Here is a 288,358-nt window from a genome sequence, read left to right on the forward strand (position 1 = left end):
AACGTAGCAGAAATTCAAAATTTTCTACGCATCACCAAGATCAATCTATGGAGTAATCTAGCAACGAGGGGAAGGGGAGTGCATCTACATACCATTGTAGATCGTGATGCGGAAGCGTTGCAAGAACGCGGATGAAGGAGTCGTACTCGTAGCGATTCAGATCGCAGTTGATTCCGATCTAAGCACCGAACCACGGCGCCTCCGCGTTCAACACACGTGCAGCCCGGTGACGTCTCCCACGCCTTGATCCAGCAAGGAGAGAGGGAGAGGTTGGGGAAGACTCCGTCCAGCAGCAGCACGACGGCATGGTGGTGATGGAGGAGCGTGGCAATCCTGCAGGGCTACGCCAAGCACCGCAGGAGAGGAGGAGGACATGGAGGAGGGGGGGCTGCGCCAGAACTTTGGTGTGTTGCTGCCCTCCCACACCCCACATATATATAGGGGCAAGGGAGAGGGGGGCGGCCCCCTCAGATCCAATCTGAGGAAGGGGCGGCGGCCAGGGGGGTTGCCTTGCCCCCCAAGGCAAGGGGGGCGCCTCCCCTTAGGGTTCCCCCAAACCCCCAAGCGCATGGGCCCTGGGAGGGAAGGCGCCCAGCCCACTAAGAGGCTGGTCCCTCTCCACATACAGCCCATAGAGCCCTCCGGGGCTGGTGGCCCCTCCCGGTGGACCCCCGGAACCCTCCGGTGGTCCCGGTACTTTACCGGTGACGCCCGAAACTCTTCCGGTGGCCAAAACGGGACTTCCAATATATAAATCTTTACCTCCGGACCATTCCGGAACTCCTCGTGACGTCCGGTATCTCATCCGGGACTCCGAACAACATTCGGTAACCACGTTTATCTATTCCCTATAACCCTAGCGTCATCGAACCTTAAGTGTGTAGACCCTACGGGTTCGGGAACCATGCACACATGACCGAGACGTTCTGGGTCAATAACCAACAGCGGGATCTGGATACCCATGTTGGCTCCCACATGTTCCATGATGATCTCATCGGATGAACCACGATGTTGGGGATTCAATCAATCCCGTATACAATTCCCTTTGTCTATTGGTATGTTACTTGCCTGAGATTCGATCGTCGGTATCCCGATACCTTGTTCAATCTCGTTACCGGCAAGTCTCTTTACTTGTTCCGTAACACATCATCCCGTGATCAACTCCTTGGTCACATTGTGCACATTATGATGATGTCCTACCGAGTGGGCCCAGAGATACCTCTCCTTTACACGGAGTGACAAATCCCAGTCTCGATTCGCGCCAACCCAACAAACACTTTCGGAGATACCTGTAGTGCACCTTTATAGCCACCCAGTTACGTTGTGACGTTTGGTACACCCAAAGCATTCCTACGGTATCCGGGAGTTGCACAATCTCATGGTCTAAGGAAATGATAGTTGACATTAGAAAAGCTCTTAGCAAACGAACTACACGATCTTGTGCTAGGCTTAGGATTGGGTCTTGTCCATCACATCATTCTCCTAATGATGTGATCCCGTTATAAACGACATCCAATGTCCATGGTCATGAAACCGTAACCATCTATTGATCAACGAGCTAGTCAACTAGAGGCTTACTAGGGACATGGTGTTGTCTATGTATCCACACATGTATCTGAGTTTCCTATCAATACAATTTTAGCATGGATAATAAACGATTATCATGAACAAGGAAATATAATAATAACCAATTTATTATTGCCTCTAGGGCATATTTCCAACAGTCTCCCACTTGCACTAGAGTCAATAATCTAGTTCACATCACCATGTGATTAACACTCACAGGTCACATCACCATGTGACCAACATCCAAAGAGTTTACTAGAGTCAACAATCTAGTTCACATCACTATGTGATTAACACTCAATGAGTTCTGGTTTGATCATGTTATGCTTGTGAGAGAGGTTATTAGTCAACGGGTCTGAACCTTTCAGATCCGTGTGTGCTTTACGAATATCTATGTCATCTTGTGGATGCTACCACGCACTACTTGGAGCCATTTCAAATAACTGCTCTACTATACGAATCCGGTTTACTACTCAGAGTCATCTGGGTTAGTGTCAAAGTTCGCATCGACGTAACCCTTTACGACGAACTCCTTTTCACCTCCATATTCGAGAAAATTCCTTAGTCCACTAGATACTAAGGATAAGTTCGACCGCTGGCATGTGATCCATTCCCGGATCACTATTGTACCCCTTGACCAACTCATGGCAAGGCACACTTCATGTGCGGTACACAGCATAGCATACTGTAGAGCCTACGTCTAAAGCATAGGGGACGACCTTCATCCTTTCTCTCTCTTCTGCTGTGGTCAGGTCTTGAGTCTTACTCAATACCTTGTAACACAGCCAAGAACTCCTTCTTTGCTGATCTATTTTGAACTCCTTCAAAATCTTGTCACGGTATGTATTCATTTGAAAGTACTATTAAGCGTTTTTGATCTATCCTTATAGATCTTGATGCTCAATGTCCAGTAGCTTAATCCTGGTTTTCCATTAAAAACACTTTTCAAATAACCCTGTATGCTTTCCAGAAATTCTACATCATTTCTGATCAACAATATGTCAACAACATATACTCATCAAAAATTCTATAGTGCTCCCACTCACTTCTTTGGAAATACAAGTTTCTCATAAACTTTGTATAAACCCAAAATCTTTGATCATCTCATCAAAGCGTATATTCTGACTCCGAGATGCTTGCTCTAGTCCATGGAAGGATCGCTGGAGCTAGCATACCTTTTAGCATCCTTAGGATCGACAAAACCTTTCTGATTGCATCACATACAACCTTTCCTATGAAAACTGGTAAGGAAACTTGTTTTGACATCCATCTGCCAGATTTCATAAATGCAGCTAATGCTAACATGATTCCGACAGAGTTAAGCATTGCTACGGATGAGAAAATCTCATCGTAGTCAACTCCTTGAACTTGTGAAAATACTCTTTGCCACAAGTCGAGCTTCATAGACGGTAACATTACCGTCCACGTCCGTCTTCTTCTTAAAGGTCCATTTATCTCAATGGCTTGCCGATCATCGGGCAAGTTCACCAAAGTCCATGCTTTGTTCTGATACATGGATCCTATCTCGGATTTCATGGCTTCTAACCATTTGTCGGAATATGGGCCCACCATCGCTTCTCCATAGCTCGTAGGTTCAGTATTGTCTAACAACATGATATCTAAGACAGGATTACCGTACCACTCAGGAGTAGTACATATCCTTGTCGACCTACGAGGTTTGGTAGTGACTTGATCCGAAGTTCCATGATCACTATCATAAGCTTCCACTTCAATTGGTGTAGGTGCCACAGGAACAACTTCCTGTGCCCTGCTACACACTAGTTGAAGTGACGGTTCAATAACCTTATCAAGTCTCCACCATCCTCCCACACAATTCTTTCGAGAGAAACTTTTCTTCGAGAAAGGACTCGTTTCTAGAAGCAATTACTTTTGCTTCCAGATCTGAAATAGGAGGTATACCCAACTGTTTTGGGTATTCTATGAAGATGCATTTATCCGCTTTGGGTTCGAGCTTATCAGCCTGAAACTTTTCCACATAAGCATCGCAGCCCCAAACTTTTAAGAAACGACAACTTCGGTTTCTCTAAACGGTGTCGTCTTAACGGAATTGCGTGGTGCCCTATTTAAAGTGAATGCGGTTGTCTCTAATGCCTAACCCATAAACGATAGTGGTAATTCGATAAGAGACATCATGGTATGCACCATATCCAATAGGGTGCAGTTATGATGTTCGGACACACCATCACACTGTGGTGTTCCAGGCAGTATTAATTGTGAAACACTTTCCACAATGTCTTAATTGTGTGCCAGACTCGTAACTCAGATATCTCTATGATCATATCATAGACATTTTATCCTCTTGTCACGACGATCTTCAACTTCACTCTGAAATTACTTGAACCTTTCAATAATTCATACTTGTGTTTCATCAAGTAAATATTCTTAGCATCTACTCAAATCATCCGTGAAGTAAGAACATATCGATATCCACTGCGTGCCTCAGCACTCATTGGACTGCACACATCAAAATGTATTACTTCCAACAAGTTGCTTTCTTGTTCCATCTTACTGAAAACGAGGCCTTTCAGTCATCTTGCCCATGTGGTATGATTTGCATGTCTCAAGTGATTCAAAATCAAGTGAGTCCAAACGATCCATCTGCATGGAGTTTCTTCATGCATATATACCAATAGACATGGTTCGCATGTCTCAATCTTTTCAAAAACGAGTGAGTCCAAAGATCCATCTACATGGAGCTTCTTCATGCGTTTTATACCAATATGACTCAAGTGGCAGTGCCACAAGTATGTGGTACTATCATTACTATCTTATATCTTTTGGCATGAACATGTGTATCACTACGATCGAGATTCATTTTAGGTGCAAGACCATTGAAGGTATTATTCAAATAAACAGAGTAACCATTATTCTCCTTAAATGAATAACCGTATTGCGATAAACATAATCCAATCATGTTTATGCTCAACACCAAGTAACAATTATTTAGGTCTAACACCAATCTCGATGGTAGAGGGAGCATGCGATGCTTGATCACATCAACCTTGGAAACACTTCCAACACATATCGTCATCTCACCTTTAGCTAGTCTCCGTTTATTCTGCAGCTTTTATTTCGAGTTACTAACACTTAGCAACCGAACCGGTATCTAATACCCTGGTGCTGCTAGGAGTACTAGTAAAGTACACATTCATATAATGTATATCCAATATACTTCGGTCGACCTTGCCTGCCTTCTCATCTACCAAGTATCTAGGGCAGTTTTGCTTCAGTGACCGTTTCCCTCATTACAAAAGCACTTAGTCTCGGGTTTGGGTTCAACCTTGGGATTCTTCACTAGAGCAGCAAATGATTTGCTGTTTCATGAAGTATCCCTTTTGCCCTTGCCCTTCTAGAAACTAGTGGTTTTACTAACCATCAACAATTGATGCTCCTTCTTGATTTCTACTTTCGCGGTGTCAAACATCGCGAGTTGCTCAAGGATCATCATGTCTATCCCTGATATGTTATAGTTCATCACGAAGCTCTAATAGCTTGGTGGCAGTGACTATGGAGAACCATCACTATTTCATCTGGAAGATTAACTCCCACTCGATTCAAGTGATTGTAGTACTCAGACAATCTGAGCACATGCTCAACGATTGAGCTTTTCTCCCTTAGTTTGCAAGCTTAAAAAACTTGTCAGAGGTCTCATACCTCTTGACGTGGGCACTAGTCTGAAATCCCAATTTCAGTCTTCGGAACATCTCATATGTTCTGCGACGTTTCAAAAACGTCTTTGGTGCCACAATTCTAAACCGTTAGCATTACGCACTGAACTATCACGTAGTCATCAAAACGTGTATGTCAGATGTTTCGCAACATCTACAGATGACGCTGAGGTTCAGCACGCCGAGCGGTGCATTAAGGACATAAGCCTTCTGTGCAGCAATGAGGACAATCCTCAGTTTACGGACCCAGTCCGCATAATTGCTACTATCAATTTCAACTAAATTTTCTCTAGGAACATATCTTAAACAGTAGAGCTAAAGCGTAAGCTATGACATAATTTGCAAAGACCTTTTGACTATGTTCGTGATAATGAAGTTCATCTGATTATTTAATGAACTCCCACTCAGATAGACATCCCTCTAGTCACCAAAGTGATACATGATCCGAGTCAAACTAGGCTGTGTCCGATCATCACGTGAGACGGACTAGTCATCATCGGTGAACATCTCCATGTTGATCGCATCCACTATACGACTCATGTTCGACCTTTCGATCTCTTGTGTTCCGAGGCCATGTCTGTACATGCTAGGCTCGTCAAGTCAACCTAAGTGTTTCGCATGTGTTCCGAGGCCATGTCTGTACATGCTAGGCTCGTCAACACCCGTCGTATGCGAACGTTAGAATCTATCACACCCGATCATCACGTGGTGCTTCGAAACAACGAACCTTCGCAACGGTGCACAGTTAGGGGGAACACATCTATTGAAATTTTAGTGAGGGATCATCTTATTTATGCTACCGTCGTTCTAAGCAAATAAGATGTAAACATGATAAACATCACATGCAAATCATAAAGTGACGTGATATGGCCAATATCATCTTGCGCCTCTGATCTCCATCTTCGAGGCGCGGCATGATCACCTTCGTCACCGGCATGACACCATGATCTCCATCATCGGGTCTTCATGAAGTTGTCTCGCCAACTATTACTTCTACTACTATGGCTAACGGTTAGCAATAAAGTAAAGTAATTACATGGCGTTTTTCATTGACACGCAGGTCATACAATAAATTAAGACAACTCCTATGGCTCCTGCCGGTTGTCATACTCATCGACATGCAAGTCGTGATTCCTATTACAAGAACATGATCAATCTCATACATCACATATATCATTCATCACATCCTTTTGGCCATATCACATCACATAGCATACCCTCCAAAAACAAGTTAGACGTCCTCTAATTGTTGTTGCATGTTTTACGTGGCTGCTATGGGATTCTAGCAAGAACGTTTCTTACCTACGCAAAAGCCACAACGTGATATGCCAATTTCTATTTACCCTTCATAAGGACCCTTTTCATCGAATCCGATCCGACTAAAGTGGGAGAGACAGACACCCGCTAGCCACCTTATGCAACTAGTGCATGTCAGTCGGTGGAACCTGTCTCACGTAAGTGTACGTGTAAGGTCGGTCCGGGCCGCTTCATCCCACGATGCCACCGAATCAAGATAAGACTAGTAACGGCAAGTAAATTGACAAAATCGACACCCACAACTACCTTGTGTTCTACTCGTGCATAGAAACTACGCATAGACCTAGCTCATGATGCCACTGTTGGAGAACGTAGCAGAAATTCAAAATTTTCTACGCATCACCAAGATCAATCTATGGAGTAATCTAGCAACGAGGGGAAGGGGAGTGCATCTACATACCATTGTAGATCGCGATGCGGAAGCGTTGCAAGAACGCGGATGAAGGAGTCGTACTCGTAGCGATTCAGATCGCGGTTGATTCTGATCTAAGCGCCGAACCACGGCGCCTCCGCGTTCAACACACGTGCAGCCCAGTGACGTCTCCCACGCCTTGATCTAGCAAGAAGAGAGGGAGAGGTTGGGGAAGACTCCGTCCAGCAGCAGCACGACGGCGTGGTGGTGATGGAGGAGCGTGGCAATCCTGCAGGGCTTCGCCAAGCACCGCGGGAGAGGAGGAGGACATGGAGGAGGGGGGGCTGTGCCAGAACTTTGGCGTGTTGCTGCCCTCCCACCCCCCACATATATATAGGGGCAAGGGAGAGGGGGGCCGGCCCCCTCAGATCCAATCTGTGGAAGGGGAGGCGGCCAGGGGGGTTGCCTTGCCCCCCAAGGCAAGGGGGGCGCCTCCCCTTAGGGTTCCCCTAAACCCCCAGGCGCATGGGCCCTGGGAGGGAAGGCGCCCAGCCCACTAAGGGGCTGGTCCCTCTCCACATACAGCCCATAGGGCCCTCCAGGGCTGGTGGCCCCTCCCGGTGGACCCCCGGAACCCTCCAGTGGTCCCGGTACACTACCGGTGACGCCCGGAACTCTTCCGGTGGCCAAAACGGGACTTCCAATATATAAATCTTTACCTCCGGACCATTCCGGAACTCCTCGTGACGTCCGGGATCTCATCCGGGAATCCGAACAACATTCGGTAACCACGTTTATCTATTCCCTATAACCCTAGCGTCATCGAACCTTAAGTGTGTAGACCCTACGGGTTCGGGAACCATGCAGACATGACCGAGACGTTCTCCGGTCAATAACCAACAGCGGGATATGGATACCCATGTTCGCACCCACATGTTCCACGATGATCTCATTGGATGAACCACGATGTCGGGGATTCAATCAATCCCGTATACAATTCCCTTTGTCTATCGGTATGTTACTTGCCCGAGATTCGATCGTCGGTATCCCGATACCTTGTTCAATCTCGTTACCGGCAAGTCTCTTTACTCGTTCCGTAACACATCATCCCGTGATCAACTCCTTGGTCACATTGTGCACATTATGATGATGTCCTACCGAGTGGGCCCAGAGATACCTCTCCGTTTACACAGAGTGACAAATCCCAGTCTCGATTCGCGCCAACCCAACAAGCACTTTCGGAGATACCTGTAGTGCACCTTTATAGCCACCCAGTTACATTGTGACGTTTGGTACACCCAAAGCATTCCTATGGTATCCGGGAGTTGCACAATCTCATGGTCTAAGGAAATGATACTTGACATTAGAAAAGCTCTTAGCAAACGAACTACACGATCTTGTGCTAGGCTTAGGATTGGGTCTTGTCCATCACATCATTCTCCTAATGATGTGATCCCGTTATCAACGACATCCAATGTCCATGGTCAGGAAACCGTAACCATCTATTGATCAACGAGCTAGTCAACTAGAGGCTTACTAGGGACATGGTGTTGTCTATGTATCCACACATGTATCTGAGTTTCCTATCAATACAATTTTAGCATGGATAATAAACGATTATCATGAACAAGGAAATATAATAATAACCAATTTATTATTGCCTCTAGGGCATATTTCCAATAGACCAGGGTCGTGTCGGGGTGGACGCTGCTTTGGTGCCTTAAAGGCACCTGCCTTTGGGTCACTGACATGTGGGCCAGCCACCTGTTGGGCCCACATGTCATGGACACAAAGGCAGGTGCCTTGAGGCACCGAAGCATAGTCCTGTCGGGGTGGTCACGTGTGTCGGACGGACGCGTAGCACCTAGCCACCCACCCCCTCCCTCCCTCTCCCACTCCCCCCCCCCCCCCCGCACCCCCACCCAAAAAAAAGGACGACGATAAGATAAGTTCGCGCTTCCATGTTTCGGATTGAAATATCTGGCGGCCCCAATTCCAGCCCTGCAAAATCTCTCTTCTCCACCGTCCCCTTCCGCGCCCAGATTGCTCAAATCCCTAATTCGCCGCCAACCCAAGCAAAGTTCGAATTGCCCCTTGTCTCGTCTCTTTCCCCACCTCTGTGCTGGACGACGACGACGAAGACGACGGTCGCGCTTCACCAGCGCACCGGAGCTACCTCATCTACGCCCTCGTCCACCGTACCGGGTGGTCCACCGACAACGTCGGCCGCCGCAACCGACGTGCCTCACAGACACCGAGTTCCACCACATCAGGTGCGCTTCACCGACGCCGTCTCCCAGCTCACCGGGGCTACTTCACCGAGCACATCGTCCCACCTCCGCCCCCCCGAGGCCGTTGGGGCTTCACCAATGGTCTCGTCCACCGCATCGTAGCGCTCCACTGCCACTCCAGATCTGCATCCGTGCGCGGCCAGCCAGTGCCAGCGCATCACCCTCAACGGCTCTGAAGTGACCCGCACTCTAGCTAGGCGAGCATGTCCAAACGCCGGCCCAAACTAGGTATCCACACATCACTCCCTTGTGCACTGTTCCGACGATGTTTGGATATCCTTTCACTGCTCTCTTAGCTTACACGCCTATGCAACTCTGACTTTAACTCTTATTTCTTCTGGAGATATCATCTGAAACAAGCAAATCCATTTTTTAGCGAAGCATGACGGCGCTACGGGATCTGGTACACATACTGCACACCCGTATAACCTTGTAAGTATCTGTCGTCCGGTACAACATCAAGGTCGATTCCTCTTATTTGATCAACCATTCGCGGTGTCAAAAATGCAGAGGGGGGTGCAAGGAGCACATGGCCTGCACATCCAAGCAAGTGGTAACATGGACTTGTACATGGAACATCCCAAGCGCAAGCAGAGCTGTAGTGAGCCTGTACAACGAGCTAGCGTAAGTCCCTACATTTCATTTAATTCGTACTGGCATTCGTGTATGATTTGTGTGCAGTGGCGGATCCACGAATTCAAGTTACCAGGGGCGAACATTTAACTTAAGAAATACGAAGGCACTTGCACTCCGGAAATCAACATAACTTGAGAAATGTGAAGCTACATGCACTTTGAAAACCAGCTAATGATCCAAAGTAGTTTAGATTATAAACACTAAATGATGCAAGCACCAAAAAACACAAAATGCAACATGGTGTACAAGGACTACAAACATGGTCTGTACCTGCTTGAATTATTCGTTCTCTGGCTGAAAATATCGAAGTGTAATTGCACCTATAACCAGTGCGCAAACTGCATATCAATATATCTATCCTGCACAAGTATGCCAATAGTTTCAAACAACAGATTAGAAAAGTATTTATGCTATGTTGTCATCATACGGGGACTTTCTGGTAGATGGCCTCGACGTTTCCTCAAGCTATGAAAATGCACTATAATTTGCTTGTCATCAATGCCTGCAAATCTCTGTCTCTCTCAACATAGTAGATCATCATTAGACACTAAATCCTTCAATGAGCTTGCAAAATGCTTGCATTAGATCCCTCATTAGACACTATATGTTCATCACCAGGAGCATGTAAAATGTTTGTATCAAATCCTTCATTAGCAGTCTGTTCATTAGACACTTCAGGCTCAAGAACAACATGAGCTTGTATGTTTGCACCGGAAACTTGATTAGATACATCAGGTTCAGTCAGTTCAGTATTGATTGGGGGAGTTATAAAATAAGTAGAAATTGGTTTCATTTTCTCATAGATTCCCTACATACAAGCAGTTTTACAACACCGTCAGGTTTAACTATTGGCCAGAAATTGAAGAGTTGAATTAGATATAATCAGGGATGTGATGTACCTGCTCGTTGCGCATGCTACTCTTGCAAGCTGCGACTGTCCGTTTGCGCAAGCTCGATGCCATGCCCGTGTTGCCGCCGCTGCCTCCCACGCAGGCTACACCCAGGGTTGGATCTTCATCTTCTTGTCCTTCCGTTCGCTTGAAGCCCGGCGACCGCCCTCCAACGAGGGCGCGAGGAAGTGTTGTGTCGGTCTGTCCAGTGGCGGCTAGGTTAGGAGCAAACCAGATTGGAGGCTGGAGCGTATGAATTGGGATTTTTCCTACTGTCGATCGATATGGAAGGCACTCGTTTGGGCCGCGAGCCTGCAATAGGGCCTGCCTTGCACTTATGTTTTGGCCCATCCTAATTGAAACATTTTTCTTCATTTTTTACATTGCCTGCTCGTGCGTTGGGATGGAGAAAACTAGCATGGGCCAACCTGGACGACTCAAACTAGGTGCACACTTTCCAGCCACCTAAGGCGGCCGCCCATACCAGCCCCTATGGTGGTGTCGCCCCTTTTTGCGTGCATGATTGGATAGTGAAAAATATTCCAGTGGCGCTTTTGATTTACCCACAGAATGGTTGAATTGCTTGTTTCTATGAACTGAGTTCGCCAATAATGTGAAGGATGCCAGTCTTTTTATCCTATTGTAGATTGCTTAGATCTCGATATGCCAAAAGTAATCGCATGAAATATACAGTAAAAGCCAGTGTGATGTGTGTGGCTACAACTAGTCTGACTACACGTCCTCATATAACATATCAAGGACACACCATCTTACCAGATTAACCATTCGACTTACCAATGCAGTGTGGGAAGAAAGAAGTATTGGGACTGCGTATCCAAGCAATTGATGCCATGGACTCCTTCGTGCAACCTTGTAAGCGGAAAAGAAGTTGCAGTGTGCCTGTACAAAGAACTAGCGTAAGTTCAGTTACCTGCTTCTCAGAATTTTAGTTAGCCACTTATTGCAAAATTGTTCAATTACGTTGCTTGGCTTAATTTAGTTTGCTACTGATTACATAATGCCACAGCCTGTTAATCATATTGTAGACTGCGGCTATCTATGTGTTTGATACTTACTGTTAAGAATTACCTGTTTGCCTTAACTTAAATATCTACTTGTTTGTTTAACTGCTTTGCTGCTGCAACAGCGGGTTACAATGATGTTAATAACTACTTTTCAGCATCCAATTGAAACTCTTTAATTCCTTGTTTGTTTAACTGGTTTGCTGTTATAACTCCCAGTTGAGATGTTTTGCTAACTTCAACTTTTCTGAATCCAATCAGAACTTTAATGGCAAAACAGGTTAGCCCAAGATCAAAGAGCGAGGTCCCCATGGACGTTGCATCATCCCACAGCAGTGGCACCGGCCCAATCGTGCTTTATGAATTGCCAACTGCTGATGCTCTAGAGGCTAAACTAGTGGTAGAAAGAGATTCTGCTTCTGCACTTAGAGATGAAGTTGGCATGTTGAGGAAGCAAACAACACAATCACAAGCAGTATTCAAGACAACCATTAAATATTTGGTGGATTTCAAAACGAAGCAAGCTGAGACTGACCAGATTGTTAAGGTCCTGAAGGAAAAAAGGAAATTAAATTCCTACTTGGTAAATCATAGGTGAAATGTTCTTTCCATCGTTGAATAACCTTTGTGTTGTTTGTTCATATAATCAATCAAACCATTTGTTTTAGAGATCATGTAATAATTGTTTTTTTTTGTTTTTTGGTTTGTAATTTTATTTGAGCACAAGTCTATATTAATTGATAAGACTCGGAGACATTTCATTTGGATTGCTGTGCCAGACCTACAAATATGCCAATCGGGCTGAATGTGCATTCAGCAATAGTAGTAGTATAGATAGACCATAAGTGGCACGCATCGGAAAGGGCCAAGATGCTGGCTAAAAAAAGGATGATGTTGTAGCCAAAAATAGTACAGCGGTCTGGCTTATGTATGTTAGTTGATATTATTGATCCATATACTCTATAAGTGTTTATATGTCTATTAGTTCTGTACATTCTTGGTTGATTGACTCGGTATTTGAATCTTGATACATCGCTTGTCTACATATCTAAATGGGAGTACACATTATGCTGCGTGTGACATTTGAGTTGGACATGAAGTGTTCCAAATATTCGAATTCACCTTAAACTGGATTCTAGCTTCTGAATTTGAGTATCGGCATTTGTAAACCATATTCATATATGACAGTGGAATACGTCTTTGTCGTCCTTTTGAAGATATATAAAAACACAAAGAATGATTTATAAAGATTCATATAGGAATACAAAATGGATTCGAATTTAGTTGCCAGGGTAAACGTGGATTCTTATTGTCCCAAAATTCAAAAGAAGCGGCAAAATGTCCACTCCCACGTCGGCTGCCCGAAGCCAAGTGTTTGGGAGATGGAAATTACTGTCTACCCATTACACGTACAATCCATCGGCCCGATTTCCACTTCTCTAAATAGGGGTAGGTTAGTAACTTCAATTAGACGTGACACGACCGCCTCTGAGCCCATTCCGACACGGTGGGCGTCAAACATGGGCGGCAAAACACATTTGATTCAAGCTTGTCCGAAAGACCTCTGTTTCTCCCTCCATTCCCCATTCATACACGGTGGGAGGCAAAACAAACTCGACTCGGCCGAAATCGATGTAGGCAAATATTTTCAATAGGGGCAGGTTTGTAACTTCACTCAGACGTGACACAACAGCCCTACCTGTCAGCCCCGTTCATACACCGTGGGCGCCAACCACCCTCTCCTCGCCCGAAATCGCTCTGGGCAAATATTGGCGAGATGCGAGATTACCGTCCTATCCCCAACCGATGAGACGTCCAAATTTTAAACGGGGGCTAAGTTCGTAACTTTCCCATATTTCAGACAGGCGCGTCCCAAAAACATGGTTCCCCGTACCTCTCCCTCCATTTTCCCATTCATACACCGTCCGCGCTAGAACACCCCATCCCCACACCAGCCTCCGTCCGCCACCCCATCCATCGCCGCCGTCCTCCACCACATCCATCGCCACCATCCTCCACCATGTCGGAGCGCCTACCAAGACCGCGTCGTCCACTGCTAGAGATGGACGTTTCTCATCCACGGTGACAGACCAATAGCCTTGCATCGCGTCCTCTCGCTTCATCGGCGCCGTCGTCCTGTTTGCCGGGGCCGCTCACACGACCTTCTCTTCCACCGCAACGGGACTTATCCCCCGATGCACCCGTCTACCGTCGCAGATCTGCTTCAACGCCACCGATAGCCATCGCACCCCCGATGCCTACACGGTGCCGCAAGAGAGGTGGTACTTCATATCTCCTCAACTTTTTGATCTCAACCAGAAAATAGATCTTAACTTGGTTACTCTACTTTCTTTTCAGCTCTTAGAATTTAGTTCTTAGTTCGAAGCAAACAATGGATGCTAAATATCATTTCTCCGGTTTGCAGCTTCAAATCTGCCATGGCACAACCATAATACGGTTTAATTGATCATGCTTAGGGTTTAATTGATCATGTTGGTTCCGTGGTGGTTTCTTTAATAGAAATCGGAGGGGAAACCCTCTTTTGCTAAAAAAATATGCTTAGAGTTTCCCCGTTTTATGATCACTATACGATCAGAATACGTGCTTCGTGTCATAATAACACTGCTCCACCCATCAAGCTAAACAAGCTTAGTTGTTCAAATACGAATCTGATATTATTAAAACAGAGTTGTTTAATTGGTCAGCTAAATGTTCCTAAATTAGTTTCAAAAATGCATGTTCGCCGCTCGGGTGTGTATCTCTATAGGGTGCCCACGGTGGGCCGACCCACCCTAGAATTTTGGGTCGTCCCAGGCCCCGATTCCCCTCTGTTCTGCCGCGCGCTTCCGATCTCTACTCGCCCCCAGCCGCCTACCTCGCCGACGACTTGCCGTCCCCGGACGGCATGACTCTAGGAGGAGACGCCGCCAGGAGCCGCTCGCCCAACAGCGTCACCGCTGCCCGGGCGCGCCGCCGTGCCTACCTTCCCAGTCCATTCAGGGCTCAGGCGTGCAGCACCCACCAAGCTAACCCGATTTATCCTGAGATACGTCCTCAACACTCAGCAGCCACTCCTCATCGCCCATTTTCTAATTGATTCATTACTCATTAGGCAGGACTGTCATTAGGGTTTGTTGTGTGCTCAGTGCTACCTACACTTAATGGTTCAGATGTATTTTGGTAATCTTTAGTACCTCTAAAGTTCACAGGGTTTTCAAAATTCCGGCCCTCGGAACAGACACTAGTCATTTTGGATTGTTGGTCGTAGTGACATTGACCCAGATTACTACTGCAAGCCAGGTTTGTTGACAATTTTACTTGTCTTTCTTACTCATTCGATATAATATCCAATTATTCACGTCGATTAGTTGCAAACAATAAGTGCTAGACAAACTTCTTCATTCGGATTTTGGACGGTCTCTTACTGCAGTTACAATTCTGCATACTTGTCCTAGTAAGCTCACAAGTAAATGATTGATTCACTACATCTATGCTTGCCTTGTCATATCTGTTGTCAATATTCTTTTAGGGTGGACCACGCTGTTTCTAAATACTGGAACCGTAGACATGAGTGAATAGTATTTCTCTATGTGATCTCTTCCATCATGTGTGGGCAAAGAACACTGCATTGTATAGAAAGAAAGTGTCATTTCCAGCTTTTACATAGGTTTCGATCTTTTACATGGAATACAATCTGCCTACTTGCTTTATGTCGCACTACCAACACTCCACCCTTGAAGCTAAACATTATGCCACTCATAATTGCTTAGTTTATTTGTTCAAATACGAATTTCATATGATTCTAATGTTCCTACTTCAGTTTTGAAATGTGTGCCTGCCTGTTATAGAGACATAAGGGGTTTGTATTTCTGTGTGTGGTCTGGTCAGCACGGTTGGGGGTGAACTTTGCATATGCAGGGGTTTATAGGGAGACACTCTTCGAGTTGAATCCTCAATGCATTCCATACATAATCTGACTACTTTTTATGTTTTCATGAATCTCAGATTCTGAACAGCGTCATAATGATTATGAGCTTGCACGCATGAAAAGAATAAAGCAGAACAATGCCATGGCTATCAAACTTGGCATTAAGGGACTGAAATCAAGTCTGGATGCAATGCAATGCAAACGCTCTCCACCTACAGATTCATGCTCAGAATATGATCCTAACAGTGATCCTGAGCTAGAGGGAGACCTAAGTCAATGTAGCTCCCTAGTGGAGGAGTCAGAGGAAGATGCCCTATCTTATTCACCCATCAAGGTACTTGCTCTAACTTTCCAAGGTTACATTGCTCGCACACATCTTGCAACTGATGCTTTGCATTGCTTCTACTTTGTTGAACTGCCATTAGCTTAGTTTACACATCGTGTATGTGAATACGCCCTGCCTATCCATTTTCAGTACATATTCCATCTGTCATCATACCATATTTATCCATTCAAATGTTGTTCTTGTGTATCAGACGTTCAAAAGGAGAGGGTGATTGCTGATCGTGGAGGAGCACAAGCAAAGTATTTGGAAAAGGTAGTGGCACTTGATAAATCAAATAGCCCATTAGGTGTAGTTGCAATATCACCTGACCCACAAAACACCCCAACTCTAGCAGACTCTAGCCCTACTACACTGGTCATTTCTGATGCCCCAACTCAGCAGACCCCAAGTGCAGCAAATAGTATGATTATGCCAGTTGACATAGCACCAGCTGTACGACGCAAAACCCCCATTCCAGCAAAGAGTACACCAAATCCAGTTGCCAAATCCCTTTTCGAACCAGAGAGAGCCCCAATTGCAGCAAATCGAACCCCAGTTCCATTTCTTCCCAGTTTAGAAGACGAAGCTTATGTTGTTGTCAGGAACTTTGTGCGCATCTTTCCTTCATGGAAAGATTATACCGCAGACACAGAACAATTTCCAGTCTTCCTCCGCAACTTACGCGTAAGTAATGTACTAATGTTATTCATGGTCATTACTGCATATGTTTCTGTTGATAGAAGACACAAGATTTCATTCTTTTAAATAGGCGAGGAGAAAACTGGATTGTGACGAGCAAGGGTTGGTTGCGCTTTTCAAGCACTCGTTGAAGAAGTATCGTTCCTACCTGAGGCAAGCGCACTTCAATGGAAAGCCTCTGAACGAAATTTCTGTAAAATCTCCGGTGCTACATTTATCCGACGGTGACTGGAATAATCTTGTTACACCTTGGTCTCGGCTTCAGCGTAAGGTACTGTCTATGATATCACATCACAATTTGAACTACATTTCTGCATTTGCCTTAGTGTCTCACTTGTACGAAAACTGTTAGCAGAAGAACATGCGTTCTCAAGGGACCACAGAATCTCGCAACTATACTGCACACTGCATTGCTCTTGTGAGTACCTCTTGCCCTGTATGACCATACTTACTTTCATAGCTGTTTGATTATGTAGCATCACTGCACATGTTAGCCTCGTAATCGTCCATTTGGTGGACATTATAAGATCCGTATGGACTCTTACATAAATTTAGAATCAACCCAATGCTTTTGAAGAGGTTTAGCTCTGCAGTCCTCTTGTAAGGACTGAACATGGTCTATCACTTTACTTACATTAACAGCTACTCCCTCCGTCCCATAATATAAGAATGTTTTGTACAGTACACCAGTGTTCAAAACACTCTTGTATTATGGGAAGAGGGATTGGTTCATTTTGTAGCATTCTGCATCTTATCTCCCTCGCCCACCATTTACTAAAAAAGATCAGATCTATATTTAATCTTACCAACAAGTAGAATACACAGACAATGCTAGTGCAGAAGTGTAGCCCATTGATCTTGTCAGTACATTTTGTCCAATCCAAAAACATAGAAGGCACCTTTTACCAGCATACATGATTCGATACTCGTTGGTAGGGCGGTGTCGGTACATTCCCAAGAATGTGAAGCAACAAAGCATCAGCATGTGAGCATACTGACGAGTAGCCGGGTTGCAGATGTAGTAAAGTATACCAAGGGCCGAGAGGACCAAGAGGCCATCACAAGAGGCCTCCAAGCGGAAGAAGGCGCGGCCAAATCGAGCGATGGGCTGTTGGAGCCCTGCCCGGTGGTCAAAGGGGATGATGTCGAGAGACTCACCATCGGGTGGTGGTGACACAATGCCAGGAACGACAAACTGAGCGACATCGGAGGAGTAATTTGGGGGATAGGCGGACGAGGATCTCCCAAGTGACAATCTCCTCAGGAAGACCGCGGTGGAGAGGCGTCGTTTCTGCTCTTGCTGCCTCTGCCATGGTCGCCGGCTGGGATCTTGGGTCCTATGGTGGCGGCGGAAAGGACGTGGGGATCTTGGATCCTATGGTGGCGGCGGAAAGGAGGTATGGATCTTGGGCGGAACGGAGGTGGGGATCTTGGATCCTATGATGGCGGCGGAAAGGGGGTATGGATCTTGGGCGGAACGGAGGTGGGGATCTTGGATCCTATGGTGGCGGCGGAAAGGAGGTGGGGATCTTGGATCCTTTGGTGGCGGCGAAAAGGAGGTATGGATCTTGGGCAAAACGGAGGTGGGTGCCTTGGATCCTATGGTGGCGGCAAAAAGGAGGTAGGGATCTTGGGTCCTATGATGGCGGCGGAAAGGAGCTAGGTTAGGTCTTCTGGGGAAATAGAGAGGGATTTGGTCTGGACTTATAGCGTAGAATAACAAGTATATCTGAAAAACTATGAGAGACTTTCTTATAACACGGGCAAAATGATAACTTACCTATTCGACACTTCAAAAAATTTCCTTCCCACTTTGATATGGGGTCCAAATTTTATTTCATATATGATACTTTTGTCCAATTTCAAACTAGTGGTGTTAAATGACATGTGAGAACATCTATAACCGGACTCCCTAATCCTTCCCTAAACGCTCGGAACGCCCGCCCGGTCAGTGTTCGGTGAAAAAAGTTAATCCAATCGGACCCCTCACTTCCTTGCTAAACGTCCGAACTGAGCGGCACAACTCAAACCCGTCTCAAATATGGAGACAATATGAGGCTACCCGGTCACGCCCGGGCACATCCACTCGACCCCATATGCAGCCATTCAATCCTCATCTCTCCCTCTTCTCTTCGCTCATGCATGCCGCCCCGTCCGCGCCGCCTGCGCCCTGGCAGCGTCGTGCGCGCCGCTGCCCACCTGCTGCCCGCCGCGTTCGCGCCGCCTGGAGCTCACACGCGCCGTTGCCGCCGCGTCCACGCAGCCCCTGTGCTGTGCTGGTCACCGCGTGCCCGCGTGCTGGCCGCTGCGTCCGCACTGCCCGCCTGCTGGCCTTCACGTGCACGCGTGCTGGACGCCCGCTTGCTGTCCGTCGCATCCGCGCCGCCCGCCTAATGGTCGCCGTGTGCCCGCGTGCTGGCTATCGCCTCTGCGCCGCCCGCCTGCTGGTCGCTGCATGCCCTCATCAACCAGAGCTCGCGCGTGCCGTGGCCGCCGCGTCCGCGCAGCCCGGAGCCCGCGCACGCTGTGGCCACTGTGCTCTCGCTGGTCGTCCTCGCAGCCGTGCCGTGCTCGAGCTGGGCGTGCTAAGCTGCTGCTAGCCGCACGCATGCTTGCGTGCTAGCTAGCCGCCCCGTACGTGCATGCATGCTAGACGCTGGCTAGCTAGCTATCTCTGCTGCTCTTCGTGCACGAGCTGGCCGCGCATGCATGGTAGACGCCCGAAACGTCCGGACTGCAGCCGCTCAGCCTCGCGGGCGTGCGCGTGTGCCTCCGCAGCCGCGCGGGCGAGCTGGTGTGCAGCCGCAGCCTCGCGGGCATGCGTGCGTGCCGCCGCAGCCACGCTGACTGGCCGCCACAGCCGATGGCTTACGTGTTGTTGCCGCTCTCTCTCACGGATGGAAGGTAGACGAAGCACTGGAGACTTATATTTTTCTGGTGACCAACGCCCCGGCGCTCAAACGCCTTTTTCTATTTATCTCAACACTGGATACACGACGCACTCCAAACACGAGCACACCAGCCTGCTTTGTAGCCGGCAGAGACGCAGCGCCCACGCTTCCATCACGCATGCATCCACGCCCACATTCGGCTCTGCAACGGCCACTTGACCCGATCATGCATGCAGCTAACAACCAGCTAACAACCTGGTCCAAACTAAATCGTCTAGACTCGGCCAGCACACCGATCACCGGACGCTCCGACGTCCACTGCTGCTAGCTACGTATATGACCTAGAGTCTAGACTACACGGTGGACACCAACGTGAGCACGGACTCACGCGCCACCGAGACACACACGCACACTCGCCACGCTTCCGCTGCGTCCCGCACGTCTCTGCACGCACCCGACGAGCCCGACTGCACCAGTGCGTCCCGCACGTCCCGTGCATCCGACGCGCCCGATGAGCCCAACTGCACCAGACGCCGTGGCTTATTCCAACATTACGTGCCCTCCTCGGTTCTCTGCATGCTTTGATGATGCCGCCCTTAACCTGCTCGATGAAATGACTGAGAAAATGAGGTGTCAAAGTAGGAGTCACGGCTGGGTATAAGCAAAAATAAAGGGTCAAAACGGACACTGACTGGCGCGTCCGCGGAAATTTGAGGGACGGAATTTGTACATTGTGGCTGTAGATACTCTGACAAGACACTTTTGCACCTCACTGTTTCAACCACGATGTGTTTTATTTACCTGCACTTTTTTTTTCTCCAATGTACTCCTGATTGTTTACACAATTTTTTTTCGAAACGGAGGTAAAAGTTTTGCCTCATCAATTAATTAAGAAGAAAAGAATTGCCCAGTTAATTATGAAAAACCGGGCGAAAACCAATACAAATACGCCACTTGCGAACTACTCACAAAGTATGGAACACCACAACCGCACCATCGATCCAATAGACATAACCAATGCACAACAACAAAACCTCACACTTCTAAAACACAATGGAACACCCAACAGGAACACCTTGATTGAAGACAACGGACACCACCATGGGGACGGTCGAAGACATTTGAGATCATCCATTTAAGCAGCGGCGGACGCCTTTCCTACGGCGCCACACTTCTTTCCTATGCTCCTAAGAGCTTTTTCCACCTTCTCGATTTTGCCCGTTGTAGCCTTGTTCGTCAGGATGCAAGCAATCGCCTCGCCAGATCCGGGGCTAGCCACTTCCAAACTAGCAAGCAAGTCATAGATCTCTTTCGCAAACAGAGTCTCAGAATTAGTTGTCAGACACACTTGCTATATCAACCTCATCACCCACAGACACCACTTGCCCAATGTTCTTCTCGGGTTTCTCCTTCATCATGCCAGTAACAGTCTTGCTAGACACAGGGTGATCAGATGCCCATTTGTCAAAGAAATTGTGCACAATTTTTGGTTTGGTAATGGCGCACTACATTACATTGCTCAAGCCATCATGACATTGCTCTTTTGATATCAAATTGAGAAATCACGTGATTTGCATGTACGGGATTCTCAAGGAAGAGGCCATATGATCTTTAACCAAAGATGGTATGGTTGGATCAAATCGATTCTCAGCTCAGGAACCTCAGCTATTCCTCTCAATAGCGTATTGGGCAAGAAGTTTAAATATGAGCGAGGGGTGTGTTAGGGCTATGCGTTGTCACCTCTTCTATTCATTATCTCTTGCAAAATGTAATCAATCACCTGTTTACTTCAGGGCAAGTTGCATCACCTATTCGTTTCAGGTGTAACAATTTCATTGCTAGTCGTGGAAGCATGCCAGCGCTAGCCACAATGTACAATGTTTGGTTGCAAGGGAAGACTTCAGCTCTTGCCTATCGGCTCTACTGCATCTGCAGTGCATGCAAATCAGTCAGACAGCTCTAGCAGAAGAACTAAAATATTGCAACCAAAAGCAGAGAATACAGTTTTTCCTGCAAAAGAAAAAAGAGCAGAGAATACAGTTTAAGCTGAACAGACCTTTCGCCTGTTTCAGATGAATCAAACACACTGGAATATATCATCAATCTGGATGTCAAACTTAGATATTGCATCGATAGTGTAAACTATAACCACACAATCGAAATATTTTGTTGCCAATATGTACATTTATCTCACACACATGCAACAGAAAACTAACTGTGGTTAGCCTACAAGTGATGTATGGAGCTGAGCAATTACATCTCGTCACACAGAGAAAAATGAACATGGCTGGCAGTTACAGTGCATGAGCACGAACATAATTTGGGACCAGAGCCTGACCGTGACAAACTTTTCTTCAGCTTGTCTGTAGAAGTATTATTTCTAAAGCTTATGCTAAGGTCAAACATCACATGAAGCACTAATCCCATAAAATGTTTCGCAGCTATAGTGAGACACAATTCCAAACAATGCAACAAAAAAAGTAATTACAACAGATGATTTCTGCACCAAGTTACTGTAGATGGAATGAGTTGCAGCAGACCATTTTACTGAAAACTGAGAAGTGGGCCATAATGATGTCATTCCATTCAATTATAGTGCTCCAGGCACTTTCTAACAATCACGTGAAAATAGTAAGTGACCGAATTGAGAGGAAACTCGTGTAGGTTGCTACAGAATGACTGCTCAGCATTGAGAATAGCACTAGATATTCACTAATAATAAAAACAAGACATAGATAAGACGGCAAAGTCAAATTTTCAGGTCAAGAAATAGACACATGAGCAAATAGATTGCTTACTACAGAAGATAGTAGTAAGAAGATAAAATAGCAAAATAATGCTCTAGTTCAATAATATTGACACATGAGGCAGACTAGTTGACACATCTTTCAAACACACCAAAGTGACTTGGTAATTTAGGTATCAAAACAAGCATAGATTTCACGCAACCAAATAACAGGAGAGCGCTTCTTGACCACAACTTGATATGCATCGACAGAGAAGTCTGCAGGCTCAAACTTCATGCTCATGAGGATACTGGCAGTCAAGTCATTCAGAAGCGCCACCTCACTCAACAGCTATTAGATTAGATGAAAGGTGAAGCATTCACAACATAACACTCTAGTTTCGGAAAGAAGGTATGTGAAACTAAAGTTTGTTTGAGGCAAAGTCAAGTATTATTGAGGACTTTCCGAAGGAAACTGGCAACTAACTCACCGAGCAACAGCAACTACAATTTGTGTCGTAGATTTTTAGATGCAAAGCACTACTTAAGCTCTTATTAATAGCATTTTGCACTACAAATTCTCCATAAATCCAATGCGGGACAAATTAAAAGAGCAATCAGTACAATGGATGACGCATAGACGCCAACGAGTATTACGAAAAAGAAAGATGAAACAGTGTACTCATACCCTGTTCCAAGCCCAGCCACAACATGCAGCAGCTCCACGGGCTAGTGGTAAGCGAATAATATACCCTGTTTCTTGCCTAGAACGAGACAACTGCAAAATTACAAAGCCAACAGGGAACAAGGCAGAGTGTATGTTCAAAGATTCAGTCGCAGGAATTTAGAAGTGAGCAAAATTTGAGCCAAACATTTTCTGCAAAATATAAGCACCGGATTTCATTGCTAATAAGTATTACGAGGGAAGAAGAATCGCACATAGACAAAAGATAGCATCAAGCACAATAGATGGAGCATTAGGCTGATCCCTTCTCCAAACTAAGACAGTGAAGTCAATTCTTCCTTTAGAAAATGGAGATATGAGACAGGTCAGTTGCCACAAGTTCAAATGTGCACCATAATTTGGCAACACATACAGATACTCTCTTCAACCTGAAAGAGTATCAAAGCAAGCATTTATTTTTTTCCATGCAACCACATAACAGTGACAGCTTCTTGGTCATATTTTTATATGCATCAACAAAGAAGCTAGTGGATAAAATTCACATAGGGTAGCTCACGAGGATACAAACATTTAGACCTTTAAGAAGCACCGGCACACTCAACATCTTTGACATGAAAGGATGAACATTCACGACATAACTCTAGTGTCAGAAAGAAGGAATGTCAACTAGAGATTGCTTGGGCTGAAGTTGACTAGGATCGAGGCCGCCGCAATGGAAACTGGCTGGGCTTGCATCTATTTCTGTGGAGGTGACAGATTTAAATATTACGAGTTTTATATTTTGTCAACATAGCAACTATTGATTTTGTGCTGGATGTTCAGCGTCTTCCCAGTTTCAGCGAGAAGCAGATAATGTTTTCTGCATATACACTAAATAAGCATGGCTTATTATATTTCCCTTAGGCAACCTGAAACAGAAGTGCTGCTAGCCAGGATCATCCCAGGAAGTACTGCTAAGCATCCCTCAAAATTAATGCTAGTTTCTTTTCTTTCTCTTTTCAATCTATAAATTTTCCACCATTTTTTCTATGTTTATCCAAATTGTATTTCCCCTGTTGTTCATATGCTTTTCTTAACTTACTTTCAGCTTCAACCACACTCCAGCTGCAGCTACTAAATCTAATGGCCTTATTTACGTACAGCTTTCTTTCCAATCCATAAGCCAAGGGCACTAAAGCCAGCGAGGTCATGCTTGAGACAACCTACATTCTACCAGTGGTACCGGATATGGCCTTGCGCCGGTTATAAAGAGAAAAAGAACACTTACAGTGTCTCAAGGAGAACACAATCCGGGACCTGAGCCTGACAATGGTAGAGATGATCTGAAACAATGCAACAGCTGAACAACACATGCAGAATTATAACAAAACATCAGAATACCTAACCAGACGCAGTGGATACACGAAGAATGGATTGCAACAGAACATTTCACTGAGTTGGCTATGATGCAACCATGCATTTAAACAAGCAGCACTCCAAGCTCTTCCGGAAATCTAGGTTCGAGTTGTTTCCCAACAAAGAGAATAATCAGCCCTAAATGTATCACCAGATACTACAAACAGGTAACCGGTGGTATTAAGAGAAACCACTGGATGATCTGCAATAAAGAAAACATTGATAAAAAATCAAGACAATTCTTCAGTTTAAAGACAAACAAAGACACGAGGCAGATCGTTTGGCAACTATTTCAAAAGCTGGCGAAAACCACTTCACAGTTTTGGATCTAAGCCTGCACATTATAACATATCTTCTATCAACTGATTGAACATAGCAAGAAGCATAGATACTTCCTTGGAACGCATCACCTAAAGTGATTCCAAACGATGCAACACAAAGACAAAACTATAACAGTATGTTTCGATGCCTAACCAGATGCAGCGAACAAGAATGAGTTGCAACAGAATCCATTGAGAAATTAATGTAGGGCTCACAGCTTTTGTATAAGTTCAGGTACTGCTACTGGTCAATAAGATGATAATATGCATCAAATCATCATAAGCTACAAAAAGAAGGAACAAGGAACACATGCATATTTTCCAAAGTTCAGTATTAAGAAGACAAGCAGGTAATCCCTATAAAAGAAGACACTGATAAACAGATAGGACAACAAAAACATAGACGAGGCATGTAGAATTGCTTACTACTCCCTCCGTCCCACAATATAAGATCATTTTTGACACTAGTGTAGTGTTAAAAACGCTCTTATATTATGGGACGGAGGGAGTAGTATTTAGTACTAAGAAGGTAAGAAGACCACTATATAAAGGGGGGGAAAGAAGTCCATCCTTCAGTTAATGAAAACATAGACATGGGTCAGATAAATTGAAAAACATTTCAGACCATGGTCCAATTGATTTGTAATTTATCATCAACACTCACATCAGCCACTTCGGCCCAAAAGGATATTCAAAGAAATATAAAGCAAACAGGTAACACCATAACAACCAGAGCTTCTTGATCATAACTTTTTATACATCAACAAGGAAAACTAGTGGGCTTATAGAGTGTCCAGTTAATACATACTGCAGCTCACATGGATACGGAGACCTAGGCCGATATGAAGCACCACCTCTCTCAGCTGCCCCCAGTTGAAAGGCTAAATATTGACAACATAATCGTCTGGTCAAACGAAAGGTGAAGCATTCACAACATAACCCTCTAGTGTCGGAAAGAAGGTATGTGAAACTAGAGACTGTTTGAGGCGAAGTCGAGTAGGACAGAGGAATTGGCAATGGAGACTAGCAACCAACTTGCCATCAATGTCAATCTGAAGTAGCGAGTCGTCTTCAAATTTGACCAGCATGAGCACGTCGTCACCGTTCCAAGATGCGGTCACCAGATCCAACCAAGTGCCAAACTTTTCTAATTGCAACCTAATCCCTGAAAGCGGCAACTCAACCCGGCCTTTGGAGGCCCAAACTTGGCTCTCATAGTCCAGCATCACCCAGATATCAACAATTGTCTCTTCGGCATTAAGACTGAACATGCCAAGCATGTCACTCATCTCAAACAGGTCGCCAATGACATGGTCAGGAACAATTGGGGAGCGCATCTGCTGGAACGACTCTGAGATGGTGTCAAATACCATTATCAGCCGCTCTGTGTGCCAATGCAGGCTACCATGGAAAAGGACAGATCTGGGGGAATGCAGCAGTTCCTTGGCATCAGGGCACCCTACGTGCCTCGGCGGTTGGTCGGAGCCTAATGTGAAAACGTAGGAGCCACTTTGAGCATCATCCTTGAACCTCGGGGCCAGGTGCAGCAATAGTCGGTACTCGTCGGTAGGGCTGTGTGGATACATCCCCAAGAAGCTAAAGCCATCAAGATGGTGCAGGGGAGCATATTGACGAGTGATGGGGTTGCAGATAGAGGCCGTCATAGCGTAGCCTTCATCCGTCTTATCCATGTGCCCAAGATGAGGAGGCCGTCACAGCAGACCTGCAGAAAGATGCCGGGGGCGGGGGCGCCATCAAGTCGGGCAACTGACCGGAGCTCGTCGGCTGCCTGATGGTCGTAGGGGATGATGTCTATGGATGAGCCATCACCACTGCGACCGTAGAGGATGGGGAGGGCGGGCTGACGGGCGTGGTGGGCGAGGAGGAAGTCGCCGTCGGAGGTGGCACGGCGCCAGGCGGGGCAGACGGCGCGGCAGCGGACGATGGACTTGGGCGGCAGGCGGACGAGGATCTCCCAGACGGCGATGTCATCGGGGAAGCCAGGGAGGAGAGGCGTCGCTCCTGCTGCACTTGTGGCCTCCGCCATGGGCGGCGCTCTGGACTGGAGCAAGGCGAGAGCAGTGGTAGAGGAGGAGTGGAGTGGGTGGCAGTGACGGCGGCGGAGAGGAGCCTGAGGGTGAGGAGGAGAGGTGGGTAGGTCATCCTATATAACACACACAAGATGCGTCTGGGCTGGGCCGTTTTTTATGGGCGTGTTTGGTTGCCCGCATCTGGCCCAGCCTGGCCCGAGCGGGAAGAATTTGGTCCGTTTGGTTTCCTGCATTCATTGTGCGGCCCGCATCGCACGAAACTTAAAGCACCTGCAGGCCAGGCCCAGGGGAAACGCACGATTCGGCAGTACCTCGCGAGGCAGGGGAGGGCGACGCGCTTCTCCCCTCGTGCGAGCAGGGGAGATGGCGCGAGCTCGCCCGCGTCGCCGAAAAATCGGCAGGAGGATTCCGGCTCACCTCATGCCGCTCCACCCCCTATTTAGCCCCTCCCTCACCGCCCCAACTCCCGCCACCATTCTTCCTCCGTTCGCACCTTCCCGCCGACGCGCATCAGCACCGACGAGCAGGTAAGCGGCGCATGTTCATCGGCCGGCTGTCCACGGCGCCAGAGCTCCTTCACCGGCCGGGGTTCATCTTCCACCACCGTCCCCCCTCGTCCTCAAGCTGCAGCCATGGCCTCTGTGAGTTCAATCCCCCTTTCTCTCTGTTCCTTCTAGCTAGATCTGAGCTATAGCTAGGGTTTGATCTAGATGCATGGTTGATTAGTGGTCTGATCTGTGAGCTGATATGGTTGGTTGCTATGCTGCGGTTGCAATTTGTGGTAGGGATAGATGTTCAAGCATGTGGTAGGCTAGATTAGTAGTAGAGTTTGAAGTTGAACCTTGTGCTTGTGTTGAATCATGCTTAGATCTGTGATTTGTAGCTATTGGTGGTCCATTTGTAGCATGTTGTTTGTTGTAGATGTATGTTTCTGCTCATAGATTGTCTGGTATGCTTAGTATGATAGTGATGAACCATGTGCTTGCTATGATAGTGATGAACCATGTACATGTATGCTCCTGCCTTCATGGATTGTCCGGTATGTTGTGTGCTATGCTCACTGTCAATGCGTGCTACGATTGTAGGACATGACCACGCAAACGCAAGATCTTAGTCAGGCCATTGTCGTGTCTGACAGCCAGTTTACTCCATCGTTTGTCGAGGACTCGCAGCCTATGTCCCAGATGGCACCTGATTCAGAGGTGTTCGAGTCTGGTTCCCTCTATGTGCCAGTAGTGCTCGTTGAGCCAACTCCTGCTGCTGCTTCTGCCGCTGCAATCAAGCTAGCAGACGCAAAGGCAAAGAAGGATGGTAGGTCCAACAACATGAAGTGGCAGCCGTTCATGTCCACGTTCGTGCTGAACAAGATGTGTGAGCTCATCTCTAGTGGAGTTAGGACTGACAAGGGCTTCAAGGAGGTGCACTTGAACACCATTGTGAAGCAGGTGTTCGACTTCTGTGGGCAAGAGGTGTCTGCCACCCAGGTGTACAACCACCTGAGGAAGTGGAGAAGTCGATGGGTCCAAGTGTCCAGCTGAGAGACCTTAGCGGCGCCTCATGGGATGAGAACACTTGCTCCATAGTTCTGGAGGCAGAGCACTATGCCGGCCATGTCGCGGTTAGCTCACAGCCCTCTTCCTTTTCATACTGTCCACCATTGCCTACTCCTAATCACAACTAACAACAAATGTGTTTCATTCTTAGGACCACCCAAGGGACGCTGAGTTCCTCAACACACCCATCCAGAACTACAACCAGATGCAGCACATCTTCTCCTTTGGGCTGGCAACTGGGAAGCATGCCATGGGCTCGGGTGAGCCTCTTGGTTCTCCCATGCCAGACTTCCCTGGGACACCGGACGTGGAGGTCCTTGATGGCCCTAACAAGCCCGCTGCGAAGCCCCTCGACAAGCCATTTGACCCTAACCATGATAGGAAGAGGAAGAGAGGAGGCCTGATGGAGGAGGAGATCAATGTCTTTTGCAGCATGACTGAGGCGGTGAAGGAGGTGGCAACAGCCATCAGGGAGTGCAAGCCCCTCGACGTCCACCCTGACCTGTATGGCGGTGTCATGACCCAGGGTGGATTCAGCGACGAGGCTCTCATGGCAGCTCTCAGCCACCTGCTTGACAACAAGGCCCAGGGTGTTGGGTTCGTTGCCATGGCCGACGCTCACAGGGTGCTGTGGCTCATGAGCTGGCTGGGCAAGCACTACTACTAGAGTAGTGCTGCCTGTGAGCGTGCATGATCCCCGACGGCGATGGCGGTGGCGACGACGACGACGATGACGACGTACATTTTGTGTAGCTAGGGCTCAAAAACTATTTGTTGGTCTGTATATTTTGGTGAGGTGGTATATACTAACCCCTCACGCTGATGGTGAACTTGTGGTGGTAGGACGACACCCTCTTTTGGATGTGGTGGTAGGTTAACACCAAGGTAGTGCTAGGTTGAACTCGCTATGCCGTATGATCATGCATGCTTTACTTCTCTTCTGCTCCATTGTTGTTTGTGTGCTACTTTGCTTGCTCCTTGTGCTCCATTGATTTGTTGCTTCAACTCTTGATCTTGTGCATTGCTAGGGCAAGTGGTATGCCGTGTTCATCTGTGAGGTTCCAGGGGTTATAATTCATGGGAAGAAGCCAATGCACAAGTGGCATCGTATAGCAACAGCAATTATAGAGGGTTCAAGACTAGGCAGGTAGCAGAACAAGCTTACTCCGCCTGGGTGCGAAAGCACGGAGGCAGCAGTGTCTATAGTGCCAAGGTTGGAGCTGTCAAAGTGGAAGCTGCTAAGGTGGATCGTCAGTTCGGCTTGAAGCTGAAGAACTTCATCATCTTCGCCCAGTTCGTCACCATTGCTGTGTTGTGGCGTTGGTGTGCTAGTTGTGGGTAAGCTCACCAACTAGGGTACAAGGTAAGCACAACATGTACGCCGTATGCAACCAAACACCGTTTCATGTGCCGCGAGGGCCAATGCAGCCAACCAAACAAAGTGCACTTGGGTATTACCTAATGCAGGGACTAGGGATACAGGCAACCAAACAAGTTGCGTATGGCGTATTAGGGCCTGTTTTTCCTCAACCAGGCTGAGTTGGAAAGGGTATGCAATGCGACTACTGTTTCAAACTGAAACCAAACACGCCCTATGTGCTTCTCTCAAAACGGGCTGATCTGTGCAGCTCCGTTCTCTCTCTGTCTCTATCACCAACTGGGGGGCAACCAGGGAGCAGCCCTCAAGTATGGGTCCAGTTAATTTTTCTTTTTAGCCTAAAAACATTTATTTATTCTTTTAGAAATGCAACTTCTTATTGTAAGTTTTCTTTTTGAATTTCATTGTAATTTTTATTTACTATATTTGTGTCCGGGAACTAAATGCTTTATTTTGCGAAAAGTTCTTGTATTACTCAACCTCAAGAATTCCGACAATGTCTAGGACTTCCTTTGACCCAGACCCAAGCCATACAGTATTTTTTTTACTTTTCAGTTTTATATTCCTATTTTATCTATTTTCTATTTTTCTTACTTTTTATTTCTTTTCTATTCACATTTTCCCTTTTACTTTGGTGTAATTAGCTTTCTTGAGTTCCACCAACCTTAGGTAATATTTTTTATGCCGTTTTATGAATTGTTTGAGAAATTAAAAAATTATCACATGTGTGTACATATATTTTGAAAAGAACTGCAACATTTTTTCCCAAAAAATTTCATCTATTTTTTAACCTATTATGTTCCTTCTATTCTCTCCGCTCAATTTTGATATTTTTCAAACCTTCTTCTTTATTCCTCCTTTGGGTTTACTTTCATTGATTTTCAAATATGCTTCATGTTTTTCCGTCGATTTCTATTGGTTTTTCTTAACTGAATTTTAGCATAGTTTTTTTTTGAAAAGGAGGATGTACCTCCGGCCTCTGCATTTGGGCGATGCATGCTGCCATTTTATTAATTATTCACAAAGCCCTTACAAGATAATATGTCAGTAAGCCTGAAGCCACCATCTTGTCAACACCCGTCGCTACTCCTATCCCCGTGATGAAGGGGTGTCAAATGTCCGAGCCTAATACCAAACAGACATCGTACCAATACCTAGCACTTAATACCGGATGCCCCATCCAAGCCACAATACTTGGACTGGGTTACACACCGGTTCGGCGCACTTTCAATGGGCACCACATGCGCACACTGCAATGGACGTCACCTCCTTCATCCATCGATCCATCCTCAGATCAGATACTGACGCGTCGACCATGCCAGGCCTCTCTGCCATCGACGCCACCACGATGCCAGACAGCGTCGTCCTACTACGCGAGTCCATCGCCACCCATCGGACGCCGAGTCTCCACTGCACCACGTTGTCAAGATCCGCCACCATCGATGTGTAGGATGAAGCACCGCTCCACCACCTACCGACGCCCAACCACCAAGTCGTCCACGTGTCCGTCCAGCCGATGAATGTCTCCAAAGATGATGCCCCCATGGGGGTGACGATGAAGACGTTGCCATCATCCGATCTAGGAGGCCCTTCAACGCCTCCAACGAGGGCTGCGACGCGCACGGGCACCGCCGTCAATGGTAGCCTCCTCCAGATCTGAGGTTTTCCCCCGGAAACAATGGAGCGAGGGACGCCCCACCATCACCTCCAAAGGAAAGCGACACCCACGGGCGCCGCTGCCGATGGTGGCATCCTCACCCACTTCAGCAGCTAGGCCACCATCTCCTCCTCCATTTGATCCGCCGCCGGGAAGCCACCGCGAGGCAACACCCACCGACCAGATCTCTTTGGACCGACGATGAAGACAGCCAAAGGTAGAGGAGGTCACATCGCTGCATGACCGGCGCCATGGCCACACACACGTCGGCCCGAGGCGCCCGCTAAAGATCCACCATCACAGCCACGCCTCCAAGCCGCGACGGAGGGATGCCCCGCCGCTGCCATCATCCCCCCGCACGGGCTTTGCCCAGCTGGGATCCGGCGGTGGCGGGAGGGGAGGGGAGGGAAGGCGGACGAGAGGCAGAGGAGATCGGATGGGATCTAGAGGGGGCAGAGGTGGAGTGGAGGGGAGGCGAACGGGAGGTGGACGGGATAACCTAGCTAACCTAGCTCGCAGCAGTTTCATCTACTAAAGTTAGGATAGGAACCAAGGAACGCTCACCGCTCAGCCAGTCAATCAGTGAGCTCTGGTATAATAAGAACTGCAACCTTGTGTAGAATATCATAGAAGGATGCTCACGTAATTGTTCTAGAATAACTGCAACCTTGGGCCGAAAACCATGCACGCTCGAGGATTTGTGGCCAACATTGGAATACTGGATTATGTTTGCAAATTAATCCTTGCCAATGATCTTTTAACAAGTACAGAATTCATCGGATTAAAAAAAGAATAAATAGGAAAAACTTTAAACTTGCATTGTCATATCTCATGAGTTCCATGTGATTGAATTTGTGCCGAAGTTCATTAGTTACGATGAAGTAAAATTGAAGTAGTCTTTCCAGGAATCTGAGTTAACAGAAAAATATGGTATGGTATGGCATAATCTAATGAAAATCCCTACAAATCAAGGGACCCGCATAGAAAAATGCATCCAAATTCTATCATATAAACTTCTTATAGAATCTTCCAATCAAATATGCCCTCAAAGTGAAGATCTGGTCGTACTACATGGGCCCCATCGTTTGTTACTATTGATGTTATTATTTGTATTCAAAAGGGTACAAAAGGTATGTGCCTCAAGTAGACTTGTGCATGGACAGCCCGGCCCGGAAGCCCGAGCCCGAAAGCCCGGAAAAAAGCCCGAAATGCCCATAAATCTACATTTTATTCGAAATATAGGTATACTTTATTATTTTAATACCCCGAATATTATTATTTTAATTGGGAAATGTCACTGTTCATGTGTTTTGGGCCTGGCCGGGCAGCGCCCGGGCTTGGGATTTTTGCTTCGGGCTTTGACAAGCCCGGCCCGAAACTCGGGCCGTCCCGGTGAATGATTAGGTTTAGCCTCAAGGATGGGGAACTTTCAAGTGCGCGAAGGTCGTATGTATCAGCCGAAGCTCTTCAGACGTCAGCGATGGAGTGGCGCGCGGGGGGTTGGACTAGTTAAAGCCTGCACTTGTATTAAGGGGGCTAGGTCTGCTCATCGGCCGCGTTCACAAGATGCAGGAGTGCAATGGGCGATGGGCCCAAGACCGCTGCGCACTTAGGATGTAGACCGGCGTGCTGGCTTCTCTGTTGAGCCTAGGTAGGGCTACGACGTGTCGATCAGCCGAGGCCGGGCATGTACCGAGTAAGTGTGTCCGGCCAGAATTAATCGAGCGTGTTCGGCAAGTTGGTGCACCCCTGCAGGGAAGTCTATCTATTTGAATAGCCATGTCCACGGTAACAAGAAGCTCGAAAAATAGCCAGATCTACTACAACTAGAAATGGGTTGAATATATTGGCTCCGGGATCGCTTTCTCGCAGGGGGCAACCAGGGAGCAGCCCTGAAGTATGGGGTTATGTTTGTCACGTCTGGTCGGATGGCCATCGTCGCGCGTAGGGGCACGCCCCCGCGATCCGTAGATCGATTTGGTCTGACCCGTTCTGTTTTCCAGATCATGCCGCAGGTCATATGTGTATCCCCGAGCTGTTGTGTCTCTATTTTTACGGCGAGGTAGTGCGGGCTGGTATTCGGCTTGAGTTGCCGCTTTGTCCCCGCCACGTGGTGGTCGGTCAGCCGCATTACACGCTGGTAGGACGGGCTCCAGCGCCTCGTCATCGAATTGGGTTAACAATTTGCGCTTTGGGTAACTTTTGGTTGGGCGCTCGAGGCCGTATTCTTCGGCTGCTAGGACATTAGTCCATCTATCGTTGAGCAGATCTTGATCAGCTTGAAGCCGTTGCTGCTTCTTTTTCAGGCTCCTTGCAGTGGCTATTAGCTGGCGCTTAAAGCACTCCTGCTTGAGAGGTTCCTCAGGCACGATAAAATCCTCGCTGCCGAGGCTCACCTCGTCCTCGGAGAGCGGAAGGTAGTTATTGTCCTCCGAGTCTTCGTTCTCGGCCTGTTCATTAGGGCTGACTCGCCCATCCTCCCGTTCATCCTGTTCGGAAGTTGGCTCAACGGGGTCTTCGTTGTCTTCGGCATCGTCCCTATGCCGGTATTGCTGTTTTTTCCACGGCGTGGTTTAGAGCGGCACCGCTGACGTTGGTGCTTTGGCTGTATCTCAGGAGGCTTATCCTCGATTGGATCCTTCTCATTGTCATCGTTGTTCTCTTTGGGTGTATCCACCATGTATACGTCATACGACGAGGTGGCTGTCCAGCGCCCTGTAAGCGTGGTTTTTGTGCCTGCTCCTCTCCGGCATCGTCGTCCATACCGTCTATATCTCCAGGGCTGTAATCGAGCATGTCGGTTAAGTCTTCGACAATGGCTATGAAGTGGGTGGTGGGTGGGAAGCGGAATTCTCCGTCATCAGCTTCCAGTCCAAACCGGATATAGTTCGGCTGAGAGTCCTCTAATAAGGAGATGGTTTTTAATGAGTTTAGCACATCGCCTAAAGGTGAGTGCCGAAAGATTTCCGTGGAGCTGAACTCAATGATCGGCGCCTGATCAGGTTCAATGGGCGCGGATGCACGCGGTTCGGAACCTATGGCCGGAGACGAAGAGGTTCCGGTGACACAGGCCCCGCTCGAGGTTGGATCTGTGTGCGTCTCTAACATCGCTAAGTCTGCGGCTTCCGCGGCGGGGTTGAGCTTCCCGTCCTCGGACGGCGCAATCTGCTCCGGATCTAGGGCCAGTGCAGTTATAGGCGCTATCTCCTGGACACGGTCCGATGACAGATTTAGGTCATGTTCATCGTTGTGGCAGGGAGCGGCTGTCATGGGCTCGAATCCGTCGAAGATCAAGTCTCCGGGGATATCGGCAACGTAATTCAAGCTTCCAAACCTGACCTGATGGCCAGGGGCGTAGCTGTCGATCTGCTTTAGATGGCCAAGCGAGTTGGCCCGCAGTGCGAAGCCGCCGAATACGAAGATCTATGCGGGGAGGAAAACCTCCCCATGGACTGCATTGTTGTAGATGATCGACGGAGCCATCATACCTTTTGGTGACGACACAGCGGAACTCTCAATGAAAGCACCAATGTCGGTGTTAAAACCGGCGGATCTCGGGTAGGGGGTCCCGAACTGTGCGTCTAAGGTTGATGGTAACAGGAGGCGGGGGACACGATGTTTACCCAGGTTCGGGCCCTCTCTATGGAGGTAATACCCTACTTCCTGCTTGATTGATCTTGATGAATATGAGTATTACAAGAGTTGATCTACCACGAGATCGTAATGGCTAAAACCCTAGAAGTCTAGCATGTATGATTATGATTGCCTCTATGGACTAAACCCTCCGGTTTATATAGACACCGGAGGGGACTAGGGTTGTACAAAGTCGGTTACTGAGAGAGGAATCTACATATCCGAACGCCAAGCTTGCCTTCCACGCCAAGGAGAGTCCCATCCGGACACGGGAGAGACTCTTCTGTCTTGTATCTTCATAGACCATCAGTCCGGCCCATGTTACATAGTCCGGCCGTCCGAGGACCCCTTAATCCAGGATTCCCTCATACGGCAATCCTATTCTGGAAGTCATGTTACATGACCATGACGAACCTACGAACTATGAAGAAGCTATGATGAGCCCAGATTCTGATAAATGGCTTGAGGCCATGAAATTTGAGATAGGATCCATGTATGAGAACAAAGGGTGGACTTTGGTGGATTTGCCCGATGATCGGCGAACCATGCATAGAGAATAAATGGATCTTCAAGAAGAAGGCTGACGCTGATGGTAATATTACTGTCTATAAAGCTCGACTTGTCACAAAAGGTTTTCGACAAGTTCAAGGAGTTGACTACGATGAGACTTTCTCACCCGTAGCAATGCTTAAGTCTGTCCATATCATGTTAGCAATTGTCGCATTTTATGATTATGATATCTGGCAAATGGACGTCAAAACTGCATTCCTTAATGGATTTCTTAAAGAAGAATTGTATATGATGCAACCAGAAGGTTTTGTCGATCCTAAAGGTGCTAACAAAGTGTGCAAGCTCCAGCGATCCATTTATGGACTGGTGCAAGCATCTCAGAGTTGGAATGTACGCTTTGATGAGGTGATCAAAGCATATGGTTTTATACAGACTTTCAAAGAAGCATGTATTTACAAGAAAGTGAGTGGGAGCTCTGTAGCATTTCTAGTATTATATGTGGATGACATATTATTGATTGGAAATGATATAGAATTTCTGAGCATAAAAGGATACTTGAATAAGAGTTTTTCAATGAAAGACCTCGGTGAAGCTACTTATATATTGGCCATCAAGATCTATAGAGATAGATCAAGACGCTTAATAGGACTTTCACAAAGCAAATACCTTGACAAAGTTTTGAAGAAGTTCAAAATGGATCAGTCAAAGAAAGGGTTATTTCCTGTGTTACAAGGTGTGAAATTGAGTCAGACTTAATGCCCGATCACTATAGAAGATATAGAGAAAATGAGAGTCATTCCCTATGCCTCAGCCATAGGTTCTATCATGTATGCTATGCTGTGTACCAGACATGATGTGTGCCTTGCTATAAGTTCAGCAGGGAGGTACCAAAGTAATCTAGGACTGGATCACTGGACAGCGGTCAAGAACATCCTGAAGTACCTGAAAAGGACTAAGGATATGTTTCTCGTTTATGGAGGTGACAAAGAGCTCGTCGTAAATGGTTACGTCGATTCTAGTTTTGACATTGATCCGGATGACTCCAAGTCATAAACTGGATACGTATTTTATTGAATGGTGGAGCTGTCAGTTGGTGCAGTTCCAAACAGAGCGTCGTGGCGGGATCTACGTGTGAAGCTGAGTACATAGCTGCTTCGGAAGCAGCAAATGAAGGAGTCTGGATGAAGGAGATCATATCTGATCTAGGTGTCATACCTAGTGCATAGGGTCCAATGAAAATCTTTTGTGACAATACTGGAGCAATTGCCTTGGCGAAGGAATCCAGATTTCACAAAAAGACCAAACACATCAAGAGATGCTTCAACTTCATCCGTGATCTAGTCAAGGAGGGAGACATAGAAATTTGCAAAATATATACGGATCTGAATGTAGTAGACCCGTTGACTAAGCCTCTTCCACGAGCAAAACATGATCAACACCAAGACTCCATGGGTGTTAGAATCATTACAATGTAATCTGGATTATTGACTCTAGTGCAAGTGGGAGACTGAAGGAAATATGCCCTAGAGGCAATAATAAAGTTGTTATTTTATATTTCCTTATTCGTGATAAATGTTTATTATTCATGCTAGAATTGTATTAACCGGAAACTTGATACATGTGTGGATACATAGACAAAACACGATGTCCCTAGTATGCCTCTACTTGACTAGCTCATTAATCAAATATGGTTAAGTTTCCTAACCATAGACATGTGTTGTCATTTGATGAACGAGATCACATCATTAGGAGAATGATGTGATGGAGAAGACCCATTCGTTAGCTTAGCATTATGATCGTTCAGTTTTATTGCTACTGCTTTCTTCATGTCAAATACATATTCCTCCGACTATGACATTATGCAACTCCCGGATACCGGAGGAATACCTTGTGTGCTATCAAACATCACAACGTAACTGGGTGATTATAAAGATGCTCTACATGTATCTCCAAAGGTGTTTGTTGGGTTGGCATAGATCGAGATTAGGATTCGTCACTCTGAATATCAGAGAGGTATCTCTGGGCCCTCTTGGTAATGCACATCATAAGAAGCCTTGCAAGCGAAGTGACTAATGAGTTAGTTGCAGGATGATGCATTACGGAACGAGTAAAGAGACTTGCTGGTAACGAGATTGAACTAGGTATGAAGAGACCGACGATCGAATCTCGGGCAAGTAACATACCGATGACAAAGGGAATAACGTATATTGTCATAATGGTTCGACCGATAAAGATCTTCGTAGAATATGTGGGACCCAATATGAGAATCCAGGTTTCTCTTTTGGTTATTGACCGGAGAGGTGTCTCGGTCATGTCTACATAGTTCTCGAACCCGTAGGGTCCACAGGCTTAACGTTCGATGACGATTTTGTATTATATGAGCTATGTGATTTGGTGACCGGATGTTGTTCGGAGTCCTGGATGAGATCACGGACATGACGATGAGTCTCGAAATGGTCGAGAGGTAAAGATTGATATATAGTAAGATAGTACTCGGACACTGGAAGTGTTCTGGGGTGTATCGGGTACATATCGGAGTTCGGGGGGGGGGGGGGGTTACCGGAACCCCTCGGGGGAATAATGGGCCTTATGGGCCATCCGAGGGGAGCACACCATCCCACAAGGGGTGGCGCCCCCCCCCCCTAAGGAAGGAGGCCGAATAGGAGAAGGAGGAGGGGGTTCGGCCCCACTTTCCTTCCTCCTCCCTCTCTTCCCTTTTTCCCCCTTCTGGTAAAAGGAAAGGGGGGGGGCAAATTGGAATAGGGCCCCCAAGTAGGATTCCGCCTACTTGGGGCTCCCAAGGCAGCTCCCCTACCCCTCCCACCTATATATACATGGGGAGGGGGCGCCTAGAACACAGACCAACGATTGTTAGCCATGTACGGCGCCCCCCTCCACAGTTTACGCCTCCAGTCATATTCTCGTAGTGCTTAGGCAAAGCCCTGCGCGGATAACTTCGCCATCACCGTCACCACGCCGTCGTGCTGACGGAACTCATCTACTTCCTTGACACTCTTCTGGATCAAGAGTTTGAGGGACATCATCGAGCTGAACGTGCGCAGAACTCGGAGGTGTCGTACGTTCTGTGCTTGATCGGTCGGAACGATAAGAAGTTTGACTACATCAACTGCGTTGGCAAACGCTTTCGCTTTCGGTCTACGAGGGTACGTAGACACAATCTCCCCCTCTCGTTGATATGCATCCCCTAGATAGGTCTTGCGTGAGCGTAGGAATTTTTTTGAAATTGCATGCTATGTTCCCCAACATTTGTCTGATAGGGTTAGGAAAGATTCATCGGAATTGTTCCGGGACTGCCGAGGGAGCTGCAATTTACACATCCAAAAGTAAGTACTACTAGCTAGTTCCGCGCATCTCCCATTGATTCTTGCTAGTTTCATCAATACCATTTAGCATGCCTAATTATCAGTTTGACTGAACTCTATTTATCGTAAAGTTCTTGTGGCAGGAAGCCGGGAATGATTTTTGTGGATACTACGTTTGTGAGTTCATCTACAATGCGACAGCCTCTCAGCGGGGCTACTCTGAAAAACAATACGAAGTACGTAAACGAAAATATTCACAATTTTATTTTATTACCATCATTTGTGTTGAGTTTCATTCATATATATGTATTGACCACCTTTTTTAAATTAGATGTGGCAGATGCGGGATGAACTCCTACCACATGATCGCGTACGAGCAATTCAAGAGGAATTGGCAGGATTCTTTCTTGACCACGTCATACCTAAAGCCGGAGAATACCATGTGGAAGTTGAACCCGATTTTAGATGTTAGGGACTGTAAGACATGTTATATTGTATATATGTGGTGGCGTCGGATAGATATACAAAAACTTGTTGTTTGACCAATCTCTCAGAGAAACAGAGGTCTCACTTCTCTCTGTATATATATGTTCATGACGATCTTCTGTAATTAATGGTTCCTTCATTTGCTTACTAGCTAGCGTGTCGAGTTCTCTCTATATGTATAGTAGCTAGCGTCGACCAAGCACAGAGAAAGAGAAGACACTTCTCTCTATTAGCTAGCTAACACAATATGAAACCCCTAAAGTAACCCTCGAAAACCCCCTAACCCCCCCTTTAAAAAAACTTAGCTCCTGCCAGCTGCTGACGTGTGGATGCCTTTTGGTCCCGGTTGGTATTACCAACCAAGACTAAAGGTCATCCTGCCTGGGCGCCACGCAGCGGCCACGTGGAGCCCTTCTGTCCCGGTTCATAAGAGAACCAGGACTAAAGGTTTCAGGCTTTAGTCCCGACCCTTTTTTCCCGGTTCCATAACCGGGACTGAAGGCCCTTTGGAAGCGGGACTAGTTCCCTGTTTTCTACTAGTGTCCTCCTCTCTCCTCCCTCCTCCCACCCCCTCCTCCCTCCATCTCTCCTAAACCCTTTTTTTACAGTTTTCACATTAGCCCCGGTTCAGTCACGAACCGGGACTAATGTGAGCATTGGTCCCGGTTCGTGAGCCCAGGGGGCCGGCTGGGGCCTCGTGGGCATTGGTCCCGGTTCGTATGGACCCTTTGGTCCCGGTTGGTGGTACAAACTAGGACCAATGGGCCACGCTCCTTTCCCACCACCCTTTAGTCCCGGTTCATACCACAAACCGGGACTAAAGGGCTGGTCCTAGTTGCGGCCAGTGTTTAGTCCCACCTCGCCAACCGAAGGGCGCTCACACCAGTTTATAAGCTCGTCCCTCTATGCCTTGTTGAGCTTCTCTTAAAGTGAAAATAGATGCCCTTATACAGGAAATTTGACCTAAATTCATAGTAAATTTCATAGAAATTTATTATGAATTTAGGTTGAATTTTCTCTATAAGTGCATCTATGTTCATTTTAGGTTGGTGAGGAACCAGCCCGTCGTTGACCCGATCCTTGTTTGGTGGCGCTCGCGTGGGCCAGTGACGGTGCCGAGGCTTCCGGACACCGCGGAGGTGGTACGTCACCGTGTCAGCGAGGAGGACCAGCACGTCCGTCGCTACATGGTTGCGTTGGAGGGCAGGTTCGACAATACCTGGCAGGTTCTTCAGGGATCTCACTGGAGCTATGATCCTGTGATGGTTCCGTCCCTTTGGGTGTCCACCGCCTGCGCCGATACCCGTCGGGCGCTACTGTTCTAGCTGTACTAGCGATGCTATATGTATGATAGTATTCGAGGTGTATTAGTGATAATATTCGACGATGTACGGACGCATGGAGATGATGTAGTTTTGCTTATAATTGAATGCATCCTAATTTGAATACTACTTTATTTTGTGATTAGATTTTGCTTATTGAATGCTCAAAGTGGAAAACTACTCTGATCCTACTTTGAATACTAAAATTGGAGAGCACTATGATTAGTTGATAGCTTATAGGGTTTTTGTTTTTGCAGAAATCTAGGAGCCCCCGGCCCCTCCAGCATCCCCGCCGTCGTCCCCGTCACTGCCCCCTCCGACATCGAGGTGAGACCAGCCAAATCCTCTTTTAGAAAGATAATTAAACGATATTTCGGGTTGACTGTAAGTCTGTCGAGTCTCCACCATATATGAGAGGACGAAGAATCCCGACTGTTGTCGTGGGGGTAGCTTCTCCTTCGTTCCCGTGTGCTAGACAATTTGGTGTAATGCACTCGAGAACGAAAGGAGGAGCTACCATCACCGACGGTCGCAAATGTCAGAGAGGAATCAGTGAGGGAGAGTTCCACCATATATATATGAGAGGACGAAGAATCCCGACTGTTGTCGTGGGGGTCGCTTCTCCTTTGTTCCCGTGTGCTAGCTAGACATTTTGGTGTAATGCACACGGGGACAAAGGGAGGAGCGACCATCACCAACGGTCGAATGTATACACCACGTGAGCTGAGAGTTTTCAAGAAAAGACTCGACAAACCGATAGTCAACCCGTGATGAATAATAATGATCTAACTTAGGTTTTTTAGTACATATATTTAATTGTAGATGTTTAATATTTGAATTATGAACATAGGAAATGTTGTACTCGGACGACGAAAGTCTCCCGGGGGAGTGCGGCTGGTGCCACGACGACCGAGGTCAGTGCGACAGGCCTCACCTGGACGAAGATCGGCGCTTCAGTATTAAGCTGGAGGAGACGTTCGATGTTGAAACGGTACGCAACGACGACAAGTGTTATTTTTTCGTAATTAAGCACGACTTCAACTATTTCAACGTGTACTTTTCATCTTTTACAATTCGGCTAGCTTATCCCATGCCATGCAAGATGCTACGTCTTGGAGAGGATGGGTTTTGAAGACCATGAAAGTATGGAAACAAAGAAAATTCACCTAAGGACCCATCATGATATAGATTTTGAAGTAAAGTTGTATAATTCTGAGAGCGTAACCCATTTTGGTTGCAAAAATTGGGAAGCATTTTGCAAGATGTATGGTTTTGATGAGGGTATGCTTGTCACCATGGATCTTGGTGATCCTGACATCGAGCAAGACAATATGGACATTTGGGTCCTTGTTGATACGCCTCCAATTCTACCGCTATGTGAGTTTCTCAAACATAGTTATTAGCTAATTTATATTGTTCATTTCAAAATAGTTGACAGCTTATTTTCATTGACAGCTTATTTTGATTGTTTAAACAATGTGCGGAACATGGTAGACAGAACCTACTACACCGATGGCTCTGAGTTAACTTATAAGGAGAAAACTCATCTGGTCGGATTTTGTACTGATATTGAGAATTACAATATCTACAATCAAACTCCTCCACATTATGGTCAATACGTGCCACTAGTGCACGTGTTGAACTACGGTAACTACTATGGAGATACCCTGGTAAGATTTCTTACTATTACGACATCCGTGCATATTTTGCATAGTTCTAAAACTAGTACATTATCATTGCTAACTATGAAGTTATTACTATGTTTTTCAACAGATAATCCCAGAGGATTGTGTGCCTCATTTGATGTATCAGAATGGTAGGCTTGATGTTTTGAATATACAACCACGTCATCCTACGAATCTCAACTGTCCATACCGGATTTCTAAAAGAAGTGGAGACATGCAAATCAAAGAATGGAAAAAATGTATGGACAGTCGCAAGGAGGTTCTTGGAAGCAAAAGGAAGCGAGGCGCAAGAATTGGAGACAGGATGATCTCCATTCTCCATAATGGAGAGTCACGGTCTATATTGTTTTATGCTATTTTACCTTAAAGAGGGTATTTCGGTCCTACCTAATACTGATGATCATGTCCTAAGAACAATTAAGTAGAGTTGGTTCGATGACCGTGAGGATGATGATCGTATGACTTGTTATTAATAACGAGTAGAAGTTGTATGATGATGATTAGTAGGACTTGTTATTATATATGATGATGCATGATGCGCGCATGAAGAGTTATTATATATCAGCGGGTGAAATGAACATGGATTGGATTGAAGTGAAGGCAACATGCATGTGGTGCGTGTCGAAAGTAGTACAATCCAAACTTGATCAAGTCCGGATTAGTATTACTTTCAACATGCACCACATGTTGCCTTCACTTCAATCTAAGCCATGTTTAGGCATAGCAGTACATAGCGTTGGTAAACCAAGCACGGAGATATAAGACAGGACACTTCTCTCTAATAGCTACCTAATAACAACCTAAATTAACCCCCCAAAACCCCCAAACCCCCCCCCCCTTTCAAAAATAACAAAAACCTCAGCTCCTGCCAGGTGCTGACGCGTGGATGCCTATTGGTCCCGGTTGGTGGCACCAACCGGGACCAAAGGCCCTCCTGCCTGGGCTCCACGCACCGGCCACGTGGACGGCCTTTAGTCCCGGTTCGTGTAAGAACCGGGACTAAAGGGCTAGGGCATTAGTAACGACCCTTTAGTCCCGGTTCCAGAACTGGGACTAAAGGCCCTTATGAACCGAGGTAAAAGCCCCTTTTCCTACTAGTGGTATAATATAGTTTTTTACTGTTTTTTAGTAAGTGGTTAATATAACTAGTTTATTTATAATAAGTGCTGAATAGAACTATTTTATTTATAGTAAGTGCTTAATAGAACTAGTTTATTTATAGTAAGTGCTTAATAGAATATATTTTGTTTATGTAGAAATCAAGTATTTGCCCCTGCCTCATCCCCCAGTCGTCCCACCATCGCCGCCCCCTTAAGACCTCTAGGTGAGAATAGCCAAATCCCCATGTTGTTGATATAGATGATAATGTGTTGTAAATGTCGATGATGAAAATGCTAGTGCTAGTCGCCATGTCATTGATGTCGATGATGATGCATTCTGAATATAGAGGATGTCTTGGTGTTCTTGTTTGCAATGTACCTCCAAGTGGCCTATGTTTTGCCGGAATGTTGAATCATATCCGTTCCGGCAAATTTCAGGCGCTCGATATGTCCTGTCTTTAGCAAAGGTCATGCTGAATTTTTTCATGAATTTTAGCATGACTTGTGCTACAATGTAGGACATATCGAGTGCTTGTGATTTGCTAGAACGGGAATTCAATATTTCGGCAAAACATAGGGCATTTTTTCTATGTCATTGCTCGATATATGAAACGGGTTGACTTCAGGTCCCTTTCGGCTCCTTATGTGTCTTTCACTGAGGGATATATATATATATATATATATATATATATATATATATATATATCGTGGGGGTCGCTTCTCCTTCTTTTCCTTGTGCTAGATATTTGTAATGCACCAGGGAAAGGAGGAGTAGCGACCATCACCGACGGTCGCAATATCAGAGAGGGAGTGCCCACCATATACATGAGATGAGAGTTTAGAAAGGAAGACTCGACAGACCTAAAGTCAACCCGTTGCATATTGAGTAATAGTGATCTCTGCGTTGAGTTTCCTGATAGTTGTCTTCGATCGATTTTCAATGTTTCAACTATGAACATAGGAAATGTTCGACGACGAAAGGGAATTCGGTATGTGCGAATACTGCAAAGACAAGCGCGGCATGTGCGATAGGCCTCACCTAGTTGGTGGTAGGCGCTTCAGCATCATGCTGGATGAGACCTTCAAAGTGGATATAGTAAGTTACAACGACAAGTCTTTTTTCGTAATTAAGCATGGTTCTGCTTCTTTTGCTTCAACTTATAATTTTAATTTTTTACAATTCTACTAGCATATCCCCTTTCATGCAAGATTTTATGTCTTGGATAAGATTGGTTTCAGTACTATGGAAAGTATGGAGGTAAAAAGAATTCACTTGAGGACCAAGCATGGTTATACTTTTGCCGTAAAATTATAGAATACAGAGAACTACTCCCATTTTGAATGCTCAAATTGGAAAGCACTATGCAAGGCATGTGCATTTGAGCCTAATATGCTTATCACCTTTGATATTCGTCCAAAGATGAAATTGAAGGTAATATCGACATGTGGGTCGATGTGCGAGGAGATAAGTCATTATGTTTCATGGCTTGAGGATCTTGATACTGTGAAGAAAGATTATTTTCCTGGACTTCGAAATATTAGTACTCAATACGTGCGACCACTAGTGTGCGTATTGAACTACGGTCACATCTATTTATGAAAGATGGTAAGATTTTTACTATTTGTCCTCAGTGCATCTTTTGCATACATTATTTTTAAGCTAAACTTCATTGCTAAGTATGTTACTACGATGTTCTTCAATAGGGAATCCCGATGAACGTTGTGCCTCGTTGGATCAAGCCTAAAGGTCGCATAACAATGGTTAGCTTACGGCCAAGACATCCTACATTGCACATGAGTGCATTCATGATTTCTCAAAGCGAGCAAGTCTTAATAGTCAAAGACTTGAGCAAAATTGTGAAGGATCGCAGCAGAGAAGTACTACAGGGCAGCAATTAGAAGCGCTGCCCACAATTAGGAGACATGTTCATCTGCATTCTCCAATATGATGAAGCAGGAGTGCTACACATGTTTTATGCTATTTTACTTGAGAGAGAGCAGCATGAGTGATTAGCTAGTTAGAATGAGTTTAAAGATGATGATGTGCTACACTATGACTATGATGATTAAATAGCTAGCATTGGTGGTAATGACTATGATGATTATTATTAACTAGTGTTGGTGGTTATTAGATAGCTACACTATGACTATGATGATTAAATAGTGTTGGTGGTAATGACCATGATGATTATTAGCTAGTGTTGTTGGTGATGATATGATGCAATAGTTTTTATATTAATATGATGATGATGTTGATCATGATTATCATGATGATTTGTTATTATGATCATGATTAGTTATTATATCATTGGTGGAAGGAACGCGCATAAGATTCATGTGGATGGATCAAAAGTGACCAAAAGTTGAATTAGTAGGATCGTCCACCTAATTAAACTTTTGATTCATCCAAATGAATCTAATCCATGTTTCTTCCTCAAAATGATATAATAATTCATCATGGACATAATGATATAACAACCTCTTAATTGGTACTGTATCAAAATTTATATAACGGCGTATAAATACACTAAAAACAAAAAAAAAACAAAAACTGAATACTAGCAGCGCTGGATTGGAAGCACGCTACTAATAGTTAGATTAGCAGTAGCACTGGTAATTACACATGCTACGGCTATACATCTTAGTAGTAGTGTGTGTTGTCGGCGCTACTGCTAAGAAGTAGCTGTAGCGCCTTACTAGTAGCGCCGGACCCCGCGCTACTAGTAGGCATTAAACCTGCGCTACTACTAGGCTTTTTCCTAGTAGTGATACCCTTGAGCATATTGTTTGCTTCATTATTGTTGGTCTGTTGAAAACATAAAAAATGTAGTACGCCAGCAAATCTGAAGATATGTGAATTGACGGGGTAAACTAAGACATGAAGATGTGTGCTAAAATAGATGCATATAAGTAAGAAGCTTATTTGCTAAACATAGAACGTCAAATTGTAGGAAGCATGAAAAATCTGACAACTTAACATTACCCATCTTGGATGGAAGCACAGAATAAAACATTTATAGTGAAACAAACTAAGATTGTAGCAAACATGAGGTGCATCTTTTGTGTTCTCGACATGCAAATTTAACGGATTTGTTGTTGACTCATGGGAGCAATTATCTAGCCCAACGAAGCAATAGTATTACATTGTAGAAGCACGGAACATGGCACTGGGTACATAAGTAGTGATACTTGGAAGGAAGGAAAATTGAAAATAAAACAAAAAATAATATTGTCGTCGATGTGCATACCAATCTTACGGAAAATTGTGGATCTATCGAATAAGAATGACCGATGCAATTTCATGCCCACAGACAAGGAACAAAAACCAAACTATTGACATAGAGAGAGACCACACAAATCTCATAACACAATTATGCCAAAATTAGCTAGCAATGCAATAATTGAACCATGCCAAAAGAGATGACTCACACCCTAGGCCAGATGAGGACGAACTAGGTGTATCATGCGGAAGGCAGTGGTGATGGCTTCGTTCCCGAACGTAAATGGCCCTCCGACGAGTTGGGCCGCAGTCCACGGTTGCAAGTGGAGCAGAGGGTTGGTCGTGGTGGAGATGGGAACGATGCGGAGTTTGCGAGGTTCTCGGCATGTAGGTTGTGCGCCAGTCGCTGCACGGCCGTCGAACGGTACAACGTACCGGCTAGGTGGGGCAAAGCCTGTAGATAGGTATGGCATGATCTTGGCTAGGGGGGAGAGAAGGGGCAGCAAGGTGAACGACGAGCATACTATGAGCAAGGACGACACACAGGATAGATGGGGACTGGGGTCTATTTGGTATAGGGGAAATAATTGGAACAAGGAGAGATTACCAGGCCTGGCCGTGAAAATCGGGTAGTTTAGATAGAGATTGGCAGAGGATTTCGATTTCTCTCGGCCGTGAGATCAATTAGGAATCGACGGCCGACGACCAGTCTGACAAATTCTACACATTAGACGTCTGGATGGGGCCGTTTCCCAATATATATAGTATATATACTCCCTACGGTCCAAAATTTATGACATTTTAAGTTTCTACCAGTAAAAATTTCGTCATGGTACAATCTTCTGTTGTTTCCAAAACTACCCTCCCACTCTCTCACCCACTCACCCACTCTCTCGGTCACTCACCCTAAACCCTAGCTCGCCGCCATCGGTGCCTCTCCCTCGCCCGCGTCGTCTTAGCTTCTCCCTCTCACGTCGTCGCCACCTTTCCATTGGCCCGTCGCCGTCGTCCTCTTCAAGATCTTGTTTTCATTCTCCGGTGACTGGATCTGAAGCGCGGCAGCTCGATCTGCAACGGCCATCCTCCACTCCCACGCCAGCAGCCGTGGTACGTCACCCCCTCCTCTTTCATGTCGAGAGGATCCTTTACCAGGTTGCAAACACTTCGAGTGATTTGACTTCCAAGGATGCAACAACATCACCCCAATTTAAATTGGAATTGATAGTTATTGCCTTCATTCGACACTTGTGTGATGTCCCAACATCATATTTTCCTACTAATTCAACTTGGTCACTTGGATCCATCCATTTTAATCTAATCCGTATTTCTTACACAACTTATTCATTCTACTATATAAAATTTGTATAGCGGTGTATAAATAAAGTATAGATATAAAGAAATGAAATACGCACGAATAGTAGTGGTCAGGGCAACAATCCGCGCTGCCGCTGTAGCGTGGGACCAACCCAACGCTACTGCTAGTCACAAGTAGTAGTAGCGCGGGGCCAGACCCGCGCTACTACTAACAATTAGCTATAGCGCCCTAGCAGTAGCGCGGGCCCCACGCTACTGCTAGCCTTTAACCCCGTCCTATTACTAGGATTTTCCCTAGTGGTGTTAATACATACTTCAGCTCATGTGATATGGAGAGCTAGGCCGATAAGAGGCACCACCAAACTCGATAGTCCTCGGATGAAAGGATACAATTAATACATACTTCTGCTCATGAGATACAGAGAGTTAGGCCAATAAGAAGCGCCACGATACTTGATAACCCTTGGATGAAAAGCCAAGTGTTCATAACATAATATTTTTGTCACATGAAAGGCGAAGCATTGACAACATAACCCTCTAGTGTTGGAAAAAAGGTATGGTGCACAAGATTTTGCTTGAGCCTATGTTGAGTAGGACCGAGACCTCTGCGATGGACACTAGAAACCAACTTGCCATCAATGTTAACCTGAAGTAGCCAGTCATCAATTTTGACCCGAACGAGCACATCACCATCCCCAGATGTGACCACCATATCCCAATAGTCACAATTTCCAAATTGTAACCTGATCTCTACAATTGGCCTTTCATCATTAAGACTGGACATGCCACCCATCTCAAACAATTCAGTTTCACTAGGAACAAGCAGAGAGCACATCTACCGGAACAACCCATCGGTGGTGTCGAATAACATTATCAGGTTTTATGCGCACCAATGCAGGCTACCACGGAACACGACAGATATCGAGGATTGTATCAGTTTCTTCGCATCAAGGCACCCTATGTGCCTCGGTGGCTGGCCGGAGCCTAATGCGTAGACGTAGGAGTCACCTTGAGCGTCAGGTACCAGATCTGTGGAGGTCTGGTATAGCAACAGTCGGTACTCGCAGGTAGGGGGTACATCCCAAGAGGGTGAAACCATAAAGCTGCGGGAGGGCAGCAAACTCCCGAGTTGCCGGGTTGTAGATGGAAAAGCTTGACGGTTGAAAGACAGAGATCACAAGGAGGCCGTCAGAGCGGGCCTGCAGAAGAAAGCAGGCATCCAGATGGGGGGGGGGGGGTTGTGGATTGTGCAAGCCGTGCGACGGACTGGAGCTGGTCAGCGGCGGCGACTCCTGCCTTGTGGTCGAAGGGGGTGATGTCCAGGGAATCGACACCATCATCGACGAAGTAGTAGCCGTAGAGAAGGGGTGGGGGGCTGGTGGGTGTGGTGGACGAAGAGGGGGAGTTGCTGAGAAAATCTATAGTAGTTTTCTGAAAAGGGCAAAAGCTTTACCACATTCATTAAATAAGAGAGAGTTTTTGTAGAACGTGAGTAATTAGGCCCTGTGATCCGGAAGAAGCGAATGTGGCAGTCGAGTGGCAAATGTGGAGCCAACAAATGCATTATCATCTTCTCAGTCACCCAACCGAGGAAACCAGGGAAGATTAAATGGATGGCTTAAAATAACGTACATGTCTGCTTTGACTGGAGTTGCCAGCATTGAACTGATCATTAGGGACGATCGAACAGGGGCGCACTGATGCTGAGGCCATGGATACTTCAAGAAGAATGTTTACAACAAAATGATTAACTGAACTTGACTGCTAGTATAACACAATCATTCAGTTTAGCGGGGAAAAATCAGATTCACTTTGCCAGTCACCAAATAGGATAATCTGCCCTAATTTCATCACCAGCTAGAGCAGAACATACAGGGAGGAAACCAATGTATACTGGCCAAATATTTTGTGTGACGAAAACTACTGGATGATCTTTAAGAAATAAGAAGACCTCCATAAAAAAACAAGGCGATTCTTCAGTTCAAATAATAACAGAGACACAAAAGCAGATCAATTGGCAACTATATTAAAAGTTGACCGAAATGATTTCATAATTTTAGCATCAGCATGCAACGTGGCCACTCCATCCCAAAAGGATATCATGCAACAATGTCACCGCCATAGCTTCTTGATCATAATAAAGAAACTAGATAGGTCATAGGCGCACCCAACTTATACATATTGCATCTCATGAGGATGCTAGCAAGCGAAAAAAATTGAGAAGATAATCTTCTGTCACATTCAACCGTCAGCAAGAAAAAAACTTAGAAACTTCAAACACATGCATATTCCTAAATAATAATAGTTCATCATAGAGAAGAGAGACGGGGAAGATCAGAGCATATCTTTCAAACGCACACCAAAATGAATCGGTAATTTTGCTACCAAAACAAGCATAGGTTTCACGCAACCACATAACAGCAAGAGTTTGTTGATCACAACTTTACATGCATGAACGAAGAAACCTGCAGGCTGTAACTTGATAAGGCAGTTCTTCAATTCAAAGAAAAACAGAGACATGAGGCAGATCAATCAGCAGCTATTCAAATGCTGACCAGAACGACTAAATAATTGTAGCATCAACTTGCTAGCCACTTCATCCCGAAAGGATATTCACACAAGTATAAATTTCATGCAATCACGAAACATTCAGAGCTCATTGATCATAACTTGTATACATCAAAATGGAACTAGACGGCTCATAGTGGACCCAATTCTTAATCTTCGGCTCATCAGTACAAGTTTCATTTCTCAAGCATATTTTAAGATTGAATATCACATGAAGCAATGATTCCTTAAAGTGATTAGAAGTTGTAGTGAAGTTATATGTAAATCCAAACGATGCAAGACAAAGCTATGTTTCAATACCTGACCATTCATGAACAATAAAGAAGTGGAACAGAACATTTAATTGAAAGTTGACTATAATGCAATAATTCAAAATTTATCTAGTGTTGCAAGCTCTTCTGTAATCAGGTGCAACTAGCTATTCAACAAGGAGGATAATCTTCCTTATTTCATCGTCAGCCCAAACAAAGCACAGAAACAGGAATCAACTATATATTGTCTAAATATGCAGTATTAAAGGACAAATGGTTAAACTCTAAAAGAGAAGACCTTAATAAAAAGATAGGTCAATTATTTGGTTCGATAAACAGAGACCAGGAGGCAGCTAGATTGCTAACAATGAAGTACTAAGCATACCACTACAAAAATAGGGAAAAAGTGAAGTCCATTCTTCAGTACAAGAAAACATAGACATGAGTCAGAGCAATCAGCATTCCAAACGCTGATCCAACTGACTTGTAATTTTAGCATCAACATTCATAGCAACCACTTCAGCCCAAAGCGATACTAAAAGAAATATAACACAACCGTATAACAGCCAGAGCTTCTTGGTCATAACTTTTTATACATTACCAAAAGCTAGTGGTCTCATGGAGGATCCAGTTAATACATACTGTAGCCCGTGTAGATATGGAGGGCTAGGCCGTTAAAAAGTACAACCACACTCAACAGACCTTGGATGAAAGGATAAATGATATTCAGAAGATAACGATCTGGTCAGATGAAAGGTGAAGCATTGACAACATAATCCTCTAGTGGCGGAAAGAAGGTATGTGAAACTAGAGATTGCTTGAGCCGAAGTAGAGTTGGATACATGAATCTGTGTTGGATACTAGCAATCAACTTGCCATCCATGTCAACCTGAAGTAGCCAGTTATCTTCAAATTGAATCAGCAGTAGCACGTCACCATCCCAAGATGCGGCCACCAGATCGAACCAACCTCTAGAAGTTTCAAATTGCTCCATGATATCTGCAATCGGCAATTTAACCCGATGTTGTAAGGCCCAGACTTCGCCTTAATAGTCCTGCATCACCCAGATATCAACACTGTTCTCTTCTTCACTAAAAATGAACATGCCAAGCATGTCACTCATCTCAAACAGGTCAGCGTGGTCATCTGCCGAAACCATCGGAGAGCACATCTGCCGGAACGACTCGACGATAGTGTCAAACACGGAAAACGACTCGACGGTGTTTGTGTGCCAATGCAAGCTACCACGGAAAAAGACAGATTCAGGGGAAGTCATCAGTTCCTTGTCATCAGGGCATCCTATGTGCCTCGGCGGCTGGCCAGAGCCTAGTGTGTAGACGTAGCAGCCATCATTCTTATTCGTCTTTTGGACCACCAGTAGTCGGTATTCGCCGGACGGGCTGTGTGGGTACATTCCCAGGAGCCCGAAGCCATCAAGCTGATGGAGGGGAGCATATTGACGAGTGCCAGGGTTGCAGATGAAGGTGGTCAGAGCGTAGCCTTCACCCCTCGTATCATAGGTGCGTAAGACGAGGAGGCCGTCACAGCAGGCCTCGAGAGAGATGTCGGAGGCGCCATCAAGCCGGGCGACGGAGTGGAGCTTGTCGGCTGCCCTGTGGTCGTAGGGGATGATGTCTATGGACTTGATGTCCTCGCCGACGCTGCAATTATAATCTTTGCTGTAAAGGAGGGGGAGGGCGGGCTGGCGGGCGTGGTGGGCGAGGAGGAAGCCGCCGGCGGTGGTGGCGCGGTGCCAGGAGGGGGAGACGGCACGGCAGCGGAGGATGGATTTGGGGGGCAGGCGAAGGAGGATCTCCCAGGTGGCGATCTCATCGCGGAGGCCAGGGAGGAGACTTGCGGCCTCCGCCATGGCCATGGATCCGTGCGATGCGAGGAGCAACAACACAGAAGTGGTAGGGGGGTGGGTGGCAGTGACGGCGGCGGAGAGGAGCCTAAGGAGGAGAGGTCGGCTAGGTGGGCCGTCTCGTATGCGCTTTCAGATTGATAATTGAAGGAAGGAATGCTCTCAAAGGGACTGGTCAACAAAGAGAGCCCTCAAGTGTGGGTCCAGTTATTTTTTTTATTCCTCAAAAAAGTTAATTTTTCTTTTCAGCCTAAAAAATTCATTTTTCTTTAGAAAAAGCAACCTTTTATTGTAAATTTACTTTTTGATGTTTTATTTATTGTAAGTTAATTACAAGCTTTATCACATACGGAAATCTGTCAATGGTAAGATTTGTGAGCACTCGATGCTTTATTTTGCCAAAAATTCTTGTATTACTCGACCTCAACAACTACAATCATGACCGACAATGTCTAGGACTTTCTTTGGCCCAAACCCAAGCCATACCGTCTTTTCTCTTTTTAATTTTCAACTTTATATTCCTATTTTATCTATTTTATACATTCTTGCTTTTTATTCAAAATGGAGAGCTTATTAACAAAAAGAGGAAACAAAGTTCTTACAATCATGTAAAAAGACGCTCAACACGTAAGTTGCACTAGTAGAAAAATGGCCATTTGTCCCGGTTCGTAAGGCCCATCTGTCCGGTTGTGGATCCGGGACTAAAGGGTCGTCACTAAAGTCCTAGGCTTTTAGTCCCGGTTCTTACATGAACCGGGACGGATGGGCCTCCACGTGGCCGCTGCGGCGAGCCCAGGCAGGAGGGCCTTTGGTCCCGGTTGGTGGCACCAACCAGGACCAAAATGCATCCACGCGTCAGCAGCTGGCAGGAGCTGAGGTTTTAGTTTTTTTGAAAGGAGGTGGTTTAGGGGTTTTAGGGGTTAATTTAGGTTGTTAGCTAGCTAATAGAGAGAAGTGTTCTCTCTTATCTCCGTGCTTGGTTTACCAACGCTACTGCTATGCCTAAACATGGCTTAGATTGAATTGAAGGCAACATGTGGTGCATGTCGAAAGTAACACTAATCCTAACTTGATCAAGTTTGGATTGTACTACTTTCGACTTGCAATACATGCATGTTGTCTTCACTTCAATCCAATCCATGTTCATTTCACCCACTGATATATAATAACTCTTCATGCTCGCATCATGCATCATCATAATAACAAGTCCTACTAATCATCATCATACAACTTCTACTCATTATTAATAACAAGTCATACGATCATCATCCTTATAGTCATCGAACCAACCCTACTTAATTGTTCTTAGCACATGATCATCAGTATTAGGTAGGACCTAAATACCCTCTTTAAGGTAAAATAGCATAAAACAATATAGACCCTGACTCTCCATTATGGAGAATGGAGATCATCCTGTCTCCAATTCTTGCGCTTCGCTTCCTTTTGCTTCCAAGAACCTCCTTAGGACTGTTCATACATTGTTCCATTCTTTAATTGTCATGTCTCCACTTCTTTTAGAAATCTGGTATGGACAGTTGAGATTCGTAGGATGACCTGGCTGTATGTTCAAAACATCAAGGCAACCATGCTGATACATCAGATGAGGCACACAATCATTCGGAATTATCTGTTGAAAAACATAGTAATAACTTCGTAGTTAGCAATGATCTACTAGTTTTAGAAGTATGCAAAAGATGCACGGATGTCGTAATAGTAAAAAATCTTACCAAGGTATCTCCATGGTAGTTATCGTAGTTCAACACGTGCACTAGTGGCACGTATTGACCATAATGTTGAGGAGTACGATTGTAGATATTGTAATTCTCAAGATCAGTAGAAAATGCGATCAGATGATTTTTCTCCTGATAAGTTAATTCGAAGCCATCGGTCTAGTGGGTTTTGTCTACCATCTTCCGCACATTCTTTGAAGAATGAAAATAAGCTGTCAATGGAAATAAGCTGTCAACTATTTTGAAATTAACAATATAAATTACTTAATAACTATGTTTGAGAAGCTCACATAGGGGAAGAATTGGAAGCGTATCAACAAGGACCCAAATGTCCAAATTGTCTTCGGCGGTGTCAGGATCACCAAGATCCATGGTGACAAGCATACCCTCATAAAAACCATACATCTCGCAAAGTGCTTCCCAATTCTTGCAACCAAAATGGGTTACGCTCTCAGAATTGTACAGATTTACTTCAAAATCCATACCATGATGGGTCCTTAGGTGAATTTTCTTTGTTTCCATACTTTCATGGTCTTCAAAACCCATCCTCTCCAAGACATAGCGTCTTGCATAGCATGAGATAAGCTAGTCGAATTGTAAAAGATGAAAAATACACGTTGAAATAGTTGAAGTCATGCTTAATTACGAAAAAAACACTTGTCGTCGTTGCGTACCATTTCAACATCGAAGGTCTCCTCGAGCTTAATGCTGAAGCGCCGATCTTCGTCCAGCTGAAGGAACCTGTCGCACATACCTCGGTCGTCGTGGCACATTTAAGGTCGCGCTGATCTTCTATAGTAAAATAAAGTAGTTTTATTAAATCAACTAGTTCAACTACTAAGCACTTACTAATAACCTAAAATACACTAAATCAACTAACCTTAAATGTAACTTTTGCAACACAATTTTTTTTCTAAATATGCACACATATATATGAACATATACATTATTGACAAAAAAATTCTATGAACAAAAAAAATCATACATCAATGCATACATATCCATGGATCATACATACATCCGCATATATATACATATACATACAACATCCATATTACATACATAAATGAACAAAAATATGAAAAAAAAGCACCACAGAGAGCAGGCCGGCCGGGGCGGCGCGCGGCAAAGGGTGGCAAGCAGAGCAGGCACGGGCGGTGGCGCGGGGGAAGGCAGGGCTCGCTGGGCGGCGACGACGAGGTCGGGGCAGAGGGCGGCCACGGCGAGGTCGGGGCAGAGGGCGGCCACGTCGGGACAGGGTTGGCGCGGCGCAGCGACGGCGTCGGGGCTGCGCGGGACGGCGTCGGAGGCAAGGCGACGACGCCGACGGGCGCGGGCGACGGGGCAGAGGGCGGCGTCGGCGGCGGGAGAATGAGGAACTGAAACGAAAATTTCACAAGTGCTTTTTATATAGATGAAGCATTGGTCTCGGTTGGTAGCTAGAACCGGGACAAATGCCCCCCTTTAGTCCTGGTTGGTGCTACCAACCGGGACCAAATGTCTCTTTTCAGCAGCCCAAAGGGCGGGAAGCAGAGGCCTTTGGTCCCGGTTGGTGGCACCAACCGGGACTAAAGGGGGCATTGGTGCCGGTTCTAGCCACCAACCAGTACGAATGCCGTCATTTGGTACCGGTTGGTGCCACCAACCGGGACCAAAGGCCTCGTGCTGCCCGTGGCCAAAACTTTAGTCCCACCTCGCTAGTTGAGAGGGGCGCGCAGTGGTTTATAAGCCCTACTGCCGCACGCCTCTCGAGCTCCTCTCGATTGCAGGCTTATGGGCCTAATTATCACTGCTATGCCTGTTGGGCCTACTGGGCCTTCTGCGGGCCTGAATCCTGGCCCATGGTAGGGGTTCTAGTCGTATTCAGGCCGTAGTGGCCCAGTAGGTAGCCATTTTTTTTCCCAGTTTTTTTTTTGCATTATTTATTTTCTTTTGTTTTTTGCTTTATTTTTTAGTTCCTTTTGCTTTTAGGTAATAAAAATTATAAACTTTCTGTTAGTGCCATTTTTTTCCAATTTGAATAGTTTAAATTTGAATTTTTTGAAATTTGTGTGAATCACTACTTTTTGAATAACTGTACTATAAACATAGATTTTTGAGTGATTCTTTTTCCTGCTATTTAATATTACTATGTTTTATCATTATATTCAAAAACATATTTTGTTATTTTAGTTTCTAACAAAAAATTCTTGATGATAATTCTTTTTGCTATTAAAGTTTCTAACAAAAATTTTCTTTATGAAAATTATTTTTTCTTTTAATGTTTTGAACAGAAAATACTTTGATAATTTTAGTTGCATAAATTTTATATAATTTTAGTTTCAATAATAATAGTGGTTTTATAAAAGTTTATTTTGTTTTTACTTATTTATTAAAGTTTATTTTGTTTCTACTTATTTATTTTCTTTTATTTTTTGCTTCTTTTATTTATTTTATGAAAATTCTTTCTTTTTTGCTTTATTTATTTTATTTTGTTTCTAATTACTGTTGCTATTTTTATTTATTTTGTTTCTACTTATTTATTAAAGTTTTTTCTGTTTCTACTTATTTATTTTATTTTGTTTCTACTTATTTATTTTCTTTTCTTTATTTTCTTTCTTTATTTATTTTATGAATATTCTTTTTGCTTTTAATGTTTTACACACAAAAGCCCTCTTCCCTGGCTGGTTCATTGGTCCCGGTTTGTGGCTTGACCCGGTTCTAAAGACCTCCCTTTGGTCCCGGTTCAGGCCACCAACTGGGACCAATGGTGGTGGGCCAGGAGCGAGGCCCATTGGTCCCGGTTCGTGCCGCCAACCGGGACCAAAGGGGCCAAACAAACCGGGACCAATGGCCCCACGAGGCCTGGCAGGCCCCCTGGCCTCACGAACCGGGACCAATGGGCCCATGGGTACCGGTTCGTGACCGAACCGGGACTAATGGGCTTATCTGGCCCGGACGTATGCCCTGTTTTCTAGTAGTGTTGGCATTGTTCCTCGCATAACATGATCAAGCAACTCTCTACGCCCAAACTGCCCAAGACTATGGGCTTCTATTGCGAACATACATTTCTGCTCCCGAGCTCAAATGAGCTTGGTGAACAGTAAAATAAAAAAATGAAAAAAAAACTATTTTTTGGGGGGAGAAACATTGACAAAAGTTCTATCTGCTTGCAGAAATACGTCATGGAACCTAGCATTTTTAGAGTATCAATTTGTTTTTTTCACGCCTTCTAGGAATGTGATTTCAAGACGAATTTTTGCAAGCACTTAAAACTTTTGTCAATATTTCACCCAAAAAAATTGGAATTTTTTGAATTTTTTTCGATTTAGTTTCAATTTTACTGTTTACCCGAGCTCATTTGAGCTCCGGTGCAGAAACTCTGTGTCCCTTCTATTGACACTTTTATCTACTTTGCAGACTTTAACTTCTCTATTTTCTTGCCTAATGACTTGAAATTCCTTCGCAATCACTCCAATTTCCGACCAGTCCACACATGAGGGGTCGAGTGCCTTTGCCACCAGCTGTTGTTCGGCTCAATAACTAAAGGAAGCCCTGTACACGACATCGCCTTCCATAGTCCGGCAGCTCCGTATCATAGTCCTTCTATACAAGCAATAGCTTCCGCAAAGTCTACTCCATTGCATCGCGGAATATAATCCTAGGCAGATAAAATAATTCTCCCATCATGATCTCGAACCACAACTCCCCACGCTCAAGTGCTGCTCTCCTCCATGAAACCTCCATCAACATTGACCTTGGCCCGCACAAGATCAGGCTTTTGCTAGCCTTTTCCCTTAGGTATTATCATGTTGTTCCAGACATGGCAATTTAATCTCGCTCGGGTTCGGTTAGCGAACGGATCACACACGTGCACGTGCGAGAGAAATGCACAAACCACTACATCACTTGGCTCCGACAACCCACCACATACCAGGAACTCTCTGAAAATTTCCTCGCCCTCACTTCTACCATGATTTTTTATGCCATGGATGGTCCAAAAGAATGTCATGCAGGTGCCCCCGGCCCGCCCAGGACGAAAAGTCCATTCCGTCAAACACGAAAATGCTAAACGGAGACCGAGCTCCATGGAGGCCTTTATTTGAAAACTTCAAATTTCAAACTTTTTAGTTTCAAACAATTCTGAAAATAAATACACATATACATAGATACATAATGTACATGTGTGCAAATTTTCAAATCGAAATACTTGCATACGTGTCTACAAATTTTCAAATCGAAATACTACACAAAAAAGACAAATCTAAGGCTTTTTAGCATATGTAATGTTCGTCTATACAGTCCATGATTTCGGTTTTTTTGTGCAGCTCGCAATACATGGTATTTCATCTTAAAAAATTTCACACATACACTTTACATCCTTTTATACATGTGTATTTGTTTTTAGAAATTTTTGAAACTGAAATTTATGAATTTTGAATTTTTCAATATAAAGGGCTCCATGTAGCTCGGTCTCCAAAATGTCCTACTCCTTCCAACAATCTTTTATCACATCTTTGATTCACTTCAATCATATTGATGATATATTGTAGTCAAAAGAAGAAATGACTCAAGCTTACTTTCAAAATTTGTTAACTCTGGCACAAATAAGTAATTAATGTGTGGTCACGACTATATGTTTGTGTTGGCTATATATGTTGGGGTAATTCTTCCCATCATCCTCATAACCTATATTTCCTGCAAAAAATCAACATAAGGTGGCATATATAGTTCACTCTAATATAGTATCCCCCTTATGTCTTGTCTTAGATATGTAGTCCGAGTTACTCTTGACTTCCCTTGAAATGACCACATCCATCTCTTGTTGCCCCGCATTTCATAATAACATATTTACGTGATAGGGTGAACTCAATAGTTTTTAAGCTTTTGTGGAATCTTTGGTAGCAAGGATGAAGACGAACATTGGTGGAATCAAAAGTGATGCAACCCACCTCCCATCCACGCGCGATATGCCAAACTTATTCATGGAATGTATCATACCCTACTTTATAAGCCTTTGGGACAGACTAGTCTAAACATGATTTAGTTCTTATGTTACTCGCTTGGATCACAGTTGTAGGTATTTATTATCCAGTGCACAAGAACTAAAGAGGATATAAAGAACAGCGAATGGAAAGTTACCACTTACTCTCATTCAATCCTAGAGCCAACAAACAATTAACCAATGACTTTTCATTTGATAAAGATATTATTCAAGATGATACCAATTACACTCAGGGACGCGAATTTTGGGACATGGTGCCACGCGAGGATGAAATCTGGGCTGTCCGTATGTGCTATGAGATTAGCACTTAATATAGCAAACTAGTGAATACCAAAATAATACCGTTGGTTAATTTGACGAATACACGTATGTGATACATGTGGGTTGAGCTAGAGCGCTTAAATGTGTATTTTAATGGTGTTGTTTTCATTGCTATCCTGCCAATTCAAATGAATGTGCACATATCCCCATAATGTGGTGTTTTAATGAACTGTAAATACAAGTGATGCCGTGCAGTGTATCCTCAGGACTGATTTTGAGCTCATTTTTTTTACTGAATTCTTGTGGCATGCAACATTGTTTTTCCGTCGATGGATATGTTGTTCAGTGTGTTTATACACATCTGGCGAGCTAAATGTATTACATATACATCTAGTACAGATACCACACCAATGGAAATTTCATGTTTTATCCTGTCATCTAATCATCTAGCCCTCCAGGTTTGAATGTGTTCTAACATGGTTTTTTCATGCTTTGCTCGAGTGTGTTAATTAATTTCATAAATGAACCTCGGACATGAACATAAAATACTGGTGTTGGAGGAGCCGGTGAAGTACTATTAGACATTGAGTGGCACATGAACATCAAAGAAGAGAGAGAGAGAGAGAGAGAGAGAGAGAGAGAGAGAGAGAGAGAGAGAGAGAGAGAGAGAGATGAACTTCTGTACAACTACAATTCTACATCTTAATTTTTTTGAGAGAGATATGAACATCTGTACAAATAAAATTCTATATCTTCATTTTTTTCTTCCAAAAGGAGCTCCACATCTCCATGGATGAGTTCTAACTAGCCAGGCACATGAACAGAGTGCAAGAACTAGAGAAGGGGGATGAATGAGAGAGGAGCTGCTGGATGGACAAGGGATGGTCTGCATGTTGCATTAGAAGATTTTGGGTTCCTTGATGTCCTGCCATCCATTTAAACAAAATTAATTTGTGACTCATTAAATGAATGGGTCAGGCTAAAGGAGTTTTTGTTTTAGGTGATTGGCTTGTGCGCATGGCATTCCTCCTCTCGTCAGTTTGTATGGATGATGGATAAGAGCTATTCAATGCTGTTGAAATTGACATGCAATCAACAAGCGTCACGTTTCAACGCATGAGGCTTCCTTGTGGGCCATCTCCTGGCGTGGTCAGATGTAATAAGCGAGCTATACCATTTGTATAGGGGGGATGGAATTCAATATACACACTTGATATATTAAAGCTTCACGAATCACGTGGGAACGGGTGGTTTTGATTCCGACCTCGTGTGGCTGCAGGTCCAGTCGTGATTTATCGTTACACTCAGCCTCTATAATAACACAATATAAAGACCAAGTTGAGACATCAAAGATGCACACAACCATAACGGATAAAAATAAAAAGGAAAATATAAGTAAACAATCAATTGACTAATGAAATACATGAAGATAAACTAGTTACATGTATTTTGATGACAATGCAGAATAAATACTAAAATTGCATCTATTTAAGACCACTTTTGCTTCGGTACAACCCACATAAACACATCAACGGAGGATCACTCCATACACATTCATAATAATGTTTAGAATGGTCTTTTTTAAAAATACATCGCACACACCGATACAATACATCGCACATACCGCCCGTACACGACGCCCTCACTTTTTTTCTATTTATTTTTAATCTTCAAAAAATATGCGTTGCTACAGATTCGACTCCTACCCTCAAGGTCTACTTCAAGTTCTCATAACCAACCGGGCAGGTTATTTGTTGTGCCCAGTTGCTTTATGTTTCGCTTCTTATATATTAAATGTAACTTCGTGAACTTTCAGGCCGAATTTTTTTATGATTCACAAAACGGGGTTTTGTTCGGTTTTATTTTGGCTTTTCTCTTCATTTTCCCTTTTTCTTTTTTCTTTTCTGTTTTGTCGAATGCATGAACTTTTAAATTTTTTATAAAAAATCAAATTAGTAAACTCTTTATCAAATTTATGAATCTTTTTCAATTTTTCAACTTTTTTAGTGATTTTTTTGCAAATTCTTGATTTTTTTTAAATGGATGAACTTTTTCAAATCTGTGAACGGTTGGGCCGCCCCGACTGGAGCGATGTCGTCGCCTAGTTAGGCCAAGGCCTAAGTACTTTTTTTTCATTTTTTATCTTTTTTTTTTATTGATTCATTTTTTCCTTTTTTAACTTTATTATTTTTATTGAAACCTGTTCAAAAAATTGAAATATTGTTTGGAATACCCAACAATGTTCTTTTTTCAAATATCTTTTACAAATTAAAAAATATTTTGGAAATTCAGAAAATATTCCCGTGTTTGAAATTTTTCTTCAAGAATTTAAGAAACGTTTGTGTTTAAGAAAATTGATAATTTTTTTAAAAGTATCTTGTTTGCAATAAGTGTTCAAAATTTTCATCAATGCTTGGGTGTTTGTTAATGATTTTAAAAAAAAGTGTTCAAGTTTCTAAAATTTTCATATGCAATTTGAAATTAAAATTGTTAATAAATTTAAAGAAATGGTTAGGATATAAGAAAATGTTCATGTTGACTTATAATGACTGAAATTGCAAGTAAGAAAAGAATTCAAACTAGGAAAAAACTACATGCTCACGCATTCACATGCCAGTCTACACACTCCTCAACTAGTGTCTTTTTTTGGACTATGGATAAATGACCCCAACTGCTTGCAGCAGCCTGGCATAGACATATGAGGCATCCATGCCGGGTTTGAATGACTTCTGACACCATTTGCACGTTACCACACGTGCGGGCATTTATCGACCCTTTTCCACGAAGGAAACTCCAAAAAATGCAAAATTTATGAAAAATCCAAACAACTTTGCATGATGCCTTGAATTGGTCATAGAAGTTGGTGAAAACAAATTTGGCGCCATTCAACAGATGTCAAAAAACAACATGCTTTCAAACGGACCCTTCTTAAAAAAAGTGTTTCCCCCCGCTTTATATTATAAAGCACACATCCGAACATCCAGCTCGCTGGGGCCGCAGCACAGATAAGCCAAAAAAACAAAAGAAAATGAAAGAGAATTAAATGCCGACACCGGCAGATTAACAAAGAAAGGAATACCAGCAAACGCTGCACTCTCCGACAAAGTACCACCGCACTCCCAGCATCTCGAAGCACCTCGCACCAAGAAGCACCTTCAAGAAGGAATGCGACGCCGCCGCCCACTACTAGGGAAAACCTTATACACAACATCTTAGCAGTAGCGCTGGACAAAACAGGGCGCTATTGCTACTTAGTAGTTGCGTGTTTAAATAAACCGCGCTACTGCTACTACTTTAGCAGTAGCGTGTGCTAGGAAAACGCATTGCTGCTATGTTTGTACTCGGCACAGATGGCTAGCCCCACTTAGCAGTAGCACGTATCTGTAACCAGCGCTACTGTTATGTCCCATAGCAGTAGCGCGTATCACGGAAATGCGCTACTAGTTACTTACCTTATCCTACACGCGCCCGACCCTCTCACTCCCTCTCCCTGTCTCTCACTCTCGCCCGCGCCGAACCCGTCGTCCGCCGCCGCCGCGCTGCTCCTCCACCGAGGTACTCCCCCCGTCCCTCCTCCTCCCTCCTCCCTCCTCCCCTCCCTCCTCCCCCTCCTCCTCCGGCCACCCTCCTCCCGCCCCTCCCTCCTCCTCCTCCGGCCGCCCCCTCCCCTCCTCCCCCCGCCCCTCCCTCCTCCTCCTCTGGCCACCCCCTCCCCCTCCTCCCCCGCCCCTCCCTCCTCCGATCCCACCGGCCTCCTCCCCCTCCTCCTCTCTCCTTCCTCCTCCCTTCCCCTCCTCCCTCCATCTCTTGTTTTTCTGTTTTACTAAGTTTTTTACTATTGTATAATGTAGTTTTTTACTGTTTTTAGTAAGTGTTTAAAATTATTAGTAATTAAATTAATAAAACTAGTTGAAATAGTTTATTTTTAGTAAGAACTAGTTGAATTAATAGAACTAATGTATTTTTAGTAAGAAAATTAATATAACTAGTTGAAGTAGTTTATTTTTTGAAAAGAACTAGTTTATTTTTATTTATAGTAAGTTTATTTTTAGTAAGAACTAGTTGAATTAATAGAACTAGTTGAACATGTCACATTTGTTGTTATTTTTTTAGTTTAAGCAATTATTTCCACATCGATGCCTATCCCGCATCCTCGTCGTCGATACCCGTCGTTCGCTAGGGTTTTAGTTGTATTAGTGATGTTATATGTATGATACTATTTGGAATGTATTAGTGATAACTTATAGGGTTTTTGTTTTTGCAGAAATCTAGGAGCCCCTCCATCATCCCTGCCGTCGTCCCCGTCACCGACCCCCTCTGACCTTGAGGTGAGACCAGCCAAATCTCCATGTCAATATGAGTCCTATAAGATATGATGTAGATAAAAACATGTCTATCTTGTGTTGCTCAAATAGGATACGTGGTTGCCCAAGTGGCCGGTCATGTTTGCAGTTACACCTCCGAGTGACCTATGTTTTGCCGGAGTGTTGATTAATTTCCGTTCCGGCAAATTTCAGGCGCTCGATATGTCCTTTTTTAGCAAAGGTCATGCCGGAATTTTCCGTGAATTTTGGCATGACTTGTGCTAGAATATGTAGGAAATATCGAGTGGCCTGGATTTTCTAGAAAGATAATTAAACGATATTTCGGGTTGACTTTAAGTTTGTCGAGGCCGAAGAATCCCGACTGCTGTCATGGGGGTCGTTTCTCCTTCTTCTCCGGGTGCTAGACCTTTGTTATGCACTAGGGGAAGGAGGAGTAACGACCATCACCGACGGTCGCAAATGTCAGAGAGGAATCAGTGAGGGAGAGTCTCCATCATATATGAGAGGACGAAGAATCCCGAATGTTGTCGTGGGGTAGCTTCTTCTTCATTCCCGTGTGCTAAACAATTTGGTGTAATGCACTCGGGAACGAAAGGAGGATCTACCATCACCGACGGTCGAATATATACACCACGTGAGCTGAGAGTTTTCAAGAAAAGACTCGACAGACTGATAGTCAACCCGTGATGAATAATAATGATCTAATTTAGTTTTTGTAGTACATATATTTAATTGTACAAGTTTAATCTTTGAATTATGAACATAGGAAATGTCGTCGGACGAAGAAGGTCCCGGGGAGTGCTCCCGGTGCGGCGACAACCAGGGTTTCTGCGACAGGCCTTACCTGGACGAAGGTCGGCGCTTCGGCATTAAGCTCGAGGAGGCCTTCGATTGTGATACGGTAAGCTACGACACAATGTATTTTTTTCGTAATTAAGCTCGACTTCTACTAATTCAACGTGTAATTTTCGTCTTTTACAATTCGACTAGCTTATACCATGCCATGCAAGAGGCTATGTATTGGAGAGGATGGGTTTTGAAGATCATGAGATGAATGAAACAAAGAAAATTAACCTAAGGACCCATCATGGTATGGATTTTGAGGTAAATCTATACAATTCTGAGAGCGTATCCCATTTTGATTGCCCGCGTTGGGAAGCACTTTGCAAGATGTATGATTTTCAAGAGGGTATGTTTGTCACCATTGATCTTGGTGATCCTGACATCAACCAAGACAATTTGGACATTTGGGTCCTTGTTGATACGCTTCCAATTCTACCGCTATGTGAGTTTCTCAAACATAGTTATTAAGTAATTTATATTGTTTATTTCAAAATGGTTGACAGCTTATTTCCATTGATAGCTTATTTTCATTCAAAGAATGTGCGGAAGATGGTAGACATAATTTACTACACCGATGGCTCTGAGTTAACTTATCAGGAGAAGAATCATCTGGTCGCATAATGTACTGAAATTGAGAATTACAATGCCTATTATCGAACGCCTCCACATTATGGTCAATACGTGCCACTAGTGCACGTGTTGAACCACGATAACTTCCATGGAGATGCCCTGGTAAGATTTTTTACTATTACGACATCCGTGCATCTTTTGCGTACTTTTAAAACTGAACTACATTGCTAACTACGAAGTTATTACTATGTTTTTCAACAGAAAATCCCGATGGATTGTCTGCCTCATTTGATGTATCAGAATGGTCGCCTTGATGTTTTGAACATACAGCCAGGTCATCCTACGAATCTCACCTGTCCATACCGGATTTCTAAAACCGGTGAACACATGATAATCAAAGAATGGAAAAAATGTATGGACAGTCGTAAGGAGGTTCTTGGAAGCAACATTGTGCGAAAGGCAAAAATTGGAGACAAGATAATCTCCATTATTCATAATGGAGAGTCAGGGGATATCTTGTTTTATGCTATTTTACCGAAGAGAATATAGTAGGTCCTAAGAGAACGTAGTAGGTCCTATGAGGTACAATATGTTTATGAGAGTTGATGATGAGGAGTAGTTGTGATTATGACTAGTGACCAACTTGTATGTGATGTCTCATTGATGAAAACGATGACCATGAAGAGGTGTTATATGACAATGGTGTATTATGATGATAAGTTGTTAATGATATGATGATGATGATGATGATATTTATTATATCATTGGGTGAAAGAACCGCGAATTAGTTTCAAGTGGATGTCCATCCACTTGAAACTAGTCCATGGTTCTTTCTCCCAGTGATGTTTTTAGAGGTGTCATGTTGAGGGATGAAAAGGAGGACACATTCAAGTGGGTTTTCCGTGAATTCATCAGGATGGTTGGCGGCAAACACCCACGAACAATTTTAACCGGTACGGCTGTAGCCGAAAACAGTTCTTAATTTTTTTAAGGTTAGAATGATGTTCACGCTGTAAGACTCTGACATGATGACATTATCCATTATCTGTACACACTGAACCATAGCAGTGACGGGGGATTAATGGAGTGGCTCACGTGCGAGGGCGAACAACTGTCCATATGGGCGACCCACTTTTTGCTGCATGCGCATGCTCGAGTGTACCTGGTATGCTCGAGTGTACCTGGTACATCAACACAGAGCTAGATTCTGTCGCTACAACGCCATAGCTGGCAACCAGCACTGGTAGAAAAAAGGCCTTTAGTCCCGGCTGTGCAACCGGGACTAAATATGCGCGACTAAAGACCCCTCCCCCTTTAGTTGCACCTCTTACGAACCGCGACTAAAGGCTTTAGTCCCGGTTCTCGTGGCTAACCGGGACTAAAGACCCGTCCTTTAGTCCCGGTTCTCGTGGCTAACCGGGACTAAAGGCCTCCGCAGGTTTAAACCTGGTTTTTTTGCGAATTTTTTTAATTTTTTTAATTTTCAAATTTCTGAATTATTTTAACCTCTAATCTCTAATCACCACCCCTCATCACTGCTCAATTTATCCTCTAATCTCTAATCACCCCTCATCATTCCAAATCATCTAACTTCCCGGACGGTCACCCATCCTCTCACTTCCGGGTTCTATTCTCCCACGTTTCCAAGTCTGCACTTGTTGTTTTCCTGACAATAGTATGATGTCAATTCTATTAACCCTCAGGAATTTAGCTTGAGCATGAAGTGACACATTTCACTGTTTGAGTTTGAAACTATTGTTTTAAAAAACAATAATTATTTGGTAACACTAATATTTCTGAAATAATTAGTTTGACCATTGTTTGACCACTGTTTGACTAGATTTGACCAAAATTAAAAAAAACTGAAATAATTATTTAGTAACACTAATATTCTAAAATAATTAGTTTGACCATTGTTTGACCACAGTTTGACCACAATTTGAATTTTTTTGAATTTTTTTGCCTCTCCAGATCTTAAAAGCCCCGTATCTTTTTTTCTGTTAGGTTTTTGAGGATTTTGAAAATGTTTAACGGGGTTCCCCCTGTTAAATTCGGATGTAACTTTTCGAGTAGATGATTTTTCATATAAAAAACTTTAGTCGCGGTTGGCCGGACCAACCGGGACTAAAGGTTAGACCTTTAGTCCCGGTTGGTCTGGCCAACCGCGACTAAATGTTCGGGCCATTAGTCGCGGTTGGCCAGACCAACCGGGACTAAAGGTCTAACCTTTAGTCCCGGTTGGTCTGGCCAACCGCGACCTTTAGTCCCGGTTGGTCTGGCCAACCGCGACTAAATGTTCGGGCCATTAGTCGCGGTTGGCCAGACCAACCGGGACTAAAGGTCTAACCTTTAGTCCCGGTTGGTCTGGCCAACCGCGACTAAAGGCCTTCGGGCCAGCCTGAGGACTAAAGCCCCTCCCGTCCGCCAGCTGTCGACCGAACGCGCTGGGCCCAGATAGTTGGTCGCGGGTCTCCTCCCGAACCGCGACTAAAGACCCCTTTGGTCGCGGTTCGATTATTTTGGGGACTAATGGGGGCGTATGGAAGCCTCTTTTTCTACTAGTGCAGAATACGTGGGCTGGAATCGTCTAGGGAGGGACAGCTCCCGCAAATACCGAAATGAAGATGGCCAATATGTAAAACAGACGGACTGGATAAAGTCCTCATAGTGCTAGTCCGCCGTTTGCCATATGCGGTGGTACACGTCCATACTCTATACCACTCACTAACGTCAACACGCATCAGGCCATCGCTGGCATTGAAAATTTGTTAGGTGAATTGAAGATTTTTGAAAAATGGAAAATATGTTATGTGAAGTTTCAACTTTGGTGTGAATATTTATGTTTATGAGACATCTGTGAAACTATAAGAAAACTTATTTATAAATTAAGTCATGTCTTATGAATCTCTGCAAATGCACGCGAGACATTCTGGTAGCTACATGCGAGATTGGTTTTTGAACTTTTTGACGCTTCAAAACCCAAATTTGAAATTTAATTTTACAAATTTAAGTGAGCACATGAGGTGGGCTGTTTTTTGTTTGGATTTGTCCCGTTCTCTGATTCAACCCATAGTCTCCCACGTGGCTGACCCGTCCCGCTTGGGCCTCATACCTTTCGTCGCCCCGCGGTCAGGGTTTTGACGGGATGGATTGACTTGTCTCTAGAGTTGTTTTTTTTTTTCTTTTGCGAAAGGTCTCTAGAGTTAGCTAATTCAGTGGGTCACCTGAAAAAGAAAAGCTAATTTAATGGGTGCAATACTGCTACATAGGTGTAAACGAGGGGTACACGTCTATAGTCTATACCACTCATTAACGTCAACACGCGTGAGGCCGTTGCCGTCATTAAAAATATGTTGAGTGAAATGAAAGTATTTTAAAAATCCAAAATATGTTATGTGAAATTTCAAGCTTGGCACAACTATTTATGTTTTTGAGACATGTGTGCAAAAGTAGCAAAATAAATATCATAAAATTAAGTCATTTCATATGAATATCTGCAAATGCACGCGAGACACTCTGGTAGCTACATGCGAGTTTTTTATTTTCAATTTTTTGACGCATGAGGTAGGGTGTTTTTTTCTATGGATCTGGTCCAATCCGTGCTGAAAGCCACACTAGCCAGCTAACGTCTGTTTGAGTGGTGTAGATAGGTTCTGCAGCCCTCCACATTAATAGATGCATAGCAATATATCCAACTTATTTTACTGGATGGAAATGGGATTGAGTCCAGATATTTTGGGGAAAAGTTTTATTTTTTAAAACAAACTACTCCACTTTATTTGGGGTGCTGCTATCTCTCGCCTGCGCTGGAACCCGCGATTTTCCGACAGCCCGTGGTTGCCATTTTTGGCAAAGGCCCCACCCATTGAAATCGGGGGGGGGGGGATGAGATTATGGTTCACGGGAGGGGGGGGGGATGAGATTATGGTTCACGGGAGAGGGGGAGCAAAGGAGGGTCCAGCGCTGAAAAGACACATGTGGGCTGCTGCGTTAACTTGGGTGGGCCCATCTGCCCTTGGCTTTTAATAGGGTGAGGAAACATGATCGGTCATTGCAACGCTCACTCGCGAAGGAGCGTTTCCGCTTTATTAGTGAGTTGAGATATTTTGGGCTATGTTTTATATACATGTAAAGAACGTGGTAATTAAGCAAAGTTGAACAAACAGCTTCCACATCGTGCATGATCGTTCTCACAAAGCCTAGCCTTGAAAAAAAACTACTCCCTCTGTCCCATAATATAAGAACGTGTCAAAAACGTTCTTATATTATGGGACGGAGGGAGTAGTATACATGTCTGTGGCCTATTGCGCCTCTTCAAGACAAAAATGTCACGGTCTTATATGGGGAAGACTTGGACTTGGCAGGTCTCCCTTGGACCCGCACGGAGTTTCAATGAGTCCGGGTTCAGTTTCTACAATTGACAGGTGACACACATGGGTTTTCCCCCATTTAGTGAGCACTAAGCTTGATGCACGGTTCGACCACTTACCAAGATACAATATTGGTATGCATAAAAATGTATTTGACGACCATGCTTCACGTGTGGTGGGACTACACTTCAACATACAAATCTTGGTACTCATACTGAAAAAGCATTGTGCATCCCTGGTTGGTGTAGATGCCAGGAAGTGAAATTCTCTCCCAAAATTTTAGATGGTTTGGAGGAAACTACATCCGGATCATAAATTAGGGGAACGCTGATTTTCCATGCCCCTTCTCACAGGCAACGGCGGCAAATGCTGATGCACCGGACGCACCCTTCTCCTCCCTAGCATCTCCTCTCCCATTTTTTCGCGGTTGTGAGCATGGCTCTGGTCCTGGGCCTACATCGGTGGAGGAGGGAGGCGGAACGCATGTCGATGGTTGAGGCGGACATGAAGCGCACGGTGGCAGCGGTCATCGTGGAGGTGCAGCGCATGCTTGTCTCTGCCATGGCACTGCTGGAGGGCATCTCCATTGTCCTGGTGGTCGTAATGAAGCACAGCTGATAACCCACAAGTATAGGGGATCGCAACAGTTTTCGAGGGTAGAGTATTCAACCCAAATTTATTGATTCGACACAAGGGGAGCCAAAGAATATTCTCAAGTATTAGCAGTTGAGTTGTCAATTCAACCACACCTGGATAGCTTAGTATCTGCAGCAAAGTATTTAGTAGCAAAGTAATATGGAAGTAACGGTAACAGTAGCAAAAGTAACAGTAGCACAGTTTTGTAGTAGTTGTAACAGCAGCAACGGTAAAGTAAATAAGCAAAGCACAATATGTGAAAAGCTCGTAGGCATTGGATCAGTGATGGATAATTATGTCGGATGCAATTCCTCATGTAATAGTTATAACATAGGGTGACACAGAACTAGCTCCAGTTCATCAATGTAATGTAGGCATGTATTCCGAATATAGTCATACGTGCTTATGGAAAAGAACTTGCATGACATCTTTTGTCCTACCCTCCCGTGGCAGCGAGGTCCTAGTGGAAACTAAGGGATATTAAGGCCTCCTTTTAATAGAGTACCGGACCTAACACATAGTGAATACATGAACTCCTCAAACTACGGTCATCACCGAGAAGTATCCCGATTATTGCCACTTCGGCGTTGTCGGATCATAACACATAATAGGTGACTATAGACTTGCAAGATAGGATCAAGAACTCACATATATTCATGAAAACATAATAGGTTCAGATCTGAAATCATGGCACTCGGGCCCTAGTGACAAGCATTAAGCATAGCAAAGTCATAGCAACATCAATCTCAGAACATAGTGGATACTAGGGGTCAAACCCTAACAAAACTAACTTGATTACATGGTAAATCTCATCCAACCCATCACCGTCCAGCAAGCCTACGATAGAATTACTCACGAACGGCAGTGAGCATCATGAAATTGGTGATGGAGAATGGTTGATGATGACGACGATGACGAATCCCCCTCTCCGAAGCCCCGAACGGACTCTGGATCAGCCCTCCCGAGAGAGATTAGGGCTTGACGGTGGCTCCGTATCGTAAAACGCGATGAAACTTTCTCTCCGATTTTTTTCTCCGCGAAAGCAAATATATGGAGTTGGAGTTGAGGTCGGTGGATGTCCAGGGGGGCCACGAGGCAGGGGCGCGCCCTAGGGGAGGGGGCGCGCCCCCACCCTCGTGGATAGGGTGTGGGCCCCCTGACGCTGATTCTTTCGCCAGTATTTTTTATTAATTCTGAAAAGTTGCTCCGTGGATTTTCAGGTCATTCCGAGAACTTTTATTTCTGCACACAAAAAACACCATGGCAGTTCTACTGAAAACAGCGTCAGTCCGGGTTAGTTCCATTCAAATTATGCAAGTTAGAGTCCAAAACAAGGGCAAAAGTGTTTGGAAAAGTAGATACGACGGAGACGTATCAACTCCCCCAAGCTTAAACCTTTGCTTGTCCTCAAGCAATTCAGTTGACAAACTGAAAGTGATAAAGAAAAACTTTTAGAAACTCTGTTTGCTCTTGTTGTTGCAAATATGTAAAGCCAGCATTCAAGTTTTCAGCAAAGATTATGAACTAACCATATTCACAATAACACTTAGGTCTCATGTTTACTCATATCAATGGCATAATCAACTAGTGAGCAATAATAATAAAACTCGGATGACAACACTTTCTCAAAACAATCATAATATGATATAACAAGATGGTATCTCGCTAGCCCTTTTTGAGACCGCAAAACATAAATGCAGAGCACCTTTAAAGATCAAGGACTGACTAAACATTGTAATTCATGGTAAAAGAGATCCAGTCATAGTCATACCCAATATAAACTAATAATAATGGATGCAAATGACAACGGTGCTCTCCAGCGGGCGCTTTTTAATAAGAGGGTGATGACTCAACATAAAAGTAAATAGATAGGCCCTTCACAGAGGGAAGCAGGGATTTGTAGAGGTGCCAGAGCTTGATTTTGAAATAGACATAAATAACATTTTGAGCGGTATACTTTCACTGTCAACATAACAACTATGAGATCTCGATATCTTCCATGTTACACACATTATAGGCTGTTCCCAAACAGAATGGTAAATTTTATACTCCCCCACCACCAACAAGCATCAATCCATGGCTTGCCCGAAACAACGGGTGCCTCCAAGTAGCAACAATCCTGGGGGAGTTTTGTTTGCAATTATTTTGATTTGATTTGAGCATGGGACTGGGCATCCCGGTGACCAGCCATTTTCTCGTGAATGAGGAGCGGAGTCCACTCCTCTTGAGAATAACCCGCCTAACATGGAAGATACAGACAGCCCTAGTTGATACATGAGCTGTTCGAGCATACAAAACATAATTTCATTTGAAGGTTTAGAGTTTGGCACATACAAATTTACTTGGAACGGCAGGTAGATACCGCATATAGGAAGGTATGGTGGACTCATATGGAATAACTTTGGGGTTTATGGAGTTTGGATGCACAAGCAGTATTCTCGCTTAGTACAGGCGAAGGCTAGAAAGAGACTGGGAAGCGACCAACTGAGAGAGCGACAACAGTCATGAACATGCATTAAAATTAATCAACACCGAGTGCAAGCATGAGTAGGATATAATCCACCATGAGCATAAATATCGTGAAGGCTATGTTGATTTTGTTTCAACTACATGCGTGAACATGTGCCAAGTCAAGTCACTCGAATCATTCAAAGGAGGATACCACCCTATCATACCACATCACAACCATTTTAATAGCATGTTGGCATGCAAGGTAAACCATTATAAGCTCCTAGCTAATTAAGCATGGCATAAGCAACTATAATCTCTAATTGTCATTGCAAACATGTTTATTCATAATATGCTGAATCAGGAACGATGAACTAATCATATTTACAAAAACAAGAGAGGTCGAGTTCATACCAGCTTCTCTCATCTCAATCAGTCCATCATATATCGTCATTATTGCCTTTCACTTGCACGACCGAATGGTGTGGATAATAATAATAGTGCACGTGCAATGGACTAAGCTGGAATCTGCAAGCATTCAATTCAAGAGAGAAGACAAGGTAATATGGGCTCTTGGTTAAATCAACAATAATGCATATAAGAGCCACTTAACATTTTCATTATGGTCTTCTCCTCTCGACCCCCAAAGAAAAGAAAAGAAATAAAACAATTTACACGGGAAAGCTCCCAACAAGCAAAAGAAGAACAAGAAATCTTTTTGGGTTTTCTTTCTAATTACTACCACTACAAGCATGGAAAGTAAGCTAACTATTTTCTTGGTTTTTTCTTAAGGTTTATCAAACACACAAGAAGAAAACTAGAAAAACAAATTAAACTAGCATGAATAGTACAATGAAAAAGTATGAGCACCGACGACTAGCATGAGTGTGTGAGCATGAATGTAATGTTGGTGAGAAATACGTACTCCCCCAAGCCTAGGCTTTTGGCCTAAGTTGGTCTATGGCCATGGGTAGCCTGGCTGATATCCGAAGTTGTAACTGGGGTCGTATTGAGATGCAGCAGCCATTGCCTCCTGAGCTGCAGCATGGCGGCGAGCTGCCTCCGTCCTCCTCTCGTACTCATTTGCCTCCTCCCCGGTGATAACATATCTTCCTTTTGCCTGATAATCAAAGAGGGCAGGAGCAGGGAGGGTAATATGGACAGCGCGACGTCTGTCAAATATTAGTTGATACTCGAGGAATTGTTCATTCCTCTCAAGAAAATGATGACTAACCATGGCATTATAATCTAAATAAGCGGGAGGCAACTCCCTATCATCTTCATGTACAGGTATACCAAGATAATTAACCACACGGGTCGCATAAATCCCTCCAAACAAGTCTCCAATTAAACCATTGTTATGCAACCTACGTGCAACAATTGCCCCCAAGTTGTATTGTTTATCACCTGATACAGCACTCTTGAGAACACAAAGATCAGGCACACGCATGTGACATGCTTCATCTTTACCGTTAATGCATCTACCAATGAAGAGAGCAAAATAATGTATAGCAGGAAAGTGAATGCTCCCTATGGTAGCTTGTGCTATTTCTCTAGATTCTCCCACAGTGATACTAGCAAGAAAGTCTTTATATTCAGATTTACGAGGTTCATTAACATTGCCCCACTGTGGGAGTTTACAAGCAGTAGTGAAATCTTCTAGGTCCATGGTATATGATTTATCATAAATATCAAACAGGACACTTGGAGAATTACGCGAAGATGTAAATTTAAACCTTCTCACGAATGAATCAGTCAAATAGTAGTACTGAGGACACTTATCTTGCATGAAGTCCTCAAGATCGGCATTATGCACATACACATCAAATTCATCCTTGATGCCTGCCTTGACCGTAAATTCCTCTGATGGCCATTCACAAGGCCGCACCTCAGCTTCCCTCGGTGGTTCATCGTCCTGCTCACGCATTGCGAGCCTGGGTCCTTTCTTTCTTGAGGAACCACCTTGGTACATTTTTCTGGACATATTTCTTCCTCTGAAAAATTTATGAAATTTTTAGTAACTCAAAATAAAAGTGAATCAAACTCAATAATATTGATCGCAACTACTCCCACAAGTGCCTAGAGCCTATATCATGCATTAGAATTACTTGGGACCTCATAAATTTGACATGCAAGCTCAAGAAAAGGGTCACCTAGGCAGCAAAAATCTGCAATGAATAAAGCACTAGAACAAAAACTAATTGGACCATTGGAGGAGTCACATACCAAGGAACAATCCCCCAAAGCAGTTTTGTGAATGGAGCTTTGAGCAAGGAGATCGAAAATGGCAGCAAAATGAGTTAGAACTCGTGCTTGAGCTGGATGGTGATTTTTTTGGGAGGAAGATGAAGTGTGTGGCTGCAGGAATAAGTGGAGGGGGGCCACCGTGGGCCCACGAGGCAGGGGGCGCGCCTAGTAGGGGTTGGCACGCCCTGGACCCTCGTGGCCAGGTGCCAACTCCCCCTGCTGTGTTCTCAGTGCCAAATATTCTCAAATATTCTAGAAAAAGTCATACTAAATTGGCAGGGCATTTGGAGAAATTTTATTTTGGGGTATTTTTTATTGCATGGAGAATTCAGAAAACAGACAGAAAATACTATTTTTGCTTTATTTATTCTAAATAACAGAAAGTAAAAGGGGGTTACAGAAGGTTGTGCCTTTAACTTCATCCAGCTCATGATCATCAAAAGGAATCCACTAACAAGGTTGATCAAGTCTTGTTAGGAAACTCATTCCGAAAAACATGGAACCGGAGAAATTTTGAATAACACTAGGTTACCTCAACGGGGATATGCACATCCCCAATAATAAGAATATCATATTTCTTCTTGACAGTAGGAAGAGGAAATTCAAAACCTCCAATAATAATAGTTGGAATTTTTCCAATAGAATTGATGCTATGAACTTGAGGTTGTTTCCTCGGAAAGTTTACCGTATGCTCATTACCATTAACATGAAAAGTGACATTGCCTTTGTTGCAATCAATAACAGCCCCTGCAGTATTCAAAAAGGGTCTACCAAGGATAATCGACATACTATCGTCCTCGGGAATATCAAGAATAACAAAGTCCGTTAAGATAGTGACGTTTGCAACCACAACAGGCACATCCTCACAAATACCGACAGGCATAGCAGTTGATTTGTCAGCCATTTGCAAAGATATTTCAGTAGGTGTCAACTTATTCAATTCAAGTCTATGATATAAGGAGAGAGGCATAACACTAACACCGGCTCCAAGATCACATAAAGCACTTTTAACATAGTTTCTTTTAATGGAGTATGGTATAGTTGGTACTCCTGGATCTCCAAGTTTCTTAGGTATTCCACCCTTAAAAGTATAATTAGCAAGCATGGTGGAAATTTCAGCTTCCAGTATCTTTCTTTTATTTGTAATAATATCCTTCATGTATTTAGCATACGGATTTACTTTAAGCATATCAGTTAAGCGCATACGTAGGAAGATAGGTCTAATCATTTCAGCAAAGCGCTCAAAATCCTCATCATCCTTTTTCTTGGATGGTTTAGGAGGAAAGGGCATGGGTTTCTGAACCTATGGTTCTCTTTCTTTACCGTGCTTCCTAGCAACAAAGTCTCTCTTATCATAACGTTGATTCTTTGATTGTGGGTTACCAAGATCAATAGCGGGTTCAATCTCTACATCATTATTAGTGCTAGGTTGGGCATCAACATGAACATTATCATTAACATTATCACTAGGTTCATGTTCATCACCAGATTGTGTTTCAGCATCAGAAATAGAAATATCATTGGGATTCTTAGGTATTTCTACAATGCACTAGTAGAAAACAGGGCTTTGGTCATAGGGCAGTATTCACATTAGTCCCGGTTCAGTCACAAACCGGGACTAATAGGAGCATTCGTCCCGGTTCGTGCGGCTAAGGCATTAGTCCCGGTTCACCTGGGCCCTTTAGTCCCGGTTGGTGCCACGAACCGAGACTAAAGGGTGCGATGCCCATTAGTCCCGGTTGGTGGCACCAACCGGGACTAAAGGTTAGACCTTTAGTCCCGGTTGGTGCCACCAACCGGTACTAATGGGATTTGAGGCATTAGTACCGGTTCATGGCACGAACCGGTACTAAAGGTCCCACTTTCAAACTCTACCCCCCCCCCCCCCGTTGGACCGCCTTTTCAGTTTTAGAAAAAACAAAAGAAAATGATGGAAATGTCAATAAAATAAAATAAAATAAGTTTCCCATGTGATATGTGGTCTAGTTGTTGGGAAAATTTACAAATATGAATTTCGACTTTATTTGCAAAATCTCTGTGGAATTTGTAAAATGGGCATAACTTTTGCATACGAACTCGGATTAAAAAGTTTTTTATATGAAAAATCATCTACTCGAAAAGTTACATCCGAATTTAAACATTTTCAAAATCCTCAAAAACCTAACAGAAAAAAGTTACGGGGATTTTAAGATCTAGTGGAAAAAAATCGAAAAAATTTCAAACTTACTAGTGGCGCACCATTTGCTAGGTGTGCCACTAGTAACAGAAAAAAAATTAGTTTCAATTTTTTTTTGAAAAATGTGGTCAAATCTGGTCAAACTGTGGTCAAACAATGGTCAAACTAATTATTCTAGAATATTAGTGTTACTAAATAATTATTTCAGTTTTTTTGAATTTTGGTCAAATCTGGTCAAACTGTGGTCAAACAATGGTCAAACTAATTATTCAAGAAATATTAGTGTTACTAAATGATTATTGTTTTTTAAAACAATAGTTTCAAACTCAAACAGTGAAATGTGTCACTTCATGCTCAAGCTAAATTCCTGAGTGTTAATAGGATTGACATCTTACTATTGTATGGAAAACAACAAGTGCAGACTTGGAAACGAGGGAGAACAGAACCCGGAAGTTAAGCGTGCTCAGGCTGGAGTAGTGAGAGGATGGGTGACCGTCCGGGAAGTTAGATGATTTGGAATGATGAGGGGTGATTAGAGATTAGAGGATAAATTGAGCAGTGATGAGGGGTGGTGATTAGAGATTAGAGGTTAAAATAATTCAAAATTTTGAAAATAAAAAAAAATTCAAAAAAAATTCAAAAAAAATCATAAAATTTCCTTTAGTCCCGGTTCGTGTAAGAACCGGGACTAAAGGGGGGAGGCATTAGTAACGACCCTTTAGTCCCGGTTCAAAAACCGGGACTAAAGGCCCTTACCAACCGGGACAAAAGCCCCTTTTTCTACTAGTGATGGGTTCACTAGAAGCATGCAAAGTCCTATAATTTTCTTTTTCTTCTTTTTAGAGGGACTAGGTGCATCTACATTATTTCTCTGAGAATCTTGCTCAATATTCTTTGGGTGGCCTTCAGGATACAAAGGTTCCTGAGTCATTTTACCAGTTCTAGTAGCCACTCTAACAGCAAAATCATGTTTATTATTTAATTCATCGAGCAAATCACTTTGAGCTTTAAGTACTTGTTCTGCTTGAGTGGTAACCATAGAAGCATATTTACTAATGAGTTTAAGTTCACCTTTAACTCTAGCCATATAATCACTCAAGCGTCCCATCATGTAAGAATTACTCTTTAATTCTCTACCAACATAAGCATTAAAGTTTTCTTGTCTAGCCATAAAGTCATCAAATTCATCCAAACATTGGCTAGGAAACTTAGTAGACGGGATTTCAACTTTATCATATCTATAGAGAGAATTTACCTTTACTACCCGTGTCGGGTTATCAAGACCATGTGTTTCTTCAATAGGTGGTATATTAAGGCCATGTATTTCTTCGACAGGAGGTAAATTCTTAACATCTTCAGCTTTAATACCTTTTTCTTTCATAGATTTCTTTGCCTCTTGCATATCTTCAGGACTGAGAAATAGAACTCCCCTTTTCCTCGGAGTTGGTTTAGGAGTTGGTTCAGGAAGTGTCCAATTATTTTCATTAGTCGACATATTATTCAATAGCAATTTAGCTTGATCGACTATTCTCTCCCTGAAAACACAACGAGCACAACTATCCAAGTGGTCCTTGGAAGCATCGGTTAGTCCATTATAAAAGATATCAAGTATTTCATTTTTCTTAAGAGGATGATCAGGCAAAGCATTAAGTAACTGGAGAAGCCTCACCCAAGCTTGTGGGAGACTCTCTTCTTCAATTTGCACAAAATTATATATTTCCCTTAAGGCAGCTTGTTTCTTATGAGCAGGGAAATATTTAGCAGAGAAGTAATAAATCATATCCTGGGGACTACACACACAACCAGGATCAAGAGAATTAAACCAAGTTTTAGCATCACCCTTTAATGAGAATGGAAATATCTTTAGGATATAATAGTAGCGAGATTTCTCATCATTAGAAAGGATCAGATTCTACCAAAGTAATTATATCAGGATCGACAGAGAATTCATAATCCTTGTCAGTAACAAACATAGGTGAAGTAGCAAAAGCAGGGTCATATTTCATTCTAGCATTTAGAGATTTCTGTTTCAGTTTAGCTAATAACTTCTTAAGATCAGATCTATCATTGCAAGCAAGAATATCTCTAGTAGTTTCTTCATCCATAACATAACCCTCAGGAACAATAGGTAATTCATATTTAGGGGGAGAACCTTAATCATCACTATCTTCAATAATATCGGTTTCAATAATTTCATTCTCTCTAACCCTAGCAAGTTGTTCATCAAGAAATTCACCTAATGACATAGTACTATCAAGCACAGAAGTAATTTCAGCATAAGTATCATTCATAGTAGAAGTGGCATCATCAATAACATGCGACATATCAGAATTCATAGCAGTAGCAGGTTTAGGTGTCGCAAGCTTACTCATAACAGAAGGAGAATCTACTGCATAGCTAGATGGTAGTTCCTTACATCCCCTCGTAGTTGAGGGATAAATCTTAGTTCTTCCGTCTTTCAAGTTCCTCATAGTGACCAGCTGATATAAATCCCAAGTGACTCAAAGAATAGAGCTATGCTCCCCGGCAACGGCGCCAGAAAATAGTCTTGATAACCCACAAGTATAGGGGATCGCAACAGTTTTCGAGGGTAGAGTATTCAACCCAAATTTATTGATTCGACACAAGGAGAGCCAAAGAATATTCTCAAGTATTAGCAGTTGAGTTGTCAATTCAACCACACCTGGATAGCTTAGTATCTGCAGCAAAGTATTTATTAGCAAAGTAATATGGAAGTAACGGTAACAATAGCAAAAGTAACAGTAGCACAGTTTTGTAGTAGTTGTAACAGCAGCAACGGTAAAGTAAATAAGCAAAGCACAATATGTGAAAAGCTCGTAGGCATTGGATCAGTGATGGATAATTATGTCGGATGCGATTCCTCATGTAATAGTTATAACATAGGGTGACAAAGAACTAGCTCCAGTTCATCAATGTAATGTAGGCATGTATTCCGAATATAGTCATACGTGCTTATGGGAAAGAACTTGCATGGCATCTTTTGTCCTACTCTCCCGTGGCAGCGGGGTCCTAGTGGAAACTAAGGGATATTAAGGCCTCCTTTTAATAGAGTACCGGACCTAACACATAGTGAATACATGAACTCCTCAAACTACGGTCATCACCGAGAAGTATCCCGATTATTGCCACTTCGGGGTTGTCGGATCATAACACATAATAGGTGACTATAGACTTGCAAGATAGGATCAAGAACTCACATATATTCATGAAAAGATAATAGGTTCAGATTTGAAATCATGGCACTCGGGCCCTAGTGACAAGCATTAAGCGTAGTAAAGTCATAGCAACATCAATCTCAGAACATAGTGGATACTAGGGATCAACCCCTAACAAAACTAACTTGATTACATGGTAAATCTCATCCAACCCATCACCGTCCAGCAAGCCACAATGGAATTACTCACGCACGGTAGTGAGCATCATGAAATTGGTGATGGAGGATGGTTGATGATGACGACGGCGACGAATCCCCCTCTCCGGAGCCCCGAATGGACTCCGGATCAGCCCTCAAGAGAGAGAGAGATTAGGGCTTGGCGGCGGCTCCGTATCGTAAAACGCGATGAAACTTTCTCTCTGATTTTTTTCTCCGCGAAAGCAAATATATGTAGTTGGATTTGAGGTCGGTGGACATCCAGGTTGCCCACGAGGCAGGGGCGCGCCCTAGGGCAGGGGGCGCGCCCCTGTTGGGGAACGTAGTATTTTCAAAACAATTCCTACGTACACGCAAGATCATGGTGATGCATAGGAACGAGAGGGGAGAGTGTCGTCCACGTACCGGAAGCGTTATGACAACGCGGTTGATGTAGTCGTACGTCTTCATGATCGACCGATCCAAGTACCGAAAGTACGGCACCTCCGCGATCTGCACACGTTCAGCTCGGTGACGTCCCACGAACTCACGATCCAGTAGAGCTTCGAGGGAGAGTTCGGTCAGCACGACGGCATGATGACGGTGTTGATGAAGCTACCGATGCAGGGCTTTGCCTAAGCACCGCAACGATATGACCGAGGTGGATTATGGTGGAGGGGGGCACCGCACACGGCTAAAGATCAATGATCAACTTGTGTGTCTTGGGATGCCCCCCCCGCCCCCGTATATAAAGGAGCTAGGGGGAGGCGGCCGGCCAAGGAGGAGGGCGCGCCAAGGGGGGTGTCCTACTCCCATCGGGAGTAGGACTCCTCCTTTCCTAGTTGGAGTAGGAGAAGGGGGAAGGAGGAGAGAGGGGGGAAGGAAAGGGGGGTGCCGCCCCCCTCGTTGTCCAATTTGGACTAGAGGGGGAGGGGGCGCGCGGCCTGCCCTGGCCACCCCTCCTCTTCTCCACTAAGGCCCAATACGCCCATTACACTCCTCGGGGGGTTCTGGTAACCCCCCGGTACTCCGGTATATGCCCGAACTTGCCCGGAACACTTCCGAAGTCCAAACATAGTCATCCAATATATCGATCTTTATGTCTCGACCATTTTGAGACTCCTCGTCATGTCTGTGATCATATCCGGGACTCCGAACTATCTTCGGTACATCAAAACACATAAACTCGTAATACCGATCGTCACCGAACGTTAAGCGTGCGGACCCTACGGGTTCGAGAACTATGTAGACATGACCGAGACACATCTCCGGTCAATAACCAATAGCGGAACCTGGATGCTCATATTGGATCCTACATATTCTACGAAGATCTTTATCGGTCAAACCGCATAACAACATACGTTGTTCCCTTTGTCATCGGCATGTTACTTGTCTAAGATTCGATCGTCGGTATCTCAATACCTAGCTCAATCTCGTTACCGGCAAGCCTCTTTACTCGTTCTGTAATGCATAATCCCGCAACTAACTTATTAGTCACATTGCTTGCAAAGCTTATAGTGATGTGCATTACCGAGAGGGCCCAGAGATACCTCTCTGACAATTGGAGTGACAAATCCTAATCTCGATCTATGCCAACTCAACAAGTACCATCGGAAACACCTGTAGAGCACCTTTATAATCACCAAGTTACGTTGTGATGTTTGGTAGCACACAAAGTGTTCCTCCGGTAATCGGGAGTTGCATAATCTCATAGTCATAGGAACATGTATAAATCATGAAGAAAGCAATAGCAGTAAACTAAAACGATCAAGTTCTAAGCTAACAGAATGGGTCAAGTCAATCACATCATTCTCCTAATGATGTGATCCCATTTATCAAATGACAACTCATGTACATGGTTAGGAAACCTTAACCATCTTTGATCAACGAGCTAGTCAAGTAGAGGCATACTAGTGACACTTTTATTGTCTATGTATTCACACATGTATTATGTTTCCGGTTAATACAATTCTAGCATGAATAATAAACATTTATCATGAAATAAGGAAATAAATAATAACTGTATTATTGCCTCTAGGGCATATTTCCTTCAGTCTCCCACTTGCACTAGAGTCAATAATCTAGATTACACAGTAATGATTCTAACACCCATGGAGTCTTGGTGCTGATCATGTTTTGCTCGTGAGAGAGGCTTAGTCAACGGGTCTGCAACATTCAGATCCGTATGTATCTTGCTAATCTCTATGTCTCCCAGCTGGACTTGGTCACGGATGGAATTGAAGCGTCTCTTGATGTGCTTGGTTCTCTTGTGAAATCCGGATTCCTTTGCCAAGGCAATTGCACCAGTATTGTCACAAAAGATTTTCATTGGACCCGATGCACCAGGTATGACACCTAGATCGGATATGAACTCCTTCATCTAGACTCCTTCATTTGCTGCTTTTGAAGCAGCTATGTACTCCGCTTCACATGTAGATCCCGCCACGACACTTTGTTTAGAACTGCACCAACTGACAGCTCCACCGTTCAATATAAACACTTATCCGGTTTGCGATTTAGAATTGTCCGGATCAGTGTCAAATCTTGCATCGACGTAACCATTTAGGACGAGCTCTTTGTCACCCCCATAAACGAGAAACACATCCTTAGTCCTTTTCAGGTATTTCAGGATATTCTTGACCGCTGTCCAGTGATCCACTCCTGGATTACTTTGGTGCCTCCATGCTAAACTAATATCAAGGCACACATCAGGTCTGGTACACAGCATTGCATTCATGTTAGAGCCTATGGCTGAAGCATAGGGAACATTTTTCATTTTCTCTCTATCTACTGCAGTGGTCGGGCATTGAGTCTGACTCAACTTCACACCTTGTAACACAGGCAAGAACCCTTTCTTTGCTTGATCCATCTAGAACTTTTTCAAAACTTTGTCAGGGTATGTGCTTTGTGAAAGTCCAATTAAGCGTCTTGATCTATCTCTATAGATCTTGATGCCCAATATGTAAGCAGCTTCACCGAGGTCTTTCATCGAAAAACTCTTATTCAAGTATCCTTTTATGCTATCCAAAAATTCTATATCATTTCCAATCAACAATATGTCATCCACATATAGTATTAAAAACGCTACAGAGCTCCCACTCACTTTCTTGTAAATACAGGCTTCTCCAAAAGTTTGTATAAAACCATATGCTTTGATCACACTATCAAAACGTTTATTCCAACTCTGAGAGGCTTGCACCAGTCCATAAATGGATCGCTGGAGCTTGCACACTTTGTTAGCACCTTTCGGATTGACAAAACCTTCTGGTTGCATCATATACAACTCTTCTTCCAGAAATCCATTCAGGAATGCAGTTTTGACATCCATTTGCCAAATTTCATAATCATAAAATGCGGCAATTGCAAACATGATTCGGACAGACTTAAGCATCGCTACGGGTGAGAAAGTCTCATCGTAGTCAACCCCTTGAACTTGTCGAAAACCTTTCGCAACAAGTCGAGCTTTGTAGACAGTAACATTACCATCAGCGTCAGTCTTCTTCTTGAAGATCCATTTATTCTCGATGGCTTGCCGATCATCGGGCAGGTCAACCAAAGTCCACACTTTGTTCTCATACATGGATCCCATCTCAGATTTCATGGCCTCAAGCCATTTTGCGGAATCTGGGCTCATCATCGCTTCCTCATAGTTCGTAGGTTCGCCATGGTCAAGTAACATGACTTCTAGAATAGGATTACCGTACCACTCTGGTGCGGATCTTACTCTGGTTGACCTACGAGGTTCTATAGTAACTTGATCTGAAGTTTCATGATCAATATCATTAGCTTCCTCACTAATTGGTGTAGGCGTCACAGGAACCGTTTTCTGTGATGAACTACTTTCCAATAAGGGAGCAGGTACAGTTACCTCATCAAGTTCTACTTTCCTCCCACTCACTTCTTTCGAGAGAAACTCCTTCTCTAGAAAGGATCCATTTTTAGAAACAAATGTTTTGCCTTCGGATCTGTGATAGAAGGTGTACCCAACCGTCTCCTTTGGGTATCCTATGAAGATTCATTTCTCCGATTTTGGTTCGGGCTTATCAGGTTGAAGCTTTTTCACATAAGCATCGCAGCCCCAAACTTTAAGAAACGACAAAAGTTGGTTTCTTGCCAAACCATAGTTCATAAGGCGTCGTCTCAACGGATTTCGATGGTGCCCTATTTAACGTGAATGCAACCGTCTCTAAAGCATAACCCCAAAACGATAGTGGTAAATCAGTAAGAGACATCATAGATCATACCATATCTAGTAAAGTACGATTACGACGTTCGGACACACCATTACGCTGTGGTGTTCCGTGTGACGTGAGTTGCAAAACTATTCCGCATTGTTTCAAATGTAGACCAAACTCGTAACTCAAATATTCTCCTCCACGATCAGATCGTAGAAACTTTATTTTCTTGTTACGATGATTTTCAACTTCACTCTGAAATTTTTTGAACTTTTCAAATGTTTCAGACTTATGTTTCATTAAGTAGATATACCCATATCTGCTTAAATCATCTGTGAAGGTGAGAAAATAACGATACCCGCCGCGAGCCTCAATATTCATTGGACCACATACATCAGTATGTATGATTTCCAACAAATCTGTTGCTTGCTCCATTGTTCCGGAGAACGGCATTTTAGTTATATTGCCCATAAGGCATGGTTCGCAAGTACCAAGTGATTCATAATCAAGTGATTCCAGAAGTCCTCACTATGGAGTTTCTTCATGCGCTTTACACCAATATGACCTAAACGGCAGTGCCACAAATAAGTTGCACTATCATTATCAACTCTGCATCTTTTGGCTTCAACATTATGAATATGTGTATCACTACTATCAAGATTCAAGATAAATAGACCACTCTTCAAGGGTGCATGACCATAAAAGATATTACTCATATAAATAGAACAACCATTATTTTCATATTTGAATGAATAACCATCTCGCATCAAACAAGATCCAGATATAATGTTCATGCTTAACGCTGGCACCAAATAACAATTATTCAGGTCTAAAACTAATCCCGAAGGTAGATGTAGAGGTAGCATGCCGACGGCAATCACATCGACTTTGGAACCATTTCCCACGCGCATCGTCACCTCGTCCTTAGCCAATCTTCGCTCAATCCGTAGTCCCTGTTTCGAGTTGCAAATATTAGCAACATAACCAGTATCAAATACCCAAGTGCTACTTCGAGCTCTAGTAAGATACACATTAATAACATGTATATCACATATACCATTGTTCACCTTGCCATCCTTCTTATCCGCCAAATACTTGGGGCAGTTCCGCTTCCAATGACCAGTCCCTTTGCAGTAGAAGTACTCAGTCTCAAACTTAGGTCCAGATTTAGGTTTCTTCTCTTGAGCAGCAACTTGTTTGCCGTTCTTCTTGAAGTTCCCCTTCTTCTTCCCTTTACCCTTTTTCTTGAAACTGGTGGTCTTATTGACCATCAACACTTGATGCTCCTTCTTGATTTCAACCTCCGCTGCCTTCAGCATTGCGAAGAGCTCGGGAATTGTCTTGTTCATCCCTTGCATATTATCACTACTAGGAAAAGGCCTACTAGTGGCGCACCAGTTTTGCCTACTAATGGCGCACTACTGGTGCGCCACTAGTACCACGCCACTAGTATTTTTTACTAATGGCGCACCACTGGTGCGCCATTAGTATAGGCCACGGTGCACCATTAGTATGCCTCCCAGGGGCCATATTTACCCATGTGCTTTGCCATACTAATGGCGCACTGCTGGGTGATGCGCCATTAGTATCCTTTGGCATACTAATGGCGCACGTTGTGGTGATGCGCCAATAGTATGTATATTAGGGATTTTTTTTCTTTTCTGATATTTGCACAGGTTACAAAATATATTATTGGACAGTATAAACAGCACCACACAGCAACATCAGATTCATCGAATACAATAGAAGATTAGTCTCCGAATACAATTCATCATATTAGTCTCCGAATTCAAAAGACCGAACAAAGATAGAACATTACAAGTCTCGAGACCGCGAGTAGCGAGTTTGTCGAAAGTAATACTAATCCTAACAAGTCCTACTAATCATCATCATACAACTTCTACTCGTTATTAATAACAAGTCATACGATCATCATCCTGATAGTCATCGAACCAACCCTACTTAATTGTTCTTAGCACATGATCATCAGTATTAGGCAGGACCTAAATACCCTATTTAAGGTAAAATAGCATAAAACAATATAGACCCTGACTCTCCATTATGGAGAATGGAGATCATCCTGTCTCCAATTCTTGCGCGGCGCTTCCTTTTGCTTCCAAGAACCTCCTTACGACTGTCCATACATTTTTTCCATTCTCTGATTAGCATGTCTCCACTTCTTCTAGAAATCCGGTATGGACAGTTGAGATTCGTAGGATGACCTGGATATAAGTTCAAAACAGGAAGGTTGCCATTCTGATACATCAAATGAGGCACACAATCCTCTGGGATTCTCTGTTGAAAAACATAGTAATAACTTCATAGTTAGCAATGATGTACTAGTTTTAGAAGTATGCAAAAGATGCATGAATGTTGTAATAGTAAAAAATCTTACCAGGGTATCTCCATGGTAGTTACCGTAGTTCAACACGTGCACTAGTGGCACGTATTGACCATAATGTTGAGGAGTTTGATTGTTGATATTGTAATTCTCAAGATCAGTACAAAATCCGACCAGATGATTTTTCTCCTGATAAGTTAACTCGGAGCCATCGGTGTAGTGGGTTTTGTCTACCATTTTCTGCACATTTTTTGAACAATCAAAATAAGCTGTCAATGGAAATAAGTTGTCAACTATTTTGAAATAAACAATATAGATTAGTTAATAATTAACTATGTTTGAGAAACTCACATAGCGGTAGAACTGGAGGCGTATCAACAAGGACCCAAATGTCCATATTGTCTTGGTCGATGCCAGGATCACCAAGATCCATGGTGACAAGCATACCCTCATCAAAACCATACATCTTGCAAAATTCTTCCCAATTTTTGCAACCAAAATGGGTTACGCTCTCAGCATTATACTGATTTACTTCAAAATCCACATCATGATGTGTCCTTAGGTGAATTTTCTTCGTTTCAAAATTTTCATGATCTTCAAAATCCATCCTCTCCAAGACATAGCGTCTTGCATGGCATGGGATAAACTATACTCGAATTGTAAAAGATGAAATTACACGTTGAAATAGTTGAAGTCATGCTTAATTATGAAAAAAAACACTTGTCGTCGTTGCGTACCGTCTCAACTTCGAAGGTCTCCTCGAGCTTAATGCTGAAGCGCCGATCATCGTCCAGGTGAGGCCTGTCGCACACACCTCGACCGTCGTGGCACCAGTCGCACTCCCCCGGGAGACTTTCGTCGTCCGATGATGACATTTCCTATGTTCATAATTCAAAACTACATCATCTCTGTTGGGTCCAATAAGATAATCCATAGTATGGTGAAAACACGCCCTTCGAACTGGTTTGAGCAATTGGTAAATGGAGATGGTCTATGATTTTCAGTGGTAAGAAGTGAAGTGGTAATTTTGAGAGCTAATGGTTAGGATGAGTGGTTCCTCTTTCCTGTTTAGCTTTACAATAGAATATTGTTATTCATGCAGGCTTGTGCATTTTCAGCCTGGCCTAGTGGAGTTGGCCTAAAAACATTTCTTTCTTTAAGCCTGCTACATCCATCTCAAGTATTTATGGTCAAGGGTTAGCAGGGCCATCCAAATAGAATATGTGGTATGGGCTTTTTTAGTAGGTCATCCTACCAGATTAGGGTTTATCGATGACGAGCAACTGACATTAGTAATAACTATGAGTAGATATCACACTTCTATATGTATAACACAAGAGGCAGTTGATCCTACTTAATTAAGTACTAAGATACCCCGACCCATGCATTAGTCGGAAGTGCCCCATATGTCCTATTTTTAGCAAAGTCATGCTAAAATTCACGGAAAATTTCAGCATGACCTTTGCTGAAAATAGGACATATGGAGTACCCGAATTTGCCGGAACGGAAGTTAATCGACATTCCGGCAAACTCAAGGGCCTCTCGGGGTACCTGCAAAATCATCACGACACGATGGTCGGAGACAAAACCCAGCAAACTAGCACCACAATGTGCCTCTACTTTCATATGGATGAAAAGGCCACAGACCATATGGTCCTCTGCTTTCATATGGACAAAAAGCAGCTCAACTTATGTGAGCTTCCATTCCAGATCTAATAGGTCACCCAACAAAATCAGCTCAACTTAGACTGTGAGCAAACTACCTATTGAAGCAAAGGCAAATATCTCTGAAGTCTGAACTAAAGCACGGTTTCCTTGCTAATGATCCACAGTCCCACACTACTGAATGGGTTTTTGCAGAAACAAAACAAACATCACAGGAGAGAAGTCCCAGTGGACAAGTCAGAATGGCATAAAAACATGACTGCATACATTAGGGCAGATGTGATTTTGGTACAGCTACACTACTGCAGGCTGCATACATTCAGTCATTCTAAAATTTATTTTAGTCTACTACTAAAATTCAGCACTAGCATATCTTTAACACTCCAATTTCTTTCAGTTTTGGCAGTTTATTTCCAGCTTCAAAATTTATGTGCCTCTGTATGTATGTGTGTGCTGTCTAGATGCCAGCCACAGATCACAGAAAAATTATGGAGTCACCAAGCTGGCTAACAAACTCCCAAAGTCCACTAGCAGATCCAAGATCTAATTCTATTACACACAACATAGCAATTTAAGAGAATTAGAATAAGGATAGTAGGAAATGAAAAAGAATTATGCTCAAAGAACAATGGTAACAGCAAAATATTGAAACCTTTGGTAAGCATTATATTACAAAAAAACAAGATATGCAGTACTATACAATATCCATAACCAGAAAACAAGACATGCATAGGCTATATTTGAAACAAGATATTCTGCCAATCTTAGTTAACTGAAACTATCTACAATTCATGTGTTCAAAAATTCAGTTACATTCAGCTGTTGTGCAAAACTATCCTCACTTTGCTTGAGCACTGCAAAATACCTTTCCTATGCAGCAAGAGAAAGCTGTAAAGCAGGTGATCTCACCTGCAAGGCACCAGGGTTGAGAAGCAACACACAGATGCCTTCTTTTGGGGAGGAAACAACAGCCCAATTAGTAGTGCCTCATTGTTAAGGTGCTGTTCAAGCTTCTTATATGGATGAGATGGTATGATTTGTGGTCCTAGGAGATTTAGTTTGGGGGTCATAATCTCCAACCTCATCACAAAATACTACTACTACTGCTGCATATGATTCATGCCCTAAGCACAATAAATTACAACTACTGCTGCATCATATCATAGGAAATAATTGCCACTGATATCATTCTAGCCTCTCAAGTGGAAGATGACCCAGCTAACTGAATTTAGTTTCAGTAAGGTTTTCAGTAAAGCCAAATTAACTGAATTTTCAGTGAATTTAACAACATGAATTTTCTTGCTGGCATATCCGAGAAACTTTAATTTCTCATAATTTATCAGCATGCTAGTCAACATCAAAGCTCTCCTTGTTTCGAAAGTAACTAGAACAACAATTGTGCAGACCTGGCAATTTTTTTGCACTGCAAATTCACACTGGCATTGCAAATCGTCAGGTGTAGTACTGGCATTGCATTGCAAATTCACCATAATCCCTCATGACAGTTAGATGGAGTAGCCACTAGTAGAAAAGGGGGCTTTTGTCCCGGTTGGTAAGGGCCTGTAGTCCCGGATTTTGAACCGGAACTAAAGGGTCGTTACTAATGCCTCCCCCCTTTAGTCCCGGTTCTTACACGAACCGGGACTAAAGGCCGTCCATGTGGACGCAGCCTAGAGCTCCACCATTAGTCCCGGTTGGTGTTACCAACCGGGACTAAAGGAAATTTTATGATATTTTTTTTTGAATTTTTTTTTTGCGAATTTTTTTAAATTCTTTTTTGATTTTCAAATTTTTGAATTATTTTAACCTCTAATCTCTAATCACCACCCCTCGCCACTGCTCAATTTATCCTCTAATCTCTAATCACCCCTCATCATTCCAAATCATCTAACTTCCCGGACGGTCACCCATCCTCTCACTACTCTAGCCTGAGCACGCTTAACTTCCGGGTTCTATTCTCCCTCGTTTCCAAGTTTGCACTTGTTGTTTTCCTGACAATAGTAAGATGTCAATTCTATTAACCCTCAGGAATTTAGCTTGAGCATGAAGTGACACATTTCACTGTTTGAGTTTGAAACTATTGTTTTAAAAAACAATAATTATTTAGTAACACCAATATTTCTGGAATAATTAGTTTGACCATTGTTTGACCACTGTTTGACCACTGTTTGACCAGATTTGACCCAAATTCAGAAAAACTGAAATAATTATTTAGTAACACTAATATTCTAGAATAATTAGTTTGACCATTGTTTGACCACAATTTGAAAATTTTTGAATTTTTTGCCTCCCCAGATCTTAAAAGCCCCGTATCTTTTTTCTGTTAGGTTTTTGAGGATTTTGAAAATGTTTAACGGGGTTCCCCCCCGTTAAATTCGGATGTAACTTTTCGAGTAGATGATTTTTCATATAAAAAACTGTTTCATCCGAGTTCGTATGCAAATGTTATGTCCATTTTAAGAAGTTCCAGAGAGATTTTGCAAATAAAGTCGAAATTCATATTTGTTAATTTTCCCAACAACTAGACCACATATCACATGGGAAACTTATTTTATTTTATTTTTTTGACATTTCCATCATTTTCTTTTGTTTTTTCTAAAACTGAAAAGGCGGTCCAAGGGGGGGGTGTAGAGTTTGATGGGCCCTTTAGTACCGGTTCATGCCATGAACCGGTACTAATGCCTCAAAGCCCATTAGTACCGGTTGGTGGCACCAACCGGGACTAAAGGACTACAAACCGGGACTAATGTGAATATTGCCCTATGACGAAAGCCCTGTTTTGTACTAGTGAGCACTCTTGATTAACAGGATAGGAACATGGTGGCAGCACTGTTAGATGGAGTAGCAACTAACAGGTGTATCTAGACTTTGTGTACTCTTGATTGCAGTGACTTTGGTAGATGGTGTAGGTGGATGAGCATACCTGCACTGGACGCAGGTGGGTAGGGCTGGAGCTCGCCCCGGTTCTGCTCGATGATGGAGTTCGTCCGATCCTGCAGAGAGAAGGGAAGGTGGAGGAGTCAGGAGGGAATGGAGGGGAGGAGGGAGGTCGAGGTGGACGCCGGCGGGTCAGGAGGGATTTACCTGGCCGCCGCTCGATTTGGCGCGTGGAAGACGAGGTGGGGCGGCGGGTAGACGCGGGGGCGGCGGCGCGGGGGAGCTGCAGTGGTGGGGGCGCGGGGGCGGCGGGTGTCGGGGCAGCGGGGGTCGGGGCGGCAGCGTCGTGGGTCAGGCCGGTGAGCGCGCGGGTGGACTGGCGAGGGAGAGGGAGGAATTAGCTAAGGGGGGAAACTTACTAATGGCGCACCCCGGAGCGGTGCGCCATTAGAATGTTTTTTTACATAGCAATGGCGCACCCACGATGGGTGCGCCATTAGTAATTTTTTTTTAGAAAATGAATATGAATATGAAACAATATTTTTTTTACAAAAACAGTAATAATTTTTTTAAAAATATCATCAAATTTTTTATTTGAAAATATTTATGAATATGAAAAAATATCATCAAATTTATTATTTGAAAATATCATCAAATTTGTTATTTGAAAATATAATCAAATTTGTTTTTTTTGCAATTTTAGTTGCATTCATTTGTGACGGTGGAGCGGGCCGGGGAGGGTGCGGGGCGTCGTCGGCGACGGTGGAGCGGGCCGGGGAGGGTGCGGTGGGTCGGCGGCGGCGGTGGAGCAGGGGAGCTAGGGTGCGGTGGGTCGTCGGCGGTGGTGGAGCGGGGGAGGGTGCGGTGGGTCGTCGGCGGCGGTGGAGCAGGGAAGGGTGCGGTGGGTCGTCGGTGGCGGTGGAGCTGGGGAGGGTGCGGGGGGTCGGCGGCGGCGGCCGGTGGAGCGGGGTAGAGGGTGCGGGGGGTGCTCGGCGGCGAGGGGGACCGGATCTGGCGAGGTAGGATAGCGATCGAGATGGAGGGGATCGAGATCAAGTGTCCATGAAATATACACTAATAGCGCACCGTGGAACAGTGCGCCATTACTAGCTTAAACTAGTAATGGCACACTGTTCCCTGGTGCGCCATTAGTAGTTTTGCAAAAAAATAAAAATAAAAAATATAGTAGTGGCGCACTATGTGGCTAATGGCGCACTGTGCCCTGGTGCGCCATTAGTATATTTGGAAAAAAAAATTGTTACTAATGGCGCACCAGCATATGGTGCGCCACTGCTACATAGCAATGGCGCACCACATGTCTGGTGCGCCATTAGTGGCTATTCCATCTATAGCCCTTTTCCTAGTAGTGTATAGTTCATCACGAAGCTCTTGGTGGCAGTGATTGAAGAATTCTGTCAATGACACTATCATCAAGAAGATTAACTCCCAGTTGAATCAAGTGATTATTATACCCAGACATTTTGAGTATATGTTCATTGACAGAACTATTCTCCTCCATCTTGCAGCTATAGAATTTATTGGAGACTTCATATCTCTCAATCCGGGCATTTGCTTGAAATATTAACTTCAACTCCTGGAACATCTCATATGCTCCATGACGTTCAAAACGTCGTTGAAGTCCCGGTTCTAAGCCGTAAAGCATGGCACACTGAACTATCGAGTAGTCATCAGCTTTGCTCTGCCAGACGTTCTTAATGTCGTCAGTTGCATCTGCAGCAGGCCTGGCACCCAGCGGTGCTTCCAGGACGTAATTCTTCTGTGCAGCAATGAGGATAATCCTCAAGTTACGGACCCAGTCGTATAATTGCTACCATCATCTTTCAACTTAGCTTTCTCAAGGAACGCGTTAAAATTCAACGGAACAACAGCACGGGCCATCTATCTACAACAACATAGACAAGCAAAATACTATCAGGTAATAAGTTCATGATAAATTTAAGTTCAATTAATCATAATACTAAAGAACTCCCACTTAGATAGACATCCCTCTAATCATCTAAGTGATCACGTGATCCAAATCAACTAGACCAAAACCGATCATCACATGAGATGGAGTAGTTTTCAATGGTGAACATCACTATGTTGATCATATCTACTATATGATTCACGCTCGACCTTTCGGTCTCAGTGTTCCGAGCCCATATCTGCATATGCTAGGCTCGTCAAGTTTAACCTGAGTATTTCTGCGTGTGCAAAACTGGCTTGCACCCGTTGTATGTGAACGTTGAACTTATCACACCCGGTCATCACGTGGTGTCTCGGCACGATGAACTTTGGCAATGGTGCATACTCAGGGAGAACACTTATACCTTGAAATTTAGTGAGAGATCATCTTATAATGCTACCGTCAATCAAAGCAAAATAAGATGCATAAAAGATAAACATCACATGCAATCAATATAAGTGATATGATATGGCCATCATCATCTTGTGCCTTTGATCTCCATCTTCAAAGCACCGTCATGATCATCATCGTCACCGGCGCGACACCTTGATCTTCATCGTAGCATCGTTGTCGTCTCGCCAAATATTTCTTCTACGACTATCGCTACCGCTGAGTGATAAAGTAAAGCAATTACAGGGTGATTGCATTGCATACAATAAAGCGACAACCATATGGCTCCTGCTAGTTGCCGATAACTTTGTTAGAAAACATGATTATCTCATACAATAAAATTTAGCATCATGTCTTGATCATATCACATCATAACATGCCCTGTAAAAGCAAGTTAGACGTCCTCTACTTTGTTGTTGCAAGTTTTACGTGGCTGCTACGGGCTGAGCAAGAACCGTTCTTACCTACGCATCAAAACCACAACGATATTTCGGCAAGTTAGTGCTGTTTTAACCTTCTCAAGGACCGGGCGTAGCCACACTCGGTTTAATTAAAGTTGGAGAAACTGACACCCGCCAGCCACCTATGTGCAAAGCACGTCGGTAGAACCAGTCTCGCATAAGCGTACGCGTAATGTCGGTCCGGGCCGCTTCATCCAACAATACCGCCGAACCAAAGTATGACATGCTGGTAAGCAGTATGACTTGTATCCAGGGCCGGCCCGGGGGGGCAGAGGGGGCGGCCGCTCCAGGCCCCCGAGCTGAAAGGGCCCCACGATGGATTGGTTTCCCTATATACGGGCCTGATGTTTAGCTTGTAACTGATTGATTGATTCTCACAAAAGGAAACAATGTGACTGATTGATTAATCGTGGTCTTGTCGCGCGCCATGCAGTCTTCTCGTATACTCTCCGCCCTAATTGGCAACAAATCAACCGTGCCATGGATGACCGGGCTCATCCATTCTTCTAATTGTGATTTTTGGCTGTTGGGCGTGATTAGTGGAACGAGTAATGCGGTTTCCAGATTCCCATCAATCTCCTCTTTAATGCAAATTTTCTATTTCATTCGTTCTCTGAAGATCATACTTGTACATGCCTCTTTCTCACACTCCGATTTCTTGTATATTGACTGGGATTAGAAAAGACATACTCGGACTTTTGTTCGTCAATCATATGCAGCAGCAAAATCTTGCGATTTCTAATTTTCTAGCCATCCAGGTACCTTGTTCCATGCCGTTTCTTAGCACTTTGTATGCAATAATTAGCAGTGCTCTTAATTTCTTGTATCACATGTTTGTGTGCTAATTAGCAATATTGCTATCTACTCCCTTCGTCCAATAATATAAAATGTTTTTTGACGCTAGAGTAGTGTTAAAAAACTTCTTACATTATGGGACGGAGCGTCAAAAAACATCGGGGAGATAATGCATGATTATGTTTTTTGTTCGTCACGGAGGGAGTAGAATGTAGTATCCACGTGATAATGAGAATTATAATCATGCATGTGAGATGATTTAGTCCCACGTGAGGTATTGTCATTTTTTTAATAGATACAAGTACTCTGCTGATTCCCTGCCAAAAAAAAGTATTTCTACAGGTAGAAATTCCGAGTTAGCTTTAGTTGTTGAAGAACAACCTTGTGAAAATTATAGGAAGATATAAATTTGAGTAGGCACAAAAATCTTACTAAAAGTGTCCATTGACAATGTTTATGACCCCATTTTTTCTGCTAGTAAAGAATACAAGGCACCATAAATTGTAGTGGTACTGAGAATTTATTTGCAGCTGAAATAGAAGAAGAAGAAAAATGCACATGTTTATGGGGCTTTAGGGCCCCTATGTGTTGCCTTGCCCCGGGCCCCCGAAATCTCACGGCCGGCCCTGCTTGAAACGCCCACAACTCACTTGTGTTCTACTCGTGCATATAACATCTACGCATAAACCAGGCTCGGATGCCACTGTTGGGGAACGTAGTAATTTCAAAAAAATTCCTATGTACACGCAAGATCATGATGATGCATAGCAACGAGAGGGGAGAGTGTCGTCCACGTACCCTCGTAGACCGTAAGCGGAAGCGTTATGACAACACGGTTGATGTAGTCATACGTCTTCACAATTGACCGATCCAAGTACCGAACATACGGCACCTCCGCGATCTGCACACGTTCAGCTCGGTGACGTCCCACAAACTCACGATCCAGTAGAGCTTCGAGGGAGAGTTCCATCAGCACGACGGCACGATGACGATGTTGATGAAGCTACGGACGTAGGGCTTCGCCTAAGCACCGATACGATATGACCGAGGTGGATTATGGTGGAGGGGGGCACCGCACACGGCTAAAGATCAATGATCAACTTGTGTGTCTTAGGGTGCCCCCCCGCCCCCATATATAAAGTAGCTAGGGGGAGGCGGCCGGCCAAGGAGGAGGGCACGGCAAGGGGGGAGTCCTACTCCCACCGGGAGTAGGACTCCTCCTTTCCTAGTTGGAGTAGGAGAAGGGGGAAGGAGGAGAGAGGGGGGAAGGAAAGGGGGCCGCCACACCCCCTCCTTGTCCAATTTGGACTAGAGGGGGAGGGGGCGCGCGGCCTGCTCTGGCCGCCCCTCCTCTTCTCCACTAAGGCCCAATAGGCCCATTACACTCCCCAGGGGTTCCGGTAACCCCCCGGTACTCTGGTATATGCCCGAACTTGCCCGGAACACTTCCAAAGTCCAAACATAGTCATCCAATATATCGATCTTTATGTCTCGACCATTTCGAGACTCCTCGTCATGTCCGTGATCATATCCGGGGCTCCGAACTAACTTCGGTACATCAAAACACATAAACTCATAATACCGATCGTCACCAAACGTTAAGCGTGCGGACCCTACGGGTTCGAGAACTATGTAGACATGACCGAGACACATCTCTGGTTAATAACCAATAGCGGAACGTGGATGCTCATATTGGTTCCTACATATTCTACGAAGATCTTTTTGGGCAAACCGCATAACAACATACGTTGTTCCCTTTGTCATCGGCATGTTACTTGTCTGAGATTCGATCGTCGGTATCTCAATACCTAGCTCAATCTCGTTACCGGCAAGCCTCTTTACTCGTTCTGTAATGCATAATCCCGCAACTAACTTATTAGTCACATTGCTTGCAAGGCTTATAGTGATGTGCACTACCGAGAGGGCCCAGAGATACCTCTCCGACAATTGGAGTGACAAATCCTAATCTCGATCTATGCCAACTCAACAAGTACCATCGGAAACACCTGTAGAGCACCTTTATAATCACCAAGTTACGTTGTGATGTTTGGTAGCACACAAAGTGTTCCTCCGGTAATCGGGAGTTGCATAATCTCATAGTCATAGGAACATGTATAAATCATGAAGAAAGCAATAGCAGTAAACTAAAACGATCAAGTTCTAAGCCAACAGAATGGGTCAAGTCAATCACATCATTCTCCTAATGATGTGATCCCATTTATCAAATGACAACTCATGTACATGGTTAGGAAACCTTAACCATCTTTGATCAACGAGCTAGTCAAGTAGAGGCATACTAGTGACACTTTTATTGTCTATGTATTCACACATGTATTATGTTTCCGGTTAATACAATTCTAGCATGAATAATAAACATTTATCATGAAATAAGGAAATAAATAATAACTTTATTATTGCCTCTAGGGCATATTTCCTTCACCCCCACCCTCGTGGACAGGGTGTGGGCCCCCTGACGCTGATTCTTTCGCCAGTATTTTTATTAATTCTGAAAAGTTGCTCCGTGGATTTTCAGGTCATTCCGAGAAATTTTATTTCTGCATAAAAATAACACCATGGCAGTTCTGCTGAAAACAGCGTCAGTCCGGGTTAGTTCCATTCAAATCATGCAAGTTAGAGTCCAAACAAGGGCAAAAGTGTTTGGAAAAGTAGATACGACGGAGACATATCAACAACCTTCCCGGGGACTACTAGCTTGAGATGTTCACCCCATGCTTTAAAAACCTGCCCACTGGAGCCTCATGTGTTGTTTCTAAATATGGTAGGTGCGGGGGTCCAGTCGAGCTCCTTCTGCATAGGGCAGCAAGAATCCCTTCTCACTGGGGTAGCGATCCTAAAGCGAAGGATGGCGGCGCCAAGAGTCTGCTCGGTGGTGGCGATCCCTTCATGCCGGGGCGACGGCCCTGGGCTAAAGGACCCATGTCAGGATAGAGCATATCTCCCTCGACATTCGGCGGCAAGAACCCCTTCGTGCTAGGCAGGTGGCCCTGAGCAAAAGGATGGTGGCAAGAGGCGCCAAGTCAGTGATGCATGTTGGTTGTGCGTGGCTCGTCTGAAGGCGCAAAATGTTGCGGCGACAACAGTGTTCGCCCTCTAGGCGGTAGATGCGGCATCCTGCTGCCGCGCGGATAGGCTTGGTGATTATCTATGGTTGTGCAACTCCCGACCGATGATGGGTTCGTAGTGCACCAGCAGTTCCTTGTCCGTGGCAAGGTGGCAGCGTCCACCTCTATTCACTCCTGGGTGTCATGTTGGATGTTGCAGGTCTGTCCACGTCAACGTGAAGTGGCATGGAAGGCATCCTGGCGGCAATGGTGATGGTATATGGTGGGTTTATATCCCACCCATTTGCTAGGGCCACCTCGGCCTAGCTTCGAGAACCGGTACGTGCATGGTCGGAAGATCTGTTATCAAGATGATATATGGAATACACTTCATGTCCGGGGTGAAAACCCTTGTTCAGACCTTTGTTGGCCAGATTCAGCAATGGCGAACTTGCGTTATTATAATATTGAAGGCATTATTTCCATGATGACGGTGGAGTACGGGCATTTATCCATTCAGGAGGCATTGCTGGGGTAGAAATCATATTTTGTTCGGTCACAGGGCGGGGCCAAATCCCTGCACTAATGCTGGCAATGACCACACCTGCGTGTGTCGTCCCCACCATGAAGGCGCTGCCGTGGCCTTCTCCGTGCCTCTCTTCGAGCACCTAGGGAAACCCCTAGATCTGATTCTCTGGATCGGACAGCAGCGACGTCACGGCGTCTTCCCCTTCATTAAGATGTTGTCTTGGCTACTCGCGACGCCCCCAATGTTGGATTTCGAGTTGTCGTTGACGTGCTTGGTGTGGGTGTTCCTCAAGGTGTGGGCATCTGGGTGCAATCTCAGACATTGTGGGATCTTCCTCCATGGCTCCTTCCTCGGGCTTGGTCGTGTCCTGCAACCCACTTGCCGACTCTTCTAGCCATTTATGGTGGGTGGTACATTGATTTGGTTAGTTCCCCGGTCATTGTCATGTGTCATAGGTGCCTCGCATTGGTCATGACACGGCCTTGGCGCCCTGTCTCTTGTCTCCTCACCTTTCTTTGTTGGAGTTCGAGCTAGGCTAGTTGAGGGATGTGTTGCTTCGCTTTTTTTTTTCGTTGTCCGACATTTGGTTTGGTGTCCTTCCTTACTTCTCTATGTAATGTTCTCTCCCACCTATCAATGGCATGATACGCAATCTTTGCGTATTCGTGAAAAAAAAGTCGGCCGAGACCGAAAAACACATGCGTATGTGCAAGCTGGCTTCCAAGCAACCTGGCAGGGGACTGATGTTTCAGAGAACTCTACGTACTAATCTACCCCCCCCCCCCCCCCCCCCCCCCAATCCTATAATATAAGAGTGTTTTAACGCTGCGAAGATCGATCCTGCCGGAGAATAACTAGCTAAAGCTAACGCACGGACATATGGAAACTAGAAGCCACAGGCTTCGATAGCTCCACACAATGAAACAATTGAAACGACGATTGATGGCCACAGGCACGTATTACGGCGGCAAGGCCTGGTCCCGCGTCTGCTCCTATGAATCGTCCATCCTCATGGGATACCCATCCTATGGGGTGGAGCTGAAACCACAGAACGGTAGCCTGTCGGAGAAGGGCGTGAACCTGCTCATGGCCAAGATAGGGTGATTTGGCCAGGAAATACTTATGGATCTGTCCAACGTAGAGCGAAAGATCAGGCTTCAGGTTCCCATGACCCTCCCGTAGGCGGTTCCCAACAGCATGACAACCACAACGACTCATTTCGTGATGCGGTTGTTCCTCCGAGTATCTACAAGAGTGCATCACTGGTAAATTCGTTCCCGATATCTCTCAAGCCTATGATTTACGAACGGCTTGAAAACAAGGGTTACCATACTCTTGTGGCCAATATTGTCAATTCTCCGTGGGACATGCCTCTGAAATATGTTCCTTTTATAAGGATATCGTGTGGGTGCTCAATCAATTATTCACCATCTACGATGAATGTACAGAATAAATGAATACGTGTCAGACTTTTTATATTGACAACCTCTCGGGTTAGACAGCGACCGATCTTGAGACGGGGATGGCGCTGCCAAGGGCTAGCTAGGGCCTTGCCGGCGGCGAGGACAACACTGCCCACACTCACACGGGTGACAGCCAGTGGAGAAGCAGGGGTTCGCTAGTCGGGGGGACGAGACCAACATGACAAAAACTTTATTTTCAGTCAGAAATACTTAAGTCGTTAGTGCATTTGAATGATTTGCGAACTATGAAAGTATCGAAATGCTATTGTGTTTGATGGGGCATCTCCCTCGTTGGAGTTACTTCTACGAAGGGTGAGGTCCGAAGGCATGGTATGGTCGGTAGCCGGCAAGTTTAAATGGAATGTTGACCCTTCTTCTGTAGATTAGAGAGGTGGGCGAGTAGCATAGTTTTAAATAGCCTTTTCAGCAGAGGGCAGCTAAATGGTCGCCTTCATAAATAGCCCTCTATAGCCCGCTTTAGCCCACTATAGCTCCGCTATAGCTGATTTGGAGGCCCGCCGCTATTTTATTTTCATAGCCCGCTATTTAAAACATTGGCGAGTAATGAAGATTGAGGAGTAGTGTTGTATTGAGACATTTGCAAAACTGTGGCCGAGGTACTCTTTGCCTTTCTTCTTTGATATATGTTATGCACACTCGTGCATATTCGAGAAAAAAAAGTCAGAGATACACAGAGTACGTTGTTAGCCGTTGAGAGTTAAAACCTTTACCATCTGCATGGGCCCGCATGTAGGGAGTAGTATTGTATTTGCTAAGACTGCTCATCACACGCTCATCACCAGTCCCTGCTCATCACACGCTTGAGTCACCGAGAGAACCAGCATGCATGCATGTGCAGCGCTTGCTTTAATTCCAATTTCCGAGTGGAGACGAAACCAATTGTTGCATTACCGTAGTGTTGATATAGTCTGCATCTTGGGCTGTGCAGTTCAATGTTCAGAACTCAGAAGACGATACTGAGATATCGAATGACATCACAGGGTTCAATGGTTAAATAAGATGCACAACACCCCAGCGGCTGCCTTGCTTCTACTACTACAAGTTGCACAATTTGTACTGGAGACAAGGATCGACGCATCAATAAATATGTATATGTGCAACAAAATGATGGATAGTGTATTGGTCAGTCTCATGAGTAATTGTGGAACTTATGTAGGATGAATATATAGATGATTATCAAGACTTAGACCGCGACAAGCATCCAAAATTAGAACAATAGAGTCGGGTGCATTCAGTTTTTTTTGTAAATAATACACGTAAGCTTAGTTGGGCACATATATTCATACAGAAAAACGCACTGATTTACAGTAACAGAAAGAACGCACCATGGCTAACAATTCACTTAAAAGCACGCAAAACTATCGAGGGTATGCCGCGGACAACAGGAACTCTTCTTCTTGGATATCACACCTGCTTGCTTCGTTTGTCTTTGCTTGTTGGCTGGTCGATGGAAATCCCGTTGCTGCATATTCCTTCTCATCTGTTTCATCTGTCAAATCATCCCTGACCCACTTCTTGGGTGTTTCTAGAGCTTCAAGCGCCATCTCTACTTGCCTCATGGTTGGCCGCTCCTCTGCTCTTAGTTTTAGGCACTCCACAGCTAGAGTAGCAACTTCTTTCACTTCGCTGCCCCCTTCCTCTATAACTTGTGGGTCTAGTATTTTTTTCCAATTCACCTTCTGCATGTAGTGCAACAAATTGCATGACAAGTCCATCACCCTCGGAAGATCTATACACAGATGGCTTCCTCCTAGTAAGCAATTCGACAAGGACTCCAAAGCTATAAACATCATTACTTTCTGTGAGGCGTCCATTATAATAATACATAAGATCTAAGTACCCTATAGTTCCTTGCACCGCAGTTGTTGTTCCTGTTTGATCCAAGGGAATAATGTACCTTGAAGCTCCAAAGTCTGACACTTTTGCTGTCAAGCCATCGTCAAGAAGTATGTGGGAGGGTTTGATATCTCTATGTATTACAGGGACTGAAATAGCTGAGTGAAGGTAAGCAAGAGCTTTCCCTGTTTCACTTGTGATCCTTAACCTATCTTTCCAAGGTAGCGATCCTCGTTCTTCCGTGTGAAGATGATCAGCGAGTGTTCCGTTCGAAATGAACTCGTAAGCTAGTAAAGGGACTTCTGTCTCGAGGCAACATCCACGGAGCTTCACAATATTTCTATGGTTGATCTATGAGAGTATGGCAACCTCATTTATGAACTCGTCGATTTCTCTTTTGACAACAATATTGGACTTCTTGATGGCCACAACATGCAGGTCTAACATGATCCCTTTGTAGACAGTGCCATGCCCACCTCCACCGAGCTTGCGGGCTTGATGAAAATTGTTGGTAGCCTTCTCTAGTTCCTCTAAAGAGATGAGCATCCTCTTTGTGATGTCAGCCCTATGAGATACCAATTGCTTTAACAGCTGACCACGGTTTTGACTAAAGAACTTCTGTCGCAACGCCTTCGCCTTGTGTTGCTTAAATCCATGGGTTATTAGAAGTGCACCAAGAACCAAACGTAGAATAAATGGGCCACTAGCGACTGAGAGACTAATGACTAAACCCAAGTTATGGTTACCTGAAAAGCAATTCACACGTTTACTGCTGGTACTATTTGCTCAACCATATATACTAGATGGAAGAGTGAAATGCACCATTAGTCCACTAGCTCAAACCGAATGCAGATTTTAGGCCAACAACTCAGAATTGATCGATTTAGGCCATTAACTCGTTAATTTGATCAAATAAGGCCAAAACTGATCCGAGAAGGGAAAAACCGGGTACGGAGCTGCCATGTCAGCCTCCCTTCATGAATTAAGCATTTCTTACGTTTCACGGGGGTCTATGTGCAAAGTGGCCAATTTTTCTCATAAACCATGCTAACGGAATGTATATTGAGAAGAAGTACACATATATTATAATGAACTAGCGTTGTCGAGAATCGAACAGAAGCCCTTTGGGGCTGCCGAGCAATTCGCTAACCATCGCAACATCAATCAACATATGTACTAAGATGCAATCCATTCTTTATTAGAATGATGATACCTTTGATATTAATGGAATACAAATCCTTTCCAAAATCCACGTGATCACGTGGATCCTTTCTTAAAGTTCCATTCCTAAATCCACTTTCCTTCTCTTGGCTATCAGGCCGCTCCTCAAATTAATGTGTGGGTTTAGGAAAGGATCGTGTGAATTTAGGAAAGCATTTGTATATATTCAGTTAATATATGGAGTGGGCTTCGTCTTATAGTTCGCAAACATGGCGATGTTGCGCTGGTCAGTTAAGGGCACGTTTGGATCCTGGGCTATAGCTCACCTAGCCTTGCCGGACCAGTCTAAGCATTTGGTTCAACCGAAATAATTTGGCTTTAGAGGGCCATCTAGGCTCGATTGGTAAAGAAATCCTTGTTCCCCGAGGCGAGCCAATTTGGCTCCCTCTTGGCGGCAAGATCTTCAGGCGGGCTAGCTGGGCTAAGGCAAGGTGAGTAGTACAACCAAATGTGCCATTAGTTACTTGGCAATGCTAAAGCAGTTGTGTTCGATTTTGGCAACACAAATATACTTTTTCTCCACACATGTTGTTAGCATGGTTTGTGAGAAAAAAATTCAGTCACCTTGCACATAGATCTCCTAAAAAAATGATCAGGACTTGTTTCCCACTCCAATCAGGCCTCCCCCAAGCGACCTAGGTTTCCTCCTCTCGCCCCCGCCGCCGCCGCCGGCCACCTTCCCCTCTCGCGCCTCCGGCCGCCGGCCCCGAGCGCCGCGCCGCGCCGCGCTGCCCCCTCTCCCTCCCGGCCCGCCCCTCGCGTCGCCTCCCCGAGCGAGGCGACCGGGGCCCCTCTCCCCGCCTCCCAGCACCCCCTCCCCTTCCCTCCCTCCCGCCGCCACCGGCCTGCGCCATCGGGCCCTACTCACGTGGCGTTGGCGGCGGCAGTGGCCTTTCCTTCACCGCGCGCGGTGCCATGGCTCGGGTGCTGGCGTACCGCGGCGGTGCTCCTCGGCCGACAATGGTTCCGGTGGCAGCGGCTGCTCATGGCAGCGCGACTCTGGGTGGTGGTCCGGCGTCCTGGTGGCGGCGACCAGCGGCGCGTGCTATGGTGGTGCCTCCACTTGGCGGCGGGGTGGTCCGGTGGTGCTGGGTGGCCAGTGCCGCGACCCGTCCCAGATCTGGGCCCGTAGGTCCCCATCTGGGCCCTAGCCGGCCGGCTCCGGGGCAGCCTGGTCGCCCTCTGTGCGGGGAAGCCGGGGAGCGGCTTGGACAGGGGCGGCGACGCCGATGGCATGCCGGCTGCAGCGCGAAGGCGGGAACTTTACGGGCTTCCGAGAGCCTGGCCGGGCCTGTGCGGCCACGGGCCTGGTATGTTCGTGCTATTGCGTCCGGTCAGCTACCGTCATTGATGGTGGATCGAGGTGGGGCCCTCCCGTGTGCCGATGGTGTTGCTGCCTTAGTCCCGGCTCCTCTTCTTCATTGTGCAGGCCATGCTTCGCGGTGCCGTGGCGAGACAGCGTGGGGAGCTTCATGACCGGGTTGGCGGAGGGTGGTGGTCGGTTTGGTGGCGAGATCAGGAGTACCTGAGGTAGAGGTTGGGATCGGGAGAAATCCATGTTGGCTTTGCTGACACCGACGTGGTGGCACCTGAGGGCGTCGGGGCTACCCTTCTTCTCTCCTCGCCGCGTACCAAGGGAAACCCTTGGCAGCCGCGTCGTCATCGTCGCGTCCCTTTCGGAGTCTCGAAGCTTGGTGGGCGATCTCCGGTGGACGCAGCGATCGCGAGGCTTCTTTGTTTTTGTCGATCCGCCGTTGTCGGCATTTCTTTTTCTTGTATTTTCTCTTTCATTTTTTTTGAGCGTGATTGTGCTGCTTCCGCCGCAGCACCTATCAATTGCTTGTCTCGGTTGGTTGCTTTGTATACAAAGCGAGGGGTAACTCTTTTTCGGCAAAAAAATGGTTAGTTCACTAGCCGAATAAGGGAGGCTGACAATGCGGGCACATGGCCAGTTTTTTCCTCTCGGATCGGTTTTAGCCTTATTTGATCAAATAAACAATTTTATGGCCAAAATCGATCAATTTCCGAATTGTTGGACTAGTGACGCATTTCACTCCTAGGTGGAACGAGATAATTAACTAATTAACATTAACTGTTCCATTGTTTCCTGTTGCACGCACTAGTAATCGACACACTAGTGTACCTCGGATTGTATCCACAGCGTCGATGATGCAGGCACCGGGCTTGGTGTAATTTCCATGCGTTCCATTCGGGCAGCGGCACCGGAACGAGCCTGATAGTTCCTCGCAGACGCCGAAGCAGAAATGTTTTTCTTTCTGATTGCACTCTTTGATATCTGCATATACATTGTCTGATCAAATCAGGCAAAAATAGAATCAAGTTTACGAAACTCGCATGTCAAGTTGTAAACTCACCTTGGCATCCTCCTGTGAGGTAAGGGTTGCCCTCGTAGCCCTCCTGGCAGTGGCACGAATAGCCTCTGATTTCCTCAATTGTGTTTCCGACGCTGCAATTGCTGTTGGTACTCTTGCAGATGCTCCGGGCTGCGTCGTGAGGGCAACGCGAATGGCCAGTGTTCTATACTGCTGTGTTGTGTGCTAACGCCCACCCGAGAATCACGGGGACCCTGAGCTGATCAGCCTCCCGTGAGAGATTTTTTTTTGCCCCCGGATCCAGGTTCATGACCACCTCCAGGTTGTGGTCTACGTCGAACCAGCCAACCTCGGCGATGAGCACGTTCACGGGGGACCCAAAATTGCTGTACACGCTGCTGTAGTTGAGCTGCTTGAGCTCCACGCCGTAAGACGCGCTGGCAGTTTGGATGGTAGACTGGCAGCAGCCGATGTTGGAGCATGCTTTGGAATTTCCCCTTTCATAAATTTGGGTAGCGCTAATGCCATCACCAAATTCGGGGCAGAAAGAAGCGCAGCCGCTGGCGAGGCTCCCGTTCCCCAGCAACGTTGCTTGCACATTGCAGCCCGTCAATATGAACTCATTGGACCCCGGGTTCAGCAGGTAGGCCACCCCACCGGCGCCGACGGTCTCAGCTTCACCTATGATCCACTGGCCGGAGCCGTTGCTCATGTTGATGGGTCGCAGTCCATGATTGACGATGCGCATCGTGCTGTTATTCAGGGAGATATCGACGACCTCGAACACGCCATCACTGCCCTCGCCGAGGAGCAGCCGCGGGGGCTTGCTTCCGTTGTTGTTGCAGGTGAGCTTGAACCCCGGCCAGTAGCAACTCTTCGGGCCCATGCCGAACGGGTAGGGCACGCTCACGTTGCCGCAGGTGGTGTTGCAGCCCGGCATCCCTATCGTCATCGGCGGAGGCCCTGCTGCGGCCGCCGGTGCCGAGATTAGCAGCAGCAGCACCGCTGCCGCAATGGATACGCAGCTGCTTAGCATTATGTATGGCAGGACAGGATGGATTGACTTGTCGCTACAGCAGTTACCTAATTCCAGTGGTGTACTTATGCAGTTATGCGCTACGATGCACGAGTAGGCCAGGTGTACACATCTATACCACTCGCTAAGGCTAAGGTGTGTGAGGCCGTCTTCGAAAATGTGTTAAGTGAACTGCAAATCTGTGATAATATCTATTTTTCCAAGACATTCATGTGGGCAGAAAATAACAGAACTCATTCGCAATTTTTTTTCATTTCCTAGGCAACTTGCGAATGCACCAGTCATTCGGATAGCTACATATGAGACTTTTCTTAGAAAAAAAATTGACGCTTCAATATTCCAATAACGAAAGACAGAATAAAAAATTAATAGAGCGCACGTGGTTGGGTGATTTTTCGTATGGATTTGGCCAAATCCCTGTTGAAAAAAACATTAGCCAGCAAGCGTCTGTTTGAGTGGTGCAGACGGCTTTTCTAGCCCTCAACATATTGATAGATCCTGAGCTACATAACCATCTTATTTGATTGGCTGGAAATGAGACCGAGTCTAGATATTTTAGGAATATGTTTTGTGTTTTAAAATAAACAACTCCACTTAATTAGAGCCAGACCTATGTAAATCATTTGATTGGCTGGAAATGTTAGTGAGTCGAGGTATTTTGGTGTACGTTTTATACTTGTATAAAAAGAAGATGGTATGCAAACTTCACGAAACTACTTCCACATCGAGGATGGGCGTTCTCACAGAGACTTGCCTCCAAAAAGACTAGTATACATGTCTATGGCTTTTTATTCCCCTTGAAAACAAAAATGTGTTCTCGCAAAATAAAAGGAAAACAAACTGTCACTGTCTTATATGTGAAGACTTGGACTTGGCCGGACTCCCCGGGACCCGCATTGATTTTTGATGACCGACAGTTTGAACCATTGGTCAAATAACCGTTTTCTTCTGCGCTTAAAGGTCGGGACGGTGATTCCAACCTCTATTTCTCCTGCTAGGCCAGGAACATCAATGATTTTTCTTAAAGGGTGGATTTTATTCACTCAAAATAAAGCATCAAGATGATACAAACGCAATAAGCACATACCCGGTCTCTGAATAGCTGGGATGCACAAAGTCAATACTAACGCATACCCATAAAAAACATGTTGGCAAATAGCAAACTCATGATTGTTGAAAACAGAGACACGTTGTCACTCCTTAAATTGTGAGCTTTGTTTCTTCAGTAGTAGTTCACTCATAGTTCATTTGTGTGCTAAGTCTGAATATATTTCCTGCAGGATCGATCGGAGATGAACATGAAGGTGATGATTATCAGAAAAATAGCAGGCTATATGCCACCATGATGATTGGATGAGAGGAAGGACTACTGTCAGAGGCAAGTTACAATGATATGTACGGCTCTGCTGCCACATCTCCCCCACATTCTATTAGGGCATCTCCAACGGCCACCTGCAAAGTTCCTCCCCCATTCGGACACGGATGCGGGAGACCACCATCCAACCCTCGCCCATCTATTGCAAACTCTTTTTAAAACCAAACGGATGAAATTCATGCAAACTCGGCTGGATTTCATATAAACATGACAGATTTCATACAAATCAGACAAAAATGGTCACATTTTGGTCATATTTTCAACTAAAAATGTAAAACTATGTGCACATACGGTCACGTGGAGCTCCACTCTCACGACACAGATACACTACACTAGTCTACGGCCAGCCGCGGCAGATCCATTTGTCTTCCCCATGTCCAGCAGCCCGCTAACTGGACTATCGAGAGTCCGGGAGGCATATATTATTCCCCCATATCTTCTCATCTCCGGGCGCGCCGCTCGTCAGAGTGGCAAAGAGAAGGTGCTTCAGCCGGAGGGGAAGGGTGTTTACGTGGAGTTCAGACGGGTCCCCAGAATGGTCTGAGATAAAGAAGAACCACATAGGTCACCCGACGATGGCCTTCCTGGGACCCAAGCGGCAGTGGCCTGCCATGATGTACTTCTCCTCGATGATGGCGGTGTCCTAGACGTGCTCGCCGCCACTTCGTCGACATCCAGGTAGCAGGCTTCTTTCTCTGCCTGCATGGCGCGGCTACGCGTGCATGGACGACGGATGGTGCGGTCGCAGGCACTGGAGGCGCAGTACAATGTGACAATGCCCATGCCACCATGCTCCCTGCCGTGTCGGCATAGCAGAACTCTCAATGAAACCACCAGTGTCGGTGTAAAAACCGGTAGACCTCGTGGTAGGGGTCCCGAGTTGTGGATCTCGGATCGAGGGTAACAGGAACGAAGGAGACGATGTTTTAACCAGATTCGGGGCCTCTTGATGGAGGTAAAACACTACGTCCTACCCTTGTATCACTAGTAGAAAACAGGGCTTTGGTTCAGGCCGGGCCAGCCCATTAGTCCCGGTTCAGACCAGAACCAGGACCCATGGGGGCATAGGTCCCAGTTCGTGAGGCCAGGGGGCCAGCCGAGCCATCGTGGGGCATTGGTCCCGGTTCATATGGCACCTTTGGTCCCGGTTCGAGGCTCGAACCGGGACCAATGTGCCTCGCTCCTGGCCCACCACCATTGGTCCCGGTTGGTGGCTTGAACCGGGACCAAAGGGTGTCCTTTAGTCCCGGTTCCATCCACGAACCGGGACCAATGATATGCCTATATAACCCCTTGCCCGTGAGCAGAGCAGTGGAGTGCTCTGTTTTTTTGGGAGAGGTGTGTTGTGCTCTAACTCGCCTCCTATGCACATGAGGTGTTCGATGAAATGCTCGAGCCACACTTAAGCTTTCTCCTCTCGAAGCTCCTTGTCCAAGCTCCATTTTCCTCGAGATTTGTCTAGGTTTGGCGGTCCGTCCTCTCCGGTCCCCGTCCTCACCGCTGTTGATCGCCCGCGCCGATTTCGTCGCCCGCACCACCGTGGTGAGCCTCTTGATCTTATCTCTTTCTAAAAGAAAAAAGTTCTTACTTGTATGATTTTGATAGATACTTGTGTAGTTTTCTTACTTATTATTTTTTGTTATTATATAGTGTGATGGTTTTGGTATCCGCCTCCATCGGTCCTCGTCCTGTCTATGATTCAGATGTGGTATATATATTTTCTTTTATAACTATTAGTTTCATTTAGTGTTTATGACAATTATGCCGAGCAACGTGACATAGATTTTTTTTATCTAGGAGGTATGTGAACCGGAAATTCCAACCGACCCTATTGTCGAGAGGTTAAATTTAGTTGAAGAAGAAAACAATTACTTGAAGGAAAAATTGAAAAAAATTGAGGAGAAGAAGATGATATTGGAGTTGCATGTTGCGGATGTCGTCAATGATCAGAAGATCAAGATGGATGCAATGCACTTGAAGATTAGAAAGATTAGAAAATATGCCATTCATACTAAGGTTGGTATCATTATGCCGTTGGATCAATTGTTACCTTGGTTGCGGTTATGATCGCATTTGTTGTTGCATTAAAATGTTTTACATAGTTTCAATGTATGGTTTAATTAGATGCTCTAGAGAGCTATATGTAGTTCAATGAGAACTATGTATGTACTTTGGGTTTAATGTGATGATGAACTTCTATTAATTTGGTCACTTATCTATTCATGATATACGCAGAGATGAACCGACAATGGATGTACGGTAACAGACGCACCTCCGAGTACATTAAGGGCGTGAATAATTTTCTCGCAGTGGCTGAGGAAAAGAAGCAGAATGGTTTTATGTGTTGTCCATGCCCTATATGTGGGAATACGAGGTCTTACTCTTTCTCGAAAACCCTTCACACCCACCTTCTTTATAAGGGTTTCATGCCACACTATAATGTTTGGACCAAGCACGGAGAAAGAGGGGTTATGATGGAAGACAGCGAAGAAGAAGAAGATGATCACAACTATGTGCCCCCTGAATATGGTGATGCTGCAACGGGGGAAGCGGGAGATGCTGCAACGGGGGAAGCTGAAGATCAAGAGGAACCAGACGATGTGCCCGATGATGATCTTCGCCGGGTCATTATTGATGCAAAGAGACAATGCAAAAGTGTGAATGAGAAGCTGAAGTTCGATCGCATGTTAGAGGATCGGAAAAAAGGGTTGTACCCCAATCGCGAAGATGGCAACACAAAGCTCGGTACCGTACTGGAATTGCCGCAGTGGAAGGCAGAGAATGATGTGCCTGACAAAGGATTTGAGAAGCTACTGAAAATATTGAAGAAGAAGCTTCCAAAGGATAACGAATTCCCCGACAGTACGTATGCGGCAAAGAAGGTTGTATGCCCTCTAGGATTGGAGGTGCAGAAGATACATGCATGCCCTAATGACTTCATCATCTACCGTGCTGCGTACGAGGATTTGAACACATGCCCGGTATGCAGTGCATTGCGGTATAAGATCAGACGAGATGACCCTGGTGATGTTGACGGCGAGCGCCCCAGGAAAAGGGTTCCTGCCAAGGTGATGTGGTATGCTCCTATAATACCAGGGTTGAAATGCCTGTTACGAAACAAAGAGCATGCCAAGTTGATGCGATGGCACAGAGAGGACCGCAAGAAAGACAGGAAGTTGAGAGCACCCGCTGACGGGTCGCAGTGGAGGAAAATCGAGAGAAAGTACTGGGAGGAGTTTGCAGGTGACGCAAGGAGCGTATGGTTTGGTTTAAGAACGGATGGCATTAATCCTTTTGGGGAGCAGAGCGGCAATCACAGCACCTGGCCTGTGACTCTATGTATCTATAACCTTCCTTCTTGGCCGTGCATGAAACGGAAGTTCATTATGATGGCAATTCTCATCCAAGGCCCTAAGCAACCCGGCAACGACATTGATGTGTACCTAAGGCCATTAGTTGAAGAACTTTTACAGCTGTGGATTGGAAACGGTGTACGTGTGTCGGATGAGCACAAACAAGAGGAATTTGACCTGCTTGCATTGCTATTTGTAACCATCAATGATTGGCCTGCTCTCAGTAACCTTTCACAACAGACAAACAAGGGATACCACGCATGCACGCACTGTTTAGATGACACCGAAAGTATATACCTGGACAAATGCACGAAGAATGTGTACCTGGGGCATCTTCGATTTCTTCCGACCAACCATCAATGACGAAAGAAAGGCAATCATTTCAAAGGCGAGGCAGATCACCCGAAGAAGCCCGCCATGCGTACCGGTGATCACGTACTTGCTATGGTGAATGATTTAAAAGTAATCTTTGGAAAGGGTCCCTGTCGGTGTCAAAACCGGCGGATCTCGGGTAGGGGGTCCCGAACTGTGCGTCTCAGGCTAATGGTAACAGGAGGCGGGGGACACAATGTTTACCCAGGTTCGGGTCCTCTCGATGAAGGTAATACCCTACTTCCTGCTTGATTGATCTTGATGATATGAGTATTACAAGAGTTGATCTACCACGAGATCGTAGAGGCTAAACCCTAAAAGCTAGCCTATGATTATGATTGTATTGTTGGAAATATGCCCTAGAGGCAATAATAAATGGTTATTATTATATTTCTTTGTTCATGATAATCGTCTATTATTCATGCTATAATTGTATTGTCCGGAAATCGTAATACATGTGTGAATACATAGACCACAACGTGTCCCTAGTAAGCCTCTAGTTGACTAGCTCGTTGATCAACAGATAGTCATGGTTTCCTGACTATGGACATTGGATGTCGTTGATAACGGGATCACATCATTAGGAGAATGATGTGATGGATAAGACCCAATCCTAAGCATAGCATAAAAGATCGTGTAGTTTCGTTTGCTAGAGCTTTTCCAATGTCAAGTATCTTTTCCTTAGACCATGAGATCGTGCAACTCTCGGATACCGTAGGAGTGCTTTGGGTGTGCCAAACGTCACAACGTAACTGGGTGACTATAAAGGTGCACTACGGGTATCTCCGAAAGTGTCTGTTGGGTTGGCACGGATCGAGACTGGGATTTGTCACTCTGTGTGACGGAGAGGTATCTCTGGGCCCACTCGGTAATGCATCATCATAATGAGCTCAATGTGACTAAGGCGTTAGTCACGGGATCATGCATTGCGGTACGAGTAAAGAGACTTGCCGGTAACGAGATTGAACAAGGTATTGGGATACCGACGATCGAATCTCGGGCAAGTAACATACCGATTGACAAAGGGAATTGCATACGGGATTGATTGAATCCTCGACACCGTGGTTCATCCAATGATATCATCGTGGAACATGTGGGAGCCAACATGGGTATCCAGATCCCGCTGTTGGTTATTGACCGGAGAGGCGTCTCGGTCATGTCTGCATGTCTCCCGAACCCGTAGGGTCTACACACTTAAGGTTCGGTGACGCTAGGGTTGTAGAGATATGTGTATGCGGAAACCCGAAAGTTGTTCGGAGTCTCGGATGAGATCCCGGACGTCATGAGAGGTTCCGGAATGGTCCGGAAGTGAAGAATTATATATAGGAAGTCAAGTTTCGGCCACCAGGAAAGTTTCGGGGGTTACCGGTAATGTACCGGGACCACCGGAAGGGTCCCGGGGGTCCACCGGGTGGGGCCACCTATCCCGGAGGGCCCCGTGGGCTGAAAGTGGAAGGGAACCAGCCCTTAGTGGGCTGGGGCGCCCCCCTTGGGCCTCCCCCCATGCGCCTAGGGTTGGGAACCCTAAGGGGGGGAGCTTCCCCCTTGCCTTGGGGGGCAAGGCAACCCCTTCCCCCCTTTGGCCGCCGCCCCCCTTGGAGATCCCATCTCCCTGGGCCGGCGCCCCCCCAGGGGGCCTATATAAAGGGGGGGGAGGGAGGGCAGCAACACACAGCCTTGGGCGCCTCCCTCCTCCCCTGCAACACCTCTCTCTCTCTCTCGCAGAAGCTCGGCGAAGCCCTGCCGGAGACCCGCTACATCCACCACCACGCCGTCGTGCTGTTGGATCTCCATCAACCTCTCCTTCCCCCTTGCTGGATCAAGAAGGAGGAGACGTCGCTGCACCGTACGTGTGTTGAACGTGGAGGTGCCGTCCGTTCGGCACTCGGTCATCGGTGATTTGGATCACGGCGAGTACGACTCCGTCATCCACGTTCATTGGAACGCTTCCGCTCGCGATCTACAAGGGTATGTAGATGCACTCCCTTCCCCTCGTTGGTAGTACACTCCATAGATGCATCTTGGTGAGTGTAGGAAAATTTTAAAAATTATGCTATGATTCCCAACAGTGGCATCATGAGCCAGGTCTATGCGTAGTTACTATGCACGAGTAGAACACAAAGAAGTTGTGGGCGTTGAGTTTGCCAATTCTACTTGCCGCTACTAGTCTTTTCTTGTTTCAGCGGCATTGTAGGATGAAGCGGCCCGGACCGACCTTACACGTACGCTTACGTGAGACAGGTTCCACCGACTGACATGCACTAGTTGCATAAGGTGGCTAGCGGGTGTCTGTCTCTCCTACTTTAGTCGGAACGGATTCGATGAAAAGGGTCCTTATGAAGGGTAAATTGAAATTGGCAAATCACGTTGTGGTCATACGTAGGTAAGAAAACATTCTTGCTAGAAACCTACAAACCACGTAAAAACTTGCAACAGCAATTAGAGGACGTCTAAACTTGTTTTTGCAGCAAGTGCTATGTGATGTGATATGGCCAGAAGATGTGATGAATGACATATGTGATGTATGAGATTGATCATATTCTTGGAATAGGAATCACGACTTGCATGTCGATGATTATGACAACCGGCAGGAGCCGTAGGAGTTGTCTTTATTATTTTGCAGGACCTGCGTGTCATTGAATAACGCCATGTAAATTACTTTACTTTGTTGCTAAACGCGTTAGCCATAAAAGTAGAAGTAATCATTGGTGTGACGACTTCATGAAGACACAATGATGGAGATCATGATGATGGAGATCCTGGTGTCATGCCGGTGACGAAGATGATCATGGTGCCCCGAAGATGGAGATCAAAGGAGCATGATGATATTGGCCATATCATGTCACTATTTGATTGCATGTGATGTTTACCATGTTTTTGCATCTTATTTGCTTAGAATGACGGTAGCAAGTAGGATGATCCCTTATAATAATTTCAAGAAACTGTTCACCCTAACTGTGCACCGTTGCGAAGGTTCGTTGTTTCGAAGCACCACGTGATGATCGGGTGTGATAGATTCTAACGTTCGAATACAACGGGTGTTGACGAGCCTAGCATGTACAGACATGGCCTCGGAACACACGCAATACACTTAGGTTGACTTGACGAGCCTAGCATGTACAGACATGGCCTCGGAACACGGAGGACCGAAAGGTCGAGCATGAGTCATATAGAAGATGCGATCAACATGGAGATGTTCACCGATCTTGACTAGTCCGTCTCACGTGATGATCGGACACGGCCTAGTTAAACTCGGATCATGTTTCACTTAGATGACTAGAGGGATGTCTATCTGAGTGGGAGTTCATTAAATAATTTGATTAGATGAACTTAATTATCATGAACTTAGTCTAAAATCTTTACACTATGTCTTGTAGATCAAATGGCCAACGTTGTCCTCAATTTCAATGCGTTCCTAGAGAAAACCAAGCTGAAAGATGATGGCAGCAACTATACGGACTGGGTCCGGAACCTGAGGCTCATCCTCATAGTAGCCAAGAAAGATTATGTCTTAGAAGCACCGCTAGGTGATGCACCAATCCCTGAGAACCAAGACGTTATGAACGCTTGGCAATCAAGTGCTGATGATTACTCCCTCGTTCAGTGCGGCATGCTTTACAGCCTAGAACTGGGTCTCCAAAAGCGTTTTGAGAAACATGGAGCATACGAGATGTTCGAGGAGCTGAAACTCGTTTTCCAAGCTCATGCCCGGGTCGAGAGATATGATGTCTCCGACAAGTTCTTCAGCTGTAAAATGGAGGAGAACAGTTCTGTTAGTGAGCACATACTCAGAATGTCTGGGTTGCACAACCGCTTGTCTCAGCTGGGAGTTAATCTCCCGGATGACGCGGTCATTGACAGAATCCTCCAGTCGCTTCCACCAAGCTACAAGAGCTTTGTGATGAACTACAATATGCAGGGGATGGAAAAGACCATTCCTGAGGTATATTCAATGCTGAAATCAGCGGAAGGGGAGATCAGAAAAGAACATCAAGTGTTGATGGTGAATAAAACCACTAAGTTCAAGAAGGGCAAGGGTAAGAAGAACTTCAAGAAGGACGGCAAGGGAGTTGCCGCGCCCGGTAAACCAGTTACTGGGAAGAAGTCAAAGAATGGACCCAAGCCCGAGACTGAGTGCTTTTATTGCAAGGGAAGTGGTCACTTGAAGCGGAACTGCCCCAAATACTTAGCGGACAAGAAGAAGGCCGGCAACACCAAAGGTATATGTGATATACATGTAATTGATGTGTACCTTACCAGTACTCGTAGTAGCTCCTGGGTATTTGATACCGGTGCGGTTGCTCATATTTGTAACTCAAAACAGGAACTACGGAATAAACGGAGACTGGCGAAGGACGAAGTGACGATGCGCGTCGGGAATGGTTCCAAGGTCGATGTGATCGCCGTCGGCATGCTACCTCTGCATCTACCCACGGGATTAGTTTTAAACCTCAATAATTGTTATTTAGTGCCAGCTTTGAGCATGAACATTGTATCTGGATCTTGTTTAATTCGAGATGGCTACTCATTTAAATCCGAGAATAATGGTTGTTCTATTTATTTGAGAGATATGTTTTATGGTCATGCCCCGCTGGTCAATGGTTTATTTTTGATGAATCTCGAACGTGATGTTACACATGTTCATAGTGTGAATACCAAAAGATGTAAAGTTGATAACGATAGTCCCACATATCTGTGGCACTGCCGCCTTGGTCACATTGGTGTCAAGCGCATGAAGAAGCTCCATGCAGATGGACTTTTGGAGTCTCTTGATTACGAATCATTTGACACGTGCGAACCATGCCTCATGGGTAAGATGACCAAGACTCCATTCTTCGGAACAATGGAGCGAGCAACCAACTTATTGGAAATCATACATACCGATGTGTGTGGTCCAATGAGTGTTGAAGCTCGCGGAGGATATCGTTATGTTCTGACTCTCACTGATGATTTAAGTAGATATGGGTATGTCTACCTGATGAAACACAAGTCTGAAACCTTTGAAAAGTTCAAGGAATTTCAGAGTGAAGTTGAGAATCAACGTGACAGGAAAATAAAATTCTTACGATCAGATCGTGGTGGAGAATATTTAAGTCACGAATTTGGTACACACTTAAGGAAATGTGGAATAGTTTCACAACTCACGCCGCCTGGAACACCTCAGAGAAATGGTGTGTCCGAACGTCGTAATCGCACTCTATTGGATATGGTGCGATCTATGATGTCTCTTACCGATTTACCGCTCTCATTTTGGGGCTATGCTTTAGAGACTGCCGCATTCACTTTAAATAGGGCTCCGTCGAAATCCGTTGAGACGACACCGTATGAATTATGGTTTGGGAAGAAACCTAAGCTGTCGTTTCTAAAAGTTTGGGGATGCGATGCTTATGTCAAGAAACTTCAACCTGAAAAGCTCGAACCCAAGTCGGAAAAATGCGTCTTCATAGGATACCCTAAGGAAACTATTGGGTATACCTTCTACCTCAGATCCGAAGGCAAGATCTTCGTTGCCAAGAACGGGTCCTTTCTGGAGAAGGAGTTTCTCTCGAAAGAATTGAGTGGGAGGAAAGTGGAACTTGATGAGGTGATAGTCACCCCTTCCGAACCGGAAAGTAGCGCAGCGCGGGAAAATGTTCCTGTGGTGCCTACACCGACTGGGGAGGAAGTTAATGATGATGATCATGAAGCTTCGGATCAAGTTACTGAACTTCGTAGGTCCACAAGGACACGTTCCGCACCAGAGTGGTACGGCAACCCTGTCCTGGAAATCATGTTGTTAGACAACGGTGAACCTTCGAACTATGAAGAAGCGATGGCGGGCCCGGATTCCGACAAATGGCTAGAAGCCATGAAATCCGAGATAGAATCCATGTATGAAAACAAAGTATGGACTTTGACTGACTTGGCCGATGATCGGCGAGCCATAGAAAACAAATGGATCTTTAAGAAGAAGACGGACGCAGATGGTAATGTGACCATCTACAAAGCTCGACTTGTCGCTAAGGGTTATCGACAAGTTCAAGGGGTTGACTACGATGAGACTTTCTCACCCGTAGCGAAGCTGAAGTCCGTCCGAATCATGTTAGCAATTGCCGCATACTATGATTATGAGATATGGCAGATGGACGTCAAAACGGCATTCCTTAACGGCTTCCTTAAGGAAGAGTTGTATATGATGCAGCCGGAAGGTTTTGTCGATCCTAAGAATGCTAACAAAGTATGCAAGCTCCAGCGCTCTATCTATGGGCTGGTGCAAGCATCTCGGAGTTGGAACATTCGCTTTGATGAGATGATCAAAGCGTTTGGGTTTACACAGACTTATGGAGAAGCCTGTGTTTACAAGAAAGTGAGTGGAAGCTCTGTAGCATTTCTCATATTATATGTGGATGACATACTATTGATGGGAAATGATATAGAATTCTTGGAAAGTATAAAGGCCTATTTGAATAAGTGTTTTTCAATGAAGGACCTTGGAGAAGCTGCTTATATATTGGGCATCAAGATCTGTAGAGATAGATCAAGATGCCTCATTGGTCTTTCACAGAGTACATACCTTGACAAGATATTGAAGAAGTTCAGTATGGATCAGTCCAAGAAGGGGTTCTTGCCTGTATTGCAAGGTGTGCAATTGAGCACGGCTCAATGCCCGACCACGGCAGAAGATATAGAAAATATGAGAGTCATCCCCTATGCCTCGGCCATAGGGTCTATTATGTATGCCATGCTGTGTACCAGACCTGATGTAAACCTTGCTGTAAGTTTGGTAGGAAGGTACCAAAGTAATCCCGGCATGGAACACTGGACAGCGGTCAAGAATATCCTGAAGTACCTGAAGAGGACTAAGGATATGTTTCTCGTTTATGGAGGTGACGAAGAGCTCGTCGTAAAGGGTTACGTCGACGCTAGCTTCGACACAGATCTGGATGACTCTAAGTCTCAAACCGGATATGTGTATATTTTGAATAGAGGAGCAGTAAGCTGGTGCAGTTGCAAGCAAAGCGTCGTGGCGGGATCTACATGTGAAGCGGAGTACATGGCAGCCTCGGAGGCAGCACAGGAAGCAGTCTGGATGAAGGAGTTCATTACCGACCTAGGGGTGATTCCCAATGCATCGGGCCCGATGACTCTCTTCTGTGACAACACTGGAGCCATTGCCCTTGCGAAGGAGCCCAGGTTTCACAGGAAGACCAGGCATATCAAGCGTCGCTTCAACTCCATTCGTGAAAGTGTTCAAAATGGAGACATAGATATTTGTAAAGTACATACGGACCTGAATGTAGCAGATCCGTTGACTAAACCTCTCCCTAGGGCAAAACATGATCAACACCAGGACGCAATGGGTGTTCGATTCATCATAATGTAACTAGATTATTGACTCTAGTGCAAGTGGGAGACTGTTGGAAATATGCCCTAGAGGCAATAATAAATGGTTATTATTATATTTCTTTGTTCATGATAATCGTCTATTATTCATGCTATAATTGTATTGTCCGGAAATCGTAATACATGTGTGAATACATAGACCACAACGTGTCCCTAGTAAGCCTCTAGTTGACTAGCTCGTTGATCAACAGATAGTCATGGTTTCCTGACTATGGACATTGGATGTCGTTGATAACGGGATCACATCATTCGGAGAATGATGTGATGGACAAGACCCAATCCTAAGCATAGCATAAAAGATCGTGTAGTTTCGTTTGCTAGAGCTTTTCCAATGTCAAGTATCTTTTCCTTAGACCATGAGATCGTGCAACTCCCGGATACCGTAGGAGTGCTTTGGGTGTGCCAAACGTCACAACGTAACTGGGTGACTATAAAGGTGCACTACGGGTATCTCCGAAAGTGTCTGTTGGGTTGGCACGGATCGAGACTGGGATTTGTCACTCCGTGTGACGGAGAGGTATCTCTGGGCCCACTCGGTAATGCATCATCATAATGAGCTCAATGTGACTAAGGCGTTAGTCACGGGATCATGCATTGCGGTACGAGTAAAGAGACTTGCCGGTAACGAGATTGAACAAGGTATTGGGATACCGACGATCGAATCTCGGGCAAGTAACATACCGATTGACAAAGGGAATTGCATACGGGATTGATTGAATCCTCGACACCGCGTTTCATCCGATGAGATCATCGTGGAACATGTGGGAGCCAACATGGGTATCCAGATCCCGCTGTTGGTTATTGACCGGAGAGGCGTCTCGGTCATGTCTGCATGTCTCCCGAACCCATAGGGTCTACACACTTAAGGTTCGGTGACGCTAGGGTTGTAGAGATATGTGTATGCGGAAACCCAAAAGTTGTTCGGAGTCCCGGATGAGATCCCGGACGTCACGAGAGGTTCCGGAATGGTCCGGAGGTGAAGAATTATATATAGGAAGTCAAGTTTCGGCCACCGGGAAAGTTTTGGGGGTTACCGGTAATGTACCGGGACCACCGGAAGGGTATCGGGGGTCCATTTGGTGGGGCCACCTATCCCGGAGGGCCCCGTGGGCTGAAAGTGGAAGGGAACCAGCCCTTAGTGGGCTGGGGCGCCCCCCTTGGGCCTCCCCCCATGCGCCTAGGGTTGGGAACCCTAAGGGGAGGAGCTTCCCCCTTGCCTTGGGGGGGCAAGGCAACCCCTTGCCCCCTTTGGCCGCCGCCCCCCCTTGGAGATCCCATCTCCCTGGGCCGACGCCCCCCCAGGGGGCCTATTTAAAGGGGGGAGGGAGGGCAGCAACACACAGCCTTGGGCGCCTCCCTCCTCCCCTGCAACACCTCTCTCTCTCTCGCAGAAGCTCGGCGAAGCCCTGCCGGAGACCCGCTACATCCACCACCACGCCGTCGTGCTGTTGGATCTCCATCAACCTCTCCTTCCCCCTTGCTGGATGAAGAAAGAGGAGACATCGCTGCACCGTACGTGTGTTGAACGCGGATGTGCCGTCCGTTCGGCACTCGGTCATCGGTGATTTGGATCACGGCGAGTACGACTCCGTCATCCACGTTCATTGGAACGCTTCAGCTCGCGATCTACAAGGGTATGTAGATGCACTCCCTTCCCCTCGTTGCTAGTACACTCCATAGATGCATCTTGGTGAGCGTAGGAAAATTTTAAAAATTATGCTACGATTACCAACATGTATATCCCTTGTCCTACGGACTAAACCCTCCGGTTTATATAGACACCGGAGGGGGCTAGGGTTACACAGAGTCGGTTACAGAGAAGGAGATCTTTATATCTGAATCGCCAAGCTTGCCTTCCTCGCAAAGGAGAGTCCCATCCGGACACGGGACAAAGTCTTTAATCTTGTATCTTCATAGTCCAACAGTCCGGCCAAAGTATATAGTCCGGCGGTCCGAGCACCCCCTAATCCAGGACTCCCTCAGTAGCCCCTGAACCAGGCTTCAATGACGATGAGTCCGGCGCGCAGATTGTCTTCGGCATTGCAAGGCGGGTTCCTTCTCCGAATACTCCATAGAAGGTTTTTAACACGAGGATCGTGTCCGGCTCTGCAAAACAAGTTCCACATACCACCGTAGAGAGTATATATTCCACAAATCTAATCTTCTGACCACTTTTCATAGCGTGACATCACGCCGCGGCCCAGTCTCTATACGAACCGTTTTTCTCAACCAGCTGTTGTACATATAGCGAGGCGGTTTTATTGGCACGTCTTGTCGAAGCAGAGATCGTGTCCCCTTATCATGGGATTCTCATCAATACGGGCGTGGGTAACCCAACCGCGCCGTTAACACGACGCTTGGGGAATGAGCGAGTTTTACGGGGCAAGTGAGGAGGCGCATGGTTTCTACCGCCTTTATAAAGAGATAAGGATTCACCTTTTCTCCACCCACGCCTTCTTCTTCCTCTACTCGTCCATCTCCCCTCGCTCGAGCTCCAGCACCCAAGCCTTCTCCTTCTCCGCAGAATCATTCAAGCATATCCGGAGCGGGAGGCAAGTGGATGGCCTCCTCCATTAAGGTGGCGGACATCACGAAGCTTCGGGAGGCCGGATACATGGCCGCAGACATCGCGCACCGGCTTCCTACCGAAGGTCAGGTCATCCCTACCCCGGAGCCTCAGGAGAGGGTAGTGTTTCTCCCTCACTTTGTCCGCGGACTGGGATTCCCCCTCCACCCATTTGCCCGCGGGCTCATGTTTTACCACGGGCTGGACTTCCATGATCTAGCCCCCAATTTCATCCTCAACATCTCGGCGTTTATCGTCATGTGCGAGGCCTTCCTCCGCATTACGCCCCACTTCGGTTTATGGCTGAAGACCTTCAACGTGAAGTCGAAGGTGGTGGTGGGTCAGCAAGCAGAGTGTGGAGGCGCCATGGTGGGCAAGATGCCCAATGCCACTTGGCCCGAAGGCTCCTTTGTGGAGACCGTGAAGGGGTGGCAATCGGGGTGGTTCTACATCACCGAGCCGCGCGACACCAACTGGGTAGCGGCCCCCGAATTCCGATCCGGCGTCCCTATCCGGCTCACTTCCTGGAAAGAGTAGGGCCTTGCCTGGGGCTCATCGGTGGATCTGACCGGACTCCAGACCTGTATCAAGAACATGATAGGCAAGAAAATCAAGCTTGTCAATGTGCTCCAGGTCACGCTTGCCCGCCGGATCCTTCCGTGTCAAAGACGGGGTTTCAATATGTGGGAGTTCGACCCAGCCGAACACCAGACGCTGCAAGAGCTCTTCGACACAACACACGAAGATGTCTGGAAAGTGTTGTTCAAGGCTTCCGAAGTACCACCACCCACGACCGAAGATCGCGGACTCAGCGCAAGGCGCTCGCCAATCCGAGTTTTTATATTCTGCAAGACGTGCCTTTTACCAGCACATCCGCGGGAGGAATCTAAACTTCCATGCCCATTTATCAGGACTGGGTAGCGTTAGCCAAACAGATTGACTGTCCGGCTCCTCTGCCCGAAGGCCCAGCATCAGCTCTCTTAACAGAGAAGCTGGTTCCGGCACCCTATGAGGTGCCGGAGAAGAAGAAGAAGAAGAAGACCGCGGGGACCAGGAAAGGTCTCCGGCGCACGGCTGTATCGGATTCATCATCCGAAGACGCCGAGGAAGAGGTAGCGGAAATCCCTCCCCCTGCTACCGGAGGGGAGAAGAAAAGAAACGCCGCCCCGTCTGGGGGCCGAAGGGTCCAAGAAGGGAAAGACCCTCCCTCCGGATTACTCCACCACCGCCGCCTACAGCGACGAGGAGTGGTTGCCCAGGGACAAGCCCCTGGCGAAATCGTAAGTGTCCGGACACTATACTACTTCTGGTACATATTGCTTTATCGCTTCTTATCATGTGAAATATGATTGTGCAGTCCGGCCAAATCCCACATCAACGGATCCTCCTCGGATGGGTCTTTGAGTCAGTCGGCGATGAACAGCGATTCGCTCCCGACGGCCACCTCCCCCCGGTATGCGGACGACACCGAGGTGCTGTCCTAGAGGATACCGGATCAGCGAAAGATTATCCTGGAGACGCCCCAAGGCGAAATCCCAAACGCCGGGCACATGGGGGGGAAGACCCCCATGAATCCTGATAACGGGGGCCGCATTAAGTCGGGCCCCCAGCCGGATACTGCGCCCGAACCTCCAACGGTTCCGGGTTCAGGCAGGCAGCCCCTCGTTAAGGAGGGCGAGCCACCTGTGCCGATGACCTCTGTCCATCCAGAGGCATCGTACAACTTGCTGGAAGCGCTTCGTGGCGCTTCCATTAGTGAGGAGCACCGCACCATTATGAGTGCAGTGATTGAGAAGGTCCGGTCCGCCAAAAGCGGATTGACTGAAGCCTGCGCCAGCCTCCTAATAGGCTTCGAGGTAAGTAAATGAAATTATAAAAAAATATGATGGTATAGACAGTAGCCCCTGATGCTCTGTTCGGTGTTTGGAAAGAAAAGCCGAACAGAGGGTCAAATAATGTCCGCAGGAGTCTAACAGAGTACGTCTATGTGAATAAGCAGGCGTCGCTGCTGGCCGCTGCCGCGCGTACTGCGGAGGTCTCCGGACAAAAGCGGGACCTGGAGTGGACCGAAGAAGAGCTCGGCCTCGTGAAGAGGCAGCTCGAGGAGAACAAAGGTACATAATACCCCGTCTGTATATTGATAAACAAGGAATGGTTTCAGCTCATAGCAGCTTTATGAAATTTAATAGGGGCCACGACCGAAGTGGCGGCCCTGAAAGAGGCGCTGTCCGAGGCCAAAAACAAAGTGGCCAAGGAGCACGCCGAACGCGAGAAGCAAGAGGCCCGGGTCGGCGAGGTACAGCAAGAGCTTGAGGATTTGTTAAAAAATATGAGTCCTTGGAGCGTGACTCTAAGACGCAAGAGTCCGAGCTTGCGAAGGCCCTCCAAAGCGCACGAGATGCCAAGGCCGAAGCCCACAAGGCCCTTCAGGAGGTTGAGGCGGCCAAGAAGATTGCGGCGGGTAAGGCATTCAATATGCAAAGAAAGCATGTGAAGGAGACTTTCTTTTTTACTTACCCGAATTTGGAGCTCTCGAGGAGCATTCGTAGATCTGCCGCGCAACATTTCTGATGCCGCAGAGTTCTACCGAGCTGAGGAAGGGAGCTCGATGGAGAAATTGTTCTGGTCCCAGTATATTGGGGCCGAACATCCGATGACTTTGAGCGACCGGCTGAAGCAACTGGTCGAACTTCACAAGGCGGCCGAACTGGCCATGAAGGACCTTATAGTCCGGATGTGGCCGGCCGAGCCCCTGCCCAGTAGCTACTTCGGCCTGGTTAAGCAGATTGTGTCTGCCTGCCCGCGGCTCGAAGTCATAAAGCGATCAGTCTGCATTGAAGGCGCGCAGGGCCTTCGCCCGCGCAAAAGTGCACTGGGCGAAGATGGATGCCGAGAAGCTGGTGACGAAGGGGCCACAAAAGGACAAGGAGGATCGCCGCCCCGAGAATAATTATGATAGTGTCCTGAAGGGCACCCGCCTTGTGGCGGAGGAATGTTTTAAGGATGTAATATTTGAGTGAATGTACTCATTTGATCCTGTAATATGAAAACAAGTTCATCTGCGCCATATAACGCTTGTTGACTTAAAATATTACCTTCTGTGCGGCCGTTTATAAAATCTGAGAGTTGGCCAGTCGTCGGCTTCTGCCCGCGTGTAGCTAGTAGCGGGGTGTTCGGCATATGCATAAATACTCTTTATCCAAATTTTTGGTCCCTTAAGGAGGTGTTTAGCGCAACGAACCAGGCAATCGGACTATACGGCTTTATCACTCTCACTTAGCCATAGAAGTCTACAATTTTAAATTTTGGCGTAGCCCCTGGTATTCGGAAGGCCGAACTTGGGGCGCTATACACGCCTAAATCGGACAAGGCCGATTCCTCGCCCGAAGCGGAAAAAATCTTTAAGGATTTGAGACCTCCCGAACAGCGACCAGCTCTTGCCGCATCATGACAGTCAGTTTTCGGCTTTCTCTACTGAGGTGCTCGCCTAGATGAACCAGGGCACAATCGCAGTAGTTATCCCGATGGCACCTTAGCCGATAGAGCGGAACGTAAGGTATCAAAACACGGGAGCCGGGCAAACCCAACATTTTAACCAAGACATGATTCGGAGCTGATGCATATAATGCTATAAGTTCGTGGTGCCGCACTGTCGAAAGTGTTCGGACTTTTCTTACCGTGTTATGGGGTACACTGAAGCCCCTAGCGAACTGATCGTACCAAAGTGTACGGGTGCAAAAAATAAATAAACAAACAAGGAAAGAAATAAAAAATGTAATAATTAGCTGACGCTGTACATTGTTTTCCATTGTTATTTGAATAGTAAGTCAAGGCGTATGCATACGAGTAGTGCGATAAGCAAAATAGGACTATTTGACATGTCCTAGCCAAGAGCGAGCTGCGTGCGGGTATGTAAAACAGGCATAGCGATCGTTAGCAGAGACCACCTGGTAGTTCCCTTGTACGTCAAAGCTTTTGCCTCCTTGGCGTTTCCGTCCCGAGATGGGTCCAACGATCAGGTTATCGGAAGAGCCTTCAGAAAATAGGGACCTAAAAGAAAGAAAAAGGGGGAAGGTATACGAGTCCTGGGGCAGTTGAGACGTATTGTGGGCCGTATTGTAGCTGCGCCTCCGCCTGTGCCCATGGTATTTTAAGTGCGTAATTATGTACGCGCGGCACGAATTCCGCTGCTTGACTGTGACTAGGACGGAGGACGAATTCCTAGGCGAGCCCAGGACATGCCGAACGATCCTGTTGCAGAGTACTCCGGACTCGCTTAGCGGTGTCCGGAGGCTTTATGGCCGAACTGGAGGTCTGCCTAAGAAGGCTTCTCTGTGCTTCTGCTGCGAGGGCCGCAGTGTGCTCCTCTGTACGGAGGGAGCGCTCTGTGTTTCCATTGACTATTATAACCCCCCGAGGACCTGGCATCTTGAGTTTGAGGTATGCATAATGCGGTACCGCATTGAATCTAGCAAATGCGGTTCGTCCGAATAGTGCGTGATAGCCACTACGGAAGGGGACGATATCGAACATTAACTCCTCGCTTCGGAAGTTGTCTGGAGAACCGAAGACTACTTCTAGTGTGATCGAGCCCCTGCAGCGAGCCTCTACACCTAGTATGACACCTTTAAAGGTGGTTTTGGTGGGTTTGATCCTGGAGGGCTCGATGCCCATTTTGCGCACTGTATCCTGATAGAACAGGTCAGGCTGCTGCCACTGTCCACCAGGACTCGTGTTAGGTGGAATCCGTCAATGATAGGGTCAAGGACCAATGCGGCCGAACCGCCATGACGGATACTGGTAGGATGGTCCCTGCGATCAAAAGTGATTAGACAAGAAGACCATGGATTAAACTTTGGGGCGACTGGCTCCATCGCGTAGACGTCCCTTAATGCACGCTTCCGCTCCCGCTTGGGGATATGGGTGGCGTATATCATGTTCACTGTTTTCACATGGGGAGGAAATTTCTTCTGTCTTCCTGTGTTCGGCAGCCAGGGCCCCTCGTCGTCATCACTATGGGGCCCCTTTTCCTTGTTTTCGGCCTTCAACTTGCCGGCCTATTTGAACACCCAGCATTCTCTATTGGTGTGGTTGGCCGGTTTATCGAGGGTGCCGTGAATTTGACACGAGCGATCGAGTATGCGGTCCAGACTGGACGGGCCTGGATTTTTTCTCTTGAATGGCTTCTTCCGCTGACCGGACCTAGAGCCACTGAATCCGGCATTGACGGCCGTGTCTTCGGCGTTATCGCCATTGCTGCGACGCTTGTGTTTGTTGTGTCGTGGCTTGCCGCTGCTGTCCGGGGCCTCTGATGTGCCAGGATTGCTTGCCGTATTGCTGCTCCGAGCCAACCAGCTATCCTTGCCCGCACAAAAGCGGGTCATGAGTGTCGTGAGGGCTGCCATGGACTTCGGCTTCTCTTGGCCGAGGTGTCGGGCAAGCCACTCGTCGCAGATGTTATGCTTAAAGGCCGCTAGGGCTTCGGCATCCGGACAATTGACAATTTGGTTCTTTTTAGTTAGGAGCCGAGTCCAGAATTTCCTGGCTGACTCTCCGGGTTGTTGGGTAATGTGACTTAAATCGTCAGCATCCGGAGGTCGCACATAAGTGCCCTGGAAGTTATCCAGGAATACATCTTCCAGGTTCTCCCAACTTGCAATGGAGTTTGCCGGCAGACTGTTCAGCCAATGCCGAGCCGGTCCCTTCAGTTTTAGTGGGAGATACTTGATGGCATGTAGATCATCACCGAGGGCCATGTGAATGTGGAGAAGGAAATCTTCAATCCATACCGCGGGGTCTGTTGTCCCATCGTATGATTCGATGTTCACGGGTTTAAACCCTTCTGGGAATTCATGGTCCATTACTTCGTCAGTAAAGCATAAGGGGTGTGCGGCGCCTCTATGCCGGGCTATATCACGACGCAGTTCAAGTGAGTTTGGTCGAGTGTGTTCGGCCCGGCCGGATTTATATTTGGTGTATCCGGCGTGGTGATCGTCAACACGCGTTGGGGCGCGCCCCCGTGATCCGAAGATCGATCTTGACTGCCCTGCTTTTTTTCCAACACATCTCGCAGGTCCTGCATGTAGCCCCGGGCCTTCGTGTTTTTATTTGACTAGCGACGGGGTGCGGGCTGGTGTTTGGGATGATATGCCTTGTCCTGGCCACGTGGTGGCCGGTCAGCCGCATCCTGCTCTAGTGTCTCCTCTTCAAATTGAGGTAACAACTTGCGCTTTGGGTAACTTTTTGTTGGGCGTTCGAGTCCATATTCCTCGGCTGCCAGGACCTCAGTCCATCTATCAGTTAGCAGATTTTGATCAGCTTGAAGCTGCTGCTGCTTTTTCTTCAGGCTCTTTGCAGTGGCTATATGCCTGCGCTTGAAGCGCTCCTGCTCGACGGGATCCTCATGCACGATGAATTCGTCGTTGCCAAGGCTCACCTCGTCTTCGGAGAGGCGCATATAATTGTCGTCCTCCAAGTCTCCATCCGTTGCCTGGTCATCGGGGCTATCTTGCCCATCCTCCCATTCGACCTGCTCGATGTCTGGCTGGGCGGGATTGTTTTCGTCTTCGGCACCATCCGGAGCGTTATCGTCTCCTGTGCCGGTATCACTATTTTTGCTATGGCGGGGCTTAGAGCGGCGCCTATGACGCCGGTGCTTAGATTGCTTCTCAAGGGGATTATCCTCCGTTGCCTCATCACCATTGCCTTCTTTGGGTGTGTCCACCATGTATATGTCATATGATGAGGTGGTTGTCTAGCGCCCTGTGGGCGGAGGTTCCTGTTCTTCTCCGACATCGTCGTCCATACCGTCGATGTCTTCGGAGTCGAAGTCAAGCATGTCAGTTACGTCATCGACAGTGGCTATTAAGTGGGTGGTGGGTGGGAAACGAATTTCTTCGTCGTCCGCTTCCCACTCGAGCCGGACATAGTTCGGCCGCGAGTCTCCTGACAGGGAGATAGATTTCAATGAATTTAGCACGTCGCCCAAGGGTGAGTGCTGAAAGATATCCGCGGAGGTAAACTCCATGATCGGTGCCCAATCAGTTTCTATAGGCACGGATGCACGCGGTTCGGAGCCTGTGGCCGGAAACGAGTCCGAGGGTCCGATGACACGGACCTCATTGGAGGCGAAGTCTATGTATGGCTCCATCGCCGATGAGTGTGCGGCCTCCGTGGCAGGGTCCATCCACCCGTCCTCGGATGGCACGATCTGCTCCGGATTAAGAGCCGGGGCAGCCGCAGGCATGATCTCACGAACACCGTACGATGGCAGATCTAAGTCATGCTCATCGTGACTGTTCGGCGCACCTGCCATGGGCTCGAATCCGTCGAAGATCAAGTCTCCGCGGATGTCGGCCGTATAGTTCAAGCTTCCAAACCTGACCTGACGACCAGGGGCGTAGCTATCGATCTGCTCCCGATGGCCAAGCGAGTTGGCCCGCAGTGCGAAGCCGCCGAATACGAAGATCTGTCCGGGGAGGAAAACCTCACCCTGGATCACATCGTTGTAGATGATTGAAAGATCCATCAAGCCTTATCACGACGAGACAGTGGAACTCTCAATGAAAGCACCAATGTCGGTGTCAAAACCGGCGGATCTCGGGTAGGGGGTCCCGAACTGTGCGTCTCAGGCTAATGGTAACAGGAGGCGGGGGACACAATGTTTACCCAGGTTCGGGTCCTCTCGATGAAGGTAATACCCTACTTCCTGCTTGATTGATCTTGATGATATGAGTATTACAAGAGTTGATCTACCACGAGATCGTAGAGGCTAAACCCTAGAAGCTAGCCTATGATTATGATTGTATATCCCTTGTCCTACGGACTAAACCCTCCGGTTTATATAGACACCGGAGGGGGCTAGGGTTACACAGAGTCGGTTAGAGAGAAGGAGATCTTTATATCCGAATCGCCAAGCTTGCCTTCCACGCAAAGGAGAGTCCCATCCGGACACGAGACGAAGTCTTCAATCTTGTATCTTCATAGTCCAACAGTCCGGCCAAAGTATATAGTCCGGCGATCCGAGCACCCCCTAATCCAGAACTCCCTCAGTCCCGGCGGACTATTTGTTCCGAATGACGCTAAGGGATGCGCACCCATGTGGAAGAAGAAATCTATATTTTGGGACCTACCCTACTGGAAAGACCTAGAGGTCCGCTCTTCAATCGACGTGATGCACATGACGAAGAACCTTTGCTTGAACCTGCTAGGCTTCTTGGGCATGTATGGGAAGACAAAAGATACACCGGAGGCACGGGACGACCTGCAACGTTTGCACGAAAAAGATGGCATGCCTCCAGCAGTATGGAGGTCTTGCCAGCTAGGCTCTTACCAAAGAAGAGAAGGAAATCTTCTTTGAATGCTTGCTCAGTATGAAGGTCATGTCTAGCTACTCGTTGAATATAAAGGGAATAATAAATATGGTAGAGAAAAAGTTCCAGAACCTAATGATACGTCTCCAATGTATCGACTTTTTCTCACGCTTTTTCTCTTGTTTTGGACTCTAATTTGCAAGATTTGAATGAAACTAACCCCGGACTGACGCTGTTTCAGCAGAACTACCATGGTGTTGTTTTTGTGCAGAAATAAAAGTTCTCTGAATGGAATGAAACTTTGCAAGGAATTTTTATGGAATAAAAGAGGATTTTTGGAGCCAAGACCCACCAGAGAGGGGACCCTGGGTGGGCACAGCCCACCAGGGTGCGCCACCTCTCCTGGCGTGCCCAAGTGGATTGTACCCACCTGGTGGCCCCGCTGATACTACTAAATCACATTATTCCAGAAAAAAATCAGGGAGAAAGTATTATCGCGATCCATGAGACGGAGCTGCCGCCAAGCCTTGTTCTTCCTCGGGAGGGCAGATCTGGAGTCCGTTTGGGGCTCCGGAGAGGGGGGTCTTCGTTCTTCGTCATCACCAACCCGTCTCCATTGCCAATTCCATGATGCTCCCCACCGGGAGTGAGTAATTCCTTCGTAGGCTCGCTGGTCGGTGAGGAGTTGGATGGGATTCATCATGTAATCGAGTTAGTTTTGTTAGGGCCTGATCCCTAGTGTCCACTATGTTCTTAGATTGATGTTGCTATGACTTTGCTATACTTAATGCTTGTCACTTTGGGGCCGGGTGCCATGAACTCAGATCTGAACCGTTTATGAATTCATCATTATATCCATGTTTTAGATCCGATCTTGCAAGTTATAGTCACCTACTACGGTTATGATCCGACAATCCCAGAGTGACAACAACCGGGCCCACTCTCGATGATGACCGTAGTTTGAGGAGTTCATGTATTCATTATGTGTTAATGCTTTGTTCTGGTTCTCTATTAAAAGGAGGCCTTAATATCCCTTAGTTTCCAATATGGACCCCGCTGCCATGGGAGGGTAGGACAAAAGATGGCATGCAAGTTCTTTTAATAAAACACGTATGACTATTTACGAAATACATGCCTACATTATATCGATGAACTAGAGCTAGTGCCGTATCGCCCTAGGTTATAACTGTCACATGATGAATATCATCCAACAAGTCACCGATCCAATGCCTACGAATTTATCATATATTGTTCTTGCTAAGTTACTACTATTGCTACTCTATCGTTACTACTACAATATCACTGCTACCACTGTTACTGTTACTGTTACTATTGCTGCTATCAGCAAAACTATCATACTACTTTGCTACTGATCACTTTGCTGCAGATAATTAACACTACACCACAACAATACTTCCCCAACACACAGATTGGTGGGGAAAACAGCTTCCGCCTTGGTCGGGAAAGACTATTTCCGACCGACACGGTTTGTTGGGGAAAGTCCAGACGGGAAAGCCTTTTCCCGACCGACATATCTTTACCAACCAACCATTGGACGGCTATAGGAAACATTACCGACCGATATTTTGTTGGCCCTACCATGAACCTTTCCTGACCGATTTTCTGTTATGAACCTTTCCAGACCGACTATTCGATGGCAATACATTTGCCGACCAACTTTCCGTTGGCTCTGTCATGAACCTTTCCCGACCAACAATCTGATGGTATTAGTTTTGCCGACCAACTTTCCGTTGGCCCTACCATGAACATTTCCCGACCAACTATAGGACGGTGCTTCCTTTTGCCGACCGATAGTTCATAAGCATTTTGCCAATGGTATTTGGCATATTAACTTGTCAAAACGATATCAATCAGGTTACAGATCTCACCAATACCTATCAATTTACAAAAACTTGCATGTACTCTGAAAGTATTAAACCAAGACCAAACAAAAATAACACTAATAATTTCCATAATAAAGGTAACTAAATAAGAGGAAACATTTGTAGGAGTGACCGAAGCACCCGATAGGTTTATAAAATGATAGATGCATGTCCAACGATTCAAAGTGTGCTCCATTACACAAGATATCCTTTACAAAATGATAGCTACAAGATGCATTGTTTTTGCTCCATCACAGAAGATATATCTAGGTTGACGCAAACTGACAGCATCATGGTTCCTTCCTGGTCCTCTGTCTTTCCTACACAACCCGACAGCAACCTGGAAAGACAAAAAAAGCATACAATTAATATACATGCAAGCTGGTGAAATTTCCTTTCCACTAAGTACTACAGTACTATCTGTTCAACTTAACAGTAAAGAGCATCATGCATGAAACATAGAAACTGAATATACAGCCAGCTAACTTTGAGGTGAATAAATTCGATTTGCAGGCCTGTAAACTTGGGGTCCTTACGGAAGTGTCACACTAAGAATAACCAAAGTCGACCAGGAGACGCGACCCAAAGTTTTGAGAAATAATTGGATGATTCAACCATTTCATGATTATCTTCACGTGATTTATATCACAGGGCGAAAAAAATGTTGTGCACTGAACGGTTTATGTTATGCCGTGAAACTGAAAATAATTCATGTCGAGGTGCAGACCAAATAGCATAAACAAATGTTGTAGCTGTAGCTGTGTTGACTGCTACACTCATCTAGTTATAACTACAGGAAGCTAAGTACTAGCTGCCTTTCGACAATGATGACGAAAGAAAAGATGTATTCTCGCGTTTTCTTATCCACAATGACATAAACAAATGTTGTCTTTCCACCATAAGAGATCTGTAAGATAGAAAGAATATGAGACATAAAAGACATAATTGACACTACGTAATTTTATTTCTTGAACACAAGAAAGAGTCATGTGGTCATGTAACTTCTTTTTCTAGAGAACTGGTACCATATAGCTAACTATTAGAGATACACTTTACTGGTGTTTTCTATCCATGTGAGAAGTACAGTATTTCAGCTATCTTTGTTTAGTCTTCAGTTGTGGCCATAAATTGAATGGTACTGAATGCCATGTTGCTATCTCCCTGGTGGCAGCAATAGATACATGGACACCGAAAACAGAATGCTGTCTTCCTGGTGACAGCAATAGATACATTGGGGATACCACAGTTTGTAAAACCATGGTATGTACTTGGACAAACACCTCAAAGTATTTTCAAAACTACAGTTTTTTTCTAGATAAGACCACTAGTTTTCTTTCTTACTTTTCTCTGGGATGGAAAAGACTAGTGCGCCTGACTATTTATATTCAGAAATGCATCAGAGAAAAACATATGTACTTCAGTGCCACAAATTAGATTAAATTAAACCTCGCAAAAAAATAAATTAAATTAAGCCATTACTTTCAGAGAAGAATATGTACTGTACATACAAATCTTCATAGGTATAAGAGCCAGAACCTATGAAACCATCAGGTTACGCATAAGAGAAATAAAGATTATAAATACTAGGTTAGCCTAGAAACAAGATTCAGAAATAGCAACTTTAAAAGCAACAGCAGTGTATTATGCTCTGTTCTGTACTATGGATGTGCCATAATGCTGATAAATGTGTGTGTGTGTGCCGAGTAAGACTTGTAGTTACAAAAGGTAATTTAACTATGAAATTAGCCAAAAATAAGACGATGAGTATTCTCTATTCAGCAAAACCGAAGGACCAGATTCATGACCAGACTGAAGGACCAGATACATGAACAAACAGTACAACATGAGGTTATTCATGAACAAACTGAAGGACTAGATTCATGAACAAACAGTACTAGAGGAGGTTATCTAAGACAAACTGAAACTATGTATTGTACATTATCTCAGACAAACTTTAGATGAAGAGAAGTGGCAGTGAGCTAGGCAGACATGATAATAAGAGAAGATGGACCAGCCCTGGTTTGTAGCTCAAAAAAATACTAGCTCATTTCGGTCCCTGGTTTGTAGCTCAAAAATGAATACTGGCTCAGTATTCAGAAACTGAGAAGATTTCTCCTATACAAAACACAAATAAATACTAGCTCAAAAATAGTGATTGGAAAAATATCTTGGTGGCGGGACGAGGAAGATGCCCCTGGTTTAATTTGTAGGTTTTCATCTAGCAAAGTGACCATGAGTCAGTATCACACATCAAACAATTCGAGATAAGTGGACAAAACACACATTATTGGTGATTACCTTGCTAGATGGTCATGCAATGGACCTGTGACAGCATCAGCAATAGATCGTAAGCCTTCATATTCATAAGGCACCATTGGTATCCCTTCTGATCACAACATTGACAAGAAGCTCATAAGTCGCTGGTCCAAGGGGCTCTCTGCCCACAAGTGTCTGGATCAACTGAAAACAAAATATAATTTAAACATATAGGTAAGGATGAGTAGATTACAAGGCTTTCATCTTCATGGGCTGATGAGCTTCTTGGAGGGGGCTTTGCAACAACTCTTCTATGAACAAAGGGCTCTTCATCATCGTCTTCTTCACCATCATTATGTTCCTCAGCTTCAACTCTTGAGTTCTAGCAGACAACTATATGTAAATAGAATTATTGCATGCAAGATGGATTATTGATACAATGAAAAGATGTGGAAATAGTTCATTACTTGTCGAGAATTGGAACCGTGCTGCGAGCTAGGAGTTTCCAGATTATGCCTCCTTCTGAAGCTAACATCAATTCCATTCAGTCCATTTGTTCATGCATTTGTTGCACATGCCCCTCCAGCATGTTAAAGTGATTTTCAGCTTCTTGACGTCCTTCCATTCTACCCCGTGTACCCGGTGTGCCCAAATCTTGTGCTCATTTTACCCTGTGTACCCGGTGTGCCCAAATCTTGAGGTGTTGGCCCAAGACCTAACACACGGACATGACCCCTTGACTCCTTCATTCCACATAAATGGGCAAACGGATCACCTTCTTTAATACATTTTCCTTCAATTCAGGGTGCTTTTCAGCTTTCTCTATGAGCTCTTTCTGCAAAATGACATTTACTTGCAGGTGCGCTGAAGGGTGCCTGCATAGATATATAGGTTAGTGCTTTTTCCTATATCACTTACTTCTATTTATCGATGCTAGCTTAGCTTCACACTTGAACAATCCTCTTATGTAAAAGGAAAGTTTTCACATTTGAACAATCCTCTTATGAAGCACACAGGGACATTAAACATGGTTCTCGAAAAAAAAGACATTAAACATGGTGGCAGACTAAGCACATCATGGGAGACCAAGCACAAAACACAAACATATCTAGGGAACTTCTTTGGAAGAGCAAAAAATAACCTATCTTGGACAGAAGCATAACAAGACTACACCGAAAACATGACTCTTAGTGTAAGGGGAACTATATGGCCGATGGAAACAAACAAAAGATTAATATATATTGCTACCACTAAATTTGCAACGGAAACAAACAAAATCTGCACACAACAGCTCAACTTCTAAAATTGGTTCATATTGTAACCACAAAACTTCTCTCAATTAGACTAGCTAGCAACAGTACACAGCAAAACGGAGAACCAGAGAAGAAGAAAAGCATGAGGTGCCTTGTCCACCGGAACATCTACTCGTTCCCCACCGCCGGTGCTCCCTGTTACCCACTGCCGGAGCACTCTTTTCCCCGCCAGCCCACTGTCGCAAACGCCTCCAAGGAGAGAGAAATAGAAGGAGGGAGGCAAGGATGAGGAGGGAGGAGCTGTACGTCAGCCGTATCGATGCCCTTGCCCAGCAGCACGCTGCCCCGATCCAACTCGCCGCCGCCGCTGTGCGTGCCCCTTCGTGGTGGAGATGGGGGAGGTCCGGCCAGGGAGGGGGCGGCAGCCTTGCTGGATGTAGCACGAGGGCGTGGGGCCGGCGTTGGGGAGGCCGGCCGGCGTTGGGCGGTGCTGGAGCGGCGCGGCAGAGGGAGGGTTGTGTGGGGCGGGGCTGCAGAGGCAGGGCGGGGTGGGGTGGCGGTGGGATGGTGTCGGGATCGACCGGCGATAGCCCAGGGCGATGTGTGGCGGCGGTGGGACGGCATGGGAACGACTACCGGAGCCCCAGGCAGCGCGCGTGGGGAACGAAAAGCTAGGGATTTGGCTCCTTTGCGCGTGCGAGGGGAATGAAACGAGAAGCTATTGATGTTGGGGGGAAATCTTCTCGGGCCGAGCCGGTTATTGGGGCTAAACTTTAGGCCGTTCGTGCGCATGGTGCTGGGGAGCGTAGTAATTTCAAAAAATTTCCTACGCACACGCAAGATCATGGTGATGCATAGCAACGAGAGGGGAGAGTGTTGTTCACGTACCCTCGTAGACCGAAAGCGGAAGCGTTAACACAACGCAGTTGATGTAGTCGTACGTCTTCATGATCCGACCGATCAAGTACCGAACGCACGGCACCTCCGAGTTCAGCACACGTTCAGCTCGATGACGTCCCTTGAACTCCCATCCAGCCGAGTGTTGAGGGAGAGTTTCGTCAGCACGACGGCGTGGTGACGATGATGATGTTCTACCGACGCAGGGCTTCGTCTAAGCTCCGCTAAGATATTATCGAGGTGTAATATGGTGGAGGGGGGCACCGCACACGGCTAAAATATCGTATATCAATTGTGTGTCTAGAGGTGCCCCCTGCCCCCGTATATAAAGGAGCAAGGGGGAGGCCGCCGGCCTAGGAGATGTGGCGCGCCAGGTAGGGGTCCCCCCTTTTTCCATGTTGGACTAGGAGTGGAAGGGGGAAGAGGTGGAGGGGAGGAAGGAAGGGGGGGCGCCGCCCCCTCTCCTTGTCCTATTCGGACTTGGGGGAAGGTGGGCGCGGCCCTGCCCTGGCCTCCTCTTCTCTCTTCCACCTAGGCCCAATAAGGCCCATTAAGTTACCGGGGGTTCCGGTAACCTCCCGGTACTCCGGAAAAATCCCGATTTCACCCGGAACACTTCCGATGTCCAAACATAGGCTTCCAATATATCAATCTTTACGTCTCGACCATTTCGAGACTCCTCATCATGTCCGTGATCACATCCGGGACTCCGAACAACCTTCGGTACATCAAAACATATAAACTCATAATATAACTGTCATCGTAACTTTAAGCGTGCGGACCCTACGGGTTCGAGAACTATGTAGACATGACCGAGACACCTCTCCGGTCAATAACCAATAGCGGAACCTGGATGCTCATATTGGTTCCCACATATTCTACGAAGATCTTTATCGGTCAGACCGCATAACAACATACGTTGTTCCCTTTGTTATCGGTATGTTACTTGCCCGAGATTCGATCGTCGGTATCTCGATACCTAGTTCAATCTCGTTACCGGCAAGTCTCTTTACTCGTTCCGTAATACATCATCCCGCAACTAACTCATTAGTCACAATGCTTGCAAGGCTTAATGTGATGTGTATTACTGAGTGGGCCCAGAGATACCTCTCCGACAATCGGAGTGACAAATCCTAATCTCGAAATACGCCAACCCAAGAAGTACCTTTGGAGACACCTGTAGAGCACCTTTATAATCACCCAGTTACGTTGTGACGTTTGGTAGCACACAAAGTGTTCCTCCGGTAAACGGGAGTTGCATAATCTCATAGTCATAGGAACATGTATAAGTCATGAAGAAAGCAATAGCAACATACTAAACGGTCGAGTGCTAAGCTAACGGAATGGGTCAAGTCAATCACGTCATTCTCCTAATGAGGTGATCCCGTTAATCAAATGACAACTCATGATTATGGCTAGGAAACATAACCATCTTTGATTAACGAGCTAGTCAAGTAGAGGCATACTAGTGACACTCTGTTTGTCTATGTATTCACACATGTATTATGTTTCCGGTTAATACAATTCTAGCATGAATAATAAACATTTATCGTGATATGAGGAAATAAATAATACTTTATTATTGCCTCTAGGGCATATTTCCTTCAGTCTCCCACTTGCACTAGAGTCAATAATCTAGATTACACAGTAATGATTCTTACACCCATGGAGTCTTGGTGCTAATCATGTTTTTCTCGTGGAAGAGGCTTAGTCAACGGGTCTACAACATTCAGATCCGTATGTATCTTGCAAATTTCTATGTCTCCCACCTGGACTAAATCCCGGATGGAATTGAAGCGTCTTTTGATGTGCTTGGTTCTCTTGTGAAATCTGGATTCCTTTGCTAAGGCAACTGCACCAGTGTTGTCACAAAAGATTTTCATTGGTCCCAATGCACTAGGTATGACACCTAGATCGGATATGAACTCCTTCATCCAGACTCCTTCATTTGCTGCTTCCGAAGCAGCTATGTACTCCGCTTCACACGTAGATCCCGCCACGACACTTTGCTTAGAACTGCACCAACTGACAGCTCCACCGTTCAATGTAAATACGTATCCGGTTTGCGATTTAGAATCATCCGGATCAGTGTCAAAGCTTGCATCAACGTAACCATTTACGATGAGCTCTTTGTCACCTCCATAAACGAGAAACATATCCTTAGTCCTTTTTAGGTATTTCAGGATGTTCTTGACCGCTGTCCAGTGATCCACTCCTGGATTACTTTGGTACCTCCCTGCTAAACTTATAGCAAGGCACACATCAGGTCTGGTACACAGCATTGCATACATGATAGAGCCTATGGCTGAAGCATAGGGAACATCTTTCATCTTCTCTCTATCTTCTGCAGTGGTCGGGCATTGAGTCTTACTCAATCTCACACCTTGTAGTACAGGCAAGAACCCTTTCTTTGCTTGATCCATTTTGAACTTCTTCAAAACTTTGTCAAGGTATGTGCTTTGTGAAAGTCCAATTAAGCGTCTTGATCTATCTCTATAGATCTTAATGCCTAATATATATGCAGCTTCACCGAGGTCTTTCATTGAAAAACTCTTATTCAAGTATCCCTTTATGCTATCCAGAAATTCTATATCATTTCCAATCAGCAATATGTCATCCACATATAATATCAGAAATGCTACTGAGCTCCCACTCACTTTCTTGTAAATACAGGCTTCTCCAAAAGTCTGTATAAAACCAAATGCTTTGATCACACTATCAAAGCGTTTATTCCAACTCCGAGAGGCTTGCACCAGTCCATAAATGGATCGCTGGAGCTTGCACACTTTGTTAGCTCCCTTTGGATCGACAAAACCTTCCGGTTGCATCATATACAACTCTTCTTCCAGAAATCCATTCAGGAATGCAGTTTTGACATCCATTTGCCAAATTTCATAATCATAAAATGCGGCAATTGCTAACATGATTCGGACAGACTTAAGCATCGCTACGGGTGAGAAGGTCTCATCGTAGTCAATCCCTTGAACTTGTCGAAAACCTTTCGCAACAAGTCGAGCTTTATAGACAGTAACATTACCGTCAGCGTCAGTCTTCTTCTTGAAGATCCATTTATTTTCAATGGCTTGCCGATCATTGGGCAAGTCAACCAAAGTCCATACTTTGTTCTCATACATGGATCCCATCTCGGATTTCATGGCCTCAAGCCATTTTGCGGAATCTGGGCTCACCATCGCTTCTTCATAGTTCGTAGGTTCGTCATGGTCTAGTAACATAACCTCCAGAACAGGATTACCGTACCACTCTGGTGCGGATCTTAATCTGGTTGACCTACGAGGTTCAGTAATAACTTGATCTGAAGTTTCATGATCATTATCATTAACTTCCCCACTAATTGGTGTAGGTGTCGCAGAAACTGGTTTCTGTGATGATCTACTTTCCAATAAGGGAGAAGGTACAGTTACCTCATCAAGTTCTACTTTCCTCCCACTCACTTCTTTCGAGAGAAACTCCTTCTCTAGAAAGGATCCATTCTTAGCAACGAATGTCTTGCCTTCGGATGTGTGATAGAAGGTGTACCCAACAGTCTCCTTTGGGTATCCTATGAAGACACATTTCTCCGATTTAGGTTCGAGCTTATCAGGTTGAAGTTTCTTCACATAAGCATCGCAACCCCAAACTTTAAGATACGACAACTTTGGTTAACCATAGTTCATAAGGTGTCGTTTCAACGGATTTTGATGGTGCCCTATTTAGAGTGAATGCAGCCGTCTCTAAAGCATAACCCCAAAACGATAGCGGTAAATCAGTAAGAGACATCATAGATCACACCATATCTAGTAAAGTACGATTACGACGTTCGGACACACCATTACGCTGTGGTGTTCCGTGTGGCGTGAGTTGCGAAACTATTCTGCGTTGTTTCAAATGTAGGCCAAACTCGTAACTCAAATATTCTCCTCCACGATCAGATCGTAGAAATTTTATTTTCTTGTTACAATGATTTTCAACTTCATTCTAAATTTTTTTGAACTTTTCAAACGTTTCAGACTTATGTTTCATTAAGTAGATATACCCATATCTCCTCAAATCATCTGTGAAGGTGAGAAAATAACGATATCCGCCACGAGCCTCAATATTCATCGGACCACATACATCTGTATGTATGATTTCCAATAAATCTTTTACTCTCTCCATAGTTCCGGAGAACGGTGTTTTAGTCATCTTGCCCATGAGGCACGGTTCGCAAGTACCAAGTGATTCATAATCAAGTGATTCCAAAAGTCCATCAGTATGGAGTTTCTTCATGCGCTTTACACTGATATGACCTAAACGGGAGTGCCACAAATAAGTTGCACTGTCATTATCAACTCTGCATCTTTTGGCTTCGACATTATGAATATGTGTGTCACTACTATCGAGATTCATTAAAAATAGACCACTCTTCAAGGGTGCATGACCATAAAAGATATTATTCATATAAATAGAACAACCATTATTCTCTGATTTAAATGAATAACCGTCTCGCATCAAACAAGATCCAGATATAATGTTCATGCTCAACGCTGGCACCAAATAACAATTATTTAGGTCTAAAACTAATCCCGAAGGTAGATGTAGAGGTAGCGTGCCGACGGCGATCACATCGACTTTGGAACCATTTCCCACGCGCATCGTCACCTCGTCCTTAGCCAATCTTCGCTTAATCCGTAGCCCCTGTTTCGAGTTGCAAATATTAGCAACAGAACCAGTATCAAATACCCAGGTGCTACTGCGGGCATTAGTAAGGTACACATCAATAACATGTATATCACATATACCTTTGTTAACCTTGCCATCCTTCTTATCCGCCAAATACTTGGGGCAGTTCCGCTTCCAGTGACCAGTCTGCTTGCAGTAGAAGCACTCAGTTTCAGGCTTAGGTCCAGACTTGGGTTTCTTCTCCTGAAGAGCAACTTGCTTGCTATTCTTCTTGAAGTTCCCCTTCTTCTTCCCTTTGCCCTTTTTCTTGAAACTAGTGGTCTTATTGACCATCAACACTTGATGCTCCTTTTTGATTTCTACCTCCGCTGCCTTTAGCATTGCGAAGAGCTCGGGAATTGTCTTATTCATCCCTTGCATGTTATAGTTCATCACGAAGCTCTTGTAGCTTGGTGGCAGTGATTGAAGAATTCTGTCAATGACGCTATCATCCGGAAGATTAACTCCCAGTTGAATCAAGTGATTATTATACCCAGACATTTTGAGTATATGCTCACTGACAGAACTATTCTCTTCCATCTTGCAGCTGTAGAACTTATTGGAGACTTCATATCTCTCAATCCGAGCATTTGCTTGAAATATTAACTTCAACTCCTGGAACATCTAATATGCTCCATGACGTTCAAAACGTCGTTGAAGACCCGGTTCTAAGCTGTAAAGCGTGGCACACTGAACTATCGAGTAGTCATCAGCTTTGCTCTGCCAGACGTTCATAACTTCTGGTGTTGCTCTTCCAGGAGGCCTGGCACCCAGCGGTGCTTCTAGGACGTAATTTTTCTGTGCAGCAATGAGGATAATCCTCAAGTTACGGACCCAGTCCGTATAATTGCTACCATCATCTTTCAACTTTGCTTTCTCAAGGAACGCATTAAAATTCAACGGAACAACAACACGGGCCATTTATCTACAATTAACATAGATAAGCAAGATACTATCAGGTACTAAGTTCATGATAAATTCAAGTTCAATTAATCATATTACTTAAGAACTTCCACTTAGATAGACATCCCTCTAATCATCTAAGTGATTACGTGATCCAAATCAACTAAACCATGTCCGATCATCACGTGAGATGGAGTAGTTTCAATGGTGAACATCACTATGTTGATCATATCTACTACATGATTCACGCTCGACCTTTCGGTCTCCGTGTTCCGAGGCCATATCTGCATATGCTAGGCTCGTCAAGTTTAACCTGAGTATTCCGCATGTGCAACTGTTTTGCACCCGTTGTATTTGAACGTAGAGCCTATCACACCCGATCATCACGTGGTGTCTCAGCACGAAGAACTTTCGCAACGGTGCATACTCAGGGAGAACACTTTTATCTTGAAATTTAAGTGAGAGATCATCTTATAATGCTACCGTCAATCAAAGCAAGATAAGATGTATAAAAGATTAACATCACATGCAATCAATATAAGTGATATGATATGGCCATCATCATCTTGTGCTTGTGATCTCCATCTCCGAAGCACCGTCATGATTACCATCGTCACCGGCGCGACACCTTGATCTCCATCGTAGCATCGTTGTCGTCTCGCCAACTATTGCTTTTACAATATCGCTACCGCTTAGTGATAAAGTAAAACAATTACATGGCGATTGCATTTCATACAATAAAGCGACAACCATATGGCTCCTGCCAGTTGCCGATAACTCGGTTACAAAACATGATCATCTCATACAATAAAATATAGCATCATGTCTTGACCATATCACATCACAACATGCCCTGCAAAAACAAGTTAGACGTCCTCTACTTTGTTGTTGCAAGTTTTACGTGGCTGCTACGGGCTTAGCAAGAACCGTTCTTACCTACGCATCAAAACCACAACGATAGTTTGTCAAGTTGGTGCTGTTTTAACCTTCGCAAGGACCGGGCGTAGCCACACTCGGTTCAACTAAAGTGATAGAGACAGACACCCGCCAGTCACCTTTAAGCAACGAGTGCTCGCAACGGTGAAACCAGTCTCGCGTAAGCGTACGCGTAATGTCGGTCCGGGCCGCTTCATCTCACAATACCGCCGAACCAAAGTATGACATGTTGGTAAGCAGTATGACTTATATCGCCCACAACTCACTTGTGTTCTACTCGTGCATAGCATCAACGCATAAAACCTGGCTCGGATGCCACTGTTGGGGAACGTAGTAATTTCAAAAAATTTCCTACGCACACGCAAGATCATGGTGATGCATAGCAACAAGAGGGGAGAGTGTTGTCCACGTACCCTCGTAGACCGAAAGCGGAAGCGTTAACATAACGCGGTTGATGTAGTCGTACGTCTTCACGATCCGACCGATCAAGTACCGAACGCACGCACCTCCGAGTTCAGCACACGTTCAGCTCGATGACGTCCCTCGAACTCCGATCCAGCCGAGTGTTGAGGGAGAGTTTCGTCAGCACGACGGCGTGGTGACGATGATGATGTTCTACCGACGCAGGGCTTCGCCTAAGCTCCGCTACGATATTATCAAGGTGTAATATGTGGAGGGGGGCACCGCACACGGCTAAAATATCGTATATCAATTGTGTGTCTAGAGGTGCCCCCCTGCCCCCGTATATAAAGGAGCAAGGGGGAGGCCGCCGGCCTAGGAGGTGTGGCGCGCCTGGAGGAGTCCTACTCCTACCGGGAGTAGGACTCCCCCCTTTTTCCATGTTGGACTAGGAGTGGAAGGGGGAAGAGGTGGAGGGGAGGAAGGAAGGGGGGGCGCCGCCCCCCTCTCCTTGTCCTATTCGGACTGGGGGGAAGGGGGGCGCGGCCCTGCCCTGGCCTCCTCTCCTCTCTTCTACCTAGGCCCAATAAGGCCCATTAAGTTACCGGGGGGTTCCGGTAACCTCCCGGTACTCCGGAAAACTCCCGATTTCACCCGGAACACTTCCGATGTCCAAACATAGGCTTCCAAGATATCAATCTTTACGTCTCGACCATTTCGAGACTCCTCGTCATGTCCGTGATCACATCCGGGGCTCCGAACAACCTTCGGTACATCAAAACATATAAACTCATAATATAACTGTCATCGTAACTTTAAGCGTGCGGACCCTACGGGTTTGAGAACTATGTAGACATGACCGAGACACCTCTCCGGTCAATAACCAATAGCGGAACCTGGATGCTCATATTGGTTCCCACATATTCTATGAAGATCTTTATCGGTCAGACCGCATAACAACATACGTTGTTCCCTTTGTCATCGGTATGTTACTTGCCCGATATTCGATCGTCGGTATCTCGATACCTAGTTCAATCTCGTTACCGGCAAGTCTCTTTACTCGTTCCGTAATACATCATCCCGCAACTAACTCATTAGTCACAATGCTTGCAAGGCTTAAAGTGATGTGTATTACTGAGTGGACCCAAAGATACCTCTCCGACAATCGGAGTGACAAATCCTAATCTCGAAATACGCCAACCCAACAAGTACCTTTCGACACCTGTAGAGCACCTTTATAATCACCCAGTTACGTTGTGACATTTGGTAGCACACAAAGTGTTCCTCCGGTAAAACGGGAGTTGCATAATCTCATAGTCATAGGAACATGTATAAGTCATGAAGAAAGCAATAGCAACATACTAAACGATCGAGTGCTAAGCTAACGGAATGGGTCAAGTCAATCATGTCATTCTCCTAATGAGGTGATCCCGTTAATCAAATGACAACTCATGTCTATGGCTAGGAAACATAACCATCTTTGATTAACGAGCTAGTCAAGTAGAGGCATACTAGTGACACTCTGTTTGTCTATGTATTCACACATGTATTATGTTTCCGGTTAATACAATTCTAGCATGAATAATAAACATTTATCATGATATAAGGAAATAAATAATACTTTATTATTGCCTCTAGGGCATATTTCCTTCACATGGCCCATTTAACGTCCGATTGTTGGTCAGGGTTATTTCCCAACCGATGGTTCATGGGCCATAAAAGAATTCCCGACCGGCTGTTGGACGATGTATGTTGTAGTATTTCCGACCTACAGTGGGTCACTGCATAGAGGTTTCCTGACCCACAGTCTGTTAGAAATTTTCCTAATAGATTGCCGGTCAGCAATATCGGTTTTTTACCAACTAACGTCGGTACAGAATTCTGGTGCATTGTGTAGTGTAATCTCCAGGTGTGGTTGAATTGACAACTCAGCTGCTAATACCTACAAATATTCTTTGGCTCCCCTTGTGTCGAATATATAAATTTGGGTTAAATACTTACCCACGAAAACTGTTGCGATCCCCTATATTTGTGTGTTATCAAGACCTTTTTCTGGTGCCGTTGCCGTGGAGCATAGCTATATTTGTTGAGTCACTTGGGATTATTAGCAATTTATCACTATGAAGAATCTGAAGGATGCTAAGACTAAGATATTTCCCTCAAAGACGAGGGGAGATAAGGAACTGCCATCCAGTTCTGCTTTAGATTCACCTTCTGTTATGAGTAAACTTGCAACAGCACCACATGCTATTAATTCTGATATGTCGCAGGTTATTGATAATGCTTATTATGATGCTAATACCATGCTTGATAATGATGATGTTCCACTTGGTAAATTTCTTGATGAACAAATTGCTAGAGTAATACAACATGATGTTGTTGAATCTGATGATGAGCTTGAAACTGAAACTCCTGAAATACTTGCTAGAGCTAGCCCTCCTAGATATGAATTGCCTAAGGTACCGGGCTATGTTATGAGTGAAGAGGCAACTAGAGATATTCTTGCTTATAAGGATAGAGATGATCTAGAGAAATTATTACACAAGTATAAAGAAAAATCTCTGAATGCTAGAATGAAATGTGATCCTAAGTTTGCTACTTCACCTATTGCTATTGCTGATAAGGATTATGAATTCTCTGTCGGCCCAGAGTTAATTACTTTGGTTGAATCTGATCCTTTCCATGGGTATGAAACTGAAACTGTTGTGGCACATCTTACTAAGTTGAATGATATAGCCACCCTTTCTACTCATGATGAGAAAACTCGATACTACTTTATTCTCAAATTATTTCCTTTCTCATTAAAGGGTGATGCTAAAGCTTGGTACAATACTCTTTCTCCTGGTTGTGTGCGTAGTCCCCATGATATGATCTACTACTTCTCTGAAAAATATTTTCCTGCTCATAAGAAACAAGCTGCCTTGCGGGAAATATTTAACTTTGTTCAAACCATAGAAGAGAGTCTCCCACAAGCTTGACGGAGGCTTTGCCAGTTACTTAATGCTTTGCCTGATCATCCTCTTAGGAAAATGAAATACTTGATATCTTCTATAATGGACTAACCGATGCTTCTAGGGACTTCCTAGATAGTTGTGCTGGTTGTGTTTTCAGGGAACGAACTATTGCTCAAGCTGAAGAATTATTGAATAACACATTGAAAAATTATGATGATTGGACTACTTCTGAACCACCACCTAAACCCACTCCGAAGAAGAGGGGTATATTATATCTCAGTCTGAAGATATGCAAGAGGCAAAGAAATCTATGAAGGAAAAAGGTGTTAAGGCCGAGGATGTTAAAAATTTACCACCTATCGAAGAAATACATGGGCTTGAAGCACCACCACCACCCAAGGTGGTAGAGGTAAAATCTTTAATGAAATTCAATGATAATGATGATATTCATAATAAACATCCTAGTCAATGCCTTTATGAGTTTGACAATTACATTTGAAAGCAAGACCACTTCAATGCAAATGTTATGAAACAATTGAAATATAATTCTGATATGATTTCTCGCTTGAGTGACTTGTTATTTAGAATCTCAAATGATGTTAGAGGTGTTGGAAAACATGTTTCTTTGGTTCAAGCCCAGTTAGAATAAGTTGCTAAATCACAAAGAGAATTACTTGATGAAATGAATCATAATATACATGACTTTGTTGTTAGAGTTGCAACTAAAGGAGGTAAAATGACTCAGCAACCACTTTATCCTGAGGGTCATCCAAAAATAATTGAACAAGATTCACAAAGAGCTAATGCTAATGCACCTAGTCCTTCTAAAAAGAAAAACAAAAATAAAAATGATAGGACTTTGCATGCTTCTAGTGAACCCGAAATAGACAGACCTCCTGATAATGAAAATGAAACTTCTATCTCTGATGCTGAAACTCAATCTGGTAATGAACATCCACCTAGTGATAATGTAAAAGACAATGATGAGGTTCATGAAGACACTCAAATAAATAATGTTAAGGAACCAGATTATGATGTTGAGATAGAACCACCTGTTGATCTTGATAACCCACAACCTAAGAATAAAAGATATGATAAAAGAGACTTTGTTGCTAGAAAACACGGTAAAGAAAGAGAACTATGGGTTCAAAAACCTATGCCTTTTCCACCCAAGTCAACTAAAAAGAAAGATGATGAAGAATTTCAACACTTCGCTGAAATGCTGAGGCCAGTCTTTTTGCGTACTCGCTTGACTGATATCCTTAAAATGCCTCCTTATGCAAAGTATATGAAAGGTATCATCAAAATAAGAGAAAAATACCGGAAGCTGAAATCTCCACTATGCTTGCTAATTATACTTTCAAAGATGGAGTACCTAAAAAACTTGGAGATCCGGGTATACCAACTATACCTTGCTCTATTAAAAAGAATTATGTGAAAACTGCTTTGTGTGATTTAGGAGCTGGCGTTATTGTTATGCCTTTCTCTTTATACAAAAGACTTGACTTGAATAAACTCACACCTACTGAAATATCTTTGCAAATGGCTGACAAATCAACTGCCATACCTATCGGTATCTGTGAGGATGTGCCCGTTGTTGTTGCAAATGTCACTATTTTTACTGACTTTGTTATACTTGAGATGCCCGAGGACGACAACATGTCGATTATCCTTGGTAGACCCTTCTTGAATACTGCAGGGGCTGTTATTGATTGCAATAAAAGCAAGGTCACTTTTCATATTTATGGTAATGAGCATATGGTGCACTTTCCGAAGAAACAATTCCAAGTGAATGGTATTAATGTTATTGAAAAATCTCCGACAATCACTATTGGAAGTTTTAAAATACCTATACCTACTTGTCGTGGAATTGTCACGGCAGATGTCCTCAAGCTAGGACTTAGTCGTGGAGCCATCGCCGCTAGGAAGCTTGAAGGGGTTAACGGGACAAGGAACACGACGGGGTTATACTGGTTCGGCCCCTTACGGTGAAGGTAAAAGCCTACGTCCAGTTGAGGTGGTATTGATTAAGGTTTCAATGACCAGGGAGCTTAATTGCTATGCCTGGCTCTCGATGAGATCTTTCTTGTCCCTAAACCGCTGCCGGGTCGTCCCTTTATATAAGGAGGCTGACGCCTAGCAGCTCTCAGAGTCCCGGCCGGCTCATAAGAGTGTCCAGCTCGGACTCTCAACTATTCTTGCCTTACACTACAAGTTCTACCATAATGATGATTGTAACTACGGGCTTTAAGCCATATCCGGGTCTTAAGCCCATCTTTGGCCCACCGTCTTCAAGCTTGGCGCCGGGCTTCTGGCGATGACCATTATGAGTAACCCGGCCCCTCCTGGCGGGTGACTCTAAGGTCTATATCCTCAACATTAGGCCCCAGATTGATTTGAGCCGGCTCATGTCAATCTTCAATCCTTTCGACAGAAAAAGCTCCGGCTTACAATTGTGTGAAGGCCATAACCCGGCGTGACGTCATCCTCTGGACTCCGGGTAATCCGCCGTGACGTCATCTTCCATTAAGTCCGTTTTTTACTCCACCAGATCCGCAACGGATCTTATCTTTACTGCCATCCCGAAAATCGAGGCGTTTCATGGGGAGATAACCACGCCGTGGTCTCCTCGTTTCTCGCGCCCACTTATGAGCTCGCCCATATAAATAGCCCGGCCCGACGGGCCTTCAGCCACTCTTCTTCCTCCTCGCGCCACTGTTCCTCCGCTCGAGCTCTGTTGCTGTCGCCGCCGCGGGTCTCCTCCTCCTCACCAACTCCGGCCGCTGCATCAACCTGTTGTGTCTAGAGAAAACGGCGGCGACCTTCGCGACTCACCAGCACCTGTAAGTCCTGGCTACCCCGTAGAACAGATCTGCAGTAGGGTCCGTCCGTGTTCGTCCGTGTTCTTCGCCGTCGCCCACGAGCTCTCGGTAGTTTTCATTTTTACTGCCCTTCTTGATCTTATACCTGTATAGACTTGCTGCGGTAGTTGTTTGGCACCTATTTCAAATGCAAATAGACCTCTTTTTACTGCATAGAGTCCCTGTTTGAGCCTGCAAACTTCTCCTGCGTCTGCTTTAGGTCTAGAAATTTTTTCCTTTAGTCGACCATTTTGATCCGAAATTTTCACTGCGATCTGTGAAACTTGTTTTCACCATACTTAGTAAAAAACTGCTTCTGCTGAGCTATGGCGGTTTACATTTCCGGCTTAAAGAAGCCACGCGCCGTAGAACCTTCCGGCTCAACGGAAGCCACGCGCCGTAAAATTTTCCGGCTCACTTACAACAAGGCTGTAGACGATTTGAATTGCTCTCAAGCACACCAACGGCTTATATAACCCGACGCACTTAGATATATGTCATTAGTCCCCAACATAAGCCGCCACTTTAACATTGAACTGTAAATTTCCTCCGGCTTATAATTAAACCGGGCATGTTTCCTTTTATCATAGGCTTCCGACTTTCACCATGCCTCCCAAAGCTCCCAAAGATCCCATCACTTGCAATTGGATGAGGTCCAACGTCACCGACGAGACCTTAGCAGACTTTGTGAAGTCGGGTTACCTCCCCAAGAAGGACGTCATGTCCTACCGTGCCCCTGACCCGTCAGAGGAGAGACCACAGCCAAAGGACGGGGAAGTAGTGATTTTTGCGGATCACATGAGCCGGGGCTTCGCACCGCCCGGCTCAAAGTTCTTCAGGGATGTACTGAATTTCTTTGACGTGCGGCCACAAGATATAGGACCCAACTCGGTGTCCAACATATGCAATTTCCAAGTGTTCTGCGAGGTTTATCTTGGAGAAGAGCCCAGCCTGCTGCTCTTTAGAGAGCTCTTCTACCTGAACCGTCAGAACGAGTGCGCCAACGGGCCAAGCTTGGAACTAGGCGGCATCTCCATTCAGCGACGGAGAGACTATCTTTTCCCTTACGTCGAGCCGCCGAGTCACCCAAAGGACTGGAACCTGACGTGGTTCTATTGCCAAGACACGTCGCCGGCTGATGAGAGCCCGCTGCCCGGCTTTCGCCCTTCACGTCTGGAACCAACTCATCCTCTGTCTGACAAGTTAACTCAGGCGGAGCGTCAACCTCTGCTCCCCACCATCAACAAGATCAAAGCTCTCCTGGGCAATGGTCTCAACGGAATCGATCTGGTCCGGGTCTGAATCTCGTGGAGGGTGATCCCCCTGAGCTGCCGCCCCGGCTTAATGTGTGAATACACAGGCCGAAAAGATGACCCCCTGCAACACATCCGCAACGACCTCCCTGAAGACGTTGCCGAGGATATGACCAAGGCTCTCTTGAACGAGAGCTTGGCAGACTGCGGGAGGACCGGGTTAGCCCCCTTCTGCAAGACCAACCCAGCCCCAGCAGTAAGCCGCTGACCTGAACATCTTATCTTCTTTTGTAGATAACCTTGATCTGAATCTTTTAAGAAACCATCATTGTATTTTTCAGGCTGATGACAAATTCTGGAAGGTCAAATATGACCATGAGGCGGCCAAGAAGGCTAGGAAGGCTAAGAAAGCCGCCAAGAGAGCCGCTCCCCGCAAGAAGGGAAGTAGGCCTTCTGCTTCAGAGCTGATGCAACTAAGCGACAGCTCCGAGTCAGAGGTAACCCCTGAACCTGTAAGCTCTTGTTGTATTTGTTGTTTATTTTTGTCCACCTTATCAATACTGTTCATCAACAGGATGACACCGGAGCAAGTAACCCGGTGGTTGAAGAGGTAATGTCACTTTCCTCCGACTCGGAGCCCTTGCCAAGGCTGAAAATCCGAAGGGTAACCCGGAAAGTAAGCTTTTCACATCCTTTAGCTTATCAAGACCCTCAATTTATTTTGAAGCGACAGGTTCATGAGAGCCGGCGTCACACCCGGACCAACAAGGACGCTGACCTCTCCTCCGGGTTACCTGACGCATCGAGGAAACGCCGAACTGAGGTTATCTCCAACTTGTACCCTTTTCATCCTTTGGCGGGTGTTATACGTCAACCTCTCAATTCCTCTGACTCAAATTATCAGGAAACTTCCCCCTCCTCTGGCGACTCTATGCAGTCGAACCTGCCGGCTTTCAAGACCGTGCCCGGGTAATGATGATCATCTCACGTTGTACTTTGTCTTTACTTACACTTTTGCGCTTAACCTTTCTGTCTTTTCAGTGCCCAAGCAAAACTCAGCAAAAGGGCGAAGAAAAACAAGCCGGTCGATGAGCCGGACTTGCCTGAGCCGGAGGTAGCCGCTCAAGAACCGCCAATTGCCTCTGCTCCTGAAGCCACTGCTCCAACCAACAAGCCCATAGCAGAAGCTTCTGCTAACCCGGAGGCCTCCAGCTCGGCTCAACCAGCAGATGACCCGGATGTGGTAATCACCCGGACGGAATTTGTTGAACCGGGGAGACCTACTGCGCTGGCCAAGTGCTCCGCTAAGGAGGAGTTGTTAGGGTGCCACCGGTCCAATCTGGACCTCACCGACTATGGCAATCTGAGCATCGGAGAGATCATCTTCGGCTATATCAGCCAGGTGCACAAGAGCCGGGACTTAGAGATTGCCATGGTGAACCAGATTCAGCAGAAGTCTGAGGTATCACTCTTCTTTCTTCTTACTTACTGCATAGTTATCTTGTTATTCTTACCATGCTCTAGCCCCCAAGTCTACTACTTATGAGAGAACATGTTGTAGACTTAAATTCCGGCTTAATCGTTTGAACCGGTAACTTGTAAATAGAAACGTTCGATATGCATTAGCCCCCAAGTGCCAAGTGTCTTTGCTTGGAAAGTGCTTGGGACTTTTAAAATTGCATAGTAACTGTTCATCCTATGACCCGGAAATTATGCAGGCTGCTGGCAAGAAGTTTGAAGCTGACATCTCCGATCTCAAGACCCGTCTGAAGACGCAAGAAACTGAGACCCGGAAAGAAAATGCCAAATTTGTGTCCAGTATTGCTGCACAAGAAAACCTGAAGACGGACTTTGACGCTGAACGGAGAGACTGGGCCGAAGAGAAGGCTACTCTGGTGAACCGGGCCGAACAGGCGGAGAAGGCTCTGTCAGAGAAGACCGCCGAACTCTCCGGCTTAAAGCGCCAAGTGTCCCAGATGGTTGCCGCAATCTTCGGTAAGTCATTTCACCAGCTTTCATCAACTTTATAATCTTTACATATCATAACTCATCCTTGTCGGCGGCTTATCTTATTCTGTTAAACAGGTCCCAGAAGCGCCAACCTCAACCAAAGCGTGGTAACCAAGCTGAAGGCCGTGTACACCCTGGTGGAGCAACTCTACACCGGGTCACATCGTGCTTTGACTGTGGTTGCCCTATCCAATGAGGTGCCGACTCACCTGGCGGAAGTTCTTCGCCGGCTCGCCGTTCTTCCTCAACGTATCCAAGAGCTGCGACAGGCCTCTGCAAGAGCCGGAGCCATAGCTGCTCTAAGCCGGGCCAAGGCGTTCCTTCCAGAACTAGACCCGGCGGACATCGGTCTGGGCTACCCCAGTTTGAAGGAAGACGGCACCGCCTTCGACCAAAAGGACTTCGCAGCCTGCGTGAAGATCGTACGCCCGGTGGCCACTCTGATTGGCAATGATACAGATCTGACTAAGTACCAGCCGGGTTACGATGCAGAAAATCAGAGGATCCCCACTCCGCGCTATGAAGCCCTCAGCTTAATCCCGCCGGCTCGTAAGCACACCTTCGCCCCGGAGATTGACCCGGCGGGGTTAATTGACGAGGAGGCTCAATTTGAAGCTCTGAGCGGCATCGACTGGAAGTCGTCAACTTTCCAGGTCTTGGGAACAGCCGGAGGAGAGGAGAGGGATGAGCCGGAGACTTCAACCCAGCAAGCATCGTAACTCTGCAGGCGGCTTATCAAACAATACTTCACCCTTTTGGACTCGATGAGTCTTGTAATAGAGTAGGACCAACACTTTAACTTTGCCGTGCCATCGTGCACGCGGTGAATGCTGAAGTCCATTGAAGTTGTCTCCTTTATATTTCTCCGGGTCATAATCGATCATTCATTTTCCTTAAGCTCAAAATAGTTGCCCTTAACTATCCTGCATAGAAGGACAAATCACAAGTCTCTAGGCGGCTTACCGCACTGAGAAGCATAGTTTTAAACATATAACCCGGAATATGAATCAAAAAAGACTGGTCCTCAATTATGTCCTTGATATAACCGTAACAACACACTTACCAGCCTGCAAGCACACTTCCGGCTTAGATAACCCGGGCAATAGGGTTGGTACCTCAATTCCGGTTCACCAGTCTTAATAACGCCGATTGTATTCGACTAGCACTATAAATCAAGGTTAAACCGGCAAAGTGAGACCCGGCGTGCATACTTGAAATAATCAGAAGAACTTACCATAAATCAGAAAAAACTTAGGGGCTTCCGGTTCGAATACGACCAGAGACCCGTCCCAAAGGGGTTATGCTAAGATTTGAATGCGATCATATAGCCCCCAGTGGGTGTGGCGATGCCAATCAAGAGGGTACTGACAGCTATGTTCTCTTGGGTTCGAATACGACCCATGTTTGAACAGGAAGCCCCCAAATGACTTTAAGAATTGTTTAATGACGCTGATTCGAATACGATCCACGTCGGTTCCCAAAGAGGTTAAACTATGATTCAAATATGATCAAAGAAAACTCCCCAATGAGCTCGGCACTTTGCCAATCAAATGGGTATCGACAGCTATGTTCTCTTTGGTTCGAATACGACCTATGTTTGAACAGGAAGCCCCCAAGTGACCTTATTGCCTACGGCTAGATTCGAATACGATCATAAGCCGGATCCTCCTTCAAGTTACCATGTGATCTTGCAATGAAAACAACACGTGCACATTTGGAGGAGAAAAAAGGACAGAGGTCCTGCTTTATTGCTTAACATAATATATACATGGCTTAGAGAAATATGTACATTATGAGAGCCGGTGGCTCAAGTGTAGTAAGGTCGAAGCTGAGCTACATTCCACGGCCGACGGGTCTCTTCCTCCGACTTACGTGAATCTTTGTGCTCCCGAATGTCAATGAGGTAGTACGACCCCTTGTGCAAATTCTTGCTGACAACAAAAGGCCCTTCCCAAGGCGGGGATAACTTGTGCGCATCTGTTTGATCTTGGATGAGCCGGAGCACCAGATCGCCTTCCTGGAAGACCCGGGATTTAACCCGGCGACTATGATAACGGCGCAGGTCTTGTTGGTAAATCGCTGAGCGAGCTGCTGCCACATCACGCTGTTCGTCCAACAAGTCGAGAGCATCTTGGCGCGCCTGTTCATTATCCGCCTCAACATAAGCCGCCCCTCGAGGCGAGTCATGACAGATGTCACTGGGGAGGACTGCTTCCGCTCCATAAACCATGAAAAAAGGCGTGTAACCCGTAGATCTGTTAGGAGTAGTATTGATGCTCCATAACACGGAGGGCAACTCCTCCACCCAACAACCCGGCGTCCGTTGCAAAGGGACCAAAAGCCGGGGCTTGATGCCCTTCAGAATCTCCTGATTAGCTCTCTTAGCTTGACCATTGGATTGAGGATGAGCCACTGATGAAACATCAAGTCGAATATGCTCTCGTTGACAAAACTCCTCCATGGCGCCTTTGGATAGATTAGTACCATTGTCAGTTATAATGCTGTGTGGAAAGCCAAAGCGAAAGATCACCTTTTTCATAAACTGAACTGTCATGGCTGCATCACACTTGCTAACTGGCTCCGCTTCAACCCACTTGGTAAATTTGTCAACTGCCACCAAGAGGTGGGTCTTCTTATCCTTGGACCTTTTAAAAGGCCCAACCATATCAAGCCCCCAGACCGCAAAGGGGCAAGTAATTGGGATCATCCTTAGCACCTGAGCCGGCACATGAACCCGTCGCGAGAACCTTTGGCAACCATCACATTTACTGACCAAGTCCTCCGCATCAGCATGAGCCGTCAGCCAATAAAAACCATGACGAAAAGCCTTGGCCACAAGAGACTTTGAGCCAGCGTGATGGCCACAATCCCCTTCATGAATCTCACGCAAGATCTCTTGACCTTCCTCAGGGGAGACACAACGCTGGAACGCTCCCGTAACACTGCGGCGATGCAACTCACCATTGATAACAATCATTGACTTAGACCGCCGGGTTATTTGTCTGGCCAAAGTTTCATCCTCAGGCAAATCTCCCCGGGTCATGTAAGCCAGATAGGGCATTGTCCAGTCCGGTATGATGTGGAGGGCCGGCACCAGTCGTGCCTCCGGGTCAGGGACAACCCACTTTCCTAATACTTGTTGAGCCACCAAGTCTGAGTCGCCGAAGCACCTTACCCGGCTCAAGCTCATCTCCTTAGCCATCCGAAGACCATGGAGCAAGGCCTCGTCCTCAGCCGCATTGTTAGTGCAAGGAAACATCAACTGTAGCACATAATGGAACTTGTCACCTTTAGGGGAAGCCAACACGACTCCAGCCCCCAAGCCCTCCAATTGCCTGGACCCATCGAAGTGAATAGTCCAGTATGTGTTATCCGGCTTTTGCTCGGGCACATGTGACTCTGTCCAATCATTGATGAAATCCACCAAGGCCTGAGATTTAACAGCAGTGCGTGGCACGTATTTCAGACCATGAGGTCCGAGCTCTATAGCCCACTTAGCCACTCTCCCTGTGGCCTCTCTGTTTTGAATGATATCACCAAGAGGGGCATAACTGACCACAGTGATGGGATGACCCTGGAAATAATGTTTAAGCTTCCGGCTCGCCATGAACACACCATAAACAAGCTTCTGCCAATGTGGATACCGCTGTTTAGACTCGATGAGCACTTCGCTGACATAATAAACCGGCCGCTGAACCGGATGCTCCTTACCCTCTTCCTTGCGCTCCACCACCATAGCCACACTGACGGCTCGTGTGTTTGCCGCCACATACAGTAATAAGGGCTCCTTATCAACCGGAGCAGCAAGGACTGGGGGCTCTGCCAGCTGCTTCTTCAAATCCTCAAAAGCAGTATTAGCTGCATCATTCCAGGCAAAGTTTTCAGTTTTCTTCATCAACTGATATAATGGCATGGCCTTCTCACCCAAACGGCTTATAAACCGGCTTAAAGCAGCGATGCGACCCGCCAAGCGCTGAACGTCATTTATACACGCCGGCTTAGCCAGGGAGGTGATGGCCTTGATCTTCTCCGGGTTAGCTTCAATGCCTTTGTCAGAAACCACGAAACCCAAGAGTTTGCCTGCAGGAACACCAAAAACACACTTGGCCGGGTTAAGCATCATCTCGTAAACTCGGAGATTATCAAAGGTTTCCCTCAGATCATCTATCAGGGTTTCCTCCTTTATGGATTTAACCACAATATCGTCCACATAAGCATGACCATTGCGCCCTATCTGGTTATGAAGACAGTTCTGCACGCAACGCTGATAAGTCGCCTGTGCACACTTGAGTCCAAAGGGCATAGACACATAGTAGAAGGCTCCAAAGAGAGTGATGAACGCCATCTTCTCCTGGTCCTTAGCTGCCATTTTGATCTGATGATATCCAGAATAAGCATCCAAGAAACTTAGGCGCTCACAACCTGCCGTAGCATCAATAATTTGATCAATACGGGGAAGGGCAAAAGGATCAGCCGGACACGCCTTGTTCAAGTCCGTGTAGTCCACACACATCCGCCAGGTGCCGTTCTTCTTGAGTACGAGCACCGGGCTAGCTAACCATTCCGGGTGAAAAACTTCAACGATAAACCCGGCCGCCAAGAGCCGGGCCACCTCTTCACCAATAGCTTTCCGTCTTTCTTCATTAAACCGCCGAAGGAACTGCCTGACCGGCTTAAACTTCGGATCAACATTGAGAGTGTGCTCACGAGTTCTCTAGGTACACCTGGCATGTCAGAAGGTTTCCATGCAAAAATGTCCCTATTCTCACGGATGAACTCGATGAGCGCGCTTTCCTATTTTGGATCCAGATTGGCACTGATGCTAAACTGCTGAGATGAATCTCCTGGAACGAAATCAACGAGTTTAGTCTCATCAGCCGACTTAAATTTCATTGCCGGCTCATGCTCTGTAGTCGGCTTTTTCAGAGAGGTCATATCTGTTGGGTCAACGTTGTCTTTGTAAAACTTCAACTCCTCTGTTGCGCAAACAGATTCTGCATAAGCTGCATCGCCTTCCTCACACTCCAGGGCCACCTTTCGGCTGCCGTGAACCGTAATGGTCCCATTATGACCCGGCATCTTGAGCTGTAAATACACGTAACACGGCCGTGCCATGAACTTGGCGTAAGCCGGCCGCCCAAATATGGCATGGTACGGACTTCTTATCTTGACCACCTCAAAGGTCAATTTTTCCACCCTGTAGTTGTGCTCATCTCCAAAGGCCACTTCCAACTCGATCTTGCCGACTGGATAAGCCGACTTACCAGGTACCACACCATGGAAAATAGTGTTTGACTGGCTGAGGTTCTTATCAATCAACCCCATACGACGGAAAGTCTCATAATAGAGGATGTTGATGCTGCTGCCTCCATCCATGAGCACCTTAGTGAACTTATATCCTCCCACCTGAGGAGCCACCACCAAGGCCAAGTGACCAGGATTATCCACCCGGGGAGGGTGGTCCTCCCTACTCCACACTATAGGCTGCTCAGACCATCGTAAATAGCGTGGAACCGCCGGCTCAACAGCATTCACAGCCCTCTTATGAAGCTTCTGATCTCGCTTACACAGACTAGTGGTGAATACATGATACTGTCCACCGCTGAGCTGCTTCGGATTGGTCTGATAACCCCCCAGCTGCTGTTGATGACCCTGGCCAGACTGCTGATTAAAGCCCCCTTGACCGTTCTGAGGATTAGCATTTGAACCGCCGCCCGGGCCATGAAAGCCGCCTGCGCCTGAGCCGCCGCCGGGACATTGTTGCCGTTAAAGGCGTTGGAATTCTTAAAGGCCTTCATGATTGCACAATCCTTGCATAGATGAGTAGCTGGCTTCTCTCTAGAGCCATGCCTTGGACAAGGCTCATTCAACAGCTGCTCCAGCGTCGGGCCTGACCCGCCAGCTCGGGGAGGGGGCCTCCCCTTGCGTCGCTGGTTATTACCCCGTGAGCTGGCATTGGCTACGAACTCTAGGCTGCCATCGGCCTTGCGCTTGCCACCTCCTTGGTTCCCCGGGTTATGCTGATGTCCCTTGCCATTACCGTTCTTCTTTCCCTTCCCTGTCCTTTCATCATCTGAAGCGGGGTCCTTGGTACCATCAGAATCGGCGTACTTGACAAGAGCCGCCATCAGTGTACCCATATCATTGCAGTCGCGATTAAGCCGCCCGAGTTTCATCTTCAGGGGCACGAAACGACAATTCTGTTCCAACATTAAGACTGCAGAGCCAGCATCCATCTTATCAGAGGAATGTATTATCTCCTTAACCCGGCGAACCCAATGTGTTGTAGACTCACCCTCCTGCTGCTTACAGTTAGTCAAATACACAATTGACATAGACTGCCTACAGGTATCCTTGAAGTTTTGGATGAACCGGGCTTTCAGCTCAGCCCAAGACCCAATGGAATTCGGTGGTAGCCCGTTCAACCAAGTGCGGGCAGTCCCATCTAACATCATGGTGAAGTACTTGGCCATTGCCGCTTCACTGACCTCCAGCAGTTCCATGGCCATCTCGTAACTTTCGATCCAGGTTGCGGGTTGTAAGTCAGCCGTGTAATTAGGCACCTTCCTAGGGCCTTTGAAGTCCTTTGGTAGACGCTCATTGCGGAGAGCCGGCACTAAAGAAGGGACACCTCCAGTCCTGGTAGGGATACCCACGTCGACGGAAGTCGTCGGATAAGCCGGGGGGGTCTAGTAAGCCGTCAACTGAGGCACCTGCTCCACCTCTTGCCGTTCTTTGTCTTGGTCTGCTACGTAGAAGGCTCCGTTATGAACCGGGCCATGGCCAGGGGGCGGGTCATGGCGTCGGACATTACTTGAGCCGGTCGCCGAGACCATGTGTCTGCTATAACTCGGGCTCCGGCCTGGACGAGGGGTGGAGTGGATCCTGTCCCGGCTGTAAGAGTACGCCTCTTGTTGCGCCAGTGCTGTATGAAGGTGTTCCCTGACCCGGCAGGTTTCAATAGCCGTCGGAGAGTCGTCGTCAATTGGGAGGGCCGCCAGTCGTGCTGCCGCGGCGACCATGTTCTCCAGCGGGTTAGCATAATGACCCGGTGGTATTGGCATGTACTGAGGCGGGGCAGGGTGCACCTGGGGAGGCCCCATCACTTGTGGCTGAATAGGGATCCCAGACCCGGGCACTATGATCCCTGGCGGGTTACTGGACCCTGCACCTGGCGTGTTGAAGAGGTTTCGAGGATCGTAAACCTGAGGGAGTCGAGATTGGGCCTTTTGATGCCTCCTTCTCATGACCTCATTGGACGCGTTCTGATCCATCGTGAGCCGGAAGGACTGCGCCTGGATCAACTGAGTCTGGGCGTCGAGAGTCGCCCTCTCCGCAGCCATCCTGATACCTTCTGCTGCCAGATCCTCCTTAGCTTTCACTAGATCTAACTTTAACTGTGCCACCTCCGCATAATGCTGAGCTTGATCCGCCGGGTCAACCGTGGTGGTCAACAGGGCCGTCATCTTGTCCGTGAGATCCATCAGCACCTGAGCCGACGAGGGCACCGGGTTTCCCGCACCAGCAGCAGGGTTCTGAACGGGCTGCGCACCGGCCATGAAGATTCTAACCCGGCTTGGCGGCTCAAACGGGTCCGAAATACTGTCACCATCGGAACAACCCATGAGCCTGCCATCTTGAAGTTGATACAACGAGTTTGACTCATCGGTGGACGACTCGCCGTCAGAGCCGGCGGCCGTCTCATCACCAGATCCAGATCTATCAGAGAGCCCTCCATGGATACATCCCACAAAAGCATGCCTTAAGGCAGGCAGGGCCCGGGCGGGTCGTGCACGCTGAACCGTCTCGATGAGATCGGCGCGGAGATCCGGCTCAGGGCCCGGTTCACCAATCTTGCCAATGAAAACATGAATTCCGCCGAAGGGGACCCGGTACCCATACTCAATTGAGCCGGCGTCGGGGCCCCAGTTTGCATCGTCGATGTAGAGCTTGCCGCAACGACTCTTGGTCATCCGTCCCACAGCGTATCCCTTGAGCCCTTCGAAGCTGCCCTTCAAGAACTCAAATCCACCGTACGCTAGCCCCACGGTGGGCGCCAACTGTCGTGGAATTGTCACGGCAGATGTCCTCAAGCTAGGACTTAGTCATGGAGACATCGCCGCTAGGAAGCTTGAAGGGGTTAACGGGACAAGGAACACGACGGGGTTATACTGGTTCGGCCCCTTACGGTGAAGGTAAAAGCCTACGTCCAGTTGAGGTGGTATTGATTAAGGTTTCGATGACCAGGGAGCTTAATTGCTATGCCTGGCTTCCGATGAGATTTTTCTTGTCCCTAAACCGCTGCCGGGTCGTCCCTTTATATAAGGAGGCTGACGCCCAGCAGCTCTCAGAGTCCCGGCCGGCTCATAAGAGTGTCCGGCTCGGACTCTCAACTATTCTTGCCTTACACTACAAGTTCTACCATAATGATGATTGTAACTACGGGCTTTAAGCCATATCCGGGTCTTAAGCCCATCTTTGGCCCACCGTCTTCAAGCTTGGCGCCGGGCTTCTGGCGATGACCATTATGAGTAACCCGGCCCCTCCTAGCGGGTGACTCTAAGGTCTATATCCTCAACACTACTGTCAAAAAGAAATATGAAATGCTTATTGTTGGAGAAATGCATATCCCCATTGAGGGAACTTAGTGATTTACGTAAGTTCTTCGGTTTCATGCTAATCGAAAGTGGTTGTTAATAAGACCTGATCAACCTTATTAATGAATCATTTTGGAACGGTATGAAGTTGATGAATTTAGTAAGCACTACCTTATGTCCCTACCTTTTGTTTTCTGTCTTTATTAGTTAAATAAATAAAAATGCCATGTTTTGTCTGTTTTCTGAATTTCCCGTGCAATAAAAAAAGACCGAAAAAGAAAAGTTCTCAGAATGCTCTGAAAACCTGATATGATTTTTTTCTGAGTACTTAAGAATTTTTTGTGCAAATGATACCAGAGGGAGGTGCACCAAGTGGGGACAACCCACCTGGGCGCGCCAGGACCCCCAGGCGCGCCCTGGTGGGTTGTGGTCCCTACGTGGGCCCCCTCACTTATCTCTTTAGCCCACATCATCACTTCCCCCGGAAAAAAATCCCCATTGCTCTCTCTCCCGTGTTCTTGAGCTCAAACCCGTGGATTTCGATCTCTCAGCTCGAAGCTCCGGTTCCGAAACTGTTTCGGGGGATTATTGCTTGGTATGTGACTCCACCTTTTGTCCAATTAGCTTTCGTATTAATGGTTTATACTTTGAATAATTTGCTATTCTTGGTGCTGCTCTAGATGAGCTTGCATGCTGAATTCTTAGTGTTCTAAGTAGTTTTAATGCTTGATATGGCCTCTATGTGTCCCTAGGAGTAGTTCCTATCAATCTTGTGAAGTTTTGTTGACAAATTTTTTTCACCTCAAAAATTTTATTTTCAGAAAATTGTATGCGAACATGAATATCTTCAGGAAGTTTCGCTCGAGGAAGAACTCCAAGAGTGTTATTGGGGAGTCTTCTGATAGTGAACTCCACCCTCGGAGGTTGGCGGAAGTACGGCAGTGCGAATGGCCGCACATCCCGTTCCTACAAGAGGCTAGAATTTTTGAGGAGTTCATGCAATATATTGCTAATTCCGGCCTCACCGACTTCATTGCAGATGAGTGTGATCAGCACCAAATCCTCACAAACATCTTTGTTCAAAGTTTTACTTTCCTGCCTAGGAATAATCCTCCTGAAGTGAGCTTTGATTTCTATGCTGAAAATCATCAATACCGCTTACTGAATTTTGCAACATATGCATGATCCCTTCTGATGGGAGCTTGGCTGAGCCTAGGCCAGCCGAGTTTGAGGCCTTTTATCGCACTTTAACGGCGGGAGATGAGAGGGGAGTGTCGGCCACCACGGCTGCTAGCTTGCACTTTCCTGCTGTACATTATTTTGCTTTATTTGTTGCTAAGTGTCTGCTTGCTAGAAAGAAAGTAGGCGCGCTCAGCGCACCAGACTCTGCTGTTTTACGCCGGGCACTGGAGGGTGACAACACTAATAGCTTGGGAGCTATTGTGGCTCGCCGCCTGCAGCTTAATAAATCTCAGGGTCAAATACATGGTGGGATTTTTGCTACTTGTTTGGTGGCTCACTTTGAGGTTGAGATACGCCCTCATGACTATCCTCTGACCAAGGTTTACCTAGACCGAGCGGCCATGGATAACCACCATTTCACTGATAATAAATTTCCTGACATCCCCATTCCTTATAACCTGGTTTTTAGTGTAGACACTCATGATATTATTACATTGCCTGCTCCTGCTTTGTTTGATCATGTGGCAAGGGGCGGATACAGGATTATGCCCGCAGACATCATCGCCTACCGGAACGCTCAGGCTGCTGCGGAGGCAGCACAGGAGGAGCCTCAGCAGTGGGACGCGTGGATGCCCGCTCCTCAGCAGCCCTTCTACCCTCCAGGTTATTGATCAACTACCAAGTTAGGCCAAAAGCCTAAGCTTGGGGGAGCACGTGTTTCCACCAACATTACATTCATGTCCACATACTTCATTTGTCGATGTTCACACTTTTTCATTGTATCATCCATGCTTAGATTTATTTTCTTGTTTTCTTCTTGTGTGTTTGAAAAACTTTAGAAAAACCAAAAAATTTAGTTGTAGTAATTTACTTTCTATGCATGCTTAGTTGTAGTCTTAAAAAGAAAATCGAAAAAGATTTCCTTGTTCTTCTTTTGCTTGTTGGGAGCTTTCCCGTGTAAATAGTTTTTGTTGTTTTTGCTTTTCCCTTTTATTTGCCAGTTCCAGAAAACCAAAAACTCCAAAAATATTTCAGTGTGTTTCTCTGAACTTCTTTTCTTTTTTACTCGAGCCTTATCAAGGAGAAGACCACGATAAAAATGTTGAGTGGCTCTCATATGAATAATTGTTGAGCTAATAAGAGCACATCTTACCTTGTCTTCTCCTGTTGAATAAAATGTTTGCAGATTCCAGCTTAGTCCATGGCACTCTTGCACTATTATTATTTTCATATCATTCGGTCGTGCATGTGAAAGGCAATAATGACGATGTCTGATGAACTGGCCATGGCAGGGAGAAACTGGTATGAACTCGACTTGTTTTGTTTTTGTAGATATGTTTAACCTAGTATCCATGATTCAACCCATTATGATGAAACATGTTTGAAATGAAAATTAGAGATTCTAGTTTCTCATGCCATGCATAAGTAGCTGGGAGTGAATAATGATTTATCTTAGATATCAACATAGCGTTAAAATGATTGTGAGGTAGTATGATGATATGGTATCCTCCTCTGTATGTCTGAGTGGCTTGACTTGGCACATGTTCATGCATGTAGTTGAATCAAAACCAACATAGCCTCTATGATATTTATGTTCATGGTGTACATATCCTACTCATGCTAGTGTCCAATGTTACTTACGCATAACGCATGGTTATGATCGTTGTTGCTCTCTAGCTGGCCGATTCTCAACCTAAATTGCTAGCCTTCGCCTGTACTAAGTGGGAACTCTGCTTGTACATCAGAAACCTTGAACCCAAAGTTATTCCAGATGAGTCCACCATACCTACCTATATGCGGTATTACCCTGCCATCCTAAGTAAGTTTGCATGTGCCACCTCTAAAAACTTCTAAAAATTATCCTTTTTGTGTGCCTGGATCGTTCGTGGAACGACAGGAGGTGGTCGGTATCTTCCATGCTAAGCGGGTTATTCTCAGGTCGAGTGTTTATTCATTCGCCATCGCATGAGGAAATGCGCGGTATTAGGGATGCCCAGTCCCAAACTTCAAACATGAAACAGAGTTCATCTCTGAAATAATCAAACAAAAACTCCCAACGGAGTCAAAACCTTTACATTTTCGCTTGGGAACCACCACTAGCGTGCTTAGCATGGAAGATATTGATAACTGATGGTCGTGAAGTGAATAAGAAGGGTGCATGTCTCAAAATTTCATTTATCTCTGTTTTAAAAATTGAGCTCCTTTGCAAATCACTGCTTCCCTTTGCGAAGGGACTATCTATTTACTTTTATGTTGTGTCACCACCTTCTAAAACAAGCACCAGAAACTGAGTAGAGCACAGCGGTCATGATTTATGCATTATATGTAGCTCATGTTGGGTGCATCATTACTGGATCTTTTCTACCATGAATTACAATGTTTAGTCACTGCTTGAAATTTGGAGGTGCTCTGCATTTATGTTTTGCGGTCTCAGAAAGGGCTAGCGAGATACCACTATTCTCATATTATATCATGGTTGTTTTGACAATGTGTTGCTGTTTGAGATATTTTATTATTGCTTGCTAGCTGATTATGTCATTGATATGAGTCATTATAATCTTTAAATGTTATTGTTGACATGGTTAGTTATAATGTTAGCTGAAAACCTGGGTGCTGTTTAAGCTTATTTATGCAAATAAGAGCAAAAGAGTTCGTAAAAGTTTTTCTTTCTCACTTTCAGTTTACCAACTAAATTGCTTGAGGACAAGCAAAGGTTTAAGCTTGGGGGAGTTGATACGTCTCCAACGTATCGATGTTTTCTCACGCTTTTCCTCTTGTTTTGGACTCTAATTTGCATGATTTGAATGAAACTAACCCCGGACGGACGCTGTTTTCAGCAGAACTACCATGGTGTTGTTTTTGTGTAGAAATAGAAGTTCTCGGAATGGAACGAAACTTTGCGAGGAATATTTATGGAATAAAAGAGGGATTTTGGAGCTAAGACCCACCAGAGAGGGGTCACTGGGTGGGCACAACCCACCAGGGCGTGCCCCCCTCTCCTGGCGCGCCCAGGTGGGTTGTACCCACCTGGTGGCCCCGCTGATGACCCCCTGATACTATAAAATCACATTATTCCAGAAAAAATCTGGGAGAAAGAATTATTGCGATCCACGAGACTACGGAGAGGGGGAGATCTGGAGTCTGTTTGGGGCTACAGAGAGGGGGATCTTCGTTCTTCGTTATCACCAACCCATCTCCATCGCCAATTCCATGATGCTCCCCACCGGGAGTGAGTAATTCGTTCGTAGTCACGCTGGTCGGTGAGGAGTTGGATGAGATCCATCATGTAATCGAGTTAGTTTTGTTAGGGCCTGATCCCTAGTATCCACTATGTTCTTATATTGATATTGCTATGACTTTGCTATGCTTAATGCTTGTCACTTTGGGCCCGGGTGCCATGAACTCAGATCTGAACCGTTTATCAATTAATCATTATATCCATGTTTTAGATCCGATCTTGCAAGTTATAGTCACCTACTATGGTTATGATCCGACAACCCCGGAGTGACAACAACCAGGCCCACTCTCGATGATGACCATAGTTTGAGGAGTTCATGTATTAACCATGTGTTAATGCTTTGTTCCGGTTCTCTATTAAAAGGAGGCCTTAATATCCCATAGTTTCCAATATGGGCCCCACTGCCACGGGAGGGTAGGACAAAAGATGGCGTGCAAGTTCTTTTAATAAACCATGTATGACTATTTACGGAATACATGCGTATATTATATCGATGAACTGGAGCTAGTTGCGTATCGCCCTAGGTTATAACTGTCACATGATGAATATCATCCAACAAGTCACCGATCCAATGCCTACGAATTTATCATATATTGTTCTTGCTAAGTTACTACTATTGCTACTGCTATCGTTACTGCTACAATATCACTGCTACCACTGTTACTGTTACCGTTACTACTGCTGCTATCATCAAAACTATCATACTACTTTGCTACTGATCACTTTGCTGCAGATAATTAATCTCCAGGTGTGGTTGAATTGACAACTCAGCTGCTAATACCTTCAAATATTCTTTGTCTCCCCTTGTGTCGAATCTATAAATTTGGGTTAAATACTTACCCTGGAAAACTGTCGCGATCCCCTATACTTGTGGGTTATCACCTAAAGTCTCATGACAGCCACGTGATTATGACGCAACTGCTTCCGGTTGCATTGAGGGGGCTTCTACCGAAAAACAGAGGATGTCATTGGGTTTTGTGTTGACTTCATTCCTGACCTTAAGAAGATAGGTCTCCCTCAATCACGGTATGAGGGGAGACTGAGTGGAAAAGGCACGCTAGGAGGGGACTCAATAATATGTAGGGACGGGCATTGTTGGTCTCAAGCACACTACACAGTTCTACAGAATTCTACCTTGCTGACCCCGTATGTCGATGAACACAAGAACATTCTGCGCTCCAAACACCCGGACCAGTGTGACGACTGGATTACATGTGAACACATCTGGACTTTCGGCAGTTGGTTGCCAAAACGTCTCAGGGGTGACAACACTATTTCTGATGAGTTGTACTAGTTGGCAAGGGAACCATCTTCAACTGTAATGACTTACAAAGGGTACGAGATATATGGGAATACATTTTACACGATCGCCCAAGATCAAAAGAGCAGCAACCAAAACAGTGATGTCCGCTTTGATGGAGCAACCAAGAGGGGAAATGACACATATTATGGTTACATAGTGGACATATGGGAACTTGACTATGGACATGGTTTTAAGATCCCTTTGTTTAAGTGCAAATGGGTTAATCTGTCAGGAGGCGGGGTACAGGTAGACCCAGAGTACGGAATGACAACAGTGGATCTGAACAATCTGGCGTACACAAACGAACCATTCGTCCTAGCCAATGATGTGGCACAAGTTTTCTATGTGAAGGACATGTCTACCAAACCAAGAAAAAGAAAAGATAAGGAAGCGGATACATCATACGATGAGCCAAAGCACCACATAGTTCTTTAAGGAAAAAGAGACATCGTGGGATTGGAGGGCAAGACAGGCATGTCTGAAGATTATGAAAAGTTTCATGAAATTCCTCCCTTCAAAGTAAAGGCTGACCCAAGCACCCTGTTAAACGATGAAGATTATCCATGGTTACGGCGCAAATTAGCAAAGGACACAAGCGAAGAAAAAGTGAAGACTTTCTATCCACAACTATTACGATGATGCCTTCGATCTAGAATATCACTGCAGTTACGTGTGAACAAATGAAATCCCTTTGTAACAGATGAGTTTTCGTCCGAAACCCTGATACTTTCAAAGAGATTGTCTGTTTTGTACACGAAGTGCATCCAGTTTTTGTCGTAACCCTCTCAACTTAACAGCACATGCTATGTGGGTGAAATGATGATACCATGCCAACTTTCAACCTTTTCAGAGTTCATTTGTAGTGCTTTTCAATTTTAGGGTCATTAGGCTGAAAGAATGAACTAATAGCAAAAAGAATGAACTAATAGCAAAAACAATGAACTAAAATTAATCAATGAAAATATTCTGTTACGATCAACTAAAACAAAACTATAATATCCTTTAATAGCAAAAAGAATCAACTAAAAAGCTTTTATAAAACTCCAATAGCAAAAGGAATCAACTAAAAAACTTATATAAACCTTTAGTATTATTGAAACTAAAATTATATAAAATTTAGGCAACCAAAATTATCAAAGTATTTTCTGTTTAAAACATTAAAAGCAAAAAAAGAATTTTCATAAAGAAATTTTTTTGTTAGAAACTTTAATAGGAAAAAGAATTATCATAAAGAATTTGTTTGCTAGAAACTAAAATAACAAAATCTTTTTTTGAATATAAAGATAAAATACAGAAATATTAAATAGCAGGAAAAAGAAGCACTCAAAAAGCTATTTTTATAGTAAAGTTATTCAAAAACTAGTGATTCACATAAATTTCAAGAAATTCAAATTTAAACTATTCAAATTGGAAAACAAATGGCACTGACTGAAAGTTTATAATTTTTATTACCTGAAAGCAAAAAGAATTACATGAAAAACTAGTAAGTATTTTGTTGTAGGTAGAAACAAAATAAAATAAATAAAGCAAAAAAATAAAACAAAAAAAAAGTGCCACCTACTGGGCCACCAGAGCCTCAATACGACTAGAAACCCAACCATGGGCCAGGATTCAGGCCCGCAGCAGGCCAAATCGGCCCACAGGCATAGCATGACAGAATTAGGCCGAAAGCCTGCAGTTGAGAGGAGATCAGAGGGTGGGCGCAACAGCGCTTATAAACCACTCTCGAGCTCTCTCAACTAGCAAGGTGGGACTAAAGTTTTGGCCGCTAAGCCGGCAGCACAGGGCCTTTTGTCCCGGTTTGTGGCACCAACCGGGACTAAAGGGGTGCATTGGTACCGGTTCGTGGTACCAACCGGGACCAATGTCCCCCCTTTAGTCCCAATTGGTGCCACCAACCGGGACCAAAGGTCCCTGTTTCCTGCCCTTTGGGATGCTCAAAAGAGACCTTTGGTCCCGGTTGGTTGCACCAACCGGGACTAAAGGGGGCATTGGTCCCGGTTGGTGCCACGAACCGAGACCAAATGTGTGGCTATATAAGCCAACACTTAGAGCATCTCCAGTTGCGCCCCCAACACGGCCCCACCAGGCGATTTTTTGCGCCGGCGCCGAAAAAACGGCCCAGTCACGCCCCCAAGAGCCTGTTTTTCGCCGGTTTGGGCCGAAGTTAGTGCCAACAGACCCGGGCCGAACCCGGCGCGCTAGGGGGTGCCTGGGGGCGCCGGGTCAAGCGATTTTGGTGCGAAAGAGTCGCGGTCCCGCCGAGTCAGCGAGACGCCGCTTCGTCGCCCTCATTGCCTCGATTCCCACGGGAATCAATGCAAAGGCTGCCGCGCTGCTGTGCCGGTCAGCCTCCATTGATGCCTCACGGGCGGTGCAGTGAAGGAACTGCTGACGCGCGTCCCACCATGCGTCGTCCCGCATGCCGCCTCCCCGCCGCCCCGCTTAGGCTATAAAAGGCACCCACTACCCGCCGGTGAGCGCCACAATCTCCCCCTCTGCCTATCGCAAAAGCCATCTCCCCGCCGACGAGCAAAGCAAAGATGGCCGAGAGGTTCCCAAGCGATGGCGCAGTGGCGAACGGCTTCGGCCGCCGACACCTCCAAGAGCCGAAGGCGCGCCTCCTCTACGAGGCCGAGTACCCGGCGCCCCCTGACATGCGCGTACCGGGGGCATGGAGGCTGAGCACCGGCGGCGTCCCGGTGCCGCCGGTGCCCGAAGGGGTGGCACGGCGGGCGGAGATCGCCCGCATCCGCTCCTCCCTGACGGAGGAGCAGCGGAACCAGCCGAGGTACGCGCCCAACAGCGAAACGCTGCGGACGATGTTCTTCGAGCGCCGCCGTGAGGAGCAGATCGCCTCCGTCAACGGCATCATCCCCTGGGGCCGCCTGAACGCCAAAGGGCGGCGCGAGTGGTGCGGCGTGCCCGGCCGCACCCTAGAGGCTGTCCTCGACCACATCGAGACCGACAACGTGCCGCGCCTCGAGTACCCGCCGCGGCCCTCCTTCTCTCGCCACCGCGGCAGCTCGTGGATGCCGAGGCGGATGGAGCCGGGGTCGTCCTCGTCGTCGGGATCCGGCTCGCCGGCCGTCGACCCCGTCAGGCCCGAGCCGGAGGAGACATTGCTCGGGCATCGCACTCGCAGCGGCGCCCTCGTCATCAACGAGGGCGCCTGGCCCTCACCGCCTGGCCCGGCACTGGCGGGGAGCTCCCTACGCCTGGAATGGCCGAAGCCGGAGCACCTCGACATGGTGGCCCCCGACGACGATTCCTCCTTCAAATGGGCGAAGGAGGACTACGTCCGCGAGCAGGTGCGCCGCCAGCGTCGGGCGTACCTGGAGCTCCAGGCCCGTCGCCGCGCCGAGGAGGGTGGCATCATCGTCCTCGACAGCGACGAGGATAGCAAGGCCGGGCCGTCAAGCGCCCCGCCACGTTTCGGCGACCCCGACCAGGGCTGTAGCTGGGACGACGATGACGACAACGACGGCGGCGACTACACCCGCTTCTACAGGCTTCTCGGCATGTAGATGGCGGCGGCTAGGCTTTTTAGTTTGTTTTTTAAGTTAGGCATAGTTTTTGCAGGTTTTTCTGTTTTTGTACAAATTTCAATGAAGTATCGCCGAGTTCCTGCAAAAATTACCGAGTTTGCAAAAAAATTGAAAGGAAATTCACATAACCCATGGCGACTGTGGGACGATGACTGGCAGCGAACCGAACCCCAGGGGCCAATCTAGTGCGGGTTCGCCCCCAGGCCTCTCTTTTTCGGCGCCCTGGGGGGCCGAACGGCTGGAGAAGCTCCTAGGAAAATTTCCCCAACTGCTCCCATTCTCCCCCGACGCAGCTCGGCCGCTCCACGTCGCCATCGTCGTCGCCGTCGTCACGCCCTGCCCCATCGCCGCCCGCTCCTCGTCGCCTTTCACCCTCGCCGACGCCTCCCCGACGACGTCGAGCTCAATGCCCGGCTGCCCCATCGTCGACGCCCTCGCACCTGCACTGCCCCGAGCTCGTCGTGGACGCGCCGCCCCGCGCCCGTGCCCTGCCCCGCGCCCGTGTCCGCGCTGCCCCATACCCTTGCCCTGCCCCGAGCTCGCCGTCAACGCGCCGCCCCGCGCCCGTGTCCTGCCCTGACGGTGCGCGCCGCCCCACCCCCGTTCGGTCCGGCGGCCGGCCCCTTCGCCTATATATTCTGTGATGATTTTATTGATATATGATTTTGTTGTGTTCATATATATATATAGATGATGTATGCTTTTTTTTGTTCATATATATATGATGTATGTGTTTTTGTTCATATATATATATATATATGATGTATGTTTTTTTCATATATATATGATTTATCTTTTTTTTATATACATAGATGATGTATGTTTTTTTGTTCATAGAATATTTTTTAGGTTAGTTGTTCTGCTAAGGCATTTTAGATTAGTATAGATTTTAGGTTAGTGGAGAGGAAAAAAGGAAAATAAGGAAAAAGAAGAAAAGAGGAAGAAGGAAGGAGGAAGAAGAAGAAAAAGAAGGAGAGGAGAAAGGAAAATAAAAAGAGGAAGAAGGATAAGAAGAAGGGAAGAAGAGGAGAGGAAGAAGAGGAGAAAAAAATAAGAAGAGGAAGGAGAAGAAAAAAAAGAGGAGAAGAAGAAGAAATAGAGGAATTTTCAATTTTTTCTTCTTCTCCTCTTTTTTTTCTTCTTTTTTTCTGCTTCTTCTTTTTCTCCTATTTTTTTTTCTACTTCTTCCTCTTCTTATTTTTATCGGGAACGAGGGTGTCAGGAACTAGGGTGTCGGGAACTAGGGTAGAGGGTCGAGGGTCGTCGAGGGGTCGAGGGTCGAGGGTCGTCGAGGGGGGGTCGTCGAGGGTCGAGGGTCATCGAGGGGTCGAGGGTCGTCGGGGGTCGAGGGTCGTCGAGGGGTCGAGGGTCGAGGGTTGTCGAGGGGTCGAGGGTCGAGGATCGCCGAGGGGTCGATGGTCGTCTAGGGGTCGACGGTCTCCATTTAACAAGAATGCCCCCATTATGGATGTGCACAAGTTGATCCATTTTTTCTGATCTCATCTGTATTATATTCTTCTATATGTCACGTTGTCTGTCAAAGTGTTGATGAAATCCATGGCTACATCATTTGCTGGAAGTAACAGGCTTTTTCGTACGAATTTTAGCAAAGGCCTTCCAGATAGCGATATTCGGAAGGCTCTTGCTGAACTTCGTAACAAAAAGCTAATTATCCTATCCGGGACTCCGTTCAAAACAATTTTGGAGAGCTTTAGACCATTATGCGCCTGTTACTTCCGGGAAATGATGAAGCAATGGTTTTCTTGAATCCTTTGACACTAGACAACGTGATATATAGAATGGTAGATGAGATCAGGAAAAATATGGACCATTTTCTACACATCCAGAATGGCGCCATCTTGTTAAATCCCTTAAAGGTTAAGAGAATCCAAGCGGTCGAGGATCGGAACTAGGGTAGAGGGTCATGGGTCACCGAGGGATGGGGGTCGAGGGTATTCGAAGGGATGAGGGTCGAGGGTCGCCGAGGGGATGAGGGTCGAGGGTCGCCGAGGGGATGAGTGTCGAGGGTCGAGGATTGTTGAGGGGTCGAGAGGGGGACGTCGATCAATCCCCTCTCGCTCGACCAACTCTCAAGGACACCCAAAAACACTGTCGATCTCGTACCCCCTCCCGCCCCTACCTGACAAACTATTGCCGAGGGGATGTGCATAATTAAGTTGATCCCTATTTTTTCTTATCTCATCTACCATTCTATATGTGCACGTTCTCTTGTGTCAAAGTATTGAATCCTTTGACACTAGACAATGTGACATATAGAAGGGTAGATGAGATCAGGAAAAATAGGGACCATTTATTTTCTGTACATCCAGAATGGCGCCATCTTGTTAAATCCGTTGTTTGACATTCATGAGAGTGGCGGTCCGTACATTGGACATTCATGAGAGAGGCGGTCCGGGCAAAACCCTAGAAGAGCTTCCGAGGCCACCCCAAACCCTAGAAGCGTTGAGGCCACCCAAATTTACCAAGCTAAAATAGCGTTGTCGAGGCCACCCCAATCCCTAGAAGTGTTGTGATGAGCTATATAGGTCTATGTTTGCCACTATTAATATATCCATCTCTCATGTTTGTATATTAATTGTCATGTTGTAATATTTGCAGAAACTATGGATCAACAAAGAGACTTTGAACAAGAAGAGATATTGGGGTCATAATCCGCGACGGACGTGATGTCTTGTCGTTATTTCTCAACGAAACCCATGGTCTGGAAGGAGAGGAAGCAGGCTACGGTGATCGAACAATGGAGGAGGAAAGTCATGATCATGATGGCTCTGACGACCGTGATGATGTCTCCGGTGACCGAACGGAGTCGGGATCATCTGTTGCAAAGTCTGGCGAGGTATATATATATATAAATTAAGCCTGTGCTGACTAGTTAATTGATGGATTAATTGTTTTGGTATGTACATATATTAACTCTTCTTTCTTCTTTTATAGCCCTCCGGGTCGAGCCAAACTTCGGTAACGAGACGAGGCCCGAAGAAAAGGTTGCGCTAGGATGAAAGGTTCACGATCAGAGAAATCGCGGGCGACGACCAACCGATTGAACCCCTCCGGACCAAGGAAGCATTTTCTGCTCAGTGCAGGGTTCTTGTTAGGGACATGATCCCGATCAGCATCCACCAATCGTATAAGCCCAAGAACGAAGACCCTCAAGTTTCTTATGTCGAAGATAGACAGAAAGATGATCTTTGGACCACGCCGAAGGAAAATTTCACCCTACCGGCAGAGGAGGATATGGATAAGCTAGTTATAGAGCCATTGGTCAAGGCTCATGCTCTCAAGGAGATGGCAGATCTATTCAGGAGGTGGATGAATGAGTTGAAATCAACGTATGACGACAAAAACAAGACTCCAGAATTCACCGTCCGATTCGAGAACATAAGAGATCACTGGGCCGCATTTGTGGCCCACAAGACATCAGAAGAAGCGTAAGAAGATGTCAGTGACAAACAAGATAAATGCTGCAAAGAAGGAGCATCACCATCGCTCGGGGTCAGGTGGCTAACTCAAAGCCCGGCCATTGTGGGACAAGGCTGAGAGTGACCGGTTTCTAAAGGGGTCAAACCAGAGACATTGAACTGGCAAGACCGTTCAATGACTAGGTTCTTCGGGGTTGGGGGAACTTTGGACCCTAAAACAGGCAAGTACTGTTGGACGGACGAGCAACTTGCAACACCCATCACGAAGCTTCAGGCAGCACAGGAAGGGACGTTCGTTCCCGACAGAGAGAACGACGAGCTCACACAGAACCTCAGGAATCCTGAGCACCATGGACGAACACGAGGCACGCCAGGCTCCGTTGCGTGGAAAGTTGGGTTTCCCAACACAGGCGGTTACAAAACCCAAGAGAGGAGGATGAAAGTGGAGCTGAGTGAATGATGTCGCTTGAAGCTACATCGGCTTTTCCCCAAAGAGGAAGGGATGATGCAGCACAGCAGTGTTAGGTATTTCTCTCAGATATGATACCAAGGTTATCAAAACAGTAAGAGAACCAAGTACCACAACGTAAACAGCCCCTGCACACAAATAACAACACCTCGCAACCCGACGTGCTAAGGGGGTTGTCAATCCCTTTCGGGGTACGACGCCTCAAGATAGACAAAGGACGTGAGATAAATTGGTAGATAGGATAAATAGATCGCGGAACAATTAAATTGCAGCAAGGTATTCTTGTATTTTTTTAGTTTAATAGATCTGAAAATAAACGCAAGAAAAAAGTAGATCGCAAGACAAATATATGTGAAAGAAGAACCGGGGGCCGTAGGTTTCACTAGTGGCTTCTCTCGAGAAAAATAGCAAACGGTGGGTGAACAAATTACTTTTGGGCAATTGATAGAACTTCAAATAATCATGACGATATCTAGGCAATGATCATTACATAGGCATCACTTCCAAGATTAGTAGACCGACTCCTGCCTGCATCTACTACTATTACTCCACACATCGACCGCTATCCAGCATGCACCTATTGTATTAAGTTCATGGAAAAACGGAGTAATGCAATAAGAACGATGACATGATGTAGACAAGATCCGTTTATCTATTGCGGCAGATATGGATCCCGTCTTTTTATCCTTAGTAGCAACGATACATACGTGTCGGTTCCCTTTCTGTCACTGGGATCAAACACCGTAAGATCGAACCCACCACTGGGCACCTCTTCCGATTGCAAGATAAATAGATCAAGTTGGCCAAACACAACCCAAATATCAGAGAAGAAATACGAGGTTATAAGAGATCACACATATAAGAGATCAAATAACTCAAATAACTTCCATGGATATAAAAAGATATAATTGATCATAAACTCGAAGTTCATCAGATCCCACGAAGCACACCGCCAAAAGACTTACATCATATGGATCTCCAAGAGACCATTGTATTGATAATCAAGAGAGAGAGATGAAGCCATCTAGCTACTAACTACGGACCCGAAGGTCTACAAAGAACTACTCACGCATCACCGGAGAGGCACCAATGGAAGTGGTGAACCCCTCCGTGATGGTGTCTAGATTGGATCTCGGTGTTCTGGACTCTGCGGCGGCTGGATGAAAATTTCGTTGACTCCCCTAGGGTTTCTGGAATATTGGGGTATTTATAGAGCAAAGAGTCAGTCCAGGGGGCACCCGAGGTGGGCACAACTCACCTGGGCACACCTGGGCCTCCTGGCGCGCCCAGGTGGGTTGTACCCTCCTCGGGGCTACCCCTAGGTGCAACCAAGGCCCCTTCTTCCTTCTCGTCCATAAAAAATCATCGTAAATTGGCGTGGCATTTGGACTCCGTCTGATACTGATTTCCTGCGATGTAAAAAACATGCAGAAAACAGCAACTGGCACTTGACACTATGTCAATAAGTTAGTACCAAAAAAGATATAAAATGACTATATAATGATTATAAAACATCAAAGATTGATAATAAAACAGCACGGAATAGTCAAAAATTATAGATATGTTGGAGACGTATCAGGATCCCGAAGCTTAACTCCAGCTCGTCCTCGAGTAGGTAAGTGATAAAACAGAATTTTTGATGTGGAGTGTTGTTTATCATGTCATATCATATTCTTTTCTTCGTAGCATGGACATTTGGGCTTTTATGTGATTCAAATCAATAGTCTAGTTTTGAAATAATAATTTAGATACTCAAGCATATCAACAAGCAACCATGTCTTTCAAAATATCAATGCTAAAACAAGTTATCCCTACCCCATCATGCTCAAACATTGATCCATTCATGAAACACACTCGAATATTAGCTACACCCAATACTTAAGCACGATCATATTTTCCCCTAGTTGGTGCTTTTATAAGAGAGGATGGAGACTCAATTTCAAAAGTAAAATATTCCATAAGTAAAAGAAAGGCCCTTCACGGAGGGAAGTAGTGATTTGTAGAGGTGCCAGAGCTCAAAGCGAAAAATCAAAGATAATAACTTTTTGGGAGGTGTATCCATCCCACTAACGAAAACGACTTGGAGCATCCCAACACTTTCCATGCTAGATATGTCATTGGCGGTACCCAAATAGAAAATAAATTTTATTCCTTTTTTCACCATAACTTTCACTTTCCATGGCTAACCGTATCCACGGGTGCCCTCCATACCAACACTTTCCAAGGAATTTATTATTTGACAACATAAAGTAAATTCATTTTTGCATTTAGGGACTGGGCATCCCTAATACCTTTTCCTTACTCTCGTGCAATGACAAGTGAATAAACACTCATTGTGAGAATAACAAATCTAGCATGGAAAATATTAGCTACCCTTTACCGTTCCATGAGTGAAACAAACACACAAAAGAGAAGTTCATTTTGAAAATTAGAGATGGAACATGCAAATTTGCTTAGAACGGCAAAAGAATACCACATATAGGTAGATATAGTGGACTCATGTGGCAAAACTGGTTTAAAAGATTTTGCATGCACAAGTAGAGGTCATACTTGCTGCAAAATGAAGGCTAGCAAAAAGATTGAGATGCGACCAACCAAGAAATGAATAATCTCATAAGCAAGCATTAAGCATAATTAATACCGAATAATGCTCCACAAGTAGGATATAATTTTCATTGCATGATTATTGACTTACGTGCATGCATAGGGAATCACAAACCTTAACACAAATATTCTTACTAGAGCACAATTACTCACCAACATGACCCACATATCACATCATCATATCTCAAAACTATTACTAAGAATCAAGTTTATTTTGTCCAATGATCTTCATGACATATATTTTTTCTTTCTTCCTTTATCCTTCTTGGATATCTATCACTTTGGGACTAATATTCATGTGTTGCTTTTCATTAGCTCAAACAAATATAAGTGAAGATCATGAGCATAACATATTTTCTTTCTCTCGAAATAATTTAAGTGAAGCAAGAGAGAATTTCTTCAAAATTTTACTAACTCTCAATTAAATATAAGTGAAGCAAGAGAACATCTTCAAAAATACTAAGCACACCGTGCTCAAAAAGATATAAGTGAAGCAGTAGAGCAAGTCCATTGCTCATAAAAATTTAAGTGAAGCATAGAGAGCAATTCTAACAAGTCATGACATAATTTTGGCTCTCTCAAATAGGTGTGTCCAGCAAGGATTGAAGACATAAAACACAAAATAAAACAAGCAAAGACACATATCATACAAGACACTCCAAGCAAAACACATATCATGTGACGAATAAAAATATAGTCTCGAGTAAAATACCGATGGTCGTTAGAAGAAAGAGGGAATGCCACTCGGGGGCATCCCCAAGATTAGTTGGTTGCTCATTCTTGGATAATAGCTTGGGATGCTGGGGCATCCCCAAGCTTATGCTCTTCTATCCTTGTTACATCCACCGTAAGATAACCCAAAACTTGAAAACTTCAATCACACAAAACTCAACAAAACTCTTGTCAGACCCGTTAGTAAAAGAAACCAAACCACTACTATAAGTGCTGTGTCAAACCAATTCTTATTTTTTGTTTGTATTATATCTACTGTATTCCAATTTTTCTATGGCAAAAACTCATCTAAGAAAACCATAGAGCCATCAAAATAAGTACACAACACAAGGAAAGCAGAATCTATCAAAACAGAACAGTATGTAGTAATCTGTAAATTTTGAATACTTTTCTAACTCCAAATATTCTACAAAATAAGGACGACCAACATAAGTTGTATATTAATCTTCTGCAAAAAGAATCAGAGCCAAATCTCTTTTCTGTGATTTATGATAATTATTTTCATGATCACAAAGTTTCTGTCTTTTTCAGCAAGATCAAACAACTATCACCCAGAAGATCCTAAAGGCATTACTTGGTACAAACACTAATTAAAACACAAAAAACAAAATCATAACATTAGAATAATTGTGTTAACACTCAAGGACAGAAAGCAAAAAGCAAAAATAAATTTTATTCATTGGGTTGCCTCCCAACAAGCGATGTTGTTTTACGCCCTTAGCTAGGCATAAAGCAAGGATCTAAGTTTTGTCATCTTTGATGCTAGATCCATAAGATGCCCTCATTATTGATTAATATGGTGGATTAATTCTTGTTCTAGGAAAGTGTTCCATACCCTTCCTCAAAGGAAATTGAAACTTAATATTGCCTTCTTTCATATCCATCACGACACCGATAGTGCGTAAAAATGGTCTACCAAGAATAATTGGACAAGATGAATTGCAATCAATATCAAGAACAATAAAATATATGGGCACATAATTTCTATTTGCAAGAATAAGAACATCATTAATTCTTCCCATAGGCTTTTTAATAGTAGAATCCGCTAAGTGCAAATTTAAAGAGCATTCTTCAATATCGGTAAGACCAAGCACATCACGTAAAGATTTCGGAATTGTAGAAACACTGGCACCCAAGTCACACAAAGCATAACACTCATAATTTTTAATCTTGAATTTGATAGTAGGTTCCCATTCATCATGCAATTTTCTAGGAATTGAAACTTCTAATTCCAATTTTTCTTCAAAAGCTATCATCATGGCATCGACAATATGTTTAGTAAAAGCTTTATTTTGTTCATAAGCATGGGGTGAATTTATCATGGATGCAACAATGAAATACAATCAATCAAAGAGGAACTATCATAATTAAATTCTTTGTAATCCAAAGTAGTGGGCACATCACTAGTTAAAGTTTTGACCTCCTCAAACCCACTTTCATCAATTTTCTCAATAAGATTTTCACCCTCCGAAATATTGGGCCGCCTTCTACCTAAAGTTGACTCTTCTCTATTCCCTTTTTCATCAATCTTATTTTTACTAAACAAGGAATCAATAGAAGAAACACCAATCATTTTAAGATCTTCATCACTTTTGCGAAAGAAATCACTAGAAAACGCTTTTTCTAAAAATTCTCTTTTAGCTCTAAGCATAGAGGTTCTTTTCTTACTTTCATCCATAGAAACATAAAGAGCTTTAATTTATTCATATACTTTAGGCACAAAAATTTTCATCTTGATATTTTCCACATCATGAGCAATTTTATCAACACATCTAGACAAATCATCAATCTTATTCAACTTTCTTCTCTGGAAGTGTTGAAAACCTTTTGTGTGTTGATAAATTCTTTAATATTATTCTCAAGATCAGAGGTATTTCTATTATTATTATTATAAGATTGATTTACTTAGGAATTACCATATTTATTAGAGTAATTACTAGGAAAAGGCCTAGGATTAAAATTACCTCTATAATCATTGTTGTTGAAATTATTGCGAGAAATAAATTTCACATCTATGGCATCACTATTTTGCTCAATCAAAGTAGAGAAAGGAATATCATTAAAATCAATAGGAGCACTTTTACTAGCAACCAATTTCATAAGAGCATCAAATTTTTCACTCAAAGAAGAAATTTCTTCAACCGAATTAACTTTTTTACTAGTAGGAGCCCTTTCGGTATCCCATTGCCATTGTGAATAATTTTCCATGATATTATCAAGCAATTTGGTGGCTTCACCCAAGGTAATTTCCATAAAAGTACCACCCGCGGAGGAATCTAAAAGATTACAAGAAACAAAATTCAATCCCGCATAAAAAATTTGTATGATCATCCAAAGATTTAACCCATGAGTTGGGCAATTCCTTAGCATCATTTTCATCCTTTCCCAAGATTGTGCAACATGCTCATGTTCAAGTTGCTTGAAATTCATGATCTGGGTTCTAAGGGAAATAATTTTTGCGGGAGGAAACTTAATGATAAAAGCATCTTTGCACTTATTCCAAGAATCGATACTATTGCGAGGCAAAGAAGAGAACCAATTTTTTCTGGATCACGCAAGGAAAACGGAAATAATTTCATCTTGACCACATCATTGTCCACATTTTTGTTCTTTTGCATAACACATAATTCCATGAAGGTATTAAGATGGGACGCGGCATCCTCATTAGGAGTACCGGAAAATTGGTCTTTCATAACAAGATTTAGCAAACAATATTAATATCACAAGTCTCCGCACTAGTGGCGGGAGGAGCAAGGGGAGTGCCAATAAAATCATTGTTGTTAGTATTTGAGAATTCACACAGTTTGGTGTTCTCTTGAGTCATGATGACCACACAACAAGATTGCACTCAAAAACAGTTCTGGCAAGAAAACGGCAAACGGAAAAAGAGAGGCGAATAAAACGGCAAATTTTTGTGAAGTGGGTGAGAGGAAACCGAGAGGAAAATAATGTAAATTGCAAGGAGATGAGATTTGTGATTAGGAACCTGGTTATGTTGAAGATCCTTCCCGGCAACGGCGCCAGAAATTCCTTTTGATGTCGCTTGAAGCTACGTCGGTTTTTTCTCCAAAGAGGAAGGGATGATGCAGCACAACAGTGGTAGGTATTTCCCTCAGATATGAAACCAAGGTTATCAAACCAGTAGGAGAACCAAGCAACCCAACGTAAATAGCCCCTGCGCACAAATAACAACACCTCGCAACCCAACGTGTTAAAGGGGTTGTCAATCCCTTTCGGGGTACAGCGCCTCAAGATAGGCAAAGGACGTGAGATAAAGTTGTAGATAGGATAAATACATCACGGAACAAATAAATTGCAGCAAGGTATTTTTGTATTTTTTAGTTTAATAGATCTGAAAATAAACGCGAGAAAAAATTAGATCGCAAGGCAAATATATATGAAAGAAGACCCGGGGGACGTAGGTTTCACTAGTGGCTTCTCTCAAGAAAAATAGCAAACAGTGGGTGAACAAATTACTGTTGGGCAATTGATAGAACTTCAAATAATCATGACGATATCCAGGCAATGATCATTACATATGCATCACGTCCAAGATTAGTAGACCGACTCCTTCCTGCATCTACTACTATTACTCCACACATCGACTGCTATCCAGCATGGATCTAGTGTATTAAGTTCATGGAAAAACGGAGTAATGCAATAAGAACGATGACATGATGTAGACTAGATCCGTTTATCTATTGCTGCAGATATGGATCCCGTCTTTTTATCCTTAGTAGCAACGATACATACGTGTCGGTTCCCTTTCTGTCACTGGGATCAAGCACCGTAAGATCGAGCCCACTACCTGGCACCTCTTCCCATTGCAAGATAAATAGATCAAGTTGGCCAAACAAAACCCAAATATTGGAGAAGAAATACGAGGCTATAAGAGAGCATGCATATAAGAGATCAAAGAACTCAAATAACTTTCATGGATATAAAAAGATATAACTAGTCATAAACTCAAAGTTCATCGGATCCCAACAAACACACCGCCAAAAGACTTACATCACATGGATCTCCAAGAGACCATTGTATTGATAATGAAGAGAGAGAGAGAGAGAGAGGAAGCCATCTAGCTACTAACTACGGACCCGAAGGTCTACAAAGAACTACTCACGCATCATCGGAGAGGCACCAATGGAAGTGGTGAACCCCTCCGTGATGGTGTCTAGATTGGATCTCGGTGTTCTGAACTCTGCGGCGGCTGGATGAAAATTTTGTCGACTCCCCTAGGGTTTCTGGAATATTGGGGTATTTATAGAGCAAAGAGTCGGTCCAGGGGGCACCCGAGGTGGGCACAACCCACCTGGGCGTGCCTGGGCCTCCTGGCGTGCCCAGGTGGGTTGTCCCCTCCTCGGGACTCCCCTGGGTGCAGCCAGGGCCCATTGTGTTCCTTCTGGTCCATAGAAAATCATCGTAAATTGGCATGGCATTTGGACCCCTTCTGATATTGATTTCCTGCGATGTACAAAACATGCAGAAAACAGCAACTGGCACTTGGCACTATGTCAATAGGTTAGTACCAAAAAATGATATAAAATGACTATATAATGATTATAAAACATCCAAGATTGATAATAAAACAGCACAGAATAGTCAAAATTTATAGATACGTTGGAGACGTATAAGCGAACTGCAGAAGCTAAATGCAAGGGTACGAAAGCTAGAGGAATGACAAGCTATTGAGAACCAACGAGATCTTGCCCAAGCTACCCCAGAAGCTACCCTACCATCTCAGGGGAGAAGCAGCATGGCTTCCACCAAGCTCGTTCGGCAGCATGACTTCACGGCTCCTAGCAACCCCGTGGATGCTATCACGGAGTCACACCAGTGCCAGCTTATGACGCAATGGCAGAACCTCAAAGTGTTCCCTCCTGAACCTGAAACAACTTTTCACTGCCTTCCGATTCCACAAGGCTATGCTGTTGTGATGGTGGATGAAATAACGGAGGGATTTGAGGAGCTCCAGCTTGACCACCATACAGGTGAAGGGGAGACTCATCTGGGTCTTGCTCTGAAGACTCCATGTCTATCGCCGAAGGAGCACATCAAGCTTCTGAACTTCACGCCTCCGCTTGCTCCTCCTCCTCCGGCGAGTCAGCTGGGCACTCCGCCTCCTCCGCCTCCTCCTCCTCCTCCGGCGAGTGATCAGGGCACTCCACCTCCTACTCCGGCGCGTGAGGGCGGCACTCCGCCTCCTTCTCCGGCTGCTCCGGCGCGTCCGAGCAGCCCGCCTCCTCCTTCGCCTCGTCGCCAACGGCTGAACACAGACGCCGCCGCTCAGGCTGCTCCGGCACGTCGGACCACTCCGCCTCCTTCTACAACTCGTCAGCAGCAACGGAAGAGAGCTGCCACCGCTCCGGCGTCTAGCAGTACAGCCAAAGGCGGGTGGCAATACAGATTCGGTCCATCTCTCAAGCTTGTAGAGAAGTTACCATACGAGATGACCGTGGAGGAAAACGAGCAGATCGTTCAAGTCCAAGTGAAGGACTTCTTTGAAACGAAAAGAGCTATGCAACATCCACCTCCGGAGGAGAAGATAGATCCGGTGAAAGCGAAGTGCACACTCAATGCCCTGAAGCGACCACCACCGCGTTCGCCAGATAACAACCATCTCCGCTGTCTTAAAAAGACAGTGCAAGAAGCGCGCTAGTCGGGAAGTACTTCAATTGACAAAAGGTTAAAAGAATGAAGAAGTGGGAAAAAATTCCCCAACTCGGAGAACAGGAGAACCAATCATTCCCCCCGCTCAAGGTGTCTAGCGATATCGTCGCAAATCAGCCGCTGCTGCCCGGTTTCACTATTGGTGATTAGCTGCCCGACGATGTAGAATTTGATACGATGGAGGTGGACGAATTCAAATACCATTACGGGAAGCCTCTCGTCAAAGATACTCTTGCTCTAACAACGATGATGCGAAGATTCCATGACTGGTACATGAAAACCTGCAGCAAGTCTGGGAAGGATGCTTTTTCGATGCTGATTAAAGAGGACCACAACTTCATTGGCCAAGAACTGTTAACTGTTGATTTTGATGAGTTTTTCCAGTTCTACAATCAGCAGGCCCTCGACAAATCACTTGTGGCTTGCTACTATCTATAAGTACTACTTTCTGTAATTAAGTCTCTATATATATAGCTCAGCTCTTTCATTGCATGTATATATAATTATCCTCACTATATTATGCACATTGAATATTGTCGAATGCAGAAAAGCACAAATCTATGATATAGGGTTCATTAACCCAAATGTCATACATGAATACACGGTCAAAAAAACCCGAAGAGACCGAGGACAACTTGCTCAAATTGTTGCTCAAAAATCAAACCAAACATAAATACTCTTTCCATACAACTTCAAGTGAGTGTTACACTGTCTTGTCCATATTCGGTTTCCCTTATTACTTCGAGGTTATTGTCATGTAACTGATGAGTTGTGCGTGCATGCGCAGCTTCCACTTTATTCTCCTACTGATTAAGCTTCAGAAGGGAGAAGTTAGGGATGAAAATGGAGTGAAAACTTTTTGTTTTTTCGGAGGCAAAATGGAAACGAAGAGGAAATATGAAAACGGAAATGGAATTTTGCGAAACAGAAGCGGAAATGGGATTTTTTATGCGAAAATGGAAACAAAAATGGAACGGTGTTTCCCAGTGGAATATGCATGGAAACATAACTTTATGTTTCTGTGAATATGAAATTTCTGTTTTTACTATACACTTATGGCTTCTTTGTAGCCCAACCACCAAAGAGAACGCAATGACACAATTAGTAGAATGGATCTCAGGCCCAACTTCTACTACAACACATGTAATCAGATTGACCCTATACGCAATTGTCCATTACTACTACAATACTACGCTAAGTTGCTAACATAACGATATTATTTTAGAGCCATGTTAACAACTCATTAAATTTGTTTGTTTTTGTCTGTATTTCTCTATGATTCAAGGTGTTTTTAAGTTCCGATCAATGCCCACTTTTGTTTCCGTATCCGCTTTGTATCTGCTCTGTGTCCATCACCGGTAGTATCTGTTTCCGTTTTCATTTCCGGTGTTCTCGTATTCGTTTCCGCTTCTGCAAAAAAATATGAAAATAAATATGGTAGCACTCAGTTCCGTCCGTTTCCGCTCCGTTTTCATCCCTAGGAGAAGGAACCGTCTTAGACTCAAGACGAAAAGATCCCGAGGACTATGCGGACATGACTGGAATGCTCCAGAAGTAAGTTCAATCGATCATTATCGCACCATATTGGCAACTTTGTTCATTTCCTGATGTCAAGTAATTATTTTCTTTGTCTGGCAGAGTTTGGAAAAAGTTCAGCGCAATTTCTCCGGGACTGCCGACCGAGCTGACATTTAAACAACCGAAAGTAAGTACTATACCTAGTTTCGCGCATCTCCCATTGATTGTAGCTAGTTTCATCAGTACCATTTAGCATGCTTGCTTATCAGTTTGATTGACCTCTATTTCTCGTAAAGTGCTTGTGGCAGGAACAAGGAAATGATTTCTGTGGATACTACGTTTGCGAGTTCATCTACAACGAGACGGCCAAGAATAAGTGGGGCTACATTGAAAAACAATATCAAGTGCGTAAGCAAAAATATTCATAATTGTATTTTATTACCATCATTTGTATTGAGTTTCATTCATGCACATGTATTGACCCTCTTCTTCGATTTAGATCTGGCAGCTGCGGGATGAGCTCCTACCACATGATCGCATAAAAGCAATTCAAGAGGAATTGGCGTGATTCTTTCTTGACCACATCATCAAGAAATCGGGACAATACCATGTGGCACTTGACTTCATACTTTAAGGATTGTAATAGATCTTATATTGTATATATGTAGCTAGTAGCGTCGAATATATATAAGAAAACTTGTTGTTCAACCAATCTCTCGGAGAAGGAGAGGTCGATCACTTCTCTCTGTATATGTTCATGACGATCTTCTGTACTTAATGGTTTCCTTCATTTTCTTACTAGCTAGCATGTCGAGTCCTCTATACGTATAGTACGTAGCTTCGACCAAGCACGGAGATAAGAGAGGTCTCTTCTCTCTATTAGCTAGCTAACACAATATATGAAACCCCTAATTAAATTAACCCTCCAAAACCCCCAACCCCCCCCCCCCTTCAAAAAAAACAAAAACCCCAGCCTCTGAACTGCTGACGCGTGGATGCTTTTTGGTCCCAGTAATGCCCAAACCGGTACTAAAGGTCATGGACTTTAGTACCGACCCTTTAGTCTCGGTTGCATAACCGAGACAAATGGGCATCTGGAACCGGGACAGATGGGCGTTTTTCTACTAATGTTTATATTTATCGAGATGTATCGATTTCAGAGTTGATCTACCTCGAGATTGTAATGTGTGGTCTACCTCTAGGGCTAGGTGAATGATTTTATATTGATGGCCCCTCTCCGGGCTAAACCCTATGGCTTATATACACGCCAGGGAGGGTACGTATCTAGGCTTATAAGGTCGGTAACTAAGAGCTAGGGGTGACAGAAATCTTGGAGTATACGTCAAGTCTTTGGGGGAGGCAGTGTTGATCACGCCTCCTGTACGCAGCCTCCGGAGTCCATCTTGATCACCAATGAAGGCTCATCGGCCCAACCCGACGAGAATGGGCCGACTGGGTTAGCACCCCCCGATCTAGGACACTGTCAGTCGGGCTTGGCGGGCCACCCGGCCGGCTTTTATGCCCGGGAACTGCTTTTCCACGCGGGTTTAATGTAGGCGTTTGAATGCGGCGAGGAGGCGTGTTCAGCCGGGCATGCAGCGGATGGCTCCCTCGGCCGGCTCGCCCCTACAATGGCGGAGGCAGTGAGAGGTCGCGTCTGCCCTGAGCCGCCTTGAAGGTGGAGCGGCATGCTCTACAGCGGTGTGAATGCGGGTAGCTGACCACGAGCGGGAAGCGCACGAGTGCAGGACGGTCAGAAGCAGGCGTGATAGCAGTCCGAACTCACGCAAACCTCCCCTAGGTTCTTCTCCGATTTGTGGGAGAAAACGCGTCCGGACCGTGCCGTGGACCAATACCGGACCGCGTCAGATGGCTTCCATGGTCCGGACGTACTGCCCGGACTGATGCGGGAGGTTTGCGAGTCGGCCTTCGAGATGCCCTTATTGACTATTATTACCTTTTCCAGTACCAGAACATTGTGACCGTGAGGGAACATATCAACAAATAAAAACGGTGAACCAACCTGCAGTTTGATGGTTAGGGGGACAGTGGTATTCCCAGGCTATCAGAGTTCAAGTTATAGACTTGACATTGGTTCTCGCACTATTGTTGAATTTATTTAAGGCCTTCCGGTGATGTGTATTAAGCAGAGACGAGACGTTCTCGTCGACTATGAAGACGTCAGTGCCGACTTCGTCAACGTCAAGAAGATGTGTTGGCTCAGTCTATCGGGGGTGATCATAAAGATAGGGTGCGCATGTGTGCATTTCTATGAATGATTGTATGCTCAGGTATGTGTAGTGACTTTGATTGTACTGTGTTAAAAAAACAGAAACTGCCCGTGTTGTCCCGATCCACCGAGCGACACTGTCGGGCTTGCTCAGGCGGCTGACGGCGGCGGGGCTCCGTTCGTGTGGCCGATCGGACTCGGATGACGATCTGTTGACAGCGACTTGAGGCAGTGGATGCAGCGCCTCCGTGCATCTTGTGTGGTGCATTTTATTCTCTCCCTGCTGGCGTTTGCATGCTGCGGCTGCACCATGCGTTGGAGAAAAGGAGGGTGCAGTGTGATGTGGTGGTGGCCATGTGGCAGATGGCGCAGCCGCCATCCTTGCAGACGGCGGGTGGCTGGCCCAACTCGTCGAAATGGATGCGACGTTTGGCCTCAAGAAAGTTTTATAATCCCTTTGTTTCGTACGCCAAGTTACACAGTAGTTCCTTCGGCGGCTCCGAAGTAAATCGATCCAATCCATCTACGACCTAGCTCCACGCAAAGCTCACACACATACGGCTGGAGTTCCAAATCAATCAAGCCGCCTGTGTGCTAGCTTCCTTGGGCTAGCTTGCACAGGTGTATAGCTCCAGGGCTGAGTCGATCTAGCACTCTAAAACCAAACAATCATGTGTGGCACTCATCAATTGATCTGTTTTGTGAAACCTGAAACTAAACTGGACAACAAACAATCCAGAGAATTTCGGAGAACACTATCCTCAACTTCAGCTGATTCTATCAAAAAAAAAGGAACATAAACCCAGTTAACCATCTACTCATATCACACCAGTAGAAAACGGGCCTTTAGTCCCGGATCCAGAGGCCTTTAGTCCCGGTTCTGGAACCGGGACTAAAGGGTCGGGACTAAAGCGCGTAACCTTTAGTCCCGGTTGGGACTAAAGGAGCTCCACGTGGCCGGTTTCTGGAGCTCCATCTTTAGTCCCGGTTGGTAACAAATAATTTTTTGAAATTTGGTTTTTCTTTTTTTTGAAAAAATGATTTTTTTTAAATTTTCAAATTTCTGAATTATTTGACAATTTAATCTCTAATCACCCCTCATGATTGCTCAAGTATGGACCACTTATTTCAAATCGTCTAACTTCCCGACCGGTCACCCATCCTCTGACTACTCCAGCCTGAGCATGCTTAACTTCCGAGTTCTATTCCCCTTCGTTTCCAAGTCTGCACTTGTTGCTGTCAATCCTATTAACCCTTAGGAGTTGAACTTGAGCCGTTTCACCGTTTGTGTTTGAAACTATTATTCTTAAAACCAATAATTATTTAGTAACACTAATATTTCTTGAAAAAGTAGTTTGACCATAGTTTGACCATAGTTTGACCAAAGTCAAAAAAAGCTGAAATTTGAGCATATCTTTTTTCCTTTCAGAATTTGAGGATTCTAAATATTTGCAAAACGGCCTACGGCGGTAGAAATCGGAACCGGATTTTCCTGCTGAGCGTTTTGATATATTATAAGTTTTATTTCGACATCGTATGCAAAAGTTATAGCCGTTTTACTTTTTCATAACACTTTTTTGCAAAACATGTCCAAATTTAAGTTTTTTAATTTTCCTAACTAGTACATTTAGTAACGAAAGTACATCTCAAAGGATTTTAGTTTTTGAAGTTTTTGCCATTTTCTTTTGTTTTTTTCAAAAATGAAATGGCGATACACGGGGAGGGGGGGAGTGGTAGAGTTTGAACCCCATTAGTCCCGGTTTGGGACACCAACCGGGACTAAAGGGCGTGGGCATCACACCCTCTAGTCCCGGTTGGTGTCTCAAACCGGGACTAAAAATCTTTAGTCTCGGTTTGAGACACCAACCGGGACTAAAAGGCATCGCACCCTTTAGTCTCGGTTTGAGATACGAACCGGGACTAAAGGACATCGCACCCTTTAGTCCCGGTTCGTGTCTCAAACCGGGACTAAAGGTCCGAATTGAATCGGGACTAATGCCTTCCCGACGCCATAGCCGCTCGAACCGGGACTAATGCTCACATTAGTCCCGGTTTGTCCCGGTTTGTAAGCAAACCGGGACTAATGTGTCCATTAAGTTTGGACCAAAGCTCTGTTTTCTACTAGTGTCATCACATTCTTCATCTTCGCTCCTCGGATTTTATCAGAATTAATTTCATTGAATGATGTGTACATATCTGTTGAGACTCAACTACTCCAGTTTATTTAATGACAGCCGCACATATCTGTTGCTGTTATGGTATAAACAGCTCAAACAGCAGCAGTAAACCATTACCTACCCTCCTCAACTATCTCAAGGAAGGTCGTAACAACTTGTATTTGAATATACATTATTCATTTACATTCCAAATCTGTCATAACAGCCCGTGCTACATAGAAGTCATTCAATCATGACGTGACTACATTTACATGGATCTTGGCTACGTATGATGATATTCCTACAGTGGTCATTTTACACTGGTTAATCAATCGTCTGCTCGAAACACCACTGTGCCACTTGCTCTGTTACTAGGATTGTTGCGGTTAGTCTATAGCTAAAAATGTAGTTTCAGTTACAAGAAATAGCCTGAACATATACTGTTGACAGTACCACAGTTAAAACTGCATTAATTACTACAGTATTAATACTGACAACTAGTCCCTCCGTTCCTAAATATTTGTCTTTCTAGAGATTTCAACAAGTAACTGCATACGGAGCAAAATGAGTAAACCTACACTCTAAAATATATCTACATACATCCGTATGTTGTGTCCATCTGAAATGCCCAGAAAGACAAATATTTGGGAACGGAGGGAGTAACAACTAGGTTTCTTAATTTGCTACCTTTCAAGTAACAGCTACCACAACAACTTACAACTAAAATACCAGTGTTCCATTTCCTAGAATGTTGCATCGTAGAAAAAATGAAACTCTAAACAAACGACCCATTCACTCGTATATTTAGTTTCCATGCCGCTTACACACATTCAGGCTAAATTAATCCCCACTAGTACTACGATAAACAAGCAAAAGACAAAGGGAATGAAATGAAACATAACATGCATGCATGTTTACCCAGCAGAAGGGATACAATAACCACAGGTATACACATAGCATGGTGCAAGATAAGATGGCAATGTTTCAGGCTCATTTCACTGCCTGTCTGTGAACCAATTCCCTTTACAAGATATTTGTCTTGCGGTGCCAATTGTAAAAAAGTTGACATATTTATCGCTGCAGACCTCATACTCCCTCCGTCCCAAAATAAGTGTCTCGAGTCCCAAAATAAGTGTCTCGACTCTAGTACAACTTTGTACTCACTACCGGAACAACGTACGATGCCGACGGCCGCAGCTATAAGGTGTCGAGCATCTAGCCCTGCCACCTTGCCCGCTGAATAGAGGCAACTTGGGTTTATACTTGGATTATTCTATATTGTATCGAGACACCTTCTTGTGCAGCGTGGGAACATGGTTCGGATAGTACGTTGTCCCGAGGTCTGCCACCTCCTCTAAGATAACTGCCTCAGCTATGGAAGCTTCAATCTTAGCTTTGTTTCCACATTTCTATCTCAGATGCTTGTTCTGTCTCTCAGGGCCATATTGCCAACGATTCTGCACAGCCCCCCCCCCCCCCCAACAATACCTCGTTTGCGAGGTGCAAAATGAGATGTATCATCGGAGTAAAGAAGCCTGGCGGGAAGATCTTCTCTAGTTTGCACATCAACTCCGGCGCCTTCTTATGCATTTCTTTTATCATCTCGGGACAGACTTCTTTAGCACAAAGCGTGCGAAAGAAATGGCTTAGTTCTGCAAGCACAGGACAGACACGCTCGGGAACATAGCCTCGAACCATCACCGGCATAATCCGCTCAATCCATAATTTTTTCATGATAGTCATGACTCTTGAGCCCGGTCGCTTTGCCCGTTAAAAGATTGATCCCTTACTTATAATCGATGCATAACCATCAGTGAACTTCACGACGTGTTTCAGCCACTTGAATGCCTCCATCTTATTATCCTTTTTAAGTATGAAGTCAGCATCTCGTTTGAACCAAGATTTTCGACCGCTTGTGGGAGGCTACATGTTTAGACGTGGTCTATCACAAATACTCTGTTGATCGACTCTAGCATTACCATTATCCTTTGTCTTATCAGGAATGTTGAGGATCGTGTGAAAAAGGGCCTCTACGACATTCTTTTCAGTGTGCATCACGTCAATGTTATATGGAAGTTTGAGGTCCTTGAAATAGGGAAGCTACGTGAAGGTGGTAATGTGAGTCCAGTTGTGCGTCTCACCATATCTTTCAAAACCTTTGGCTTTCCATTTGCCTTTTCCTTTGCCCTCGCCCTCGCCGTCGCCTGTCGCTTTGGCTTTGCCTTTGCCTTTCCCTTCGTCGGCAAGCTTAAGAGCTTTCAGGTGAGCAAGCACATCCACAATAGAAAACGTTGGAATCTCTTTTACTTCATGGACGACTAGGCATTTTGTGAAGTTCTTCTTGTCGTCCCTGTCAGGATGGTCTGGAGGGAGGAACTGTCGATGCAGGTCAAATGCAACATACCTGCCACCCTTCTTCAGCCAAATGAAACACAAGGCCTGCATGCACACTGGGCAAGGCATCTTTCCACTTGTACACGATCTGCAGAATAGGGCATAGCCGGGAAAGTCATGCATGCAATACTATAGCCAAACTTTCACCAAGAAATTTTTCTTCAGATGCCGGTCGTATGTCAACCTTGGGAAGTACCAAGAATGGTGCAAATCATCCACCAACGGCTGCATAAACACACTCAAATTCTTCCCCGGATATTCAGGTCCCGGAATTATAAGCGACGGGAACATGGTCTTGCGTTGCATTATGGCGCCAGGAGGGAGATTGAGCGGAATAACAAACACGGGCCAGCAGCTGCATGGATTGGACGACATACCATATGGATTGAACCCATCACCTGATATAGCAATTCTGACATTCCCAGCCTCGGCGGCTTCCTCAGGGTATTCTGTATCGAATGACCTCCATGCTTCACCTTCTGATGGATGTACGATTTTATTTGGATGATACCTTTTCCCTTCCTTGTGCCACTTCATCATTTTGGCAGACTCCTCAGTGATGAAAAGGCGCTGCAGTCTTTCTATGAAATGAAGATACCGAAGAACCTTTGCAGGGATTTTTAGCTGCTTCTTCTCACCCTGCTCATCGACCACCTCAATATACCGAGAGGAACCGCACTTCCTAGAGTAGTTGTCACTCGCATACTCATGCCTAAAAAAAGGAAATTCTTTGGACAAACATGTATTTTCTCATAATCCATGGAGAGCGCCTTCATGATTTTCTTCGTACCGTACATGCTTTTCAGCAGTTCATGGCCCTCGGGGAAGTTGTTAGCCCATACTCCCATAAATGCTTCGAAGCAACCTCGGCTACAGCCGTACTCGGCCTTGACTATCATCAGTTGTGAGATGGCATCTAGCTGAGAGACTTTGGCACTCTCATAAAGAGGTTTCTTTGACAAGGCCTAGATATCCAGGAAGGCCTTTGCGGTTTCCTTCGGCTCCTCCGTTCATTCGCTTAATGTGACGGAGGTGTCGGCTGTGCAGCAAAGACATCATTTAGCATGTCTCTAACTCCATCGTCCTCACAACCAGCGATGCGTTGTCGTATCACCTCCTCTCTACCATGGTCCCGCTGGGCAAAGTTTATCGGCATGCTAAAGTTTGGCATAAATCCATGCGTGTGAAGGTGCTTAGTCATCTCACTCTTATCTATGCGCATACGTCTCTTACATTTGGCACAAGGGCATTCTGGCACAATTCCCATTGGACTACGGAATATCTCTTTCAAGAACACATTGGTTTTCTCAACCCACTCTGTTGTTACTTGATTCCGACAAAAAACCACTATACATCCACTGATTATCAGCCATCTCTGCTTGGTTGGAAGCCACAAAACAAAATTAAGGATTCATTTAAATTACCCAGATCAATGTTTTATTTTTTACAGGGTTGATGAGAAACGTCATTTAATCCACTTACATCTCTAATAGGTAAAGATAGGTCCTAATCCCACCCGAGAATGTGTAGATTGAGTACGCTGCCATGCTCTACCTCATTCCGAGACAAAATTTCGGCAGCACCTCCCCGTTGTTCTCCAAATACACGTCTCGGCAAAATGCTGGGAGAATGTGCATCCGGAGAACAACGGGGAGGTGCCGCCGAAATCCTGTCTCAGAACGGGGTAGACCATGGACAACGTACCCAATCTACACATCATCGGGTTGTCCTTGGAAAACGCTAGACAATCCGAAAGAGCAGCGATGATAAATATGCAATTGAATGCATATTTATCAATACAACCCTTTCGGACGGGAGGCGCCTAGGTTATGCGACTTGATGTGAAAATGAAATCTAGTGACATGGAAAAAAGCGGACAAGGTGATGGAATTGTTTCTCACCCTCCGATGTAGAGGATGTAGTCAATCAAAGGAGGGACAATCGTGGACCAACACCTCCAATGTCGATGATCACTCCACAAAGATGGACACCACAAATCCTGTTAATTCCATCGAGTGAAAAAAATTAGGTCATCACCTCACATTAAGAATTGGCACAACATTATGAATCAACATGAAACAACGTGTCAAATTGCAATAAAAGCTTCATTAACTATTTTATAAACTAAGTGTCTCGAATTGCTTCTTATGAATCAACATGACCTAAGACTAACTTGACCAAATACTAACTTGACCCATATCCATCCATCTATCACAAACTTAACCAACATCTATTCATCTATATTTTAGAAACTAAGTGATAAAGCATCTAACAATATACATCTATCTATCTAGCATCCATGCATCTAATATCCATTCATCCATGCATCTAATATCCATTCATCTTGCATCTATATCCATTCATGCATCTAACAGTGGCATGTAACAATATCCATTCATGCATCTAACAAATGAAAAAACTTAAAAAAAAAGAAGGCTCACCGTGGGACGTCGCGGACGTCGGTGCAGCGGGCAAGCAGGGAGTCCGGGGGCCGGGGTAGGGCGGAGGGGAGTTGGGGCCACCACTGCAGGGTGTCGGCGGCGGCGGTCTCCGAGCCCGGGCTGGCGCGGCAAAGGCTCGAGCAGGAGAGGGAGGGGGCGGGGGCGGGGCGGCGTCGACGACGTGGACGGGGTTGGGGCGGCTGCAGGGTGGATGGGGTGACTGGGGTGGGGTGGTGGTGGGGGTGGGGTGGTGGCGGTAAGGGATGAGGTGGAGTAGGCGGCAGCGGTGCGCACGGGTGGGGTCGAGTGGGGGTCGAATGGGACGGCGGCGGCGCGGGTGGGGGTCGAGTGGGGCGGCGGCGGAGTCGGGGTGGAGCCGGGCGGTGGCAGCCGGGTGGGGGTCGAGTGGGGCAGCGGCGGCGGCACGACAGGGCGGGTGGGGCGGGGTTGGGGCTAGGGTCGGGCGTGTGGATGGAATGAGTGGTGGGAATTGCCCCACGGATGGAGAAGGCGCGATGTGCCGACTGCAACACCATTGGCATACTTTGGCACGCCACGTGTCACCTATGCCGACGCCGTCGGCATAGATAGGAGGTCAGCAGATTAGAAAATAGTCCCACCTCGCCCAAAGACAAGTAATATGACCAGTTTAAATAGTTGGCTAATCCAAACGAAGCAAGCACCGGTATTCATTAGACTTCCGTTAAGAAAACAGACAATTACGGTGAAACTTTTAGTGCTCGGGCATGGCACTGTGCCCGGGCACTGAAGGTTTCATGCTACCTCTTGAGCTTGCGTTGAGTTTCCCTTGAAGAGGAAAGGGTGATGCAGCAAAGTAGCGTAAGTATTTTCCTCAGTTTTGAGAACCAAGGTATCAATCTAGTAGGAGACAACGCACAAGTCACCGAATACCTGCACAAACAATCAACAACTTTCACCCAACGCGATAAAGGGGTTGTGAATCCCTTCACGGTCACTTGCAAAAGTGAGATCTAATAAAGATAGATAAACGGTAAAGTAAATATTTTTGCTATATTTGTTTTATAGATTGGAGAGTAAAGATTGCAAAATAGTAGATCGAAAACTAGCAAGATTTAAACGAGATTCAATAATATGGAAAAGAGACCCGAGGGCCATAGGTTTTACTAATGGCTTCTCTTTAGATAGAAAATATTACGGTGGGTGAACGAATTACTGCCGAGCAATTGATAGAAAAACGCATAGTTATGACGATATCTAAGGCAATGGTCATGAACATAGGCATCACGTCCGTGTCAAGTAGACCGGCTCTTGCATGCATCTACTACTATTACTCCACACATCGACCACTATCCAGCATGCATCTAGAGTATTATGTTCATAAAGAACGAGTAACGCATTAAGCAAGATGACATGATGTAGAGGAATTAACTCAAGCAATATGATGAAAACCACTTCTTTTTATCCTCGATAGCAACAATACAATACGTGGCTTGCTGCCTCTACTGTCACTGGGAAAGGACACCACAAGATTGAACCCAAAGCTAAGCACTTCTCCCATTGCAAGAAAGATCAATCTAGTAGTCCAAACTAAAGCGATAATTCGAAGAGACTTGCAAAGATATCAAATCATGCATATAAGAATTCAGAGAAGAACCAAATAATATTCATACATAATCTTCATCATAAATCCACAATTCATCGGATCTCGGCAAACACACCACACAAGAGTATTACATCGGATAGATCTCCAAGAACATCGAGGAGAACATGGTATTGAGAATAAAAGAGAGAGAAATAACATCTAGCTAATAACTATGGACCCGAAGGTCTGTGGTAAACTACTGACGCTTCATCGGAGAGGTAATGGTGTTGATGTAGAAGCCCTCCGTGATCGAATCCCACTCCGGCAGGACGCCGGAAAAGGCCCCAAGATGGGATCTCACGGGTACAGAAGGTTGCAGCGGTGGAAAAGTGGTTTTGTGGCTCTCCTAGATGTTTTCAGGGTATAAGAGTATATATAGGTGAAGGAACTAGGTCAGGGGAGATACGAGGGGCCCACGAGGGTTTGGGGCGCGCCCTACCCCCTGGACGCGCCCTCCTGCCTCGTGGCCGCCTTGTTGCCTCTCCGACTTCATCTCCAAGTCTTCTGGTTTGCTTTCGGTCCAAGAAAAGATCATCGCGACGGTTTCATTCCGTTTGGTATTCCTTTTCTGCAAAACTCTAAAATAGGCAAAAAAAATAGAAAACTGGCACTAGGCCCTTGGTTAATAGGTTAGTCCCAAAAATAATATAAAATAGCATATAAATGCCTATTAAACATCCAAAATAGATAATATAATAGCATGAGACCTTCAAAAATTATAGATACGCTGGAGACGTATCAAGCATCCCCAAGCTTAATTCCTGCTCGCCCCCAGCGGAGCTAGGTGTCAGCATTGAAAAAGAAGGTGATTGATGGTTTCACATTGGCTGCAGAAGGGGCAGGCGGCAGAAGTGGCAATGACCCGTCTGAAGCATCGAGCGTTCGTGAACAGGCGGTCCTTGTTGGCGAGGCAGACAAAAATTCTGCATTTATTCGGGGCATAGTTTCTCCAAATGGCCGGCGCAAGGTTGTCCATGGGCCGCGACTTCCAAACCGACTGGTAGGCCAGCTTAGTGGTTAACGGTTTGCCTGCATCCCTCGAAATTCTTCTGTCAGCAACCTGCAAATTCATGTTACCGAAGCCAGTACATTGCGGAGTTCAGCAAGCTTGCATTCGGCCGTATGAGACAGCCTGGGGGTCAGGTCTAAGTTTAGGTTGTTCGAGCCCAGAGCACGAGCCACCGGAGTGTGGATCCTATTGGAGTGAGAGAACAGTGACGGGAAATGTTGTGCTAGGGTTTGGGTGGCGTTAGGAAGCCAAAGGTCGAGCCAGAATGAGGTAGAAGCACCATTGCCAAGTTGCACTCGAGTGTTTGAACGAAAGAAATCAAGGCCTTTCATGATATCCTGCCAAATAGGAGTAGAATGACTAGCGTCAATGCCCACGTCATGGATGTTAGACCAGCCGTACTTGGAGACAAGGTAAGTAGGTTCTCGCGTAGTTGCCCCATCGTGAAGCTTGGAAATATGTTTGAGGAGGAGGCAAAGATTCGTTTGCGTTAGAGATAGGAAGCCGAGGCCTCCATTAACGAAAGGAGCGCACACAATGTCCCAAGTCACTTTGCAATTACCTCCGATAACCGTATCCTGGCCCGTCCGGAAGAAGGCCCTACAGCGTTTCTCAATCTCGTGCACAGTGCCAGCGAGAAGAAGAAGACTCATAGCGTAGATTGGCAATGCCCGAAGAACGGAGCGGACGAGAATTGCCCGCCCGGCCAAGGACAAGCACTGGTAGAGAAAAGGCCTTTAGTCCCGGTTCGCAAAGGCCTTTAGTCCCAGCTGTGCAACCGGGACTAAATATGCGCGACTAAAGACCCCCCGTTAGTCGCGCCTCTTACGAACCGCGACTAAAGGCTTTAGTCCCGGTTCTCGTGGCTAACCGGGACTAAAGGCCCGTCCTTTAGTCCCGGTTCTCGTGGCTAACCGGGACTAAAGGCCTCCTCCGCAGGTTTAAACCTGGTTTTTTTGCGAATTTTTTTATTTTTTTTTATTTTCAAATTTCTGAATTATTTTAACCTCTAATCTCTAATCACCACCCCTCATCACTGCTTAATTTATCCTCTAATCTCTAATCACCCCTCATCATTCCAAATCATCTAACTTCCCGGACGGTCACCCATCCTCTCACTACTCCAGCCTGAGCATGCTTAACTTCCGGGTTCTATTCTCCCTCGTTTCCAAGTCTGCACTTGTTGTTTTCCTGACAATAGTAGGATGTCAATTCTATTAACCCTCAGGAATTTAGCTTGAGCATGAAGTGACACATTTCACTGTTTGAGTTTGAAACTATTGTTTTAAAAAACAATAATTATTTAGTAACACTAATATTTCTGGAATAATTAGTTTGACCATTGTTTGACCACTGTTTGACCACAGTTTGACCAGATTTGACCAAAATTTAAAAAACTGAAATAATTATTTAGTAACACTAATATTCTAGAATAATTAGTTTGACCATTGTTTGACCACAGTTTGACCACAATTTGATTTTTTTTGAATTTTTTTGCCTCTCCAGATCTTAAAAGCCCCGTATCTTTTTTTCTGTTAGGTTTTTGAGGATTTTAAAAATGTTTAACGGGGTTCCCGACGTTAAATTCGGATGTAACTTTTCGAGTAGATGATTTTTCATATAAAAAACTTTTTCATCCGAGTTCGTATGCAAAAGTTATGCCCATTTTAAGAATTTCCAGAGAGATTTTGCAAATAAAGTCGAAATTCATATTTGTTAATTTTCCCAACAACTAGACCACATATCACATGAGAAACTTATTTTATTTTATTTTTTTGACATTTCCATCATTTTCTTTTGTTTTTTCTAAAACTGAAAAGGCGATCCAAGGGGGGTAGAGTTTGTAAATGAGGCCTCAAATCCCTTTAGTCGCGGTTGGCCAGACCAACCGGGACTAAAGGATAGACCTTTAGTCCCGGTTGGTCTGGCCAACCGCGACTAAAGGCCTTCGGGCCAGCCTGAGGACCTTTAGTCCCGGTTGGCCAGGCCAACCCCTCCCGTCCGCCAGCTGTCGACCGAGCGCGCTGGGCCCAGATAGTTGGTCGCGGGTCTCCTCCCGAACCGCGACTAAAGACCCCTTTGGTCGCGGTTCGATTATTTTGGGGACTAATGGGGGCGTATGGAAGCCTCTTTTTCTACTAGTGAAGAGAAGTCCTCTCCTGCCGGCCAAACGTATGTCAACCTTGTCGATGATGAAGAAAAAATCGGCCAGGTTGAGCTTGTGGGTGGAGAGAGGCAAGCCTAAGTAAGATTGCGGAAAGGAAGCAACCGGGCATCCAAGAATGGCTGTAAGGTTGTTAGAGAGCTCCGGGTCAACGTGAATAGGTGCAAAGGTGCTTTTGTGAAAGTTGATGGTAAGGCCGGTGGCCTCGGAGAACTGAAGCAGGACTTGTTTGAGGGTCCGCAGTTGCGCTGCATCTGGGGGTAGTACAATAAGGGTGTCGTCAGCATATTGCAGGACGGTGCAAGGAATATCGTCCGCAATTGGGTGGGGAAAAGGCCGTTGGCGGAGGCCTGAAGAATTAGGCGCTTGAGGACATCAGCTACAATAATGAAAAGATAGGGAGAGAAAGTGTCCCCTTGCCGCAAGCCTTGCCGACATGGAAACCAAGGTCCCGGTTTGCCGTTAAGTAACACGGCCGAGGTGGACGAAGAGCGACCCAAGGTGGTCAACCCAACGGCACCAGGTTGGTGGAAATCCTTTTGCGCGCAAGATCGCGGCAAGGGTGACCCAAGACATGGAGTCAAAAGCCTTGTGGAAGTCTAGCTTGATTACAATTGTAGGAAGGCGTCGTTTAAAACAAGTTTGGACAATTTCAGCAGCATAGACAAAGTTTTCGGCAATCCCACGGCCTCGAATAAAACCCGTTTGCTCGTTGTGGATTAGATGATCGATAAGAGGTTGGGCCCAAATGGCGAGACACTTAGACGCAAGCTTGACGGAGCAGTTTCGAAGGGACACTGGGCGATAGTTTTCTGGCTTAGCGGCATCCGATTTTTAAGGTCCGCTGTGCCAGCATGAAAATCATAAAGCAGATTGAGAAGATCCATTTTCACAAGATCCCAGTTGCACTTGTAGAAAGCGGGGCCAAAACCATCCGGCCCGGGGCTTGCATCATCCTTCATGGCCCAAAGGGCCGCTTTTATTTCCTCCAAGGTAAAAGGAGCAGAGAGGTTGGAAGCCTGAGTGGATGTAATTGAGTTCGGGAGTAGCAGACTATCTAGATCAAAGGAAACGGAAACAGGATGGTTTACTCCCATCAAGTTTTTGAAGAAAATCAAAAGAACTGCCTCCGTGTCACAATGTGCAGTGAAAGTCGTGCCATTGTTTTCAGGGGATTTAATTTGGTTTTTCTGGTGTCTAACCGAGGCACAAATATGAAGGTAGGCCGAGTTCTCGTCGCCGAAAACGCAGTCCTTTAGCTTTGCCCGTTGCCTCCAGTAGGCTGCAATGGCAGCATTTGACTGTGCAGCGAAAGCTTGACCGCAAGCCGAAGATCGGATTCGAGATACGACAGCGTCCTGGCATCCTCCAGCTTATCCAGGAAATTAAGAGTGGTATGGCAGTTTAAGGCGATGATCCTAGGAGATCTGCGACTGGACAGCCACTTTTTGGCCATATCCCTGGTACACTTTAACTTGAGGGAAAGAGTTCCAGCCGATCCAAGGTGGGCATGCCGCGGACCCAGCTACCCCAATTTGCCGCCACCCGTTCCTTGAATAAAGGAATATTGAGGAGAGTGCGGTCAAGGCGGAAAAGATGGAAGTGGCTGCCGATAGTCGGATGGGGACGTGATCAGAGGTTGTCCTGGCGATAGATGAAAGAGAAGTATCCAGGAATTTTGTGGCCCTGCCAACACTTGCCAGCGCCCAATAAAGCCGAACAAGAATGGGCACATCCTGCTGGTTCGACCAAGTGTAGCGTCTGTCAAGGAGAGGGAGATCCTGAAGCTGGAGAGTATTTATGGTTGAGGCGAAAAGGTTAGCCTCCAGCATATTGAAATGCGTCGTGGATTTGTCTGACGGCCTAAGGGTGATGTTGAAATCACCAATGACAGTCCAAGGACAGGAGATCTGATGCTTGAGGTTCACCAGGGATTGCAAGAAGGTAGGTTTAGAGGCATGGTCACAAGGGCCGTAGACGTTAGTAATGGCAAACGAGAGGTCATCCGAGCGCGATATTCAAACCAACAGGTAAGGGCAAAAGTGTCCGCGAGCACTTTGTAGCAGGAGAGAAAATTGTCGTCCCATGCGGTAAGAATTCCCCCAGCAGAACGGATAGCTGGAATGAAATGGAAGTTGCGAAGATTTGGAGGAAGAAAAGAAATAGCTTTAAAGTTGGAAATGTCTTGGAGCTTTGACTCCTGTAGGCAAAGCAAAGAGCAAGGCGCCGAGGAGAGAGTTGCTTTTACGTCGGTGCACTTTTTGTGTCTACCTAGGCCTCGAATATTCCAAGAAATAACTGAGACTTCTCTAATCATTGGAAACTAAAAGGAGCAACATGGATTGGCCGTGCGAGATAAGCCCATAGGAATACAATGGAACATTCGTTAACTTGAACAGGGCGGTACAAAAACATATGAAAGGAGAGAGAAACACGAAGATTGTATTCTAATTTATTATTCGGCTGCTTGATCGCCATGCATTAACTGGGCGCCTGTTCCTATTGGCGATTTCAAGAATTTGTTAGCTGCATAAGTTCAAATTCAATATAAATAAATAAATTTACACCGTACAAAACAAAAAAGAGTGTGCATGTGCTGCTCTAAAATGTTTTCTCTGTTTGCTTTTTTCCATTGGATACCATGTTGGTCTGCTAGTCTGAAACAAATGATGCCCTGCTAGTGTCAGACAGGTCGTTAGTATTGTATTCTGATCTGGATTTGACCAACCTTCCAGTTATTCCGTTGGCTGGCCAACCTTTTAACTAGATTAAAATAACAAAGCACGCTGACTTGCTACTGCCCCCATTAAGTAGCCACAGGCCTAGAAAACAGATGCTAGCTGAGCATAGAAAAATCAAGTGTTGAATGTCTGGTACCTTGCCTCCCTAATCTGGTTGCTGCAGATTCAAGATCTGGAGTTCAGCCTAGCTTGCTTCAAGCAAAGCCATGGCCTCCAAACAGATGCTGCATATGAATCAAGGACAAGAGGAAACAAGCTATGCTCGCAACTCCAGTGCTCAGGTGTCTTCTCTTGTTTCAGTTAGTTCTCTTATATGTCTTTGACACTTGGATTATCGATTGGAAGTGTTTCATACCTAGCTTATATTATCGATTTATCAACAAGAAATGAGGAAGTTAAGGACACCAATCACACCATTGAGCCAAGAGATAGGCTAGATTTTTCTGACGAACTACAACTTGACTGCAGAGTATTGAACAAGACCCTTATCTTTTGTTTTGTTCCATTACTTTTGGATGCATAAACAAGACCCTTATCTTTACAGGCTCCTGGAGTGCTTACAAGTAACAAGATCCCGGCGTATGACATTGATGAGCATGCTAGGCTTGAAAGGCTCCCTATCGTCTTTGAGGCTTATGAACAACAGTTCAGGAAAGATTTCACACTTTTCCTGAAGCTAAGAGCCAAAGAACAGGTTCCAGGAGGTCGGATGGTTATTTTTCTTCCTGGGAGGCGTTCTGATCAACTTGCTTCCGAACTTTGTCACCTCTGGGAAACCTTGGCTCAGATTTTACGCGTCATGGTCATAGAGGTGCGCTACCTTACTTTTCTAACATGGTCATATATATGATTTGCTAACCAACGCACGACTATTTGATACCTGTGGTCTTTTGGTATTATTGGTAGGGTGTGATCGACAAAGCAAAGTTTGAATCTTTCTATGTGCCAATGCATGGACCTTCTGATGAAGATCTGAGGGTGATCATCCAAGAAGAAGGTTCTTTTTTTATCGGTGAGATGCGGGTGCACGACCCCCGAAGCGGTGTGGATAATCCGCTCATGGTCCCAAGTTGGTTTGCAATTATGATGAGAGCCGTATTTGAGCCGATAAGTGTCCAACATTTTGGGGATGTCATGGATGAATTCATGGCGTGCACGGAGCAGCGATGGAGCCAGCCGGGCAGCTTGGAAGAAGAAGTTGCCGGAAACCCGCTAGTTATGCTGGTTGTATCACTCACGAAGGCATGACCAGGTAATTGCTGTTTGTTAAACATGCTATATGCGTTATGTTTACAGGTTGTACTCGTAGAGATATACATTGGTTGTTTAACTTAGTCCTATCTCATGTAACCGAATATATCTCTTCTCTATCCCTTGTATCCCAAGTTTGTAATCTCAACAACCTGTACGCATCAACCAGAGATAAGCGCCTGGCTATATAAACATGAACCCGTCGCCCTCGATAGGGTACAACGTTTCCCTAAACTTTCCACATGGTAAACAGAGCTATCCTCTTCCATCACATCTAGTTTTCGATCTCCACCACCAAGCCGCCATGTCCTCCTCCTCGAGCGTTCCTGAGGGCACCCTGACCTGCCAGATCACCGAGAAGCTAACACCCACGAACTACGTGCTCTGGCGTACCCAGATCACGCCGCAACTCCGAGGCGCGGGGTTCTTCGGCTACGTTGATGGATCCATGAAGGAACCTGCCTCGACCATCATCACCAAGCTGGTGGATGGAAAGGAGCAGTTGTCGCCAAACCCCCTGTATTCAATCTGGATCAGGGAAGATCAACAGGTATTAGGGTATCTGCTGTAACTTGTCGAAGGAAGTGCTTGTGCGGGTTACGGCCATCACCCATGCGCACGATCTCTGGACGGCGCTAGCGCACATGTTCTCCTCGACCTCGATCTCCCGCATCAACAACATACGCATAGCACTTGCTAATGCGCAGAAGGGGCAGCAGTCCATGGCGACGTACTTTGCCCAGATGCGCTCGCTGGCGGACGAGCTGGTAGCGGCGGGAAAGCCCCTGGAGGATGATCAACTGATCTCTCACATCCTTGCGGGGCTCGACATGGAGTACCAGCTGCTGGTCTCAGCACTGGATGCTCGCACCATCCCGGTCACGCTCGATGAGCTCTTTGCTCAGATGAGCAACTTTGACCAGAGGGTGGGGCTCTACCGCGGCAACGACAACGACTTCAAGTCTTCGGCCAACGGTGCTTCACGTGTTCGTGGAGGTGGTGGCTCCTCCCGCTACCGTGGCCCTCTGCGTAAGGGGCAAAACAGCAGCAGCAACCCTCGCGCCAACAACAGCAGCAGCGGCAATGGCAGCGGCCGGCCCTCCTACAACAACACCAAGGGTCGCCGCACCAACTCCTCCGCCAAGTCTCGCCCTGATGCTGTCAAGTGTCAAATCTGCGGCAAGCTGGGGCACTCGGCGAAGGACTGTTGGTACCGTTTTGAGGATGACAACGACTCATCCCAAGACAAGAAAGTAGCCGGCGGTGCTGAAGGATCGTACGGCGTCGATACAAACTAGTACGTGGACAGTGGTGCTACCAACCACATCACGAGCGAACTGGAGAAAGTGACCATGAGGGAGAAGTACCGCGGCCCCGACCAAATCCATGCTGCAAATGGAGAAGGTATGAAAATCCGTCATATTGGTCACTCAACTATTAAAACCCCTCGCCGAAAACTTCATCTTAGAAATTTTTTGCATGTCCCTAAAGCCTCCATGAATCTTCTTTCTATTCATCGATTCACCCTTGATAATCATGTGTTTCTTTAGTTTCACCCCTTCTTCTTTTTCATCAAGGACCAGGTCACGAAGAAAATCCTATATCGAGGTAGATGCGTTTGAGGGTTGTATCCGTTGTTTCCTGAACTTAGCAGACTCAATATGCAAACATGTGGTGTCACCAAGCTCTCATCCTCTCGGTGGCACGATCCTTTAGGGCACGCATCATTTTCTTTAGTTGAAAGATTGCTTAGGAAAAATAAGCTCCCATATGTTGGAGAGCACAATTGTGAAATAATTTGTGATTCTTGTCAAAAGGCTAAAAGCCATCAACTACCATATCCAATTTCTATGAGTATTTCTACCAAACATTTGCAACTCATTTTTTCCGATGTTTGGGGTCCTGCCCCTCTATTGGTAGACATAGTTATTATGTGAGTTTCATTGATGACTACAGCAAATATTCCTGGATCTATCTTCTTAAGAAAAGATCTGATGTGTTTCAAGTATTTCAAAATTTCCAAGCTTTAGTTTAGAGGAAATTTGGTAGCAAAATAATTATGTTCAATCTGATTGGGGAGGGGAATACGAAAAGTTGAATTCCTTCTTCCAACAACTTGGTGTATCTCACCATGTTTCTTGCCCACATGCCTATCAGCAAAATGGGTCAGCCGAGCGCAAGCACAGACACATTGTAGAGGTAGGGCTTTCCCTACTTGCACGCGCATCCATGCCACTTAAGTTTTGGGATGGAGCTTTTCTCACCGCCGTGCATCTCATCAATATGTTACCTAGCTGAGTCATCAACTATGAAACTCCCACTGAGCGACTTCTTCACACCAAACCTGACTACAAGTCACTTCGTGTCTTTGGATGTGCCTGCTGGCCAAATCTCAGACCTTACAACAACATGAGCTTTGTGGTACTACAGGTGAAATACAAGAGAAATCGCTGAAGAAAATGAAGAAAATAATGCAGCGCATGGGTCACATTTTATGTGTCATCCGCTAGGGAGCAGATATTCCTCGGGATCGCTGCAGCAGCAGTCTGGCGGCGCATCTTCCGCGGGATCTGCACCGCAGGAGCGGGCCAGCGTGCCGGCCTTTGGCTCCGCGCCACCCACCCGTGAAAGCGACAGCGCTGGCCACCGTGGCGTCGACGCGCGGGCGTCTCCCGCTCGTCCTGTGCCCGACCCCGTCCCGGGCGAGTCCGCAACTGCCACGCGGCCCGTGGCTTGGTGGCCCACCGACGCGACGCGGTGCTACACCCGGCGCTCTGCACCAACTGCGTCCGACGCACCTCCACAAGTACGACCGGCCCAATCATCGCGCCATGATGGCGTGTCAGCTGGGCCTGGCGCTGGATCCTCTACGCTGTCTTCATCACCTACGCCTCTGCGCTCAGCCACAGAAGATCCTCCAGCGCCGATCCGAGCCAGCCGTATCAGCCTCGGGATCCGCCGCTGCAGGGGGTGCTCCTGGATCTTCTGTGGAGCCTTCTACACCACGGACAAGGCTACAAAAAGGGGTGCTTAAGCCTGTAAATTACAAACATATTACCAAATTTGGTTTGGCTTGTTCCACAGGTGAACCTGCTACACTTCAAGAGGCACTGGGTAATGTGATGTGGAGAAAGGCTATGGAGGAAGAACACATAGCACTGCAGAAGAACAAGACCTGGCATCTAGTTCCCCCACAGCAAGGTAAAAACTTGATTGACTGCAAGTGGGTTTTCGGAATCAAAAGAAAATCTGATGGAACTATTGATCGCTCTAAATCTAGGTTGGTTGCAAAAGGTTTTAAGCAAAGGTATGGGTTGGACTATGAAGATACCTTTAGTCCAGTAGTAAAAGCTGCCACCATTCGCCTTGTTTTGTCTATTGTTGTTTCCAGGGGATGGAGCCTTAGACAACTGGATGTGCAGAATGCGTTTCTTCATGGTGTTCTGGAAGAGGATGTCTATATGAAACAACCTCCTGGGTTTGAAAATATGAAGTTCCCTTCACATGTGTGCAAACTTGATAAAGCTATATAAGGTCTTAAGCAGGCCCCCACGGCATGATACTCACGTCTTAGTCACAAACTGCAAGCACTTGGGTTTACCCCCTCCAAGGCTGACACCTCACTATTCATTTACAACAAGTCAAATACTTCCATATTTGTACTTATCTATGTTGATGATATTATTGTTACTAGTTCATCTAATGAAGCAGTGGCAGGACTATTGAGGGATCTGAGTGCTGAGTTTGCTCTAAAAGATCTAGGAGACTTGCAGTTGTTCCTAGGTATTGAAGTACAGAAACATGGAGATGACCTCCATCTGTCTCAGGAAAAGTATGCAACTGATCTGGTAAAGAGGGTTGGTTTGCAAGGATGTAAACCCTCATCAACTCCTTTATCAAGCTCTGAAAAATTGTCTCTACAGAAGGAAACCACTTGAATCAAGAGGACAGCACCAACTACAGAAGTTTGGCAGGTGCACTTCAGTACTTGACTCTTACAAGGCCAGATATATCCTTTGCTCTTAAGGGGCTATAGTGTATCTTGAGATTTTAAAAGCTGACCAGCAATGCATAGCACTTCATTATTTAACGCATCCTTGAGTGTTCTGCTGAACTTGATTAACTAGCTAAGTAGTATGTGTACAAAACATTGTGTGGTACGTGTGCGAAGGTTGGGTTATGTTTGCTATTTGACTGCTTGAGATTTGTACACTTGCTCACTCTCTTTTTTTTCTGACAAAGCAATGTCAATGTGTTATTTGTTTCTGAACATTACATTCGATCAGGAGATTATGAACAAGACATGGAAAAAAACTTACAGCAGACTGCAAGGAGGTTATAAGACCTGAAACAAAACTATAACTTTATGGACACTTGAATTTACCGTTTCTATGCACAAAGATGACGGATTTTCCGTTTTTTGCTGTAACTCCGTAGTAGTCATGGTGACAGTTGACACTATTGTATTACACAATTTATGGACACTTGAATTTACCGTTATTATTGAGTGAAAGATCTTACTCAGCTTATGGTGTTGCTAACAATGTACTAGAAATTCCGGTAAAACAGAGAATCTACTGGAAGTTCAGTTATCATTCTGTTTCTATGCTCAGCTGGAAGAGGCAAGAAAGCAGAGTAAATAACCATGCCAAATAGCAATTCTGCTGGTCTAAACAAATACTTTCTCCAGTGATGAGCATAGAAAAGAAGAACCGAACTTACAGTGTGCAAGCAAAGGCATGGCCTCAACATGGCAAGTCTATTGATCTAAAACAAACTCTAGTAGTGTCAAGTTTTTATTGATGTATTATATCCTCATCTGAATTCGGCCTGATATTTTATTTCAACCTCTCTGTTAGCTGTCCCTCAGATTGGTACGAACATTGACCCTATCGTTCTGCCCAATAAGCAGCCATCCCTACTTCCAGAGTTCCAGTACATCTTGCTCTCTCAGGTTCAAGGCCTCTGGAGGTTAGCCCGGCTTCAACCAAAGCCATGGATGCCAAACAGATGTTGCATATGAACCAAGGAGAAGGAGAAACTAGCTATGCTCGAAACTCCAGTATGCAGGTATCTTCTCCTCTCTTGATTAATTCAATATTGTTTCTTTCTATGGCCCATTCTCCTAAAACTTGGCTTCTGAAGATTGTCTCGTCAAGAATTTGTTCACAATATAACTTGTATTACTGGCTGCTATACTATTTAACACCATAAAGAAAAAGAAGAACAATGTTGTGAAAGATTAAACTAGATTTCTGAAGTACAGCTCGACTTGCAGGGCGCTGAGCAGAACAGGATGAAGCCCCTGATAGAAGCGGCGATCGTTGATGTATGCAGCAACACCAGCACCTTGTCACATGGAAAGATGGTGATTGCGGACTTAGCTGCTCCTCTGGCCCAAACGCAGTAGCACTGGTGTCGATTGCCCTCGAGGCCACCCACAGGCACTTTCTTCAGTTGCGGCAGCCACCTCCGGAAGTCTGTATACTCCTCAATGATCTCTCATACAATGACTTCAACACAGTGGTGAAGAACCTGGTCCCGCTGCGGCAAATCAATGTGCGATAGGCGGAAAGCGTCTTACCCTCGTATGAGGGGGTGCCGTGCATGTTTATAGGGCAGGGGCGCACATCCCTGACAGCGCATACAAGTTGTTGAGATTACATACTTGGAGGACAAGGGATAAGAGGGAATAAAGGATTCGGTTTACAAGAGATAAGCTAAGCTATCTATGCACCGAAGCACTTAAACATCTATCTCTATCTATCCCTATGTCAGGTACAAAGCTACGTTTAACACCCTCCCTTAATCACAACTTCATCAAGTTGAGATTATGCTTGAAGTCTTCAAAACTCCGTGTGGGCAAAGCTTTGGTGAACCCATCTGCAACTTGATCTCTAGAGTGCACAAACTGAATGTCAAGTTGCTTATTAGCAACCCTTTCTCTGACAAAGTGGAAATCTATCTCTATGTGTTTTGTTCTGGCATGAAACACAGGATTAGCAGATAGGTAGGTAGCACCAAGATTGTCACACCACAAACATGGAGCTTGAGTATTTCTCACACCAAGTTCCTTAAGAATGGATTGAACCCATATAATTTCTGCTGTTGCATTTGCCAATGATTTGTATTCTGCCTCTGTACTAGATCTAGACACTGTTGCATGTTTCCTTGCACTCCATGATATCAAGTTAGGACCAAAAAATACTGCAAACCCACCAGTGGAGCGCCTATCATCTAGGCTGCCTTCCCAATCAGAATCAGAGAAGGCACTGACCAAAGTAGATGGTGACTTGCTCAAGTTAAGACCAATGCTCAAAGTATTTTTGACATATCTAACTATACGTTTGGCAGCTGTCCAATGAACAGTAGTGGGTGCATGAAGAAACTGGCATACTTTGTTGACAGCAAAAGAAATATCAGGTCTTGTCAAAGTTAAGTACTGCAGTGCACCTATCAAGCTCCTGTATTTAGTGTTGTCTTCTTTACTTAGAGGTGTACCTTCTGTAAGAGACAGTTTTTCAGAACTTGGCAAAGGAGTAGGTGAGGGTTTACAACCTTGCAAGCCAGCCTTTTTTACCAAATCAGTGGCATATTTTTCCTGGGATAGATGAAGCCCATCATTATGTTTCTTCACTTCAATCCCTAGGAAATAATGAAGATCTCCAAGATCCTTAAGAGCAAAATATGCACTCAAATCGTTTAACAATCCAGCTATTGCCTCATCAGATGAACTTGTAATAATAATATCATCAACATAAATGAGGACAAATATGGATGTGTTCAAGTTATTGTAAATGAACAATGAGGTGTCAGACTTGGAAGGAACAAAACCAAATGTTTCCATCTTATGGCAGAGGCGTGAGTACCATGCCCTTGGTGCTTGCTTTAACCCATAAAGTGCTTTGTCAAGTTTACATACAAATGAGGGTGCATTTTCATTCTCAAACCCAGGAGGTTGTTTCATGTATACCTCCTCTTCCAGAACGCCATGCAGAAACGCATTCTGTACATCTAGTTGTCTAAGACTCCATCCCCTGGAAACAACAATGGACAAAACAAGACGTATGGTTGCAGCTTTAACAACGGGACTAAAAGTATCCTCATAGTCTATTCCATACCGTTGCTTGCAACCCTTGGCAACAAGTCTTGCCTTGTACCGGTCAATGGTTCCATCAGATTTCCTTTTTATTCTGAAGACCCATTTGCAATCAATAAGATTTTTACCTTGCTGTGGAGGAACTAGATGCCACGCGTTATTTTTATCTAGTGCCAAAAATTCTTCCTTCATTGCCTTTTTCCATTTTCATCACGAAGTGCTTGGCTCACCTGGTTCACCTGTGGAACAAACTAGGCCATATTTTGTTATATGCTTATAATCAACAGGTTGGATCACACCTTGTTGTAGTCTTGTTCTTCGTTGTGACGGTGCAGCAGGATCAGTTGGCGCAGAAGATCCCGAAGCAGGAACATGAGTTCTGGGCGCTGCGACATCCGAGGCAGATTCGCCTCGTGCTTCTCCTGGATCTTCTGTGGCCGCATCTCATGATCCAGGCGCCGTAGAGGCCGCAGAAGATCCCGGCCGGCCGACCGGCTCATCATGGGCGCATGATTGCGCGGGCCTGCGCAAATCAGCACCGGATCCAGCGCCCGTCAGCCGCGGCTCAGCGCGCCGCTTGTAGCAGCGCAATTCGTCGGGGAAGCGCGCGCCGCTTTGGCCACTTGGGGCCTGCCAGGTGTGAGGCGATGAGCGGGGCGGAGCGGGCGCGGGGCCACCTCCAGCAGGCGCGGGGCCGCCTCTAGATGTGGTCGGTTGCGTGGCGCACGCGGAGTCGTTGGCGGTTGCGCGGGCGTGCGACGCAGCTGTCAGCTCTGACGCGTTAGCCCGCACCGATCATGGCGCAGATTGCCTGCGCTGCTGCTCCTGCGGCGATCCCGAGGCGGATCTGGCGGATTCCAAGGCAGATTTGCCCCCCCCCCCCACGCCATGACACATGAAATATGGCATTTGGGAAGTGATTTGTGCATCATTTTCTTCTCTGTTTTCACTCCCGTTTTCTCATGCAACATCACAAAGCTCATGGGTATGGTTAAGAGGGTTAGTCATCATCGGATCAGCACAATTATTTTCTCCCCCGTGATCAAGGGCGGATAGATGAGATGGCAAAAGAAGTATTTCTTGACAGAGTCTAGCGCCGGCATTAGGATGAAGATCAGCAAAGGGAAATTTTGTTTCATCAAAGATCACATCACGAGAAATATAGACACGACCAGTGGAGATGTCAAGGCACTTAACACCTTTATGAAGTGGACTATACCGAAGAAAAGCACATTGCTTCGAGCGGAACATGAGTTTGCGATTGTTCTATGGGCGAAGATTAGGCCAACATACACACCCAAACACACGAAGTGATTTGTAGTCGGGTTTGACATGAAGGAACCTTTCTACTGGAGTTTCATTATTGATGACACGACTAGGAAGCATGTTGATAATGTGGACAACCGTGAGAAAAGCATCATCCCAAAATTTCAAAGGCATAGAGGCGCCGGCTAAGAGAGCTAGTCCTACCTCCACAATGTGTCTATGCTTACGTTCTGTCGAACCGTTTTGTTGGTGAGCATGGGGACAAGACACGTGATGAGAGATGCCAAGGTTTTGGAAGAAAGAGTTTAACTTTTCGTACTCCCCCTCCCCCCCCCCCCAGTCCGATTGGACAGCAATGATCTTGCTGTCAAACTTGCGCTCAACAAGAGCTTGGAAGTTTCGGAAAACTTGAAAGACATCGGATCTTTTCTTAAAAAGATAGATCCAAGAGTACTTGCTGTAGTCATCAATAAAACTCACGTAATATGTGTGTCTACCAACGGAGCTAGGGGCAGGACCCCAAACATCGGAAAAAATTAATTGCAAAGGTTTTGTAGACACACTAGTTGATATTGGATATGGCAACTGATGACTCTTAGCACGTTGACATGAATCACAAATTGTTTCAACATTGCGCTCACCAACAAACGGGAGCTTATTTTTCCTAAGCAATCTTTCAACTAAAGAAAAAGAGGCATGTCCTAATCGATCATGCCATCGTGTTGACAAAAGTTTGGCAACACCGTATACATGTTTATTGAATCTTCGACGCTCCGGAATCAACGGGTAGAGTCCTTGAATGCATCTACCTCGATAAAGAACTTTCTTCGTTGCCTGATCGTTGATCAAAAAGAAAAAAGGATGAAACTCGAGGAAGACATGATTGCCAATGGCAATTCTATGAATGGAAAGAAGATTCATACTAGCACTAGGGACATGCAATATTTTTCTAAGATGAAGTTTGCGATGGGGAGTTTTAATAATTGTATGACCAACGCTGACGAATCCTCATACCTGCACCACTAGCAGTGTGGATTTGGTCCTTGCCGCAGTATTTTTCCCGCGTGGTCACCTTCTCAAGTTCGCTGGTGATGTGTTCGGTGGCACCACTGTCGACGTACCAGTCGGTGTCGACGCCATAGGAGTCATCCGCAGCAGCAGCCACCTTGCCCTCGTCTTGGGAGCCATCATCATCCTCGTCATAGCGATAGCAGTAGTCACGGGCGCTGTGCCCGAGCTTGCCACAGATCTGGCAGCGCGGCGCATCAGGGCGCGCTTGGTTGGAGCCGCGGCCACCACCGCTGCCGCGTCCCTTGGAGTTGGTGGAGGGGGAACGGCCGACGCAAGGAGTGGTGCTGTTGGAGGAGTTGGCACTGCCGCCCGATCTGGTCTTGCCGCGTGGAGGTCCGCCGCGGCCACGAGAGGCGGCGTTTGCAGATGACTTGAAGCCGCCCGAACCCTGGTAGAGTGCCATGCGGTGATCAAAGTTACTTAGCATGGTGAACAGCTCATCCACGGAGACGGGGAGGTGCGGGAGTCGAGAGCCGACACCAGAGGCTGGTACTCCATGTCCAGCGCGTGGATGATGTAGGAGAGGATCTCGTCGTCTTGCAGCGGCTTGCCGGCCGCGGCTAGTTCATCAGCGAGGCCGCGCATGTGGGCGAAGAAGGTATCGACCGACTGAGTTCCCTTCTGCGCATGAAGCAAAGCCGTGCGGATGTTGTTGACGCGGCTGAGCGATTGCGAGGAGAACATGGCCGCCAGGGTTGTCCAAAGCGCATGCGTCGTGGTGATCGCGGTCACCTACACCAGCACCTCTTTGGAGAGGTTGTTGAGAAGGTACCCCGAGCACTTGTTGATCCTCCCGGACCCAGATTGGGTGGAGAGGGTTGGGCTCGGTGGAGTCCTTGCCGTCCTTGTCCTTGCCAGGAAGGAAGCGGGCTGGCTCCGGCGTGCTGCCGTCGGCATAGCCGAAGACGCCAGCTCCCCTTAGCTGCGGCGTGATCTGGACACGCCACAGTACGTAGTTCGTACGGGTGAGCTTCTCCGTGACCTGGCTGTTGAGGCCGATCTGGGAGGAGCCGGAGGAAGACATGCTAGGCACTAATGGAGATTTGAAAAAACTAGATGTATTGGAAGAGGGATGCTCTGATTACCATGTGCGATAGGCGGAAAGCGTCTTACCCTCGTATGAGGGGGCGCCGTGCATGTTTATAGGGCAGGGACACACATCCCTGACAGCGCATACAAGTTGTTGAGATTACATACTTGGAGGAGAAGGGATAAGAGAGAATAAAGGATTCGGTTTACAAGAGATAAGCTAAGCTATCTATGCACCGAAGCACTTAAACATCTATCTCTATCTATCCCTATGTCAGGTACAATGCTACGTTTAACAGTGACCGGTGTTGTACCAGGGTCATTCTACGAGAGACTCTTCCCTAGTGGATCCTTGCATCTTGTCTGCTCATCCAACAGCCTTAATTGGCTCTCAAAGGTGTGAACTCTACACTCCACTTGAACTACCTTCATTTCTTGATTATCTTATTCTGTAGAGGTACAGGCTCCTGAAGATTTAAGGATTAACCAAATCCCGGCATATGACATCGACGAGCATGTCAGGCATGAAAGACTCGCGGTGGTAGCTGGAGCTTATGCAAGGCAGTTTAGGAAAGATTTTACACTTCTCTTGCAGCTGAGAGCCAAAGAATTGGCCCCAGAAGGCAGGATGGTTGTTTCCATCCCGGGGAGGCGTTGTGATCAACTCATCAACGAAATCGATCTCACATCTGGGGAACTGTAGCTCAGATTTTAGCCATCATGGCCTCAGAGGTAATATACTACTTTACATTTCAACCATTTTGTCATTTGTAGCGAGCATGTGAGTGTTTTACCATGCCGAGTTTCTCTTTTGGATAACTAACAGGGTGTGGTTGACAAAGCAAAGTTTGATTCTTTCTACATGCCGATTTATGGACCATCCCAAAGAGAGCTAAGAGAGATCATCCAGGAAGAGGGCTCCTCCTCAATCACAGAGATGCGGGTACACGACCTTACAAGCGGGATGGACAGCACGTTCCTCACCCCAAACAGGGTGGCGAATAGTATGAGAGCTGCACTTGAGCCGATAATAAACCAGCATTTTGGATCCTCGGGAGAGGTCATGGATGAATTTGTGAGGACCGCCGAGAAGCACCTGAGCGGTCAAGGCAGCTCGCATGTCAATCCTGTGCGTTAGGCGAAAGTGTCTTACCTCATCGAGAGGGGACGCCGTGCATGTTTATAGGCAGGGGCGCACCTCCCTGGATAGCGCATACAGTTGGGAGATTACAACTTGAGGGAGAAGAAAGATAGAGATAAGAGTATATGGTTACATATCTTTAGTCTATATGAGACTCTATCATATCTTGTATGAGTGTCCAATATGCCTTTTTTTGTGTCAAACAATGTTAAGCTTAGTGTTTCTTCGACACCTCTTTAGTCTATACATACAAAGTTTACCTCCAGCTCTTTCTTCAGATAATCCACTCTACTCCTTGATTGTACTGAAAGTTTTGGCCTTCTGCATGGTGTGTATGCTCTGACATATGGACAGAGTATCAGGAAATTCTCCCCGTAAGCTTGTTTGATGAAAGATCTAGATGGGTGAGCGATGTGATGCTGCCAAGCTGAGTAGGTATGTCACCCTGAATATTGTTCGAGCTAAGGTTCAAAGTCGAGAGTTGTTGCAAGTTCCCTATGTTAGATGGTATGGGGCCTTCAAATTTATTGTTTCCTAGATCAAGATCGATCAAGTGAGTAAGCTGGCCAAGGAACGATGACAATGGCCCAATGAAGCTATTCATTTGCAGGTTAAGGTGTTTTAACTTTATTAGCTTCCCAATCCATTCTTCAAGTGTACCAGTTAAATTGTTATTGCCAAGTCCTAAAAAAGTTAAGTTCCTTAGGTTCCCTATGCTTGGCGGAACCGTGCCCGAAAGCTCGTTTCCACCAAGATATAGATAATCGAGGATACTGGACAAGTTACCTATCGTGTTTGGTATAGCTCCGTGTAGCTGATTTTCAGCTAGTGACAACCATTCAAGACTAGTGCAGTTTGTTAACGCACTGAAGAATTCCCAGCTTTGGATGTCAATAGCTTCAAGATTGTTATTCCGAAGGTTTAACACATACATGTTTGAAAGTTTGCCCAAAGAGCTCGGAATTTCGCCAGTTAAATTGTTGATTTCTAACTGTATCCTTCCCAGCCCCGAAACATTGCCCAGTGAAGCCGGAATTCGACCTTCAAACACGTTGGTATTCAAAAAAAGCTCTTGGAGGTTTGGTAGGGCATCTCCTATATTAGGTGGCAGTTGCTTGCTTAGCATATTCGACTCCAAGGCTAGTACTTGAAGAGATTTAGAAAGGTTGAAGAGACACCGTGGGAATCCACCTGACAACCTATTTCCTCCTAGGGCCACATTCCTCATATTTGTCAGTTTCCCAAGCTCATCAGGAATACTTCCAGTTAGATTATTGTAGGAAAGGACAAGTCTTTGTATGCTCGTGATGTTTCCGAGGGTTGGTGGGATGATCCCGGTGAGCTTGTTCCGAGAAAGTCGTAAATGTGAGAGGTTGTAAAGGAGGCTTAATTTTGGAGGGATTTCGCCTACCAAGATGTTTTTAGCTAGGTCCACTATCCTTAAGCTGGAACAGTTGGTGATTGCATCTGGGATACTATCCTGCAACTGGTTGACGCTTAGGTCGAGGACTTGGAGTTTCTGCAGATGGTTCAGAGGAGGTAATCGGCCAGAAAAACCATTTGTGGATAGGTTCAGGGTTCTGAGGAATGTAAGGTTCCCAATGGAAGAGCTGATTTGGCCAGCCAGGTTTAGGCCAACGAGTTGGAGAGCCACCACGCGCCCTAGATGTGCTCGGCTGCATCTCACTCCCGGCCACAAGCAGTGATTGGCGCTGGAGTTCCAAGAGCTGAACCATCCAGAGGGATCAGAAATGATCTCATGTCTGAAAGCTTGCAGCCAGAGCACATCCGTGCTGTTGTCAGGGAGCGTTGCACAATTGATTTTGATAGCACCCAATAGAAGCAACGGTAGTGTCAATAGTATGAGCACGCCGGGGTTTCCAGGTCGCTTGGGACACGTTGACACCATTGTTACCTGCAAAATATACAGAGATAGAGCTCTTTTAAATGCATCACTTCCCTCTCAAGAGGAAAGAGTTCAAGTGCATTATTGTCGCCCATTATCTACTTGTTTTTAGTAAAGAAGCTTTCCCTTTTGTTACATTTTTATTCCCATCCTATTGTAATAAAACAACATTGTTGTTACAATGCGATTAATCATGCTAGCTTATAGTCATAAGGTGAACTGGTGAATTTTGTGTGTGGAGTTTGTATATAGTTAATAATCATGCATAATTAAGGTTGATACTTGATAGAAATGATATCATTTTGAATCATGGAGATTCCATAATTTTTTTTGTGTAACATGACTGATTTACTAACTTTATTTTATTAAAATGGAGTATTTAACCAAAAACTACCACAATTGACGGAAACGTGACGAAAAACTACCACTCTACGATTTTGTGCGAAAAACTACCAAATTTGTCCTAAACCGTGGCAAAAAACTACCAAGTCGCGAAAGCGCTCGCTTCGCCCACGCTAACCCCGAATCTGACCGGCGGGGCCCGCCTGTCAGGTGCCGACATGGCATGTTTTTTGCAGAAAACCCCCTTACGTGGTATGTAATCACAAAAATGCCCAATTTTTTTGCGGGAAAAAGCCTTCATGAGAGGCTTTCTTTTTTGTTCGCAATTTCCACCACCGAATCTGGACTGGTTTGAAATTTTCCGCCACTTAAACAAATAAAGAAAGGAAACGAAAAATAAGGCGCTGGCGGGGATCGATCCTGCGACCTGGAGTCCACGGGCGCAACGCGCTAACCACGACGCCACAGCGGAGATCGCATTTGAATGCAGGCCTTCCCTTTCTACTGAAGCACTGGGCCGGCCCACCGAGGCCTGCATTTTTTTTCTTTCATACCTTAACTGGCGCGCATTTCTTATTCTTTAGTTCTTCATATTTCTTATTCTTTAGTTCTTCATGGATACGCAGCACATATCCTCCCCGTGAGCCTGTATCCACTAGTTTTTGGTAGATTCTACAATCTTTCCTGAACCGGTTTTCTTCTCTTCTTTATTTTCTCTTTTGGTTTCTCTTTCTTTTAACTTTTTCCCTTTTCATTTCTATTTTCTCTTTCTCTTTTTCTTTTCCTTTTAATTTTTTACCTTTTCATTTTAGTTTTTTCTTCTCTTATTTTATGTTTGTCTTTGTTTCAATTTTTTCCTTTCATTATTTCTTTTTCTTTATCTTCTTTCTTTTCCATTTATGGAAACATCTTTCAAATTCATGCACATTTTCTGAATAATGAAAAAATCAAAATAATAAACATTATTTGAAATCATGGTCCTTTTTTAAAATTAGTGAACATTTTCTCAAACCATGAACATTTTTGGAATTAAAAGATCATCATTTGAGATTTGGTAACAATTTTCGGAATTCATGAACATGTTTTTATGTTTGGTGAACGTTTCTTGAACGCGTGAACATTTTTTGAATCGATGAACTTTTTTTGAAACTATCAACGTGGCCCGCTCGATGCCCGGGCTAGAACTTTAGAATGTTTAATACTGAAAACATCTTATTTAATTTGTGTAAACAAAAATTGGAACCAAATGTGATGATGTTTATAAATATAAGTATTTTTGTAAATATAGTTTTGTCTTAGGTATGTATGTTTTTCTCATTGAATATATTTCTTATACATTTATCATTTACCTACTTGTCGGGCATGCCATAATAAATGTACTTTTTATGATGAGTCACATTCAAATTATATCTTGTATAATTTTTTTGATAGTTTTATCATGTTTCTATTTTCAATTTATTCCTGAAATACAAATTTAGTAGTTCTTATTGTTTATGTGCAGGCGCATATGTATATTTTCTAACATCATGTAAGAATGACATGTTAATTTTGTAGTTGGAGTGATGAATGTACCTGTAATATTTTTCACTTCGGTGGGCATTACCTCGAACACGCGCGCCAGTTAAGTGCGAAACGGAAAAAAAAATGCAGGCCTCGGTGGGCCGGCCCAGCGCTTCAGCAATCGTATAATAAAGGGAAGGCCTGCATTCGAACGTGACCTACGCTGTGGCGTCGTGGTTAGCGCGTTGGGTCACAGGATCGATTCCCACCAGCGCCTTATACTTTTCCTTTCTTTATTTGTTTATAAGTGGCGGAAAATTTCAAACCAGTCCAGATTCGGTGGTGGAAATTACGAACAAAAAAAGAAAGCCTCTCATGAAGCCTTTTTCCCGCAAAAAATTGGGCATTTTTGTGATTACATACAACGTAAGGGGGTTTTCTGCAACAAACATGCCATGTCGGCACCTGACGGGCGGGCCCCGCCGGTCAGATTCGGGGTTAGCGCGGGTGAAGCGAGCGCTTTCGCGACTTGGTAGTTTTTTGTCACGGTTTAGAACAAATTTGGTAGTTTTTCGCACAAAATCGTAGAGTGGTAGTTTTCGTCACGTTTCCGTCAATTGTGGTAGTTTTTGATTAAATACTCATTAAAACGTTATAAAAACTTCTATTTTTTTTATATAGATGGATATGAGTAATACAAGAACTACGAGAGTAACTTCTCACAGCTGAAGCATATGCTAGCTCTCGCGACTCCCCCGACCCCTCCGCCCTCCTCCACCTACCACCGCCACCACTGCTGCCGGCGAGCTCCCCCGCCACCACCGCCCCCAAATCGGCCCAAGGGAGTCCGCGCCGCTACTCCGCGACCTCGACGGGCGGCCATCGCACTCTGCTTCGCCCCGGAGGAGCCGCGCGCACCCCCAGGCTCGTCTCCAGATCTGGGGGGGCATGGATCCGGTGGGCGAGGAGAGTTGCGGGCCTTGGGAGAGGGAGCTGGAGGAGAGCCACCGGTCCCGGATGGAGAAGACGATGAGGAGGCCCGGCGCAAGAGACACGCCGCAGAAATTTGTGACAAGGATCTGCACGGAGGCGACGGAGGAAGAGATGCGGCGCATGATTCCGGGGAGGAGCGCATCTCCGGAGAAGGTGATAAGCTGGGCTCGTGCAGAGGTCAATTCGAGAAACCCGATGCAGCGGGCGAAATGGCGCGCGTTCTGGTCGCTGCAAGGGCAGATCAGATGGTGAGGCCGCCGCCGAGACTCTCTGGAGCCCCAGGGCCGCCCAATACTCCGCCACAGCTGAGAGGGAGCCTGAAGAGCTTTGACTTTGGGACTCCGCTTCGCTGGGCAGCTGGGCTCGTCTCGCCATGGCGTAATGGTCGTGGTGCGAGCGTCCAAGGAACAACAGAGGTCGAGATCGGCGAATTCACCGTTGGCGAGATCCAGTGTGGGGTGACAACAGCTAGAAGGAGGGAGAAGACGCTGGTGTATTTTGAAAAAGCCAATAGAAAAAGCAGAAAGCAAAAGGGGCTGCAGGGCCCGCTGAAAGGCGAGGTCGAGGCAGCCCGGGCTCACTTTGGCCAACTGTGGGGCGCAGACCCGATCCCAGAGCCCCCAGATCCAGAGCCTCTCCTGGTTTGGGTGGAGAAAACCCTAGCCCTCTCCCGCAAGTTCACCGCCGCCGACTGCTACCCCCTTGGCAGCCATTCTTCACGCTCTGCCTTGCCACCGGCGGAACGCATCACAGTTGCGAAGGACCTGTTTGAAGAGATCGCTGCTATGGCTGAAGCCCAAGGGAGTGGCCGTGGAAGAGGAAAAGGGGGAAATCCAAAGAACAGTAAGCAGATGGCGCAAGGGCAGATCGAAGACGGGCAGCAATCATGTCAGTGGTTCCCCCAATTTGATCCCCAATTTGGCCCACCCCCGCAGCAGTTCCAGTTTGGTTTTGGCTTCCCTGGAGGCCAGCAGATCCCCCCACCGTGGTTCCCAGGACCCTACTTCCATCCGCCCCAGATGAACTAGTGGAGGAACAATGGAGGGTGGGGGCTGGTCAGAACCAGAATATGGCTGGTCCCTCTGATGCTGGATTCCAGGGGCAACATCAGCAAATGATGCAAGGGCCTCAAAACCCCAGATCTGATCAAGGACAAGTAGGAGAGCAGAAACAGCACGCTGGAAACCCTCAGCAGTCTGGCTATCAGAGGCAGGGCACCAATGCCACCTCAATTGCTCAGACTCAAAAAAGGGCAAACCTGCAGGGAAACCCAAACAGAATTTCAACAGGGAAAAAGGAGTCTCTGCCTCAGAATACGTGGATGTGATATGCTACAGCTGTGGGGAGCCTGGGCATCACAAAGCCCAGTGCCCAAAGCCCCCAGCATGTTTCATATGCAAGATGGTGACACATAAGGTTGAGGAATGCCCAGTCAGAAAGAAACCCAAGACCCCTGCGAAATTTTTTGGCAGTGCTGCACCCAGCTTAGGATTCTATCAAATAGACGTGCCTGATGTAAATGAGCAACACATGGGGCACAGGAAGAATGTTGGAATTGTCTATGTTGAATCTGGACAAGCAAGTAAGAGTGAGCTAGCCCACAACTTCTCCCTCATATACAAAACAAACTGGCCTTGGCTGATCAGGAAACTTGATGAGTGGACATACCTGGTCAAGTTCCCTCCACAGTTTGGGTTGCCAGAAATGGATGGTGTCACAGTCAAAGTAGAGGCTTGGAAGGGAGACCTAGAACACTATGGTGAGCTCCAAAAAGTTTGGATCCAGCTGAGAGGAGTGGCCCCTGCATGGGCTGAATGGGCAGTCCTAGAGCAGTTTGCATATGTTTTTGGCACCCTAATTGATGTGGATTGGCAAGGCAACTTCAAGACCTTCTTTGAAGTGGTCAGAATCAAAATCAGGTGCAAAGATGCTTCTAAAATTCCTACTGACAGGGTTTTTGGAATAGGAGACAAACTCTACAAGATCCTAATCCAAGTTGAGCCACCCGAAGAAGATTTCGAAGATGATGATCTATTAGAAGATGACCTAGAAGGGAATGGAAAAGAAACTGAGGAAGCTGGTCCTGGCATAGATGATCGAAACAATACCAATAGCAGCAAGGGTGGGGGGACTACTAGCTCCACCTCTTCTCTGACCAGCAACAAAAACTCTGGAACTAGTGCTGGGACAAACTCTAGGCAAAAAACCATGGAATATCTACAGCAACTACCTGATCTTTGCTCCACAGACCAAACTTACTCCTTGCTGCAGGAAATGGATCTGATGGGAGAGGATGAGGAAGATGAAGATATCATGGGGGAATCTGCTGGAGAGGAAGATATGGAACTGGAAAACACTGATGATGTGGTGTTCAGCCCAGTGCCCAACAACCATGCTGCAATTCCTCAGAACTGCAAGGCTCCAGCAAAGCAGAACTGAGGGCCTGTGCAAGCCCAAAGGAAGAGAGGCGGGGTGGATGTAGGGGGCAGGACAATGCTGGAAATTGCTATGGATACCAAGAAAGTTCAAAATCTGGAGGCTAGCAAAACTGAGGTTAAAGGTACTATTGTCAAAACCTCCTTTGAACACTTTACTAATCCTGAATTTATTGTTGTAGCTAGCAAAATTGGGGTGGAAATAGATACTGATCTTATTTTATCTGATAGCCAAAATGATATGCAGTTACATAGAGAAAAAGCTCACCATATGCCTGAAGGGCAAAATGGTGCTAGTTTATTGAACCATGCTGAAACTAATATTAACCTAGGAACTTTAAACTCCATTAAAACCCCTGACAAGCATAGGAGGCCTGATTCTGATGCACCTCCTGATGGGGGGTTGCACACAGGTGATCCTATTGATTCTCCTAGAACCCCCTCTACCCCTGATGGTTTAAAAGGACTCTCATCAGTTATTGATGATTATAGTGTGGGCTGGACTCATATTAGCAAGTATGGACGGGGCAAGCACCCTAGGAAAAGATTATATAGATGAATGCTCTCTTTTGGAACATTAGAGGGATTACAACCCCTGGGAAGAAACCCTGTATTATTGATATTATTTCTAAGCATAATCCTAGTATTGTTTCCTTCCAAGAGACTAAGAAAGAGCACCTCACCCCTGCTTTTCTGAAGTCCATTAGTTGTAATAAGAATTATGACTGGCACCACCTACCTGCTGAAGGCACTTCTGGTGGGGTGTTAGTAGGAGTGGACCTGGACATCTTCAATATCACTAGCTGGGTCCCTCTTAAGTTTTCTGTTACATGTAATCTAGTGCTTAAGAATAAGGATATTCCCTTTAGATTTATTGCAGTTTATGGATCTCCATATGATGAAGGGAAAGATGATTTCCTTTCAGAGTTGCATAGTATCTTCATTGATAATCACCAGCCTACTGTAATAGGGGGTGACTTTAACATGGTGAGATACCAAAAAGATAAAAGCAATGGCAGGATTAACCACTCTTGGAGTGACAAATTTAATGCCTGGATTGAAATCTGGAGCCTTCTAGAAATTAGAATGTCTGGTAGGCAGTTTACTTGGGCCAACAACCAAGAAAACCTAATTATGTCTACCATTGATAGGATTTTTTGTACAACAGAACTAGATCATATTTTCCCCTTGAGCAACTCACAGGCTCTGCCCAGAACTGGGAGTGATCACACACCCATCCTCTGGAACTCAGGGATAGACTACAATCCTAGGAAGCCTAGCTTTAAATTTGAAAAATGGTGGCTTCTCCAAAAAGATTTTAAAGATTTAGTTATCAAAAACTGGTCTGCCCCTATCAAAAGCACCACCCCTATTGACATATGGCAAGAGAAAGCCAGGAGATTTAGAAAATTCAGTAGAGGATGGAGTAGGAATGTAGGTGCCAAGCTTAGGAAGCTTAAGCTTTCCCTAACTGAAGAATATGACAGTCTTGATATTAGATCAGAATCTGTCCCCCTTTCTGATCAAGAGTCAGGTAGAATGAAAGAGATCATTTCTGAACTTCAAGGACATCTGGCTCAAAGAGGAGACTGAGGCTAGACAGAGATCTAGAGATAGAGACATATTAGAAGGAGATAGGAACACCAAGTATTTTCTTGCTGTAGCCAACCAGAGAAGGAGGAAAACCCTCATTCATGCTCTAGAAGGGCCATCTGGGACTACTACAGATACTAAAGATATGCTAGACATAGCCACCTCCTACTATAAGAACCTCTTCCAGAAAGAAGATAGGAAAGGGTTCAGCCTTAATGATCACTTCTTTTCTGAGAATGAGAAGGTTAAAGATTCTGATAATACTGATTTGCAAAAACCTTTTACTGAAGAGGAAGTGAAGGAAGCTATATTTGGGTCATACCCTGAGGGGGCCCCTGGCCCAGATGGGCTCTCCTTCCTTTTTCTACAGCATTTTTGGGATACCATTAAAGGGGATATTATGGCCATGTTCACTTCCTTTCACAATGGGGATTTGGATATTTACAGACTCAACTTTGCTGTTCTTACTCTTGTCCCTAAAGAAAAGGATGCCACTGATATGAGGAAATTTAGACCCATTAGTCTTCTTAACTGCATTTTTAAAGTTTTTACAAAGGTTCTTACTAATAGATTAGCCATCCTTATGAACTTACTTACCTCTAGCAATCAATCTGCATTTGTTAAGGGTAGATTCATCCTAGAGAGTGTGGTAACAGCTCATGAAGTGTTGCACTCCACCTACCATGCAGACTGCCCTGGTCTAGTCCTTAAACTAGATTATGAGAAAGCTTTTGATAAAGTCAATCTAGATTTCCTAATGGAAATCCTAGAGAAAAGGAACTTTGGTCCTAAGTGGAGGAAGTGGATCTACCAAATCACCCACTTAGGGTCTGTAGGGGTTAAAATTAATGGAGTAGAGGGTAATTTTTTCACCACTGGAAAAGGACTGAGGCAGGGGGATACCATTTCCCCTCTCCTGTTCAATTTAGTGGTAGATGTTCTTAGCAAAATGCTTGCTAAAGCTGTGGCCAATGACTTGATCAAAGGCCTCTGTTCTGATCTGGTTCCCAGTGGTGTGGTCTGCCTGCAATATGCAGATGACACAATTCTCTTTATAGACAAAGATGAAGAGAAAGCTGGGAACCTAAAGAAGGTCCTTACTTGTTTTGAACAGGTCTCTGGGATGAGGATTAACTATACCAAAAGTGAACTCATCCCCATAGGTTTGACTGATGAAGAAACTGTTTCCTTTTCTAATATTATGGGATGCACTGTGGGTGCTTTCCCCATCAAATATTTAGGTATCCCTCTTCATTATGATAAGTTGAGGAGAGAGGATATCCAACCCCTCATAGATAAGATCCTGAAGAAAATGGCTGGCTGGAGGGGGAAATTGCTATCCTACTCTGCCAGACTCACCCTAATCAAAACATGCCTAGCTAGTGTTCCTGTTTATCTACTCTCCTTCTTTAAGTTTCCTAAGTGGGCCTTAAACCTGATTAACAGCCAGCTAGCCCACTGCCTCTGGAGTGACTTTGAAGGGAATAGAAAACTACATCTTGCTAACTGGCACCTGGTTTGCATGAAAAAAGAACATGGCGGCCTAGGAGTCCCAAACATAAGAGATGTTAACCTCTGTCTTTTGGGGAGCTGGATTAAGAGATACATTAAGGATGAGGGGAAGATATGGAGATCTATTGTAGATGCTAAATATCTCAATAACTCCCCAAATATCTTTGCATGCAACACCCAACAAACCTCTAGGTTTTGGAAGGGTGTTATGTGGGCAGCCAAAGCCCTGAAATTTGGATATAGATGGGTAGTTGGTAATGGTAAGAAGATCAGGTTTTGGGAGGATATTTGGTTTGGTACCTCTCCTTTATCTGTTCAATTCTGGCCTTTATATATTATCTGTCATCAACATGGGGTGACCCTTGCTAAAATCTGGGATCAGAATACTATAAAATTGACTTTCAGGAGGATCTTTACCCCCACTATGATGAAGAGCTGGTATTGCCTTGAGCAAATTATTACTAGCACCACCTACTCAGCAGGGGAAGACTCTCTTATTTGGCAGCATGAATCCAAGGGGGAGTACACAACTGGGTCCCTCTATAGTATAATTAACTTTAGAGGAGTGCAACCGGTTTACATCCCCTCGGTTTGGTCTGTTAATGTGCCCCCTAGAGTGCAGGTGTTCCTGTGGCTTCTCTCTCACAATAAGCTCATGACTAGAGATAACCTCTCTAAAAGAGGCATTGAAAGATCTCTGGAATGTGTTTACTGCTCTGAGAAAGAATCAATACATCATCTTTTTTTTGACTGTATTGTTGCAAAACAGATGTGGAGCTCTGTTTCAGAATTTTTCTCCTGTACTTTAGGATCTGACTACTTCTCCATTGCCAAGTACTGGCTTGCCAATAAGAAACACACTGCTCTAAATTCTATATGTGCTTGTGTTCTATGGGCTATTTGGAAACATAGGAATTCCTTTATCTTTAAGAATGTAACTTGGATTCATGTGAAGCAGGTTTGGAACTTGGTACCGGGGCTCTTGAGGAGGTGGCTGATCCTTTTCAAAGAAGCAGCTCGGTCGAGAATAGAGGAATTCATGTCCAGGGTCTCCCTGATACTGAACACCCCTTTCCAGATCACAGCAGGGTGATGGGTCTTGACAAAAACACTGAAGGTGTCTTTAGTCAGGTACTTCATTCCAAGCTGAACCTGGGAGGAGTGTCAGCGGCAGGGCCTGGAGCTGCGCCGAAGTCACCACCCAGAAGCCCGGGCAGTTCTACATGCAAACACAACCTGTTGAGCCCTGTGACTCCACTGGAACAACCTGGCTCTCCACTTCAACTTCAACCAACAAAGAAGATCAGGCGTCCGGGTGCCGGGATGCCTCACTTGGCTGGAATCTGGAAGAGCCTGGGGATTCTTCAATTGCCTGAGAAGACTAAGCAAGATGCGCACGCTGGCGTGGAGATCCCAGTTTGATTGTTCTGATGCTATGTCACAGTCTTGTAGCAGCTATGAGGGTGGTCTTAGCCCGTAAAATGTATTTTTTTTTCTTTTTGAACCTACTTTGGCATGCTTGTCGGACTCGGGAGCTCTGATTTCGTTATGTTATAATGGAATCGGGGGGTTTCGGCCCTCCTTTCAGTATAAAAAAAAAGAATTCATATACGAAGCTGCAGATCGTCTCAGGCTTCAATTAATTTCATCAAACAGGTTCGATGTTAATCTAACAAATGGACCATGCATTTCAATTGGTCAATTCTCTTTTTTCCTTTTCTTTTTTTATAGTTGAGCTCCGGTGAGGCGTGTTGGCGACGATGGCGAGGCACAACATCGGTCGGCGAGGATCGGCGGTTGTGCAGGAAAACACAAACGTTCGGCGAGGCGCGATGATATTCCGGCAGTCGCGCGTGAAGGCGACACACCGCGGCTGTGCGCGGCATGGCGGGGACGACGACCGTCAGTGCGTGACATGGTGGCGACAGCAACCAGCGGTGCACGGCATGGCGACAACCGGCGGCGGTGACTCGACGACGGACGGTATGGAGGGCATGGCGATGGGCGACGCGCAGCATGACGACGGCGAGTCGGCAGCGATCAATTGGAAGGGTCTTATCAAATACTCATAGCCCCAAGAAACCCATATATAGGGATATACGTATATATCTAGCATGTAATACAAGCTTAACTTCATGAGATGTGTACGTACGCTTCATTCGCCATAAGCCAGCATGCAATATAATGACGTTCCTATCCGATCGGTAATTATACGGAGAAGAGAGAGGAAAGGTAATTAGTACCGTTGCTTCTGGCACAGCACGCGCGGCGACAGCCTTGTCGATCTTCTGGTCGATCGTGAATCATGAGTGGGAGTGCTGTGAATCGTGAGTGACTTGGATGGCCCTCCAGGGGTTTAAATAGGCGGCACTTAGAGAAGAGAGAGCAGCCTCACGTCCAGGCACCTTCGTCTCGCCTAATTTAAGCTTGACCTGAATGCAGCTAGCGAAGACCTGGAGTCCGTCAACCCTTCCATCACCAACCATTGCTGCCCCTGTCTCCAGTTGATTGGGTTGACCAGTCAACCCTGCTGACTGGGCAACCCCAGCCGCTGACAGGCGGGCCCCACCTGTTAATTAATGTTTTTATAATTAAAATTAGTCGGTTAACTTAATTAGACACCGACAGATAGGGCCCGCTAGCTAATTAACCTAATTAGTTAAATTTAATCCCTGTTTCGTACTGTGACACTGACATGCGGGTCCCAGCCGTCAGGTTTGACCTGGAACGGCTAGGTTGACTCGCTGATGTTACCCTGACGTCATGCGGATGCAATAATACCTTTTCTGTTATTTGTAATTTAAATTAAATCCATGAATTTCAGAAAATGGTTTAAATCTTTGAAAAATCGTAGAAAATAAACCGTAGCTCGGATCGAAAAGTTTTCTACATGAAAGTTGATCAGAAAAATGAGACGAACCCGAATTTGCTCTCCATGTAGCTGTCACATGCCCACAACTATGCAAATATGAAACCTTCCCCTCCGGTTCATCTGTTTGACAGATGCCTAAAGCCGGGAGATATTTTCCTCTCCGTCTGCAACGTGTAGTACTGCGATAGGTCACCACCAGCATAGCATATTACCATGCCATGCATTTGTGTTGCATTTATTTGCGTGTATTTATTGTTTCTTCCCCCTCTTCTCTTCGGTAGACCCCGAGGCAGACGCTGCCCCTGAGGACTGCTACTCCACCGACGACCCTCTTTTGCCGCGAAGCTTCCAGGCAAGCAAACCACCTTGAACATGCCTATATCACCTATTCCTTCTCCCTCATGCTTGCATTAGAATTGCTACAGCTGTTGTTCCGAAATACCTATTCTGATGCATAGCCTGTTTTTGTAACTACTGTTTATACTTTACATGCTATACTAAATGCTTAGTATAGGTTGATTAGTGAACCATCAGTGACCCCTCACCCTTGTCCTAGTTGCCCCGCTTAGTTACTTGTGCCCCGATCTATGTGATCAACGTCCAGAGACCGACACATCACCGAACCCCCGTTAGTTGTACGATTCTGCAGAGCTACCATCGAGTGCCGAGGGTGATACCTCTTACCTCACTTTTGATGTTACCTCTGTAGTGTAGCTAGTCCTTTGTGTGATACCGAGGGTGATTCCTCTTTCACCACCTCCGATGATACCCTGTCGTGCAACCCTTCAAGTGTGAACCCATCGAGGGTGATTCCTCCGAGTTCACCTTGACGGTTACATCGAGTAGGATTCCAACGAGGGTGATTCCTTGGATTCCTCCTTGGTGTTATGGACACACGGTTAACCTGTACTTATTTCAGATACTGATTAAAGTTGGGTCGGCCCCGAGGAGTACACGTGAGAGATGTGATGACGGGTTGATCATGAGGGTACCCGAGGTATAGTTACGAGGTGCCGCCTGACAACTGATACGTCTCCAACGTATCTATAATTTTTGATTATTCCATGCTGTTTTATTATCAATCTTGGATGTTTTATAATCATTATATAGTCATTTTATATCATTTTTTGCTACTAACCTATTGACATAGTGCCAAGTGCGGTTGCTTTTTTCTGCATGTTTTTTACATCGCAGGAAATCAATATCAAACGGAGTCCAAATGCCACCCCAATTTACGATGATTTTTTATGGACCAGAAGGAAGAAGTTGGGCCCTGGTTGCACTTGGGGGGAGTCCCGGGGAGGGGACAACCCACCAGGGCGCGCCAGGACGCCCAGGCGCGCCCTGGTGAGTTGTGCCCACCTCGGGTGCCCCCTGGACCGACTCTTTGCTCTATAAATACCCCAATATTCCAGAAATCCTAGGGGAGTCGACGAAATTTTCGTCCAGTCGCCGCAGAGTCCAGAACCACGAGATCCAATCTAGACACCATCACGGAGGGGTTCACCACCTCCATTGGTGCCTCTCCGATGATGCGTGAGTAGTTCTTTATAGACCTTCGGGTCCGTAGTTAGTAGCTAGATGGCTTCCTCTCTCTCTCTCTCTCTCTCTCTCTCTTGATTATCAATACAATGGTCTCCTGGAGATCCATATGATGTAAGTCTTTAGGCGGTGTGTTTGTTGGGATCTGATGAACTTCGAGTTTATGATCAGTTATATCTTTTTATATCCATGAAAGTTATTTGAGTCCTTTGATCTCTTATATGGGTGATCTCTTATAGCCTCGTATTTCTTCTCCGATATTTGGGTTTTGTTTGGCCAACTTGATCTATTTATCTTGCAATGGGACGAGGTGCCCGGTAGTGGGTTCGATCTTATGGTGCTTGATCCCATTGACAGAAAGGGAACCGACACGTATGTATCGTTTCTACTAAGGATAAAAAGACGGGATCCATATCTGCTGCAATAGTTAAACGGATCTTGTCTACATCATGTCATCGTTCTTATTGCATTACTCCGTTTTTCCATGAACTTAATACACTAGATGCATGCTGGATAGTGGTCGATGTGTGGAGTAATAGTAGTAGATGCAGGCAGGAGTCGGTCTACTAATCCTAGACGTGATGCCTATGTAATGACCATTGCCTGGATATCGTCATGATTATTTGAAGTTCTATCAATTGCCCAACAGTAATTTGTTTACCCACCGTTTGCTATCTTTCTCGAGAGAAGCCACTAGTGAAACCTACGGCCCCCGGGTCTTCTTTCTCATATAATTGCCTTGCGATCTACTTTTTCCTTGTGTTTATTTTCAGATATATTAAACCAAAAAATACAAAAATACCTTGCTGTAATTTATTTGTTCCGCGATCTATTTATCCCATCTACAAATTTACCTCACGTCCTTTGCCTATCTTGAGGCGCCGTACCCCGAATTGACAACCCCTTTAACACGTCGGGTTGCGAGGTGTTGTTATTTGTGTGCAGGGGCTGTTTACGTTGTGTTGCTTGGTTCTCCTACTGGTTCGATGGCTCCGGTAATGCCTAGAATTGACAGGTGATGCACAGGGGTTTTCCCCCATTTATTGAGGATCAAATTTGGTGTGTGGTGGAACCACTCATAGAAAATATCTTGATACTCATTTAAAAAAAATTGAGGACCATGTTTATCTTGGTACTCATACTAAAAATGGCCGTATGCATCCCTAGTTGGTGCAGAGGCCGGGGAAGTGAAATTCTCCCCCATTTTAAAGACACGTATCATGCCTTGTACAACACATAACGAGGAAGAAGAGCTGAATGCGTGTACGCACGCACGTACGTGCCAACTCAATGAATGCGGGATATATACATCCATCTCGTCGGCGTCTAACCTTGGCGCCGGGGTGGTCGGCATCTACGGCGATGGGATCTGGATTGCGCTTTTCGTGTCTTCACTCGGATGAGGAAGAGGACTGTTCGTCGAGTAAGAATGCGACGGCATCGCGTCGGCGCAAATCGGACGAAGATCTCGCAGCGGAATTTTGGGCTGAGATCGGGTATCCTACACCCGCCTCTAGAGTGTGGGAGAGACCCTCTTTGCGGCGGGTTTCTACTCCGGTAGGTTCTTCTAAAAGGATGGGGAGATGGCTCCGGTAATGCCGGCGATCTCTCCCAAGGTGGCGGCGCCGACCCGACGAGGACCTGCTGGGGCGGGGGTTTCATCTAGGGTTCTGGTCAGGCCATGGATCGGACCCATTCCGCCTCCAAGGATTCCCCCCCCCCCCCCCCCGATCACTCCGTCCGTTGTGCATCCCAGATCGCCTGATCCGGCTCTGTCGATGGGCCCACAACCAAGCCCAGGTTTGTCTGATCCTAGACGTCCATTACGCATGGTTAATCTCAACTGTTGGTTGTTTCATATGTGGAACAGGTCTTGTCATTGGAGAAACCCTAATCTTCCTCTTTCTTTCGCGGCCGTCGTGCGTTCCTCTGCGATGTCCCGTGAGGCGTCTGCGCCGCTTGGCTCCGGCTCTGTCCGGCCAACCTCCGCCGCTACGCTGCCGGCGGACGGCTCGTCTTCGGGCGGCGCGCCGGGCTTCGCGCCCGGTGTTTTTGCTCTGGTTATTCCGTCGCAGCAGCCAGCTCACAACACCAACTTGGCCAATATGGTGCCTCCTCCATCGCAATATGCTTGTCATGTGCCTGTGCAACCTCAGCAGCAGTTTTATCAGGCTAACCATCCGCAGCAGTACTATCAACAACAGCCGGTATTTCATGCTCCGGTCGGCTACATGCAGAACCAGTCACCGGCGTACATGTATCAGCCGGCTGGTCCTCTCCCGCAGCAGAGTTTGGGACCCCCTGGTGGCGTTCAGCACATTGCTTTTAATGCAGGTCCGGCGATCTCCGCGGCCGGCGGGCAGGCGGGAAACATGCGCCCGCGGAAGCCGAAGGGGGGCAAGGGTGGTCGTCCCAAGTACCAACCGGGGGTCGCTCCCACCAACGTCGCCTCAACTGCTACGGCTGCTCATGGTGCACAGGGAGTGCCATCTCTCGTCCCGGTGGCTGTTGCGACTACAGTTCAATCTCATATGGCACCGGTTCAGCAGCATCTTCAGATGCAACCCGCTACAGTTTCAGGCGTGGGTACTGCAACCAAAAAGATGTGGTGCACCAAGTGTCCATCGGCGGGACACCTGGCTAAGGATTGTGAGACCCAGCAATACTGTTTCATTTGTAACAAATCGAACCACCCGATGACACTGCAGCGGTGCCCGGCTCTGAAGTTGCCGAAGCCGGTGGATATGGTACTGAGAATATGGCCTTCTTTCAGATGCCAGATAATGTGTGCAGAGCAGATTTAGCACCACAGAGTTCTACAACAGCTCTTGTCACGATCTCGGGAGGTTCTATCACTTCCAGCATTGTGGAGTCAGAGGTAGCCAAGATTGCGCAGTATCAGCAATAGTGGACGTGGGAGGCTATTCCTCACGGCCAGAATGCTTTTCTCATGTCGTTTCCTAGTGAAGAGGTGCTTCTGAGAGTAACCGGGTTTACGGTCTTCATCAAATCACATAACGTAACACTGGAGTTCAAGGCATGGCAGTCCGAGGATATCCCATATCGTTTTGAGCTGATTCCGATTTGGGTGCATGTTCATGGAGTACCTCACGCACTTTGGCATTTCTTAGGCTTGTGGGCTGTTGGTTCTGTTATTGGCGCCACCTTGGATGTCGATCTCCTTTGTTTGCGCCGCCGGGGAATTGTGCGGATACAGGTGGGCGTGCTTAATCTGGACGCTTTTAAGATGAGTACTCTCAACTCCCTCTCGTCGGACGTGGTTGTTCAGGGAAAGGGATATGAGTTCGGTATACTTTGGAGGATGATGACTTCCGACTGGATGCTAATTTTGTGCCACGAGTTTGGAAGCAAGACGACGATTCTGAGGGTGACAAGGGACATGACAGAGAGGATACGTCAAGGCCTAATGACATGAGCAAGAGGCCGAAAGGATCCTCTTCTACCACTCACACGGCGGCCACTACATGTTGGGAATCGTAGCATAATTTTTAAATTTTCCTACGCTCACCAAGATGCATCTATGGAGTATACTAGCAACGAGGGGAAAGGAGTGCATCTACATACCCTTGTAGATCGCGAGCGGAAGCGTTCCAATGAACGTGGATGACGGAGTCGTACTCGCCGTGATCCAAATCACCGATGACCGAGTGCCGAACGGACGGCACCTCCGCGTTCAACACACGTACGGTGCAGCGACGTCTCCTCCTTCTTGATCCAGCAAGGGGGAAGGAGAGGTTGATGGAGATCCAACAGCACAACGGCGTGGTGGTGGATGTAGCGGGTCTCCGGCAGGGCTTCGCCGAGCTTCTGCGAGAGAGAGAGAGAGGTTGCAGGGGAGGAGGGAGGCGCCCAAGGCTGTAGGTTGCTGCCCTCCCTCCCCCCCACCTTTATATAGGCCCCCTGGGGGGGCGCCGGCCCAGGGAGATGGGATCTCCAAGGGGGGCGGCGGCCAAAGGGGGGAAAGGGGTGCCTTGCCCCCCCAAGGCAAGGGGGAAGCTCCCCCCTAGGGTTCCCAACCCTAGGCGCATGGGGGGAGGCCCAAGGGGGGCGCCCCAGCCCACTAAGGGCTGGTTCCCTTCCACTTTCAGCCCATGGGGCCCTCTGGGATAGGTGGCCCCACCCGGTGGACACCCGGGACCCTTCCGGTGGTCCCGGTACAATACCGGTAACCCCCGAAACTTTCCCGGTGGCCGAAACTGGACTTCCTATATATAATTCTTCACCTCCGGACCATTCCGGAACCTCTCGTGACGTCCGGGATCTCATCCGGGACCCTGAACAACTTTCGGGTTTCCGCATACATATATCTCTACAACCCTAGCGTCACCGGACCTTAAGTGTGTAGACCCTACGGGTTCGGGAGACATGCAGACATGACCGAGACGCCTCTCCGGTCAATAACCAACAGCGGGATCTGGATACCCATGTTGGCTCCCACATGTTCCACGATGATCTCATCGGATGAACCACGGTGTCGAGGATTCAATCAATCCGTATGCAATTCCCTTTGTCAATCGGTATGTTACTTGCCCGAGATTCGATCGTCGGTATCCCAATACCTTGTTCAATCTCGTTCCCGGCAAGTCTCTTTACTCGTACCGCAATGCATGATCCCGTGACTAACGCCTTAGTCACATTGAGCTCATTATGATGATGCATTACCGAGTGGGCCCAGAGATACCTCTCCGTCACACGGAGTGACAAATCCCAATCTCGATCCGTGCCAACCCAACAGACACTTTCGGAGATACCCGTAGTGCACCTTTATAGTCACCCAGTTACGTTGTGACGTTTGGCACACCCAAAGCACTCCTACGGTATCCGGGAGTTGCACGATCTCATGGTCTAAGAAAAAGATACTTGACATTGGAAAAGCTCTAGCAAACGAAACTACACGATCTTTTATGCTATGCTTAGGATTGGGTCTTGTCCATCACATCATTCTCCTAATGATGTGATCCCGTTATCAATGACATCCAATGTCCATAGTCAGGAAACCATGGCTATCTGTTGATCAACGAGCTAGTCAACTAGAGGCTTACTAGGGACACGTTGTGGTCTATGTATTCACACATGTATTACGATTTACGGACAATACAATTATAGCATGAATAATAGACTATTATCATGAACAAAGAAATATAATAATAACCATTTATTATTGCCTCTAGGGCATATTTCCAACAGTCTCCCACTTGCACTAGAGTCAATAATCTAGTTACATTGTGATGAATCGAACACCCATTGCGTCCTGGTGTTGATCATGTTTTGCTCTAGGGAGAGGTTTAGTCAACGGATCTGCTATATTCAGGTCCGTATGTACTTTACAAATATCTATGTCTCCATTTTGAACACTTTCACGAATGGTGTTGAAGCGACGCTTGATATGCCTGGTCTTCCTGTGAAACCTGGGCTCCTTCGCAAGGGCAATAGCTCCAGTGTTGTCACAGAAGAGAGTCATCGGGCCCGACGCATTGGGAATCACCCCTAGGTCGGTAATGAACTCCTTCATAAAGACTGCTTCCTGTGCTGCCTCCGAGGCTGCCATGTACTCCGCTTCACATGTAGATCCCGCCACGACGCTTTGCTTGCAACTGCACCAGCTTACTGCTCCTCCATTCAAAATATATACGTATCCGGTTTGAGACTTTGAGTCATCCAGATCTGTGTCGAAGCTAGCGTCGACGTAACCCTTTACGACGAGCTCTTCGTCACCTCCATAAACGAGAAACATATCCTTAGTCCTTTTCAGGTACTTCAGGATATTCTTGATCGCTGTCCAGTGTTCCTTGCCGGGATTACTTTGGTACCTTCCTACCAAACTTACGGCAAGGTTTACATCAGGTCTGGTACACAGCATGGCACACATAATAGACCCTATGGCCGAGGCATAGGGGATGACACTCATCTCTTCTATATCTTCTGCCGTGGTCGGGCATTGAGCCGTGCTCAATTGCACACCTTGCAATACAGGCAAGAACCCCTTCTTGGACTGATCCATACTGAACTTCTTCAATATCTTGTCAAGGTATGTACTCTGTGAAAGACCAATGAGGCGTCTTGATCTATCTCTATAGATCTTGATGCCTAATATATAAGCAGCTTCTCCAAGGTCCTTCATTGAAAAACACTTATTCAAATAGGCCTTTATACTTTCCAAGAATTCTATATCATTTCCCATCAATAGTATGTCATCCACATATAATATGAGAAATGCTACAGAGCTTCCACTCACTTTCTTGTAAACACAGGCTTCTCCATAAGTCTGTGTAAACCCAAACGCTTTGATCATCTCATCAAAGCGAATGTTCCAACTCCGAGATGCTTGCACCAGCCCATAGATAGAGCGCTGGAGCTTGCATACTTTGTTAGCATTCTTAGGATCGACAAAACCTTCCGGCTGCATCATATACAACTCTTCCTTAAGGAAGCCATTAAGGAATGCCGTTTTGACGTCCATCTGCCATATCTCATAATCATAGTATGCGGCAATTGCTAACATGATTCGGACGGACTTCAGCTTCGCTACGGGTGAGAAAGTCTCATCGTAGTCAACCCCTTGAACTTGTCGATAACCCTTAGCGACAAGTCGAGCTTTGTAGATGGTCACATTACCATCCGCGTCCGTCTTCTTCTTAAATATCCATTTGTTTTCTATGGCTCGCCGCTCGTCGGGTAAGTCAGTCAAAGTCCATACTTTGTTTTCATACATGGATTATATCTCGGATTTCATGGCTTCTAGACATTTGTCGGAATCCGGGCCCGCCATCACTTCTTCATAGTTCGAAGGTTCACCGTTGTCTAACAACATGATTTCCAGGACAGGGTTGCCGTACCACTCTGGTGCGGAACGTGTCCTTGTGGACCTACGAAGTTCAGTAACTTGATCCGAAGCTTCATGATCATCATCATTAACTTCCTCCCCAGTCGGTGTAGGCACCACATGAACATTTTCCCGCGCTGCGCTACTTTCCGGTTCGGAAGGGGTGACTATCACCTCATCAAGTTCCACTTTCCTCCCACTCAATTCTTTCGAGAGAAACTCCTTCTTCAGAAAGGACATGTTCTTGGCAATGAAGATCTTGCCTTCGGATCTGAGGTAGAAGGTATACCCAATAGTTTCCTTAGGGTATCCTATGAAGACGCATTTTTCCGATTTGGGTTCGAGCTTTTCAGGTTGAAGTTTCTTGACATAAGCATCGCATCCCCAAACTTTTAGAAACGACAGCTTAGGTTTCTTCCCAAACCATAATTCATACGGTGTCGTCTCAACGGATTTAGACGGAGCCCTATTTAAAGTGAATCCGGCAGTCTCTAAAGCATAACCCCAAAATGAGAGCGGTAAATCGGTAAGAGACATCATAGATCGCACCATATCCAATAGAGTGCGATTACGACGTTCAGACACACCATTTCTCTAAGGTGTTCCAGGCGGCGTGAGTTGTGAAACTATTCCACATTTCCTTAAGTGTGCTCCAAACTCGTGACTTAAATATTCTCCACCACGATCTGATCGTAGGAATTTTATTCTCCTGTCACGTTGATTCTCAACCTCACTCTGAAATTCTTTGAACTTTTCAAAGGTTTCAGACTTGTGTTTCATCAGGTAGACATAACCATATCTACTTAAATCATCAGTGAGAGTGAGAACATAACGATATCCTCCGCGAGCCTCAACACTCATTGGACCACACACATCGGTATGTATGATTTCCAATAAGTTGGTTGCTCGCTCCATTGTTCCGGAGAACGGAGTCTTGGTCATCTTACCCATGAGGCATGGTTCGCACGTGTCAAATGATTCGTAATCAAGAGACTCCAAAAGTCCATCTGCATGGAGCTTCTTCATGCGCTTGACACCAATGTGACCAAGGCGGCAGTGCCACAAGTATGTGGGACTATCGTTATCAACTTTACATCTTTTGGTATTCACACTATGAACATGTGTAACATCACGTTCGAGATTCATCAAAAATAAACCATTGACCAGCGGGGCATGACCATAAAATATATCTCTCAAATAAATAGAACAACCATTATTCTCGGATTTAAATGAGTAGCCATCTCGAATTAAACAAGATCCAGATACAATGTTCATGCTCAAAGCTGGCACTAAATAACAATTATTGAGGTTTAAAACTAATCCCGTAGGGAGATGCAGAGGTAGCGTGCCGACGGCGATCACATCGACCTTGGAACCATTCCCGACGCGCATCGTCACCTCGTCCTTTGCCAGTCTCCGTTTATTCCGTAGTTCCTGCTTTGAGTTACAAATATGAGCAACCGCACCGGTATCAAATACCCAGGAGCTACTACGAGTACTGGTAAGGTACACATCAATTACTTGTATATCACATATACCTTGGGTGTTGCCGGCCTTCTTCTTGTCCGCTAAATATTTGGGGCAGTTCCGCTTCCAGTGACCACTTCCCTTGCAATAAAAGCACTCAGTCCCGGGCTTGGGTCCATTCTTTGACTTCTTCCCAGTAACTGGCTTATCGGGCGCGGCAACTCCCTTGCCGTCCTTCTTGAAGTTCTTCTTACCCTTGCCCTTCTTGAACTTAGTGGTTTTATTCACCATCAACACTTGATGTTCTTTTCTGATCTCCCCTTCCGCTAATTTCAGCATTGAATATACCTCGGGAATGGTCTTTTCCATCCCCTGCATATTGTATTTCATCACAAAGCTCTTGTAGCTTGGTGGAAGCGACTGGAGGATTCTGTCAATGACCGCGTCATCCGGGAGATTAACTCCCAGTTGAGACAAGCGGTTGTGCAACCCAGACATTCTGAGTATGTGCTCACTAACAGAACTGTTCTCCTCCATTTTACAGCTGAAGAACTTGTCGGAGACATCATATCTCTCGACTCGGGCATGAGCTTGAAAAACCAGTTTCAGCTCCTCGAACATCTCATATGCTCCATGTTTCTCAAAATGCTTTAGCATGCCGCACTGAACGAGGGAATAATCATCAGCACGTGATTGCCAAGCATTCATAACGTCTTGGTTCTGTGGGATTGGTGCATCACCTAGCGGTGCTTCTAAGACATAATCTTTCTTGGCTACTATGAGGATGAGCCTCAGGTTCCGGACCCAGTCCGTATAGTTGTTGCCATCATCTTTCAGCTTGGTTTTCTCTAGGAACGCATTGAAATTGAGGACAACGTTGGCCATTTGATCTACAAGACATAATGTAAAGATTTTAGACTAAGTTCATGATAATTGAGTTCATCTAATCAAATTATTTAGTGAACTCCCACTCAGATAGACATCCCTCTAGTCATCTAAGTGAAACATGATCCGAGTTTAACTAGGCCGTGTCCGATCATCACGTGAGACGGACTAGTCAAGATCGGTGAACATCTCCATGTTGATCGTATCTTCTATACGACTCATGCTCAACCTTTCGGTCCTCCGTGTTCCGAGGCCATGTCTGTACATGCTAGGCTCGTCAAGTCAACCTAAGTGTATTGCGTGTGTTCCGAGGCCATGTCTGTACATGCTAGGCTCGTCAACACCCGTTTTATTCGAACATTAGAATCTATCACACCCGATCATCACGTGGTGCTTCGAAACAACGAACCTTCGCAACGGTGCACAGTTAGGGTGAACACTTTCTTGAAATTATTATAAGGGATCATCCTACTTGCTACCGTCGTTCTAAGCAAATAAGATGCAAAAACATGATAAACATCACATGCAATCAAATAGTGACATGATATGGCCAATATCATCATGCTCCTTTGATCTCCATCTTCGGGGCACCATGATCATCTTCGTCACCGGCATGACACCATGATCTCCATCATTGTGTCTTCATGAAGTCGTCACGCCAACGATTACTTCTACTTCTATGGCTAACGCGTTTAGCAATAAAGTAAAGTAATTTACATGGCGTTATTCAATGACACGCAGGTCATACAAAATAATAAAGACAACTCCTATGGCTCCTGCCGGTTGTCATACTCATCGACATGCAAGTCGTGATTCCTATTACAAGAATATGATCAATCTCATACATCATATATATCATTCATCACATCTTCTGGCCATATCACATCACATAGCACTTGTTGCAAAAATAAGTTAGACATCCTCTAATTGTTGTTGCAAGTTTTTACGTGGTTTGTAGGTTTCTAGCAAGAACGTTTCTTACCTACGTATGACCACAACGCGATTTGCCAATTTCTATTTACCCTTCATAAGGACCCTTTTCATAGAATCCGTTCCGACTAAAGTAGGAGAGACAGACACCCGCTAGCCACCTTATGCATCTAGTGCATGTCAGTCGGTGGAACCTGTCTCACGTAAGTGTACGTGTAAGGTCGGTCCGGGCCGCTTCATCCTACAATGCCGCCGAAACAAGAAAAGACTAGTAGCGGCAAGAAGAATTGGCAAACTCAACGCCCACAACTTCTTTGTGTTCTACTCGTGCATAGTAACTACGCATAGACCTGGCTCATGATGCCACTGTTGGGAATCGTAGCATAATTTTTAAATTTTCCTATGCTCACCAAGATGCATCTATGGAGTATACTAGCAACGAGGGGAAAGGAGTGCATCTACATACCCTTGTAGATCGCGAGCGGAAGCGTTCCAATGAAAGTGGATGACGGAGTCGTACTCGTCGTGATCCAAATCACCGATGACCGAGTGCCGAACGGACGGCACCTCCGCGTTCAACACACGTACGGTGCAGCGACGTCTCCTCCTTCTTGATCCAGCAAGGGGGAAGGAGAGGTTGATGGAGATACAACAGCACAACGGCGTGGTGGTGGATGTAGCGGGTCTCCGGCAGGGCTTCGCCGAGCTTCTGCGAGAGAGAGAGAGAGAGAGGTGTTGCAGGGGAGGAGGGAGGCGCCCAAGGCTGTAGGTTGCTGCCCTCCCTCCCCCCCCTTTATATAGGCCCCAGGGGGGGCGCCGGCCCAGGGAGATGGGATCTCCAAGGGGGGCGGCGGCCAAAGGGGGGAAAGGGGTGCCTTGCCCCCCAAGGCAAGGGGGAAGCTCCCCCCTAGGGTTCCCAACCCTAGGCGCATGGGGGGAGGCCCAAGGGGGGCGCCCCTGGTTCCCTTCCACTTTCAGCCCATGGGGCCCTCTGGGATAGGTGGCCCCACCCGGTGGACCCCCGGGACCCTTCCGGTGGTCCCGGTACAATACCGGTAACCCCCGAAACTTTCCCGGTGGCCGAAACTGGACTTCCTATATATAATTCTTCACCTCCGGACCATTCCGGAACCTCTCGTGACGTCCGGGATCTCATCCGGGACCCCGAACAACTTTCGGGTTTCCGCATACATATATCTCTACAACCCTAGCGTCACCGGACCTTAAGTGTGTAGACCCTACGGGTTCGGGAGACATGCAGACATGACCGAGACGCCTCTCCGGTCAATAACCAACAGCGGGATATGGATACCCATGTTGGCTCCCACATGCATGATGATCTCATCGGATGAACCACGGTGTCGAGGATTCAATCAATCCGTATGCAATTCTCTTTGTCAATCGGTATGTTACTTGCCCGAGATTCGATCGTCGGTATCCCAATACCTTGTTCAATCTCGTTGCCGGCAAGTCTCTTTACTCGTACCGCAATGCATGATCCCGTGACTAACACCTTAGTCACATTGAGCTCATTATGATGATGCATTACCGAGTGGGCCCAGAGATACCTCTCCGTCACACGGAGTGACAAATCCCAGTCTCGATCCGTGCCAACCCAACAGACACTTTCGGAGATACCCGTAGTGCACCTTTATAGTCACCCAGTTACGTTGTGACGTTTGGCACACCCAAAGCACTCCTACGGTATCCGGGAGTTGCACGATCTCATGGTCTAAGGAAAAGATACTTGACATTGGAAAAGCTCTAGCAAACGAAACTACACGATCTTTTATGCTATGCTTAGGATTGGGTCTTGTCCATCACATCATTCTCCTAATGATGTGATCCCGTTATCAATGACATCCAATGTCCATAGTCAGGAAACCATGGCTATCTGTTGATCAACGAGCTAGTCAACTAGAGGCTTACTAGGGACACGTTGTGGTCTATGTATTCACACATGTATTACGATTTCCGGACAATACAATTATAGCATGAATAATAGACTATTATCATGAACAAAGAAATATAATAATAACCATTTATTATTGCCTCTAGGGCATATTTCCAACACTACAACCATGGGAGGTGCTGTTCTGATGCAGATAACTTCAGCCACGATCGTTCCTTCTGGTGCACCCTCACGGCCGGTGGCGGCAGGAAAATTAATTGCCGTCACGCCACCAAATCCTCTCCAGATATCGCCACCTAATCTTGTGTTGCAGCCTATGTGGAGTACGACACCGCCAGGTGATCGGTCGGATGTGGACCACTTGGCGCCAGGGTGTGCTTCCTCGCCGTCTCGCATACCTGCGCTGCCTACTCTGTCGGCATCATCACCAGCTGTTCCCGGCATTCGACTTCGGGGCGACGAGTCGTCGGCGTCTCTGGAGACAGGGACTCCGAGGGTGGATGCTAAGGATGAGGTGGTGACTCCGACCTCGGCTTCGTCGCGGCTGTCTAGCCGTCGGGGAGTGATTTTTCCCCCGGCGGTGAGGGCGGATCACGACCTTGCGATGGCGGAGCTTCGAGCGCTGTCATCTGCGCCTCCTTCACCAGGCAGTGTGGAGGCCTCTTCGGTGACCGAGAAGGAGGAGGGTAGGCTGCCGCCTACTCAGTCTGCTTCGGCTACGCTGGAGCCATCTACACCACCTTGCAGGGCCTCCGAGAAGCTAGCTGCCACTGTGTCTACGACTACATCTCTCAGACGCAGTGGCCGCCATTCAGTTAACGCTGACGGGGCTTCAGCTACTGACGAGGACTCCATGCGGAAGGCCATGCGTAGAACGGCATCGCGGAGCCTCGACTTTGATGGTACGTCTACTAGTAAATCTTTTCTCTCTTTTGATAATGCCAAAGTTTCTTCAAATATTACTAGTCTTGGTATCTCATTAGGAAGGAATAAAACAGCAGTAGACTTTTCCGTTAAGGCTCTTAAGCATGTGGAGTTCGACCGGCTTACGGTTGATCCTAAATCGCATATTTTGGATCCCTTAGTATCAGATGAGGACGATGAGGAGTCGGATGCCAATCATGAAGGCAGACTCCTCTCTCATTTGGTCAAAGATGCAACTGAGGTAGACTTGGATGACACCACGCGCGACACTATGCTTTGTGAGCTCGTTGCGTCGGTACGCAAGAACAAGTCTAATTCAGGTAGTAAAAAGGGTCGGCCAAAAAAGAAGGCAAAAGTTTACAAACACAAGAAAGGTTCATCATGAAAGGAATGTTTTGGAATAGTAGAGGTCTTGGTGACTTGGCTAAACAAAAACATATTTCCGATTGTGTTAGGGATTATGCTCTCAATTTTGTGGCAATCTCTGAGTGTGGCAAGCGTGACTTTCCAACTCGTGATCTCGACCATTTTTCATGTGGTAAAGATTACGAGTGGCATCTGTTACCGCCTTCTGGGAGGTCTAGGGGTATTCTGTTAGGCATACACTCCACTTACTTGGAACTTCTTTCGACTTCGAAGGGGGAGTATCATATTAAATTCAACCTTCGAAATAAATCTGATAACTTCATTTGAAGTTCGGTTGTTGTTTATGGCGCCGCTCAAGATGAGTTTAAATCGGCCTTCCTCAAGGAACTTGTCAATACCTGCCGAGAAAACCCAAACCCAATGATACTAGGGGGGGATTTCAATATTCTCCGATATCAGCAGGAGAAAAACAATGATAGGTTCGACACTAGATGGCCATTCCTTTTTAATGTTGTTATTGATAGTCTCGATTTGCGGGAACTTACCTTATCTGGGCACCAATATACATGGGCCAATAACAGATCTATCCCAACTTTCAAAAAATTAGACCGGGTGCTCGTTACCACCGACTGGGAATTTAAGTACCCCCTAGCTTCGGTGAGAGCACTGGAGAGAATTGAGGCTTTATCTGATCATGCTTCGTTGCTAACTGATTTCGGTCAACCTGCTCCCAGTAATAGCCGCCATCGGTTCAAATTCGAATTGGGATTGCTCACTAGAGAGGGTTTTCATGAGTTGGTAAAAAAAGTGTGGCAACGCCAACCTCGTGGTGACACACCAATTCAACGATGGAATAATCGCATTCGTGCGCTGCGCCAATTCCTTCGTGGTTGGGCCAAACACACCGCGGGGATTTATAAGAAGGAGAAGTTGCGACTCTCTACCTTAATTGACTCCTTAGATAAGATCAAGGAGGTCAGGCTCCTTTCTGCCATGGAGATTGAGCAAAAAGGTCATCTCAATGAGCAGCTAGCCCGCCTTTTACGCGAGGAGGAAATAAAATGGTACCAAAGGTGTAAGATTGACTCACTGGTTCTTGGGGATGATAATACGAAATACTTCCAAATGTTAGCCAATGGAAAACATAGGAAGAAACGAATCTTCGCTCAAGATCAGGAGGAGGGTCGAATTGAGGGGGAGGCCTCATTAAAGAACTTCATTACTAAGTATTATAAAGATTTGTTCGGGCCATCTGTGAACACTACTATCGAGATGGATGAGTCCATTTGTCACGACATTCAGCAAGTATCCGCTGCGGAAAATGAATTCCTAACCTCTCCATTCTCTGAGGAGGAAATTCGACCGGCGATTTTTCAGATGGAACATAACAAATCTCCGGATCCGGATGGTTTTCCGGCGGAGTTCTACCAAAATTTCTGGGACATGTTAAAATCAGACTTGGTTCAGTTGTTCAATGAACTACATGCTCATAAACTTGACATTTCCTGCCTAAATTTTGGGGAAATTATTCTTCTACCCAAGACGAAAGATGCTAGTCGGATTCAACAATATAGACCGATTTGCTTACTCAATGTAAGTTTCAAAATCTTCACCAAGGTGGCGACTAACCGTCTGAATGGGGTGGCTGATCATGTAGTCAAACCAACCCAAACAGCATTCATGCAAGGGTAAAACATTTTGGATGGTGTTGCTGTCCTTCATGAAACGGTCCACGAGCTTCATCATAAAAAATTGAATGGAGTCATTTTTAAAATAGACTTCGAGAAAGCTTATGATAAAGTAAAGTGGCCCTTTTTGTTACAAGCATTACGTATGAAAGGGTTTTCCGATACTTGGTGTCGATGGGTTGAGAGCTTTGTGTCCGGAGGTAGTGTAGCTATTAAGGTAAACGACGATGTAGGCAACTATTTCCAGACAAGGAAGGGGCTCCGTCAAGGGGACCCCGCATCACCCATTCTGTTTAATATTCTGGCTGATATGTTAGCTACTCTTATTGAGAGGGCCAAGTTAGCAGGTCAAGTCACCGGGGTCATTCCTCATTTAGTAGAAGGAGGCCTATCAATTTTACAATATGCGGATGACACCATTTTGTTCCTGGGCCATGACTTAGAAAAGGCCAGAAACCTTAAATTGTTGTTATGTTCCTTTGAGGATCTTTCTGGACTAAAGATTAATTTTCATAAGAATGAACTATTCTGTTTCGGCGAGGCCGCAGAAGTTTCACAAGATTATGCTGAAATATTTGGTTGTCAACTCGGACAATTTCCAATTCGCTATCTGGGTAACCCTATTCACTATAGGCGACTGACAATAGCTGAATGGAAGCATGTTGAAGAGAGACTGGAGAAACGTCTGGCCAGTTGGAAGGCCAAACTCTTGTCCTATGGAGGTCGACTAATCTTGATCAATTCGGTCCTTACCAATATGGTTCTTTATATGTTATCTTTTTTTCATCTCCCAAAAGGAGTGCTCCAGCGTCTTGACTATTATAGATCAAGATTTTTTTGGCAGAGCGATAATGAAACCAAGAAGTATCGTTTGGCAAGGTGGAACGTATTATGCCGCCCTAAAAGCCAAGGGGGGCTTGGAATCCAGGATCTTGAGATAAAAAATATATCACTGCTCAGCAAATGGGTATATAAATTACTCACTGAGAACGGTGTTTGGTAGGAAATCATTCGTAATAAATACGTGGGTTCCAAAGCAATATCCCAAGTCTACTGGAGACCCGGAGATTCACATTTTTGGAGTGGGATGATGAAAGCTAAAGAATTCTTTTTCCAGTTTGGAACATTTTCGGTTAGGGACCGCTCCCAGACACGTTTCTGGGAAGACACCTGGTTGGGGAACAACCCCTTAAATGTGCAATACCCAAGTTTATATCGGATAGTTAGACATAAGTTTGTCACGATTAAACAAGTGCTGGGACAAGAAAACCCTGATATTTCTTTTCGTCGAACCCTCATTGGTCCTCGATTGGCAGCATGGGATGATCTGCTAACCCGACTGGGAGCCATCTAGCTGTCAGTGGAACCGGATATCTTTAAATGGAAATTGCATCAGAGTGGTAAGTTTTCGGTTAAATCCATGTATGATGCACCGGTTCATAACGAGGTACCAATAGATAATAGGAAATTGTGGAAGCTTAAGATTCCCCTAAAAGTGAAAATTTTCCTATGGTTTTTCACTAAAGGAGTTATCTTAACTAGGGACAATTTGGCACGACGAAACTGGCTAGGTTGCAAAAAATGTGTTTTCTGCCACCATGATGAGTCGATTAAGCACTTATTTTTTGAATGCAAGTTTGCTCGATCGGTATGGGCCATTGTCCAAATAGCTTCGAATCTATACCCTCCACGTAGTGCACGTAATATGTTCGGCAACTGGTTGAGGGGAATAGATAAACAGTTTTCTAAACACATTCTTGTGGGGGCGGCTGCCTTATGTTGGGCACTCTGGCTCACTAGGAATGATATTGTTTTTAACCGTAAATGCCTTGATCAAGATCCATAGAGATAGATCAAAACGCCCGATGATACTTTCAAAAGACAGCACACCTTGACATGATTTTGAAAGAGTTCAAAATAGATCAGCAAAGAAGGAGTTCTTGGCTGTGTTACAAGGTGTGAGTATTGAGTGAGACTCAAGACCTGACCACAACAGAAGATAGAGAAAGGACGAAAGTCGTCCCCTATGCTTTAGACGTAGGCTCTATAGTATGCTATGTTGTGTACCGCACCTGTAGTGTGCCTTGCCATGAGTTGGTCAAGAGGGTACAATGGTGATCCGGGAAAGGATCTCATGACAGCGGTCGAACTTATCCTTAGTACCTAGTGGATTAAGGAATTTTCTCGATTATGGAGGTGGAAAGGAGTTCGTCGTAAAGGGTTACGTCGATGCGAACTTTGACACTAATCCGGATGACTCTGAGTAGTAAACCGGATTCGTATAGTAGAGCAATTATTTGAAATGGCTCCAAATAGCGCGTGGTAGCATCCACAAGATGACATAGATATTCGTAAAGCACACGGTTCTGAAAGGTTCAGACCCGTTGACTAATAACCTCTCTCACAAGCATAACATGACCAAACCAGAACACATTGAGTGATAATCACATAGTGATGTGAACTAGATTGATGACTCTAGTAAACTCTTTAGATGTTGGTCACATGGTGATGTGACCAGTGAGTGTTAATCACATGGTGATGTGAACTAGATTATTGACTCTAGTGCAAGTGGGAGACTGTTGGAAATATGCCCTAGAGGCAATAATAAATGGTTATTATTATATTTCTTTGTTCATGGTAATTGTCTATTATTCATGCTATAATTGTATTGTCCGGAAATCGTAATACATGTGTGAATACATAGACCACAACCTGTCCCTAGTAAGCCTCTAGTTGACTAGCTCGTTGATCAACAGATAGTCATGGTTTCCTGACTATGGACATTGGATGTCATTGATAACGGGATCACATCATTAGGAGAATGATGTGATGGACAAGACCCAACTTAAGCATAGCATAAAAGATCGTATAGTTTCGTTTGCTAGAGCTTTTCCAATGTCAAGTATCTTTTCCTTAGACCATGAGATCGTGCAACTCCCGGATACCGTAGGAGTGCTTTGGGTGTGCCAAACGTCACAACGTAACTGGGTGACTATAAAGGTGCATTACGGGTATCTCCGAAAGTGTCTGTTGGGTTGGCACGGATCGAGACTGGGATTTGTCACTCCGTGTGACGGAGAGGTATCTCTGGGCCCACTCGGTAATGCATCATCATAATGAGCTCAATGTGACTAAGGCGTTAGTCACGGGATCATGCATTGCGTTACGAGTAAAGAGACTTGCCGGTAACGAGATTGAACAAGGTATTGGGATACCGACGATCGAATCTCGGGCAAGTAACATACCGTTTGACAAAGGGAATTGCATACGGATTGATTGAATCCTCGACACCGTGGTTCATCCGATGATATCATCGTGGAACATGTGGGAGCCAACATGGGTATCCAGATCCCGCTGTTGTTTATTGACCGGAGAGGCGTCTCGGTCATGTCTGCATGTCTCCCGAACCCGTAGGGTCTACACACTTAAGGTCCGGTGACGCTAGGGTTGTAGAGATATATGTATGCGGAAACCCGAAAGTTGTTCGGAGTCCCGGATGAGATCCCGGACGTCACGAGAGGTTCCGGAATGGTCCGGAGGTAAAGATTTATATATGGGAAGTCTTCTTTTGGTCGCCGGAAAAGTTTCGCACTTTATCGGTATTGTACCGGGAGTGCCGAAAGGGGTCCGGGGGTCCACCAGCCCCGGGGGGCCACATGGGCTGTAAGGGGTGCGCCTTGGCCTATATGGGCCAAGGGAACCAGCCCCAAGAGGCCCATGCGCAAGAGATAAGAAAAAAGGGAGAGTCCTAAAGGGGGAAGGCACCTCCGAGGTGCCTTGGGGGGGAAGGACTCCCCCCTGGCCGCACCCTTCCTTGGAGGAAGGGGCAAGGCTGCGCCCCCCCCTCTCCCTTGGCCCTATATATAGTGGGGGGAAGGGAGGGCAGCATCATCTAAGCCTTGGGCGCCTCCCTCCTCCCATGCAACACCTCTCTCTCTCTCGCAGAAGCTTGCGAAGCCCTGCCGGAGAGCCGCTACATCCACCACCACGCCGTCGTGCTGTTGGATCTCCATCAACCTCTCCTTCCCCCTTGCTGGATCAAGAAGGAGGAGACGTCGCTGCACCGTACGTGTGTTGAACGCGGAGGTGCCGTACGTTCGGCACTCGGTCATCGGTGATTTGGATCACGGCGAGTACGACTCCGTCATCCACGTTCATTGGAACGCTTCCGCTCGCGATCTACAAGGGTATGTAGATGCACTCCTTTCCCCTCGTTGCTAGGAGACTCCATAGATGCATCTTGGTGAGCGTAGGAAAATTTTAAATTATGCTACGATTACCAACACTACCACCGTCGTGCTGCATCATCCCTTCCTCTTTGGGGAAATACCGACGTAGCTTCAAGCGACATCAAAAGGAATTTCTGGCACCGTTGCCGGGGAGGATCTTCAACATAACCAGGTTCCTAATCACAAATCTCATCTCCTTGCAATTTGCATTATTCGCCATTTGCCTCTCGTTTTCCTCTCCCCCACTTCACAAAAATTTGCTGTTTTATTCACCCTCTTTTTCGTTCGCCGTTTTCTTGTCAGGTCTCTTCTTTGCTTGTGTGCCATGTGTCTTCTATTTGCTTGCATCTTTGCTTGCTAAATATCTCTTGATATGGATCCTCATCCACTTGCTAATCTTTTTAAGAGATCCAATTATCATGAACAAATTGCTAGTGATTTGAGTGCACTAGATTATTTTTATGAAGTATTGCTTGAGATTCGTGAATCTGGAAATTGTGATGAAGAAATTTATGAAGTGATTCATGATAGCTCTTTGAATGAAAAGCATGATTGCAATGATTTTAATATAAATTCTATTAATGTCAATTGTGCTAATAATATGAAAACCTCCAAGCTTGGGGATGCTAATTTTGCTATGACCACTACTTATTGCAATGATCATGATTGGGGTGCTTCTTCTTATGATCTTGAAAATTTATTTAAGCCCCGTGATGAATATGAGATTGATAATAGTGTTTGCAATAATATTAAAAGTGGGTTTGGAAGAGTGTCAACTTTAGATCCCACTACTTTGGAGAATGTTCAATCTTATGAAATTTTTGATAAAAGTGGGTTTGGAGAGGTCATGACTTTAGTTAACGCTAATCCCACTATTTTGGAAGAGTGTCAACTTCGCATGCATGTGGATCATGTTGAGAATATGTTATGTGATAGATATTTTGTTGAATTTGCTTATGATCCTACATGTAATTATTATGAGAGTGGAAAATATGGTTGTAGAAATTTTCATGTTACTAAATTACCTCTCTTTATGTTGAGATCATCAATGTTTTATTCCTCTTCTTTGCATATGTTAGATGTTTCTTGTCTTGATAATTTGTTTGCTTATAAAATTCCTATGCATAGGAAGTATGTTAGACTTAAATGTGTTTGTCATATGTTTCATGATGCTCTCTTTGTGTTTCAAATCTTATCTTGCGTATGAGCATCGTTGAAATCTTATGCCTAGCTAGGGGCGTAAAACGATAGCGCTTGTTGGGAGGCAACCCAATGAATAAAATTTATTTTTGCTTTTTGCTTTCTGTTCTTGAGTGTCAACACAATTATTCTACTGGTATGATTGTGTTTTTTGTGTTTTAATTAGTGTTTGTACCAAGTAAAGCCTTTAGGATCTTCTGGGGTGATAGTTGTTTGATCTTGCTGAAAAAGACAGAAACTTTGCGCTCACGAAAATAATTCTCATAAATCAAAGAAAGAGCTTTTTCCCTGATTCTTTTTGAATAAGATCAATATACAAATTATGCTGGTCGTCCTAATTTGGTAGAATTTTTTGAGTTACAGAAGTATTCGAAAGTTCCAGGTTACTACAGACTGTTCTGTTTTGACAGATTCTGTTTTCTTTGTGTTGTGTGCTTATTTTGATGGCTCTATGGTTTTCTTTGATGTGTTTTTGCCATAGAAAAGTTGGAATACAGTAGATATAATACAAAAACAAAATAGGAATTGGTTTGACACAACACTTATAGTAGTGGTTTGCTTTCCTTTACTAACGGATCTCACAAGGGTTTTGTTGAGTTTTGTGTGATTGAAATTTTCAAGTTTTGGGTTATCTTACGATGGATAAAAGAAGGATAGAAGAGCCTAAGCTTGGGGATGCCCCGGCATCCCAAGCTATTATCAAAGAATGAGCAACCAACTAAACTTGCTGAAAGAACATGCGGTGCCCCCATGTTTGGTTTTGGTAATTGATGACAATCTCTATGGACTAATGGTTGCCTTGAGTTATATTTGAAGGATTTGTCCATAGGCATTTCTTGAAGTTCATGTGTTGGTTTCAAGGAGTTTATGTGGTGACCAAGGTGTTATTAAGGAATTATTCAAAGATTGGTCATGTGAGAGTTGAGCTTATTGCAAGCATGTCTTGGAGAAGAAGATTGTGTGATCAGTCATGTATATCTTCAAGACATCATCCAAATGAAGAGAGTTGAAAAGATTCATGGTTGATCAAGACTAAGTCAAGAGTGAATCAACTTGATCAACTCACAAAGCGTAGAAGATGTACTGAGAGGGATCAAGCGATCCCATGGTGTGGTAAGCATTGTCAATTACGCTTTGTGTACTAACCCATGATCTTCGTGAGAGTTCTTTGTGGGGTTAGGTTGCGGTGTGCAAGTTCAAGTGAAGCATCATGAAGAGATCAAATGCTTGAAGCTTGCCGTCCATTGTGGTGACAATGGACTTGTGAAGATGTTGCGGTGTGCAAGTTCAAGTGAAGCATCATGAAGAGATCAAATGCTTGAAGCTTGCCGTCCATTGTGGTGACAATGGACTTGTGAAGATGTTGCGGTGTGCAAGTTCAAGTGAAGCATCATGAAGAGATCAAATGCTTGAAGCTTGCCGTCCATTGTGGTGACAATGGACTTGTGAAGATGTGCGGAAGAGTGGCTCACCCATAGTGGAGTGTGGGGGAGCAATCAACTAGTCTTCATCGAGCCAACGCAACCAAGAAAGGTGGTCCAACTTGAGGGAGTCAAGATTGTCATCATCTAGCTCAAGTGGACCATGTGCAAGGCAGAGGTTTGCCCTTGAGAGGTTTTCTATTTTACCGGTTTCATGATGGTAGTTGGGAGACCGGGTTATAGGATCGATTGCCGTACTATCAAGGGGGGCTCTCGATGAGTAGCTTGATCGTATCATTCGTAGAGAGCTCAAACCATTGCATCCTTGCATCATCTTTCTTGGTTCTTGTTTGGTTTTTTCTTTGTGAGTCTTGGATCTGTTGGTCATCTTGATGACAAGCTCGAGTTCATCAAAAACGGAGTTCACATGCATCTTCTATGATGTTTTCGATGTTGGAGGTTATGTCGGTTCTTCTCTGTTGGAGGTTTCTCTCCTCTATTTGTTATGCATACCCACTCTATTTGTTGGGCATACCTCCCATGCCTCATCGCTGTTTTGATGCTACTCGTCGTCTTGTATCCAACAAGCTTGAGTTTGCTCAATTCGGAGCTCATATGCAGAAGTTATGGCAGTTTTGGTCCCAGCGGTAGTACCGCGGGCTGGAGCGGTAGTACCGCTTGGGTGCTACAAGCGGTAGTACCGCTCAAGAGCGGTAGTACCGCTGGTAGCCCCCAGCCGTAGTACCGCTGCGGTCTCATGCTAGTACCGCCTCGACTCGAGGGGTCTTTTTCGTGTCGGGTTTTACGGTACTAGCCGCGGCAGTGGGGGTCGTAGTACCGCTCGTATGCGGTAGTACCGCCCTGACCACCGCGGTAGTACCGCTCTGGCCCCAGCGGCAGTACCGCGGGGGGGAGCGGTAGTACCGCTGGCCAAGCGGTACTACCGCTCTCTGTGGGGCTGGTGTGGGGGGTAACGGTTGGATTGTTCCCCCACTATATAAGGGGGTCTTCTTCCCCATTCAACCCGATCCGTTGAGCTCGTGTTCTTCCCCCATTGTTGACCTTCTTCGAGCTTGCTAACTCTCAATCCCTCCATGGATTCTTGCTAGTTTTTGAGGGAACAGAGAGAGGAGATCTAGATCCACATTTCCACCAATCACTTTCTCCTCTATGTGAGGGGAACCCCTTGGATCTAGATCTTGGAGTTCTTGGTGTTCTCCTTCTTGTTCTTCCTCTCTTTTTCCTCCCTAGCATTACTGCTTCGGTGGGATTTGAGAGAGAAGGACTTGGGCACTCCGTGTGCCCTTGCCATTGCATTTGGTGCATCGGTTTGAGTTCACGGTGATACGTGGAAGTTACAAGTTGAGAAGCTTATTACTCTTGGGTGCTTGGTGCCCTTGAGCTTGTTCCTCTTGGGTGCTTGGGCGCCCTAGACGGTTGGTGGTGTTCGGAGCTCAATCATTGTGGTGTAAAGCTCCGGGCAAGCGTCGGGGTCTCCAATTAGGTTGTGGAGATCGCCCCGAGCAATTTGACGGGTACCGGTGACCGCCCCCAAGGGTTGCCAAAGTGTACGGGTTCGGTGACCGCCCCCAAGGGTTGCCATTTGTACGGGTTCGGTGATCGCCCTCAAGGGTCCCTTAGTGGAATCACGGCATCTTGCATTGTGCGAGGGCGTGAGGAGATTACGGTGGCCCTAGTGGCTTCTTGGGGAGCATTGTGCCTCCACACCGCTCCAAACGGAGATTAGCATCCGCAAGGGTGTGAACTTCGGGATACATCGTCGTCTCCGCGTGCCTCGGTTATCTCTTACCCGAACCCTGTACTTACGCACTTTACTTTGTGATAGCCATATTGTTTCTTGTCATATATCTTGCTATCACTTAGTTGTTTATCTTGCTTAGCATAAGTTGTTGGTGCACATAGGTGAGCCTAGTTGTTGTAGGTTTTGTGCTTGTCAAATTAACCGCTAGGTTTATTCCGCATTTGTTCAAGCCTAAACCGTAATTATTTTAAAGCGCCTATTCACCCCCCCTCTAGGCGACATCCACGATCTTTCACTTGGGGATGCCCCCGAGTGGCATCCCCTCTTTCTTCTAACGACCATCGGTATTTTACTCGAGACTATATTTTTATTCATCACATGATATGTGTTTTGCTTGGAGCGTCTTGTATGATATGTGTCTTTGCTTGTTTTATTTTGTGTTTTAAGTCATCAATCCTTGCTGGACACACCTATTTGTGAGAGCCAAAATTATGTCATGACTTGTTAGAATTGCTCACTATGCTTCACTTAAATTTTTATGAGCAATGGACTTGCTCTAGTGCTTCACTTATATCTTTTTGAGCACGGTGTGCTTAGCATTTTTGAAGAAATGCTCTCTTGCTTCACTTAGATTTATTTGAGAGTTAGTAAAATTTTGAAGAAATTATCTCTTGCTTCACTTAAATTATTTTGAGAAGAAAATATGTTATGCTCATGATCTTCACTTATATTTGTTTGAGCTTATGAAAAGCAACACATGAAAATTAGTCCCAAAGTGATAGATATCCAAGAAGGATAAAGAAAGAAAAAATATGTCATGAAGATCATTGGACAAAATAAACTTGATTCTTATTAATAGTTTTGAGATATGATGATGTGATATGTGAGTTATGTTGATGGGTAATTGTGCTCTAGTAAGAATATTGGTGTTAAGGTTTGTGATTCCCTATGCATGCAAGAAAGTGAATAATCATGAAATGAAAATTATATCCTACTTGTGGTGCATCATTCGGTGTTAATTATGCTTAATGCTTGCTTATGAGATTATTCGTTGCTTGGTTGGTTACTTCTCAATCTTTTTGTTAGCCTTCATTTTGCACCAAGTATGACCTCTACTTGTGCATCCAAAATCCTTTAAACCAGTTTTGCCACATGAGTCCACTATATCTACCTATATGCGGTATTCTTTTGCCGTTCTAAGCAAATTTGCATGTGCCATCTCTAATTTTCAAAATAAACTTCTCTTTTGTGTGTTTGTTTCGCTCGCGGAACGGTAACGGGTAGCTAATATTTTCCATGCTAGATGTGTTATTCTCACGATGAGTGTTTATTCACTTGTCATTGCACGAGAGTAAGGCAAAGGTATTAGGGATGCCCAGTCCCGAAATGCAAAAACGAATTTACTTTATGTTGTCAAATAATAAATTCCTTGGAAAGTCTTGGTATGGAGGGCACCCGTGGATACAGCTAGCCATGGAAAGTGAAAGTTATGGTGGAAAAATGAATAAACTTTATTTTCTGTTTGGGACCGCCTATGATATATCTAGCATGGAAAGTGTTGGGATGCTCCAAGTCGTTTTCGTTGGTGGGATGGATACACCTCCCAAAATGTTTTTATCTCTAATTTTTTGCTTTGAGCTCTGGCACCTCTACAAATCACTACTTCCCTCCGCGAAGGGCCTTTCTTTTACTTTATGCAATTTTTATTTTTGAATTTGAGTCTCCAACCTCTCTTATAAAAGCACCAACTATGGGACAATATGATGGTACTTAAGTATTGGGTGTAGCTAATATTCGAGTGTGTTTCATGAATGGATCAACGTTTGAGCATGATGGGCTAGGGATAACTTGTTTTAGCATTGATATTCTGAAAGACATGGTTGCTTGTTGATATGCTTGAGTATCTAAATTATTATGTCAAAACTAGACTATTGCCTTGAATCACATAAAAGTCCAAATGTCCATGCTATAAAGAAAAGAATATGATATGACATCATAAACAGCACTCCACATCAAAAATTCTGTTTTTATCACTTACCTACTCGAGGACGAGCAGGAGTTAAGCTTGGGGATGCTGATACGTCTCCAATGTATCTATAATTATTTATTATTCCATGCTTTTTTATTATCAATCTTGGATGTTTAATAATCATTATATAGTCATTTTATATCATTTTTTGGTACTAACCTATTGACATAGTGCCAAGTGTCAGTTGCTGTTTTCTGCATGTTTTTTACATTGCAGGAAATCAATATCAGACGGCGTCCAAATGCCACGCCAATTTACGATGATTTTTTATGGACCAGAAGGAAGAAGTTGGGCCCTGGTTGCACCTGGGGGAGTCCCGAGGAGGGGACAACTCACCAGGGCGCGCAAGGAGGCCCAGGCGCACCCTGGCGGGTTGTGCCCACCTCGGGTGCCCCTTGGAACGACTCTTTGCTCTATAAATACCCCAATATTCAAGAAACCCAAGGGGAGTCGACGAAATTTTCATCCAGCCGCCGCAGAGTCAAGAACCACGAGATCCAATCTAGACACCATCACGGAGGGGTTCACCACTTTCATTGGTGCCTCTCCGATGATGCGTGAGTAGTTCTTTGTAGACCTTCGGGTCCGTAGTTAGTAGCTAGATGGCTTCCTCTCTCTCTCTCTTGATTATCAATACAATGGTCTCTTGGAGATCCATATGATGTAAGTCTTTTGGCGGTGTGTTTGTTGGGATCTGATGAACTTCAAGTTTATGATCAGTTATATCTTTTTATATCCATGAAAGTTATTTGAGTTCTTTGATCTCTTATATGCGTGATCTCTTATAGCCTCGTATTTCTTCTCCGATATTTGGGTTTTCTTTGGCCAACTTTATCTATTTATCTTGTAATGGGAAGAGGTGCCCGGTAGTGGGTTCGATCTTACGGTGCTTGATCCCAGTGACAGAAAGGGAACCGACACGTATGTATCATTGCTACTAAGGATAAAAAGACGGGATCCATATCTGTCGCAATAGATAAACGGATCTTGTCTACATCACGTCATCGTTCTTATTGCATTACTCCGTTTTTCCATGAACTTAATACACTAGATGCATGCTGGATAGTGGTCGATGTGTGGAGTAATAGTAGTAGATGCAGGCAGGAGTCGGTCTACTAATCTTGGATGTGATGCCTATGTAATGATCATTGCCTGAATATTGTCATGATTATTTGAAGTTCTATCAATTGCCCAACAGTAATTTGTTTACCCACTGTTTGCTATCTTTCTCGAGAGAAGCCACTAGTGAAACCTACGGCCCCCAGGTCTTCTTTCTTATATATTTGCCTTGCGATCTACTTTTTCCTTGCGTTTATTTTCAGATCTATTAAACCAAAAAATACAAAAATACCTTGCTATAATTTATTTGTTCTGCGATCTATTTATCCCATCTACAAATTTACCTCACGTCCTTTGCCTATCTTGAGGCGTCGTACCCCGAAAGGGATTGACAACCCCTTTAACACGTCGGGTAGCGAGGTGTTGTTATTTGTGTGCAGGGGCTGTTTATGTTGTGTTGCTTGGTTCTCCTACTGGTTCGATAACCTTGGTTTCATATATGAGGAAAATACCAACCACCGCTATGCTGCATCATCCCTTCCTCTTTGGGGAAATACCGACGTAGCTTCAAGCGAGATCAATAACCCACAAGTATAGGGGATAGCAACCGTTTTCGAGGGTAGAGTATTCAACCCAAATTTATTGATTCGACAAGGGAGCCAAAGAATATTCTCGAGTATTAGCAGCTGAGTTGTCAATTCAACCACACCTGAAAGACTTAATATCTGCAACAAACTATTTAGTAGCAAAGTAGTATGGAAGTAACGATAACGGTGGGAAAACTAACAGTAGCAGTTTTGTAGCAATCGTAAGAGTGGCAACGGTAAAGTACCTAAGCAAAGATCAATATGAAACGATCTCGTAGGCAATGGATCAATGATGGATAATTATGTCGGATGGCATTCATCATGCAAGAGTTATAACATAGGGTGATACAGAACTAGCTCCAGTTCATCAATATAATGTAGGCATGTATTCCGAATATAGTCATACGTGCTTATGGAAAAGAACTTGCATGACATCTTTTGTCCTACCCTCCCATGGCAGCGGGGTCCTATTGGAAACTAAGGGATATTAAGGCCTCCTTTTAATTGAGAACCGGACCAAAGAATTAGCACTTAGTGAATACATGAACTCCTCAAACTAAGGTCATCACCAAGAAGTGTCCTGACTATTGTCACTCCGGGGTTGCCGGATTATAACACATAGTAGGTGACGTTAACTTGCAAGATAGGATCAAGAACACTCATATATTCATGAAAACATAATAGGTTCAGATCTGAAATCATGGCACTCGGGCCCTAGTGACAAGCATTAAGCATAGCAAAATCATAGCAATATCAATCTTAAAACATAATGGATACTAGGGATCAAACCCTAACAAAACTAACTCAATTACATGGTAAATCTCATCCAACCCATCACTGTCCAGCAAGCCTACGATGGGATTACTCACGCACAGCGATGATCATCATGAAATTGGTGATGGAGGATGGTTGATGATGATGATGACGGCGGATTCCCCTCTCCGGAGCCCCGAATGGACTCCAGATCAGCCCTCCCGAGGAAGAACAGGGCTTGGCGGCGGCTCCGTATCGTAAAACACAATGAATCCTTCTCTCTAATTTTTTTCTCCCCGAACGTGAATATATGGAGTTGGAGTTGAGGTCGGTGGAGGTCCAGGGGGCCCACGAGGCAGGGGCGCGCCCAGGGGGTAGGGCGCGCCCCCACCCTCGTGGCCAGGGTGTGGGCCCCCTTCAGCTGATTATTTTGCCAATATTTTTATTAATTCCAAAAAGTGTCTCCGTGAAGTTTCAGGTCATTCTGAGAACTTTTATTTCTGCACAAAAATAACACCATGGCAATTCTGCTGAAAACAGCGTCAGTCCGGGTTAGTTTCATTCAAATCATGCAAATTAGAGTCCAAAACAAGGGCAAAAGAGTTTGGAAAAGTAGATACGTTGGAGACGTATCACGGCCGGGCAGGCAGATTGCCTCAGGAGAGGGAGGAGAGGGATTGGGTCTGGCCCTTGCAGCAAGTCCTCGAGATGGGGCGACGGGAGCACAGATCGTGGATCGCTGATTGTCACCGCGAGCTCCCAACACATTAATGGGTTAGGACATGCGATCTGAGTAGGCCTCTGGCTTTTTCGCACTAACCACCATGCGGGGATAGTATGGGCACTCGACGTCGTATGTATCAGCCGAAGTTCTTCAGACGTCAGCAGTTGAGCGGCACGCGCCCGGGTGGAGCGCAAAAGCCTGCGTGTGTATACAGGGGCTAGGTCTGGTCCCGGCCGTCCTTGCAACACGCAAGACTGCAAAGGGCGATGGACCCAAGACCCCCGAGCGCTTAGGGTGTAGCCCGGCGTGCTGGCCTCTCTGTTGAACCTAGGTAGGGCTACGACGTGTCGATCAACTGAGGCCGGGCATGACCCAAGCAAGTGTTTCCGGCCAGAGTTAATCGAGCGTGTTGGGTAAGTTGGTGCACCCCTGCAGGGAAGTATATCTATTCGAATAGCCATGTCCACGGTAACTGGACACTCAGAAGGTATCCCGATCTACTACAACTAGAAATGGATATTATAGCTCCGGGATCGCTTTCTTGCAGGGAGTCGAGGAATGATCTCTCGGCATGGTTGTTGTTATGCTTGTTGCTACTACTATATTTATGTACTAATCCACACTCTTCTAATGCTGCAAGACGCTAAATATGCTAGTCTTCAATAGGCTAGGCCTTTCCCCTCTATTCTGGCATTTCTGCAGTCTAGTCCACAGATACAACCCTTCTTTTGAAACCAATGCATAAGTAGAATAGATCTGATGTAAGTCTTGCAAGTACTTTGGATGAATACTCATGGTTGCTTTGCTTCCCCTTTTTCTCATACCCGATTGCTGCGACCAGACGATGGAGCCCCGGAGCCAGCTGCCCCAGTCGACGACTATTACTACCCTATTTGTGGAGCCTACTACTACGTGGAGACCGATGACCAGGAGTAGATAGGAGGCACCCAGGCAGGAGGCCTGCGCCTTTCGTTCCATTGTCATTGTTTTGCATAGCCTTCTTAAGGCAGACTTGTTTAACTTTATGTTTGTACTCAGATATCTCATACTTCCGTTGATGCTTGTATGACTCGAGCTTATGTATTCGAGCCCTTGAGGCCCCTGGCTTGCAATATAAAGCTTGTATGACTTTTATTTGTGTTTAGAGTTGTGTTGTGATATCTTCCCGTGAGTCCTTAGGATTGATCGTGTGCATTTACGTGTATGATTAGTGCACGATTAAGTCGGTGCGTCACACGACGGAGTAAAAAAAATCTCCACTCGTCTCTCCACCTCCTCTGCCTCTCCTTTTCTCCCATCCCCGCCGTCGGTGACCCCCCGATCGTTTCCCGCTGCCTCCTCCTCCCAATGGCTGGACCTCATGGCCGACGCTCCCCATCACCGTTCCGCAGCGCGGTTTCGCGCAACCACGAGAACCGCGCGTCTTCAAGTGGCGCCTCCTCAATCCGCTTCGGCCCCGCCTATGCGGCCCCCTCCCGCCGCATCTCTGACTTCCCCGACATCCCTCCGTCGTGGCTGCCGCAGAGAAGTACCTCGGCGTCCACCAATAGCCGTGAGGGACGTGGGTGGCGGAGATAACCGATCGCGAGACACACACGAAGAAGTGGCTCGGGTCCTTCCTCGAGGTGGAGCTCGCTGCCCTCGAGTACGACCGGTTGCAAGTCTGCTTGCATGGCGCGGTGGCGCGCCTCAACTTCCTGTGGGGGACGACACCCGTCGAGCTCGTTCCGCCACCGCCAGGGGTGGTCAATGCGGCAATGGCTCGGCAGGACCAGGAGGCGAGGGAGAAATTCGCGGTGGAGGCCGCTGACGAGGAGTACATGGCGGACCTCCACCGCCAGCACCCTGAGCTTGTGGAGGCGGAGCTGGCGATCTTCTCAGAGCGCGCAGTCGACGGGGAGGTCATCCTCCTCTCCAACGACAAGGAGCACGGCGGCGACAACGACAAAGATGAGGAGTAGTTCGACGTTGAAGAGTGGCGGCACATCTTCCCCAACTCCGAGGAGGATGACACAGGCCCGGACCCCATGGGCGGTGGAATGTCAAGGCAAGATTTGCTCGCCCTCTACAAGGGTGATGATGGTGATGAAGATTAGCTTAGTTTAATTTCATGTTAATTTTAAGTTTAAGTTTAGGTTTAGGTTTAAAAACACATGTACGATGGGATGTAAGACAAGGCAGATGAATAATGTGTGCAATTTCGGTTGTTTAAATCGAATCTAGGTTAAACTTATGCAAATTTGGTTTTTGCTACGTTAAATTTTGAAGTTCGGCTAGGCCTGACCAAAAGTTAGTGGAGTAAAAATCCTCCAGTAAGCTTTCCTCGGCCAGATCCTCCTCTATTTTATAGTGGATATGTTAGAATTGGCCTAAGCAGCTAGGGTTGGCATCGATAACTGATTATTACTAGCAAATATGCCCGTGCGTTGCAACGGAAGAAAAAAGAATATCCCGGTTGAATCCTTCTTCATGGAAAATTCCGAAGAATTCTTGGCATTCGGTAATACCACATGAAAATTACCTAATGATTGAATGTGTGTTGAGGAATAACATGAATGAGAATTGTGATTTCAGCCAACCAATCATTGCAAATGACTAAAAAACGTATGCATTGTACAATTTGCGGATTAGATTATAGACAATCACCCGCAAAAAAAAAGGTTAAAGACAATCATCTCCAACAGAAATGGAAAAAAATAAACTCAGGCATAAGAATAAAAAGACATACGAAAGATAACAAAATTCAAAGTAACGAAACATAATTTTCCGTTTCTTCTGCTAATGCAAAGATGTTATTCCTCACCTTCATTTCATTATCAGAAGAATCAAAATTTAAGATTTAATACATCTTTCAATAGGAATAATATGTACTATAATCATGTGCTAGGTTGTCACTGACAAAAGCATACTGCGGTGGTACTATAATCAAGCATAGGCTCGGTTGATCGTTAAGTTTATATAGTGTATGTATATCAACAAACCAAATATAAGTGCATATTTCTTCATTGCGATTCAAATTGCTTTCTTGCATGAGATCTTTTTATATGCATCCGTTAAGTTTATAGTGTATGTATATCAATAAACCAAATATAAGTGCATATTTCTTCATTTCTTGTGCACATTTTTTTCCTTTTGTGTTGGCTCCATGTTTGTATATTTCTTCCTTTCCGGTTTTTCCATGAGAGCTTTTTTTTAGAAGCATGAGAGCTTCTTTCTGGAAATCAGGAGCCTCTTTCTCTCTTTTCTTATTCCCAAGACGACTTCTTAACTCCCAAGAAAGTCAATGACGTATATAAACTGGGTGGATTAGATGTAAGGGGGCGATGTGGGATTATTTAAAATGTGAATTGACCATTTAATTAGCACACAAAATAACTTGGCTTGTTGGTTATGGCATTACGTACTCAATAGGACGTAGGAAGGTTAGAAGAACGTACGGACGGGCGAAAATTATTGGACGGACGAAATTACGGTGGTAAGAAATGATCGATGTTTTATTATTAAATTTAAAAAAAAGAAATTAGGTAAAGGTAAAGTTTTTTATTAGTCCATGGAAAGAATTTTTTGTAACTAATTGTAAGTTTTAAAAAAATTATGTAGGGCGAGAGCTAAAGCCCAGCCCAGCCCAAATACATTGTTGTTTCCGCGAGAGACGAAGACCTACCTCCGCCGCCGGCAAGGCCACTTCTCCACCATTCATTCCTCTTGCTCTGCTCCTGACCGGATCGAGAGCTCGCACACGCACCGCCGGCCACCATGGCGGAGGCCGCAAGTGCGGCGCCTCTACTCCGCGGCCTCCCAGATGAGGTCGTCATCTGGGAGATCCTGCCCCGCCTTCCCCCAAAATCCATTCTCCGCTGCCGCGCCGTCTGCCCTGCGTGGCGCCGCGCCACCTCCGCCCGCGACTTCCTCCTCGCCCACCACGCCCGGCAGCCCGCGCTCCCCATCCTCGACGGCTTGAACACCGTCGGCAAGGGCATAGACATCATCACCTTCGACCACCGGTCAGCCGACCAGCTTCAGCTGCAGTCCGTCGCGCGACTTGGCGCCACCCACCACTTCGGTCTGGAGGCCTCGTGCGACGGCCTCCTCGTCCTCTCCATCCACGACATGAGCTTGGGTTTCGCTATCTGCAACCCTGCAACTCGTCAGTATGCTCCTCTTCACCTGCTCTATGGCTCCAGGCTATTGGGGATGTACCCGCATAGCCCTACCGGTGAGTACCGATTATTGCTGTACTTGTCCTCCAAGATCATGCATGATGAAGGTGAAGGTGCCTCCTACATCTTCACGATAGGCTCTGGCCATCAACCGAGGAACATAGGGTGCCCAGATGCCAAGGCACTGATATTCACCCTGTCCACCCTGTTCCGTGGTAGCTTGCATTGGCACATGAAGCAGCAGGAGAGCGCAAGCAGCAGGATAATGGTTTTCGACACCACTGCTGAGTCTTTCCGGCAGATGCGTGCTCCGGTTGTTCGTGGCTTTGGTAACCTGTTTGAGATGGATGGAATGCTCGGCCTGTCCATTATTAAGGATGAACAGACAAGCGTTGATATCTGGGTGATGCAGGACTACGAAGGCCAGGTCTGGACCTTCAAAGCCCGGGTTGAATTGCCGATTGCAGAGATCCGGGTGCAATTTGGAAAGTTTGTCGATTTTTGGGATGTGGTGGCCGCGCCTTCTGATGTTGATGTGCAAGTGCTGGTCAAAACTGACGAGTGGCTGCTTCAGGTTGACACTGATGGCAAGTTGGTTGCCAGTTTCCATCGCAGAGGCCTCAATCCTACTCAACGTCGGCTCAAACAGTCTCTAGTTTCACATACCTTCTTTCCGACACAAGAGGGTTATGTTGTGAATGCGTCGCCTTTCATCTGACCAGACGATTATGTTGTGAACATTCAGCCCTTCATCAGGGCTGGATTATTGAGTGTGGTGGTGCTTCTTAACAACCTAGCTCTCCATATCCACATGAACTGCGGTACATATGAACTCGATCCACTATTAGCCTGCTAGCTTCTTTGTTGATGTATAAGAAGTTATGATCAAGAAGCTCTGACTTTTACATGTTTGAGTTATATTTCCTTGAATGTCCTTTGTGGCCGAAGTGGTTGCTGTCTGTGTTGATGCTAAAGTTAGAAGTCAGTCCTATCAGCGTCTGAATGTTTTCCAGTTACTCTGGCCCATGTCTCTGTGTTCTTCAAATCTCTTCTTAGTATTCAGTACCAGTTAGCAATTCTACCTGCCTTGTCTCTAATTTTATTTAACTGAAGAATTGTCTTGTTAGTTTATTGAGGCCTTCTTTTATAGAGATTACCCGCTGGTTGTCTTAATACTAAATTTTAGAAAGTATACATGTGTTTCCTGTTCCTATGTTTTGTTTTAGCTGATGATGAAATGAGACAGATTATTGTCCTTATTGATTAGCAAGTTTCATCTGATCTGGGAGCATTATCTAGTTTAATTGAAAGATTGCAATATAGTCAATTTGTCAATGGAATTTTCTGTTGCAATTTATTCTTGTTCATGATTCCATAGCATCCGGTTAGGTATTGAAACATACTGCTGTAATTCTACCTTTCTATTCCATCATTTGGAATTATATTTATCATTTCACTTCAGTTGCTTACCATTTCAGAGAATCAATGCTTCATGTGATGTTCAATCTTAACATAAGCTCTAGAAATGAGACTTGTACTGATAAGGAGAAGAGAGGTTATCATGGTCATGCGCAGGTCTAGACTGTGTTCCCCTTTAAATTCTGTAACTACCAGCCATGTTCTTTTTTCTCTGTGACCAGCGCAGTGCGTATGAAATTGGAACACTATGAGCTGGTTAGTTTCTTTTTGATGTACATACAAGTTCTGATCAAGAATCTCTGAAAGTTTCATGGTTGCATGAAATTTATACTTGTGTGAATATCTTTTCGAGATGAAGTGGCTAGCAAGTTTATGCTACAATTATTTAGTCGTTTTGGTCAGCATCTGAAATAGTTGCCAATTGATCTGCCACATGTCTCTGTTTTTCTCTGAACAGAAGAATGGCCTTAGTTTTTTTATCGGGGTGTTCTTCATTCTTAGAGGTCATCCAGGGTGTGTATAGTGTGTCATTACCAAAGCCAAAATTTTACCCAAGGGAAAATAATAAGTCAGAGTCCAGGTAAACGTGGAGCATCATTACATAACCTCCCACTAAATTTGCACCCAGACTGCTCAACTGGATAGCCTATTCTTCAGGATATTGCTAATGGCGCCATCTACTGGTTCGTGCTACTCCCATCCCCATGAGTTCTAGAGTCCCTGCCGCTTAACACCGAACACATAATCTAATTAGCCGTTAGCAGTGTCTGGTAACTTGGTACTCCCTCCATCCATTTCTCCGACAAGTACTTTCGAACGGAGAGAGTAGAAAAAAGCTGCAGGTTGTAGGATGTGTTATTATCATGCTTAGCAGATACTGAATTCGTCGAGCATGAATTCAGAGTCCTCTAGTCGATGCTTTGCGACGGTGATGCGTACTCATTCCCAGTACCTCACAATCCTACATACACACATAGATATAGCATTTTCTTTTTGCGGTAAGATTAGCTAGCTACCTTTGAAGTGTGAATAGTGGTGGAATCATTGAGAAACGCGTGTTTGTGCTTCGAGCATATATAGTGTTAAGAATAATTAACCTAGATTAATTAGTGGATAATCCCCACTTTCCCATCCTTGTAATCCCATGATGTGGGAACCGTCGTAGCAGTTTCCCTGCAGCGTCGCCTCCAGGAACCAACATAGGAACCGACGCATCCTTTGTTAGCCTCTGTTCCCCCTGTATATAAGGCATCTGTAACCATCAATAAAGATACAATTGATTCATTTATCTCTCGTTCGCTTTGGCTCTCAATCGACTCTAACATATAGCACCTGATGTTCCGCTAGCCATAAAGTCAGGAAAAGAAAAGATGTCAACATGGTGGCATGTGCTTGCTTGCTTGGTCATTATAAATGGCTCATGTGGGTCTCTGCAATCCTTTGTTGGGAGCAAGAATCCATACAACCTTCAAGCATTTGAAAGCTCGTCGTCCTCGAGGCACGAACCTTTCTCATCTTCTTTGGATGAAGATAATATAACATCAACATTAATATAGATGGGCCGATGTAGTATGCACAGGTCTTGACTTTAAGGGCATATTTAGCTTGAAGGATTTTGACAAAAAATTCAAGATAGTCCGGATGAATTTTCCTATGTTGGTCCTTTGATCAGAGGTGCGGCGTCGGCGTCTACAATCAGAAGTGCGGCGTCGATTCACTAGACATCATCCCCTTTGACCACCGAGTAGGGGTCGCCGCCGCCGACCGGCTCCAGTCCGTCGCGCGAATTGCTGACGCTTTCGTCCGTCTGTGCATCTCGTGCGATGGCTTAGTCGTCTTCTACATCGACTGGGATCACTTGTGCATCGTCAATCCGGCAACTCGTCAATTTGCTCGCCTCCCGAGTTTTACTCTTACTGACACTCACCACCCCGCGGGGATCTACCCGCACAGCCCAACCGGCGAGTACCGGCTACTGCTGGTACCTTATGATCCAGATGACTCCTACCAGGTCTACACGTTAGGCTCCAACCAACCACTCAGGCACATACACTAGATGGCCCCGATATGATAGGACTGCCAAGGAAGAGGCCCTCATGTTCCGTCGTAGGCTGCATTGGTGCATAGACAGTATGATAATTGTATTCGACACCACAGCTGAGTGCTTCTGGCAGATGCTCGCTCCAGTTGTTCTTGACGGCCCTGGACAGTTTGTGATGGATAAAATTTATGGTGCTGTCCTGTTTGAGATGAATGGAATGCTCGGCATGTCCAGTCTTAATGCCGATTTTACGAGCGTTGGTATCTGGGCTATGCAGAACTACGAAAGCAAGGTCTGGGCATTCAAATACCGGTTTGAATTGCCACTTGCGGAGCTCACCGTGCAGTTTGGAAAGTTTAAACCATATTGTTGTTGGGTGCCCATTTCTTGGGATGGTGATGTGATCGTGCTGCTCCAGTTTGGTGAGTGGCTACTTCAACTTGACATGGATGGCAAGTTGATTGCTAGTTTGCACCATCACAGTCACAAAGGCCTCTTTCCTACTCAACATCGGCTCAAGCAAACTCTTGTTCAGCATTCCTTCTTTCCGACACTAGGGGGTTATGTTGTCAATGCTCCACCTTTCATCTGACCAGAAGATTATGTTGTGAACACTTAACCTTTCGTTTGAGGGCTGTAGAGTGTTATGGTACTTCTTATCGGCCTAGCTCTGCCTATCCACATGAGTTGTAGTATGTATTAACCGAGTCCACTATGATGAGCTCGCTGCCTTCTTTATTGATGTATTAAAAATTATGATGAAGAAGTTGGGACCATTTCATGGTTGGGTTATATTTCATCGAGTGTCCTTTTGGGTGGAGTGGCTGCCCGGAGTGTTGATGCTAAAATTACAAGTCATTTGGATCACTGTTTGAAGTGTGTGCACATATTTCTGACTCATGGTTCTGTTTTTTTTATTCAAGAGTAGACTCCTTTTTTCCCTTTATACAGTGGTGTTCTTAGTACACAAAGTTAGCAATCTAGTTGTCTCTTATCTCTGTTTATTTACCTGAATAATTGACTTGTCTTTTTATTGAGGTCTACTATTCGAGATATTACTCAGTTGTCTTTTCAATACTAATTATTTAGCAATGGTACATTTGATTCCTATTTTTTGTGTTTTGTTTAGCTGAAGGTGAAATGAGGCAGATTATCCTCCTTGTTGGCTTGCAAGTTGCACCTGATTTTCATAAAAGGTTGGCACACTAGTTAAATTGAATGATTGCATTATGGTCAACTTTCAAACGAAATGCTCTATTGCAGTTCATTCTTGTTCATGATTCCATTGCATCTGGTTAGCTGTGAAACATATTTTTATAATTCTGTCTGTATTGCATCACTTGAAATATATTTATCATTTCATTTTAGCTGCTAACCATTTTAAGGAACCAATGCTTCATGTGATGTTTGATCTTAACATATGCTCATGAAACAGGGGCGGACCCAGGACAAAAATGTCCCGGTGTCCACGTGTACATCACATACGCGTGCATGTGGTCCACAAGTAATACTATGAATAATTATGTGGCCTTCATTTTCTATACAAGACCGCTATAGAATATACATTTTGCATTTATACAAGGCCACTAACAGTAATCAACGTAAAAAATAATGATATTTTCTCGTACTAGCAACCTCTTTAATAATTGCATCTAGTACCTCACCTATGTCATGCTAGTACCTGACCTATGTGCATATAACGTAACCAGAAAAGTTACCCGGTGTCCTGTGACACCGGTAGGCCATACGTGGGTCCGCCACTGTCAAGAAATGAAACTTCTACTGATATGCAAAGCATTGATATTTTTTTCCTGAGACTGGAGCAATGCATATGAATTGGGTCCACTATGAGATGGCTTGTTTATTTATGATGTACTTTCTCTGTTTCTTTTTTACTTCACATATTAGCTTTGTCTTGAGTCAAGTCTTGACTGTTAACGGGTCATGATCAAGAATCTTTGACAGTTTGACTGTTAACACTCTACGTTAGATTTTGTTGAATGTCCTTTTGGGCTGAAGTGGCTTTCATGAGTGTTGATACTAGAATTATAAGTCATCTGGGCCAGCAATTGAAATGTTTGCCAATTCTTCTGACTCATGTTTCAGTTTTCCTGAACTGAAGAATTGATTTTCTTTTCTTCTTAGTATTCAATAGTACCAATCTAGCTGACTTGTCATTTAATCGAGGTATTTTTTTTAGATTACACGATGGTGCTCTTATCACTTTTTTTTCCAAATAAAGGTGTCTTTTCTTTTTTCGGAAATGGAGGCGTACCCCCGGCCTCTGCATCATGATGATGCATGCAGCCATCTTATTAAAAAATCCATGAAGTATCACAAAGTCATAAAAGTATTACAGCTCGCAAGTGGAGCGAAAGAAACAAAAATACATGCTGACAATCACAACTGGTACGGCAATATGAAGGATAAGCTCCCTAGGCTCCTATCTTGTTATGCGACCACCATCCGAACCGGTTGAATATAGCCCGTGCTACCATCTCTCACCGGTTGCACCCAGTAACCAAAGGCTCCCTGGAGTCCATAGGAGTGAGTAAGGACCACGTACGGATCCATGCGGTAGCTCTGAAGATAACCTGCAAGAAAGTTAAGTTTGTTGTCTGTTAAAAACCAAATCATTTCTGTAGTTTCATATAGCCCATAAAAGCGCACATATTCCAATCCAAATACGAGCCGCAGTAGTATGCTCAATCCCAGCTAACCACGTTCCAAACAACGACTCAATGTCCACTGGAGGAGTAATGTGGAAGGCTATATGAATCATTCTCCAAAGCAATTTGGTGAATGGGCATTCAAGGAATAAATGTTGTATTGTTTCATCATGATCACAAAAACAACAACGTGAACTACCTACCCATCGCCTCTTAATTAAGTTGTCCTTGGTGAGAATTACTTGCTTGTGGACGAACCACATAAAAACTTTAATATGCAAAGGAACCTTAACCCTCCAAATATGCAACGATCTTGACACTAGTAGAAAACAGGGCTTAGGTCACAGGGCAATTTTCACATTAGCCCTGGTTCAGTCACGAACCGGGACTAATGTGAGCATTGGTCCCGGTTCGTGCGGCCAGGGGCCTGCCGGGCCTCGTGGGGGCATTGGTCCCGGTTCGTCCGGATCCTTTGGTCCCGGTTGGTGGGACAAACCGGGACCAATGGGCCACGCTCCTGGCCCACCACCCTTTAGTCCCGGTTCATACCACAAACCGGGACTAAAGGGCTGGTCCTAGTTGCGGCCAGTGTTTAGTCCCACCTCGCCAACCGAAGGGTGCTCACACCAGTTTATAAGCCCGTCCCTCTATACCTTGTTGAGCTTCTCTTAAAGTGAAAATAGATGCCCTTATACAGGGAATTTCATCTAAATTCACAGTAAATTGAAATTTACTGTGAATTTAGGTTTAATTTTCTCTATAAGCGCATCTATGTTCATTTTTTTATATTTATAAAATAAATAAACCTTAATAAAATAAATAAAACTAAATAAACCTTAATAAAATAAAATAAAATAAACTATAGTAACTACAATAAATAAACCTTAATAAATTAAGTAAAAATAGCAGCAGTAAAATAAATAAAAATAGCAGCAGTAAAATAAATAAAAATAAAATAATTAAAGTAAAATACATAAGTAATTAGAAATAAAATAAATAAGTTTTTGTTGTAAGTAGAAACAAAACAAAAAAATAAAGCAAAAGAGAAAAAAAAACACGAGCCATCAACTCCATAACCGCCATATCTGGGATAGAGAAGGACGATCCCTTGGAGTGGGATTCACATACAGTTGCCCGTAACATCTACCATTCGAGCCTAGCAGGTGGAACTCGGATCTGTCAACAGTGTCAAAGCGGCAAATAGCAGGCGGAGGAGAAGCCACCGATGTCATGTGTAGATCCCTTCTAGGTCTTGCGGATCGTGCTATTACAGCAATTTGGTTGGTTGATCCCAAAAAAAAAGGAATTTGGTTGGTTTTCTTGAAGCCCTAGCTTGTTGTGTCGTCCTATTCTCTCAATGCAATTTAGCAAATGCTACTACAGTACAGTAAAGGGCACAAAGAAAAAGCAGGCAGTGAAGGAAATTACCTCCATATCAAAGCTGCTACTTATCTTGTTGGTTATCAGGATGTGGATATGTAGAATTTTCTCTAGCCACGGCAACAGACATGCATTCATCGAGGGGGTTCACTACAGAACAAAATAAATGATGACGTTAGTTGTTGAGGGTACGTTTGACATCCCTGAGAGATTAGATAATGAAAAGATGAATCGTCAAACCTGGATGAACAAAGACGCTACCAAGTGGATGAATCTGATGGCCTGTCCTCCCTTGAAGATCATGCGTCCTCCCTTGAAGGCGCCACCAGGGCCATGGACGCCTCATACACCGCCGCCGACGTGTTGTAGTGATGAGGTATCGTGCAGGATCTGACACAGGATCACCTTCAGGCAAGATGAATAGGTCTTCAGGGGCACGACGGCCGGCCACAGCAGGCCCCTGCCATGGACGGCGCCGTCCGAGCCACAGCCGCTCGCCAGCTCGCCTCTGGAGCAGTCCAAGCTTATCCGCGAGCTCGTCCACTAGTGCCCCACTATTGGAATTAGCTTATTTGCCGTCCGCCATCTCTTTGCCGTCAGCCACACGAAAACAAACGGCAAAGAAGTGGCTGATGGCAAACAAGGTTGTTTGCCATCAGCCAACTCTTTGCCGTCCGCTGGCTGACGGCAAAGAAACTATGCCGTCCGCTAGCGGACGGCAAAGAGGTTGGTGGGTCCAGTTATTGTGTAACCAACCCAAGCCCACCAGCCCCACCTCTTTGCCGTCCGCAAGCGGATGGCAAAGAATGTTTGCCGACCGTTGGTGGACGGCAAAGAGGCGGGTACGTTAACGGCCGTCCCGCCCCCGTCCTCTGTCTCTTCTCTCCACTCTCTCTCGCTCTCGTTCCCTCCCCACCCACAACCACGCCGCCGCCGACCCTGTCTGCCGTAGCCGGCCGCCCCGCCGCCACGCACCCCTCCCCTGTGGCGCCCCAACCTCCACCGCACCCTCGCCGCCTCTTCCACATCGCCCCGCCCACACCAGCCCGTGCCGCCGCCGCCGACCCCGTCCGGCGTAGCCGGCCTCCCCGCCGCCCCGCACCCCTCCCCAACCTCCATCGCGGCCCCGCCGCTCCTTCCACGTCGGCCAGCCGCGCCGCGGCCGTCCAGGCCCCGTACCGCCGCGCCCGTCCCCGCCCCCGACCCCCGACCAACCGCCGCTGCCGCTGCAGCCGCGGGTCGACCGCCAAGGCTTTCTCTCAGTCTGACCTCGATGATGCAAACAACTTCACCAACATCTCCTCCCACAACAAGCTCGTGAGATATAGAGATGAGGGGAAGGCGAGGAAAGGGGAGGACTTTAACCTGAGCCGGGGTCCCATTGATCCAGAGCTGGTGATGATATCTGGTGGCGGGAGGTCCCATGGCTCCATAGCCATTGGAGATGGACTTATCCGTTGTCCTAGCACTCTCCCGGAGATCAAGGCGCGCCAGTCGAGCTCCGCTCCTGAGATAAGGCCTCGTGAACGGCCAGTGCAACTCTCCATCAAGGTTAGTGATACGTACTCAGTTATCTTTCTCCATTACATTGTGTGTGCTTCCATCAATGATTACAAATGGTCATGTGAGTGGTGTTGCAGGCTGCTATACAGAGTGAGAAAGATAGAACGGAGAAACTTCTGGTGGAGGCGGCGGAGAGGCAGCGGGAGTTGGAGGAGAGGACGACAAAGATGATGGAGGAGGAGAGGGCACGGAATGACATGCAGGCAAGGGCCATGTACGAGCTCCTTGTGGTAAGTTTCTTCTGCAGATTAGCCAAAACATTCATGTAGTGTTTGTCTCATTACTAACTAGTATGAGTGAGTCGTCAAAACCAAATGTGCAGTCTGTGTGCGAGAAGACAGGTCAGACCGCTCCGCCGATGCCAGTGATTGCTCCTGGGACCACGGTGAGTTTTATTTGAATGGACATTACTTGCTAGTCTTAACATTTGAGTGTCATCATGCTAACAAGACATTGGAAATGATCTTTGGTGCAGCGTAACTCCAGACAAGCATCGCACGATCCTTCTCCAGCTACCGACACGAGCCACCCCGCTCCTACACCTCCTGGATCTTGGTAAGTTTATCTAGTGTTTTGCTTAACACATGCATAAAGACCTAGACTTAGCTTTATTTCCTCCAATGCTTACCATAATGACCTAGACTTACCTTCTTCTCCTCCAAAATGACTTAATAAGCTTACTGACCTCCAAAACCATCCATTTTACCTAAGTTAGCTCTAAAACGATCTGTACTTAGCTTACTTATGTCAAAAATTGCATAATTAGCTTAGTTAGCTCATAGACGATCCATTTTACCTAAGTTAGCTCTAAAATGACCCATTTTACCTAGGTTAGCTTATAAATGATCCAGTTCATCCAAGTTAGCTCAAAAATGACCCATTTTACCTAGATTAGCTCCTAAATGATCCATTTTACCTACGTTAGCTTTAAAATGACCCATTTCACCTAGGTTAACTCCAAAATGACCCATCTTACCTAGGTTATCTCATAAACGATCCATTTCAACTAATTTAGCTCATAAACGATCCATTTCACCAAGTTAGCTAAAAAACGATCCATTTCACCTAAATTAGCTCTTAAATGATCCATTTCACCTAAGTTAGCTCAAAAAGATCCATTTCAACTAAATTAGCTCATAAATGATCCATTTCACCTAAGTTAGCTCAAAAACAATCCATTTCAACTAAGTTAGTCATAAATGATCCATTTCACCTAAGTTAGCTAAAAAACGATCCGTTTCACCTTAGTTACCTCAAAAACGATCCATTTGACCTTAGTTAGCTCATAAACGACCCATTTCAACTAAGTTAGCTCATAAATGATCCATTTCACCTTAGCTAGCTCATAAACGACCCATTTCAACTTAGTTAGCTCATATATGATCCATTTCACGTAAGTTTGCTCATAAATGACATACTCTTCTTGTTCTAGTCTTCTTCTTGTTCTACTCTTCTTGTTCTAGTCTTCTTCTTGTTCTACTCTTCTTGTTCTAGTCTTATTCTTGTTCTACCCTTCTTCTTGTTCTACTCTTCTTGTTCTAACTTTCTTATTTTTCATTTTGCAGATTTCATTCACTTGACGAAAGCTTGCATAGATGGAGTGCTCCTTATCCCTTTCTCTGTTTCTTTTGTATCGTTGAACTATGCATGTATCGTTGGATGAAACTATTGTAATATATATGGTTGGATGCCTCTATGTTGAACTTGTTATGTATGATGGAACTATGCATGTAATATATATGGTTGAATGATGAAGTTATGTGTTGGATATCTTATATGTTTGCTCTGTAATGGCCTTTTGAAATATATCTATATATGTCATATATATTTGTGATGAAAATTGTTGGATTTAATAAAAAACAGATAAAAGAGCCAATATGCAGTCTCTTTGCCGTCTGCCACCGACGGCAACGGGCTCTTTGCCGTCAGCCGCAGACGGCAAAGAAGCCACGTGGCAGCCAGTTGTGCTTCCTGGGAGCTGACCCATTTGGTCAGTTTGCCTACAGTGGCAGACGGCAAAGAGTAAACGAGTTTGCCGTCAGCGGCGGATGGCAAAGGCCTGCCATGTAGTGACGTGTAGATGACATCATACGGCGGACGGCAAAGATACTAGAAAGTTTGCCGTCCGCTGGCAGACGGCAAAGGAACTAGAAAGTTTGCCGTCCGCGGCGGACGGCAAAGGCCTGCCGTTAGCCACTTAACGGACTGAGAGCACAATTATTGCCGTCCGCTCTCTTTGCCGTCCGCTGCAGACGGCAAAGGGCCTTTGCCGTCAGCCGCCAGGAAGCAGACGACAAAGTAGCTGTTTACCGTAGCCTACTTTGCCGGAGCCTTTTGCCGTCCGCGGCTGACGGCAAAGGCCTTTGCCGTCCGCCGTTCATGCCTTTGCCGTCCGCCATGGCAGACGGCAAAATAGCTGATTCCTGTAGTGCCTGTCGCCGCCACGACGTCCTGCAGGCTAGAGAACGGCGGTTCGCCGTTCTTATCCAAGGTCGCCGTTCTTATCCACGGCCGCCGTTGGAACCGACTCAGCCCCCGAGTCCGTCCAGTCCCTCAGGCGACCTCAAGCCACCCCACCTAGCACCCCCATAGCAGGCAATCGACCAGGGAGGGTCTTCTTCCCCATCTCCGGCCAGTACAGCCGTCGCCGCCCTCCGGTCCATTCAGTCGCAACCAGAGCCCCCCCCCCCCCCCGTCCGTATAGCACCACCATCCTCCTCCCCTCGACCGTGCGGAGCCTCCCAAACCCTCAGCTGCGTCGGGGAACCACCGTAGGCCAAAGCCCCAAACCTCCCGAAGCTGCCGTCCGTTGCGGAGCTCGCCGCCGGCGACTCCCTCCATCCCCGCCACCTCCTCGACCACCGGGAGGACCGCCCCGGCCTGGCGGATCCATCCCCGCCCTCAGGACCCCGCGAGGAGCCGCCGTTCGCAGGTGTTGATCGCCGGAGCCCCGCCTCTGTTCGGCCAGAGGAGGAAGGAGGCGGGGGCGACTGGTCAAACCTGACCAGTGGGCCCAAGGGACCCACTGTCAGTGACCCACGAGCCGGTCCACGCGGGTTAAGTGGAGGATCTGACACAGGATCACCTTCAGGCAAGATGAATAGGTCTTCAGGGGCACGACGGCAGCGGCGGCGCCATGGCCGGGACTGGTGACGACGGCAGCGGCGAGCGAGCGGGAGGGTGGCGGCGGCTGCGTGCGAGTGGGAGGCCGGAGGATCACCACTCATTGTGCTCGACATATCACTACAAGAAACCTGTTAATTCATGACGGATTTCTAATGACATTTTTGGAAACTCTCATCGATGACCTGGTAAAACCCCAGAAGCCCGGTGAAAGCCCGCTAAAGCCCGTCTAACCGTTCCCGTATAAAAACTTAACCCTAAATTCCCTCCTCGGCCCCTGCATCGTGTCCCACAGCACGTCGCCACCCCTCGTCCCTCCCACAGCTCGTAAACCTTAATAAAATAAAATAAAATAAACCATAGTAACTACAATAAATAAACCTTAATAAATTAAGTAAAAATAGCAGTAGTAAAATAAATAAAAATAGCAGCAGTAAAATAAATAAAAATAAAATAATTAAAGTAAAATACATAAGTAATTAGAAATAAAATAAATAAGTTTTTTGTTGTAAGTAGAAACAAAACAAAACAAATAAAGCAAAAGAGAAAAAAAACAGAGGAAAAAATTATGCCACCTACTGGGCCACCACGGCCTGAATACGACTAGAAACCCATCCATGGGCCAGGATTCAGGCCCGCAGAAGGCCCAGTAGGCCCACGGGCAAATAGTGACAGAATAGGCCCGTAAGCCTGCATTTGAGAGGAGCTCGAAGTGGTCAGCGCAGCTGCGCTTATAAACCACTGTCGAAGCCTCTCGGCTAGCGAGGTGGGACTAAACATCCCACCGCACCGCGCCAGTTCCAGCACAAGGCCTTTGGTCCCAGTTGGTGCCACCAACCGGGACCAAAGGCCTTTAGTCCCGGTTGGTGCCACCAACCGGGACCAATGAGTTCCCTATATATACACCATCGCCACAGCAGAGCACTCCAGAGTGCTCTGCTTTTTCTGGCCGGCGAGGGGAGGGCATTTGGGTGCTCTAGCTCACCTCCTATGCACATGAGGTGTTCGATGAAATGTCTGAGCCACACTAGTTAATCTTTGTCCTCTCGAAACTCGACCTCCGAGCTCCATTTTCCCCGAGATTTGTCTAGGTTTAGCGGTCCGTCACGTCCCGTCCCCGTCTTCACCGCCGTCGATTGCCCGCGCCGATCTCGTCGCCAGCACCACCGTGGTGAGCCTCTTGTTCTTATCTTCTTTCTGAAAGGAAAAAATTCTTACTTTAGATAGTTACTTGTCTAATTTTGTTACTTTTATTATTCCTTCTTATTACATAGTGCGATGGTTTTGGTATCCACCCCCGTCGGCCCTCGTCCTGTCTATGATTCGGATGTGGTATATATTATCTTTTTATAACTATTTGGTTCATATATTGTTTATGACAAATATACCGACCAACATGACATAGATTTTATTTATCTAGGAGGTGGTTGAACCGGAAATTCTAACCGACCCTATTGTCGAGAGGTTAAATTTAGTTGAAGAAGAAACCAATTACTTGAAGGAAAAAATAAAAAAATTGAGGAGGAGAAGATGATATTGGAGTTGCATGTTGCGGATGTCGTCGATGATCACAACATCAAGATGGATGCAATGCGCTTGTAGATTAGAAAGATTAGAAAATATGCCATTCATACCGAGGCTTGGTATCATTATGCCGTTGGATCAATTGTTACCTTGGTTGCGATTATGATCGCATTTGTTTTCGCATTGAAATGTTTTACATAGTTTCAATGTATGGTTTAATTAATTAGATGCTCTGGAGAGCTATATATATGTTGTTAGATGAGAACTATGTATGTACTTTGGTTCTAATGTGATGATGACCTTCTATTAATTTGGTCACTTAATTATCTATTCATGATGTTCTGTAATGGTTTTTGACACACTTAATTATATATAATGCACGCAGATGAACCGGCAATGGATGTACGGTGACAGACACACCTCCGAGTACATTAAGGGCTTGCATGATTTTCTCGAAGTGGCTGAGGCAAACAAGCAGAATGGTTTTATGTGTTGTCCATGCCCTATATGTGGGAATACGAAGTCTTACTCTGACCGAAAAATCCTTCACACCCACCTGCTTTACAAGGGTTTCATGCCACACTATAATGTTTGGACGAGGCACGGAGAAATAGGGGTTATGATGGAAGACGGCGAAGAAGAAGAGGACGATGACAACTATGTGCCCCCTGAATACGGTGATGCTGCAACGGGGGAAGCTGCTGAAGATCAAGAGGAACCAGACGATGTGCCCAATGATGCTGCAAGGGGGGAAGCTGCTGAAGATCAAGAGGAACCAGTGCCCGATGATGATGATCTCCGCCGGGTCATAGTCGATGCAAGGACGCAATGCGAAAGTCAAAAGGAGAAGCTGAAGTTCGATCGCATGTTAGAGGATCACAAAAAAGGGTTGTACCCCAATTGCGAAGATGGCAACACAAAGCTCGGTACCGTACTGGAATTGCTGCAGTGGAAGGCAGAGAATGCTGTGCCTGACAAAGGATTTGAGAAGCTATTGAAAATATTGAAGAAGAAGCTTCCAAAGGATAACGAATTGCCCGACAGTACATACGCAGCAAAGAAGGTCGTATGCCCTCTAGGATTGGAGGTGCAGAAGATACATGCATGCCGTAATCACTGCATCCTCTACCTGGTGCGTACAAGGATCTGAATGCATGCCCGGTATGCGGTGCATTGCGGTATAAGATCAGACGAGATGACCCTGGTGATGTTGACGGCGAGCCCCCCAGGAAGAGGGTTCCTGCGAAGGTGATGTGGTATGCTCCTATAATACCACGGTTGAAACGTCTGTTCAGAAACGAAGAGCATGCCAAGTTGATGCGATGGCACAGTGAGGACCGTAAGAAAGACGGGAAGTTGAGAGCACCCGCTGACGGGTCGCAGTGGAGAAAAATCGAGAGAAAGTACTGGGCTGAGTTTGCAGCTGACCCAAGGAACGTATGGTTTGGTTTAAGCGCGGATGGCATTAATCCTTTCGGGGAGCAGAGCAGCAATCACAACACCTGGCCCGTGACTCTATGTATGTATAACCTTCCTCCTTGGATGTGCATGAAGCGGAAGTTCATTATGATGCCAGTTCTCATCCAAGGCCCTAAGCAACCCGGCAACGACATTGATGTGTACCTAAGGCCATTAGTTGAAGAACTTTTACAGCTGTGGAATGGAAACGGTGTACGTACGTGGGATGAGCACAAACAGGAGGAATTTAACCTGCACGCGTTGCTGTTTGTAACCATCAACGATTGGCCCGCTCTCAGTAACCTTTCAGGACAGACAAACAAGGGATACCACGCATGCACGCACTGTTTAGATGACACTGAAAGTATATACCTGGACAAAAGCAGGAAGAATGTGTACCTGGGCCATCGTCGATTTCTTCCGACCAACCATCAATGTCGAAAGAAAGGCAAGCATTTCAAAGGCGAGGCAGATCACCGGAAGAAGCCCGCCATGCGTACCGGTGATCACGTACTTGCTATGGTCAATGATTTACACGTAATCTTTGGAAAGGGTCCCGGCGGACTAGCTGTTCCGAATGACGCTGAGGGACACGCACCCATGTGGAAGAAGAAATCTATATTTTGGGACCTACCCTACTGGAAAGAGCTAGAGGTCCGCTCTTCAATCGACGTGATGCACGTGACGAAGAACCTTTGCGTGAACCTGCTAGGCTTCTTGGGCGTGTATGGGAAGACAAAAGATACACCTGAGGCACGGGAGGACCTGCAACGTTTGCACGAAAAAGACGGCATGCCTCCGAAGCAGTATGAAGGTCCTGCCAGCTACGCTCTTACGAAAGAAGAGAAAGAAATCTTCTTTGAATGCCTGCTCAGTATGAAGGTCCCGACTGGCTTCTCGTCGAATATAAAGGGAATAATAAATATGCCAGAGAAAAAGTTCCAGAACCTAAAGTCTCATGACTGCCACGTGATTATGACGCAACTGCTTCCGGTTGCATTGAGGGGGCTTCTACCGGAAAACGTCCGATTAGCCATTGTGAAGCTATGTGCATTCCTCAATGCAATCTCTCAGAAGGTGATCGATCCAGAAATCATACCAAGGCTAAGGAGTGATGTGGCGCAATGTCTTGTCAGTTTCGAGCTGGTGTTCCCACCATCCTTCTTCAATATCATGACGCACGTCCTAGTTCATCTAGTCGACGAGATTGTCATTCTGGGGCCCGTATTTCTACACAATATGTTCCCCTTTGAGAGGTTCATGGGAGTCCTAAAGAAATATGTCCGTAACCGCGCTAGGCCAGAAGGAAGCATCTCCATGGGCCATCAAACAGAGGATGTCATTGGGTTTTGTGTTGACTTCATTCCTGGCCTTAAGAAGATAGGTCTCCCTAAATCGCGGTATGAGGGGAGACTGACTGGAAAAGGCACGCTTGGAGGGGGGGACTCAATAATATGCAGGGACGGATATTCTTGGTCTCAAGCACACTACACAGTTCTACAGAACTCTACCTTGGTGACCCCGTATGTCGATGAACACAAGAACAGTCTGCGCTCCAAACACCCGGAGCAGTGTGACGACTGGATTACATGTGAACACATCAGGACTTTCAGCAGTTGGTTGGAAACACGTCTCAGAGGTGACACCACTGTTTGTGATGAGTTGTACTCGTTGTCCAGGGGACCATCTTCGACTGTATTGACTTACAAAGGATACGAGATAAATGGGAATACATTTTACACGATCGCCCAAGATCAAAAGAGCACCAACCAAAACAGCGGTGTCCGCTTTGATGCAGCAACCGAGAGGGGAAAGGACACATATTATGGTTACATAATGGACATATGGGAACTTGACTACGGACATGATTTTAAGGTCCCTTTGTTTAAGTGCAAATGGGTCAATCTGTCAGGAGGCGGGGTACAGGTAGACCCACAGTACGGAATGACAACAGTGGATCTGAACAATCTTGGGTACACTGACGAACCGTTCGTCCTAGCCAATGATGTGGCACAGGTTATCTATGTGAAGGACATGTCTACCAGACCGAGGAAAAGAAAAGATAAGGAAGCGAATACATCATACGATGAGCCAAAGCGCCACATAGTTCTTTCAGGAAAAAGGGACATTGTGGGAGTGGAGGGCAAGACAGACATGTCTGAAGATTATGAAAAGTTTCATGAAATTCCTCCCTTCAAAGTCAAGGCTGACCCAAGCATCCTGATAAACGATGAAGATTATCCATGGTTACGGCGCAATAAGCAAATGACACAAGCGAAGAAAAAGTGAAGACTTTCTCCCGCAACTATTATGATGATACCATGCCAACTTTGTAATAGACGAGTATGATACCATTGTCCGTTTTGTACAAGAAGTGCATCTAGTTTTTGCCGTAACCCTCTCAACTTTCTTGCACATGCTATGTGGATGAAATGATGATACCATGCCAACTTTCAACCTTTTCAGAGTTCATTTGAAATGCTTTTCAATTTTAGGGTCTTATAGCTCAAAATAATTAGTAAATGCATGAAAAATAACAGGCCAAAAATTAAAAATTATGCCACCTACTGGGCCACCACGGCCTGAATACGATTAGAAACCCATCCATGGGCCAGGATTCAGGCCCGCAGAAGGCCCAGTAGGCCCACAGGCATGTACAGAGAGGTTAGGCCCGTAAGCCTGCTTTAGAGAGGAGCTCGACAGCTCAGGCGCACCGCACCTTATAAACAGGTGCGGCTCTCTCTTAGCTAGCGAGGTGGGACTAAACTCACCACCACGCCGCTGTGCAAGGCCATTGGTCCCGGTTGGTGGCACGAACCGGGACCAATTCCACCCTTTGGTCCCTGTTGGTGCCACGAACCGGTACTAATGAGGCTGTGGCCCCACGAGCACCTTTAGTACCTGTTCGTGGCACGAACCGGTACTAGAGTTTCTTACTAAGCAGTTTTTTAGTCCCACCTCGCTAGCTGAGAGGCACTAGGAGCGGTTTATAAGCCCTGAGTGCAGAGACGATGAAGAAGAGGCGCAATGCTCACGTTGCTTAGCTTCAAGCCTTGAGGAATAAGGTAGACTGCATCGAGCTATGTGCAGTGCAGTCTACACTATTCCGAAAGGCTTGAAGCAAATCAACGAGCATTGCGCCTCTTTTTTATTTTTAATCATTAAAAGCAAAAAGAATTTTCATAAAGAACTTTTTTTGATAGAAACTTTAATAGCAAAAAGAATTATCATAAAGTAAAATAAATAAGTAATTAGAAACAAAATAAAATAAAATAAATAAGTTTTTTGTTGTAAGTAGAAACAAAACAAAATAAATATAGCAAAAAAGAAAACAAAAAAACTAAATACAGCAAAAAGAATTTTCATAAAGAACTAATGGCACTAATAGAAAGTTTATATTTTTTCTAAAACTAATGGCACTAACAGACAGTTTATAATTTTGCTGACCTAAAAGCAAAAAGAATTAAAAAATAAAGCAAAAAACAAAAGAAAATAAATAATGCAAAAAACAGAACCAAAAAACTGGATTTTTTTTAAAAAACTGCCACCTATTGGGCCACCACGGCCTGAATACGACTAGAAACCCAACCTGGGCCAGGATTCAGGCCCGCAGAAGGCCCAATAGGCCCACAGACAGCACAGTGTGACATTAGGCCCGTAAGCCTGCATTTGAGAGGAGCTCGAGAGGGCAGCCGCAGTGGGGCTTATAAACCACTCCGAGCCCCTCTCAACTAGCGAGGTGGGACTAAACTTTTGGCCGCAGGCAGCGCAAGGCCTTTGGTCCCGGTTGGTGGCACCAACCGGGACCAATGCCCCCCCTTTAGTCCCGGTTGGTGCCACCAACCGGGACCAAAGGCCGCCGCTTCCCGCCCTTTGCGCTGCTGAAAAGGGACCTTTGGTCCCGGTTGGTGGCACCAACCGGGACTAAAGGGTGGCATTGGTCCCGGTTGGTGCCACCAACCGGGACTGAAGGGTGGCATTGGTCCCGGTTGGTGCCACCAACCGAGACCAAAGGTGTGCCTATATAAGCCAACACTTGGGAAATTTTCAGATCCCTCGCCAGTTGCCCCCGACGCCGCCAGGCTGCCCGTGCTCGCCATCGCCGCTCGCTCCTTGTCGCCGTCGCCCCACGCCCTTGCCTCGACGGGTCGCCGCCCGGTGCTCGTCGCCGTCGCCCTGCCCCCACGCGTCGCCCCGCCTCGTGCTCCCCTTCTCGCGCGCGCCGCCTCGGCGCCCCGAGCCCCCTGCCCGGCCCGCGCGTGCTCGCCGGCGCCCTCGCCGCCCCCGCCCCGTCCCGCCCCCGCGCGCCGGCGCCCTCGCCGCCCCCGCCGTCGCCATCGTCCTAGCCGCCCCCGCTGTGAGAGCCGCCGCCTCGGCTCTGTTTTTTTATTAGTTTAATTGTTTTTTGATCATATATATATACATATATAATGTATATGTGTATGTATGTGGCTATATGTTTTTGTTCATATGTGGCTATATGTTTTTTTATTTTTATTAGTTTAATTTTTTTGTTCATATGTGATGTATATGTGTATGTGGCTATAATGTATATGTGAACAAAAAAAATTGTATGTATGTAGATGTTCAAAATGTATGAATATATATGTCAAAAATGTTTTTTTAAGTTTTGTTCATATAGAAAGTTTTTATATATGACAATGGATATATATTCGATATATATGAGAAATGATGATCCATGGAAAAGTTTATATATGCAAAAGTTACAATTTTAGAAAAGTTTTATATATCTAGCTAGGAAGGGAAGAAGAAGAAAAAGAAGGATAGGAAAGAAGAAAATAAGAAGAGGAAAGAAAGAAGAAGAGGAGAGGAAGAAGAGGAGAAATAAATAAGAAGAGGAAAAAAGAAGAAAAAGAAGAGGAGAAGAAGAAAGGAATAGAGGAGAAGAAGAAAAATAGAAAATATTCTATTTTTTCTTCTTCTCCTCTATTCCTTTTTCTTCTCCTCTTTTTTTCTTCTTTTTTTTCTTCAATCCTCTCCTCTATTCCTTTCTTCTTCTCCTCTTTTTATTTCTTCTTCGTTTTCTTATGTTTTATCGGGTCTGTCGTCGTCGATATATACCCCTCCCGATAACTTCAACACGAGGGGGGATAACTTCAACACGAGGGGGGTCGATATACCCCCTCCCGATAACATTATTTTCCCGTGTATATATGTCGTCGTTGTCGATATAACCCCCTCCTGATAACTTCAACACGTGGGGGGGGGGGTCGATATACCCCCTCCCCGATAACATTATTTTCCCGTGTATGTATGTCGTCGTTGTCGATATTACCCCTCCCGATAACTTCAACACGAGGGGGGATAACTTCAACACGAGGGGGGGTCGATATACCCCCTCCTCGATAACATTATTTTCCCGTGTATGTATGTCGTCGTTGTCGATATAACCCCCTCCCGATAACTTCAACACGTGGGGGGGGTCGATATACCCCCTCCCCGATAACATTATTTTCCCGTGTATGTATGTCGTCGTTGTCGATATATATAACTCCCTCCCAGATAACTTCGACATGATGGACGGTCGATATGTATACCCCCTCTCGACCGTGATAACTTATACCACGGGAGCACCCCCCGGCCCTCTCGCTCGACCAAAACTCTCGAGGACACCCAAACCCTAGAAAAAAACGATGTCGGTCTCCTACCCCCTCCCGCCGCGCCCCTACCCTTGAAGCGTTGCCTAGGCCACCCCAAACCCGGAATAAGCTAGGTCTACGTTTGCACTAATATATCCACCTGCTGTCATGTTTGTGTAATAATTGCCATGTTGTAATATTTGCAGAAACAATGGAGCACGGACGAGATGAGCAAGCAGAAGAGGTGTTGGGGGACATAATCTTAGCCGGAGGTGATATCTTGTCGTATCTTAACGACAATGATGGTCTGGAAGAACAGGGTGAAGAAGCAGGCTACGGTGATCGAAGAGTGGAGGAGGAAAGACATGATTATGATGGCTCCGGTGACCCAATGCTGGTGCAAGAAGGAGCCCGTGGTGACGGCTCCGGTGACCGAACAGAGTCCGGCCAGGTAAATATATTAGTTAAGCCTGTGCTGACTAGCTAATTGATGCATTCATTGTTTTGGTATGTACACATATTAATTAACACTCGTCTTTCTTCTTTTTTCTAGCCCTCCGGATCGAGCACAACTTCGGTAAAGAGACGAGGCCCGAAGAGAAAGTTGCGCTCGGATGAAAGGTTTGAGATCACAGCAATCGCGCGCGACGGCCAACCGATTGAACCCCTCCGGACAAAGGATGCTTTTGCTGCTCAGTGCGGGGTTCTAGTTAGGGACAAGATCCCGATCAGCATCCACCAATGGTATAAGCCTAAGAAGGAAGACCCTGAGGTGTCTTATGTCAATGATATGCAGAAAGATGATCTTTGGACTGAGCTGAAGGCAAATTTCACCCTACCGCCAGAGGAGGATCCGGAGAAGCCAGTTATAGAGCAATTAATCAAGTCTCATGCTCTTAAGAAGATGGCAGACCTATTCAGGAGGTGGAAGAATGAGCTGAAAACGTTTGTCGACAAAGAAGAGACACCAGAATTCGTCGGCCGGTATGAGAAGATCAGAGATCACTGGCCCGCATTTGTGGCCCACAAGACATCGGAAAAGAGTAAGAAGATGTCAGCGACAAACAAGAAGAATGCTGCGAAGAAGAAGCTTCACCATCGCACGGGGTCAGGTGGCTACCTCAAAGCCCGGCCTAAGTGGGCCAAGTCTGAGAGGGATCTGCTTGATAAAGGGATCGAACCAGAGACAATGAACTGGCCAGACCGTTGCCGGACTTGGTTCTTCGGGGCTGGCGGAACCTTGGACCCTGTATCAGGGAGGTGTCGTTGGACGGACGAGCAACTTGCAATACCCGTCAAGAAGCTTAAGCACTATATCGATGCAGCGCAGCAAGGGACGTTCGTTCCAGACAGAGAGAACGACGAGCTCACAATGGCCCTCGGGAATCCTGAGCACCCTGGACGGACACGAGGCACGCCAGGCTCCGTTCCGTGGAAGGCTGGTTTTCCGGACGCGGGCGGTTACAAAACCCAGGAGAGGAGGAAAAAAGTGGAGCAGATCCAAATTCAGAAGCTGCACGAAAGGGTTCAAGCGCTAGAGGAACGAGACGGCAATCGAGATGCCGAAACTGCCCCCGAAGCTACACCGCCATCTCAGCGGAGAAGCAGCGTGGCTTCCACCGAGCTGCTTCAGCTGGAGCATGCGGCTCCTGCTAGCTACCCCGTGGATGCTATCACGGAGTCTCAACATTGCCACCTTATGGCGGAATGGCAGAACTTCAAAGTCAAGGCGGCTGTTGGCTCTGTTTTACCTACTGAACCCGGCGCAACCTACCACTGCCGGCCGATTCCAGAAGGATATGCTAGGGTGATGGTGGATGAAATAACGGAGGGATTTGAGGACCTCCAGCTTGACCACCCTACCGGTGAAGGGGAGACTCGGCTGGGTTTAGCTCTGAAGACTCCGTGCCTATGGCGGAAGGAGCTCATCAAGCTTCCGAACTGGACGGCTCCGGCGAGTAAGGGCACTCCGCCTCCTCCTCCGGCGAGTGATCAGGGCACTCAGCCTCCTTCTCCGGCGCGTGGCGGCACTCCGCCTCCTTCTCCGCCAGCGCCGGCGCGCCAGAGCAGCCAGCCTCCTCCTTCTCCGCCTCGTCAGCAAGGGCGGAAGAGACCCGCCGCCGCTGCGGCTGCTCCGGCGCGTCGTAGTCCTTCTCCTCCGCCTCGTAAGCAAGGAAAGAAGACAGCCGCAGCCGCTCCGTCTGCTCTGCCGGCGTCTAGCAGTACAGCTGCCAGAGGCGGGAGGCAATACAGATTCGGTCCTTCTCTGAAGACTCCAGAGAAGTTACCATACGAGAGGACCGAGGAGGAGAACGCGAAGATCGTGCGAGCCGAAGTGAAGAACTTCTTTGAAGTGGTGAAAGCAAAGAAACATCCACCTCCGGAGGAGAAGGTAGATCCGGTGAAAGCAAAGCGCACTCTGGCTGCCCTGACAAAACCACCAAAGTCTCCGCCGAGAGGCAACTATGAGCGCGTTCTTGCAAAGACATATGCCGAAGCGGAGCGGTCGGGAAGTACTGTCAGTGATAAAAGGATGAAAGAACGACGAGCTGGGAAAAAAATTGCCCAGCTCGGCGAACAAGCGAACCAATCGTGCCCCCCGCTCAAGGTGTCAAAAGACATCGTCGCTAATGATCCGAGTATGGTGCCCGGTTATAGCAATCTTGGAGATTACCTGCCCGACGATGTACATTATGAAATCATGGAGGTGGACGAACACAAATACCATTACGGGAAGCCTCTCGTCAAAGATGAAAGATCTCTAAGCACGATGATGCGAAGACTACATGATTGGTACATGAAAACCTGCAGAGAGTCTGATGGGATGGATACTTTGACGCTGAGAGTTAAACCGGAGCATGACCTCGTTGGAATTGATCTGCTGAGTGTTCCATTTGAGGATTTCTTCCAGTTTTACAATCAAAAGGCCCTCGATAAAACAACGATCACTTGCTACTGTCTGTAAGTAGTACTACTTCTGTCATTAAGTCTCTCTATATAGGTCAGCTCTTTCATTGCATGTATTTATACTTATCCTCACTATATTATGCAGATTGAAGATCGCCGAATTGAAGAAAAACAAATCGGTGATATTGGGTTCATTAACACAAATCTCATAGATGCATATACGGTTGAAAAACATCCCAAAGAAGCCGAGGCCAACTTGCTACAATCGTTGGTATTAAATCAAAACAAAGATATAATACTCTTTCCTTACAACTTCAAGTGAGTGTTACTGTCTTGTGCATATTCGGTTTCCCTTATTAGTCCAGGTTATGGTAATGTAATTGATGACTTATGCATGCATGCGCAGCTTCCACTATATTCTCCTAGAGATTAAGCTTGAGCAGGGAGTAGTAACCGTCTTAGACTCGAGACGAAAAGATCCCCAGGACTATGCGAACATGACTCAAATGCTCGAGAAGTAAGTTAAATCGATCATTATCCACCATATCAGCAACTTTGTTCATTTCCTGATATCAAGTAATTGTTTTCTTTGTCTGGCAGGGTTTGGAGAAAATTCACCACAAAAGCTCCGGGACTGCCGAAGAAGCTGCAATTTAATCACCCGAAAGTAAGTACTATAGTAGCATGTTCCGCGCATCTCCTAGTGATTCAAGCGCTAGTTTCATCAATACCATTTAGCATGCTTGCTTATCAGTTTGATTGACCTCTATTTCTTGTAAAGTGGTTGTGGCAGGAACCCGAGAATAATTACTGTGGATACTACGTTTGCGAGTCCATCCGCTACACGACCTGTGAGCGGGGCTACACTGAAGAACAATATGAAGTGCGTAAGCAATAATATTCACAATTTTATTTTATTACCATCATTTGTGTTGAGTTTCATTTATTCATATATATATATATATATATATATTGACCCCCTTCTTCAAATTAGATGTTTCGGAAGCGGGATGAACTCCTAGCAGAAGATCGTATGCGAGGAATTCAAGAGGAATTGGCGGCATTCTTCCTTGACCACGTGATCGCTGAAAACGGAGAATACTATGTGGACCCTGTGTTCCGACAATTTAATTAGGAGATTCTATTGTAAGAGATAATTATTGTATATATGTAGCCGGTAGTGTCGGATAGATATACGAGAACTTGTTGTTCGACCAATATCTCGGAGAAGGAGAGATGGTCGATATCACTTCTCTCTGTATGCATATGTTCATGACGATCTTCTGTTTCCTTCATTTGATTACTAGCTAGCGTGTCTACTCCTCTCCATACGTATATAGTACGTAGCGTCGACCAAGCACGGAGATAAGAGAGGACACTTCTCTCTATTAATTAGCTAGCTAACACAATATATGAAACACCTAAATTAACCCCCCAAAACCCCTAAACCACCCCCTTTCAAAAAAAACAAAAACCTCAGCTCCTGCCAGCTGCTGACGCGTGGATGCCTATTGGTCCCGGTTGGTGACACCAACCGGGACAAAAGGCCCTGCCTATTGGTCCCAGTTGGTGGCACTAACCGGGACCAAAGGCCCTCCTGCCTGGGCTCCCCGCACCGGCCACGTGGACGGCCTTTAGTCCCGTGTAAGAACCGGGACTAAAGGGCTAGGGCATTAGTAACGACCCTTTAGTCCCGGTTCCAGAACCAGGACTAAAGGCCCTTATGAACCGGGGTAAAAGCCCCTTTTCCTACTAGTGTGAGATTGGGCCAGAATTAATTAAATCCAAATAGAAGGATTTCACCGTAAAAACCCCCATTTTTAGCTAATTTACATTGCATCGAATCCGGCTGGTCGGAGAGGTGAACATCTATCAATCTCCGAACCAAGTGCATCCAGGCAGTCCATCACTCACCAACTAACGCGCGTCTGAACTGAATATTTAAGGGAATAGTTTGAAAAACTGTGGCAACGTAAACCTCTTTACGTTGCACAATATTATAAAGGGTGGGATATTGTATGGCCAGGGGAGTCTCTCCTAACCACGTATCCTCCCAAAATCTTGTTGATATCCCATTGCCAACCAAGAATTTGACCCTACAAAAAACAAGTCCTTCGTTCTCATAATCCCCTTCCAGAATGGCGAGTCAATTGGTCTTATGGTAACCTGGGTGAGTGTTTTCAGACTGCAAATACTTATTGCGCAACATCTGCGCCCACATGCCTTTCGGTTCCGTCTCTAACCTGTAGATCCATTCGCTCATAAGGCATTTATTCTTGATTTCTAAGTTCTCAATACCGAGACCCCCCTAATATTTTGGTCTGCAAAGTATATCCCATCGCGCGAGACGGTATTTCCTCTTGACCTCATCTGACTGCCAGAAGAAACGACATCTGAAGAAATCAAGTCGCTTCCGTACCCCTTTCGGAATTTCAAAGAACGATAATAGGAACATCGGCATACTAGTCAGTACCGAGTTAATCAGCACTAGCCGACCTCCATAAGACATAAGCTTGCCCTTCCAGCAGCAAAGCTTTTTTTCAATTTGATCTTTGATACACTTCCACTCTTTGTTGGATAATTTATGGTGATGAATCGGTATGCCCAAATAACTAAAAGGTAAGGAACTTAATTCACACCCAAACAATTGTCTATATGTGTCTTGTTCATCTTTGGCCTTC

The 288,358-nt window shown here is 45.6% G+C and overlaps 2 protein-coding genes and 3 pseudogenes across 2 annotated transcripts; 3 read left to right on the top strand and 2 right to left on the bottom strand.

Moving 5' to 3' along the window:
• Positions 1–101,577: 101,577 nt before the first annotated feature.
• On the bottom strand, positions 101,578–106,846 carry LOC123080557 (wall-associated receptor kinase 2-like; annotated as a pseudogene).
• An 8,953-nt stretch (positions 106,847–115,799) lies between these two features.
• On the top strand, positions 115,800–214,355 carry LOC123076541 (uncharacterized; annotated as a pseudogene).
• Positions 203,535–203,673, top strand: LOC123081198 (uncharacterized; annotated as a pseudogene).
• Positions 214,352–216,268, bottom strand: LOC123075511 (LRR receptor-like serine/threonine-protein kinase EFR). The gene has a single exon (XM_044498102.1). It carries the CDS (start codon positions 216,265–216,267, stop codon positions 214,717–214,719), a length of 1,551 nt encoding a protein of 516 aa, XP_044354037.1. The 5' UTR covers position 216,268; the 3' UTR covers positions 214,352–214,716.
• A 45,224-nt stretch (positions 216,269–261,492) lies between these two features.
• Positions 261,493–263,835, top strand: LOC123080558 (F-box protein At5g49610-like). Its single transcript, XM_044503492.1, has one exon. The coding sequence runs from the start codon at positions 261,590–261,592 to the stop codon at positions 262,709–262,711; it is 1,122 nt and encodes a 373-aa protein (XP_044359427.1). The 5' UTR covers positions 261,493–261,589; the 3' UTR covers positions 262,712–263,835.
• The last annotated feature ends 24,523 nt before the right edge of the window (positions 263,836–288,358 follow it).

This window comes from Triticum aestivum, chromosome 3D (assembly GCF_018294505.1).
Source record: "Triticum aestivum cultivar Chinese Spring chromosome 3D, IWGSC CS RefSeq v2.1, whole genome shotgun sequence".
Lineage (NCBI taxonomy): Eukaryota > Viridiplantae > Streptophyta > Magnoliopsida > Poales > Poaceae > Triticum > Triticum aestivum.

What these genes read in the sequence shown, in the direction of transcription:
- LOC123075511 (XM_044498102.1), bottom strand. Translation starts at nt 216,267, where the DNA reads ATGGTGTCAACGTGTCCCAAGCGACCTGGAAACCCCGGCGTGCTCATA.
- LOC123080558 (XM_044503492.1), top strand. Translation starts at nt 261,590, where the DNA reads ATGGCGGAGGCCGCAAGTGCGGCGCCTCTACTCCGCGGCCTCCCAGAT.